Below are 287,640 nucleotides of genomic sequence, written 5' to 3' on the forward strand. Positions count from 1 at the left end.
TCTAACTCTATCTGTGAAAGCACGATTGAGGTTGGGGATGTAGCTCAGTTGGTAGAGTCTGGCATGCACAGAGCCCTGGGTAATGCACTCCGTAAACTAGACATGGCGGGGTGGGGGGGTGCACGCCTGTCACCCAGCACTCAGGAGGTAAAGAATGGAAGATTAGCAATGTAAAGTCCCGGCTGCATAAAAAGTTCAAGGCTATCCGTATAAGGTGCACAACTCTGCCTTTAAAAAAACTTTAGAAAGAAAAGAAAAGAGGCAGGTGGGGAGGTTAGCGCCCACATGCGTCCATTCCCAGCAGCTGGGGCTTGTACAGTAGGATAATTATTCTCATGCTCCTGTCCCCAGATGAGACTCATTTGCCCAACTGTAAAATGGGCATGCCACTGACCTTGGGATTTCGAACTTCATAGGATATAAACTCCATTCTCTATGCTGGTCGAGCTGTCAGAGTCTGCTCAGTGGGGCCCAGCTTACTGTTTGCCACACTCCCCAGTCACCTCTGCATCCTTCTACTGAAACCATTCTCCAACCTACAGGCGTGCACCACCGCCATCAAACCTTAGTCTTACCCCTGGTCCCCTCCCGGGTGTCACCAGCTCCTCTCCTTCCCCAGGACTCGCACAAGGCCACTTCCAGCCTGCCCTCTCAGCAGGACATCCTCCCTAAACCAACCTGGCCAGGGCTGCAGGTTGTAAAAGTAGCTAGGACTCTCCTGAGGGTCAGGAGCTCCAGTGGGTGCACAAGGGGAACACCACCGTCATCAGGCCCCACTTCAGGGAGGCAGCACTAGGTCCCAGCACCCTTCCGTTCCGGTGGGTTCCTGTTTTGTTTTTACAGAGCCGGGGTTGAACCTAGAGCCTAGTAAGTGTTCTCCTAAGAACACTTAACCCTGTTTTTAACTTTTTGTTTTGAAAGAAGGTCTCACTAAGTTTGCCCAGGCTATCCTTGAACTCACTTCAACCTTCCTAATGGTTGAGCTGCCAGGCCTTTGGTAACACACATTGGTCCTTCTTCAGCTATCCCTAAGTAACCCATTAGTGTTACAGGAGAGGGCCCAGGACTGTGTCCCCAGGGGCTGTAGATCTCAGGCTGGGACCCTGTTCCTGGAGGCTGAAATGGAGGACATTTAATGAGGTCAGAGCCACCAGACCCAAAGTGGTGAGTGTAGCTGAGATCAGAGAGAACAAGAGGCAGGTGGGGACCTGGTTGTCTTCACGCAGCCCAGAGGGACTCCAGTGGATTCCAGAGTTCATTGAGCCTAAACTGCAGGCTAACCCCCCCCCCCATGGGGACTATCTGGCTTGGCTTCTGCCACCTTTCCAGGCATGGGCTTGGGGGCGGAGCACAGGATCTTTTGATGGCTTGGGCAGTGGACTCCAAATATCTCTTCTATGATGTCGGAACTAGACAGTGTTCCCTCACTCCGTCGTCCTCCTAGTCCTTCCCAAGTCTCTTCTAGTCCAGCTCTGGGGCTTCCAGGTCGCACAGCGGCGGGACCCAGAGCCAGCTCGGCCAGCGCACAGCCCCGGGGGACGCTGCCGCCAGCGCGGAGCCGGCACAGCTGAGAGCCAGGCGGCGGCGGCAGACAGTGATAAGGCGGCTCCGGGGCCAGGCTCAGACATCCGGCCGCTCGGGGCCCCTGGCCACCCCAGTGTTCACTCTGACGCCTCCAGGGGCCCGCGGAAGTAACAGCGGTATAATCTACGTGGCCCAGGAGTATAGGACGGAGTCAAGGATCTTCCTGTCGCTGGAGAGCCACAATCCTGAGGAGGCAAGTCCTTAGAACACCAGGGACTGTCCTTAGGTTTGAGGATACAGGGTTACCAGCATCTACTGAACACACTGTGTGCCCAGAAGCGGCCCTCATTGTCATCCAGTTAGGAATTAGAAGACAGACAAGTCACCCTGGTTAAGTCGTCTGCCCCTCCAAGGGTCGCAGGCCTCCAAGTTTCCTCTCAGCATCCGCTGCACAATGGTCCTTACATACATTAGATTCCTCCAGACCTTCTCTCTGCTTACATTCCAAAATTCAGACTTTCTTAGTCCCTCTCAGTGCAGTGACCTCTGAGCTGGCCCGGCCATTGTGGAGGACACAGCAGGGCTGGTCCGTGTTGTACGAATGAGGACAGGTGAGGCAGAAGGAGATTTCCCATGGTGCTTGACTAAATGGAATCTGAAGTTACTGGGGCCTAGAAGGCATGTTCTAGAAGGTTCCTGTAAAAAGCATCTCTGAAGTGAGACCCCGGGGAAATCAGGGCATTTGAGGGTGTGGGTCTCTCCTATGGAGAGCTAAAGCCTGTGGAGAGCCTCTAAGTTAGGGAAACTGAGGCCCCCTGTGAAGAACAGGGGAAGCCTGAAAGGGGACGGAGTGATGAAGGTTCAGGTGAGGATGCTGATGATGGGTATTTAGAAGCCAGGAGTGCTGTGCTCTGCTTGGATTAGTAAAAGCTCTGTGGCCACTGCATGGTCAGTAGGAAAAAGAACTGGAAGCCAGAGAGGGGAGGTGCCCATGAAAGTGATGTGGGGCCTTGTCCTCAGCTTTTCCCGGTGCTTCCCAATAAGCAGTTAGCAGCTCTGACCTCCCTGGGGTCAAATCTACCTCTGGCTCCTCCCTTGTCTAGGGTGTCCTCCATCCTCAGACCCCCTCTTCCTCTGACCTAGTCCCTAAAGAGAGTCCCCCTAAAGGAATCCTAGCTTTAAACTTCCTCTTCCCACTCTCAAGACAGCCACCTCTCAGCTCACAAATATGGCTGCCACCTGGGCATAAGTGACCTCAGACACCCATTGCCTTGTGGGACTGCCTGGTGATAGCCTGTGATGGGTCGCCTAAGGAGATTGTGTAGAGACTGACTAGGGACATCAAGAACCTGGAACACCCCTCCAGGAACCTTATGCTGAGGGCAAAGAAAAGGCTAAAACCCTAGCACCAGCCGGAGGGACAGCTTGTCTCCTTGAGATTCTGAGTAGGTTTGACCTCATGTTAAACCATCTTGCAGGGCAGACTGGAGCTGAGACAAGCTGATGGGCGGGCCACCTAGGACCACAGCTGCTCAGGAATGCATATGCTGGCCCTCGTGTCAGCAGGACCCTGAAGATGGACTTGGGGTCAGTGGACGTCTTTGGTCCCCTGTCCATGCACTGCATGGAATAACTCCCCAGTCTGCTCTCACTGTTGTTTGTCTAATTGGTCATTAAAGATGAGTGACCCAGTCTAGGACTGCCAGGCACAGGCTCTGACATAATGCTGGTAACAGCCCTAGCTTTCTCTGGCTTCTGTGAAAGCAGCAGGTTTAAATGCCCTTCCCAGGCCTTCCTGTCCCTAGACCTGAGTAGCTGCCCTTGCCCGCAGCCACCATCCTCCAAAGACAGCTCAGCTGCCAGCTCCCCCTCCCCCGTCAGTTCTGTCCCCGCCATTCTCAGCCTGAGAACCAAGCCCTGACTTCTGCTTTCTACCTCCTGGCCATCCACAGACTACCCAAAGATCACCTCCTCCAGAAAGCCTCCCTGCACTTGATGTTGGGGGAAGGTTCGAGGCACAAACTCCTGTTTGGTTAGCATTCAGGACAACTTTGACCGAGCCTCTATCTTCTACACCCCCCCCCACTAAGCTTGGGGCTTATTTGAGTCAAGTATGTAGATCAGGCTGGCCTAGAACCAACTCATAGAGATCTGCTGACCTTTGCCTCCTAAGTGCTAGGATGAAAGGCATGTGCTACCACGGCTGGCAACCTTGGACTTCCGGTCCTCCCTCCTCTACCTTCTGTGTACTTAGGTAACAGGAGTTCATCAGCATAGATTTATGGCTCTGAGGATCAAACCTTGTGCATGCTAGCAACACTCTACCAACTGAGCTACACTCCTAGCCTTGTATGTGTGTGTGTATGTGTGTATGTGTATGTGTATGTGTGTGTGTGTGTGCATATGTGTGTGCTGTGAGAGGTGTCAAAGGTCAGTGTGGAGTATTTTCCTCTATCACACTTCACCTTATTCATTTATTTTTGAGACAGAGTCTCTCATTGAGATTGGAGTTTGCCACGAAGACTAGGCTGGTTGGCCAGCAAGTCCCAGGGTCCTCCTGTGGCCAGGCTTCAATGCTAGGATTGCAGGGGTGTGCCACCATGCCTGGGTTTTTACACGGGTTCTGGGAACTGAACTCAGGTCCTCATACTTACTCTGGAAGCACCTTGCCCACTAAGCCCCTCTCCATCCCCTTCACTAATAACTTCTGAAAGCGGCAGGTTGCTTAAAGGATGTTTGTGGGAATGTACATCTGTGTGTGCAGACCCTCTGCACTGCCCGGACATCTTGCCACCAGTTCAAAGTGAAGGAACTGGGCAGGGGAGATGGTTCACTGGGTAAGTGTAGTTGCCACACAAGCCTGAGGTCCCACTCTGGATCCCCAGAGTCTACACAAAAAGCTGGAGCAGTAGTGCAGGCGTGTTTAATCTCAGCACTCTGAGACACTGAGACTGTGGAACTGTTAGAAGCTTCGGCCTAGCTTGTGTACACAGCAGAAAGAAACCCGTCTCAGACAAGACGAAAAGGCATGCACCAACACCCAGGGTTTACCTGTGAGCTCTATGCACCTGCCCTGTCTTACATGCACCATCACACACACACACGCACACACACGCACACACACACACACATCACACGCACATCACTCACATACATATACATCACACATACATCACACACATACATTATATACACATATATGTCACATACATCACACAGACACATCACACACATATAACACACACATACACATATATACATCACACACATATATCACACACACATACACATGTATACACCACACACATACATACACATATATATCACACATACACACGAACATGTGCACACAGTCATATACTTTTTCACACAGAAAGAATGTAAATAAATAAGACAAAAGCATCCACACAGACACACAGACCTGCACAGAGCTGCCACTTCCATGAGCTACTTTTACAGTGATTTTATTTATGGGCTTTCCCCAGAGAGAGAGAGTGATTTTTATTTCTGAGAGAGAGAGAGAGAGAGAGAGAGAATACAGACATTTTTAAATAACAGAGTTTAGGACTGGAGGTGGTTCTGCAGTTAGATACACTCACTACTCTCACAGAGGTCCTGGATTTGGTTCCCCTCCAATTTCCCAAGCTACCTACAGAGGATGATCACTCAGACATGGTCCTAAGTAACCCTCCGCCCTGGCAGCATGCCACATGAGATCTGGGTCAAGGCCTTCTTCCCCGGAAGCCTCAGTTTCACCATCTGCATCTAGGCACCATGACAGTTAGAAGTAGTCTGTTGGATAGCCAGGCTGGCTAATAATGGTCCAGCACTGACTGGCCCATCCCTGTGCCCTGGCTTCTGACAAGTCAGAAGGCCTGGAAGTTGGCCCAGGCCGCTGCCGACCTCTAGAACCATTTCTCCTTGCCTTGTAAGAGCTTCCCAGACAGAGCCCTCTGTACACAGCAGAGGCCCAGCCAAGCTCAATAAGTAGCCCACACACTTCACCCGGCCATGCCCTGCTAGATACTGACACGGATACATCACCCCACACTCCAGACATTGGCAACAAGGGAAGCCAATCAGCCACTGACTTTTAGGGTCATTGGGTAATGCATTAGCTGCTCCTCCTCCTTTCATCCACCCATCCACCCATCCAGGACATTATACACCAGGAATTCATTGACACGCTGGGGATTTGAGGCTAAGCAGAGCCACTCATGTTCTTTGGTCACCCAGGTGCCAACTTGGTGCTGATCCCCAGGGTGCTGCCAGAGCCGAGCCCTGGGCACCTAAGCAAGAGTGGGCTTTCCAGATGGTTCCACAGAGGTGAGTCTTGGCATAGCTTGCACGAAGGCATGAACTACAGAGAAAAGCCACCTCACCCCAACACCACACACACACACACACACACACACACACACACACACACACACACACACAAGTCCAATATAAGCAAAGGCCCAGGGGTCTGAGGAGCATGGAGACTATTGAGGTCAAAGAATAAGCACAGAAAGGGGTTAAAGACACTGGCTTCGGGCTGGGGAGATGGCTCAGTGGTTAAGAGCACCGACTGCTCTTCCTAAGGACCTGAGTTCAATTCCCAGCAACCACATGGTGGCTCGCAACCATCTGTAATGGGATCCAATGCCCTCTTCTGGTCTGTCAAAAGACAGTGACAGTGTACTCATATACATGGAATAAATAAATAAATCTTTCTGGGTTGGGGATGTAGCTCAGTGGTGGCGCCCTATGGCAAAAAAAACAAAAAAAAAAAATAAAAAATAAATAAATAAATAAATAAATAAATCTTTAAAAAAAAAAAAAAAGACACTGGCTTCACCAGACATCTCATTATAGAAGAGGACACTGACACCAGGTAGAGCCCAGATCAATTTGGGGTTACTTATGCAAGAGAAAGGGACCTGACTCACCCTCATTTCTAAGCTCCTCTGTCCTACGCCTGTGCCTCCAAAATGTATCCGTGTCTCCCCTGAGAAGAACAATGCGTTGGAGAGTCTTCTGCTCAACTGGTTTCCTCTGTGTGGCACATACTCCTGCTCTATCTATAGGACTCATTCATGCATCAAAGCCCATCTCAGATGTTCCTTTTTCTCTACCAAGTCTGCCACCACCCATACCTGCCCGCAAGGCTGCTGCAGGTACGTCCTAGTTCCACGTCCTTCGTCCTGGCTGTGTGTCAGGTGCTGGGATAGAATTGCACCTACTTGTCAGGAAAACTTTGGGACCTTGGGTAAGTGTTGTGAATGAGTGAACAAGTGATTTACAAGGATAGGCATAACCTAGTCACAGATCAGCCCAGCCCCTGCCAGGCAGACCAATGTCAACACCCTGTCCCCTTCATTCCCTTCCTGCCCCAGCAACTGACAAAGTTCTCCCTAATTGTCCCCACTTCAGAATTGTAAGGTCCAAGATGTACCCTTTGTCTACTTAGATGCATGCATCTCCAAGATCTATCTCTCTCTCTCTCTCTCTCTCTCTCTCTCTCTCTCTCTCTCCCTCTTTCTCTCTCTCTCACACACACACACACACACACACACACACACGAGAGAGTGCATGTGGAGGTCAGAGGTCAACTTTGGGTGTCTTCCTCAATTTCTTTGCATCCTTGTTTTTTGTTTGTTTGCTTGCTTTGTTTTGTTTTTTTGACAGTCTCTCACTGAACCTGGAGCTCGCAGATTCTGCTAGACTGTCTGACCAGCAAGTTCCCCGTCTCTCCTACCCTGTGCTGGGCTTACAGGTGAATGTCATAAGCCCAGCCTGTTTGTGTGGATTCTGGAGAATCAAGGCAGGCACTTTACCATCAAAGCTATCTTTCCAGCCCCATAATTTAAGCCCCCCCCCATGTCCTCCCCATTAAATTTTGACAGCACATGCTGGCACCTGCCTTCTTCCCTGGCCTTCAGACCAGGAGTAGAGAGGACCCCATTTTTACTACTATTCAAACATGTAAACCTAGAGTACCATGGGCCTGGACATACAGCCACTTTTTCAAACCACAAGTCCCTTGCCTCACCCTTGATCTTCAAAAGCCTACATATGTGCTACTTGGAAGAAGCCCTGAGCTGGGGGCAGAGCTCTCCCAAGCACTTGTCTCCAGGGACCCCTATGACAGACAGGCTGTGAGGCCCCAGGACACGCCAGGGAGGGGTTGGCTTCCTGGGCCAGGCCGACAGGCTGGAGCTGCTGGGGTCAGGGGCAGGGAGGGGATGGCCCAGCCACCCGTCACCACTGGCTGGAGACTGAGCCTGAATGTCTGCTCCCTCCCGGCTGGCGGCCTCCCAGGGGCTCTGAGCTGGGAGCCTGGCTGGCCCCGGCTTTCCCCAGGGCCTGATAAAGCAGCAACAAGCGCTCTCTGTGAAGGGAAGGAAGCGCCGGCAGACAAAGAAGGGAAGAGCCCTGATTCCATCGGGCTCCGTGGGGCCTCAGCTGCCCTGGCAGCCCGGGCAGCCTGCGGAGCTGGCGGCAGGATGCTGGAGGCGCTGTGGGTCGCCAGTGGCCGTGCTTGTCCTGGTTCCCAAGCTAGCTGGCAGACCAGTGTCTCCTCACAACATGCCCTGGGTACAGTGGTCTTGGGGATTGTGGCTGGGGCCAGAGTTCCAAAGCCAGCTGGAAGCAAAGCCAGGGTAGGAACTGGCTCTCTTGGTTCCAAATTTCAGACCCCTCCCTCAGACTCCTCCCACCCTCTAGAAGAAGCCTGCTTTCCCATCCTGTGAGGTGCTTAGGATGAGGGGCTGAAGCCCCTCCTGGGCTTGGGAGCTTTTCCTGAGGGCTCAGAGAGCAGGTGGGGAGAGGGGACAAAAAAACTCTATTTCTTTCTAAAGTTAATCATAGGGAGGAACGTGGGCAATGGCTCAGTTGGTAAAAAGCTTGCCTTGTCACACCACAAAGACTTAGGTTCAGTCCCCAGAGTCCACATCCTACAAAAAGCTGGGCATGGTATAGTTCACACTTGTAATCCCAGTGACAGAGAGGAGGAGAAGGGTGGTCCCTGTCCGGAAAAACAAGGTGGAGAATTTAGAACAACTGAGGCCGACCTCCAGCCTCTACATGTGTCTCTCTCACACGTGCATGCACATACACACAAAGTTATTCTGGGGACCTTCTTGGGTGAATGGGGCCCCGGGAGGTCTGGTGATCTACAGGTGACACCTCCACATGGCTTCTGCCATCTATATAAGTTGTTTGGCCCTGCGGGTAGGGCATAAATCCCACCTCACTGGGCCCAAGAGCAGAGCCTCAGAGGCTCTGGGCATGGCTTCCTCCAGCCCAGGCTCCTGCCGGCCTGCCAGACCCAGTCTGAGGTTTTCAGGAATGCAGGCTGCTGCCCACACACTGACCAACATCCCCAGGGACCTGTCCCAAAGACTGCTCTTCCCAGATGCCCCCAGCCTCAGAAATGAGTGTAGGAGGAGGAACAAAAGCCCAGCTAAGGACCACAAGGAGCCAGTCTCGCTTAGGCCTGCCAGTTCCCACCAAAGAGCAGCAGGCTGTGCCCAAGGCACGGCAGAGTATTGGTTGTTCATGCCTCAGCTCTCTTGTCACCAGACTCAGAGGAGAAAGGTCATCCTGAGGGACTGGAGACTTCTTACTAATGCAGACTCTTCTCAGTCAATAGCCCCAGGCCAGCCCTGCAGGAGCTGACAGCCTCCCTCACATGCCTTTACCCTGGGGACAGGGACAGTGAACTGTGTGCATGCATGGGACAGCTTCTTGGTCCCTGGCCGATGCTACCTCAGTCCTCTCGAAACAGGCAGGCAGGTCAGGACCTCCCCAGAGTGGTACTCCAAGCTTAGGCCTTCCCTGTGTTTTGGGAAGTCTCGGGCCAGCGGCTCAGAGCACAGCATAGGTGCCCAGAGACGCACTTGGAGGAGTTGAGGCTTGGACTGGACTTTGGAATGTGATCATACCTTACCTCTCCTTATGTCTCACAAAGTTCCCCACCCAGGATCCCTAGGAATATCAAACGAGGACCTAGGTCATCAACCCAGAATGAGTTGGACAGCCAAGCAGACCTGGGCTCCTGGTATTTGCTCAACCAGGGCTCTGTTCCCAAGAGCAGCATGCCTCAGCCAAGTAGGGTTCCATTGGAGTCTTTCAGGTTTTTTTGTTTTTTGTTTTTTGGTTTTTTTTTCTTGCTGTGTAGAAAAGTCTCCTTCCTGGGGTGTCTGGCTCATAGTGCTATAGGGACTTGCAGCTTGGTAGAGCACAGGAGGAGTCACGCCCTGAGGGGTTGCTCTGGACAAGCTAGTGAACCCTGCATTTTCCAGCCAGCAACATGGTGCCACCCCGCTGGTCCTCATGCCAACTAGGGTCTCAGCAGAGAAGACCCTCCTGCTCCTTCAGGTGTGAACATCGAGTAGGTTCTGGGAATGGGACTGCTTCTGGGCCAGGGTGACCTCAGCTGCTGGAGAAAGGAACTGGGGGAGAACACAAAACACAAAACAAGCTTGCAACCGCCCCTGAAGGAAAAGTCTAGAGTCTAATTCTAAACAGGAAGAGCTAGGCGTCAGGCTCTGAGGAAGATAACAGGGCTCTGAGTAAAGAAACAACACAAAAAGAGGCCCAGAAGAGCTAGGGCAGGGCGATTCTGCCCTAAGAGGGCCCTTCCCAGCTTCCCCGTGCCCTAGAGTGCCGGTGTCAGAAAGCCTGGGCCCACCTAGACACCCTAAAGGCCTTGCCTCTGCAGAGGGGTACTGGGCAGGGCAACAAAGATCTGGACTCCAGAGCCTGGCAGCCTGAGGCTAGAATGTGGGTAGAGGACTGTTTCTGTTTCCACTTCAGAAACGTGGCTAAAAGGGCCAGCAAGAAGGCTCGTCGGTTAAAGGAGCTTGCTGTGCAAGCCTGGAGACTTGAGTTTGATTTCAGGAATGCATGTAAGAGTAAAGACAAGAACGGACTCCACCAAATTGCCATCCGACCTCTACATACATGCTAAGGCATACGTGTCCCAACACATACATCATATACATCATATACACACACATATAACAAAAACAATAATAATAAATTAGAAAGAGAAAGAAAAGTGGTTAAAATGGCACCCCTGAAGGTCAGGGCCGTGAAGCTAACAGATAGGATGGCTACTGGGACCCATCAGGTCCTGATCAACTTTGGTACTTGGGCCACAATCTCAGAACTCAACGCCCCTCTATCTCATTAAATGTTTTTTTTCCTTGAGTCCCATGCTGGACCTAAACTCCGTATGTAGGGGGCTGGAGAGATGGCTCAGCGGTTAAGAGCACTGACTGCTCTCCCAGAGGTCCTGAGTTCAATTCCTAGCAACCACATGGTGGCTCACAACCATCTGTAATGGGATCCGATGCCTTCTTCTGGTGTGTGTGAAGACAGCTACAGTGTGCTCACATACATTAACTAAATAAATCTTTAAAACTCCCTATTTAGGGAAGAATGGTCTTGAACTTCTGATTCTCCTACCTCCAGTTTTTAACTGGTGGGATTACAGGAGTAGCCCCTCAATGACCCAGGGCTTCATGCATGCTAGGCAAGCGCCGTGCCAATGGATCTACACCCTCAGCTCTTTATAATGGTTTTGGAGAAGGAGAAACTGAAGCAAAACAAGAGGTGAATGGCTTGCCATAGCAATATCCTAGACAGTGAGTGTCTGAGGAGGTACCCAGCTTCCCCCTTCTGGCTCCAGAGACTGCCCAACTTTTCACTTTCCTGAAAGGTGAAATGTCACAAGAGGACCGAGGTTGGTCCACCAGTCTGATACTGGGAACCTTGTGAAGAAGTTCTCGGGGCCTCAGTATTCCCACCAGTCATTTGACAGGTAAGACATGAGTCTTGACTCTGAGGCCAGTAATCTCCTTCCCCTTTCTTTTTCCTGATCCTTTCAAGGCCTTTCTTTATCCTCTCTGCTGAAAGTGTGGACTTCTAGGCCACACTGCCTCTGCTTGTCCACCTGGGCTGGCCCTGGGAAGGAGGGCAGCAGAGGAGGAAGCCATCCCCAGCCCAGCCAGAGCACAGAGCAGGCTAGGGAAGGTGCAGGGAGGAGCCGGAGCAGCTGTATCTGAGCTACGGAGCTACTCATGAGGATCAGGCTTTCTCATCAGCCCCATAGTCTCTCACTACGGGAAGTTGTCAAGGAGTGGGCCTCACGGCATGAATGCCTCTGAGCTCCTCCTCTACTTCCAGGCTTCTCTGGAGCTGGGGCTAGAGGCAGAGAACTCAGAGGGTACCCTCATCTGTATCTGTCAAACAGCAGGAGCTACAGTGAATGGCTCACAAAGACACAGTATCTCCATCATGGGATGTACTGCAGCCATGAGGAAGAATGTTGTGGGGTGCAGGAGAAGCTGGGGCGATGGCTCCGTGATTAAAAATATTCGTTGCTCTTGCAGAGGATCTGGGTTCAATTCCTAGCACCCGTATGGAGGCTCGCAACCATCTGCAACTCCAGGCCCAAGGGATCCCAAGGATGCCCTTCTGGCTTCCATGGGCACCAGGTACACACGTGGCCTCCATACAAGAAGGCAAAACACCTATGTTCAAAGAATAAAAATAAAGGGGCTGGAGAGATGGGTCAGCGGTTAAGAGCACTGACTGCTCTTCCAGAGGTCCTGAGTTCAATTCCCAGCAACCACATGGTGACTCACAACCATCTGTGATGGAATCTGATGCCCTCTTCTGGTGTGTCTGAAGACAGCTATAAATCTTTTAAATAAAAATAAATAAATGCTGGGTCTAAAAGCCCAGGTGGGATGCTATTTAAATATTAGAATGTGTAAAAAGAGAAAACTTCATCTAATATGTGGAATATTCAGTGCACAGAGACATGTAGATGGTTTGACATGCACACATAGAAAAGCTTGAAAGAAACGGCCCCCAAGTGTTCAGGCATCTTCCGTGGCAGCTGGTAAGGCCTGCCTGCATTCCGGAATGTCACCACTTGGTTTGCCTGGTGCTCACACTGCCCTGGGCCTGGGCTGTGAGATGGGAGACGGGAGGTCTGTCTAAAAAACCCGAGGAGTGCCAGGGGTGTCCGTAGGTTCTCCTGCTTGCTTCTGGTCGGGGACTGGATCGCAGAGGTAGCCAAGCATAGCAGGCTTACGTAGTCCAAAAGGGCTGCCCACTTTTTAACCCCATGTCTTCAAATAGCCCATGTGACTGCTGCTCCCCAAACCTGGCTAAGGGTAGGTCTGGCTGGCAAGCAAATTCCAAAGGGGGAGCATCTCAGGGGGGAGGCACATGGACGCTTCCTCAAGTGGAACAGGAGCTGTAGCCATGTAGTCACAGAGTATCAGGAGTCAAAACAAAGCAGCCATGCTTAGAACCACTCCCCCTGAACGCTGAGTGTTACTTTCCATGCTTAAAGGCTGGGAAAGTGACTCAGCAGAGAGCTTACCCAGCAGATGAAGCCTTGGGTTTAATCCCCAGTATCACATAAAAGACATGTTGTGCCGAGGCAGGAGGATCGGAAGTTCAAGTTCTCAGTTACAGATCAAGTGGGATACATGAGACCCTCTCTTCAGTAAGTTAAGGCTGGGGAGAGAGAATTCAGCTCAGTCACAAAGCACTTGTGCAAGCATGAAGACCTGAGTTTGGATCCCCAGAACGCACACAAAAGCTGGGGGTGTGACCATAGCACTCGTACTGGAGGGGAGAGGATGATGGGCGGGTCCTGGGAGTTTGCTGACCGGCAAGTTCAGTGACAGACCTTTATAATAAGGTACAGAGAGATAGAAGACACACTCTGACATTGTATTCCGCCCTGCCCCACACAGGATTGTTGTGAAGCATGCACACACACGCATGTGTGTGTTCAAACTTTAGGCAACCCTACCAGGGACACTGTTATTATCAATGACTAGCAAATGAGGAAACTGAGGCCCAGAAAGACAAAGAAACAGACTCCCTGGATAGCGGTTAGTAAGAGGTCGAGCTAGGACTTGGCCACAGACAAGCTGGAATCAGTATTGTGAAGAATGGTCCAGCGCCTCTGAGAGAGCCGTGTCCCTGTCTCCACAGCAAACCTTCACCCAACATACCAGATTAGACACGTCAGGTACAGGGACCCATAGTCAGCCTCATGACAGCTGTGTCCCCTCTCCAGTAGCCTCAAGAGGCTGAATTCAACAAGTGTCCAGACACCCAGAACCCATGCTGTCTGCACACAGGGCCAGGACTGAAGGATGCTTTTCAATGACTGGAGTGTGGTAACTCTGGGCCTTTGGGTTTGAAGTTTCCCATTTGCATTTCTATACACATTTTTAAATGTATTAAAAAATCATTTCTACTCATAGTGGATTCATTTTAGAAACCATTGGCAGGTCAAAGCCAGGCTAGAACGGATGGGGCTCATATCCTAGAGACTTAGTTCTCTCTGTTGTAGCTCAGTAAGCTAGCTACTGGGGCATGGCTAGACAGCCATTCCTCCAGACCAAGGATGGGGGGATGGGACCTGAGGGGCAGAGCCATCTTCTGATGTCACCTGGCCAATGTCCATACTACTTTCATTTGGAGAGGGAGCTGTTTGCAATCTGGTAAAGTGAGGCTCACCCTGAGCCCAGTAATCTGGGGCACCCTAAGAATGTTCAGATCAGACTCTTTTAAAGATTTATTTATTATATATAAGTACACTGTAGCCATTATCAGACACACCAGAAGAGGGCCTCAGATCCCATTACAGAGGGTTGTGAGCCACCATGTGGTTTGTGGGATTTGAACTCAGGACCTCTGGAAGAGCAGTCAGTGCTCTTAACCGCTGAGCCAACCCACAGACTCTTCTGCCTTAAACCCCACCACTGACTCGTTAACAAGCAGCAAAGGGACCATTAGTGGCTTTAAGAACTCTATGTCCTATGGATTGGTGATTGATTGTGTGGGAATGGGGTTGCTGGGAACTGAACTTGAGTATCATAAGTGCTAGGTAAACACACAGCTGCTCCACTCCAGCCTCTGTCCAACAGATTAAAAGGAGACTGAGATCATGAGTCACATATTGCTTTAAAGCACAATGTTCTTTTAGGTTTGTAGAGTTAACAGTAATGAGTACCTTGAAGTTTACCCCAGGAATGGCACTTGCTTTCTTTGAACACTGTACAAAGGCTCTAACCCAGAGGTTCACTACCTTCCTAATGTGCTATGACACCTTGATACATACAGTTCTTCATGCTATGGTGACACACCCCCCTCATTATAAAAATTATTTTCGGTGCTTCTTCATAACTGTAATTTTGCTACTATTATGAACCATAGTGTAAACATCTGTGCTTTCAGATGGTCTTAGGTGACCCCTGTGAAACAGTCATTCGACCCCCCACCCCCCGCCAAAGGGGTCATGACACACATTGAGAACCACTGCTCTATGCTAAGCATCCCTCACCTGTAGTTTTCATTATGTAAGAACACACACACACACACACACACACACACACACACACACACACACACACAAATGGCCACATGTAATCTCTACTGAGGATCAGGGAGGCTGAGCTGCTGGGACCTAGAAGTTAGTGGCTCACCCAAGGTCAGGAGCCAGAGTCGCCAACCTTTATTCTCCCTGGAGTCTGACTCATAGGCTGGGAAGTGTCTGGAGGCCCCTTCTCTCAGAGCCTGCACACATTGCGTCTGTACTTCAGTCCTCAGAAGAAGGCCTTGCCCATCTTTTCCTTCACGTCCCTCAGCATCTGGCCAGCGTCATCACCACCACTGTGGCCGGAACTGGTTTACATGCCCTCCACAGGGATCTAGCTGGTCATATCCACACTGTAATTAGAAACACATTTCCAGGGTGCTGCCATGCTGAGGGCTAGCACAGCAGGCTAGCATCAGGCTCCCAAGCAAGGCCTGCCAAGAATGCCTGTCATGTCGTTTCTGCCTACTGGCCGAAAATGTGCTTTGCCCTTCTCAAACCACACAAAGATTCCCTCTAAAGGGTAGAAGGGCTCGTGTCCCAGTTTAGGACCAGCCTACAAAATGCAAGTGGGGAATGGATGGGGCCATAGAAGAAAGACTGGGCCCAGAAGCATTGGGCTGGGTAAAGAATTGGCAATGCCTGGAAACCCAAGAGAAGGAAGCCATTTTTCTGCACCAAACTTGGTGGGGGATCAGCTCTCCTGTCTGTACCTCACAGGTTATGCGTCTTCCTAGGCTAGTCCTCAGATAGGGTCCTCTGCACACAGAACTGTCTACCTGCAGGGCATTCCACCTTTGTGCAAGACCGCCATTGTGCACTACTGGGATCTAGGGTGTCCCAGACTTGGGGATCCTCACTGGTTATCCAACAGACTTGTGGGATAGGTGTGGGGCACACAAGCTGAGTCCAGTTTGCAGAGGGGCAGGAGGAGGTAAGGTCCCTCAATATCACCAAGACTGGACAGCAGACACAGATGCAGAGTGGGAAGCCATGGAAACTCTCTAAGACTTCCTGGAAGGGGCTGGAGAGATGGCTCAGTGGTTAAGAGCACCCGACTGCTCTTCCTGAGTTCAATTCCCAGCAACCACATGGTGGCTCACAACCATCTGTAAAGAGATCCAATGCCCTCTTCTGGTATATCTGAAGACAGCTACAGTGTACTTATATATAATAAATGAATAAATCTTAAAAAAAAAAAAAAAGACTTCCTGGAAGGACCCGGGGTCCCTATTCAAGAAGAGAGAGGGAGCCCATAAGAAGTTAAGTGCAGAAAACTTTTTTTCAGGGTGTGATTATTTATTTGTTACTCTCGAATGCTTACTCTTTCCTGGATTCAGACTCGGAAGTAGACGCTCTCAGCGAGGACAGCCTGCATCTCTTGGCAAGCTGTCCCTGGTGTTTTTCTTTGGCTTCCTTCATTCTTTTGGCCAAAGGTTTAGCATGTTCTGCAGCCTCCTCCTTGTTTTCCTCAATGTGTTGTTTCTTCAGAGCATAACATTGGTTTTCGTGTTGCAGGACACAAGAAGCCGAATCCAGGTGCTTTGGTCCCGGGCTTCTCACCTTCTTTGTTTAAGGCTTTCTGACAGCATGTTGGTGGACATCATCTTCTTTCTCTAGTAAGACTACAAAGCTTTTGGGGGATGGGGGGTCGGGCTGGAGAGATGGCTCAGTGGTTAACAGCACTCAGTGCTCTTCCAGAGGTCCTGAGTTCAAATCCTGGCAACCACATGGTGGCTCACAACCGTCTGAAATGGGATCTGATGCCCTCTTCTGGTGTGTGTGAAGACAGTTAACAGCGTAGTTATATATAATAAATAAATAAATCTTTTAAAAAGAAAAGAAAAGCTTTCGGATTCTGCTGTCTCTTTTAAGTCCTAACTACTGAGGTGCAATAGTATCTGTCAGTCTGTGAACATCCTTTTTCCTCTACCCCTACTTTTTAAAAAACAATAACCAAGTTAAGAACACTTAGATTGGTATCCACAGGGCATGCACAGTGAATAGGTGAGCTTGGTCTCTAACAAGACCCTTACTAAACAGTAGATGCACTCTGCCATGGTCAAAGCACCTTGCTTTATGGGAAAACTTTTCTCATTGTTGCCATCACCAATTCAGACCACAAAACCTCCGATACTTCTGTGGCCATGCACCTCTCCAAGTACAAAGCCACATTTCCTTGTCCACCTCCGTGAGTTTCTGACAGCAGAGCCCAGGAAGGAGATCCTCAGCTTCGTCTTGACACAGCCGGCCTCGTGGAAGGCGCCACGAGGAAGAGCCAAAAGCAGGAAGTTTGAAGCAGGTGGCCTGGACTCTGAGTGTCACCACCAGTGTCGTTGGCTATTGCTTTTCTGTTTTAAAGACTCAGGTTCCAAATCTGTAAAAGGAGAGATAGGTTGTACTTAGCACCCAGCAAGCACTATTGGCTACTGTCATCTGTAAGCAGCACGGGGACAAGGCTTTGTGTCAGAAGTAAAAAGGCTCACCGGAGGAGGCAGGAGGCTTGACGGATGGCAAGAAACCAGACAGACAGGCAAGCAGAAACAGTTATAATTCATAGCTACAGGGGAGCATAAACAGGGAGACAGGAGTCCTAGCAGTGTTACTCTGCTGCTCTGACACTCTACACACATGTGTGCGTGCACACACACACATACATAGACATAAACACACATACATGTAAACTCACACACACATATACAGAAACACAAATACACACATATACTCATATATATATACATACACAAATGCATAGACACAAACACACACATACACATATGTAAATTCGCATGCACATACATAAATACACATAGACAGAAACACAATTATATACATGCACTCTTATACATACACAAATACATAGGCACACATAGACACAAACATATACATACACACATGTATATTCACATGCTAACATACATATACACAAACACACACAAACACTTGTACACACATTACAGAAACATACATACACACATACACAAATACACATACGTATACAGACACACATAAATACACACAGAGACGTACACAGACAGGCAGGCAGACAGACAGACAGACACACACACACACACACACACAAACCAATATGACATGTACACACTGAGCATCCTGGATCTTGTTTCCTGGGCCTAATTGAGCCTGGCAGTGCAGGGCAGGAGTGCTCTGTGGGAGCACTACTCCTCTGTTCCCCACCCCATTTCTGACTGAGTTGTTTGTGTCCAAGGCTTTTTTTAAAAAAAAAATGTATTTATTTCACGTATGTGAGCACACTGTCACTGTCTTCAGTCATGCCAGAAGGCATCAGATCTCATTACAGATGGTTGTGAGCCACCATGTGGTTTGTGGGATTTGAACTCAGGACCTCTGGAAGAGCAGTCAGTGCTCCCAACCACTGAGCCATCTCTCCAGCCCAGTGTCCAAGGCTCCTTAAACTCTGATCCTCCTTTCTCCACTCCCAAGTACTGAGATTACAGGCATCCGCCACCGTGCCTGGCTTCTGTGGTACTGAGATTCGTGCATGTTAGGTGAGCTCTCTACCCACTAGGCTACATCTCCAACCCCAAGTTTCTTTTCTTTTCATCTTTTTCACATGAGCAGCTTCCTTGCGGCAGGTTTTCTCTCAGGGAGGCCTTTTTCAATGACCAGGGACACGGAGGGGATAGGACAAGCAGAATCATCCTGTTTGTGGTGTGTGCTCACTCAGCAGAGTCCCTAAATCAAGTCCAGACCCAGGAAGGCTGCCACATGTCCTTTCAGTCCCACTTAGCCCTTCCTTCCTCTCTCAAGGACGGTACCGGGTGTTTGGCTCCTACTGCCCTAACCACCTGTTGTCTTAACCATCCTCTTCCCCAACGGCTTCCTCCACCAGCTTTCTGATGCCTTGAAGCCCGGTCTGGAATGTCCAGGCCACCCCTTACAATTGAAGGACCCAGGATGCAATTTCTTTCCTTTCTCCTGAGACAGGGTTTCTCTGTGTAGCCCTGGCTGTCCTGGACTCACTCTGTAGACCAGGCTGGGCTTCTACCCACAGAGATCTACCTGCCTCTGCCTCCTGAGTGCTGGGATTAAAGGCCTACCCCACCGCTGACTGGCTTAGGACCCACTTTCCATGTCTGAATACTTCAAAGTGCTAAGTCAAGCCAACCAAATGTCGTATCCTGGACACGTGTGGCAAGTGTCCCTTGAGAGTGATTAGGCCGTCCTGGTTCATATCTAGATTTCTGGAGCATCCCGCTCCTCATCAGGGAAGACTGTATGTAGAGAGTTTCGCCCGCCCATCCACAGCCTCCCCCACTCTCCCTATGCCACTTCCACCTCTCTGTCCAGCAGTACATAGCTCACATCCCCCTGGTGTCCCCCAGTGTGCCCTCGGGAGGATGGAACCTGGAAGGGGGCCATCTGAGTTAGGGTGCGACTGGTAGAAGAGAAAGGATCACACTGAGCTTGCTGCAGCCGCTCAGTCCGTGAGAAAGGCTTGTCTAGAGGCAGCCTCATTAGTGTCTAAGGTACCACTGTAGATAGATCTGACCATTACCTCCAGCTTACAGAAAGGGAAACTGAGGCCCAGGAAGACGCTCTGTCATTAAAGCTTCACAGGAGGACAAGGTAGAGTAGAGAAGTTGGAACTCGCCGGGCCCATACAGCTCTGTCTGAAAGAGGAGAGGCCAGGTCGCCGTGCAGGTTGCCAGGGTAGGTGGAGGTGGGCCAGGCCTACTGAAGACACTGAAGCCCAGGGAGGTCATATGATGCCCCATTGCAAAATTCCTCCTCTGACCTCAGGTTCCCAGGGAATAGGTGCCATGGGGATGGTGGGGATGGTGGGGACAGTGGGGATGGGTGGGAAGGTGTTACTGGGTCCCAGTTGCTCATCTGAAGAATGAGTGTGCAGGACAGTACACACGTCCACGGTGCCACAGGCCCCAATGGCACCTTCACATACATGGTACAGCCCAGTCCAACAGGTCTGGTTTGACTTGATTCAGTTTAATTTGATTTGTAGAAGGGCCTCATGTAACCCAGGCTAGCTTCAACTCACCGTGTGGCCAATACGACCTAAAACAACTCCTCCTCCTCCTCCTCCTCCTCCTCCTCCTCCTCCTCCTCCTCCTCCTCCTCCTCCTCCTCCTCCTCCTCCTCCTCCTCCTCCTCCTCCTCCTCCTCCTCCTCCTCCTCCTCCTCCTCCTCCTCCTCCTCCTCCTGCCTCTAAGTCCTGGAGCTACAGGCATGCACAACCACACCCAGGTTAAACTGTGCAGGGATGGAACCCAGGTCTTTGTGCATGACGGACAGTCAGTCATTGTACCAGCTGAGCCACGTACCCAGCCCCAACATGTCTGTTTTATAAGCAGAACGTTCTCTCGGCCTGCTTGCACCATCTTAAACTCCCAAGAACTCTCTAGAACCCTACGGAGAATCTGTGGCATTCTCTCCCTAGTCCCTTCCCCCAGGCCTGACCCCTGGGAAAGCAGCATCACCAGACCCCACCCTGGGCTGTGTTGTACCTGGCAAAGGGCAGGGGGCCACTTTCCCAGCAGCCAGAGCCCTGCTCAGCTGGGTGGGACACAGTGGCGACAGCTGATAAGCCAGGCTGTTTAGTTCTGTCTGCCGGGGGACTGGGGGAGGCCGGAGCTCAGCCCTGGCGGCAGACAGTGTGGCTGTGGCCTCTTCCCCTTCCTAGGCCAGCCTGGTGCCCCTGGGGCTGGAACAGTGCTTCAGCCCCTGTGTGAGGCCCACTGGAAGGAGCCGGCGTGGGGGAGGATGGCCTGCAAGACTGCGGCTTGAGGCTATCTTACCGTGTGCTGTGGGGATCGCATCCGCTCCCATTAAAACACTCTTCTGGTTGCTGTCCCAGCCCACTCCCAAGTACACCCCAGAGACAGGCTCTGCTGTAAGAGGCGGTGAGTGGACAAACAACCAAACTGTGTGTGTCCCTGCCACATCGGTCCCACGCAGTCTCCTCCGGGAACATGCGTGAGGCCATCCCCACACATGCCCAGTTCCCTTGTAATCTTTCTCATGGTCTCTGGCCCTCCCCCACTGCCACCCTTCTGACCAGCTCCTCTCCCTTGCTAGGCCCTTCAGCTCTGAATTCCGATGTCAGGGTTCAGTCTCCCCTGCCCACCGTCCTATACAACCCCGAACTTCTCTAGCAAGCCTTTCTGGGATGGCTTACTTAATTCTTGTGCGTCATGATGCAGTGGGGCCACAGACTCCTCTCAGCTTGCAGTAGCCATTACCAGTTTGGGAACAACACTAATTCCCAGGAAAGCCAACAGGGAAGCAAGGACAGTGGCCTCTACCACTGAGGCCCCAGAGAGTGGGGAGGGGTGTGTCTTATCCGTCCCAGTCCACACAGCACCTAAAGTGTGCCTCACACCTCCAGGCTCTATAGCGATGCTGACTCCCAAGAGTGTAACCCCCTTCTTTAGCCACCCAGTGTGGCTGGCCCTGTAACATCCTTCTACCTTTGCCTCTGAAGCAGAGAAACCCCAGGAGGTAAAGACACTTGGCTGAGGTCATACAGCTGTGTGGGTGTAACTGGCACCCTAAGTCTTACCCAAATACCCAGTGCAGGCTCCCCGTGAACAGCCTATGCCACCCTGCACTAGTTCCTGCCGAGGTGGTGGTGGGTAGGAAGGAGCCTTGAAGCTCTCACAGTCTGCAGGCTGTGAGGAGGCCCCGCCAGGCCCTGTGAGACACCCAACTACAACCCTCAGCACCAAAAGGACACAGGGCTCCCCAGAATAGCACCTTCACCCTGAGCCCGGGTTCTTTGAGGCTAAAAGATGTCCCTGTGATTGGCAAGGCAGGCAGAGCTGAGAGAAGATTAAGGGGGCCACAAAACACCCTGGGTTAAAAACAAAACAAAATGAACCCAACTGCTCGTATGGCCTCCTCCTCTTACAGTGCTAATGCCACAGCCCCTCCACATTCTGGCTGTGTGTCCTCTGAAAGGTTGTTTGACCTCTCTGTGCATCATTTTTATCCTCACTTATTACAGTAGGATTCCTAACAGCATCTACCTTATTGACCCCAGTGGGTGGTTCAGTGAGTTAATACATATTAAATGCTTAGGACAGGCCCATGGGGTGGCCACACCGTCTGCATATGCACACAGTGACCTATCGTGTGCAGTATGAGGAAAATGGCTTTAGACTCTTGACCCAAGATGATCTGCCCAAGTGGCCTCTGGGGAGAGGGGCCATGAGAGATAGGCAGAATGTCACCTCCATGGTTATGTTTCAACCTGACTCCTTAGGCTTCTGGAGAATGGGGGGCAAGCCCCCTCCTCATAGAGCAGTTGGGGACATTCGATAAATATCCCCCTGGAGCACTTCTTTTCGACCGAAGGCCCACCTGCACATCAGTTACGATTCAGCCCCGGAAAAGGAAAGCCCTGAAGCTTCTTCCAAATCTTGAACCTCGGGCAGGGCAGGGCGAGGAAGTGGGGCAGACAGCATCGGTCTCAGGGACTGGACTAGGGAGCAGGGAGATGGGGGAGACATGGCTTTCTGCATTCCTGTAGCTTTGGGTCAGTTTAGCTCAACTGCAAAGAAGGAAGAAGCAGGGAAGGGGAGCAGGGAGGAGGAAGGGGTGAGGGGAGTGGGGAAGAGGGGAGGGGTGAGGAGGGAAGAAATAGAAAAGGCTAAAGTGGGGAGGGAGGGGGAATGGGAGGAGGGAAAGAGATGGAAGGCGGCAGGAAGGAGAGGAGGGAAGGAAAGTAGAGAGGACAGAGAGCCACAGGGGGGGGGATAGCATGAGAGGGAAAAAAGGCAATGGGCAGGTCATCCAGTCAGACAGAGGTGAGCCAGCTGGTGGTGGGGGCGGAGGGTTCAGGGAACCCCACTCCCCCCTACCAGCCACATGGAGGGCAAGCACTCAGCCACACAGACTGGGGTGGGAGCCATCCACCCTCCAATGCCATCTTTGGGGCTGTGCCCAGTCCTTTCTGAAACCAGAGGACACAAACACCCGTGTCTCCCACAGGAGGAAGCGCCCCATAATCTTGTCATTTCAAAGTAAAAGGTGCAGGCCGCAGGTGTGTCCCCTTCAGAGCCCTCAGCACACCCAATCCTGGGCCAGCCTCAGCAGCCCTGGACCTCCTTCCACTGGGTCATAAACCTAGGCTGCCCTGTCTCAAAGACTGGCCCATCAGGGGCTCACCGGCATGCAGTTCCTTCTCCGTCTTTAGTTGTGTGAGAACAAATGTATTAAACCCACTTTACCCCAAAGTCCTACACTGCTGGACTGGCCGACTTCATAGAGGAATAGGGACTAAGATAGGACATTTTTCTGCTACCAATACATCAGACCAAGCCAGAACTAACCACAGGATTCTTCCTAAAGCAAGGAAGGGTTTTATAGCCCTGACCACTGAGTTCTTACCTGTGAACTTGAGGAAAACCGCAGACTTAACAACTCGGAAGGATCTCTAGCTGTTCCCTTCTTTCTACGTTTAGTATGTACACAGGCATTCTCGCAACAGGATGTGCCTACGTGGAGGTCAGAGAACAACCTTATATGTTGCTTCTTGCTTCCCACCCCGTTTGACAGTCTTTTCCTCACCTCTGCCTGTGCGAGGCTGTCTGACCCACTGGGTTTGGGAATTTTGTCTCTGCCCCTCCTACCCCTGTTTTGGGATTATGGATTTATGACACCAACATTATGGCCAGCATTTTGTGAGTTTGGGGAATTTGAATTCAGTACCCAGTAAGCCATCCATCTCTCTAGACCCTGTCTCTCGGTCTCCGTTTCTGTCTCTGTCTCCGCCTCCGTCCCTTCCCCCAGGCTCTCAGTGTGTAGACGCTCTGGCCAGAAACTCAGAGACCCGACCACCTCTTCCATCTCAGCACTGGGATCAAAGATGTGCGCCACCACACCCGGAGCCTGTCATCCTTTACGGAGAAGTATCCTATCGAGCTAGGAAATCAGTGGTAAAGCTAGGAAAAGTTTGTCTCAACCGGAACAAGAGAGACTCAACACTCGTAAACTCTTTCTTAGCTTTATTTCTTTCTAGGAGCCAATGAGATGACTTAGCCGATAAAGACACCAACTGCCAACCCTGAGGACCTGGGATTCAAACCTGGAATCCACATGGTAGGAGATCAACTCTCTGGAACTGTCCTCTGACCTCCACATGCGTTCCATGGTATACATGTGCTTTCCCGCACCTGTGCACGTGCATGTGTGTGTGTACATACGAATGTACACCCCCATACACACACACACTAAACAAACAAATAAACACAATTTAAAATTTATTTTTGGCTTTTTGTTTTGATTTCTTTCTTTCTTTTTAAAGATTTATTTATTTATGTATATGAGTACACTATATCCATCTTCAGACACACCAGAAGAGGCCATTGGATCCCATTACAGATGGTTGTGAGCCACCATGTGGTTGCTGGGAATTGAACTCAGGACCTCTGGAAGAGCAGTCAGTGCTTTTCACTGCTAAGCCATCTCTCTACCCCTTGCTTTGTTTCCTGAGCAGCATTTTTCTGTGTAGCCCTGGCTTTCCTAAATTCTAGATCAGGCTAGCCTCAAGCTGAGAGATCTGCTTGCCTCTGCCTCTTGAGTACTAAAATGAAAGGCAAGTGCCACAGGCCAGCATTACTCTTTATTTAGACAGGGCCTTTTATATACCTTTGCTATCCTGGGGCTTACTATGTTGACAAGCCTGACCTCAAGTTTATAAATATTTGCTTCTCTCAGCTTCCAGAGTGCTAGGATTAAAATCCTTAACTACCACTTAGCATAAACATAACTTCATTTTTTTAAAGATTGATTTGTATTAATATGTATGCATCTCTGTGTAAGAGTATATGTGGACCTGTGTGTGTGTGCAGGTGGGTACACCTGCATGTGAGAATATGTACACCTGTGTGTGTGGAGGTGAGTGCACCTGTGTCTATGCGCACCTGTGTATATACAGGTGGGTGCATCTATGCATGCAGAGGCTAGAAAGTGCTCTGACTATTCCTCTAAGTCTAAGTTTCCATGAAGACAGGGCTTCCTTTTCTGGGCTAGGCTGGGAGCCAGCAAGCCCCAGCAATCCTCTGGTCTCTGCCCACCTTAGAGCAAGGGTAACAATATCCACCTGGAATACCCAGTTTGTTCGCTTGTTATGTGGGGGCTGGGATCATGTTTACTCAGAAAGCACTCTTAACCATTGAACCATCTCTCCACACCCCAAAACGCTTAATGTATTTTTGATGTTATTTTTGTTGTTTTTAGTTATGCTTTTTTTTTTTTCTTTTTTCTTTTCTTTTTTTTTTTTCGGGGCTGGGGACCAAACCCAGGACCTTGCGCTTCCTAGGCAAGCGCTCTACCACTGAGTCAAATTCCCAACCCCATAGTTATGCTTCTTGAATGTGAGTTTGTGCACAAGTGCAGTGGCCAGGAAAGGTGCTGGGTTCCCTGGAACTAAGTTACAGAAGGTTGTGGGCCACCTGTGTATTCTGGGAACTGAACTGGGGTCCTATGTAAGAGAAAAAAAAATGCTCTTAACTGCTCAGTCATGTCTGCAGTCCCCTAAATTCCCAAACTCGTGATCAGCATGTACACTTTCTCTGGTCTTCCCTCAGAATGTTTGGGATTAAGTCCAGAACCTTACAAAATACAAGGAGCCTAAGCCTTGTCTACAAAATGCTCAGCGTTTGCATAACCTGTGCGCCTTCCTCCTTAGGGTTTTAATGACCTCTAGGCTGCTTGTAATGTGTAGCTCATTGTAAGCCTTGGGAAAACGGTGGATCTAGATCGATTAGGGAATGACAAGAGTTTGCTTGCACTGCGGAACAGATATTTTAGAAGTATTTTGGTCTGAGGTCAGTTGACTCCTTAGATGTGGGAGCCTGGATATGGAGAACTGACTGTTTACAAGTGTGGCTTGAACTATTCCATAGTCTCATTTCTGAAAAGACAAATACATGTGGCTTAACTTCTTTTGCCTGCCATTGGGCACTAGATGCTTCTGTGGTCTGTCTCCCACAGTTCTTACCAACACTGAGTGCAGAGCACTGTCCCCTTTAAGATAGGGAGCAGAGATGTTTGTAGGTGACTGGTGGGTTCAGATCCACTTCCCCACACTGAAGAAGTGTGGCTCACTGGCCCTTTGATGAACACATGGAAGGAGCCAGAGCTCGTGGGCTGCTGCCCGACTGTTTTCCTTGGGACACATTCCCAGAGCGGGGTCACTGAGCGCAGTGGATGACTACTTTTATGGTTTTCCATCCATATTGCCAATTCGTTATTACCAAGGGTGCTCTGAGATCCGGCCAACGCTGCACACTCAACTGTGGCTGCCAAACCATCCCGGCTTCTGCTGGGACCTGGCGAGCGGCTGGGACCCTGGTGGATGCAGAGTTTAGGGTGTTTTAGAGTTTCACTTTGTTTTGCGGAATTTTCCTGTCTTGTGAAATCATTTAAAATGTGACTAAATGAGTTAAACCGGAGTTAGGCTTGTATGTTTTGAAGAAGAGAGAAAACTGAAAAACAAAACCCTTTTATGATGCCCAGCCTCTTGTCCAGCCTGGCCTTGAAGGGGGCACCTGGGGAGGGGGCGTTTCAGGAGGGAAGCCCTAGGTGGAGGAGGGATAGCTTCGGGAAGGGGCCCCAGGGGAGGAGGGCGACTAGGGGGACGATCCACTGGGAGTCGCGAGTCCCGGGGGAGGTAGGCTCAGTCAGCCCTCGCCAGCACGGCGTCCGATAAGGCGGCGCGGCGGCCCGGGGAGGGAAGGGCCCGGCTCGGCCCGGAGCGCAGATAACGCCCGGCGCTCCGGCGCCCGAGACTGCGAGACGCCGGGGCCACAGGGGTGACGGCTGGGGGCACGGCAGGGCGGGGGCCGGGACCCAAAGTCTCCCAACGCCAGGTCCCTGAGTGCCAGGTCGCTCACCCTGGGAGTCCCAAGCCTGGCTCTGCATGGGATCTGGGGTGCTGAGGTGCTCCCATTTCCAAGGGCGGGTCCGAGACCCCGGGAGTTCTAGGGACTTGACCTGGTCCCTTGGCTGCAGAGCCCGCCAGGGCAGACCGATCCCTTTTCTCTCCCGCTGCCACACAAGGGGGCTTTTCCCCCCAGCCCGCAGCCGAGGCTCAGGGCAATCTCTCCGGGTGGGATTAGCATTCTGCCTGTTCGGATTCTTTAAATTCCACACAGAACATCCAGTCCGCTGCCAAACTGCCAGGGAGGCAGGAGGGTTGGGGAGAAGAGAGCTGAGAGAGGCCTCCCCTGGCAACCCGAAGCTCAGGCCGATTCAGAGAGCAAGGAGAACACATTCCCTCACTGAGACCCTCTCTTTCCTCACCCACTCACTGCAAAATCAAACATCTCTAACAGCCTAAAGAAAGCCAGGTCTCTCCATTGGTCTGACTCTGGGTACCTGCGGGATTTCCAGCGGCTCCCTTCACTCCCCACCCCTCACAGTTGGCCAGCCGCAGGCCACATTCTCCTGGCTTCATAACAAGTAAAAACTCTCTGCCATATACCCTTCCCTCCACCCCTCAATAGTAAAGGATCTAAAGGATTTTCCCTTACACACACACACCAGAAGAGGTCATCTGATCCCATTACAGATGGGTTGTGAGCCACTGTGTGATTACTGGGATTTGAACTCAGGACCTCAGGAAGAGCAGTCAGTGCTCTTAAAGCGTCCTCTGGAATAGCGCCCCAAGAAAGTTAGATTCCTTTGTAATGCAGCAACTGCTTCCTGTATGCCTACTGTGTGTGGCGCCTTTTATAAAGTCACAATCTGTAATCAGGAAGAAGCCTCAAGGACTTGTCACAATCACATAGTCGCTGTTCCCGACTCAGGCAGAATTAGAGTGAAAGGCATTCCACTGAAGGACATCGATCCCCCCAGGGGTTTGCCACAAACCCAGAGCAAGGGCTTGGGTGGGGCCTGCAAGGCTAGGCCTTCAGGCCAGCCCCACCCTGTGGAAGTCCTAGGGCCACAGGTACACCTTAGGTTATAGGCACTGACTATGGGGAAACTTAGCTACCTGTGCCCTTCCTCACCCAGGCCTCCAAACAACAGAAGCCTCTGTTCCTTTCCAGTGCAGGGGGAGAGCCTCAGTCCCCCTCTCTGCACACCCTCCCCCACTCCAACCTCATCCCTCACTGGCTCTGTGAAAACTTGAAGAGGAGTGCCCTCCCCACCCCCTGCCTACAGGCTCCCTGAGCCCTGTTCTCTTCCTGCCCCATGATCTAGAAAAACCCTCTGTAATACTGTAGAATGTAAACTGAATGTAAACTGCAGTGAGTCCAAGTTCCCAGCATGCTTTGTCCCTGTCTGCATGCTATAAACCTGGTGTTTGGGGCAAAGTCCTCTCTCCAGGGTAGAGGCAGTTCTTGTGCAGTCTGTCTGGAATTCCATATTCCTCTACTTTTACTGGTTCCCCCCTGCCCCACATCCTGACTCACGGAGGTTTTCAGAACGTAACTAATTAACAGGAACCGAAACCTTTTTCTTTCATGAATAAAAGCAGGTGTTCCATGTGAGTAAATCTGCAACTTCCCCTGTGGGATGCTAGACTCTGTTGGATTATCCATATTTTTTTTTGAGGGTTTGGGGTTTTTTTTGTTTTGTTTTGTTTTGTTTTCTTAGGTTGTGGTTTGGTGTGTTTTGTTTTGTTCTTGAGACTAGATTTTTCTGAGTAGCCCTGGCTGTCCTTGAACTCGATATGTAGACCAGGCTGGCCACGAATTCCTGATTGCTGGAATCAAAGGCATGTGCTACCATGTCCAAAGGTTGTGTGTGTTAAACCTTTAGAAACAGTGTGGCGGGCGGGACCTGGGCAGGTGAGCTCTGAGGGACTTTTCCTTGGGAGACCCTGGGAGTGACTGCCCGTGCGGCTCACTGTGCCCACTGCCCCAAAAACCGTCAATGCGCCTTTTCATAGCACAACAGTACAACCAGGGAGATCCATCTTCCCTAGTTCCTTAGCCCTGATGCAGGGGATTTTCTTTGTGGGGCCTCTGAGCAGAGGAGAGGGAGGAGCGTTTGACAGTTGTCCTCAGGACCAGTGTGAGTGGAAGAGTCAAGTAAATCCCTGGCTTTCTACGCCTCAAGGTTCTCCCACTGGAGACTGTTAGGATATTGGGGTCTCCTCTGCCTCAAGGACACTGCTGCTGCCCCCAAGTCAAGCAGGAAGCAAAGGACAGACCTACAGCTCACCAAGATTTGAAGTCTTACCTGGTACTAGGATGCAAACTAAACCCCACATCATGTGCTTCACAAACTAAGATGGGGGGGGGGGGGAGCGCCAGGGAGAAGGGACTCGGTATCCTACAAATGGAGAGGCAGGTCCCCCAGAACTGCAATTGTGTCACTGTCCCAAGCAGAGACCTTCTTCAAAGTACAGGCCTCCCATCTGGGCCTGTCCCTCCCACACTTAGTTTACCTAGAAGCCACACCAGGCTCAAAGGACAGCCAGTTCTCTCAGAGACTTGGGACACAGAACCACACAGCTTTCCAGAAAACACAGAGGATTGTGTGGCGCCACCTGGTGGCTATTTCCTGTCATTGCAGTTACATTTCCCAGTGCTTGCCCAACCAACCTGCAACAGAGTTTTGTGCTAGATCTTGGGCTGTCCAGAAACTTTTAAGGGCTCTAGCTGCTGAGGCAATTCCCACTCTGGGCACAGCAGAAAAGCGGATCTTTCCTATCAGTCTTTACACCTGTGTCCCACCCAAATAACCTCTGGCTTTGTTTTTCCACGGGGCTTCTTTGTGTTACAGCCCTGGCTGACCTGGGACTTGTACTGAAGACCAGGCTGGCCTGGAAGTCACAGAGATCTGCCTGCCTCTGACTTGCGAGTGCTGGAATTAAAGGCATGTGGCACCATGCCCAGCCCACCCAATAGGGACTCTGCGGCCTTGAGAAGTGGTCTAGTAAAAAAAGCACACAGCATGCTGGGAGGAAGGCAGCCCCAAGATGAATAATTTCAGAGCCCCAGCGTCTCAGTCTACCCGCTGTGTGACCTTGGGCCATAAGACACCTCTGAGTCTCAACTCCTTTGTTACAAAAGAGGGAACAGGAGTTTCGGAGGGAAGAGTGCGCATACCTTGCTCTGCCTGTATAAGAAGCGGTTTTGCAGTTTTTATTCCGGCAGACATGTCCTTAGCACCCACTCTTCATCCCCTCCAGGGTGAGGGACCCTTGACACAATCACACAGAGGATATGTGGGAGGGATTCAGAGGGCTGATACAGTTTAGCCCAGAGTCTAGGTGGCCACTCAAGAGCTGACATTAGCTGTTCCGGAAACTTCACACTGGGGCTGGAGATGTGTCTCATTGGCAGTGGGCTTGCCTCTTACATGAAAGGCCCTGGGTTCCATCCCTAGAACCACATACAATCAGGCATAGTAGTGCACACCTGAGCTAGAGACCTGGACAGAAAGACAGAAAGGATCAGAAGTGCAAGGCCATCCTAGACTACACAGAAAGTACTAAGCCAGCCTGGGCTATATAATGCTAACACATAGACACACACACACACACACACACACACACACACACACACACACTGAAAATAATAATGAAAGCAAGCAAAAAAGAAACATTTGAAAGCCCTGATGTTTCCAAGTTTCCTTCTGTGGACAGCATGAATGTGTAGGGCACTCAAGGCTGGTGGCCCAGCTCCCAGATCCTCTGGTGGGAACCATAAGTGTCAGCCATAGCTCCACCCTCCTGGAAAGTCAGAGACCCTGACCCTGCAGCCAGCATAGCCCAGGTCCCCGAGATGAGGTGTAGAGAGGTGGGGTTTATTTATAAGTTCCCACTGCTCATGAATCCTTGAAGGAAGGGCTCAGACTGGAGTCAAAAGTCTGAGGCCGCCTGGTTGAGAGGAAGCACTCTTTAGATTTCCACCTTCCCTTGGCACAGGCCTCCCTGTACCCGGCTGGGCCCTGCCAGCCCCTTCTGTTCTCAAAGGCCAGAGCGCATTTGCCGCCAAGTTCTGTCGGCCTGTCCGCCTTGCTGTGTAAACAGGACCCGGGGCTGGCGGCCTGGCCCCACACTGGAAATGAGCCTGCCTTCCGCAGCCTGGCCACTTCCTTTTCACATCCGGAGACTCCTCAGAGTTCGTATGAGGCCTAGGTGCACAGGAGGAGATGAGTCACTGGAGCCTTGGCCTACTGTGGTCTTCCTCAGCCTGGATGATCAGTGGACAAGTGGAAGGGACGGAGGACTCCTAAGGAGCCATCAAAGCCCAGTATAAATGGCCCCTCTTGTGGAAAACCATCTCACTATTCTGAGCTAAAATCAGCCTCTGTGTACCGAGCACTTTCTGCATATTAAGGTCTGTCTGAGGCACTTGTGAGTCAGGGCTCCAGAGAGAGATGCAAGGTCTCTGATTCTTTTCATTGCACTGCAAGTTTAAGGTATGATGAACACTTGATTTGTGGTCAGATCCTACAGTGGATCTAGCCTGGGGCCTGCATGTAGCAGAAGCTATGAAAGCGTTCACTGTACTGACCTTTGTTAAGTTGCTCCTACTTTCTGACCTCTACTCTGTGGCCTGGAATCTTGGGCCTTCTCTGAGTAACTTCTCCCTATGATGGTCTGACCCAGGGTTTCTGATGGTGGCGGTCACCATCAGTGTCTACTGCCAGTAGTAGAATCGCAGGCCTGCACCAAGCACCATGTTCCTATTTTACAGGTGAAAACGGACTCAAGGAAGAGAATCATTTGATTATGATACATAGCTGGCACAGAGGCAGTGGCCCACAGCTAGCCTCCCCCCCCTACACTCATAGCCAGTGGCCCATAGCCACCCCCCACAGCCAGTAGCCCATAGCTCCCCCCTCCCCACACACAGCCAGTGGCCCAACATGCCCCCCCAGCCAGTGGCCCACAGCCAGCCCTCCCCCCCAACACACACACAGTCAGTGGCTTGCAGCCTTCACACATAGCCAGTAGCCCATACCTCCTCGCCCCCCAGTGGCCCATAGCCAGCCCTCCCACCTCCCCCCACACACAGTGGCCAGCCAGCCGCCCCCCTCACAGCCAGTGGCCCATACCCCACCACACATAGCCAGCCCTCCCCACACACAGCCAGTGGCCTAAAATTTTCAAACACAGTCAAGCTACCTCCTCATTTGCTGGGATCCTAGGATGAAGAAATGGGGAGGGCTGTCTCCTGGAGAAGACTGGAAGCCAGGTCCACAGTCATTCACAGCAGAGGCTCTCTCTGTTCTAGTCTAGTCTTTCCACTCCTCTACCTATCCATTTCCTGTTGAACACAGGGCAAACTGAACCTGAAGAGGCTGTAACAGGCTCCAGGCTACCAACCTAGGCCCCTACTCTACCTGGAAAGTCCTGATTTGGTACAAGAATTCCATGGAAAAAAATCATCCTGAGTCTGGATGTGGTGGGCACAGCATTCATGAGGCTGAGGCAGGGGGATCAGATGTTGGAGGCCAGCCTGGCCTACAGAGCAAGATCCTGCCCCCAAAATAAAATAACTTGGAAGTAAATAAATAGAAATAAAATGAAAGATAAATACAATAAAAATAATTTTAACATGAGGGCCAGAGAGATGGTTCAACAAGAAAAGATACTTGCCACCAAGCTTGATAACCTGAGTCTAATGCCTGGAACCCACATGGTAGAAGGAGAGAACTGATTCCTGCAAGTTAGTAAAACCCAACAACCACAGAAGCCAAGGCAGGGCTCCAGTAGGGCAAGAGCCTAAAGCAAAAGCTGTGGAGAAATAGTGCTGACTGACTTGCTCTCAGGTTCAAGCCTAGGGGATAGTGCCGCCCACAGTGGCCTGACCCTCCCACATCAATTATTGATCAAAGACCATGCCCCGCTGACAGACGACGACCCATAGGACAACCTTATTATGGCAATTCCTCTTCCCAGGTGTGAAAATTGACAATCAGGATGAGCTATCACGCACTCCTGAACTCTCACATGTGCACATTCAAACACACTCCTGCATACATGTCCTCACACACTTTCACATACCAATTCCCACATTCCCTAAACAGACACTCAGACATGCTCACACCAACTCTCACACATACTAGAAATACTTTTAAGGTACAATGAACTTGGGAACACACTTAGACTTTTCTGTTTCTGTTTTGTTTTGAGACAGGGTCTCTCTAAGTCTCCCCGGCTGTCCTGGAACTCCCTTGAACCCAGAGATCTGCTGCCTCTGCCTTCCAAATGCTGGGATTAAAGGCACATGCCACCACCACCATCCTGCTCATGAAACACACTTACACATGCATACACAGTCACATGCACAGGAAAGGAAGTGCCCCAGAGCACATGCCTTGGTCTAATACAGGGTCATCAGAGAACTTAAAAAACTCCCTGTTTTGGGAGGAACCTCACTCAGAATCACGTCTCCTACAGAAATGACTCATGCAGGAATGAGCAGTGTCTACAGGGCAGGAAGGTCTTGCCTCCAGCCCTGGGGAACTATGTGACTGCCCTGGGTGGCTGTGGAGGGCTTGTGTCTATTCCTGTAGGCGCGTCTCTTGCCACCTACTGAGGCTGGGCAGGAGACCGGCATGAGGACAGCAGCTGGGAATATTTCTTCTCATGGGACAGACCTTTAATCCCAGCAGCCAGGAGGCAGAGGTAGGGGATCTCTGTGAGTTCCAGGCCAGCTTGGAGACTTTCAAACATGGATACTGTATTTATAGCTCCGCCCCTCCCTCTCTCTCCTCCAGCTCCTCTTATTGTTCCTGCCCATTGAGGGCATGACCTCTTCCTCATTATCTTGCAGGGGTCTCTCATGGTGGAGGGGGCAGGAGAAGGGAAAGATCTCCCAGTGGGTGATTCCAGAAGCTTCCGTTCCACCTTTGCAAAGCGAAACCTGTTGTTCTTTGCACCTCACAAGAGGCTCAGCTCACCACAGAGGCCCTGGTCTTCCTCCATGGAGCGCCTTGGGGCCTTCCCCAGACCTGTTGTCATCTGCACATCTGACAAGGAGAGATAGTAGTTTGTGATGCTGTTTGGGGCTGAGATGAATTCAGCAAGTGTCAGTGAAGGGCTGACTGTGACAGAGGCCCTGTACCCTAAGACTCTCAAGTCCCTGAGGGAGGAGAGGTACTGGTCTTATTCTCCAGATATTCTAACCCCTCTCAGTTTCCCCTCCTGACCTAGAAGAATGGTGCTATTGGTTCTACCTAGGGGCCCTAAAGTGATCAGGCTTGGAGTAGAACCCAGACTCAGAGACCCTTCCAGGCCCTGTCTGACTAGAGCATTCTGGAAGATAAAACCCCCGAGTGAGGCTCCATGCTTCAGCCAATAAGCAGAATCCGCATCTGCCATCCAGTCCCTGTAACCCTGCAGGACAGCACTTGGAGTTAGACACCGGGGGTCTTGTAGGCAACGACACTAACTGAATATAGGGAAACAATGAAGGCATGACGGCCTGGCAGTCAGCCTGCTTGATAGTGAGAAGGCACTGTCCATGTACTTGAGCTGTCTTTCCTCAGACGTCACTGTTCCCTGGGGAGACAATGGCTGTCCACTCCTCATAAGGCCCCAGTGCCAAACCAAATTAGGATTCTACCGACGTTCACACCCTGGGAGCCAGTGAGTTCACTGGGCTCACTTTTAGGGTGAGGGGCTGCTTACAGTTGACGCGAAGGCAGCTATACAGGCCTGTGGACACCTAGCACGGACAATGGCTTCCCATAAATGGAGCTCTCCCTAGCAAGCTTCTCCTGACCTTTACATTATAGGCTAATACAGGTAGGACACAGTTGTATGCGAATGGCTGGATGGAGCAGCTGGAACCCCAGGTAGATGTCCAATGACCCTCCCTCGGCCTCCTTCTCTGAGGTAAAAAAGATGTCAGCCTCCGAGTCTCACCCTGCTGGTCCCCTGCAAGCAGGGCATAGCCAAGTGTGAAGACTGTTGCTCAGGGAACCCTGGTCTTCAACAGCAAGACCCTCTTCAGATTATTCCTTCTATGTCGATCTCACTATCCCAACCAAAGAGCAGTTCCAGCTGCAGGGGTCTGGAGAGGCTGAAGCCTGTAGACCAGGACTAGCCAGGTCCAGAGCCCCCCTTCTGTGTCCCTGGGCCTGGCATGGTGCCCACATCAAGTGGGTGCTCTGTAAACATTGTTCAATGAATGGATGTTGTTTGCATGCTGAAAGGTCGGCAGTGCCGCCGCCGCCAGTCCCCGCTCCAGGGGACAATGGACCAGCCTATTTGGACTGGGGGGCTGTCCCCGAATGTCTGTGGGCTGAGGTCACCTCATGCACCACTGCAGGAAGCTCCCAGATCCCTAGCTGGAGAATGCCTGAAGCCAGCCAGCAGACATTTCCTGGCTGGCAATGGTACCCTGCTCCTCCTCTTCCTCCTCCGCCCCACTCGGGCCCCTAGCCTGGCACTGGGTTGGCATGTCTCAGGTCCCACCCTGGGATGCAATGCCTGTGGGTAGGCTCTGGAGGAAGGGATATCTCTCATGTGCCAGAGACCAGGCCTGCCTGGCCCACAGCAAGCAGACAGCCAAAGCTGCTGCCCTCTCCAAGGCCCATACCTCCCTCAGAGGCCCCTGCAGCCCCACAAGGACTTTCCCATTAGACTTCTCACTGGGCTGGCTGACCCTGGTTAAGCCTAGCCCAGGGCTAGACCCCCCCATCCCCCACCATCACACACATACACCAAAAGGAAGGTGGCCTCAGAGGGCCATACCACACCACCCTGCAAATATTGCCAGACAGACCACAGTTTAATGGGCCCAGGTCACCCTTGAGACATGGAGGCCATGCTGGGCAAGTGATATACACACTTGATTGGGGGTGGGGGCAGCAGAGGTGGGGGGTAGGGGGAGCTCTCCCTGAGGCCTCACGTGACTGATCCGGCTGACCAGAGAAGTTGAGTAATTTCCTAGAGTTGCACGGCTGGCTAGAGAGGGTTCCTGCAGAGCCTGAACTAGCTCCTACAGCTGCCACAGTCCTTGGACAAAACCCTCCTTTGGGCCTCTTAAGCTCTGGAAAACATGCAGAGGGTGGACTGGCTGCCCCTACTCCAGCCTCCTTCTGGGCCTTGCTTGTGTGACTCCTCAGAGCCTCTTCCCCTATACCCTTCGCACCTCCTCTGCAGAGGCCCTGGCTTGGGCCCTCCCACCTATAACCTATACAGTTGCAGTTCAGAACGTGGCTTCCGTGTACGATATGCTGTTAAATTTCCCAGGCCTCTGTTTCAGAGGCAAAGAAACCAAGACCAGGGTGCTCACGGGTTTCCCTGTAGCTGACCAGCTACAAAGCCAGGTCTTGAACCCATGCCCGTTCAGGGGTGGGCCTCATCTTGCCTACTTCCTCAGCATGGCCTCAAGATCAAGCACAGATGCCCAGGAAAACGTACATCAGACACACCCATTTCAATGCCTGTCTTGTGGAGACAAAGCCTTTCCTGGAATGTAGACTGGATCCTCAGACCCACAGCAGGACTAGATCAGAGGGCTCTGTCTCCTGTGTGCCTCAGTTTCCACACATATAAACTGGGAGTGGTACAGCTGTGTGGGCTGCCATGACAGTCTTTCATGGCCACACTGATCTCCATCTGTTGGTTCAGGTGTCAAGGCCCTGCAGGGCTCTGGAGTTGAGAGTAGGATCTGGCCCAGAGCCACTAAGACAGGCGGGAGCCACCTCCGGGACTCTCTTTACCTGAGAGCGATCGACTTTGCCCACAACCCACATCTAAGGTGACAGCCAAGGAAAGGCTGGGTCTGGGGTGTTTGCTTTCCAGTTTGTAGTGATTATGGGGTGATAACCACAGTGGCCCACACAGTCAAAGGGAACTCTGTTCCCCCAGACTAGGGGTCTCTGAGGACTACAGGCTACCCACAGCATGAACTCAGTGGGCATAGCCTGCGGCTCTGAGCCTCTCTCTGAACCTCCAGGCATTCTCATGACAATCTGCCAAGGTGGCTCAGCCATCAAATGGAGTCAGCAAGCAACGGGAGGTACAAGGGGATGAAGTGAGTCACCAAAGCTCCCACAGCCTGCTAATCGGCAGAGTCCCACAGGAGGCCTTAGCCTCAGATCTGGCTTCCGTCGTCTTCTCCCTGAGTCCCCAGGACCAGGATAGGGAATCTATTTGACGATTCCACAATCTACCTGATTGTAAACCGAATAACCCAAGAAAGAAAGAGGTATCCTGGACACCAGGGCCTCCCCACCCCTGGGAAAATCAAGTGACAAGGTTCCATGTGTTTTGATACCAGATGCTCTTGGTGTAGGTCAAGACTTTACCCTACTCCACTTCCTCCTCCCACAGCAGGGACAAGCCTAGGCATGGTGACAGAGTGTCTACGGTCAGACTGGGCACAAACAGACTTAACATGTGACCTTGGAGTTTATTCATTCGCTTCCACATCTTTGCATATGTGGTTTTGTTTTAGTTTGGTTTTGGTTTTTGAGACAGGGTCTTACAGTGCAGCCCTGGCTGTCCTGGGACGCAACGTGTAGACCAGGCTGGTCTTGAACTCACAGACATCTGCCTGCCTCTGCCTCCCGGGTGCTGGGATTAAAGATGTTTGCCACTATGCCTGTTCTTTGTGCACGTTAAAAAATGGGGAGGTCTGGGCAGCTGCTGGCAGAACGAGGTGTAGCTTATCTGCGCTGGCTGCATCTGGTATCCCTGCAGACCCTAGAGCAGCGGTTCTCAACCTTCCTAATGCTGACTCCCTTTAACACAGTTCCTCCTGTTGTGATGACCCCCCCAACCATAAAACTATTTTTTGCTGCTACTTCTTAACTGTAACTTTGCTCCTGTTAGGAGTCATAATGTAAAGACCTGTGTTTTCCAGTATTCTCAGGTGACTCCTCTGAAAGGGCTGGTTGGTTCCCAAAGGGGTCCCGACCCACAGGGTGAGAACCACTTGCCTAGCCTTACTGAAAATCAGGTCCTCTGTATTACCACTCAATGAACACATAAATGTACTAAATTTGAGTTTGCCAACTAGAAGATGCCTAAGAACATTTTAAATATGAGCATTATGTTTATTTCAATGCTGGAAAGAGAGTCTTATGTAGCCTAGGCTGGCCCAAAACTCAGTATGTAGCTGAGAATGACCTTAGACTCCTACAGCTGCCTCTACTTCCCAAGTGCTAGAATTATGTGCAGCTAAACATGTATGTTCTTTGACATGGCAACTACACTTCTAGAAAGTTGCCTTGCAAATAAATGCACCCTTATATCCGAAGATCAAGAGAAACCTGTCATGTGGACAACATCTGCAATAAGAAAAAAAAAAACAAAAAAACCAGAACCAGCCAGGCCTGGTGGCGCACACCTTTAGTCCCAGCACCTGGGAGGCAGAGGCAGGTGGCTCTCTGAGTTCCAGGCCAGCATAGTCTACAAATCGAGTTCTAGAACAGGCATGGTTACATAGAGAGACACTGGAAAACAACAACAACAAATCACACACACACACACACACACACACACACACACACACACACACACACACACAAAGAAAGAAAGAAAGATAAGGAAAGAAAGAAAAGGAAAGAAAGAACTGGATCTAACCCCTGTCGATTAACTATGGTCATTCTAAGTAGAGGACTTGTGATGCTGAGTCCAAAGTCCATATCAGAAGCAGAACAGTATGTAGACTGCCTTTATTTACATAAAAATTGTATATATACTGGTTGAATAGTTTATCCACAGAAATGTGTAAAGTGGTACATCAAATTATTTAGAGGCAACCAAGAGATTCTTTTTTAAAAAACCTTCATACAATGCTGTAATGTTCACAAAAGCACAATTTTTGTGAACCATGTTTTGTGAATCATTATTCTTTCCTTTTTTTTTTTTTTTAAAGATTTTATTTTATTGTATATGAGTACACTGTAGCTGTCTTTAGACACACCAGAAGAGGGCATCAGATCTCATTACAGATGGTTGTGAGCCACCATGTGGTTGCTGGGATTTGAACTCAGGCCCTCAGGAAGAGCAGTCGGTGTTTTTATCCACCGAGCCATCTCTCCAGCCCTTTTTTTTTTTTTTTTTTTTTTTTTTTTCGAGCTGGGGACCAACCCAGGGCCTTTGCGCTTGCTAGGCAAGTGCTCTACCACTGAGCTAAATCCTAACCCCATGAATCATTTATGCGTGCATGCAAGAGCATCTGAGAGCACACACACACACACACACACACACACACACACACACACACACACACTCATGGATGATGGATGTCCATGGAATCCAGAAAGGGCATTCAATTCCCTGGAGTTCTTTGGGTACTAAGAACTTAACTCCAGTTCTCTGAAGGAGCTACAAGTGCTTTTAAATGTTGAGGCGTCTCCCCAGCCCCTTGGTTTATGTAAGTATTCTTAGCTCCAGCGGGGTAGTTAGTGCTGTTTCAATGATTGATAAAGACAGTACCGGGTTTGGGGCCAGGAGGGGGAAACAATCGCTGGAACTTTCTCAGAGAAATCTTTTAAACAGTACAGCAAACATTGTTATAGTGCCCAGGAACTTCACTGCCGTAAGATCGGGCTTCTAACAGTCCCACATATGTCTCTATCAGACTAAGGGCAAGAAGATCCATCAACGGACTCAAGAACGACGCAGGGGAGAAGACAGACAGACACAAAGTGCTAATACGTTGATTTCATGGCTTACAAAATCAGAGCATGTAAAATCCCAGCATGTCGACCTCCTGTCTCCTAGGGCCCAAGGGCTTCCCAGAGTTTGAATCCAGGTCTTAAGTGTGGGCTGCAACTTCACTCACGCTGGAACCTCTGCTCCTGAACTTGAGGCTGTGTTCTGCTGGGACCTTGGTGTCCCGTGCTGGGTTTGTACACCGAGAGGAATGTGTGCCTGCAGCTCCGTCTGCTGACCAAACCACAGCTCTGCAGTCCAGGGTTCCTACCCAAGATGGGAGCTGTCCAAGTTGGGTTTTGTTGCTATGATTAAACACTGACCAAAACCAATTTAAGGGAGGAAAGACTTTATTTGGCTTATAGGTTACTATGCATCATCGAGGGAAGCCAAGGTAGGAATCTAGAAACAGGAACTAAAAACCAGACCAGGGAGAAACGTTGTTTACTGGCTGAAACTCCATGGCTTGCCCAGTCTGCTTCCTTATACGACCCAGGGACACATGAATACTAGTGGCTCAGCCCTCGTATTGGGCCCTCCCACACCAATCACCGATCAAGAAAATACCCCCAGAGACTTGACAGCAGCCAACCTGATAGATGTATTTTCTTTTCTTTCTTTCCCCAATCACCAAACAGTGTCTCGCTATGTAGCACTGGCTGTCCTTGAACTCACTATATTGACCAAGCCAGCCTGGAACTCAAAGATCTACCTGCTTCTCCCTCCCAAGTATTGGGATTAAAAGTGTGCACCACTATGCCCAGCTCAGAAAAATTTTCTTGATTGAGGTTCTCTCTTCCCAGGTGACTCTAGTTGTTTCAAGTTGACCAAAAAAAAAACAATCGAGCACAGCCTGTGCCGATGACACATCCGGAAAAGGCACCTGCAGCCAAGCCGGAAGACATGGGTTCAATTTCTGAGACCCATGGGTTGAAAGGTGAAAACTGAGTCCTACAAGTTGCCCTCTGACCTCTACATGTGCTCTGTGGCATGTATGCATGCACCCCTACACATTTATATACAATAATAACAGTTCACATCTATCTGTAACTCTAGTTCTGAGGGATCCAACACCTTTCTCCGGCCTCTTTGGGTACCAGGCACACATTGTGGTACACAAATATGCACATAGGCAAAACACGCATAGACAGAAAATAAATAAAACCTACAGAAAAAAATAAAGGGAAATGACAAAATCACTCCCCCGCCCCCACAGACTTGTTTGGAAAGATTTGTATATTTTTAAGATTTATTTTTTCATTTTATGTATACAGCATTCTACCTGTACGCATGCCTGCAGGCCAGAAGAGGGCATCAGATCCCATTACAGATGGTTGTGAGCCACCATGTGGTTGCTGGGAATTGAACTCAGGACCTCTGGAAGAGCAGCCAGTGCTCTTAACCACTGAGTCATCTCTCCAGACCCTCGTCCCCCCAATATTTTTAAGAGAAAGGTCTGTCCCTAGAGGTAGCAGGGGGACATTGCTGCAGCCTCAGCTCCTGTAGAATCAGTAGCCACTGGTGACACTGATTCCATCATAGTTCTAGTCCCTTATGGAACAGCTAAACTTGGAGCCCTTCCCCCCTCCCATGCCAAATACCTCTTTCAAGACAGGCGGACGTGCTTCCCAAGATGAGAAAGAATCAGAGCTTCCCAGAGCCTGTAGAGCTCAGGCCTTCATGTTTGCTGGGAAAACAGGCCCAGGGAGCAGAAAGGACTCAGCCAAGGTCATCCAGAAGGTTGACAGCAGAGTCAATACGAGACGCTGGAATGAAATGATGTCAGAGGCCTCTCTGTCTGTTTCTCGGGTTTTTCTGGATTCTTCTGCTGCCCCAACCCTATTGTCAGCTACACATATTTATTAAGTGCCTACCACATGTAGTGCTCCAGTCTGGGCTCTGAGGACTGCATCAAACAACATGGGTCCAGATCGTACCCTGCTGGAACTTACTTACATCAGAGTCAGGCTGCTGCCTACCATTTCGGTTTGGGGACAGAGGAGTGCATCAAAGAGGATGGCAGGGGTGGGTGCGGGTTGGGGGGATCTGTAGGGTTTAACAGGCTCTGCTCACAGAGTCATTGCTTAGGCTTCTCAGGACATCCTCCCTTTCTACAGACACCCCCCAAACCCCCAATTTGTCGGTGAGGAAAGGAGGGGGCCTAGAAAATGAAGATACCAGGCAAGCAGCACCGGCTTGCTCCCACCTGGGGCCGTGCAGTGTGGGTGGGTGCAGCAAGTGAGCTTTGTGTATTCTCTGTGAGGCTTCCCCCTTTTGGGAGAGGTGAGTGGAAGGCTCTGTCAGCTTTTTCTAGGGGTATTCATCCTGCCTGTGGGATGCCAGAGTGGCTAGCCAGTGGTGATTTGGGACTTACTACTCTTTTCTGGTTTTCTGGTCAGGTCCCTCACCCTAAGTGGACTCACCGTGAGGTTAGCAATGAGAATCATAGGTGTCTCCCAAACATGAGCTCTTTTATCTTCCTCAATTTTAATCAGAAATTACCTGACTCCCTTAGGCCACCTCGGGAAAGAATGGGTCTTCCAAGAACCCTCTCCCCAGGAGCAGGATTCCAAGCCTGGTGACAGAAGTTCACTGGGCCAAGGGAACACACTGGCCTTACTGGGAAGGCCTTACTGGGAACCCCTAACCTAGAAGCTTGCACTCCGCCAGGAGAGGAATTCTCTGGCCAGAAGTGCTGGGTGTGAGCGCCTCCTAGGGGCAGCTCAGCACAGTGTCTGGGGAAATGCACACCACTCCCTGCAGACAAAGTGGGACAGCAGTTTAACTTGTCCTCAGCATTTGCACAAAGAACGTTGTTATTTAAAACAACTGAAGCCTGATGTGGGGGTGCACACCTTTGATCCTAGCACTAGAGGCAGAGGCAGGTGGATCGCTGAGATTTCCGAAACAGCTGGGGCTACATAATTAGTTCCAAGCTAGGCAACTTATAAAGCAAGACCTTGTCTCAAACAAAGCAAAACAAACAAACATACACCACCCTCTAGGTGAGAACAGCACTGAGGGCTGGATCCAGCCTGCTCCAGGAGTCAGGTGCCCCCAAATCAAATTCCAAGTCTTGGTCCCTCCCATAGAATGAGGACTTAATCCTTTTCTTCCTCCCCAGGGCAGCCACGACAGGTCAGGGAGTGATAATAATAAGGGGACCAGCTCATCTCAGTATACCCAGGATGGCCCAGTTCTAGAACATGTTGGAAGCCCATTTTTCCAGATACTTCTCTGCTCTGGTTTGGGGCAAACCAGTACTGACATCCCACCCCCACCCCATCCCAGCTACCTCGAGTCCATCAGTGAACACAGAAGTTAAGGAAGCTTCCTTAGAAGTTGGAGGGCTGTTCCTGTGGTTGAGCATGTACTCCTCTTCCCAGCACCCACCTCTGGCAGCTCACAGCCACCTGTGGCTCCAGCACAAAGGATCTGTTGCCTCTGGGCTCTGGGGACATAGACACACGCACGGTATATACATGTATATGTGTATGTATACATATACGTGTGTGTATATACACACAGAGTAACGTTTTTTAAATATATAATTTCTTTTTAGTTTATGTTCATTGGTGTTTTGCCTGCATGTATTTCTGTGTGAGGGTGTCAGAAGCCTGGGAACTGGAGTTACAGACAGTTGTGAGCTGCATGTGGTCCCCTATGACTAATAATGTGCACAAGAAAGCACAGGATACTTTAGCCCTCAGGGTCTCTAAGAATACTGTCCTACCTCAAGGACGAGAATGGGCAGTCTCCCCACTAGGGAAAGAAAGAAAGGAAGAAAGGAGGGAAGGAAGGAAGGAAGGAAGGAAGGAAGGAAGAAAGAAAGAAAGGAAGATTGGTTCCCAGAGAGTTCTGAGAGTAGGAGGGCATGGTAGACAGGGCTAGACAGATGGGGCCATGAGTGTCTCACATGCTTCTAAGTTTTTGAGGCCCCAAAGCCATAGCTGATTCTGGGTCTGAAAGGGACATAAAAGTCAGGGAGCAAGCAGCTGAGTCCCTGGGCAACAGGGAAGGACTCAAACTGCCCCTCTGCTCCAAATAACAGAAAAGGCTGATTTCTCTCTCCCCTGAGCCACTGGCCTGACACTCACGCTGCCAGTGCTGGCTGCAACCTGTACCTCTGCCCATCCCGAGGAAAGGGGAGCAGCTGAGAAGAGACCCTGTCTGGGGGTTCTCAGGCACCACTGCCAATGTGGAATTCCAGCTCTGCCACACGGCCTCAGCCTCCACAAGTGCCCTATCCCCACTCCAGCCCCTGAGCCTTCATTTTCATCTATGACATGGTGACAAGCCCCACCTCGGGAAGAAGTGAAGAACCAGTTCAAACAGAACGTGCAAGGCCAGCAAGATAGCTTAGCAGGTAAAGACACTTGCCATCAAGCCTTGATGACTTGAGTTTGATTCCTTGGGACCCAAATGGTAAATGGAAAGAACTGACTCCCACAGACTGTACCCTGACCCTCACAAGATTGTGTATGAGCGCACTTGTGTGCACATGCATGTGCGCGCGCATACACACACACACACACACACACACACACATGTAATTTTAACATTTAAGAAAAGCATTCAGCTGGAGAGATGGCTCATCGGTTAAGGGCACTGACTGCTCTTCCAGAGGTCCTGAGTTCAATTCCCAGAAACCACATGGAGGCTCACAACCATCTGTAATGGGATCTGTTGCCCTCTTCTGGTGTGTCTGAAGACAGCTACACTGTACTCATATAAGTAAAAATAAATAGATTTAAAAAAAAAAAAAAGAAAGAAAAGAAAAGCATTCCACACGGAGCATCTCTTTTTTCCCAGAGGCCTTGATTTGCCCACCTGGACCACGAGAGCCCTTAAAGCCCAGATGTTTTTTCTGTTAGTCTCTTCCTCCCCTCCCCCTACTCCAAAATGAAGCTTAGACTCTTACCACGGACTTATCTCAGGCTCTGGAGAGAGAGGGCTGCTTGAACCCTGATTAAATCCTGCTGAAAGTGCTGACTGGCCTGCCAGACCCGGCCCTCACCACACACCTGTCCAGCATGAATGACTCTTTATAAAAGCTTGGCTGGAGGCACTGGCTACCAATCCTGCGCCCCAGACAGCCCGCCGTGCTACCCTCACTGAGTGAATAGTGAATCTCTATCACTTACCCATACACACCTCACAAGGGACCCTGAATGGAAGGGGCTGGTGTCTGAAGCCACAGGCAGGTGGCCAGAGCCACTCAGTCACAAAATGCAGACGGGGAAAGGGTCTCCACAGGTGTGGCTGGCCCTCAGGCGAACAGAGTGGATTCTGCAACCCCTTCTACCAGGCCCCACCCTTAAGAGCTATGCAGACCTAGGCGTCCCACAGACGTGCAGGCGAACTCTGGCCTTTCCACTCGGGCTCTCAGCTCAGTGGTCCTGGGACAAGCAGGGAAGATGTATGATAGAAAAAGAGGATAAAAGAAATGTTGACAGAAGAGGAGAAAGTATTCAGGTCAGGTGCTTTTTCTAGAACCTTCCAAAGCCAGGGTTCATCTGGTCAGGGCCAATCATCACTAGATCCCACTCCCCGATTCTCCTGGTAATGAGTGACCTGCTGCAAGCACATACTGTGGTGCCGACACAGGGTCTCATATAGCTGGGCTGGCCTCAAATTCACTATATAACCAAGGTTAACCTTGAACTTGCCTCTGCCTCTTGAGTTCCAGGATTACGGGCATGAACCACCAAGTCTTATGCAGTGCTAGGGATTGAACCCAGGGTTTCATTCATGCTAGGTGAGTGCTCTACTCACTGAGCTACAGCCCCAGCCCCAAACTTCTCCATTTTGAGCTTTTACACACAAAGGCTCACCCATTTCCTGTTTCTTGAAGTAGACATGATCGTCTCCCTTGTGACTCAGGATTCTGAGACAAACATGAAGCTTCTAGAACAGGTGGAATTACCACCCTCAAAGGCCCAGAGAAAGTGGAGAAAAGAAACAAAATCCCATATGTTTAATCACCAATAGGTGTCTGTGGCGCTCACCTGTAGTCATGCTATTGTTGGAACTAGCAAATTGAGGTTTATGGGTAGGTTGAACCTGGGCTGCCTAATAATGGGGGCCACTTGCCACATGTGACTGACCAGTGAAAAATTGAATTAGGCCATAGTGACCCAAAATGCTAGCATGAACCACACCTCAGCTTGCAAAACCTTGGTAGGAAAGATTATCTTATGTATGATGTGACGTGTGCTCCTTTGAAGGCTATCTCAGAACTTGGCTTTCCCAGGGTTCCATTTATCTTCTTCCCTATCCCATAGCCCACAGTGACATTGAGAAGGAAGGATCAGCATGGGGGGCGGGGTCGAGAATTCTATCTAGAATCATAGTTTGCATATGCCCGGCCCAGGGAGTGGCACTATTCGAAGGTGTGGCCTTGTTGGAGTAGGTGTGTCACTGTGGGTGTGAGCTTTAAGGCCCTCATCCTGGCTGTCTGGAAGCCAGTCTTCTGCTAGCGGCCTTCAGATGAAGATGTAGAACTCTCAGCTCTGCCTGCACCATGCCTGCCTGGATGCTGCCATGCTCCCACCTTGATGATAATGGACTGAACCTGTAAGCCAGCCCCAATCAAATGTTGTCCTTATAAGAGTTGCCTTTGTCATGGTGTCTGTTCACAGCAGGAAAACCCTAAGACAGCAGCTGAAGACCTCTGAGGACCTCAGGGCCAGTGTGTGTCTGCTAGCCATCAGATGATTCGGGGAGATGAGGGGACGCCACAGATGGTGGATTCAAAGTCCTAAGGCCTATTTCATGCAGCCTGTGAGTTCAGAGACATTTGACAGGGGACCTTCCCCGCCCATGCCATCTTGGCTGTTGCTGATATTTTCTTTCCAGTCTCCAGAACCGTACCTGGCATAGGGCTTGACAAAAGGATTTTGAATTTATGAGTTCAATGAATGTGATACTCACAAAATAACCTCATGGTTTGTGATTAGCCCCACTTTACAGAGGTGAAAACAGGTTGAAAGGCATTCGGGAGATGTAGAGCTGGAGTTCAGCTTGGTAGAGCACTTACCTAGCACACACAAGGCCCTGGGTTCGAGCCTCTGCATGGCACAAATGAGAGGGATGGCGCATAGTACAATTTCAGCACTTGGGAGATAGGAGAGGAAAGGTCAGATGTTCAAGGTCGGCCTTAGCTACCTGGTGAATTTGGGGCCAGCATTGGCTATAGGTGACCTTGGCTTAAAAAAACAAACAAGGCCAGTGAGACAGATCAACAGGTGAAGGAGCTTGCTGCCAGGATGCAAACTTGACAACCATCCCTTTAACTTGACTCGCCATTGTGGAGTCCAGGTATCAGTGGTTTTAAAGCTTTCTTGTGTTCCCAGCTGAGAGGCACCAGCCAAGGCCGGGGTACACAACTGGCAGGGAGCAGGGTCAGCTCTTTTTTTTTTTTTTAATATAAAGATTTATTTATTTATTTTCTGATATGAGTACACCGTAGCTGTCTTCAGACACACCAGAATAGATGGTTGTGAGCCACCATATGGTTGCTGGGAATTGAACTCAGGACTTCTGGAAGAGCAGTTAGTGCTCTTAACCACTGAGGGATCGCTCCAGCCCCAGGGTCAGCTCTTGAAGCCCATATCCAAAGGCAATGTTCTTCTCTAGTCCCAAGAACTTGAGTAAGGCTCCTGGGTCCCACAAGCTGACAGAGAGAGCCCAGCGAGAGGCTCACTCTGTGAAGCCAACCTCTTCCCTCCTTGTCCTTCCCTGACTCCAAAGAGGCAAAGCCCAGGAGGACAAGGGGTGACTCAGACACTTCCTGTTTTCTTGGCCACAGTAACAGTGAGATGGAAACAGCTTAGGCTGGGGTTCGTGGCCTAAGAGAGGGGGCCCGGAGAGAAGGCCAGAGTTACAGAGCCAGCCTGTCCTGGGACAAGGCTGGAGCCAGCTGGGTGAAGCGGCACAGTGTGGTTTCCTGGCCTCAGTGAGTGAAGACAGCGTGGTTTCTCGGGTGGCTGGGTCAGCAAAGGAGAGAGGGGCTGGGCCAGCTTTTCTTGAAGTGTAAGGGATTTTTTTTTTTTTTTTTTGAGTCTTTGGGGATTAAAGAGGGCCCAAGGTTCTGCCTTTATTCTTTAGTGCAGGCAAAGCAGACAAGCTGGGAGGCTACAGGGGAGGGGGTGTGAGTCCTGCAAGCCAAATACTGGGTGACCAAGAGCTGGGTTACATTGTAACTGCCCTTCCATGAGTCTCCATGTGACTTCAGTAAGCCCACGTCAGCTCTGTCATAGAATAAAACACCCAAAGAGAAAAGGTTTGCTTTGACTCATGGTTGTAGGGGTTTCTGTCCACAGTCAGCGGCTTCCCAGACGAGAGGCCGGCCATCTGCTCTTCTCTTTACCTAGGAAGCAAAAAAAGAAAAAGGAGGGGACTGGAGAGATGGCTTAGTGGTTAAGACCATTGACTGCTTTTGCTCTTTCCAGCACCCACATGTCAGCTCACAACTGTCTGTAACTCCAGTTCCAGCGGATATGACTAACACCCTCACACAACAAATGTGCAGACAAAACACTGATGCAAATAAAAAAATTATTAAAAAAAAGAAAGAAAAGACGGAAGGAAGGGGCTGGCAGTGAAGCTCAGTTAGTAGACCACTTGCCCATGCACAGTGCCTTGGCTCCAAGCCTGTGCATCCCATAAGCTAGGCATGGTTGTACAGACCAGGTATCACTTGGAAGGCAGAGGCAGGAGTATCAGAAGTTCAAAGCCATCCTCGCCTACATAGCAAGTTCAAGGCCAGCATGGACTACATGAGACCTAGGAGCCAGAGAGCACTTGGTGCTCTACCCTGAGGACTAGAGTTCAGATCTTAGCATCTTGTCTGCACACACACACACACACACACACACACACACACACACACACACACACACACACACAATGCATGGAGTAAATAAATCTAAAAAAAAAAAAAGAAAGACTAGATCTCTGATGAAGGAAAACTTGGCAGCGTCTGTGAAAACCACAGATTCCAAGGAGTTGGCTGGAGAGATGGCTCAGTCATTAAAAACACTTTCCCCTTCTAAAAGACTCGAGTTCAACACTCATATTGACATGCTATGCATAGCCTGTATTCCAACTCCAGGGGATCCAATGCCCTCTTCTGGTCTTCATGGTCACCCACATGTGCATATCATATGCACACACACAATTAAAAATAACTCTCATCTCTGTTGTTAGTCAGTGTGTACCCACAGGTGTGGAATTCCACGTGCAGAACTATTCACTATTTATTGCAGCCTTCTTTGTGACAGTTAAGCATTGTCAAAAAAAAGTCTCCACAGGGTCTGGTAAGTGCTTATGGGTCGCCATGCAGTAAAGGCAGGGAGCCATGGCGGAGGCAGCAGAGTGCGGATCCAGGAAGATCCTCAGCATAAAACATGGAAGTAACAAATCCTCCAACATCATCATGTTTATCTGCAGTAATGTAGACAATCAAGTGTATGACCAATGTGTCTATGTACCAACTCTACATGTAAACAACCAAACACATGACCAATGTGTCTATGTACCAACTTTACATGTAAACAATCAAACGTATGGCCGATGTGTCTATGTAGCAACTGTAGATGAAGAGGCCAAAGGAATGCAGGGAGGGACACAGATGGTCACCAGAAGAAAGGCAGGAGAAGGAACAGGAGAGGGGTGGGCCTTACCCTGTGTTCAAACTGTATTTCAGGAGTGGCTGTCCTTCCTTCCTTTCTTTCTTCCTTTCTTCCTTTCTTTCTTTCTTTCTTTCTTTCTTTCTTTCTTTTTTCTTTCTTTCTTTCTTTCTTCCTCACAGAAGAGGTCTATTATTGACAGAGTCACCTTTGAAGGGGGCAGTGAGGGAAAGAAATGAGAGAGAGAGAGAGAGAAGAAAATTTATTTATTTGTTTTTTTTTTTTTTTTCTTCCGGAGCTGAGGACCAAACCCAGGGCCTTGCTAAATCCCCTGAGCTAAATCCCTATCCCTTATTTATTTGTTTTATGTAAATACACTGTTACTTAAGACGCACCGGAAGAGGGCATCAGATTTCATTACAGATGGTTGTGAGCCACCACGTAGTTGCTGGGAATTGAATTCAGGACCTCTGGAAGAGCAGTCAATGCGAATTTTAAAACTCACTATTTTCGGGTTGGGGATTTAGCTCAGTGGTAGAGCGCTTGCCTAGCAAGCGCAAGGCCCTGGGTTCGGTCCCCAGCTCCGAAAAAAAGAAAAGAAAAAAAAAAAACTCACTATTTTCAATACAGCTTTGTTGTTGCTTTGTTTTGAGCTAGGGTCTTAAGCTCAGTCTATCCTCAAATTCAAGATGTTCTTGCCTTAGTTTACCAATTGCTGGGATTAAAGGTGTGCAAACCAGGCTGAGCTTCAAAAAGTTAAAAAAAAATTTTTTTTGAGACATGGTGTCTTCATGACTGTCATGGAACTCACTCTACAGACCAAGATGGCCTCAAACTCAGAGATCTGCCTGCCTTTGCTTCCTGAGTGCTGGGAGTAAAGGCACGAGCTACCACCTCTCGACTGGATTTTTTAATAAGATGTGTGTGTGTGTGTGTGTGTGTGTGTGTGTGTGTGTGTGTCTGTGTCTGTCTGTCTGTGTGTGTGTCTGTGTCTGTCTGTCTGTGTGTGTGTGTCTGTGTGTGTGTCTGTCTGTGTGTGTCTGTGTGTGTCTGTCTGTGTGTGTGTCTGTGTGTCTGTGTCTGTGTGTGTCTCTGTGTGTGTCTGTGTGTCTCTGTGTGTGTCTCTGTCTGTCTGTCTGTCTGTCTATGTCTGTGTGTAGATATACCTCTGCACACTCAGAGGATAGAAGAGGGCATCAGGTGGCCTCTTCATCACTTGCCACCTCTGTCTCTGAACCTCAGGGGTCTTCCTGTGTCTGCAACCCATGGTGTTGAGGTTTCAGGCATGTTCATGGACACCTGTTTGTCATGTGGGTGCTAAGAGCTGAACTCTGGACAGCCGAGCCATCTTTCCAGTACTCTGGGGTTTTTTTTTGTTTTGTTTGTTCTCTTGGTTTTTGTGGTTAAGAGTTGTTTGGGTTTTTTTGAGATTCATTTTTCTTTATTTTATGTGTATGAGTGTTTTCCCTGTAGGTGTGTCTGTAGAGGCTATAAGAGGGCATCAGATCTCCTGGAACTGGAGTAACTGAAGGTTGTGAGAGGCTGTGTGGGTGCCAGAATTGAACCCAGGTTTGTTTGTTTGTTTGTTTGTTTTTGCAAGAGCATCCTGTGGTCTTAACCATTGGCCATCTCTCCAGCCCATTTGTAGAGTTTGTAAGGGAGAATCTGACATCTGTCAGCCTGCAGCCTTCCCATCCTTGCCTCCCAAGTGCTGAGATTGCAGGTGTCGCTGCCGCACTCTGCTTCAGTATAGCTCTGATCCTGCTGTATCTTGAGGAATAAAGTCTAATCCTAACTGTCTGTGACCTTTGGCCTTTCTGGCCCTCCATTTCTCCTTTTGGCACAGGGTGGGACCAGCTTTCCCCTTCTGAGGTGAGCTCAGAATATGGAAGCCACCAAGATACAGACTGTTGCTGGGAGTGGCTCTGGTAGACTTCCTCAGACAACCAGAGGACCTGCCCTCTCCAGAGGCCACGCTGTCTCTCTAACTTTGAAGTGAGCTGTAGTCCCCTCCTGCCCTTGCCCCAAACATAAGCATCGAGGCTCAGGAGAACCAGTTCTGGAAACCAACATCACAGGGAGGGAAGCCGAAGCTTCCAAGTTTTGAATTCCTGGTTATTACTTCACGAAACTTTTGTCATCACCACAAGCGAACAGTGGCCAAAATGGTCCCATGAACGTTATCATCCTCTGTGGAGACCCACGTGCCTCTTCTCATAGGAGGTGGTCTGTGGGCGGCTCTGAGGCATGTTAGGCCAGAACCCAGCCCCCACCCCCAGGCCTGCTCCCTGCTCAGGGACCACCTTTCTCGTTTGTTCAAATACCTCGCTGCTGAAGCAAAGGCAGTAAACCCATTCATTCGTTCATTCATTCATTCTTCATTTCTTAAGTAGTATTGCCCTAAAACCTGCAAAAATCCAGTAATGAACAGAAACAGACGAGAGTGGATCGAGGAGACAAACTCCTACAGAACAGTTTCCTACAGCGAGGCTGGTCTCTAGTGGGTGTTTTGGAAGATGGACTCCAGAGACGAAAATGAGGAGAGCTGCGGGGCTTTCTCGACGTTTCCCTGGATCTTATCTCCTCTCTCCGTCCCACCCTTCACACACTGGAGCCTGAGACCTCAAGCAGTCTCTGGCAACAGACAGTTGAGGCTCCCCGTGAGGATTGGGGCAGGGGAGAAAATGCCAGAAGTCCTCAGGAGATGAGCTCAGCACAGGAAGCCCTGGCCTCTCCCAGACCCTTTCGTCATCAGACTCCTCATTGTGCGGCCAGGCCCCAGCCATGAAAGCCGTTTCTCAAACCTTCGGCTCCTCCCAAGCCTGGGCCTCACTTGAGGACTCCTGGGCAGCGTGGCTACTGAATGGGATCCTTTGGTCTGGAATTGATGGTTGCTCCGCCAATGTCACCGTCTAGACTGAGGCAGGTATGTAAGCAGGTATGTGGTGCGTGCGTGTGCGTGTGCGTGTGCGTGTGTGTGTCTGTGTGTGCGTGTGTGCATGTGTGTGCCCGCGCGCACTCTATAGACACAGATCAGCCCAGTGTGGGCAATGTCAATTCATTCCAGATTTATTGGAACAGCGTCAACTTCACATATTTGAACTAGAAACCCTTGAAATGTCCTGAGAATTCCAATCTGATTACTCCTCCACGAAGCATTCCTTCGGTCTTGTTCCAAGAGCAGGATCTGAGAACCAGAGAGTAAGCCGCACATATCCTTCAGGAGGATTTTTAAAGCAAACAAGGGGCTGGGACGATGGCTTAAGGATGGTGAAGAGGGCAAACTATTCTTCCAGAGGACCTGAGTTCAGGTCCCAGCACCAGCGTTGGGTGGCTTATAACCACCTGCAACTCCAGCTCCAGGGATCCAGTATCTTCTGGATGCCAAAGACACTTGCACTCACAGTATGTTACATATGCTCATAACACACACACACACACACACACACACACTATATATATATATATAAAACTTAGTATAGTACAGTGTAGATGCTAGTGTGGACTGTCTAACCCCAACTCTCCTGTGTGTTTGAGCTTTCTTCCGTGTGTATACGTATGGGTTGTATGTGTGTATGTGGATGTGCATGTGTGTGAGAGTGTGGATGTATATGCACATGGAGGCCACAGGTCAACCTCAGGTTATTGTTCCTCTGCAGCCACCCATCTCATTTTGCTTCCTTTGAGACAGGCCTCTCTCTGGAGCCTGGGCTTTCTTATTAGGCTAGACTGGCTGCCCAGCAAGCTCTTGGAGTCCTCCTGCCCCTGGCTCCCCAGTGCGGGCCGAGTTACAAGCGTGAAGCATCACACATGAGGTACGGGTCCTCATGTTGACCAAGCTCTACCTCAGCCTTCCCCTTTCTTTTCTGACAAGGTCTCACTCGTAGCCAAGGCTGACTTCAAACTTGTGACCTTTCGGCTTGCTTCAGCCTATGAATGCTGGGATTTCGGGCCTGAACTGTGCCTAGCGTAGATGTTTTCAGAACAAACCATCAAGGGTTCTGTGAGATGAAAAGCTCCCACAGATTTCCCACCCGCAACCAGAATATAAGAAGCCGGGCTGTGCATGGAGCCAGAACTAACAGCTGCTCTTCAAACTGGACAATGTAAAGCAGGAGCCTCTCTCAAGAATAAAGGTGGGAAAAAAAAAAAAAAAAAAAAAAAAAAGGCTGGCAAATGGCTCAGCAGTTTAGAGCCCTGGCTGCTCTTCCTGATCAATCCAGGTGCTGGCTTGATGCCCAGCACCCTCATGGCAGCTCACAAGTGTCTGTACTTTCCGTTCCAGGGGAGCTAACACCCTCTTCTGTCCTCATAGGGGCCAGGCACACATGTCATACATAGGCATATATGCAGGCAAAGCAACCATACTATTATAAAGATAATCAAAAACCATTTTTGAGCCGGGTGGTAGTGGTGTCTCATGTCTTTGATCCCAGCACTCGGAAGGCAGAGGTGGTGAATCTCTGAGTTTGAGGCCTGCCTGGTCTACAGAGGAAGTTCCAGGACAGCTTGAAGAAACCCTGTCTCTAAACAAACAAACAAATAAATAAAAGTTTTTGAGACAGGATATTCTCTGTGTAGTAGCCCTGGCTATCCTGGAATTCCCTCTGTAGACCAGGCTAGCCTCCATCTCACAGAGAGCTGCCTGCTTCTGCCTCCTGAGTACTGGGATTAAAAGTATACAGCACCGGGGTTGGGGATTTAGCTCAGCGGTAGAGCGCTTGCCTAGCAAATGCAAGGCCCTGGGTTCGGTCCCCAGCTCCAAAAAAAAGAAAAAAGAAAGAAAAAAAAGTATACAGCACCACTGTCTGGTTTAAGGCCTAATTTTAAATAAAGTTGTTCTGTTTGTTGTTTTGTTAATGGAAGGTAGGCTTGGGACCTCTGAGACCTCAGCCAGTGAGGTCTGACCTAGTCCATACCCCTCAGATAGAAAGGCATCGGTTGGTGCCCAGAGCGGCATTAATGATTCCTCCATGTGATCTGAGTCCTGATCATCACAGATGGGAACAGAGTCTCCTGTGCAGATCTCGGTGTGGCACAAGGAGAGTAGTGTCTCCCCCACCCCCTCGATGCTGAGGCCCATACACATTCCCACAGATGGGAGTCCAGGCTGCACGGAAGGTTGGCAGTCAGGGTGCTGCATGGGGCTCGCAGAATACTGAGGAGGACTCCATGAGCTGACCTCCTCGCCACGCCCTCCTCTCCTACACAGCCCAGCTCCCAGCACTGTCCCCTGGCCCTCCAAGCCAACTCTGTACACAGCTCTACACAGACCCTATCCCACACTGTCCCTGGAGTCACCCCATGCGCTGACCTGACAAGCTGAGCCAGCCTCTCTTGTCAAAGCCAAGCTCCCTTTGCCAACATCCAGGCTGTTCTACCACCTTCCTGTAACCACAAAATCTAAACCAACATACCTGAAAACACCTGTCACCTCTTTTATTATGCTACATCATGTGTATTTGTGTGTGTGCGTGTGTGTGTGTCCATCTGTCTGTCTGTCCCCTACACACACGCGCACACATAGACATACACTCCAGCTTGAATGTTGAGATCAGACAACTTTCCTCCTCCTGCAATGTGAGACTTAGTGATTGAACTCAAGCTTGCTGGCCAGGGTGTTTACCTGCCGAGTCATTTCAGGAGCCCCTGTCTGTGACCTGCTGATTTGGGGTGAATATCATTACTTTCCCATCTCCTCAGGAGTTAGGGAACAGGCTTTCACTGAACAAATCGATCCAGCGAGACCCTAAGTTCATTTTCAGAATCTGCCCCACATGAGGTTTAGATAGAAATAGAGGGGCCAAAGAGGCTGGAAAGCTGGATCAGCGGTGAAGACCACCTTCTCTCTCTCTCTTCTGGTGAACCCAAAGCAACTTCAGGTCCCAGTACCCACATTGGGAGGCTCACAACTGCCTACAACTCTAGCTTAGGGGATCCTACACCCTGTTCTGGCCTGTACAGATGCCCAAATACACAGGCACATGTGCACGAGTGTGTGTGCGCACACACACACACACACACACACACACACAAATATTTAAGTAGAAGGTCACAGTTATGTAGTTAAGGACAATCCTGGGCAAGAGGAAGTTCTTCCCACCAAGTGACCCATCACTGGCTCAGCTCCAGTCTCTCTTACAAAGTGTTCTTATCATTTCTCAGAACCACGTGACATCTCTTTCTGGGAGACAAACGTTCTCTGACTGTCACCAGGCTCCACTGGTCTGGGAGGGGCACGAGTGTCTCTCTCTTTAGAATAATTTCACTCCTGCTAGGACAGCATCAGTTCCCACAGGGTGTGTGCCTGGGGACCCATGCTGTCATCAGGATTGAGAACCAGAGCTTTCACTTTGATGAGGTCTACCACAGTCTCAAGAGTTCAGGCGGAGTCAGACCCTGACGGGGCTGTCAGCGATGGGTGCCAGCTTCACAATCCCTTGCTGGTGAGAAAGAGGAAGAAGCTGGGGTTGGCGGAGGAAGAGTGCCTCTCAGTCTTTTGACACACGTTGTTGTCAGCCCAGCGTGGACATCAGGAACTTTGACCACTACGTAGACCTCAGACAGTCACCAGAGTGTGTGTGTGTGTGTGTGTGTGTGTGTAGAGCAGGAAACAGTGAGGAGGGGCACCAGCTATCAGGCCCTCTCCCCTCCCAGCCAGAGCCAGGCCTGGAGTCAGTGGGATAAAAGCCAGGCCTCTCCTCAAACCCCAGGCAGCCCCACCATGCTGTGCTAACCAGCTTTTCCAACATAAACACGAGGCCCAGGCTCCTGGTTAGGGACATTTTTTAGAGATGACATCAGCTCTTAAAGTGACATGTTTCCTGCCACTGTCAGCCCAGAACACAGCATGCTTAGAGCCCACTGGTTGGAAAGGAGGTACCATAGAAATAGCCCATGTGGGCTGTGGTCACTAGGAGAGATGGCCAGCTGCCCTCTCAGTTGTGCTCATGACCTGGCCTGGCATTGCAGGAATGATACAAGGAGAGAGAAAAGGTCCTAACCCCCCAGGCCCCCAAACACACCAGGGATGAATGTTCCAGTTGTCCTCCCATCCGTGGCCACACCCTTCCTGCTTTGTGCCATTTGGCATGTGTTACCACATCCTTTAAGGACCATGTCCAACATCTCTCAAGTCTGTGGAGGCAGCCCTCATTCCCACTCATCATTGTACCCCTCTCCAGTCTTCTCAGTCCCCTCAGACTCCAGCTGCTGACAGGCTTGTGGAAGACAACACAGGAGACGACCCAAGGGTAGTAAGAATGGTGGGGGGGGGGCTGCAATGATTAATGTTAGTTGTCACTTTGGTATAATCTAGGATCACTTGAGGAAGAGTCTCTGAGGATGCCTGTGAGGGATTGTCTTAATTACATTAATTGATGTGGGAAGACCTGCCCACTGTGAGTGGCACCATTCCCTGGGCTTTGGGGTCCTGGACTTCATAAAAAGGAAGTGAGCTGAGCAGCAACATATATGCATCCATATGTTCTCTGCTTCTTGGCTATGGATGCTATAAAGTCAGCTGTCTTAAGCTCTTGCTGTTTTGATCTCCTGGCATTAGTAGACGATTGAAGTGGAAACTTCTAGTTCTTTGGAAAGTTAGTTATGCCAAATGATGTTTTGTGGGGCACACGGGTGAAAGGATGTTTTGCTAAAGCAAACACATGAAAGACTGTTCTTCTGAAGCAGACACAGGTGAAGGGATGTTTGGATACAGCGGACACGTGAAAGGCTGCTTGATAAAGGACTGTAAACATGACTCCACAGACAGTGGGAGAGGAGCACTGGGCATTGGTTTGCTTTGCTCTGCCTTGCTATTCTTCACTAAAGACAGACATGCATTGGTTCACCTTACATAGCCTTGTAACTCACCCAAGAACTGCTCCTGAGGCTCCTACAACAGCCTGCACTTCTGTGACCTTGCCTCAGGCTGGTTGGGGAGACTATCGGTTTCTGTAGGATTGAACTACAGCTGCCCAAGGACTGGACTGAAGCTGCTGGTTCCTGCCTGGTGTCTGCCTGCCTAGAGGACTGGTCTGCAGCTACAAAGTTGTATTTGGTGTTTGCTACGGGACTGAACTGCTGTCCAAGAAGATTGAACTCACCCCCAAAAAACTATTGCTGAACAGGCCCACTCCCCCCCCAACCCCCATCCTAATCACTTTTCTCTTCCACTACCTCTGCTGGGTGGTGGGCTAGAGGAGAGGTTGAAGCCTTACTAAAAGTAGGTTGCAAACAATTCATTCCTACAGACTATAATCTAGAAATGTGAGCTAAATAAACCCTTTCACCCCTGAGTTACTGTGTTGAGGTACCTTATCATATCAACAGAAACAAAACTAAGATAGGCACTCCTGTTGATCATTTTCCTGCTCGGTCAGTAAATTCTTGGTAAGGGGTCAACCCTAGTACCCACTCTGAGAAGCATCTATTACCCACGATATGCTGAATACCCTTGGAACTGGGAGGAGACACTGACCCCTGACTCCAAGTTTTGTAATGGAAGCCTGAGGATTCACTCTGAGCCCCCAACTGGACCCCTTAGTGTGTGGGTATCTACCTTGTTGTTGTCTCTGGACACCAACCAGACGGAGGGCCTGAAGGACTCTGGTAGTCAATGGAGTGGAGTGGACCTGAAGACTAGAGGTCATGTCTAGGAGGGACTGACTACCTCAAAACAGCCATTTGAGGCTGGAAGAATATCTCAGTGGTTAAGAGTGGCTGCTTTTCCATAGAACCCATGATCAATTCCTAGAACCCACATGGCAGCTCACAACTGTCTATAACTCAATTTCTAGGGTATCTGACATCATCACACAAATATACATACAGGCAAAACACCAATGCACATAAAAATAAACCATTAAAAGAGATTTAATAAAAACAGCTCTTGGGGTTGGGGATTTAGCTCAGTGGTAGAGCGCTTGCCTAGGAAGCACAAGGCCCTGGGTTCGGTCCCCAGCTCCGAAAAAAAAGAAAAGAAAACAAACAAACCAAAACAGCTCTTTCGATGCCCCTGACTCAGGTACTAGAACTAAATAAAGCCATCTGTGAAGGCTGTGGGGTGTCCACCCGTCACTGTCTCAGTTATGTGTTGCTGAGGCAGAATACCTGACGAAAGCCACTTAGGAAAGGGTGTACGGTTCCAGGGTACAGGGAGGAGGACGGGGCGGTAGGAAGTGGCTGGCCACAGGCATCTGCCTGTCAGGAAGCAGAGAGAGGTGGATAGATGCTGGTGCTCAGCTCCCTGCTTTTTATTCAGCCGAGACCTCAGCTCTGGGATGGTGTTGCCCACATTCAGTGTGGGTTTTCCTACACTGACCCTGTATAGGTAATTCCTAACAGACATAGCCAGAGATTTGTCTCCATGGTGACTCTTAAGTCCCATCGAGTTGACAAGATTAACCACACTGTTAGCCATTTTTATGGCAATTGTAAAATTCTGTTTTGCCCCACACTATTGAGTGCTCTCTGCTCTGGCTAGAGGGATCCTGGGTGGAGGGGCAGGCATACCTCTTACCCCAGGGGAGCGGGGCTCTCAGAGGAGGCAGGGGCAAGTTCACCAGTGACGTGGAATTTCAGGCTGGAGGGCTGGGGATAGGCAGCTGTAGAGCCTTCCTGAAAGTGGAGGAGCTAGCCTCGGGAATGCTTGGAAAATGGATAGAAAAACCCCAACCACAAAGGGGGAAGGTCTGAGGCTGAGAGAAACGCATACAGTGGAGGCAAGGGGTGCTTCAGGCTGAGTGGAGTGAGGGGATTATCAGAAGGGAGGCTTTTCTGAGGGAGGCTCATTGCTAGTAGAACTGCCTTGGGATGGAAGCGGGTGGTAGAAACCTTGACTCACACGGTTTCACAGACATCAATGGCTGAGGAAAAGATGAGTCTGAAGAGAGGAGGCTTATGTGGAATACCCAACACCACCTTCTTGAGAGAATTTCTGCGGCAGCAAGAAGGGTAAACTGAGACATTATCAACCCAAGTCCCAAGTGGTTCCCAAGTCCACACCCCCTCCTCAGGATGCCCGGGTCTGTGCTGAAGGTTGCATGTGAGGCCCAGAGGGAGCTGGGAGGACTGGGCCACCTCCTCCGATGCTGCCCTTCTTCCTTGGGAAGGAGCCAGCCGGATGCCCAGAATCCAGTGCTGAGGCTACTGCTGACTCAGTTGCTTTTAGTCAGCTCAGCATTCTGGCCTATGCCCGCCCCGTGGGATTAGAAACTCTTTGTTGGGGTCAGGCCACAGACCACACCCCTGACTAGAGGTTTCCACATCTGTAGTCTCTGCTTTGTGGGGAAGTGTAGGGCCCAGGAGCCATTCAGAGAGACCTGTAGCTGACAACAGTGGCCTTGGGTGTCCAGGGCTGAGGAGCATCTTGGGTAAGCTGGTGGGCTTAATCAGAAAGGGGTTCCCAGTGGAAGAGGTCAGAGGACCCTAGATAGGGAGATCATCCCATACAGGCTACACAGTAGGGTAGGACGGTAGGAGGCTGAGAGGTTTTGGGCTCCCCAAGCAGACCGGCACTTTCTGAGGCAGAGATAAGAGTCACTTGAGAGGTGTGGGCTGCATCATTCCAACGCACCACGGTCAGAAGAGGAACCGGTTTGAGGTTTGGCCCATTAGCTCAGCTTCTGCACATTGTTAAATGCAGGGTCCTACACACAGCTGGTGTGCACCCAGACAAGCTGCTCTGTGGCCCCTTTCTCTTCCCTCCTGGCCTGTGTCCCTCAGCTGACAGGGGCTCTTAGGCATGGAGGAGGGTGGGATGTCATGAAGCCAGTGTGGGTCGTCATCCTTGGGTGGATCCTGCTGGTGCCCAGGGTAGGGACTGCCCAGAGAGGACCCCCAGAAGAGGCATCCTTCTACTACGGAACCTTTCCACCAGGTATGTCCGCCCCTCCGCTATTCTGTCTGTCCATCCACCCGTCAGTCTCTATTTGTCTTCCTACCTCGGCTGACTTGCCAAAGAACTGGAATTGGGTGCTCTGGTAGGATGGGGAAAAAACATCCAGGTGAACGCTCTAAATTTCCTGGTAGAGAGGCAGAGGTCCAGGTGGGGGTGGGGTAGGATGTCCATCCGTGTGCTTGTGCCATGCTGGGAATCCAACGTAAAGCCTTGGTCATGCTAGGCAAGCACTTTGGCACTGAGCTATATCCCCAACCCAGAAATGTTTTGAAAGTTACTAGAGGGGCCGGAGAGATAGTGGTTAAGAGCACTGGCTGCTCTTCCAGAGGTCCTGAGTTCAATTCCCAGCAACCGCAAGGTGGCTCACAACCATCTGTAATGGGATCCAATGCTCTCTTCTGGTGTGTCTGAAGAGTGCAACAGAGTTCTCATATACATAAAATAAATCTTTAAAAAAGAAAAAAAGAAAGTTACTAGAATTAGAATTTATCAGTTAAGAGTGCTTAGTGCTCTTATAGAGGCGTGGGGTTCAGTTCCCAGCATCCGCATCCATCTGGTGACTCATAAGTGCCTGGATTTCCAACTCCAAAGGATCCAGGCCTTCTTCTGACCTCTTCAGACACCCGTATTCACCAGCCTTCCCACCCAATACCCCCCCAAACATCAGTACACAAATTGATAGAAAATAAAGATGTAAACCAAGTCACCAATATCTACAATGTGTGCTGTTATTGCACCCAAAAATGTTTTTAATTCTGTATCTTCCTTTTCCCTGTCCCCTAAATTCCTATTCCAGGGAGTTGGGGCAGGTCACAGGGTGCCCTGAGCCTGGGCAGCATAGTTAGAGCTCCCAAGGTAGGTGAGGTTGGAGCAGTCCGGGGTCTGCTGTGGGGTCTCTCTCTCTACAGGCTTCTCCTGGGGCGTGGGCAGTTCTGCCTACCAGACAGAAGATGCATGGGACCAGGATGGGAAAGGGCCCAGCATCTGGGACACCTTCACACATGGCAGAAAGGGACAGGTACTAGGGGGTGACACAGCAGACTCAGCCTGTGACAGCTACTATAAACTTCAGGTGAGTGAAGGAGGCTGTGTGCACCGTCCTGTCTGAGAGGTGGGGAGTGGGGTACAGGGGCATCTCACTGACAATATCAACCTGAAGTTCTGCTAAACCACCCTGTACCCAGGGCAGCCCAAGAAGGTGGGGCAGTGGTAGCTGAGGCTGGGAGTGCCAGAATGTAGGAAGAAGAAAGACAGGTGAAAAGGGCCTGCAATCAGGTGCCAAAAAGCCCAATGACTTGGTCCCAGAGCCTGCAGGAGGGCACGGGGCAGCTCAGATCCCCTGTTCTCCAAGTTTATTGACAACTTTGCATGGACTTCTGTCTGTGAGTACATTGCCAGTGTGGAGCAGGAACTCATAGTGTAGCCATTCTAGAGGACACCACTCCACTTGGAATTCCAGATATGGGTGATCCTTGAGGCCCCCAAGACTTGTCTCCCCTCCCTCATAGCCCAGGTGGCCTAGCCCTGCTCCCCACCCTGTCTACACAGGAGGACATTGCCCTGCTGAAGGAACTACAAGTCAGCCACTACCAATTTTCCCTGTCTTGGCCCAGGCTCCTGCCCACGGGGATCAGAGGTGAGTGACAACAGCCCCTCCCTAGGCTCTGTGGGGATCAGGGTCAGGTGAGGGTGACCAGCCCACAAGCATGGGCTCAGCAGGTAACTGAGCTCCGGGCATACCAATGACATTCTTCTCTGCTCAAGACACTGGGCTGCAGGTGCTTCAGCCTGCAGAAGGCCAGGAATGTTGTACCCCAGAAGAAAGGCCAAGTTCTGCTTCACTTACAGCTGAACAGGTGAACAAGAATGAAATCAAATTCTACAGCGACTTTATTGACGCCCTTCTGAGGAGCAACATCACCCCCATTGTGACCTTGTACCACCGGGAACTGCCACAGGTGAGGGGTTGGTTCAGTCTGATGTAAGGACCGACAGTGTTCAAAAAATCGGGCAGAGCCTGGAGTCCGACTCTGGACAGAAAGATGTGGTGAGTAATTGTCTTAGCTTATTTGTACTGCTCTGACAGAATGCCACAGCCCGGTGAAGTTAAAAGCATTATTAGCTTGTCTCAGTTCTGCAGTCCAAGGTCAGGGTGCCAAAAGTATCCATGAACTAGGGACTGACTGGCCGGTGCTTCCAAAATGGTGTCTTGAACACTGTGTCCTCTAGGCGGCGCTGTGTCCCCACAAGGCAGAGACGAAGGGGAGAAAGGAATGAATTAGCTATGTCATTTTACAGGATCCTATTCATGATGGGGCTGGAGAGACGGTTCATTGGACCGTCCTCAGCACCCACATAAAAAGACAGGCAGGGTAGATAGAATGGTCCGGTCACGGAATGATAAAAGATGAGGATTTCTGAGTGGGAGGGGCTTCCTGTGGGGCGTTACTGGAGACTGGAGGCGTGGCCTGAGACCACCGGCTGCAAGCAAAGGCAACTGGAAACTGGGTTGGGGAGCTAATAAAGGCTTATTAGCTGGGGCAGAGGACACAACAGGTTTGCAGTTTTTCACTATTGTCTTCTGCCATAGAGGTTTTATTGCCTCACACTAATAGCAGAGGCTCCAGGGAGTTCCCTGACTTCAGCAAGACGCTCCAACTCCTCCCCAGCGCTTTCCTACAAGCGCCAAGCCCCCGGCTGTCACAATGAGTAGTCTAGACGTTCCCCAGTATCACATTCATCCTGGACCCACCCACGCAGACCTCAAGCTTCTCAAGCTTGCTAAGTACTTGGAGATGACCTGAAAAAAAAATTTTTTTTTTTTTTTTGACACAGGGTTTCAAAAAATCCTGGCTGGAACTCACTTTGTGTACTAGGCTGGCCTCAAACTCAGAGATCTGCCTGCCTCTGCCTCTTGAATGCTAGATTAAAGGCGTGCACCACCACTGCCTGGCTACCCTGAGTTTCTGATCCTCCTACCCTCACCTCCTGAGCGCTAGGGTGGGAGGCATGTGCCTATGCCTGGTTTACATCTTTAGTATTCCGATCTGTCAGCTTCCTCCTAAGCAGGCTTTCCCAGCTTCCTCTGATCCCTCCAGTTAGGCATAAAGGACGCTCCCTGGCAGCAGACTGTGCCCACCTCCCCTACATCTCTGCTCCCATTCTTGTATTATAATCACCCACGCTTTACGCAGACACTTCACCAATCTACTCCATGGTCTCCCCAGGGTACCAGCTTCTCTCTCTGTTGACAGACGCTCCAGGTGACATATGGTGGGTGGCAGAATGTGAGTATGACCCGATACTTCAGGGACTATGCTGACCTGTGTTTTGAGGTCTTTGGGGACCGAGTGAAGCATTGGCTCACGTTCAGTGATCCTCGGGTAAGTAGGGCCTCTTCTTCAGATGGGGAGACAGGGATGTCCCCTGCATTCTCTTACGATCCTGGGGTCTCCATTTCTGTCTCCACAGACAATGGTGGAAAAGGTCTATGAGACTGGTCTCCACACTCCAGGCCTGAGGCTCCAGGGTACTGGCCTGTACATGGCCGCGCACCATATCATTAAGGTGAGCCAGATCCTTCTGGGGCGAAGGGTGGGCTCCAGGGTGGGAAGGAGGCGTTCAGAGAAGGTGCTTAGCTACGCTGAAGGCTGAGGGAGGGTAGAGACAGTGGGTTGCTTACAAGACACTGTAGGTTGGTGTCTATATGTAGATGAGGGCTGGCATAAATTAGGTCAAGGTCCATGATTGGGCGGTAAAAAGGAAGGCAGGGACAAAGCTTTTGTAAGGAGGGAGAGAAGGGGAACCAGAAGAAGAATCAAGGAGTTGGAGAAGAGTGACTTAGATCTGGGAGGTCTTAAATGGTCCTAGGTAGTTAGGTATATTTCTTAAGGGATGGCTTTCTATAGGTCAATTTATCGTTTTTTTTTAAAGATTTTATTTCTTTATTATATATAAGTACACTGTAGCTGTCTTCACACACACCAGAAGAGGGCATCGGATCTCATTACAGATGGTTGTGAGCCACCATGTGGTTGCTGGGAATTGAACTCAGGACCTCTGGAAGAGTAGTCGGGTGCTCTTAACCACTGAGTCATCTCTCCAGCCCATCAATTTATCTTATCTACATGGACAGGTTTTTTTTTTTTTTTTTTCTTTTTTCTTTTTTTTTTCTTTCGGGGCTGGGGACCCGAACCCAGGACCTTTTTGCGCCTTCCTAGGCAAGCTCTACCACTGAGCAAATCCCCAACCCACATGGACAGTTTTTTTTTTTTTTTGATTCTTTTTTTTGGAGCTGGGGACCGAACCCGTTCCCTTGCGCTTCCTAGGTAAGCGCTCTACCACTGAGCTAAATCCCCAGCCCCACATGGACAGTTTTTATCTTTATCATTTGGCTCTGAGTTTATGGTGTGGACATTCTGTGGGGTGTAAAATTTACTAAGTAAATCTGAGATAAAGCCATTGTTAAATTACAAGTTTCTGGAGTTTTGAATTTGTTGAGCTTGTTGGAATGTGGGCAGAGAGCCGCTGGGAGAGATTCTAACCAGAGATGAATTAAGGTTGGTTCCATATGGTTTTCCGGTGCCAGAACTAACTCTAGGGAGCAGCGCGGCAAAGTGCCTCGCTGGAACGGCTCAAGAACTGCCTGGGTCAGAGAGTACTTGGGGGCAGCACGGAGCTGCTGAGATAAATTACTGTTAGTTCTATGAGGCCCTACAGTGCTGGCATTAGAGTGGGATGAAAGGCACCAACTTTTTAATATTTACCACAACACACACGAGTGAAGATAAAGATACAGGAGTGATGTTGGGGATGCCAAGCCTGAAGGAACTTGTCCCAGTGGACACTTGGCTGGCACGATAACATCCTCTGGCAGGAAGGGCAGACTATGGTGACACAGTAACCTGCACTCATGCCTGGGAAAAGACTCGTGTAAAAGGACTTACTTTTTATAAAATTGACTGGAGATTGTTTTTAAAGGCTGATTTTTTAAGGAATTTTTTGAAATACTCATATTTACGTATATGGGTGTCCTGCCTGCATATATGTAAATGCACCACGTGCATGCAGTGCTCTCATAGGCCAAGAAGAGGGAGTTGGATCCCCTGGGATGAGTTATGAGCCACTATATGGGTGCTGGGAACTGAACCTGGGTCCTCTGTGAGAGTTGCCAGTGCTCTTAACTGCTGAGCCAGCCTCTGACTTAAGAGTTCTTTAAGTAGGGCTGGAGAGATGGGTCAGTGGTTAAGAGCACCCGACTACTCTTCCAGAGGTCCTGAGTTCAATTCCCAGCAACCACATGGTGGCTCACAACCATCTGTAATGAGATCCAATGTCCTCTTCTGGTGTATCTGAAGTACTATACTATATAAGTACAGTGTACTTATATAGAATAAATGAATAAATCTTAAAAAAAAAAGAGTTCTTTAAGTAAACAGTTAGAGGGCAGAGCAATCCGTGTAAGAGCGATATGAACAGTTAGGCTTTTGATACTGTTTCTGACAGGATTAGGGCCAGCTTGAGCCTGCAGAGCATGGCTCCGGCAGGCCTTGTCCTTCCCCCCTTCCCTCTGCCTTGCTACAAACCATTAGATTACATTCCTAAACCAGCTTCCAAGGTCTGTTCCCTTACACAGTCTTTCCTCCTCCTGAGGCTGACTACCAAGGCCCAGAGATCTAAGCATAAAGTCCAGCAATCAAAATCCCCCTTTGGCTCACCTAATTAATACGCCCAATTAAAATTAAGCACCTCGTCCTAACACGGGGTTTCCCATTTTACCTTTATAAACTGCCATTTTCCTGTGTGCCACACCTTTGACCTCTCTGTCCAGAGGCAGTCCTTTGTCCTGCCCCGCTTCCCTGGTTCTCTTCCCCTTCTCTCATCCCGTCTCTTGTACTTGTCTCTCTCTTTTTTTAAACGTTTATTTATTTATTATGTGTAAGTACACTGTAGCTGTCCTCAGATACACCAAAAGGGGGCATCAGATCCCATTACAGATGGTTGTGAGCCACCATGTGGTTGCTGGGATTTGAACTCAGGACCTCTAGAAGAACAGTCAGTGCTCTCAACCACTGAGCCATCTCACCAGCCCCTGTACTCGTCTCTTATTCCCTACCCTTTGCTCCTCTGGGGCAAATAAATGTCCTTTGTGCTGAGAACCTGGTCTTGGGGCTCCTGAGCATACTCTTACTAACAGTGTGTGCAATGTTCCATATCACTGGTCCTGTTTCTCTAGTCACTGACGAGCTAGTTAAATGATAAGTATAGGAACTGATGAAATAGCCCAGTCTGTAACAGGCTTGCTGTGTGAGCAAGAGGACCAGAGTTCAATCCCTGGAACCTAGGTAAAAAGCTGGGTGTCTTAGTTAGGGTTACTGTTTGTCTTAGTCACTGTCCTATTGCTGTGAAGAGACACCATGACCACAGGGACTCTTATAAAGGAAGAGCATTTAACTGAGGGTTTGCTTAAAGTTTTAGAGGTTTAATTTATCATGGCAGGGAGCATGGGAGCTGGCATGGATCTGGAGACGTAGTTGAGAGCTACATCCAGATCGAGAGAGAGAGAGAGAGAGAGAGAGAGAGAGAGAGAGAGAGAGAGAGAGAGAGAGAGAAAACAAAAGGAGAGAGAAAAAGGGAAAGGGAAGGGAGAAAAGGAAGGAGGGGGTAGAGGAAAAAGGAGAGAAGGGAGGAATGGGGAGAGGAAAGAGATACATGTACACTAGAGCCCACTGCTAGTGACACACTTCCTCCAACAAGGCTACTCCATTCTAACTGTAACAGAGTTCCACTCCCTGGTGACTAAACATTCAAATATGAGCCATGGGGAGGTGGGCATTCTTAGTCAAAGCACTACACTATTGCTGATCTAAAACACCAGGACCAAGAGCAACTTGAGGAGGAAAGGGTTTATTTCACTTACAGGTATATATGTATACACACATATATACATGTATGTATTCACACACACACACACACACACACACACACACACCACACAACAATTCCTCATCAAAAGTAGTGAAGTCAGGAACCTTGGAGGCAGGAGCTGATGCAGAGGCCACGGAGGAGTGCTATTTACTGGCTTGCTCCCCATGGCTTGTTCAGCCTGCTTTTTTTTTTTTTTTTTTTTTTTTTTTTAAGATTTATTTATTTTGTGTATGTGAGTACACTGTAGCCACACTGTAGCTGCCTTCAGACACCCTACAAGGGGGCATCGGATTCCATTACAGGTGGTTGTGAGCCATCCTATGGGTACTAGGAATTGAACTCAGGACCCCTGGAAGAGCAGTTAGTGCTCTTAAATGCTGAACCATCTCTCTAGCCCTTAGCCTGGTTTCTTACAGAACCTAGGATCACCACCCCAGGGGTGTGACCCCACTGGGCCTGCTCTCCTCTCTAGCCCTTAGCCTGGTTTCTTACAGAACCTAGGATCACCACCCCAGGGGTGTGACCCCACTGGGCCTGCTCTCCCTCATCAATCACTAATTAAGAAAATGCCTTACAGGCTTACCTAAACCAGCTCTTATGGAAATCTTTTCTCAATTGAGTTTCTTTCCTCTTTGGTGACACCAACTTGGGTCAAGTTGACAGAAAACTAGCCAGGACACTGGGTGTGGTGAAGTATACTTGTAACACTAGGGCTGTGGAGGCTGACACAAGGAGGATTCTTGGAGCTTGCCAGCTGGAATCCAGCCTACCGGGAGACCGAGGTGGATGGCTCATAAGGAGCAACACGCAAGACTAACCCCTGACATATACACGCATGTGCACCTGCATGTTTAAGTGTGCACTTACACACATGCTCAAAGCAGAAAGAGAAGGCTGAGAAATAAAGGCTTTCTGGGAGTGACAAGTAATCCTTGCAACCGTTGCAGCCTGAAATATTTCGGTTTTCACAAGAATGAGTCTCAAACTTCAGCAAATGTCAGACACAACAGTTTTTTGTTTGTTTGTTTGTTTTGGAGCTGGGGACCGAACCCAGGGCCTTGCGCTTGCTAGGCAAGCGCTCTACCACTGAGCTAAATCCCCAACCCCACAACACAGGTTTAAACACTGATTGCAGTTGGACTTGGGGGTAACACCCATGTGCTCCAACATTGAAGAAGGTGGAGCCGGGAGGATTAAGAGTTCAAATCCAGCTTTCAGTACATGGCAAGTGTGAGGACAGTCAAGGTTCCATGAGACCTTGCCTCGGAACAAACAATCCACACAGGTTGCTGGGCCCTGCTCAGAGCTTGCTTCGGCAGGTCCTCGGGAGGGGCCTCATGAGCTCAGACTTCCAAGTCCTCAGCGGCAGCACTGCTGCCTTTTCAGACCTACATGAACCCGTTAGAGACAGGAACCGATGGGCTAGGGGACAGCTCAGTGGGAAGAGCACTTATTTGGCACGGGCAAAACCCAGGCTTTAGTCCTGCGGTGGGGTGCGGTAGCAATAACACTAAGCACACAAAGTGACTTCTGCCACATTTAGAAGACGCTTCCTCAACAGTACAGGGGAAGCAGTGTCTCTGGAAGTCAGAGGGAGGGAGCCTATGGCCGTTGAGTCTGGATTCAAGAACATGGGAAGTTTGAAGTTGGAGTGCTAGAGTTTGGAAGGCAGAAAGGCCACTCCCTGGCGAGCAAGATGGCTCAGCAGATGGGGAGAGACTTGCTGCTAAGACTGACTTGAATTCAATTCCTGATATGATGGAAGGGGAGAATCTATTCCTGCAAGTTGTCCTCTGCCGCCACACATACACAGACAGACGGAAGGAAGAAGGAAACGAATGGAGGAGAGCAATGGAGGAGCTGGGTCCATTCATGGATTTCTTCTTTCAGGCACACGCCCAAGCCTGGCATTCTTATAACAACACATGGCGCAGTAAACAGCACGGTGAGTGGGGACCCTCGGGCTCAGACCAGTCCCAGAGGAGCCAGCCATGTCCTGCCTCTCCCTACCCTGACTTCCTTCCTTTAAGGCCTAGTGGGGATTTCACTGGACTGTGACTGGGGGGAACCCATGGACATCCACAACCCCGACGATCTCGAGGCTGCTGAGCGATACCTACAGTTCTGTCTTGGTTGGTTTGCCAACCCTATTTATGCTGGTGACTACCCCCAAGTCATGAAGGACCACATTGGTGAGCTGAGTCACGTTGTTTTTAAACTTCTTTTGGCATGTATGTTCATGTATGTGTGTTCAGGTGTGCATACACACATATGCATGTGGAAATCACAGGACAATCTCCTTAGTTGGTCTTCAGTCATCAACCACCTTGTTTTTTGAGACAGGGTCTCTCACTGGGGTGGAGCTTGTCCAGTAGGCAGAACTAACTGGCCAGTGAGCCATAGGAACCCACCTTTCCAGTGCTGAGTGTGTGTGTGTGTGTGTGTGTGTGTGTGTGTGTGTGTGTGTTCATGCCAAGGCGCAAGCATGGAAGTCCTAGAGTTGGGGTCCAGGGGATGACCTCAGGTTGACAGGTTTGCACATCAAACATCTTTATCTGCTGAGCCGTCCCAATAGCCCACACTCAGGTTTTTCCTTTTGTAAACAAGGGGCTGGGGAGTCAGGCAAGCTTTTACCAATAGAGCTATTTCCACAGCCCTGAACTTTTAAAAACTGTATGCATTCATTAGGCTGTGTGATGTTCTGGTACGTGTACACTGATGTCTACATCAGGTTAAACAGATGTTGTTCATCATTGCTTTATGAGGAACTCTTAAGCCCCCTTCTTATCTGCAGGCAAATGCATAGCCGGAGTCCCCTGCTCCTATTAACAGTGACCCCACAGTCCCTCATGGGCCTCTGGAGCAGCAACCGGAGGCCTAATTCTAGGTGCTCTTCTGCCCCCAAAATGAGAGCAAACAGGGGAGCGGGGGGAGCTGTTTTTCTGTGTCTGTCTTTCTTCAGCATCCTTAGTTACCAGAAAAATGCCAATTAAAACAGCTCTGAGAGTCCATCTCACTTAAAATCAAAATGGCTATCAAGAAATCAGAGATCAGCTAGGACTTGGGAGAGGAGAGCCTTCATTCACTGCTGACAGGAGTAAAAACTGGTACAGCCACTATAGAAATCAGTGTGCTTCCCTCAAAAACAAGACAAAATTTAAAAACAACTAAAAATAGAGCCAGAGAGATGGCTCAGTGAGTAAACGTACTTTCTACCCAAACTTGACCTAAAAATGAACTCAATTTCCCAGGACATACATGGCGGGAGGAGAGAACAGATTCCTTCCGGTTGTCTTCTGACTTACACACTGTTGCCATAGCACCCCCAAATGTAAATAAGGACCACTAGACGCTAGCCGTATATCATCTCTAGGCAACAGAGACACACTACAGACACACTTAGATACTCATGTTTATTACTGCTGTCTTCCCAATAGCCAGAAAATGGGACCAACCTAGATATCCATCAACAGATGAATAACAGAAGTGTGGTATATGTACACACTGGAATTTCATTTGGCCATTAAAAAGAGAAGTCATGACTCTTGTAGTTAATATAAGTCAGAATTAGAAAGACGAACAGGCATGTTCTCTCTCAAAGGAATAATTTAAGTGGTGCATGTGTGTGTGTGTGTGTGTGTGTGTGTGTGTGTGTGTGTGTGTTTACTGGGATACTTCAAGAACAGAGGAAGAGACTTCTTTTTTCTCTTTCTTTTGTTTTTTCAAAACAGGATTTCTCTGTGTAATAGCCCTGCCTGTCCTGGAACTCTCTTTGTAGACCAGGCTGGCCTCAATTCACAAAGATCCACCTGTCTCTGCCTTCCAAGTGCCTTCCAAGGCACCATCAGGCCCAGGAACAGAGGGAGAGCCCTTAAAGGAACAGGAAGTGAAAGTAAAAGAGAACACCGGGAAGGAAGAGGGGACTGACTGGGAAAGAGGACAATAAGGCCAAAGTACAACACACACACACACACACACACACACACACACACACACACACACGCACACGTTCACACGTACATAAAAGCCATCATGGAACCCATTACTTTGTATGCTAACTTAAAACAATTTCCAACCTTCAGCATGACTAGATTTAGCCATATTTAGTAAATGTTTTTAGTAAAAAAAAACAGTGCTCAGTGGTTTTTCTAGTTACTGAATTTGACTGACATCAATAATTTGCTGATGTTTTAAAATATTAATAGTGCAAACCTTTTATTTCTTTAATCACAGCCAACAATCTCCTTGCAAATGATTTTTTTAATTTTTTTAACTTATCTTATGTATACTATACACTATACACTGTCGCTATCCTCAGACACACCAGAAGAGGGCATCAGATGTCATTACAGATGGTTGTGAGCCACCATATGGTTGCTGGGAATTGAACTCAGGACCTCTGGAAGAGCTGTCAGTGCTCTTAACCACTGAGTCATCTCTCCAGCTCACCCCTCCCCCATGAATGATTTTGTTGTCCTATTAGATCAGTGCTTGTTTGCCAGTGTATGTAGTTAAAGCTATCATCAGTGGCCTGCATCTTTTATTCTGTAAACATACTTCTAGGTCCTCTTTCCATTCTGGCATAGAAAGTGCAGCCTCATTTGTAGTAATAGCTATACACCATGGTACTGATAGTCATTCAACTGTAATTATTACTTTAGGAGCCGTTACAGTGTTATATTCTGTGTGTGTGAATGTTTTGTTTGTATGTATCTTTGTGTACCATATGCATGCATAGCATCTCCGTAGACCAGAAATGGGTATTGGATCCTCTGGAACTGGAGTTACAGATGTATGTGAGCCACCATGTAGGTGCCAGGAACTGGCAATAAGTATTCTTAGCTACTGAGCCGTCCATCTCTCTAGCTTCTATTGTTAGTACTGTGGTGCTGGTGATCAGACACAGGGCCTTGTGCATGCTGTATCCTCAGTTTTCTGCCATTTCTTTAGCCACCCCCTTGGCAATAAAATCTGAGTTGTTTCCAACCTTTTGCCACTCAGCTTACAGTGACGACACCAAATGTAGATGCGGGCAAAGTACTAGGTAACGAGGTTTGGAGCTTGTGAGTTAAGAAGTGTACCTTTGCAGTCCTAGTGGAGGGCAAAATGGCCAGAGTAGAACTTGTCACAGGTTAGACTGTCAGCAATGTATGAACACGCCTGTGACTCTCCCTACCACCGATGGCCTTCCAGTTTCCTTCTAGAAGGAGCCACAGGCCAATTTTCCAATGTGAGGAACAAGATAACCCTGCTTTCCCTCAGGTAGCTAGGAGCTATCCATATACCACTCACTGAGCAATGAGCAAAAATATTTCATTCTTTGGCTGTTAGGGGTCAAATCCAGGGCCCTGTACACACTTGTCAAGTTCTCTACTACTAAGCTACACTCCTACCACAAACAGTAAGCAATCTAAATTTAGAAAAAATTTAATAGAGCCTGGAGAGGTGGTTCAACAGTTAAGAACACCTGATCGGGGTTGGGGATTTAGCTCAGTGGTAGAGCCCTTGCCTAGGAAGCACAAGGTCCTGGGTTTGGTCCCCAGCTCCGAAAAAAAAAGAAAAAAAAACAAAAACACCTGATCGTCTTCCAGAGGACCGGGTTCAGTTCCCAGCACTCACAGAGGCAGCACATAACCATCTGTTAATCCAGCTCCAGGGGATCCAACACCTGCTTCTGACCTCTGCAGGCACTGCACTCATGTAGATGCACGCACACGTGCGCACACACACACACACACACACACACACACACACACACCTGTGTAGCCCTGGAACTCAATTTCTCAATTTGTAGACCAGGCTGGCCTTGAACTTACAGGCATCCTGAGTGTTGGGATTCAAGGTATGTGCCACAATGCCTGGCTTTTAAAATAGATCTTTAAAAATTAAATTCTGAGCTGGAGAGATGGCTCAGTGGTTAAGAGCACTGACTGCTCTTCCAGAGGTCCTGAGTTCAATTCTCAGCAACCACATGGTGGCTCACAATCATCTGTAATGGGATCCGATGCCCTCTTCTTGTGTGTCTGAAGACAGTGACAGTGTACTCACATACACAAAATAAATAAATCTTTAAAAAAATTAAATTCGGGGGGGGGATTAAATTCTTTAGATAGTGTTGAAATATCACAATCCCGGTTTGAAAGGCTAAGGGTGTAATTTTTGTGTATCTGGATTCTTTAAAGCTCAGCCTTTTTGTTTTGTTTATGCTTTTTCAAGACAGGTTTTCTCTGTGTATCCCTGACTTTCCTGGAACTTACACTGTACACCGGGCTGACCTTGAATTCAGAGATCCACTTGCCTTTGGCTCCCAAGTGCTGGGGTTAAAGGTCTGCACCATCGCCTGGCTTAAAGCTCAGCTTAAAAAAAAAAAAAGATTTATTTTATGTGTTTGAGTATTTGCCCGCATGTATGTATGTGCACTGTGTGTGTTCCTCATGCCTCTGGATGCCAGAAGATGGTATTGAACCCCTAGAACTAGAGTTATGGCCGGTTGTGAGCTGCAACATGAGTGCTGAAAACTGAACCTGGGTCCCCTGCAAGAGCAGTCAGAGCTCTGGACCATTTAAGCTGGAGAGCTTAACCACCACTGGGAACGGCAAATGACTGTAAGAAATAAGACTTGCTTAAATCCTCACGTTCTCTCCTGTCAGGAACAAAGAGCGCCGAGCAAGGCCTGGAGATGTCGAGGTTGCCCACGTTCTCTCTGCAGGAGAAGAGCTACCTTAAAGGCACATCTGACTTCCTGGGACTGGGCCATTTTACCACTCGGTACATCACTCAAAGGAAATATCCCTCCCACCAGGGGCCCAGCTACCAGAATGACCGTGACTTAATAGAGCTTGTGGACCCCAACTGGCCAGAAATAGGATCTCCATGGCTCTATTCTGTGCCGTGGGGATTCAGGAGGCTTCTCAACTTTGCCCAGGTACTTATGGCATCGAGTCATGTAAGACCTTCAGACCTGAATTTAGTCTCTCCCAGACACTCAGGTGACTACATACAAAAACTGAGAAAACTCTAGGTAGAGAGACACAAGACTGCAAGCCCAGCCTTGGGACATGGGCTGCAGGAAGATCAGGAATTCAGTATTTACCTCTACATACTGCATACTGAGCTCAGGGCCAGACCGAACTGCAGGAAACTCTACCTCAAACAAAGAAACAAACAAAAACATCTGGCAACAACAGCATGAAAGTTAACGAGCCAAGAAAACTCAGTCTTGCACCTCACAGCAACTAAACGTAGGCCTTGCAGACTGCTGCTTACATAAACTACTTCCAACAACAGTTGTAAATCTGACACTTAATCTTTAAGTATGTATTTATTTTTACTTAGTGTATATGAGCATTTGCCTGAAAATATGTATGTGCAGCACAAAGGTGTCTGGTACCCATAGAGGTTAGAGGAGGGGATCCCCTGAAACTAGTTACAGATGGCTGTCAGCTGCCTGCCATGTTTGTGCTGGGAACTGGAAAGTAGCCATCTCCATAGCGCCTTGGTCTACATTTCTAAGTTGACTCTTGGACAGTTTTACACATGTATGTGATGCATTTTGATCATATCTACTTTCCATTATCTGTCCTTCCCTCCCCTCTTGCCGCTAACCCCCTTCTTCTAACAAATGTGCTTCCTACTTTCACGTCTTTGTGTGTGTGTATGTGGGCGTGCACGCACGGCCCACTGAGGTTAGCTGGGGTTGCTTACCAGCATATGGTGAGAGGTTATTTACAGAACAGCTAAGCACTGGGTATACCGGTGAGGAAAATAACTGCTCTTCTTTCAGGATATTTAGCTGTTTTAAGTCCCATCTAATTTGAAAGGGAATTTGTGGGAAAGAATAAGACGTGGAGGGCGTTTTCCCCAAACAAGGCCCCGTTATTGAGAACTAGTCTTTCATATCAGCTCACTAGTCTATATTCATCAATCAACATGTCGCCTGACACCTACTAAGAGCTAACATGCACTTCATTAGAATATGGCAGCCAAGTGATCCCGAAGAGCACCTGTAAGTCAGGGGCTTGGTGTTTATTCCCGTCTCACTTTCAGACTCAGTACGGTGACCCTCCTATATACGTGACAGAAAGTGGAGCACCCCAAAATTTACACTGCACTCAGTTCTGCGATGAGTGGAGAATTCAGTACCTTAAAGGATACATCAATGAAATGTTAAAAGGTGAGGTAAAACTAAGATTTGCTTCACACGTTTTTCTATTTAGACAAAATTCAGTCTATCATCTACCATATAAAACCTGCTTCTAAATCTCATAGAAACAACTTGATACTATTTATACTTCTAACAAATGAAAACATATTAAGAATGGAGTCATTTTTCTTCACAGCTATAAAAGATGGTGTGGATATAAAAGGGTATACTTCCCGGTCTCTGTTGGATAAGTTTGAATGGGAGAAAGGCTATGCAGATAAATATGGATTCTACTATGTTGAGTTCAATGTGAGAAACAAGCCGCGGTATCCCAAGGCTTCTGTTCAGTATTACAAGGAGATTATCACAGCCAACGGGTTTCCAAACCCACAAGAGGTAAGGTGGTACCCATGACACTTGTTCTGTTCTCGAACTAAAGATTAAGATGAACCATACGTCTCCTTTCTTTCAAGGAAGGGGTGGGGAACATGGCACCATACCCCCTACAACCTCTGCTTAGATGGAGTAAACATACCTCAAAACCCAGTCCCTTCCAGAGCAACAGGGTGACAAGGATCCTATCTGAGCTAGTTCTAGTGAACCAAACCAGTAACGATGTCAATGGCCTTCTGGGCTGTTGTAGCCAGGAATTGTCCAGTGCTTTACATATGACAGACAAGGCTTCCACCACTGAGCGCCAGCTCCAAATGTTGCCTTCCCCTACCCAACCCTTTGGGGTTTTACTCACATCTAGAATATATTCAAACAATAAGACTAGCAAAGATGAATTAGATGGCAATTCTGACGAATTAAAAATATTACCCTGGGGGTTGGGGATTTAGCTCAGTGGTAGAGCGCTTGCCTAGCAAGCGCAAGGCCCTGGGTTCAGTCCTCAGCTCCAGAAAAAAACAAAACAAACAAAACAAAAACAAAAATTTACAAACAAATCTGACTGGCTTGCTAGAATTGGTTCAGAGTGAGCCAAGTGGGTCTAGAAGTGAACAGTGACCACATCCCTGGTGTTCACTCTCAGTACTAGAAAGCAGTATATAGATCTTGGGGTGTAGCTCAGAGCCCACTTCAGCTACATAGCCAGTTTGTGGCCAGAGACAATGTGATAGTCTCAAAAAAAAAAAATAAATAAAATAAATAAATGTCCAAACTGTGGGTAAATGTAGGAATGTGTTTGTCTTGGTGGAACTGATGAGCTGGTCAACTTTTGGCTAAGCCTGGAACAAATCATGGAAATTTTGTAAAAAAAAAAGTGCCTCGTTTATTCTAAAGACAATTTTAAGCATAGGAAAATAGTAAGGCCAACTTACTTATCAAGTGGGTTTTTATTAGGTGGAAAGTTGGCATCTCAAAGCCTTGGAAACTTGCTCCATCAACAACCAGATGCTTGCCACAGGTGAGGATTCTTATCTTTGATAATGATGTAATATTACATATGATGGCATTACCAAAAGTCTCAAGATGATCTACCTAAAATCAATATTCCCAACCATTTATGATTAAAAATATCTTTTTCCTTAATGTTAATTTCTGTCTTATAAGAATTTTTAAAATTTTATTTTTGGGTAGTAGGGCTAATAAAAGCCAGGCTTTTGAATATACCAAGCAAGATAAACTTCCAGCCTATACAGCACTTTAAATTATCCATCCACCCACTCACCCATCCACTCATCCACCCATTCATTCATCCATCCATCCACCCACCCACCCACTCATCCACCCATCCATCCACTCCTCCACCCACTCACCTACCCACCCACTCACCCATCCATCCATCCCCCCAACCCAACTCACTCACCTACCCACCCACTCACCCACCCATCCATCCACCCACCTAAGCACCCACTCACCTACTTACCCACCCATCCATCCATCCACCCACCCACTCACCAACCCATCCATCCATCCATCCATCTACCCACCCACCATCATCCACCCACCCACCCACTCACCAACCCATCCATCCATCCATCCATACTGAGCCCAGACTAACATGGGCAAAAGACTGTACCTCAAAATTAGGTAAACAAAAGCATGCAAACACCCGGGAAATGAGGACAGCTATTGTGTGTGCTCATGCATAGGTCAGAGGACAAGCTAGCGTAATACTCAGGAACTTGAACCACCTCTGTAGAGAACAAGTCTCTCACTGGCCTGGAGCCTATCACTCAGTCTAGACTGGCTAGCCAGCAAGTTCTGGGCTCCTGTCTATTCCCCTAGCCCTGGGTTACAAGTACACTGCACCTCACCATTTTATCATCTTTATGTGGGTTCCAGAGGTCAAACAAGACAATGCTTTACTGACAGAGCTATGCCTCCCTTCCCAAGAATGAACTCTGTTTTTTGTCCTTTTGAATTATACTGTAAACTCATGTGCCTACCACCTTTGTTAAAATGGGCTTGTGGAAGAGTCACCCATTATCAACCAAAATAAAGAAAAGCAAAAGCAGGTCTTATACTAATTAAGCAAGTCATTTTCTGTGTGTGATATTGCTAGTGATTGAACCCAGAGCTTCAAAAACACTAAGTGCTCTACTACTGAGCTATATCCCTACTTTTTCAAAAAAATTTTAGTTTACTGCTAGAATATATATGCATGTATGTATATATGCATGTATGTATGTATATATGCATGTATGTATATATGCATGTATGTATGTATATATGCATGTATGTGAGGCATTCAGAGGACACCTCTGTGGTATTGGTTCTCTCCTTTCATCTTTACAAGGGTTCTAGGGATTGAACTCAGATCATCAGGATTGGGTGGCGTCTTTACCCACTAAGCCATCTTATCAGCCCTACTTAAATTTTTTTTCTTTTTATATGAATTGGTGTTTTGCCTGTATGTATGTCTGGGTATCATGTTCATGTTTGATACCCAAAGAAGACAGAAGATGGTGTCCAATTCCCTGGAATTTGAGTTACAGTGATGAGCTATCATGTGGTTGCTGGGAATCAAACATGGGTTCTCTGGGACAGTAGCCAGTGCTCTGGACCGCTGAGCCATCCCTTTTTGAGACAAGCTCTCATTAACTTGCCTGGGATGGCTTTAAGCTCAACAGCTCGCATAGGTCTTGAACTTGTGTTCCTCTCGATCCTGCCTCCCAAAGCTAGGATAGAGGTTTGTAAGAGATCCTCAATAAAGAACTACTCAGTACTCCCTAAAAATATTACAGTGTTACTTTACACCTTAGAGATGACAGCAGTAAACCAAGTACTGTTGTCCTCACCCTCTCAAAAAGTCTATTTGTCCTTGATTTATTTTTATGTGCACTCATGTTTTGGCTGCACGTGTGTCAGTGTGAGTGTGTCAGAACCCCTGGGACTATAGTTCCAGACAGTTGTGAGCTCCCATGTCAATGTTGGGGTTTGAACTGGGGTCTTCTAGAACAACAGCCAGTACTCCTAACCACTGAGCCATTTCTCCAGTCCCTTGTTTATTTTCCAGCCAGGGTTTCTCTATGTAGCCCTGGCTATCCTGGAACTCTGTAGAACAGGCTAGCCTCAAACTCAGAGATCTCCCAAGTGCTCCAAAGGCATACTTTCTTATGCAGTAGGTTCTACAAGGATCCAAAATACAGAATCCCACCAATGTTTCTGAAACCCATTTTTCTGCATAAGTGCAATCAAAGAAATATACTTCCTGTCTTGTTTTGTTTTTTAAAGATTTATTTCATGTATGTGAGTACACTGTCACTGTCTTTGGACAGAACAGAAGAGGGCATCAGATTCCATTAGAGAGATCATTATGGTTGTGAGCCACTATGTGGTTGCTGGGAACCGAACTCAGGTCCTTTGGAAGAGCGTCAGTGCTCTTAACCACTGAGCCATCTCTCCAGCCTTACTTCTTGTTTTAATATGGTTCTTTAATGTGGGGTCATGGTCAAAGCAGGTGGTGCAGAAACCCCCTCAACCTTGGTACAGCAGCATCCCCACACTCATAAATTATACCTAGGCCATAGTCTACAGATTATAAACCACACATAGTTCAAATCAAAGCAATGCAACAAGGCTGTAATGACTTGCTGACTAGCCTTGCTGGGCTGCCTGAGAACACACCCATGCCTGCTTACTTCAGTTACCAGGGTGCTCAGCAGACAAATCAAAGTCAGTCACATGAGGGTCTTACATTGCATTGGTGAATATAATAGGTAGCTCTTAAAGATTAAAACGCACAACAATTATCAAATAGTTAAACATTTTAGTGAACCATTGTGTTAACAAAGAAGTGTTAGAATTACCATTAGAAACATGAATATGTGAGATATAAGTATATAGAGAATAAAAAACTCAAAAAGCTACAAGTGTTTCCAAGAGATTTTTTCTTTCCTTTTTGAGACCGGGTTTCTCTGTGTAGCTGTGGCTTTTCTGGAACATGCTCTGTAGACCAGGTTGCCTCTGCCTCCTCAGCGCTGGGATTAAAGGTGTGCACTACCACGCCCAGTCCAACAGAGTATTATTTCCCCAGTAAAAACCTAGAGAACCCAGGTAATATGGGTGCTAATAGTTTGAAATTAATGCAATGCTAGCAAAAACATTAACCATACTCAAGTTTAAGAAAATACCAAAGTTAGGCCCCCCAGATTTTCTGTGACATTTTCAGCGCTCATGTAGGTTTAGTGTGATGGTAAGGATTCTCAAAAGCCGTGTGCATGCCAAGTGAACACGCTGTCTTTGTCCCATGGTCCCAAAACTCCATTTCGAAATAACGTTTGATTCACAGGTTCACTTTTACAACAAATGAGAAAAGTTAGAAACGCAGTGGCCCATCTCCTTTAGCTTTTGCTTCAAAACAAAGCTCACTTCCGGTGGGCTCTCTGTCCGTTCCAGAGCCCTTGCTTAGGCGCATGCACGTGGCTTCAGAGATTGTGGTCCCTACCGTCTTCGTCCTCTCCATCCTCATTGCTGCCCTGCTGCTGACACTTCTCCTCAGGAGCCACAGCTGAGACGTGATCTCATCCCCACCTCCATCTGTCAGAGCATCTTCAGGATGGCCCTTCTCTTCTGCTTCAGAGTTCATGTGATGGCTATTTCTTAGGCTCTGAAAATTAACTCACTCTTTCCCCACTTTGTGTTTTGTGCTGGGATTTAAGAATAAGAAAATAAAAATAAGCATAAATAAAATGAAAGTAACCTGCAGTCTCAACTCTCTTCAAGTCAGAGTTAATATTTTGCTACCTATCTCATTTTTCAAAATTAGGAACATAATGTACAGTTTTATAGCTTGACAACTTTTCACTTATGTGGATGTACAAATGGCTGTCACTGAGCACTGGCCCCTCTGATGGACATCACAATCTAAAATCCTTTCAGGCTGCAGACTATTAGCTAGGCAGGTGGGCAGCAAGTGGACAGGGTATGTGCCTCCTGAGGGAGAGCATGAGTGACAGCCACTGCACGGTGGCCAGCAAAGAGACTCTGCAACACCACACTATGTTTTTGTTTTAATTTAAAGTAAAGCCAGGTGCGGCCGTGCATGCCTTTGACACCAGCCCTCCAGAGACAGAGGGGTAGAGAGGCAGAGCTCTGTGAGCTCAGGGTTAGACTGATCTGTATAGTGAGCTCCAGGACTACACAGATCCTGTCAAAACAAAAATCCAAAACACTAAAGTTCATTTCATTTTATTTTTTTTTAAAGATTTATTTAATTCATATGAGTACACTGTCACTGTCTTCAGACACACACCAGAAGAGGGCACCAAGATCCCATTACAGATGGTTGTGAGCCACCATGTGGTTGCTGGGAATTGAACTCTCTGGAAGAGCAGTCAGTGCTCTTAACCACTGAGCCATCTCTTCAGTCCTCGTTTTATTTTTTACCTATGATAAAATTGACCTCCATTTATTAGAGGGCAAATGAAGCTTAAGGGCGAAATGAAAGATCAGGCATTTTACTAATTATTTAATTGTTTATTGTTGTTTATGAAACAAAACAAAAACCCAAAAACAACAACAAAAAGAGGCCTGATTGGCAGGGTAGTGCATACCTTTAATTCCAGGTGGATCTCTGTGAGTTCCAGGCCAGATAGGGCTACACAGTGAGACCTTGTCTCAGAAACAAATCAAAACAAAAAACCGAAAGATTTTCTATCAATCATTTGAGCTAATAACAACTCAAAGTAAGATGATTTTATTTTCTAGGTTTATAGAGACAGGATTTCTCTGTGTACCTCTGGCTGTCCTAGAACTCTCTCTGTAGACCAGGCTGGCCTGAAATTCAGAGATCCATCCACCTGTCTCTGCATCCTGAGTGTTGAGACTAACAGATGTACAACCACTGCTCAGCGGTGCTTGGTTTTGATTTTAAAAATCAAGTATTTTTTTTTTTAAAAGGTGTTTATATTTAGGGCTCAAAGAAATTTGGCTGAGGAAAACTTTATTAACAACACTTTGCTTTTCACATCAAGTTGAGGGTCTGTTTACAATTTTTTCTTTTAGAAATGATTTTGAAGTCAAACTCTACAGATTAAAAATTTCTTTGATTCTAGAGTTCAGTAGACCTATTAAGTGGCCAACAAAAGGTAAGAAGGCCTTGGAGACTTGCACAGTAAAGTAACAACCAGATAGGTCATGTGGGGATGACTGGTGAGCAGTTATTCCTGACAATGTAAAACATCCAAAACACAAGGTACTCAGCACAACATACCTGAGGAAGGATACGCACAGGACTCTCAGCGCCCCTTACTTGAAGTGCACCTGGCTGCAGGTAACCATGTTAATGAAGGCAGCCCTTTCTTCCAGACTACCATTCAGTGTCAACTCAGAAAACTCTGTTAAGAAGAAAGGCAATGAGGCCAGTCAGAACACTCCACTGACTTCACCACAATATATCAGTTGAGGAGTGTGGATGGCACCTGACTTCCCCTTGGAAAGAATCTGCTTGGCAAAACTCACCTGGGGCAATTATTTATACAACACACCCTCCTGAAGTTTTACGCTTTGATCAAACAACTTAACATTCGAAGCAAAGTAAAAACAAAACCAACCAACCAACCAACCAACCAACCAACCAACCAAGGGCTACCTTCTCTTGGGAACCAATTACATTAATTTTCGTGTTACCACTTAAGGCTCAACAAGTGTCTTTTCTTAATCATGTTATAACAATTTTAGAGAAGAAATTCTTAGGATTTACAGCCTCCCCGCCCCCTTTATGGTTTTTAAAGACAGGGTTTCTCTGTGTAGCCTTGACTGTCCTCAAACTCACAAGAGATCCACTTGTCTCTTCCTCCCAAGTACTGGAATGAAAAGTGTGTGCCACTATCACCAGGCATCACCCTACAGCTAAATGTAACCTCATTTTTCTACCTTCTCAAAGAACAACCACTGTGCTTCAAGGAAATAGGCCAGTCAGCATTTAGAGGGACTGTGTGTACTTCCTTAGTGATTTTTCATGTTTTTACCATCACTGCTGTCATTTGTGAAGCACCCACTCATTGGTGGATTGCCCTCTGGTGGACACTTGAGTTTTTACCCCATTACTTCCACATATTATTCTCCCTTATTCTCTGTTCCCATGGCAACTGAAAGTATGTTCCTTCTTTGTCTCCCTGTTTTTGATGTCAACTGTTTTACTTAGGGGCAGAAGAACCATTAGATATATTGAAAGTTAGGTTTGACTTAAGTCCAATGAAAACCATCTAAGCTCTATTTGTCTAATATTGGTGAGGATGAGACTGTCTCATGTAAGCTAGGCTGGCCTTAATTTAAACTCACTATGTAATCAAGGACGACCTGAACTTCTGAGATCTAGCTGTTAACTTTACTTAAAAAAGGAAGGAAGGAAGGAAGGAAGGAAGGAAGGAAGGAAGGAAGGAAGGAAGGAAAGAGAAAAAAGAAGGAAGGAAGGAGGAAGGAAGGAATCTCACTCCGTAGTTTAGGCTAACCTAGAGTCTTGAAACTCATATGTAACCCAGGTTTACACACCTGACTTCATTGCTACTGTTAGTGTCCCCAAGTCCCATCTCAGTGCTGGCAGAAGTCAAGGTGCATGTAGGCAAGTCCTCAACCACTGAGTTAAATCCCTAATCTCGGCTTTCCTTTTGAGCCAGTTTTCAGGCCTCAGGACTCTGAGCTCCTTGTTCTCCTGCTTCCACCTCAAACTCTGGGATTACAAGCATGGCCCAACACACCAGCTTCCAAGCACTTTTTATTTTTGAGATGATCTCTGAGTCTCCTTTTGGGTAAACTTCATAATTCTCCCACTGAGTTTTTTAAGTGTGTGTGTGCATGCACATGTATGCATGCTCTGGTTTTTGAGATGGGATCTCCATGTGTACCCCTGGCTGTTCTGGAACTTGTTTTGTAGTCAAGGCTGGCCTCAAACTTAGAGATCCATCTGCCTCAAGTAATCTCAAAGACTTTCTTATAGTATACTAGGACATTTTCCTCTTCTCAACACATGCTATAAATGTGATTTTCTAGTTTACTATGCCTGCTGCTTGGCCGTTGAACTTTTTTTTTTTTTTTGTTATACAGAAATGTTTCTTTTTTATATACCTGGAATCAAAAATTTTTTATTATGTTAAAAATTGTGTGTGCATGTTTAAGTACATCACTATATGAAGGTGCCCATAAAGACCAAAGAGGGCACTGAATCTTCTGCAACCAAAGTTATAGGTAGCTTTGAATTGCCTGATGTGGGTGATAGGAACTGAACCCAAGTATTCTGCAAGATCACCTCTGAACCATCTCTTTAACCCCTACAGAGCTGATTTTTAATCCCTTTTAGATTTTAAGTTTTATATCATACTTAAAATACATGGCATGGGGACTAGAGATGGCTCAGCGGACAAGAGCACTGGCTGCTTTTCTAGGGGTTCTGAGTTCAACTCTCAGCAATCACATGGTGGCTCACAACCATCTGTAATGGGACCCAATGCCCTTTGGTTATGTCTGAAGAGAGAGACAGTGTACTTATATACATAAACTAAATAAATACGTCTGAAAACCAAACCAAACAAACCACATATCATGATTTTAACTGATAGCTTCTAGAAAAATTCTTTCAGTTTAATGATTTCAGCATTTTTATCTATCTGTGACAGACAGAATCACCCAGGAAATAGGAGTGGGCGTGGGGGGGGCTATCGTCTTAATTGTGCTAACTGAAGTGTGAAGACTTGCCCGGTATGCACAGACCACCATCCCTGGGTCAGGCACTCTGGGCGGCTTTAGAGTGGGGAGATAGGCTGACACATGCACTGCCTTCTTCTGCTGACTCAGGAATTTCTACCAATCGCTACTCCAGCTCCTCCTGCTTTGACCTCCTTACCACGGTGGGCGGTGATCTGGGAGATGAAAAGAACCACTGACCCTTCAGTTGCTCTTGTCAGAGTATTTTATCACAGTAACAGGAAAAGAAACTAAGATACAAATTAGTACCAAAAGTAGTGGGAATGATATGGTGACAGGGCCAAGTAGTGGTAGAGATGTGTTGTTGGTGTTAATTTCAAACCATTAGAATCTAGAATCATCTGGGAGATGGGCATCTGAGCGTGACTTCGAAAGATTACCTTGTGTTAAGTGCTATGGGAGGAGCCATCCTAATTACGAAGAGGACCACTCCCTGCATGGTGTAAGTGAAGGACGGGGCCTCAGCGCCATGCGCTCATCTACTGCTCTCTGCTTCTTGAGTGTGAATACAGCACAACTGCCTCCTTGTCTTAACCTCCTGATGCCTTGACTTCCCTATGAGCCAATGTAAACCTTTTTTCCCTTAAGTTCCTTTCATTAGGGTATTTTATCAGAGCAAAATGAAAGAATTTTTTTTGATAATAAGACAGTATCAAATAGAATACAAAACTATTTATATTTCTATCAGTGGCTGATTAAGGAATATGAAATCTACTGTCACTAAAATCTTTGTAACGTTCAATGTGGTCACTTAAGGCCCATATGAATAAGATGACATCATAATCAGTACGCATGAAGATAAGGGTTTCCAAGGTGCACACTGAAGAAGCTAGAGAGCAAGCTAATTACATGAAGAACTAAGATACTAATATGGGCAATCTCTGACAGAAACCAGAACTGCCAACCCTTATTCCAGATGTGGAGAATGCATTAGGGAGGAAGTAGCCCCAGGATTACAGTATCAAGAGAGAGCTCCCGGGGGCTGGGGATTTAGCTCAGTGGTAGAGCGCTTACCTAGGAAGCACAAGGCCCTGGGTTCGGTCCCCAGCTCCGAAAAAAAGAACCAAAAAAAAAAAGAGAGAGCTCCCATTTCTACCTCAGCACTCATCTCTCCACTGTATCCCTACTTCTTTCCTTATTATGTGAGCACACTGTAGCTGTCTTCAGATGCACCAGAAGAGGGCATCGGATTTCATTACAGATGGCTGTGAGCCACCATGTGGTTGCTGGGAATTGAACTTGGAACCTCTGGAAGAGCAGTCAGTGCTTTTAACTACTGAGCTATCTCTCCAGCCCTGGCAAAGGTTCTTTTAGCCAGGATAATAAGAAAAAGCACTCACCAGTGATTATTATACTTTGAATTCTTCTAAAGCTCACAATGGCACAAAAGTCAGATATTCTTTTAGAGTCTGTTTTATATGTACAGTCCAGGAAAAGACCTGTCATGACTCCTCCTCCCATAAAGATCTAATTACTACAGACTGTCTTTACCAGGCTTGTGGAAACTGGAATGGTCTACAGGGCAGCATTCACTCAGCTGCCACACTGTTTGCACCTTCTTCTGACTACTGCCGATCTCTACTCTCCACCTCTGCGGCTTCTCACTGAAGAAAAAATACCAAAAGAAAGTTAAAATGAATAATAAACTACTTATAACTAAACAGCAGCTGCTTCCTTCCTCCCTCCCTCCCTCCTAGTCATTTAGTGAAATCCTTATGTGGCGAGCACTGACTAGAGATATAAATAGGTTACAATCCCTTAGCTGGGAGTAGTCAAGAAAGGGAGAGAGACAAAAACGTACACACATTTCAAAGAAAAACAAACGTTTTTTAAAAAGCAGTAATAGTCTAGGGCTGGAGAGATAGCTCAGCAGTTAAGAACACTGACTGCGCTTTCCAGAAGACCTGGGTTTAATCCCCAGGACCCACATTCAGCTCATATGTCTCTAATTCCAGTTACAGGGCTCTGACACCCTCACACAGACATACATGCAGGCAAAACACTAATGAACATAAAATAAAAATAAATCATAAGTAAGCAGCAACAGAGAAACAACTGTGCAAACCAAGTGTGGTGGTATACTCAGTAGTTCTAGCATATGAGAGGCTGAGGCAGGAGAATCACTACTAGTTCAAGACCACCAGCATGAGCTACATAGAGAGTTATAGGCAAGCTTAAACAATGAAACCCTGTTTCTATCCTTCTATTTTCCCTCAAAGAAAAAAAGAAAAAACAGTGCGGGCAGGGGTTGGGGGGCGGGAGGCACCAAGGTAGTCAAGACTAATAATTATTTAAAAGATAAAGTAAGGAACAAGAGTGAGGTTTGGGGGTTACATGATTAATGGTCATTTGAAAGATAAAACAAAAGAGGAGGGGCTGGAGAGATGGCTCAGTGGTTAAAGAGCATGGACTGCTCTTCCAGAGGTCCTGAATTCAACTCCCAGCAACCACATGGTGGCTCACAATCATCTGTAATGGGATTTGGCGCCCTCTTTGGTGTGTCTGGGAACAGCTACAGTGTACGCATACGTAAATAAAAAAAAAACACAAGAGGAGAAAACAGCATTATAAAAAGAGTAGCATTTTAAATTTTTTATTTAATTATATACCTAATTTAAAAAGATCATCATGGCAGGAGAGATGGTTCAGCACATAGAGGCCTGATAAATTGAGTTCTATGAGAACTGACTCTCGTGAGTTGTCTTCTGACCTCCACACATGCCATAGCATGTACTCGCCTGCATATATCATGCACACACATACACAATGAACATGTATTTTCTAAACATTTAAAGATTTAAGTATGAGTAGAGACAGGCATGTTCCACAGCTCATTTGCAGGTCAGAGGACAGCGTGTATCAGTTTTCTGTTTCTGTCTTGTTTTTTGAGGACGAACTGTGACCATTTCTGCTGTAATGAGTATTGGGGGTTTCAGTGGCTTTTCCTGTCTTGTCGCCCATTTGGCCACAGGTGGAATTACATATACAACAAGCCATTACACGAGTCCTGAAGATCTAAGAACTTGGGTCATCAAGAGTTGTGCAGTGAGTAATTTTCTTACCAGCTGAGCCATCTTCTAACCCACCCTTTTCTAAACATCCTCCACCTACCCGCCTTTCTATTTATTTAGTGTGTATGTGAGGATGTCCGTGTGTGGGGTGTGTGTATGCCATGGTGGGCATGCCGGAGTGTACATGTAGAGGTCAAAGGACATCTGTGGAGGTCAGTCAGTTCTCTTTTAACCATGTAAGTAAGTTCCAGGAGTTGAACTAGATCATAAGATCCAGAACTTTTACTATGTAGGACAGGCTAGCCTTGGAACTCATGAAGATACTCACCTAAGTCCTAGAAATATAGGCATGTGCCATCACACCCAGGCAAAAACAATTTATCTATAACATGTTCACTAAATTGGCAAATAAAAAGGCCATTAGTAGGTAGACTCAACAGTGCACTTACTTGGAAATAGAAACAGGACAACAAAATTTAAAGCCAGCCTGGGTGGCATAGTAAGACCCCACCTCAAAAGTCAACTGATCACTGGGTATGATGGTGCAAACTTTTAGTATGGTAGAAGCTTCGAGAGGCAGACGTGAGGAAAGAGACATCAGGGGGAGCAGCACTGGAATGTCAGGGTGAAGGACTACAATGAGTCTCACGTCCACAGCCACACCCTGGTCCTGCTGTGCCTATCTAGCCTCATCACTGTCTCTCAGTCCATTGTCATCAATGTCTGTCATTTCTTCCTATCACTTCTCCCATGATTTTGTGACAGAACTATAAATTGACAGAACAAAGACCAGAGAACAAAGAAAGTCTTAAGTGACACAAATTCTGGGAGAAGAAATATTAAAGGCCAGGAGTCAGAGAGTGGGACAAGGACTACCAGGCTAAGCCATAATGGGTCATGAAATACTATGGGAATGGGCCCCAAACTGCCTATAAGGTACAATGTAATTATTAAGGTGCTTACCTTTGATACAAATTCTTTAATGCAGGTGGTCTGACTGGCAACTGAAAAATGTGTTGCTCATCAAGAGGATTTTGTTTGTAATATTTTATGCAGGATCTAAAAAGATGAAACAATTTCTTTTGGGAATAAAAGCTGTCAGAAAAGATAACTGCTTCCTATTTTACCACTAACTAGGACATGGACAGAAGGAGTGGGCCATAACAGTAACAAACACAGCCTCCCCACCCCCACTTTCCATCCACTGCAAACAAAACTTAAAGACAATGTTTTCTTTCTGGCCAAGGAAATCTCATCCACTTCAAAGAATTTATACAGACTGCTTTCTTATATAAAATCATATGAGCTGAGAATGTAGCTAAGCAGTGGCTCACACCTCTAAGCCTGGGCTACAAATGAGACAACATCTCAAAAGAAAAGGAAAAAGTGCTTACTGTGTTAAAGAAAAGAGAAGCTCGTGCTGAGGTTTAATGAAAAGCATGCAGATGACTAATATTTCGAGAATGTGATGGAGTTTCCGAACACGGTGAACCTGTTCCTGTGTGGTTACCGACGGAGAAATGAAGTACTCCTGGAAGACAGAGATGGAAAGAGGGGATGGAAGCAAAGACTAAGCAGAGCCTCCACTCCTCCACATCTAAATCTGGATGTCTGATAACGGGAAAGGGAGGCGAGGGTGGCACAGAGCTCACCACCCTTCACCATTAGCCTTAAACCAAGGTCTTTGCTAAGGACGTTGGAAATGACACAGTTCCTATGAAAGCTGACCCCAGGCTGCTTCACTAAGGAGGACACGCGTGTAGCCAACACTACTCATTACTGAGGATGACTCGAAGGACTAATCTGAAAGACCAGTCTACATCTCTCCTTACCTGGTGACCTGAAGCCTGAGAAACTAACCAGGTGCCTGTCAGTTTCCCCTTGAACATATTACTGGTACATCGGCACAGCTTTTGGAGAAGAAATTTGGCAAGCTAAGCCAGTATCATAAACCACTGAACTTTCCAGTCCATTTCTGGGACCCAACCGAATAACCCAGTGGAAATGTTGACTTCGACAACAGCCAAGATTTTATCTAGCCTGCTGGAGTGTTACACTTTGTATAATTCTTTCCCCTTGAGTGAGCCTAGAACTTATAAACAAACATGATGTGGTTTTATTGCCATAACTAGGCCACTTATAGACTATTCATTAATCAATAATATATATTAATACATAATATAAAACATGTAAACATATGTTGTAATACATCATAATGTTATATGTATTATACTATATATAACATGTTTATATCTAACATACAAAATATATTATATATTAGCATACATAGTAATAGACTGTACTGTTTAATAATATATAAAATATATAACATGCATTATATAATATTAATGTTATATGTAGTATATAAATTACATTATAACTTGTTCATATATAATATATATAATAAGTAGTTATCATCTGTTCCTTATAAAATCCTGCCCAGAGTCAGGTGAATCTCTGAGTTTGAGACTGGCCAGGACAGCCAGGGCTATAGAGTGAGACCCTGTCTTATATGAGTACACTGTCACTGTCTTCAGACACACCAGAAGAGGGCATCAGATCCCATTACAGATGGTTGTGAGCCACCATGTGGTTGCTGGGAATTGGACTCAGGACCTCTGGAAGAGCAGTCAGTGCTCTTAACCACTGAGTCACCTCTCCAGCTCAAGACCCTGTCTTTAAAAACAAAACAAAAACCCTCCCAGGCTAGCCTTTAAGATGACCAAGAAGCAAAGGAGATGCTTTTCCACTCACTGTCACTCTGAAATAAACTGTCATGTGGTGGGAGGGTCCATGATAAATGCTGAGAGTATCCTACAGAACCGGAGATTGGTCCTGAGCCAATACATTAAAGAATATTGTAACTTCTTTAGCAAATAATCCTTCATATGAGTCAAGAGGATATAAAATAGATATGCCCTTATAGAGTCCCCGACAATCAAGGTAAGAGTTTTGGTAGAAGAGTAGCATCAACACAATAAAACTACACATCAGTTACATAAATACAAAGAGAAAAGGAATGGCAAACAAGCACCTTTCAGATTGCTACTGAAGAACAATAGTAACTGTCGTCAGTTGGCTCACTGTGTTTCCTAGGACCTAGAACAGAGGCTAGCACAGCAGATACTTAGCAACTGTGTGTTGTTATGACTATGTACGAGAAAGAAACTCACCAAATGATTCAAAGATGCAAGTTCCTGACCTATCAAGGAAAACATATGCAAATAAGCTTTAGGAAATTTCCAGTAAATTTTTAAAAATAAAAAGAATCAAAGAAAAATGTTTGTAGTTCATATATTAAATAGGTGGTCAAGGTAAATAGTTCATCAATTACATTATAAATTTCATACTAATACTTATTCTAAAACTGATCATAGCTTGCCCTAATAAACAAAGTATCAAGTGTTAAGTATTAGGAAAAATCTTTTAACTAGTGACAGCAGGTTCAGAAGGTAAAGGTGCCTGTGACAGCAAACCTGACACCTGAGCCCGAGCCTGGGGACCCGCATGGTAGAAGGAAGGACTGACTCTAGAAGGTGTTTCTACAGCCTCATGTACTCACGGGTGCCCCACCACACCACATTTTAAAACAAACAACAAATGAAACTTATATCTAAGAGCCCAAAAACTGAAAGGAAACACTACAGCTCTATTTACTCTACTGTATTTATCAAGTAGGAAATAGGCCCAGAAAAGGAAAATGCTTCTATCAGTCAACCAGAAGTAAAGCCAAACTGACAATGACTAGGAAGATAAAAAACTAAGAGTAGTTATGGATGGCAACTGACAAGTTTTTGAAAGCTTTAAGTTGGAAAAGTACTCACTGACGAAAAAGCTGATATAATCTTTCTTCAGTTTGTCCAAGCCAATTTCCAGAAGCATCTGAAGTGGAGTGGTTCCAGAGAGAGGGACACTGTCCATGGCTGAGTGGTAAGACTGATGAATGAGCTTACTCAGCAAACTGTTACTCCCACTGTGCAACTAGAAATAAAAAGTTACACACTCTTAAATTTAAGTATAAATAACTGTAATAGGCAAAATAAAATCATGAGTTCAAAATTAGCATCATACAACTTCATCCTCCTGACATTATGAATTCTTTCAATAAAAGCTCCCAAGTTAACCTGAGTCCCTAAGATGCCACTCCCGGCTAGAAATGTGCCTTTAGAGTGCTCGCCTAGTGTGCCCAGGGCTCTGGCTCCATCCTCAGCTCTGCATGAACAGCAAGTTGGCCGTACACGTGTCTCAGAAGTTTAAAGTCAGTCACCCTCAGCCATACAAGCAATTTGATACTGCATTTTTTAAAAAGCAAGACGAAAAAGAAAAGCTATTCCTACTCCACTTGTGTTTTGAAAATCTAAAGCAGCCAAGGAAGGCCTGAAGTGTTGAGCTTAATTTCACCAGAGAAAATCCGAGTTGGTCCTGTGAGGCCTTACAACAGACATCTCCTGGGTGACGGCAGCACCACTGAGTATCTTCAGGAAACTTCTGTCTTCACTCACAATGAAGTAGACTGAAGGAACATAGTCTGCTCCTCAGCTTAGTTTGAGTATATGACAGAGTCATTTTTAGTTGTGACAGCCCACATAACTTGGATTATTTGTAAAGTACAAAGGGCTATCAACTCACATCTAGCTTTGTAATCAATTATTAAACTGACTTTAAAATGGCACCTTGCTGCTGCTTTCTTCAGTCTTCAGCTCTCCTTGGTCTTCCTCATTTGCTGTTTTAAAACTGGATTCCCATGGTTTGCACTCACTGTACTCAGCAGCAGGCTCATTTAACAGCTAAGCGGAGACCACTCCCCACTGCTCCTGCCTGCGTAGTGAGCTCTTGTGCTTGTTCTCCATCTTCTTCACAACACTCATTACTGTTCCTGGTGCTAGGATCAAACTCAGGGTCTCACACAGCTACAAAAATTTTTTTATTATGAACTGGTGGCTAAGTTATTTAAAATGGTTCCTAATAAATCCTTTGTAAACTTTTTATTTTGCTTTTTGTTCAATGTAAAAGTAAGGTAACCACACTTTGGAAAATTCATACTGAGACAGAAATGTCATCCAGGGCAAAGAACAGTTATCTGTAAAGCTTCTCCCAGTGGTTGTCATTAAGAATTTAGCCCCAACTGGTCCCAAATGATTTGTTTTCAAATTTTACACTTTGTAAAGTTACATGTACTTTGCATCATTGGCCAACACTGTTTTAGCAGCTATTACACACAATGTTCTGTGGCTACACCACTGTTACCCAGACATCGTGTAGCAAGGAAAGCACACTTATCTATTTCTGGCTCCTATAAAGTAAATTACTAGGCTGGAGAGATGGTTCAGTGGTTACAAGCACAGACTGATCTTGCAGAGGACCTGGGTTCAATTCTCAGCACCCACATGGTAGCTCATTAGTGTCTGTAACTCCAAGATCTGACACCCTCACACAGAAATAATGCAAAGCACCAATGCACATAAAATAAAAATATTATTAAAAAAGAAAAGAAAACCGTACATATTGAGATTGACAATTGGGGTTTTGTTTGTGAGGCAGGGTCTCACGACACAGCCCAGGTTAACCTCCAACTTGTGAATGAACATTCTGCTTCTTAACAAAAACCAGGATTACGGGCATGTCTTAACATGCCTGGTCTTGATATATGCTTCTGTGCGTGAGTGCTAGGTAGATCCCAACACAAGCATTATTGGTTCAGAAGTCCTTTTACATTTTGGGAATCTCAGGTTATCATCCAAACTGCTCTGTAAAAGAGCACCGTAGTTTTCAGGTCTTCCCAGTGGCCTATGAAAACATTCACTTCCAGAGCAGGTTAAGAGTATCAACAGATTATATGTGCCAAGCCAGACACTAGGTACTGTGTATGCATTAGATCAATTCTCACCCCTATATAACAGTATGATTCAGGAAGAGTCCAGTCTTCACACTGTAGATGAGAGCAGTGAGGTAGGGAGAAGTAAAGGGCCCCCAGTTTACACAACTAGAAGGTAGCAGAGCTGGAGGTCAAAGCAGACTGTTGGATCCAGTGTTTTACCAAACGCTCTCTGTTTGTTTGGTTTGGTTTCTGTATGTCATTGAGAAAACAGTCTACTCACACCATTCAACCTACCCATGGCTGTATATCACCACGCTGCAGACTCTGCAGGATCAATGTGAAACACTTCACCAAGTCTTGATATGAAACCACACCTTAAAAACCAAGTCACACAGAAATCATTTCCACATCTCTACGGATTAAAGTGTCAATTTTAATGACACACACACACACACAAAAAAAACCCAAAAAACAAAAACCCTGTACTTTAGCAGTGAGAGGGAGGATTTTAACTGGGAGGGAAAAAAAGACAAAAAAGATATAGCTCAGATTGCCAAATAACATTTGGTAGATTGATCGATCGATTAATCTAAAATTGTTATATATGAGTTATATATTTATAAAATTGTTTTATATATATGTATGTTTTAATTCCTGTAAATATCTCAGGTAAACATAGCTGTTTTATATTTTAAAGACATGAAAGGGGCTGTAAAGTTGGGTCAGTAGTTAAGAGCACTGGTTACTCTTCTAGAGAACCAAGGTTCAATCCCCAGCACCCACATGCTGTTCCCAACCATCTATAACTCTAATTCCAGAGGATTGAAACTGCCTTCTGGCCTATGCAAGTAGGCTGACCTCATGTGATATAGAGACATACACAGGCAAAACACTGATACACATAATGTTAAAACAAACAAAACCTTAAATAAACAAAAGAAAGCCACTTTAACGATGATGGATACATACTGCTGCTCATTTTGCACCAAAGCTGTTCAGCAAAATCGAGATCCCCCCGAACTGTGACAAGCATAGACCTGACGACGGCAGCTGTGTCGTGGTTCACTGCCTGAAAAAGATGTAAGCTTCAGAGAACACGTGATTTATTTACTTTTAAGGTGAAGTAGCTTAAGCTTTAAACACTGAGAGCTATGAAGACATGAACATATACAAAGAATTATAGAAATGTTTTTTTCCTCAGAATCTTTACTAATAAGGAGACACACTTGAATAGAGTAGTTGAATAAAGAACTAGAGTTTTGAAGTTGTTTTAAATCTGTAATGACTAACCAGACATGGAGGCAGTTACCCATAAAGCCTAGCACTCAGGAGGCTGAGGCAAGAGTAAATTGCACTTGAAGCTACCCTGAGCACAACCCTGCCTCAAAGCAAAAACCAACCCCCAAACAATCCGAAAAACTATACTGCTTAAAAGTAGATCTCAATTTTCTTCCTACATGAGAATAATTATTAAGTGGCCTTTGACCCCGTTTCTTATTATCAGGTGGAAACTGTTAGTTTCACAATGGCACATTATGGCACGGTTACAGCATTTCACGTTGTTTTCTTATACTACGGCAATACTTCCTACAGTGTATTATTAACATAACCATGTCTACTTTCTGCAGCTGAACAACAAAACAAACACAGAATAGAAGGAGGGAAGGAGATCTGAGATGCTATGGCATGAAAGGGAGCAGCACATCAGAGTTCCAAAGCAGGGTAAGTTTCTAACTGATAGTAATTGTTTATCTCTCCCTCCCTCCTTCTCTTTTGGTTTTTCCAAACAGGGTTTTTTTTTTGTGTGTGTGTGTGTAGGTTTGGCTGCCCAAAAATTGGCTCTGTAGACCTAGCTGGCTGTGGACTCAGAGGTCCACCTGCCTCTGCCTCCCAGGTGCAGGGATTAAAAGCATTCGCTACTCGCCTGGCTTGCTTACCTCTTTTTGTGTGTCTTTCTTGGTAGAATCATCAAATTCATCCAGTTTATTTAAGTCTAAAAAGCAGGAAAGGCTTATTAAGTTATTTTAATTTTCTGCTTCCTGTATTATTTCCATCCTACTCCTGTTGTCAAGCAGCAAATGGGAAGAGTAGGAGAATACTGGAACTTTAGCAAACTACAACGATAGCTATCCTTCAAACAGGAGCTCCAAACAAGAGCCGTCCATATGTAGAAGACATTCAGATACTGTCTCATTGCTCTTCTACAATCCCAAGCACATTTATTTATTTGTGCTACATAAACTTCCATGTCAACATCTCTGTTTTACAGTCCTGAAGCCTGGGCAAGCCTAGGGATTTAAGTATAGTTGGCAAATGCTCGACCACTGAGCTACATCCCCAGCTTGGCTCTGTAGACCATGTTAGCCTCAAACTCAGATCCACCTGCCTCCAATTCCCAAGTGCTGGGGGATTAGGGTCGTGAGCCACCACACCCAGCACTTAGGTAATTTTTTGACTTTGTGACAAGGCTTCTCTAAGTTGCCAAGCTTGACTGACACTGAAAGCTCTCTACAGCTCAAGCTAACAGTTCTCCTGCCTTGGCCTTTTAAATAGCTTTACAAACAGATCACAGGTCTGTGCTGCCAGGCTTCACTCAAACTGTATCTTAGAATTTTTACAATAACATCTATCTTTGAACCAAAGCTGTTTCTCTAGCCATATCAGATCATAGTTTTAATGTATTCTAACTCAAAACTATATAAAGCCAAGAGACAACTGATATTTAAATGTAGAAAGAATATGTAATGAATTACATATTGTAATGAATTACAAGCAACAGACAAGAACAAATTATGAAAACAAACACCGTTTAGGAATTCCTGCACAGATTCTACAGCAGATTTTGTTTCCAGAGGTTCGAGCCATTCGGTTATACCAGTCCTGATGCCATCAGCCAAAACCTGTAAAACAATTTAACAATTAGAAAACATGTCAGCAGAAATCATAGCCTAATTAATAGGGATATATTTAATAGTATTATCAATTAAGGTAGCAGTTCTTTAGAACAATTTTTTAAAGGATTTATTTATTTTATTGCATATATTGAATGCTTGGTGCACCACATAGAGTGCCCAGTGCTTTCAGAACTCAAGAGGTCACTGGGTCTCCTGGTAATGCAGTTACAGATGGTTATTAGGTACCATGCGGGTACCAGGAATCAAACCCAGGTCCCCTGGAAGAGAAACAAGTGCTCTTAACCACTAAGCTCTCTTTCTAGCCCTATGGTAAGGGTTTTTGAATGTTGACTACTCACTAGGCATTGTCAAAGGATTTTGTATGTCGTGTGTTATTTAATCCAAACAAAACTCTCTAATCTCTAAGGCTGCTGTCTTCGTTTTACTAAGGCTAAGAAAGTGTCAGTAGTTAGTAACAAACAGCAGCAGGGTACATATCACCAGGCTGGTTCTAAGGATGGTATTTAACTATAATGCTATGCACACTGGACCAACATGCGATCTGGGGAGGATACAATAGAGGTGAAGTAACAGCGAAACCACAAATGTGAGAGTGAAAGCAAAAGCAAGTTTATCCAAACACAACATAATCACACACAGGCACAGACACAACTTAAGCACGTGAAGGAAAGGCAGTCAAGACACTGCACTAACTACAGGACTGATAGCAGGGCTCTGTCTGCTGCAACTTAGCAGGGACCAATGTCTCCAAGCAGGGAAGAAGAGGGGGAGGATTCTGAGGAATGCCTCCAACCAGCGTGAACAAACAGCAGAGAACAGAAGGAAAAGAGCGAAAGACTGAGAAACTTCACAAGTCTTTTTCCTTCCCATTAGGAATGATATCCACTAGTGCTGTTGTAATAACATGACAGGATCCAGTGGTTAGCAATTCCTTTATTCCCAGGGAAAAGAAAAATGTTTCTCAAAAGAAAAGAGGTCATTTCATATTTACAGAGGGGTTTATGAAAAAGGTGAAGATAATCTTTATGTCTCAGAATGACTGAGATAGGGGTTGGGGATTTGGCTCAGTGGTAGAGCGCTTGCCTAGCAACCGCAAGGCCCTGGGTTCGGTCCCCAGCTCCGAAAAAAACAAAAAAACAAAAAACAAAAAAAAACCAGAATGGGGTGGGGGATTTAGCTCAGTGGTAGAGCGCTTGCCTAGCAAGCGAAAGGCCCTGGGTTCGGTCCCCAACTCCGAAAAAAAGGAAAAAAAAAAAAAACAAAAACAGAATGACTGAGATATTTAACTTGGGGAGGTTTTTTTTTTTTTTTTTTTTTTTTTTCGAGCTGGGGACCGAACCCAGGGCCTTGCGCTTCCTAGGCAAGCGCCTACCACTGAGCTAAATCTAAATCCCCAACCCCGAGATCAGGGATGTTAAACATAATTACTATGTGTAGGATGGTCCAAATCACAAGGAATGGGGCAGTGTGGAATGCCCACAGCGCCTCTATTGGAAAACAATGCATGGTCTTGACAGTGTGTCAAACAAAGGTGAAAGGGTTCTAATTGGCTAGTATGATAAGGCCGGTGAAACGGCTCAGAGGATAAATGAGCTGCTGCCAAGCCTGATGACCTGAGTTCTATCTCCACAATCCATATAGGAGAAAACTGACTGTCACAAGCTGGCTTCTGACCTTCTGCACAAATACACTCTCTATATAAATAAATATAATTAAAATTAAATATATAAAATAAATAGTGTGTGTGTGTGTAGGAGAAAGTATGGTTTAAACATAGTTGCCATATGACCTAAAACAATTTCACCAGAGATGCAGAAAACATATGGTAACAGAAAAATTTGCATAAATGTTCACAGTAATATCATCCCTAATATCCAAAGAACAAAAAGATAAAAGGAACATCCATCAGCTGATGAAAAGATGAACAAATGCAGTATATTCATAAATCAGATGCTATCTGGCAATCACAAGCTGTGAGACGTATAAGCACACTAGTGGTTGCCAGAGACTGGCAAGGTTGTGAAGCGAGTGCTCAATAGCACTGTGGAAACAAGGTCGCACTTAGGAGTAATAAAAATGCTTTATAACTAATGTGGTGATGGTTTGTACAATTCAGCCAATGAAGTAGAAAGGTAAAGCATAGCTACTATCTAAGTGGCACTCCCTTTCGTTTTGAAGACAACTGCCACATAAACAACAGTGCAAATTATCAAGAGTATAGTGAAATGTAACGTTTGGAACAAATTTTGAAGAAAATCAAAGTTATATTGTCAAACAATTTTCATGACAATATGTAATTCAATGAAAGAAATTGTAGAAGGATACTCACAAGGAGAAATTTCAGTTCTCGGTGAAGATGATTCAAACAACCTCTGGGCTCTCCTGATTGTACTCTGATATTCTAAAAATTATCAAAGACCATCAGTTTTCATTGGCGACCCATGTTCTCTAAGAGTTACTGTGACTCACATTTCAATGGCATATTTTATAAAGCACCAGTAAATTAAGTCCATGCCACAGTCAGAACATCTTATCCCAAGATCTTACAGATCCAGTTATCCTGATACACAATCTGAATCAGTCCACTGCTCTCTTCCAGACCACAGAGACAGAGCAACTGCCTCCCTCACATGGTCACCTGCCTTTCCTCATGGAACTTCCAAGAGGATAGGTAGAAAAAATTTAAATAGGGGTTGGGGATTTAGCTCAGTGGTAGAGCGCTTGCCTAGGAAGCGCAAGGCCCTGGGTTCGGTCCCCAGCTCCGAAAAAAAAGAATTAAAAAAAAAAAAAATTTAAATAAACAGCTCAAAACTCAGTGATAGTCAGCATTCTGACACCTGAAAACGAAGTCTCATTAAGTCAGTGTGTTAGTCTACCAGAGTCTAACCAGAAGCTGTGGTGTTGTAACCTTAAGTCCTTAAAAACAAGTAAGTTATTCCTACTACCGGAGAAGAAAAACATAAGTATAAATACCCATAATCCTACCCTCCAGGAGAACCACTGTTAATATGAAGAAGGCTTCTGGGTATATATATTTTTTTTTTTTTTACAAAACATACTTGACATCCACAGTTGTACATATTATTCTGTGTGCTTCTCTTTCTAAGTTTTGCTTTAAAAGTTTTTCCTATTCTTTTAAAATATTCCTGGCAACTCCATGGTGGCTCGCAAACATCTCTAATAGGATCCAATGCTTTCCTCTGGTGTGTCTAAAGACAGCTAGTGTATTCACATAAAAATAAACAAATCTTTTAAAAAAAATCACCAAAATAAATCTTAAAAGAGGGTTAGCTGAGGACACAGGTCAGTGGGAGAATACTTGCCTATTATCTTATACACAATTTCCAATATCAAAAATAATCTTTTCTTTAAAATTTTATTTTTTTAAAATGTGCATTGGTGTTTTGCCTGCATCCATGTGTTTGTGGGTGTGGCAGACCTCCTTGAATTGGAGTTACAGACAGTTATGAACTGTCATGTGGTTGCTGGAAATTGAACCTAGGACCTCTGGAGGAACAGCCAGTGTTCTTAATGGCTGAGCCATCTCTCATGCCTCACCAAATATAATCCTAATTTTCTCATTTCTTTTTTTTTTTTTTTTTTTGATTTATGTTCAACAGGTTCTATTCTTAACATTTGAGAACTTAGCTTTTTGTTAGCAATTTAAATTTTTCTCCCCTTCCTCCTTTGTTTTTCTCCTTTTCTTTTGAGACAGAGTCTCAATATGTAGCTCAGGTTGTCTTGGAACTCACTATATAGATTAGGCTGGTCTCTCTCCTTGGCTCTGCCTCCTGAGTGATGGGATTAAAAGCGTGTGCCACTGTGCCTGGAACAGAACTGGACTTCTCTGGAGTCACCGCACAAAGACTGTAACCATCTCTTGAAAGTAAAATTCCATAGTGACAGGATTATAAGCAGCTGGCAGCTCAGCTTACTTGGCAAAACCTCTATTAGTTGTCTGATGAGACCCCGGGAGTCTTCTGAGTGGTACAGCCTAACATCCAGTAAGTGTCAAAGCTGGAAGTTTACAGCACTAGCAAGAAACAAACCGCCACTCAGAAGTGAGCAACCTAAAGAGAAGACACGGTCCATTCCTACCAGAGTTGCAGTTGAAGACAGGGGAGGGGTTTGAAGAATCTCATCCACAGGGCTCCAGGAAAGATCCAGAGTGACTGTAGTTTGTGATGGGGTAACAGTGTCATCCAAGTCAGTAGACTTAAAGAGCTCAAACTGGGCAAAGCCTCTGGCTGTTACCTGAAGACCAGGAGATCAACAGCATCAACTCCACATAACCAAACCATTATCAAAGTTTTTGATTTCTTTCTCAGAAGGAAAAAAGCCCCATACACTACACTGCCATCCAAATGAAAAAAGAAAAGACAATCCTTGTAAGCCACAAACATTAGGCAAATAGAGGGAGCACATATACAGTATGTGGGTCCCTTATCTGAGGACTTGAGCATGGTCTGAGAACCAACCTCACAGCCAGCCAGGGATAACTGTGCCCTGGCTGATATAAAACTAAAGAGAAATACTCTGATGCTACAGAGAAATATTTAGTCACAGTGAGAGAAAGGAGAGAGCTGTTAAGTGAGGACAGCAGACCAACTAAGCACCTGTAAGTAAGCTAATAAGACAAATACTCACAGCAGACAGGTGATGTCTTTTCTTGTGTAAATTTTTTAGATTTTCCAGATTTTCAGAGTAATTTTTATCAGCTACAGGACATGAGATGAAAAAAGGAGGAAAGAAAGAATTGATTTAATTCCAAACTATACTGTTAAAACTAGAAAGTAATACAGGTGGTGGTGGCACATGCCTTTAATCCTAGCACTCAAGAGACAGAGGGGGATAGATCTCTTTGAGTTCCAAATCACTCTGGGCTATGTACTGAGTTCGGGCCTACCTGGGCTACGGATAGTGAGACCTTGTTTCAAAAAGAATATAATTGGGTTTGGGGATTTAGCTCAGTGGTAGAGCACTTGCCTAGGAAGCGCAAGGCCCTGGGTTCAGTCCCCAGCTCTGAAAAAAAAGAACCAAAAAAAAAAAAAAAAAAAAAAAGAAGAAATAATTAAATCAAAGCAAAATCTACATCTAAAATCTAGAGAGACCAAGACAGAAGGATATTGAATTTGAGACAAGACTGGGCTATAAAGACACTCCATAATAAACAGACAAAACAAATGTACACACCCTCAAATATTTATGGGAAATTAAATAGTCAGGCACACTGGTATGGACTTGTAGTCTCAACTGCTTGAGCCCACATATTTAAGACTAGCATGAGCCACAAAGAACTAATATTAAAAAGAAGTCTGTGCAGTGGCACTCATGTATAACCATGAATAATTGGGCTTTACACCACAGCTGAAACAGAGAATAAGTTCAAGAGTTCAAGGACAACTTTCCTTACCAAAAGGTAATCTTTTAAATTAAAAAGTACAAACTAAATTAAACCCAAACACAGCAGGCACAAGTTTCTACAGTACCCCCTCTACTGTTGAGCACAAACTTGAGATTCAATGTTCCATATTTTACTCCCATTCTATATGGAAGTCCAGGAATACCACCAAACAACTAGGCAAATAAGTATACCAAGACTGAGCGCTCACCTTTACAAGTGACCACATATAAGACAACGTCTGTAACGGCACCATTTGCTGTGATAAGCTCAGCTCCAAGCCAACAGGTACTCTCAGGATCTGAACTGTCACATCTCACCCACAGAGGAGGAAGGGCGGTCACCGGCTGCTTAATCTTCAAATGGGTCATGTTAGGATTGTGAGCCATGGTATAGAGTCCAATTAGCTGCCTTGAAAACAAGGACCAGGGAAACCAGTTATAAAATGGTGATTACATATGACCTCTGAGGCTGAAGGTGTGCTTCCTTGGCAGAGCACATGCTTGGAATGTGGGAAACACTGACTTCAATCCCTAGTAACAGCCACCCTCTATTTTTTTCTTTTAATTTAAAAAAAGACAATGTGAAGGATCTCACAGAAACAACAATCTGGAAATGAAGAATGCATGAATTCATGTATGTTTACATATTTCGGCAAGAGAAGAACCGGGTATGCTATATACTCTAAAAGTTAAAAGTCTAGAAAGATAGTTTAGCAGTTAAGAATATGTATTGCTCTTGCAGAAGACCAGAGCTCAGTTCCCAGTGCCTACACTGGGTGGCTTAGAACTGCCCGTAACTCCAACACCAGGGGTATTCAATACTTCTGGCATCCACAGAGGCCTTACATGCACATACAACATTACTCACTCCTTTCTCTTTCTCTCTCTCACGCACACATATACACACACCTGCACAAATTAAATAAAAAAATTACAGTTACATTCATTGGGTATAAAAATGTATCATATATATATAATGACAATTTAGCAGCACATACTATATTGTATATACATGTAACATATATTGCTTTGCATATATAAATCTATAATTGTTGAAAGAGAAAATGGCAAGGTAGACATATCAAAATATAAACTTGTTTTTAAGGTATACAGAAGTTATCATTCAAAATTTAAAATATAGGGGCTGGAGAGATGGCTCTGCTATTAAGAGCACTGACTGCTCTCCCAGAGGTCTTGAGTTCAAATCCCAGCAACCACATGGTGGCTCACAACCATCTGTAATGCGATCCGATGCCTTCTTCTGGTGTCTGACAACAGCTACAGTGTACTTATATACACTAAATAAATAAATAAATCTTTTTTAAAAATTCAAAATACATATATATATCAAAGGTAAAGATCAACTAATACAATGCAGCCTAAACTATTTTTTTCAAGAGACAGAAACAATTTACTATCAGATACTCAAGAAAGGAATTTCTAAGACATTCAACTTCAAAAGTAAATAAAAAATCTTAAGATGGTATGAAAGGCATGAGAAAACCAGGGTTGGGGATTTAACTCAGTGGTAGAGCGCTTGCCTAGGAAGCGCAAGGCGCTGGGTTCAGTCCCCAGCTCCGGGGAAAAAAAAAAAAGAAAAAAAAAAGAAATAGAAAACCAAGAAATGCTAGGGGCTAGGAAGACAGCTCAGTAGATAAAGTGCTTGTCTTGTAAGCACAAGGACCTGAGTTCCATCTCCAGAACTCATGTGAGACATGCATGCTGGGGGAGAGGTGGCACACATCCTTGATTCCAGCACTCAGGCGGCAAAGACAGATCTCTGTGAGTTCGAGGCTAGCCTTATCTACAAAGTGAGTTCTAGGATAGCCAGGGGCACACAGAAAAACTTGGTTCAAAAAACAAACAAACAAACAAACAAACATCATACACACACCTAGCCCTCAGTCCCAACAATGTTTCAACTGAAATCCTATTCCTAACTCTACACTTAAAACAAAACAAACAAAACCAAGTTACCTCGCTCTTCCAACTGGTAAGGCCAGTGGCCTAATATTTTCACCAGTAGAAAGATCAGAAATAGCAGTTTCCTCAGACTGTGGTTCTTCAACATGACTTGTTTCTTCCTTCTCTAAAACCTTGAAAAAAATGGTTTAGATTATTTAATCAGATGTAAGAGTCAATTCTCTTTTGTGTGAGAAAATGACAGCAGTGTGGCTGGAGCGATGGCTCAGCATTGCGAGCACTGTACTAGAGCAACAGACAACAGTGAGCTGCCATGTGGGTACTGCAAACCAAACCGAGGCCTTTGCAAGAGAAGAGTGCTCCTAACCACTGAGCTGTCACCTTTCAGCCCTCAAAGATCCTGACTACAGTTGCTTCCTACATAAAGGGAGCGTCTGATGATGGAAGAAAAGAGCTCTGACAGGCACATACGATGGGCTAAAGGTAAATACCTCAGGAGACCCATGGGAGATACCCAGCCACAAGTATCTTTCATTTCCCAAATGGAACAACCAGTTTCTGGGAGATGAGCTTAGAGCGCACAGCCCCCAATTTTTGCCATTCATTCATTCATTCATTCATTCATTCATAAACAAGGCCCTTATGCAGGGATCACAGGTATGCAGCACCACACTCAGTCATAGTGCCCCTCAACCCCCACTTCCTTCCTTCCTTTGTCCTGGAACTCACTCTGTAGGCCCACCTCTGCCTCCTAAGTGCTGGGATTAAAGGTGCGTGCTGTACATCTGGTTTTGTCCTTTTTCTTAATGGAGCTATTATAAAAAACATAAACAAACAAACAAAAAGCACATGCAGCTACTAAGAATTAGCCACAAAAGCCAATACTTACCACTTTTTCCACAAGAAACACTAAGTCATTTTCATTTAGAAGAGTTTTCAGAAGATTTGGTTGGGCTTTTTTGCTGACCAACTGCACTTGTACATCAGCCTGTAAAAAAATAGATGCAGTGTTTCTCTATATAAGTTAACTACTAAGACCAGTCCCATGTAAATTACTAAAAAAAGGAATTTGAGCTATGCAAAATATTTAAAAAGGGTTCACTTACATGTCATTTCTCATGTTTAGAAAACTTGACTAAAGGGGCTGGAGAGTTGGCTCAGCATTAAGAGCACTCACTGACTGTTCTTCCAGAGGACTTGAGTTCAATTCCTAGCAACCACATGGTGACTTACAACCATTAGCAATGGGATCTGATGCCCTCTTCTGGTGTGTCTGAAGACAGTGACAGTGTACTTATAAACATAAAATAAATAAATCTTAAAAAAAAAAAAAAGCAAGCAAGAAAACCTGACGATAAAATGGACTGAGGAAATGATTCCATTGTAGTTTGTGTCTTACACACACCCATGTAAAGCTGAGCACAGCGCATGGATCTATAACCCCAATGCTGGGGAGGCAGAGACTGGAGATCTCTGGCCAAGTAAGGAGTTCTAGAGTGAATAGGAGACCTTGTACAATAACTAAAGTGGACAGCAACTGTGTTACTGACCTCTGGCCTCCACATGTATCCATGGGCACACACGTCAAAGTCTACCTGAAAATGGCTGCCTTGTAGAGCCCCCTTGCGTATGCCTTTGCTGACATCTTCCTCTAATTAGAGTATAATGTAGGACAGAAATAGCAACTTACTAGTATTATCCTTTCTTCTACTGGAGTATAAAACTGTTCAAATTTAGTTCATAAGTATCTTTTTGTTTCCAATGTACTATACATACACTGTACAAAAACATGAAAACAGCCTTTTACTTTTCTTCTTCAAACAAATGTATTCTGTATGTGTATGCCTGTGTGTGTGTTCCTGGGTGCACATGTGGAGGTCCAGGACAATGCTTGCCTTCCACCTTCATGTGGGTTCTGAAGAGTCAACTATTGTACTCATCTAATAGATATCCAGGTATGACTCACATATAAAGATGGGATGTTTTCGTGGTTTCATATCATGAACTGCTTTCCCTGTTATTAAGGATCTGGGGATACCTAAGACCACACCTGGTGTATATCGATTCTGTAAATGTTATTTTTTGGTAGTTTCCAGTTAAGTGTTGTAATAAAACAATAGACAGTTAGCATCCATGATTTTCTTAGAATATCTAAAATCATATTAATACAATCAAATTGCCTTTCAAATATGTCAGACAACCCAGTCAACACAATGAATATTTTCGTCATCAGTTATGAGAAGAAATTAGATATCCTGTTGAAGATCAAACCTGCCAAGGAACTCAACGCCCCTGACCATCAGCAAGTAGTCTATCAATAATGTCACCCCTTTTCCAACACAACTCTACTCAGGGATCTCTTTCCTTTCCTCTCTATCCTTTTCCCCCCTCCCTTATCTGGAATTAGGGGTTTGGAAGGGTGGAAGAAAGAACCCACAAAGTAGCCAAAGACACCTATGGACGCTCATTCAGAGAACCAAGGATATGGTTAATCTAGCCTTTAAGTTTCAGTTATTGTAGGCTGCACTGTGTCCCTTAAAGATACCTGGAAGCACTAACCTCAGTTTTTGTTTTTTTTTTAAAAGATTTATTCATTTATTATATATAAGTACACTGTAGCTGTCTTCAGACACACCAGAAGAGGGCATCGGATCTCATTACAGATGGTTGTGAGCCACCATGTGGTTGCTGGGAATTGAACTCGTGACCTCTGGAAGAGCAATCGGGTGCTCTTAACCACTGAGCCATCTTTCCAGCCCTCTAACCTCAGTTTTTGTGAATGTGACCTTATGTGCAAATGGAATCAAGTCAAGCTGACATTAAGTGAGTTGGGGAGTGGGGTCTAGACTCAATGACTGCTACTCTTACAGAAGAGATTCAGAGACAGCAGAGAAGGCCATGTGCCTAGGGAGGAAAGTGTTGGGGCAACACCAAGACTACTGGAAACCACAAGTTAGGAAGACTCCAGGAAGGGCTGTCTTCTGAAGCCTTCAGCGGGAACATAACCTGCCCACATACTGTCACCTCACTCCTCTAGACTCTCAAACTGAGAAGAACTTCAGCCTGAAGCTGCCTAACTGTAACCCTTCTCCTGCAGCGGCAGGGAATGAGTGTGGGTCCTGAGCAGGAAGGCCTCAGAGAGGGGCACACTCAGATGGGACTGTGCTGGATGTTGAGTTTGCTTAGTGGGAACTGACAGTGAAAGAGAACTGCACTCGTGGTTTTGACTCACGTCCTTTGTCTTTTCTATCACAATGTTTGCCCTTCCTGGTGTTATAAATAGTTTACCCATGCATCTATATAAATCTAGATATATACAGTTATTAATCTTCATTAATAATTATTTCTCCCTCCTTGGTTGTTTTTAAAAATATTTAAGATTATTTTTACTTTACCTGTTTTGCTTGCATGTATGTCTGCAACATGTGTGTACCTGGCGCTCTCGGGGGTCATAAGAGGACATCAGGTCCCCTGGGACTGTGACTAGGAGACAGCTGTGAGCTACAATGTGGGTGCTGCGACCTGAGCAACAACCAGCAAGAGAAACAAGTGCTCTTAACTACTAAGCCATCTCTCCAGCCTGGTTTTTAATAATTTATTGGTGCTATGTTTCACAGATACAGATTTTATACTCCCAACTATGAGGAATTTAAATATGGAACATCTAACACATAATAGATTCTTTTTTTTTTTTCCCAAGACAGATTTTCCTGGTGTAGTCCTGGCTGTCCTAAACCTAGTTCTGAAGAGGCTGACCTCAAACCCAAGAGGCTACCTGCCTCTGCCTTCCGAGTGCTGGGGTAAAGCTGGATGACACCACACCCAGCCAAGATTCTTAATAAATCTAGATATTATTTATAAAATCTGGAAACCACCAGTGTTTACTGAATAAGCAACAGGATGAATTTCAAATGCATATAATCATTTAAAAAGCAAATACACATGTCTTTAATTTCAGCACTCGTTTCCAAAGAAGGTAGATCTCTTAAATCAAGGCCAGCCTCATCTAAAAATCGAATTCCATGAAAGCTACACAGTGGGATCCTAAGTCAAACAAACTAAAAAGAAAGAAAGAAAAAGAAAACCAAAGCCAAAGAAACCTTATACTTTATTTACTGACATTCGGAAAGTGGCAAAACTATGGAGAGAGAAAACAAATTAACAGTTGCAAGTACTCGAGACATATGAAAATGCTTATTCAGGGACATGGGTACATTTTTAGACAGAAAATAGTCTACACTTTGATAACAGGTATGGCTGCACTATTAAAGGTATTTCTAAAAATTCATAGAACCATCTCCTAAAAGGGTAAAATTTATTGTATGTAAAGTAATTTCAAAAAAAATCTGATTAAAAATCCCCAAAATTTTAGGGTCATTGTGTTTAAAACCAAATAAATTGCTCATACCTCATAGATAAATGGGTCTTTTCTGACTCCTTTCTTTTCTTCATTAAATTCCCTGAAATGCAGAACCAAGTGTGAAAAACAGAGACGCAGAATCTCCGGGATTGGCTAGTTCTTTCATTTATGTATCAGTGGAGAAAGCTTAGTCTTTACAACAGCTCTAAGGATAGCCCCTGAAGGGAAACAATTAGGTAAGGAAAGATAAAGGAGGGGTGAGCATGGGGATGAGTTGGGGGAGGGGCAAGCCATGATCCCTGCAAAAGCAGGCAGCACCCACATGATGGCTCACAACCTTATCTCTAACTCCAGCTCCAGGGTATCTGACACCCTTTCCTGACCTCTGCAGGCACCAGGCATGAACCAGCCCACCCCACATGCATACACGAAGGCAAAATATACACATAAAATAAGTACGTATAAACAAATGCTTCTGGTTATGTGTGTATGTGTAAGGGGAGTGGGCAATGAGTGTGTAAGTGCAAGCACCCAAGAGGGCAGTGCTCTGGAGCCGGAGTTACAGGTGAGGCCTACTGTGGGCTCTGGCAACCAAACTCTGCTCACCTGAGCAAATACACTTCAGATTCACTGACTTAACAAACAAAACTAAAGATAGAAAAATCTGCTGGAGATGGAATACACCTGTATTCCAACATTTGCGATGCTGAATCAGGAATCTGACAAGTTCCAGGGCAACTTGGGCTGCACAATTGGGAGCCTGTTTAAAAAACAAAACTAAGAAAGAAAAAAGCCTCTAAAACAAATTATCATTTAAGAAAGTTTTGAGCTAGGTACTGGCGGTGCAAGCCTTTTTTCCAGCACATGGGAGGCAGAGAGATCTCTGAGTTTGGGACAGTCCTGATCTAGAGTTCCAGACAGTGAGGGCTTAAAAAGGGAAACCCTGTCTTGAAGAAAAATAAGTTCTGGACTTTAAAAAAATGAGTTTTGGGGCTGGAGAGATGGCTCAGCAGTTAAGAACACCCGACTACTTTCCCAGAGGTCCTGAGTTCAATTCCCAGCAACCACATGGTGGCTCACAACCATCTGTAAAGAGATCCAATGCCCTCTTCTGGTGTGTCTGAAGACAGCTACAGTGTACTTATATATAATAAATGAATAAATCTTTAAAAAAAAAATGAGTTTTGCTATTTTAATTAGGGGTTGGGGGAGAGCATGTAACTTCAGAGGCCGGAAGAGGACACTGGCCTTCTGCCACAGCTGGAGTTGGAGAGAGCTATGGATCATCAGAAATGATGCTCTTAACTGCTCAGCTGTTTCATAAGGTATTTAGTAGTGATCTCAAAGTACATCAATTACAAACCATCAGCAGACTCAATATCAAAATGTAGACCAGCTTGATGTACAGGGAAGAGCAGCTTCAGTTCGTGAAAGAACCCAACAGGTATCTCAGGATATAGGTATCTTTTGATCTAATACTTGGCCTAATTAATCTAGGAACCTAAAAGGCCTGATAGGTCAACTTCTGTTATACTGCACAAGGCTCTTTTTTATTTACTATATTTATTTTAAATCTGTATATGTGGGAGTGTGTGCTTGTCAAGGTCAGAGGACAATTTGTGAGATTATTTTCTCTTCCTAATTTGTGGGCCCCATGATATGAGGTTTTGTGGCTACTCAACTCTCTCTTGTCCAAGATTGTGCCTTTCTTTTAAAAAGATGGTTGTCGGGAAAGGAATAACACTCGAAATGTATATAAGAAATATTCAAGTTAATAAAAAAAAAAAAAAAAAAGATGGTTGTCTTTTACATATAATCCAAGGATATTGCTTGGTCATTCAGTAACCGTTTACCAATCATTTTTGTTAGTTACTGGGGATAGCAAACAAAACCAGTCTTGAATGAATCCAGAGTAAACTATCAGTTACAGGGTACTGAGAACTCTGGGAGGACAGTAACTGTGAATCACCGGTAACATTTCAGAGACATGATAATGGCCCAAAGCAGAACAGTGGAGTTGGGCAAGAACAAGGAGACTTGTCTAGTATTCACAAGACCTCCTTCTCAGCAAAGAATTAAAACAACAGAAGTGGCTGGGAGCCTGGGAAAGGTGAAAAGGAAGCTGGTCTCTTAGGTTTAGAACTCTTAACTCGAAGGACTTCTGGAGTTAAAATGCCATATTGGGAAGAATGGTACTTTCTTCTCAGGTTTGTGGCAATGCTTTTGAGATACCCAAGAAACGTTTTAGTAGGCACTGTGAGGTATACAAAAAGTGAAAACTTACGGAGTTTATACATGGAAAGACAAAAACAGCCAGGAAATAATTAGTAAGCATAAATGGTCTAAATAAATTTGTATCAATGGGGGTAATAAAACAGACATAAAACAACCATAGAGGGTGGGAACATAATGCGATTATAAGAGTGCTTGCCTAATATGTGTGAAGCTCTGGGTTCCATTCCCAGAACCTCAAAAACTGGGCATAATGGTACACTGGAGATGGGGCTAGGATGTTCACAAGTCCAAACTCAGAAACCTTGGGTTTAAAACAACTATAAAGTACTTAACATCATGGCAAAATACCACAGCAGTTAAAAACAATTGAAGTTCCGAGCTCAAAGATATTATTTGCTTCTTTAGAAACACTCGTTTTAATTGGGTGGTGGTGGTAAGGCACACCTTTAACCCCCAGCACTTTGGAGGGAGAGGCAGGTGAATCTCCGAGTTTAAGGCCAATCTACTCTACAGACCGAGTTCCAGGACAGGCAGGATTACACAGAGAAACTACCTTGAAAAACAAAACCAAAAACATACTAGTTCTTTTCCTACAGGATGTAGAAGTTGACAGAATCCTTTGTAGCAACATTTCACTCAGGGAACAAAGTGAATTCTGGCATGGCCTCCGCCTCTAATGTCAGCATCAGGAGCCTGGCAAGGAAGATCCATATGAATTCTGTACGTTTCTTAGGAGTCAGGCAATGCTTGAGGCAGGATGACATCTAGCTCTCCGTATCCCGGGAGCCTCTACTTAGAAGCATGTATTCAGCAATATGCATACACTGACTCGTCACCTTGCCACCCTGGGTAAGTGCTGATGTTTTCTCGGGAGCCTAGGCCTCCGCAAAGCACAACCCACTACAGCAGAGACCTGCCTTTCATATCCCAGATTCGGAGAGCAGGAAGGAGGCAAAAGTTTCAGCTGTGGCAAACCACATTCGGGCGCGAAAAAAAGGCCAGGAGGGACAAGTACTATCCCATTCCCCGACCACAACTCACTGTAGAAGACGAGCATAAAACTCCTCGGCCGCGAGATTCAAACGCGCCCACATCCCTCGGTCAGATCGGTCCATTGCAGTGCAGCTAAACTGAACTGCGCGCCCAGACGCTGACATCAGAGAGCATGACCCCGCCCAGCCGGAACTACTTCAGACATTAAGTTTTGTTTGTACTCAACGCTAACACGTTGTTTTAATTTAGTAGAGCGTCCCTTCAATCTACCATTCCAAAAGTATCCCATTTCTGTTAGTGGGGGGGAAAAATGGATTAAAAGAGATGGTGTGACGGGGGTGGGCGGGATGAAGGGAAAGAAAACTCTCGCGAGAGTTTTGACGAGTTACGAATTATTCCGCGAAAAGGAGTCCCTCTTTTCTAATCACTGTTTTTAACTTAAAAAATAAATAAATACATAATTTTAACACGCGTCACGTAATAATACACATTTAAATTTTTTAAGTGTAGCAGAAAGATAGCTTGTGTCTCTAAGTTGTTTTTCATTAGGGGCAGGATGCGGAAGATGAGTGGAAGGATATATAGAGTACAAGTGATAAGTTCTTCCTTTTCCTGTGGGAGCAGCCGGGTAGAGAGGAGCGTGGCCTTCTCCTCTCCCCGCCATGGTGAGTGGAGGTCCTCTTCCCCTGGCTTTCCCCTGATTTCTGGGGCCTGTGGAAGAGGGTGAAAATTCTGGACGTGGGATCTACAGAGAGGAGGCAGTGGGGAAGTGGACCTAGCACTTTTTTTGGCCGGAGCTGGGTTGTATGCGCTGCGGCAGCCATCTTAGAGGCAACGTGGGCAACAGCGCAGGGTGGATGACAGAGGAACCTTTGGGATCTTTGCTTCCCTTAGTTCTAAGAAAACGTGGCTTCTGGAAGCGGAGCTTTTTGATGTGGGAGACTTGTCGGGTTCAGGGTTGTCCAGTGACAACTCGGCGCAGGCCTTGGCGGGTCATGTGCCTTCAGTCCACTTAATTTGTGTATCCAACTTCAAAGAAAATATATGAGGAAATTCTGTATAAACGCCTTATAGGAAGATCGTCTCTACTTCTTTGAAATAGTTCTGGGTAGTCAGGTCTTTGTTACTTAATTAGACATAATCTAGACGTTTTTACCTTAAAACAGTTCGTAGACAGTAGTAGTTAGTAATTGTTTCTCGCCGTGTTTATATCTGCTTTATTTAGGTGGGTTAATGTTGGCCTGACCACGATAAATTAAAAGTTGGAGACAGGTCTGCAGTTCCATCATTAAATTGACTAGGTTGTCCTATTGTGCGACACCTTTAAGGGAGAAAAGGTAGATGGTCTGGTATCTGGAAGAACACATGGGAGATGGGGCAGAGATCAGTGCAAGTGGTAACCTCAGGTAGAAGTCTGTAGAGTTGAAGTATCAAAACTTCTGAGCTTGATAAGGGGTCTGGAGTGGACAAATGAGCACAATAGCTTTGCTGAAGTTGGTGAGGGTGGAGTTTACGTGGTCTTACATTAAACAGTATCTTCTGAACGTTTTCATTCTGCTTTAAGCTTGTTATTAAAATTGGCAGATTTTTTCAGGTTGTATGTTCTTTCACTGTAAAACTATTGACATGATAAATACCCACTGGGTTCTAAGCCAAACCGTTCTGACCTGAAACTGCTTCCACAGGTTGGTGTGTGTATAACCTCAGCCAGTGACTTAGTCTAGATTTTTTTATATGTGTTTTGCCTCCAAAAATCAAGCTCCTGACATTTAATGATGGGAAGTTTGCCTCCAATGTTGTCTCTATAAGTACTCTTAATTTTCTCAAGTGAATCCATTATTACAACGTGATAGGGTTCTATTGGCGTTTTCTGTATTTCATGTGCTGGTTCTTGACACTGTTACTTCCTGCCTCTGGTCCCCCATTATCCCCCAGGTAATCCTGTATCTCTTTGCAAGTATTAACAAGATGGGCTTTACAAATCTAGGTTCAAAGACAGGAGATGGTACTTTGGGTTTTAGTTACTTTTTTCTTTTCTTCCAAGGCTTGTGCCCGTCCCCTCATATCGGTGTACTCTGAAAAGGGGGAGTCATCTGGCAAGAATGTCACTTTGCCAGCTGTGTTCAAAGCTCCCATTCGACCGGATATTGTGAACTTTGTTCACACCAACTTGAGGAAGAACAATAGACAGCCCTATGCTGTCAGTGAATTAGCAGGTATGGATTTACATTCGTCGTGGGTATATACTTTAAAGGCTTCTTTGCAGTAAATGATGAGATTTCCATTGGTCCGTGTTTCTGAACTCCATGATTTTTGTGGCTATTCTGATACTGCTTTTACCATGCATAAATTTAAGTCATGGGTTTGTTATAAATTAGTACCTAAACCTGCTCTTACCAATTATAGGTCATCAGACCAGTGCTGAGTCTTGGGGTACTGGCAGAGCTGTGGCTCGAATTCCAAGAGTTCGAGGTGGTGGCACACACCGTTCTGGCCAGGGTGCCTTTGGAAACGTATCCTTTGTTGGTGTTCTTGGCAATTGATCAAGTGGACTTAAAGTTTGTATTAATAGTTATTAATAATTGAACCATGTTTAAAACTATTAGTATCTGTAAAGGATCTGAAGGTGTTGAGGGTGGACTTGCAGTGATGTCGTAATTTGCGTCTTACTCTGTTCACAGCGACAGTTGCCTGCTGTCAGTAAGCTGGTTCAGAAGGTTGACGAATGTTGTTGCTGAGCAAGTAATGACCTTGTTAATTTTCTAAGTTTGAAAAAAAAAATTCTTGACAAAAGAAATCAGATGTGTCGTGGAGGCCGCATGTTTGCACCAACCAAAACCTGGCGTCGTTGGCATCGCAGAGTGAACACAACTCAGAAGCGATATGCCATCTGTTCCGCCCTGGCTGCCTCGGCCTTACCAGCTTTGGTGATGTCTAAAGGTCTGATGCTTTGATGTGTGACGTTTAGTTTTAACTTGCACCTAAGTCAGTTTAGCTTCTGAGAATTCTATTTCTCTGCCTGCTAAAGTCACTTTTGCTTATATAAATATATAGTGAGCCTTTGATTGTAGCTCCTATCAAATTCTTACCATGTTATTAACTGTCAAAATGATGAAACTCCACTTAATGGTCCGTGTTTCTGAAACACATGATATTAGTGGAAATTCTGATTTGGCGGTTTGTATGGTGTTTTATTTTGAGGTGTCGTATAAATAGTTGAGGCTCCTGCCACTAGAGGCATAGACAAGAGGATCTCTTGAGTTCTGGGACAGTGTCTCTGGGGGAGAATTTGATACTTTGCTGTTAAATGTTATATTGGGTTTGTTAGGTCATCGTGTTGAGGAAGTTCCTGAACTGCCTTTGGTGGTTGAAGATAAAGTTGAAAGTTATAAGAAGACCAAGGAGGCTGTTCAGCTGCTTAAGAAACTTAAAGCTTGGAATGACATCAAAAAGGTAGGTTCAGCATACACACAGTCTGATCTTCCATACTGTCAGATTTGGATTCAAAGGATAAGGTGAGGTTTTATAGATGGGTGGTTGGTCTTCACTTTTTATTGGTTATTAATATAGAAACTTAGTTCTTTACAGGTAACCTAGGTAGTCTGCTGTGGGTATGATTTGTGGTAGATGTGTACGCGTACAGATTTGTGTGTGTGTGTAAAAAAGACAGCTTTGGGGATCTTATTTTTGCTGTCATCTTTTTTACAGGAAGGCCTTGATCTGCTTGCAGTGATGTTGTAATTTGTGTCTTACTCTGTTTTCAGTGACAGTTGCCTGCTGTCAGAAAGCTGAATCAGAAGGTTGACGAAAATTATTGCTGAGCAACTTAAAACTTTAGTTGGCTTGAGATCTGAGCCGTGAAATGTTACACAGTTGTGAATTTCAGGGATCAAACAGCATCAGACCTGACTGAATTTTTTGCTTGCTAAGATGGTTTCTTGTTTTGTTGAAATTGAAGATCTGGAAAGTTTATATCTTGATCAGAATAACAAAGCTCATCATCCTGTAGGTCTATGCCTCCCAGAGAATGAGAGCTGGCAAGGGCAAAATGAGAAACCGACGGCGGATCCAGCGCAGGGGACCCTGCATTATCTATAATGAAGATAATGGAATCATCAAGGCCTTCAGAAACATCCCTGGTAAATTCTTGTATTGTTTTAACTGCCTGTTCTGTGCAAGCTTGCTCAGCTGTGGTTATGATGAAATTCCACTTCATGGTCCGTGTTTCTGAAATAACATGATTTTGTGGAAGTTCTGATTCCTATGTGAGTGAGTTCCATCCACCATGATGACTAGAGCTTCTAAGTGATGTGCAGCTCAAAAAGCCATGGCTTCCTGATTCTTCTTTCCCCTTAAAGGTATTACTCTGCTTAATGTAAGCAAGCTGAACATTTTGAAACTTGCTCCTGGTGGGCATGTGGCGTTTCTGCATTTGGACTGAAAGTGCTTTCCGGAAGTTGGATGAGTTGTATGGCACTTGGCGTAAGGCTGCTTCCCTCAAGAGTAACTACAAGTGAGTTTCCCTATGTTTATTACAGATTAATGACTAAAATGTCTGATTATATTCTCCTTAAGTTCTGCATTCAAATTTTGTTTACACTTTGCATTGTTGGAGTAGTGTTTCTCTATGGTTATTAAGTGAAAATTTAAAGATAGGAAATTCTGTATCTGGAGAGTTGAAACATTTAAATTATAATTTTTTAATACTTTATGTTCAGTTTGGACTTGTGGGTTTTTTCTCCGCCAGCCTCCCCATGCACAAGATGATGAACACAGACCTTAGCAGAATCTTGAAAAGCCCAGAGATCCAAAGAGCTCTTCGAGCACCACGGTAAAGTTTTGAAACTTAAAGTATAACACTTGTTATAACCTCCTTTGACTTTTAAAGGGGATACGTGTTGACTATGCTACCTCTTAATCTTGATAGCAAGAAGATTCAGCGCAGAGTCTTGAAGAAGAATCCACTGAAGAATCTGAGGATCATGTTGAAGCTGAACCCTTACGCAAAGACTATGCGTAGGAACACCATTCTCCGCCAGGCTAGGAATGTAAGTCATAATTTGCCATGTCAGTTTTTTAATATTTGATTGCCTCCCCTCCCCTGAGACAGCAATTTATGAGGACCAGGCCACCCGCTAGCAGACAGATCCACCTGTTTCCCCCTCCCCACTCCCCCAAGCGCTGGAGTTTAAGGTGTGAGCTGCTGGACTCCCATTGAAGATAGGATTCTTATATCCTACATGTTTTTGTTGCAGCACAAACTTCGAGTGAAAAAGCTGGAAGCCGCAGCTGCTGCACTGGCAGCCAAATCCGAGAAGATTGTTCCAGAGAAGGGGGCTGGAGACAAAAAACCTGTAGTAGGCAAAAAAGGAAAGAAGCCTGTGGATGCCAAGAAGCTGAAGAAGCCTGCAGGGAAAAAGGTGATTACCAAGAAACCAGCAGAGAAGAAACCTACCACAGAAGAAAAAAAGTCTGCTGCATAAACTATTAAAATTTGTTAAATTCCAGAGAGCAAAAAGATACAGCCTATTTGAATAAATCAGAGATGCAGTGAGAAACGTTTGTGTGACTCTTGATTGTGGGATTTCATGGGCAAGCCTAGGTCATCAGCACTACAGAGCAAGAAAGAGCTTTATTTTTAATAAAATTTCATTCTCTAGACTGATTTGTTCCACATATTAGTCTACTGTAAGATAATTTTGGGATAGTTGACTAACTTGCAATGAAATCCAGTCTGTTAGTATTTGGTACAGATGTTTTAGGCTGAGAAGCAGGACTAAATGGGGAAAAGCTAGGGGCCAAAGACTATGAATGTTGTAATGATAGTAGCCACTAGAGGGCATCGTGGTAAAAGGAAATGATGTGTGCCACAATTATGGCTGTGTGCGTGGGGGGGTGTTCTCTAAGAAATGTCAATCAATCATCCTTGATTGGATAGCCTTCATTTCCTGTTACCTTTATGGTATTTGGTCAAAATTACTAACAGACAATATGAACTCGGCTAAAAACAACTCTTGTCCTAAAACATGGGGATTAATTAAGCTTAGTATACCTGTCCCTACTAAGCTTAAGTATTTGGTATTTTGGTTCCTACCTGCAAAACTAGCCTTTGCAGAGTATAAAGTCACTTGGAAAAGCACGTTAAAAGTGCTAAGATGGGGGTTGGGAATTTAGCTCAGTGGTAGAGCGCTTGCCTAGCAAGTGCAAGGCCCGAGGTTCGGTCCCGGGCTCCGAAAAAAAAGAAAAAAAAAAAAGTGCTGAGATGAGTGCTGTTTTCCTGAGTCTGAGAGACATTAGGGACTAAAGAGTCCACGCTCTTGGGGATTCCACTTTATTTTCTGATACCTTCAGCAAACAACTGCAAGAAAACTAGCGTCCCTCGCGGATTTCGGTGGTCGGAAGTGACGTCATCAGCGTGCGCCAAGTGAGAAGGCAGCGCTTTACGGGAGTGGAGGGGCATGTTGAGTCGGTTGCAGGAGCTCCGCAAGGAGGAAGAGACCCTGCTGCGTCTAAAGGCAGCCCTGCATGACCAACTGAACCGTCTCAAGGTGAGCGTGCAGCTCTAGCCCCTCGTGAGTGTCCGGCGAGCGCGGCAAGTAGAGCTCCGGTCCACTAGTAGACCTCCTCCAGTTTAGCAGGTTTACCTCTTGAGCCCACGTCCACCGGAACCGGGCCCTCCAGCTCACGCTTCAGCTGCTGGTTACTATTGTTTATATGCATTAGAATGGACTTTAATGTTGTCAAGCTAGTATTGAGTCTTAGATCCGCCTGCGGTGCGAATGAGATCTGGGAAAGAAACTTGTCCCCTAGAGTTCCCAGTAACCCTTCCGGGAACAGATAATGACTCGGGTGCAGCTTAGGTCCGCCTTGATTACGTCTTAGACTTAGGAGTAATTTGGCCCCTGCGAAATGATGGTAATCCCTGCTCAGCATTCATGGGCAAGATCTTTAAATGTAAGTGACATGGGGATTACACTTGTGGTATAGAAAATGACATTCAGCTTTTCTCAGGGCACTTATAAATGGCCCACCCTTAATTGCATCAGTACCTCTTACAAGCACCTAATGATTGTGTATTGAAGATGACCTCCCAAACACAGGTGCCCTGGTGCTCCAGGAAGCACGTGCATTTTTAGCCTCTGCCTTCACATTCTCATTCATGAGTAGACAAGCTCAAGCTTAGGACAACCATCTATGTCTGTGGACCCAGCTGTCTCCTGGGGTGAGGGTGAGGGATGGGGAGAAGTGGCCTCCCTGTGTAACCCAGGCATGCCTTGAACCTAGTGTATAGCTCAGGTTGACTTTAAACTTGCCTCCTACATTTTTAACCTCAGTGTACTGGCACATGCCTTTAATCTCAGCACTTCAGAGGCAGAGGCAGGTGGAGATCTGTAAATTCGGGGCCAACTTGGTTTACTTATGGAGTTGTAGGACAGCCAGCGTTACAAGGTAAGATTCTGTCTTAGGGAAAGAAAAAGGGGGAGAGGTAAAGCTCCCCCTGCCTTTCTAGAGCAGTTCAGGGATTATAAGCAGTTCTTTTCCATGAGGCCAACCTGTACAGTGTGTAGTAGAATTCACTTACTGTGGTAACCCAGCGGAATACTCAGTGAAATGTCTTTGGCTGTTCTTTCCTAGGTCGAAGAATTGGCCCTTCAATCAATGATAAATTCTCGAGGACGGACTGAGACACTGCCTTCTCAGTCTGCACCTGAACAGTTATGTGATGTAAGTTTAGTCAAGTACAGGCTTCCAAATAAGAGTATAGAGTCCCATTGTGCCCTTGCTCCCTGGCAGGCAAATACTGTATGGCACATTATTACCAAGTCCAGAGGACTCTGGAAAGTACCATTCAAATTTTTGGGGACATGGGTAAATTTACTGTGCATTGAACCTGTGACCTCATGCAAGGTAAGCAAGTACCCTACCAGTGAACTGCATCTCCAGCCCCTCATCATTTGTAGCTGGGCAATCAGTTACTCTACATTAATCATCCAGGCAATAGCTTGTCTTTTATACTTTGTCAACTTTAGGCAGCCTCTACTCTTCTAGTGTACACTGATATGCCCAGCCTGCCCAGATCTCACACTACTCCATCCTTTCCAGCTACTCAGCTGAGCCCTGAGAAACCAGCAGTGGCTGTTGTGGTAAAGGTGGGTTTGTTTTGAAGCACTGTCCTGTATCCAGGCTAGCGGCCTTCTGGTGTCCTTCCCTCAGTATGCTGTGTTTTGAGACTTCCTTATGAACTATGTAGTTGTCACTTTGTTGATGGAAGGTAGGTCAGTTGGCATTTCAGTAAACATGAAGCACTGACTCCTAATCCCTTTTCAGTAATGGAGAAACAAGAAACAGGAAGAGGACTTTCAGCCATGAAAATATGAACCTAAAATTGAAATTTTTTTTAATTTTGATTTTTATTTTGTCAAGACTTTTACTTTTTTTTCTTTAAGATTTTATTTTATTCATATGAGTACACTGTAGCTGTCTTCAGACACACCAGAAGAGGGCATCGGATCTCATTACAGATGGTTGTGAGCCACCATGTGGTTGCTGGGAATTGAACTCAGGACCTCTGGAAGAGCAGTCAGTGCTCTTAACCTCTGAGCCATCTCTCCAGCCCTGGACTTATTTTTATAGCTGTGTGAATGTATGCTAGTATCCATGGAAGTGTCACATACCCTAGAGAAGGGGCTTGTGAGCTCCAGCATGGATGTTAGGACTCAAACTTGGATCTTTTGGGGAAAGAAACAAGTACTCTTTTGTTTTTCTAAACAGGGCTTCTCTGTGTAGCCCTGGCTATCCTGAAACTCACTTTGTAGACCACGCTGGCTTGGAACTCAGAGATTCACCTGCGTCTGCCTCTTGAGTGCTAGGATTAGAGGTGTACACAACCAATACCTGGCATGCAACAAGTACTTTAACTGCTAATCATTCCTCCAACCCCATAAATGAGATTTGATTTGAAAGAATTTGCTGTTTTGAGACTCAGCTTCTTCACCACAATCCTAATGCTGTTTATTTTTCACAGATGTCGCTGCAGGTGGACAATGAAGCATCAATCAATCAAACTGCACTGAAGCTGAGCACAAGGAGCCCAATGGAGGAGGAAGAAGAAGAGGAGGAGGAGGAAGAAGAGGAGGAAGAGGAGGAAGAATCTGATTCGTGAAGGGGACGAGGGCTAGGGTTAGTTATACAAACTAAACTAAGTCTTCGGTACTTCATCTCTTCAGAGTCGTCTTGCAGGGCCTATGTGAAAGATATGAATGGAAGAGGCTCAGTCGATAAAGTATTTACATGCAAATACGGAGACCTGAGTTTGGAGCCCCAGAATCTGTGTGAAAACCTAGGCAGAGTGTCAAGGGCCTGTAACCCCAGCACTGGAGATAGGAAGACCAACAGATCTCTGAAGCACACTGGCCAGCCTCGTCTAGCCAAAACCAGTGAGTTCCGGTTTACTCAGAGACCCCCGTCTCGAGAGCAGTGGTGGTGCTCATAGAGGCACACGTCTCAAGGGTTAAATAACTGGCTGCAAAAAAATGGTTCTTTTCTACCAAGATCTATAAATCAGTTCAATCTCACTACTAGAGGAATGGGGAAAAGTAGATAACATCTGATCATTAGGTAGAAGATCATAGTAAGACACAGTGTGAGCTAACTTTGGCATTTACACACCTGTAATCCCAGGCTTTAGGATGCTCTAGCAAGAGTGACCACCATCCACTGTGAAGCCAACTTGGACTATAACCAAACCAAAACAGTGCCAGGTCTTACCAGGGGTCAGTCACTGGAGTACAGTGACTCAACTAGTCACTGTATTCCAGGTCTTACCAGGGGTCAGTCACAAGGGATGTGACAGGGGAGGCAAAGGTAGGATATCAGGTCAGTGTGAACAAAGCAAGTTCAACAGCCAAACTACGTACAGAAAACTGCCAGCAACCTCTGGCTATCAGCACGCCTCCTCAACACACACAGTACGTCATATACACCCCCATGCTGACAACTCCCTACACAATATCTACACTGGTTTTGTGTAAGATGTTCTTCCAAAGAAACCGAGGAATATCCATGAGTTGGCCTTTTTGTGTGTGCATGTATGTATGTGTTGACATGTGTACCACTGTGTGCATATGGAGGTCAGAGGACAACTTATGGACAACTCTTCCACCGTGTGAATTCCAAGAATTGTACTTAGGGTTATAAGGCTTGGCAACAAGCCCACCGAGCCAGGTCACCTGCACATGACTGCTGCTGGTGTTTTCAGGCTATATTTTGCTCGTGTATGGGCATGTGTAAGTACATGTGTATAGAAAGCTTAATCTCTCAAAGCTGGAATTACAAATGTTTCTGGGATACCCGGTTTCTAGTGTGCTGGTAGCCAGACTGTGTTCGCCACAGTAGCACAGCAGTCCTCTTAGGATTAAGAATATTCCTTGGCTCTGCATCTTGTTTTTCTGACTTTACAGCCACCTCAAAGCATGACAAAGCCATAACTCTAATACTGAAACCATTTCTCAGCACAGTACAGCAGACTGACCAGCAAGGACTTCTTGAGAGCATGGCCGATGAAACTGTAGGCAGGCTCTGCTACATGAAATAAGAAATGTTCTGTGAGAAATCACTTAGAGTTTCACTCAGGCAGGTTTCCAACCACTGTTAGCTAGGTTTGTCTCTCTTTGACAAAGCCACCTGATAGGAAGAATTCTCAACTGAGAAACTACCTCTGTAAGATTGGACTTTAGGCAAGCCTTTAGGGCGTTTCCTTGTTGAGGTGGGAGGGTGGACCTGGGTACTATTTTTTTTTCCTTTTTTTTTTTTGGAGCTGGGGACCGAACCCAGGGCCTTTCGCTTCCTAGGCAAGCGCTCAACCACTGAGCTAAATCCCCAACCCCCTGGGTACTATACTTAAACCAGTAAGCAGCATTCCTCTCTTGCTGTACTGACTGGTTGTGTCAACTTGATACAAGCTGGAATTATCACAGAAAAAGGAGCCTCAGTTGTGGAAATTCCTTCATGAGACCCAGCTGTAAGGGTCTCAATTAGTGATCAAGGTGGGAGGACCCAGCCCATTGTGGGTGGTGCCATCCCTGGGCTGGTAGTCTTGGCTTCTATAACAGCAAGCTGAGCAAGCCAGTAAGCAACATTCCCCCATGGCCTCTGCATCAGCTCTTGCTTCCTGACCTGCTTGCGTTCCAGTCCTGACTTCCTTGGTAATGAACAGCAACGTGGAAGTGTAAGCTGAATAAACCTTTTCCTCCCCAACTTGCTTCTTGGTCGTGATGTTTGTGCAGGAAAAAAAACCCTGACTAAGACAGTTGCCTTTTGCATCAGCTTCTGGGCGAGTTTGAATGCCTGCCTTGGTTTACTTCAGTAGACTTGATTGAGGATATATAAGCCAAGTAATCCCTTTCCTCTCAAAGTTGCTTTGGCCATGGTGTTTTGTCACAGCAATAGAAACCCTCATACACCCACCTACAGGTTTTCCCTTATAAAGAGACTACTCATTCACAGGTCCTAAGGTGGTAGGAAACACTGTTAAGTTCATACAAAGACTGACATTGCAGGAGACCCATTAGCCCACTGCACACATCTGGTCACTGTGTGTGCTTTGCCTAGTTTTCTTTTTTTCTTGTTTCTCTTGAGGCAAGATCTCTCTGCACACCCATTGCTGTCCTAGAATTCACTATATAGATCAGGCCAGCCCCAAACTCAGATCCACCCAATCCTGTCTCCCAAGTACTAGGATTAAAGTCGAGTACACTCTTGGCTCACGGCATTTTGGGCTAGTTTTTATGTCAACACAAGGTAGAGTGATTTCAGAAGAAAGAACCTCAATTGGGAAACTGCCCCCATCAGATTGGCCTGTGGGCAAGCTTGTTGTGCATTCTCTTAATGAAGATTGATGTGATTGAGGGGCAGTGTGGCCCTTGGGTGGTATAAGAGGTTCTGCAAGCATGCCAGGCAAGCCTGTAAGCTGGGTTCCTCCACGGCCTCCTGCTTCATTTCAGTTTCTGTCTCTAGGTTCCTGTTGTTCCCTGGATGGTGGGCTGACTACAAGCTATAAGGGAGTGTTCATACCAGCAACAAAAACCCTCATAGGCCAGTAGAGTGTTTGTCTTTCAGCTGTGTTCCTGTTTTTACTTTCCCCTACCTCAGTTTCTGGCTAAATCGTCTTAGGATTTCATTGCTGTGAAGAGACAGCATGACTGTGGCAACTCTTTTTATTATTTATTTATTCATTTATTATATATAACTACACTGTAGATGTCTTCAGACACACCAGGGCATCAGATCTCATTACAGATTTAGTTGTCAGGATTTGAACTCAGGACCTCTGGGAGAACAATCAGTGCTCTTAACCTCTGAGCTATCTCCCCAGCCAACTGTGGGAACTCTTAGAAAGCATTTAATTGGGGCTGGCTTACAGTTTTAGAGGTTTAGTCCATTATCATGGCTGGAAGCATGGCATTATGCAGGAAGACATGGTGCTAAAAGAGCAAGGGTTCTACATCTTGATCCAAAGGCTGTGTTCTACACTGGGCATAGCCTGGGCATCTAAGAAACTTCAAAGCTCACCCCCACAATGGCACACTTCCTCCAATAAGTGCCACTCCTAGGCCAAGCATTCAAACACATGAGTCTATGGGGGCCATACCCAGTTACACCACCACAATCATTTTATTTCCTGTAGTCTAGAGAAATTAAAAGGCATGCCACAAAAGCAAAAATCTCTTTTGTCCTTTTTACTTTAACTTGATAGTATTTTTATTAGAATAAGAGATTAGATTTGATAAACATCTTGAGTAAAGTGGTTAAAAGGGTTTTCATACAATTTGTAGGCACTATACACGTTTACAATAGCATTGGTACTTAGACTGGAAGAAAGATAGAACTCTTGATACGTTGATGCCTTAATCCATTTGTGACATTCAAAATAACTACCAATTTAGAAACACTAATCCAAACTCAGAGACATATACCACTAAGTATCCCACACAGTATATTTAAAAATAAATATAGAAATACAACCAGAAGTCTAAAAATAACCACAGTAGACAGACTGAAGCCCCAGCTATCATGGCAGTGATGGGCTCTGGTTAGATTTTTTTTTTTTAAATGGGAACTGCTGAGTTCTATACCAAAAGCAAAAATAAAATAACCATGATGTACACGTTCTGGTGCTCATTTCAGTAGCAGCAAAGCATGCTTTTCATGCATGCACTGCCTGTGAAGGGTCTCAGAAGGCCCCCTCTCCTCAGACTGAGAGGTCACCAGCAAGAGTGAAGTACCAAGGGTCCGAGAATCCTGACAATACAGGCAGCCAGCTAGTGAGTCACGATGAACAGCAGCGCAAACATCAGTAAGAAGACCACCCAGGTCACCAGGGTTTCACTGTAGTTCAGCCTGGCATGTATTTGATGAACAGACAAATAGCCCCAAGCACAAAGCCAATCCACTTAGGGGAGTAACCATAGCGATAAAGACAATATTAAAAATGACACAAGTACGATTTGGCACATGCTGTGTTCTTCATCCTTTGTCACAGATGAGATGCACATCTGAACATAGACAAGCATGGGAAAGGCCTGAAAGCAACATGGCATGCCACTGGGCAGAGGATTCCTCTCTGCTGCTTCCCAAAGGCTCAGATGCTGGCAGCGTGGGTTGGTGTGCTGGGCTGGTTAAGCCCAATGGTGGAGCAGAGCCAGCCTGCAAAGTCTACCTCCTCGGCATCAGATCTCTTGATGAAAGCATGTACCTGTGCAGGAAACAAGGAAAGGGAATGCTGATAAAAATGAAGGAAAAGCAGGGTGGCCTGGGCACCACTCAGAGGATGCCTTGAGTGCTCACCCTTGGGCAGCAAGTAGGCCAGCTGCAGCCAAAAGACCTAAACATAAATGGGCTGGCCTCTGTCCAGCCTACATACATAAACTTCCAGGCCCTGGGGAACGTGTTAGAATGTACACTACACTCAAGGTTACACAGGTCATGGCATTGTCTGGATCTTACAGTATCACAAGCCTCTGTCAGGGTCATCAAACTAGAACCAGTTGGAGAGGAACTCAGGATACTGGATATGTGAGGTGAACCAGTCAGAACTGGGGGTTGAGGGTAAGTCTGTCCTCAGGAAAGGTATGGGAAGGCCTCTCCCTGATTACATCCCAGGTACCCCTGTAACTCACAGGATGGCAGAGATTAATGCCTGGCACTGTGAAGCCCCAAACCTGACAAGTATAAGGGACGGGCAGGAAAACGGCTCAGATGAACAAACAGGTTCTATAAGACTCACCATGAGCTGCTTCAGATCTGCTCTCTCTGCAGGGTTCTTTATTAAGCTGAAAAGAAGATAGGTAATGTTAGGAGTGCTACTCTGAAGTCACACTGCCTCTGTTTGTATGGCGGCCCCTTACGAAGGCTGAGGACTAGAGCTTGAACCTTGCTCACCCTCCATTATAGGCACACCTTCATTGTGTCTAGCATGCAAGTCTTGCTGAGTTAAATCAAGGTCAGAAAGCAACAGGATGATCCCTCAAGTTCTAGCACCCAGGATCAGACAGTCATGAGGCCCAGCATCACAAGGGGTATGGTAGCAGCCAGGGTTAATTAGAGGGGATAGGGTAGGGCTTGGGGGGGGGGGGTCTTAGCACATGGCACAAACTTACCACTTATTCACAAAATCCTGAAATTCCAGACTGAATACTCCACTGGGCAGTTTTGGAGGAGGCTGCAAATATTTCAACATGTGAGACACTCTTGATTCCTGCTCCATTGCCTCCCCACCACACCATGCCTCTGGCCACTGCTGCCCTATCAGTTCCAGGAAAGTGGCCTTGGGAACTCTAGCTCCTCCTCACTCACCTTGTTGGGACCACTTCAAGTATTCTACCACTCTATGAGAGAACAAACCATGTTCCCCTCAGCCTGTTCAATCTCCTCTAGAGGAAGGTTGTGTTTTAGCTTTGGAACCCTCTGAGTGAAGATACGCAGATGTAGAAGAAGTGTATGTAAGAGTGCTGGCTGGCCTAGAAGTGCCTCTAGCAGTTACCAACAGCAGAAGCTCCAAGGACGCACAAACCAGGAGGCACCACTGAGGCCTGACAGTATTCCCAGATGCCATAAAATTCCCTTCCTTAACCCTGGAGAATCAGGTTAATAAAACATTAACTGACAGAGACCGAGTGTGGATGAACACTGCCCACATGCAGCACAAGGATCCTGAGAGTAGCTCTAGGAAATCTTAGTTAAGTGACCTGTGCGCCAGTAGCTTTCTTGGGAGGAGCAGTTCTTGAGATATACCTAAGATGTCACTGCTCTAACCAATAAATAGCAGCCCAAGCATTCCAGAGGCAGAGGTAGATGGGTCTCTGAGTTCTAGGTCAGCCTGGTGACCTAGTGAGTTCCAACCAGACCTTATAGCAAGACCCTGTCTCAAAAAGAAAACAGAAAAAGAAAGGTCAACTGGGTGGTGCCTGTTTATAGTCCCAGCACTTGGGGAAGCTGAGGCATTTGAGACTAATCCAGGCTATATAATGAGGCCCTATCTAAAACAAATGGAACAAGCACTGGTTCTGCAGGAATGGCTCGGTTCGGTGGTAGAGCTTCCAAAGCATGCATGAGGCATAGGTCTGATTTCCAGCACTGCAGAAACAACAAAATACAAGCCCCTTACTGAAAAGCCCAGCAAGCCCTCCCTCTCACCTTGAAGGCTTAGTTTGAGGTCAGCTGCAACCCAGATTGTAGAACAGTGGCCCAATCTTGCAGGACAAGCCCCACCCTGCAAACTGTCCCAGCTGTTGAGAAGGCTGTGTGAAATATTCAAGAGAAAACAGCTGGCTTCCAGAAGCCAGTGTCTGTTCCTTCTGAGCAGGAGGGGGCAGGCAAGAAAGGACTGGGTGCTAGCAAAGGCCTCAGGGAATGGAAGGAGGCAGGTGAAAGAAAGCACTGGGGAGAAGTTCGAGCTACTGCCCATCCTGGAGCCTCAGTTTTCTTACCTATGTAAAGAGGGCAAAGACAGTTTCGCCCTCCTCAGCTGGCTTTAAGGACAGAGTGAGAACAGATTGTGAGCACTTGTGGGCAAAGCAGTGCGCAGAGCTGCACAAGTGGTCCAGGCAGCTTCCCCACGGACCTCACCCAGAGCCATAGAGGTTTCAACAGGCAGAGGCCAGACGGCCTACCCTGCATTGATGAACCCCCTCAAGCCTGCACTGCTCTGCCTTGTCCCTTGCTGCTGCTTTGGACAGTGCTCTCTGCATAGGGTAGAGAAGTAAACAACTCCTTGATGGGCAGGAAAGCACTCACTGATTTATAACCTCTACAGTGACCAGGATATTATTCCCTGTTAAGTCTGTGACAAACAATAGGTCTACTTGTGCTTTTAAGGGTCTGTTTTCAGAGGAGGATACAAGAAGACTGCCTATAATTTTTTGAAGTCAAGGATGGGTGATGGCTTTATCTGAGCCCAATGTTGCCTCTAAAACATGTCAGCACTCACCCCTTCTTATCAACTGCCAAGGCTGCTCCTGCTGCCCGACAGAGTGCTGGCCCAGTGGGTTTCCTCTCACATCCCTGTACTGCCACAGCCTACACTTTAGCAAAGACTGGGGCAAGTCTCATCCTTCCTTAATATAAACCTACTTACACATAAATTTCACAAGTGGTATGGTTCTTCATATTAAAATCAGACAAGAATTTTAAATTTTTTAATCATCTACAATAGGCATCTACAATATACATTTAAAAAGACTTTTCTCAAATTCTCCTGCTACCCAAAAACACACACTCACTCTCTCTCTCTCTCTCTCCCACTTCCCGCCCCCTCCTTTCTCTCTTTCTCTCTGAAACTGTCTCACTCTACAGAGCAGGCTCGCCTAGAATTCATGGACTTCTTCCCTGGCCTCCAAGGCGCTGGGACCATAGGAAGCCATCCAGAGTACTTTGCTTCTTTCCCAGACCTGACAATGGACATCCTCATCTCTTCCTATAGTCACAGCTCTTTAACAGCACCTAATAGTCCAAGTCTGTGTGTTACAGCTCCCCACTCACTAGCCTGCCTCCCCACCCCCAGCCATCACGGAGACCGGGTCCTGCTCTTCCACCTGTGGTCCATCCCGCCTACTCCACCTCACACCTCCTGCACACAGACGTGTGTGTATGCACAGAACAGCTCAGTAAATGAAGACAGCAAACATCAGTGTGTGAATGGGAGGCTCCTGATCTTGGGAAAGGAAGAAGGGACTCTGATCTGACAATTCCAAGAGCAAAGCCCAGGCACCCTGAGGACCACACCATATAAACAGCTCACCCAGTTTTCCCTCCCACCTCCCCTTCTGAGACGGGGATCTCACTGTGTAGTTCAGGCCTGCCTGAGCTTGGAACTCTGCAGTCTCAACCTAAGTACTGGGATCACAGGTGTGCGCCAACACACTTATCTAACTAGCGTTTTTATTTTTTCCCCCTTGTCATTTTTCCTTTTCCTTGGTTTTCTTCCCCAATTTTATTTTGTGTATAGTTTTTTTGCCCAAATTTTTGTCTATGCACCATATGCATGCGGTGCTCACAGAGGAGGATACCAGATTCCTTGACCTGGAGTTTGAGATGGTTGTGAACTGTCATATGGGTGATGGGAATTGAACCCAGGTTCTCTGCAAGAGTAGCCACTATGCTTAACCACTAAGCCATCTCACCAGCCCAGAACTACTTACTTTTATTGTTTTTTTTCTAGACAAGATTGCGCCGCTATGTAGCATGACTGTCCTGGAACTCTGTAGACCAGGCTGGCCTTGAACTTAGAGACCCACCTGCCTCTGCCTCCCGAGTGCTGGGATTAAAAGTGTGTGCCACCACCACTCTATTTACTTTGTTCTCTTACTTTTTTTTTTAATTATTTATATGAGTGCACTGTCACTGTCTTCAGACACACCAGGAGAGGGCATCAGATCTCATTACAGATGGTTGTGAACCACCATGTGTTTGCTGGGAATTAATTCCAGGACCTCTGGAAGAGCAGTCAGTGCTCTTAACCACTGAGACATCTCTCCAGCCCTCTATTTAACTCCTTCCCCACCCCACCCCCCCACCCCCGAGCTGAGGACCGAACCCAGGGGCTTGCTCTACCACTGAGCTAAATCCCCAACCCCTTCTATTTAACTTCTTAAATAGAGTAAAGATACACCGAGGTCAAGGAAGCCTGGCAGCACATACCTCATTGACGATGTAATCCAACAACTCAAAAATTGCCATGGGAGGTCGGCTATCCATTCCATATGCTGCAGATTTACAAAGAAGAAGAAGAAGACACTTTACAGATACAGACAAGAGGCTACTTATCAGTATGAGTCAAGGGGTAGAGCATGGGTCATGGACCATAAAAATACACTTTGTACAAGGCCTAATATGGAAGCCTAAGCATGTCTATGAGTCTGGGCTCGGTATCACTCTAGATGTGTGACCTTGGACAAACTGACTGACCACTGAGTCAAGAGGCAGGGCTTTGGAAAGAATCAAATGACAATTCATCTTCCCACCCTTACATTTACAGAGCAGCGAATGACATAAGAACTAATTGTGTGCAGGGCTATATTTGGGCTTGGCCTTTATGCACTGTATAGCTAGAGCCCACAGCCTCCCAAGTGCCAGGCAAACTTTACCACTAAGCCACACTTAGTTGAACTTGTCTTTCATTCTCCCTGAGCATCCATTTCTCCCTTTCCTACCAAGCCCCCAAGCAAGTCCCTTCTCTGGTTGGTTATCAACACTGGTGCCTTTACCTCCCTGCACACATTCAGCCACTTCAGTGTCATCAGGATAAAGACCAGGTATCCATGGTCAGATAGGGACACCCAGCAGAAGTCACATAAAAATGAAAATGCTAAGCAGGGCTGGAGAGATGGCTCAGCAGTTCAGAACCCTGACTGTTCTTCCAGAGATCCTGAGTTCAATTCCCAGCAACCACATGGTGGCTCACAATCATCTGTAATGGAATCTGATGACCCTCAGAGAGTGACAGTGTCATAAATAAATAAATAAATAAATAAATAAATAAATAAATAAATAAATCTTTTTTAAAAAATGAGATGGCTAGCCAGGTGTGGTGGAACATATATTTAACTCCTGCACTCATGAGGCACAGGCAGGGAACAAGTTCTGGGAGTCCAAACAATCCTCCCCCAACAAAAACCCCAACAGAAAACACTGTGAAAAGACAGTCCCCAAGTACCAGGTATCAGTGTGCATCAATCAGAAGCATGTGCTGCTGCAAAGTTTCTGCTTAGCAGACTGGCCACGTCTTAGAAGTCTCTGTGGCATTGGCAAGGAAAGTATTCTGTGCCTCAGTTTCTTCTCTAAAGCATATTACAGCAGTGCTCATTAGCAAACTGCTTTCACAATTAGAATGTGCTAAGCAGATCCACGGAGACAGGAAGTGAATAGACCGGTGGTTGCCAGGGATGGGCTAGGGGGAAGGTGAGAGCAACTGCTAATGGAGAAAGATGTTCTGGGTGATGAAAATGTTCTAGAAAGAGACTGTGGTGGTGGCGGCTGTACAATGGAGAAGTATATACTACAAACCACTTAACTATAATGTATACTTAAACACAGATTTTATGTGAATCTCATAATTTAAAAAGAAATCTGCATTATTAAAAAGCAAACTAATATTTTTAAGTTCTAAGCGCAGTACCTGGATCACAGCCAAGTACTCAGCAAACAAACAGCAGGCGCTGTTGGAAAGAACAATAGTTTTCTACACCCACCCAAGTACCCTGCTGCTCCCACAGGACCCAGCCTGACACCCAAAGAGAAGCAGCTACCCACAATTCCCTAATAGTAAGGGGCCCCACCCCCACCTCCAGTCCTCACTGGGGATAGCAAGTCACTCACAGCTGAGGGGCCTCCCAGGAGTCCTTGGCCTGGGTGGCGTTTCGGCCGCGTCTCCTTCCACCTGGCATCCAAACAGCAGCTCCAGCTCCTTGGCATCAGGAGGAGGAATGGGGTATCTTCCAACTGCCATCTCCACCAGAGAGAGCCCCATGCTCCAGATGTCCGACTGCACAGAGTAGTGAGTCCCCTGGAGTCTCTCAGGCTATGGGGGAGACAGGTGATTATACTCCTTGGTCTAGGCAGACCCCCTAGGGTGGCTTCGGTGCTTTTATCTTCTGGTGTCCCTCACTCTGATACCTCACACAGTTAAGAGTTCCTCTGGCCTCTTGAATGTAGCCTCTATTTATGAGATCTCTGACCTCTCCTCACTGCTCCATTTGCCCTGGATCCTGCCTCAGCTGGCAGCACCCACGGTCAGGTCCTGGCAGCTTGTGGTTCCTGCTTTAACCAATATGGCCCCTGACCTTCATATGTAAGTAGCCTGTCTTAAGCACGCATGAGAGGCTTATCATCAGTTCCAACTCTGAACTGCACAGGATCATGCGCTGACAAAGGTGGGACACAGCAGGAAGGAAACAGCACAGTCCGTCTGCACACTGAGCACTAGTTTATCAGACATTTACTTCACAGACCCTTCAAAACCTTCCCTGTGATCACGCTGCGCTGATTTAGACACCGACTAGCTTCTCCCATGACATTTCCAATCCTGATAAGGACTACTCTAAAACTGACCATATAACCAACACAACCCCAGTCACTAAGTCATGGGTCAGTAAGTTCCAAGGCCTAATGAACGTGAGAGTTGGCAACTGAGTGGCCCCAAGTGCAAGCTGCTCAGCCTTCCTTCCCATACAGAAGAAATCAGGGAAGAGCAGAACTCCCCTGAAGTCAGTGGAGCTGCAGAGGGAAGGGGGGATGTGTTCAGTAGAACTTCCCTATAGATACTAAAGAGGGGCTGTGGGGTGGGGTAAGGGTACTGTAACACCGACAGTAACTAGAGTCACAGTGGAGGTGAAGACCAGCAACGAGCAATGGGGAGTTGGACATAATCCCTACATAAGGAGTCGGAGCTGCTGGCTTCCTAGCTCTAGTTAGGCTCACCCCCTACATAGGAACTGCAGAGATGGACTCAGACCCTTAAAGATGGGGCAGCTCTCTGACTGGGCATGAAACACTCTGGGCCTTAGGTCAGTCCTAACCATCTAGACCTGCACTTTTCCCTTGGTTGTGTAAAAACTACCCTTACTCTCATCCTCCTGTGCACTGCCCCTGAAGCACTCCCCACAGATTTCCATCTTTCCCTGCTACGCTTAGAAACAGACTATTCAAAGACCCTCTCCTTCAGTCAACCCCATACCACCCACTCACCAGCATTCCTAACACCCTTAATGTGCCAGACCCTAAGAAAGATACCTGGGCTGAAGCTTGTGATACAAGAAGGAGAAAGACTCCATGATGGCATGATCATGGCAATGGGACAGCTGCCTGCAGTAATCAGGTGACAGTGGGACTCAGGAAAGTTGGGTTCTGGAGAAAAGACTACCAAGACAGGATGCTCGCTGAGCTAGAGTAGACTCTAAGCAGGAGCTGGATGCCAGGCAGGGAAATGATCCAGACACATTCAGTAAAGAGGGTGGAGAGAGGCAGAATGGAGGAAAGGATTCAAACCTATTTTCTAAGTAGGTCCACTAGAGGATAAAAGAACTGGCAGTAGCCAGGTGGGGTGTGGTCATGTCCAAGTCTCTTGGGTTTAAGGGTCTGGTAATCAGATAAGATGTCAGGTGCATTCTCAAGTCTCTTTAGAATGGAAGCCAGACTCTGGAGCTAGATCTCTTGCAGTGCCTGAGACCCCAATTACATGTAAACGCTTGTGAAAGGAAGACACTTGCTCTTCCCCAGAGGCCCACTGTGACTCATTTCTCAATCCTTATCCATCACCACACAGTGAAAATGTATGGCTCCAGGTTCATAATATGCGGGTGCTAATAATGAAGCCTGCAGAAACACTGGAGAAAGGGAACTTCAGTTCATACCGACATGTAGGACCTTGTGCCCACGAAGGAGTTGGCCATGGAGTCAATTAGCTGCCCGCTGACCCCAAAATCGCAGAGTTTGATCTCCCCACGTGAGTTCACTAGAATGTTGGAAGGCTTGACATCTGTGAAGAAGAAAAAAACAAAAAATGACTTAGCGCAGAGTGGTTTGTGGAGGGGAAGGATCAGTGCTGTCTAGATCACACCACATGCTCCATCACAGGTGATCTGTGACCTGTAAACTCCAAAGGAAGTAGATAATGATGTCTACTCTCTTAGGACTCAGACCTGGCCATATGACTCATCAAAAGGAGTCAGCTATCATCACCAGTCAAAATGCCAAAGTCTGGAGCAGGGCACATTGGCTCTTGGGAGGCAAAGGCAGGTAGACCTTTGAGTTCAAGGCTAGCCTGGTCTACAGAGCTGGTTCCCAGGGATACACAGAAACCCAGTCTCTACACACAAAAAGAAGCAGAAAAAAGGGTAGGAGGAGGAGGAGGAGGAGGAGGGAGGAGGAGGAGGAGGAGGAGGAGGAGGAGGAGGAGGAGGGGAGGAGGAGGAGGAGGGGAGGAAGGGGAGGAGGAAGGAAGAAGAGGAGAAGAAGGAAGAAGAGGGGGGAGTGGGAGGGGAAGAGGGAGGAGGAGGAAGAAGAGGAGAGGGAGGAGGGGGAGGGGGAAGAAGAAGGGGGAGGAGGAGGAGGAGCAGGAGGAGGAGGAGGAGGAAGAGGAGGAGGAGGAGAATTCAAAGCTGTTACTTCAGGTACCCCTACTAGCAAGACACAGGGTAACTTCTGATAGGATTAAAAAGGAACGGAAGGTTGTAAGATCCTACTTCCTCAGCTTCCAGTACTAAGATCACAGGCGTCACCAAACCCAGCTAAAGTTATTTATTCTTTTTAAAAGTTTTTTGAGGGTTGGAGATTTAGCTCAGTGGTAGAGCGCTTGCCTAGCAAGCGCAAGGCCCTGGGTTCGATCCCCAGCTCCGAATAAAAGAAAAGAAAAGTTTTTTGAGACAGTTTTCAAAACTACTTTATAGTCCTGTCCGGAACTCACTCTGTAGACCAGGCTGGCCTCAAACTCAGAGATCCACCTGATTCTACCTACCAAGTGCTGGGATTAAGGGCGTGCATTAGCACTGCCTGGTTTAACTTGCTTATTCTTAAACAGATTCTAAAAATCTTCCCAAGGGTAAATTGGGGGTAGAGGGGCTGTGACAGCCCTACAATACTCCAGTTATCCCTTCCCTACCCATATCTTCCCCAGCCTCACTTCACACCAGCTCCAGCAAGGCAAGAAGAGCCCTCAGAGTCTGTCTTACCTTGGTGAACCCCGAGGAACACAAATCCCGACGATTGAACACATCTACACTCAGCACATAGTGTGACCATTCTGAAACCCAGCCTCACCATCACTCCCAAGCACTGGAGTTGGATCCAGGCGTAGCATTTCTATGGAGCTAGAAACCTCTCTACAACTCCACCTCCCACAGAGACCCTCCGAGATCATTCAGGCACTGGGAGAAATCTTAAATGTGTAAGATTCAAATCCACTTCCAAAACAGAGCTAAGTAAGGGTCCAGGGCTTATTCAAGGCCACAGGGCAAAAACTGCCCTCTATCTAGCATCTTACAAACACACTCCTCAGCAGTCTAAGCCTACTGGTTACCAAGCACCTGCCTCACACAGGTACCCTGCAATACCATGGAAAGGGCACGGGCATGCTGCCAAGTTCCCAGTAACATCCAGTGCACGTGATACTAACACCTACTGGTGTCAGGAGATAAATCAACCAATGAGTGAGTGTATAACACCAGGTAGTCTTTGGTACCCAGTCAGATAAGAGCAGGGTAAAAAAAAACACTATGCAGAAGTGTGAGGGCACACCTGCACGGTCCTCCATTGGAGAACGACTTTAACACTAGGTAGGTGGCGAGGGGCCAGCTACTCTTTCTCTAACAGCAGCTTACAAGAAAGAGGCCCTTGTCCTTGCCCTACAGTGTGCAGAACAGACCTTGGAGGTCACATGTTCAGGATATGGGAGCAACTTAGGAAGAGCCAAGGGTGTGATGTGCCTGTAGGGCTGGTACAGGCCCCCTAACATGAGCCTTCTCCCCATTGCCCCGTACCCATCCCAAATGTTTCCCATGGCCTTTCAGATATGACCTGAAGCAAGAGAGGAGCACTAGCTGGAGCCTACCACCTATGTTCTATGTACTTTTTAGCAAGTCCTGGCTTCTCTGACCAGGGCAGCTCACATCAGAGTGTAGCCCTCACCTACATATATACTACACACACACACACACACACCATCCCCAGAGGTAGTTGCTGTGACCTCAGCCCAGAGCATCCCCTCCATGATGGCTGCATTCTCTGGCACGGCTGCTTCTCTCCCTCCAGGCTGCAGCTGGTGCTCTCTGAGGCTGAGCTGCCTCTAGCTGCTTTGCATCTGATTTCTATTCACATGGCAAGCAGGCATCTGCACTCAAGCTTACATAACCCTGCTCTCTCTTATATGGATCTGAACTCCAGCTTCAGCCTCCTAGACCCACCCATTTGCAGAGATTCCTGGGGCTGCAGAGAAGGAGAAGCTTTACCCTTCAGGCCTTGAGAGCCAGACACTCTGCATGAAGCCCCTCCTAGTGACCAGAAGACCTAGCACAGTTCAGTATGCTGCCAGAGTACCAGCCAGAATATGCTCCTCACCCTACCCCTACCTAGTTAGCCCAGATAAATCTTTTCTGGCAGTAGAAAGTATGAGATGTCAAACAAGGCCAGAATGAATTAATTTCCTAGTCTCAAGGGCACTTTGGTATAGTTTCCCAAAGCTGCCAGCTTCTCCCCACACTCTTCCTCTCCCCAGACTGTCCCACTCTACCTTGTGCACATGACAGCTAAATCACCACCAGAATGGCTCCTATACAGACTGCTGGGGCTCTCATTTGCCGTGAAACACAGTCCGACAAAGCCCCCTTCCCGACTTTGCAAACTTTCCAGTGTTTCTTATCCCCCATCTTCCTCGCTCTAATCCAAGCTGGCTTGTCTCTAACTGCCCCAGTATGCTATTAAGTCCTGCTTTCTCACCTCTCTTTTGCTGTTCCCTTCATGGAAATGTCTTCCTTCCTACCCACCCTCTGGTGTCCACTTCTGGTGTCCAGTACCTCTGAGTTCCCTTCCTAACGTGGGAGATTTATCTGAGCTTCTTCCACACTGTCCCAGCAGAAGTCTCAAAGGTGAGTCACAGGGGAGGCCCAGTACTTTTCAACAGCTTATCTAAGCCTCTAGTTCTCTCCCAACCCTTCAGGGTCAGGTGCTGGTAAGCCAAGCATCGTTCTGTGTGAAGTAACCACTGGGCTCCCAAGTTGTTAGGAAGCCCATGGGGGTAGTCAATGGTACTTCCTCTCCTGCCCCATCCGGCCAATTCTCTTTAGCAATGGAGAATATCTTCTTCAAAAAAAAAAAAAAAAACAAAGCAAGGAGTAGGGCAGAGGGTTCAATTCAGTGAAAGAGTGCTTATCTAGCATCAAAAAGGAAAACAAAACAAACAACAAAAGAAGTTTTATGTAAAACTAACTGGATAAAAAATTCTTTTGTGACACCAAAATAACCACAGTGGAAAGTATATACTGGCAAGATTAACTTCTAAACAATTCCTACCTGCTAAAACAAGGGATCTACACAAAATGCTTCGGGGGCCATTTGTTTATGCTACATAGAATTCTTGCACTACCCAATGATCCAAAGGGCACAATCACTATCTACAAGGCTGTGATCCCCAGAGAGAGAGTGCACAGGTATGACCATGACAGCACAGACAGAGCTGGTGTCACCCACCCCACGGCAGCTGCTTAGCTGGCAAGGCTGGCAGGTGGTTGAAAGGTAGCGAAGCCCTCCAGGGGATTCAAGGGCTTTCACTTTATGGTTCCTTTATTTTTTTTCTCGGGGAGGGAGGGGTGCATTCAGCTGCACTCCCTAGGATGTAACTTAATGAGCAAGGCATGGAGGAAGAGAAGGGCAGGAGTCAGGTGTGGGGCTGGAAGCCCAAGAGAGTGGGAGGAGGAAATGGAAGGAAGAAGGAAGAGACCTGGAGAGGAGCAAGCAGAGGGACAGATGCCAGACAGGCTCATTTGTGACAAAGGCTGTATTCAAAAGTGACAGGATCTTAGAGAGTGAGAACTGAAATTTGTTTCGAAGGCAAATGAGCTATTGTGTTTGCTATTATTTACTTATTTTTAAGATACGGTCTCCTGAATCCAGGCTGGTTTCAAACATCCTATGTAGCTGAGGATGATCTTGAATTTCCTCCTGCATCCAAGATTAAGGACTGTGGGCCAGCACACACGATTTAAGTAGTGCTGATGATAGATCTAGGACTTCACACATGCTAGGCAAACATTATCAACTGAGCTACATTTCCAATCCCTAAGGAGATGTTTAAAAATAGCAACTTAGGGTTGGGGATTTAGCTCAGTGGTAAGCGCTTGCCTAGGAAGCGTAAACCCTGGGTTGGTCCCCAGCTCGAAAAAAAAAAAAAAAAATAGCAACTTAGGTTTCAAATGACCCAACTGCCTTCCCAGCATGCTTAGTAGAGCATAAGAACCCTCCCTAAGATGGAGAAATGAAAGGAGAAAGGAGCTGACTCAACTGAGTCTACTCACAGCCATCATGGAGCTACCTCTGGCTACCCAGGACCTCAGAGAACTGAACATCAGAGATTTAAAAGAAAAACCAAACAAAAGTCCAAGAACTCCAAAGCCTTCAACTAGCCATTACGTGTAAATGTAATTTTTGCCCGCCCTAAACTTTCCCTAGAGTGTTCATGAAAGGTTCTAGTCCACCCGACCCCCCAAGTTCCACTTACTGAGAAAGAATGGCTGTAGCTGGGGCAGCTGAGGGCAGCTGGAGCAGGTTAGGAGACTAGGCAAGCCAACGCTGAAGGCCTGCATCTGATGAACACTCACTCTCCCTTTGCCCCTCACAGCAGCAGTGTGAGGGTACTGGGAACTCTGAGCAGACGAAAACCACAGCTGTCATAACAGCAGGGCAACCTAAGAGTAAAGTTTGGGATTTGAATTCCAGACTCCTAATGGAGTGCTCTTGCCAAACTAGAGAGTCAGCAGGGCCTGGACTACATACAGAGCTCACACAAACCTCAGAGTCATGCCTTGAGGCTTGGCAAAGCCATTAGCAAGCCGTAGTTGGCTGTGGCCATGAGCCTTTCTGGGAACCAGTCTGCCTTGGGACAGGCTGAAATCCTGGAAACCCTACCCACTCTAGTGACCACATGCTGCTGCGGCCTCAGCTCCAGCCCACTGACCTCCCCCAGACCCTAACTGCAGGAGGCCTTCAAGGAGTCTTCCACATGGTCATGGCTAAGCTCAAGCAGCAGGCAGAGCCCCAGAGGAAAGCCCGTCAGTCCTACCCAGCAACTATTTTTATCCCTCCACTTTCAAGATTTCATGCCCAAGCCCAGCAAAAAAAAAAAATTAAAGGATTTTCTCTCTCCTATCCAAGTCACAATAGGTTTTGAAATGCTTTCAACTTCTACCCTCTTGTACTCTCTCAGCTCGACAGCAATGGGTACACAAACCTTGTCACTGACACATTACAGAGTCCAGGGTTCCTTTCTTACCATACACGCCATTCTGAGCAGTAGTACAGATTTTGGAAACAGAATATAAGAAAAGCCGAAGCAAGATGTATAGGGGTCACTTTCAATGAGCATAGTAAGTGGGGTCCAGGAAGGACAGAAAGAGGTCAGCAAGGGAAATCCTTCCAACCCTGAGTCCCTGTTTTCTCATTTCTATGACTTTATAGTGACATTTGGCAGAGCAGGCCCATTCCATTGACATGGAAACTGAGGATTCACAATGAAGTTCCTTGACAAAAATATAAAAGTAGCCTTCCCATCAAAGACACCTGTGGTGGGTTTAGGATGATGGCCCAGGGAGTGAAGTGCTTGCCAAGCATGAGGACCCGTGGATCACTATAGTACACACTTATAATCTCAGTGCTTTGGAGGCAGACAGTAGGATCCCTGCGGCTCACTAACGAGCCATGCTAGCTAAATAAGAGAACTCCAGGGTCCAGTAAGAGACCTGGCCTGAAAAAAATGAAGCAGAGACCAATTGAGGAAGACATATAATTGTCAACTCCTCTACACCTACAGGCAGAAACCCATATGCACACGCCTGTATGTATGTATGTATGTATGTATGTATGTATGTATGTATGTATGTATGTATACACAGGCATACACGCACACGAACCCTCCTTAGTTATATTTCTAGTGCTGTGATAAAACATTATGACCAAAATCAACTCTCAGGTCACACTCCCTCACTGAAGGAAGTCAGGAACTGAAGCAGAAGCCGTAGAGGACACCACTTACTGATCTGCTCCCTGTGGTTTGCTCAGCCCGCTTTCTTATACCACTCAGGATCACCAGTCCAGGGGTGGCACCGTCCACAGTAAGCTGGGGCCTCCTACTTCCATATCAAACCAGTTTCTTTGGGCATGAGATTCCTCGCTGAATGTTATCTCGAATAGACTGACAATCAGGGCCCCAGGATTGTTAATAGGACACTGCTCTCCATGATGAGCAGGTTCAATCATAGGCACCCCACCCCCACCCCACCTTACTGTGACATTGCTTCCAAAAGGACCAAGAGCCAAGTCCTCCACTCCTCCAGCTAGTAACTGCCCTCTGCTCTCTAGGGGCTGCTCAGAAAACCTATTATGTCTCTCTCATGTCTCCCCCTGCCCCTTCATGGTCCTCCCTCCCTCTCTCCCTCCCTTGTATTCTGTGTTACTGGGCACTCCACTGCTTCCTGGACACACAATAAACTCCAGTGCCAAGACAAGCAGTAAAGCCCCTTCCCAATACAGGAACCACTTCTTACTTCAGTTCCCGACCTGTACCTAGACCTGTTCTAGAAAACCTATTTTCTGTATGAAAGACTCAGTGTTTCCAGGCTCCATATGCCAGTCTTACTCTACCTAGAAAGTCTTTCCAGGCCACAACCACAAGTACAATTTTGATTTTTACGTCAAAGCTACCTCAAATACCTTCCCCTTAATGACTCTTCCCAAGGAGGAAAGCTCTCCCTCTTCCAGTATCTGGTCCTGTCTAGATATGCAGCCACAGCCATCCTTATGGGATTAGCCCACGGGATAGTTCCAGAGAGAATAAGACTCACATTTCTAACCAAGAAATCACACCACTGAATTTCAGCTAAAACCAGTCAGTCTCCCTCCATCTGCAAGGCAGAGCAGTCTAGAGAGAGGCAAGAGGAGGTCCCTCTCCCTGTACTCCAATGTCCCCTTGAAGCTCTTACCATAGAACTGAGACAAGGAGGAAGGGCAGCAAGGAGCAGAGACATGCCTCTGCACACAAAGGCAGAGGGTATTCTCAAACAGATGCCTGGAAGCATTCTTATGCCAGGTGGCTGGGGGAGGCAGAGGCCACATTGACTTTCTGTCAGAAAAACCCTGGTAGGCAGGACAGTGCCTGACAAGGGACAAAAGTTATCTAGAAATACATTATACAAGAGCTTTCTAAAAGCAGCTTATAAAATAAGACAAACCAGACCTGAGCCACTATAGATCCAGCTTATGGGTGGATGACAGTCTCAAGTGAAGAGTTTAGAGGCTGAAATCCTGGCTTTTGCTAACAACTTTCTTTTGGAAGCTCTTGCTGGCACCCCTGTGATGTTCTGGAGAGTCTTGGCACTCAGGGGACTAGGAACTGAAACGAAGGCTCTGAAAACCCCACTTCCACATACCGCTAGCCTAGACTTCGGGAGCTCTGCTAGAGTGCATGTCGATAGGACAGCAGTCAAAGGATGCACCAGCACTGCTTACACTTAGCTCTGTGTCCCCCTTAAAAACTTACGCTGGAGTGTGGCAGTGCATACCTTTAGTCTTGGCACTTGGTGGGCAGAGACAGGCAAATCTCTGTGAATTTTAAGTCAAAGATTTCCAGGCCAGTCAGAGCTACACAGTGAGATCCTGTCTCACAAAAACAAGAACAACAAAAAACCAACAAGTCAAAACCTCCTGCTTGCTTTCTTGGGCCAGACTGTAGATGTACAATACTGGGCACATAAAGACCAGACAAGTCACATGCTGTTCTACCTGGTAGATGGAGAAGAAAGCATTAAAGCATGGACTGAAATTCTTCAGGCCAGGGAGATGGCTCAGCAGGCAAAGGTGCTGTAAGTGTAACAAGCAGGGCTAACAATGTGAGTTCTTCTCCAGGAACCACATGGTAGAAGGAAAGGACTGGCCTGCAAGTTGTCCTCTGGCTTTCTGTGCATGCTGTGATACCATGGCATATGTATGAACACACACATAAACAATTTAAACTTTTAAAAAAGAAAGTAAAGCATCTGTTGTGTTTATTATACTTTATCAGCAAGCGGCGCCAAAGCAGAATTAAGTTACAATCTGAGAGGTGTGCACCCTGCACAGATCTAAGTCATGCAGTGCTTCCTCAAGGTCCTGATGAAACAAGGCCTTGCTAAGCAGTGATAGTGGGTTCAAAGATGGCTGGTAGTTAGTACAAGTCACTCTTTCACCTCCATCCTTGCAATTCCTATGAGCCATTCGCTCAGATTGGAAAAATGGGCCTGACACAAACAATGGAAAGACTACTTCAAAGTGTGATCAGATAGGAGTTCTTTCCAGAGCTCAAGGGTCAAGAAAAATATCTCCTCTCCCATCTATACCATCTATGCCACCTATTTAGAATGTAAAGCTGTCATACTTCAAGAACTCACAGAAACAAGCTGAAAGCCAATTTTTATGCTTACATTCTCCAAGGCAATTCTCCCTTCTTTTAACTTGGGTCAGGAAGCCCTCCCCCCATTAACTTATTATATTAACTTTACACTCAAATTGACTGCAGTTTCCCTTCCCTCTTTTCCTCCCAGGCCCACTTCGCTTTCCTCTCATACCATAACCCCCAATCTCCTTTTCTCTTCAGAGAAGGGGAGGTTGCCTATGGATATCAACCCACTTCAGTACCACAACAGGACACTCTTTTAGTAAAGACCCAGAGAGTAAATATTTCAGGATGAGTCGTCATTTCTTTCACAAGAGACTGTTTGAAAATACCAATGCAGCCATGAAGCAGTCACAGAGAACACTCAAGCAGGTGGGTGTGGCCGCGTTCTAACAGGACTTTACTTATAGACATTGAGCTTACTGTTTTTTGAGGCAGAGTCTCTCTAGTAGCCCTAGCTGTTCTGAACTTGCTATATAGACTAGGCTGGCCTTGAACTCATGGAGATCTACCTGCCCCTCCCAGGACTTGGATTAAAGGCATGTGCCACCATGCCTGGCCAGGGATGTTAAAATTTTAATTGCATGCCAACTGTCACACATGATCAAGTTTTGAAAATCATCCTTAGCTTTTAGACCTTACAAATCTAAAGAGAGCAGGCACAATGTGGCTTACAAGCTATCTGCTCACCTCTGTTAAAGGACCTCATTATTGTTTTAACCCTCTGTTAGGAATTGTTGGGGTTTTTTTTGCGTGATTGTTAGTATTTTTGACTCAAGGCTTAGTCATTTTGTCATGGAAAGCCTTTTACTTCCTTTTGTCCCAAACACTGGGAATTGAACAGCCTTACACATGCTAAGAACATGCTCTTGCACTGTGCCCCATCCTACATCTCATTTGCTTGCTTTCAACATCCATTTCTTTTCTTCAACACTTATTAACAAATTCCCTCATTACTACACTCTTCTCCTCCTGAAATACCAAATAGTTTTGCTTGGGTATCAATCTATGTGACCAATAGTGAGCATGCAATCTAGGGTGGCCAAGCACAGCACTTTAATGCCCTGGCACAAACACTGGTCCAGGTGAGAGCAGAAGCCTCAGCAGACCTAATTAAAAGCCCATCAAAGGGCCAAGCACTGGTGTGGACAGGGCAGAGTAGGTGAAGCTTTGCCTGGGACTGAATATATCCAGAACCTGCTGTGTAAGTGGTTGGTAAGGTCCAAACTGCCCTCACTAAAGAGACTCTGCCTGAAAAGAAAGCCTTACAAAAAGAGGAGTTTCAGGGCAGCCAGGGCTGCACAGAGAAACCCTGTCTCAAAAAACAAGGCTGGAGAGATGGCTCAGTGGTTAAGAGCACCGACTACTCTTCCAGAGGTCCTGAGTTCAATTCCCAGCAACCACAGGGTGGCTCACAATCATCTGTAATGCGTTCTGATGCTATCTTCTGGTGTGTCTGAAGACAGCTATGGTGGGTACCCATATACATAAAATTAAATAAATAAATAAATAACCCACTCTTTTAAAACAAATGAAAAAAAGAATCCATCAGTAAGTGTACATGATGTGCATGCCTTTAATCCCAGCATTTAGGAGGCAGATCTGAGTTCTCGGGTCAAGCTGGTCTACAGTTAGTTCCAGGTTAGCCAGGGTTACGTAATAAGACCCTTGTCTCACAAAAAAAGGATGAGTTAGTAATATAATGCTTTATACAGGATCATTCTATATAGCTCTGGCTGCCTCAAATACACAGAGATATACCTGCCCCACCTCCCAAGTGCTAGAACAAAGGCATGCACTCCTATGCCCAGTCTAATAAAGGGCTTTCATTCCAAAACAAAACTAAACACATTTTTAAAAGCATAAAAACCTTCAGATTTCAGCTGTATTCAGAATGAAACATCTGGCAATCCTTTCTCACCTCTGTGCATAATCTTGTGCTTCTCTCGTAGATATGTCAGGCCTTTTATCACCTGGAGGAGAGGAAGGTAAAAAGAAGGGAAACGGAAATGGAACTGGCTTAGAAAAACAACAGCTCTTCTTACACATTTCCACTGACAACAAACACATTTGCCCTATTAAGCATCCACATCACATGTTCTATAACATGTTCATTACTGTTAGCTAAGCTAAGGGTGGCCAATGTAAGTTTTCAAAACACCCTATGAAAGACTCTTTTCTAAGCCACCAATTTTAAAGACCTGTTTTGCTACTAACAGAGATAGATACCTTGCCCTGTTTTCTAGACACAGGTTTTAACATGAAGTCCTGGCTAGGGATTTAGCCCAGTGGGTAAAGTGCTTGCCTTGCACGAATGAGTGAGACCTGTATCGATCCCCAGCAGAGCACAGAACTGGGTGTGGAGGTGCATGTCTGTCATCTCAGCACTAGGGGAGCAGCGGGGCCGAAAGATAAGCTCAGGGGCATCCACCATGGGAAATTTCCTAGTAAGAAAACACTATTTTTGAAATAAACTTCTTCATTGACTTACCTTCCTCTCGTACCTATTTTCTCTCAATTCATCACTCTGGAAGGAAAACTACTGCATACTCACAGCGATGCTGACTTTTCCTAAAACTTGTTACTCTAGAAAAGAGACTCTACTGCATACTCACAGCGATGCTGACTTTTCCTAAAATTTGCTCAGGAATTCTTCCAGCTTTCTTCAGCACTTGATCCAAGGACCCACCATCCTAAGAACAAGAACATCAGACCAGAGAGTGACGATTCTATCATCTCAACTATTAAAATCCAAAAGAAAGTAAGTCTGCATGCAACACATCTGCTTAACAAACTATTATCCTTCAGTTTCATCCATGTAGGCTTTAAACAATCAAACAAAATCCTGTGAGCTTCTTTAAACAAATGACTTCTCTAGAGTGGTCGTGAAAAGAGCCTTGCTTTACTGACAGCATAAGATAGTGTCCGCTGTGCAGGCTCTATAGTCAACCTGCCGAAAGCTTAAATATTAGTTCTGCCCCTTACTATCTAGCGGACTCTAAACAGGTTCAGCAACTTGCAAAATGCTGTGAATAATTAATTATAAGGGTACTACTACAATCATGGGCTGTTATAAGGATTAAACAAACTAATATACATGAAGCACTCAGGACATTTAAAATATAGTAAAAACTTGATACATTAGTTAGCTATTTGGGGCCAGCACCATGGCCCAGTGGGTAAAAGTGCTGGTCACACAAACCTGACAACCTGAGTTCAGTGTCCAGAATTCACAAAAGTTGCCATTTGTCCTCCACGCGTACACACACACACACACACACACACACACACACACACACACACACACACATTTACAATTTAAATGGGGTCATGGGAGAGATGGCTCAACATTTCAAAGCTCTTGTTCCCACATGGCAGCTCACAGTCATCTGAATCCAATGTCATCTTCTTCTGGCCTCTGAGGGCACCAGGTGCGGCTGTGATGCACACATTTGCATCCAGGTAAAGAGAAAATGCTTAAGTGTCCTCCAAGCCCAAAAGAGAGCACTTGGTCTCTTGAAAATGGAGATAGCAATGGCCTAAGCCACCATTTGAGTACTAGGAACCAAACCTGGGTCCTCTGCAAGAGCAGCAAATGCTCTAAATGGTTGAACCACACACATCTCCAGCCACCACTGTTGGTTGCTTTAGCACTATCATTTCAGTTGACTGACATCTGGTATTCCCCCAACAAATCAATCAACAAAAATCAATAGAAAAATGTCACAGGAGGCAATCATTCATTCTACAAATCCTACAAAATGTCATAGTCTATGGTAAATAAAAAGGGGTAAAGATATAAAAAGAACTAGCTTCTATCTTAAAATTTTTAACTAATAAATCCAGAACTGTGTAAGACAAAAACTAGACACACTGAAAAAGGGAGAAGTCAATTCTTACTCAGAAGACAATGTTTTCACTGAAATCATACTCAAGAGTCGGGTTTCTATACCAAGCAAAGGAAGGAGCAAGGAAAGAAATGCACAGAGTATTTCAGCAAAGACACTAAACAGCTTCACACTACTGTGTGAACCACAGGGACATACGTGGCTAGAAATGGCCAGTTGTGGTCAAGGCCAGACTTCTCAGTGAGTAAGAGTGTGGGGTATGCAAATATGAGGACCAGAGTTCAAATCCCCAGTGTGCATATAAAAAGCCAGGCATGGCCATGTGCACATTGTAACCCCACACTGTTCAGAGCAGAGACAGGAGGACCAGTGGGGCTTGCTGGCTACCAGCCTAGCTCCTGATTCACAGCGCGCACACACTCACACACACACACACACTCAACAGAACTTCACTATGGCAGAGGCTCCAGCCAGTGGAAGCACCGAGTTAGAGGGAGAATACCCTTTACATATACACTTACTTTCCAAGAACCTTCAGGCTGTGACCATGCTGAGCTCATGCCACCAAACTGGTCCTGTGATTTGGCTACCTTCAGTGCCACAGGCTCCTTTGGGCTAAATCAGGACAATACCTTACCCCAGGAACCCAACACCAAGTCAGCAGGCTCCTACAAAAGCCATGCACCTCTCAATTTCCTTCACCAACCAGAAAAACACAGAAAACTGACAAGCTACTTCTAATTTACCTCTAACTGATTATGGCTTCAGCTCCTTAGTTTTGAATGGCTTCACCTAGTTAAAAAGGGACCATACAAAACAAGGTAACAAAGCTGCTCTGTGAAACTTGGTTCAAATAGGGTAGAAAGCTAACCAGGTGGTTCTCATGTTTCTTCCTCCATTTAGGCAATAAATAGAACTACCTTTCAAATGACATTAACAGAGAGCAACCCAGCTAACAACACATATGACCTTCCCACAGGGTTGGTACGGAAAGTATTTCTATTTTACCCTGGCTTCATGAAGACATGCAGGGCTAATCAGACTCGTTTAGAAATGGCCAGCAGTGGCCAAGTTCCTATCTAGAAAACTGACACTTGATACAGGCAGAAGTGAAGCAATCTGCTCCTGGTGTTATAAGATGAGAACATCAGCTGAGAGAGAGGAAGGGAAGGAGGGGAGAAGAGACAGAGAAGAGACAGAGATGGAGAGCACGAGCACTCTGAGTGTACAGTGCATACTCCCCTAGTTAAAAAATAAAGAAAGAAAAGCTATTAAAAAGAAGTCACAATGATCCCTTCCCTTTCCCCTCCAGTGACAAGCCTAGAGGGAGAACAATGAGCTCACAGGATACCAGGAGCACCAGCTAATCAGGATACCCAGCCCCCTGCAACCAGCCCTGCAGCACTCTAACTCTGCCTCACTGTTGCCAAGAACTTGCGATCACTGACTACCACTGCTGACAGGCTGCTTATTTTAGAAGCCAATTATTAACTAAGTCAATGGCACTTTGTGACGGTTTTCTATAGAGGAGACAAATGCTTTATGAAAATAATAGCTCAAAGCTTTTACTCCTGCCTCAAAACCACCACCCAACTCCCTTCCTTCTCCCAGGTTGCTCAGATACCAACTGAACAGAACCCTCCCCTCTGCAGACAAAAGCATTCTGTTCTGGTGAGGGAGCAACCTTTTTCCTTGGCTCTCAAAATTCAGACTTATTTCTAGGGGAGTAGAATCCCTGAGTGCTTCACAAAATGGGCAGTGCATGCTAATAATACAAGCTAACTTTAAAATGTATCTCAAATACAGAGCAGCAGAGAGATGGACAGTAGTTGATGAAGCAAACATGGTAAGATACTAGCTGCAGAGCTGAGGTAATGGTTACTGTACAGTGTAAAATTCCTTCAAGCTTTCTATATACTTGGAATCTAATCACCTGCTGGAATTGCATGTTAATGACATAGAATGTCAAACAGATTGTGGCAGTGGGGACAAATCAAACCCTTTAGAAGTTGGGATGTAACCACAGAGCAGAGTTCTTCACATGATTACACACAGGTGTCAAGTGGCAGGCAGTTTTTGCAGGAAGGGGCTCTGATATAGGAGGGCCTGTCAGAGACCAAGGAAGGATTCCTGAGGGTCCAGGGCTGGGAAAGAAGACCTCTTGTGTATCTTATGGCTGCATGGACTTCCAGCAACAGCTACTTGCTACAGAGTCCTGTCTAGCCCCTCCGGACACTCTGAGTTCTTCTCTAGTATAAAAACACTGGTCCAGCGCTGGGGGTACCCAGCTCAGTGGTACTCAGTATAGGTAAAATACTAAGTTACAAAGAGAAAAAAACTAAGAAAATAAAATGAAAAAAGGAAAAGATACTGTTCTTTATTAGAGCAACTGAAGTGAAGGCCTTGTTGCTGCTTCCAAGGCTTAGCTCGCTCCCTCCAAACCCCAGTACTGACCAAGGCCCTTTAGGCCCATTATCAATGTCTGAGGCCCAACCTTAGCCCCTGAGGCAAGTCTCCAGGAGTGCAGCCCCACAGACCCACACACAGCCTCTTGGCTCCCATATTATGGGTAGACATTTGGGTACATGGAACTAGCAGGTACCTAGGAACAGAACTTGTGATGCTTTAGCAGAGTGGGCTTGAGATGGCATACATGGTGCTCAGCAGCTCTGACAGCTAAACTGATCATGTAGAGCACAGCATCAGCCTGGGCAGAGCTCCATCATCCCAGTTCTCAGGGCAATTCATGTGACACCTTGCACATAATAAGCACTAAAAGGGGGTTGGGGATTTAGCTCAGTGGTAGAGCGCTTGCCTACCAAGTGCAAGGCCCTGGGTTCGGTCCCCAGCTCCAAAAAAGAGAAAAAGAAGGAAAAAAAAAAAAAGGAAGCACTAAGTGTTTATGAAGCTGGACCCATGTTGATTAACTAATATAAATCGTGAGTGGCTACAAGTGCCCCAAACCATGGAAACGATGTAAGCTCAGAGAAGGGCCCTAGAGAACTCATGCAGTCATTTCTCTGTTGAGTAGCAGAATTCCACAAGTATAGCACCTGCACAAAGAGGGGAGAGTATGAAACCAAAGGAAGCAGACCTGTTTAGATTATGGCAACCATTGGCTATATGATTTATGCCAATTATGAAATCTCCCAGGACTTAATTATCTCAACCTGACAGCTGAGAGGCTGACAATCCATCTCATGAGATGAGGTGACATGATTAGTAGCTTACATAATGTGAAAAGGACTTGGCAAATGGTAATAAGAGTTGAAAATTAGTTGTTATCATAACTGGTTATGCTGCCACCTTCTATTACTTTAGCAAGACCTAAGTGGACAGAAGGCTAGTCTGGCCTTCCTGTTTCTGGCTTATCAGCACTGACTCAACTTCTCTTCTTCCCTTTCTAGTTGCATCAAAACTCTTTTTGAACTAGAACTAAGAAGGGGAGAAAAACACCAACAAAGAGTACAAGAAACCCAAAGGCCCAAAGGTGTCAGGCACAGTGGCACACATCCCAGTAAGCAATAGGCAGAGGCAGGAAAAACATAAGTTCAAAGCCAGCCTGGTTTACATGGTAAGTTACAAGCCACCCAAGGCTACACAGAGACCTGGGCAGGAGAGGGGTGGAAAAGTAGGATAATAGTCCTGCCAGGCTTGGGGCATGGCCTTTAATCCCAGCAATTAGAAGGCAGAGTCAGGTAGATCTCTGAATTAAAGGCCAGTCTCGTTTACATAACTTCCAAGCCAGTGAGGACTGTGTAATGAGACCCTATCTAAAAAGTCCTAAGGGGCAGGAGCTAAGACTAAAATAGGAATTTGCACCTCAGGTCAGGGGCTGCAGCCAGCCCAGAAGATTTCCCGAGCTTCCCAGAGGCATGGCTGCACTTTTGTTGGAGTAAAAAGGAACAAGAGCCTTCTTATAACCTTTAGAGATGCAGAAATTGGTTCCAGGAACCAAGCTCTAAATGGTACCAGGACTGATGACTGTAACAGTACATATGGCCCTTTCTGATCATAAAAAAATAAATATTCAAAAGGATGGTGTGTGTGTTAGGGTGAGGGGCAGGGATGACCAGCATAGACTCCTTAGGTGGAGGAGGGGGTACCCATTCAGACCCGGCACCATTCATAAAGTCAGTCTAGGTCTAGAGGTCAAAGGAAATGGGAACAGGAGACACAGCCATTGTGGCAGGCTGAAAGCACAAGAGCCATCAAGTTTGTTGACTCCCCTGACTCTGAACTGCCAGCCTCATGGGAATAAGGCAGAAACTATCATTTGCAGAACTCATACTCTGAATTGAAGGGCACACTGGCAGACATTCTAACCTGCACAACAACAGAACAGATAGAATCATGGCCACCTACAAATGAGGAAACTGAGAATCAAAGAGATCAGGAAGTCTACTCAAGGTCACAATAAAATAGTGCAATGACTAGTTTTATGTCAGGTTGACACAAGCTAGAGTCATTTTCGAAGAGGGAACCTTAATTAGAAAATACCTCCATCAGATTGGCCTGTGGGCAAACTTGTAGTGCATTTTCTTGAATGATGAATGTGGGAGGGGCCAGGTTATTGTGGTAGTGCACCTCTTGGCTGGTAGTCCTAGATACTATAAGAAAGCAGGCTGAAGAAGCCACAAGGAGTGAACCGGTAAGCAGCATTCATCCATGGACTCTCATCAGCTCCTCCCCTGACTTCTCTCAAGGAGTATGACCTGGGAGTTAAAGGTTGAAATATACTCTTTTCTCATATATTTCATTTATAAATGAAATATATTTATCATAGCAAAATAGAACTCTAACTAAGACAAATGGTTTTAAGTAAACGCACACTTACTGAGTACCTGCTCTGTACCAGGGTATCAGGAATATTCTGAACTTTCAAGACAGTGGTGGAACTGGGAGATAGCTCAGGAGTAAAGCATTTACCTACTATACACAAGGTCCTGGATTCAATCCCCAGCACAGTAAAGAGGCAGATGGGGGTGAGGAGGACTTACAGGGACACAACATAGTTGCACACATAACAATATCTTCACTTATATTTATATAAGGAAAAAGATCTAAATAAACAACTGATTCCCAAAGCTCCTTTGTAGCTCCTTTCTACCAGCTACAAAGCTAGCAATCCTAAGCTTAAAGGATAGAAAGGCCCAGCCCCTCATCTCTATGCAGTGGATTCAATCAAACACAGGCACTGGACTAAACAGGACTTTGCATACTAAGTGCAAAGTAAGAGATCAAGTTCCTTTGTGCATTAATTTCCTAACTATGTAAGATGACAATTGGGTTGTGGGGCTAGTGAGATGGCTTAGTGAGTAAAGGTGCTTGCCTTAAAACTTCACAACCAGGTTGGGGATTTAGCTCAGCGGTAGAGCGCTTGCCTAGCAAGCGCAAGGCCCTGGGTTCGGTCCCCAGCTCCGAAAAAAAAGAAAAAAACAAAACAAAACTTCACAACCTGAGTTTGATTCCTAGGACCAAATGGTAGAGGAAAAAACCAACTCCCACAAGTAAACCTCCATATGCATATGCATTCCAAGTGTGCATGCACACATGTACACACTAAATAAATGTAATGTCTTGTTAAAGAAAACTATGAGAATGTAATAAAATATTAATTTGTTTAGCATGATACTTGATATACTATATGCCCAATGCGTATGAATATTTTTATGTTGTTGTTATGATCACCACAGCTGGGAAGAAAAGGAAGGGCCTGCAGAAGACTAGCTCCCACACACACACACGTGTGTGTGTGTGTGTGTGTGTGTGTGTGTGTGTGTGTGTGTGTGTGTGTGTGTGAGAAGTGGGGTGGGGATGGGGGTGTGTGGAAGGGGGGGTACTCTTTTCCGCCCCCAAAAAAACCCTAAGGCTACCCTTAAAGTATATTATAAACCTTCTGAAGGCAGAGACACAGAGTGGATTTAAACAGTATTAATCAGATTTGAACCCCATCAAAATCTTATGGCCATCAAAATAGGAGAAAACTAGGAAATATACTCGAGAAAAGCCCACGGAGAATCCCTGGTATCTAGCACCTCTCTCTGAAGAGAAGCAGGAACCTAGAAAGCAGGGTTGTCATCCTGTGACTATACCAGACTCCACAGTCAGACCCCTGGGTCTCCCAGGCTTCTGGGGTGTGGAATGGGAAGGCAGGGAGGAACTGGTCACCACCCAAACCAACAGTGAGGCCAGGGCCAGCCTGTTCACAGCCAGTGCCACCATGCTGACAGATGGCTGCTTACCATGTGCTCCATGCAGATGCTGATCTCGCCGTCACTGTAGAAGGCCCCGTAGAAGCCCACTATGTACGGGGAGTTGCACTCATGCAGCACCTGCAGCTCCCGGATGATCTGGTTCCGGATTGCGGGTTTGATCTCCAGGTGAATTAACTGCAGGAGAGACGTGAGGGGAAAGCTTTTAAGAAGTGGAGTAAAGAAGAAAGTCTTTCTTCAATGATTTAAGTTCCTAAAGCTAAGAAGAGAAACCGCTTTTTGGCTTTGCTTTTAAGGTACTGATGATCAAACACAGAACCTTGCACATGCTATACCAGTACTCTACCACTAAGCTACATTCCAGCTCTCTTTATTATTCTGAAAAAGGAACTCACCATATTGCCCAGGTTAGCTCACTCTGTAGCTGAAAAAGGGAATTCACAATCTTATTGTATCGCTCTTTCAAACACTTACTATAGCCATGAACCACTATACTTGGAAAAATAAGACATTTTAAAAGTTATTATTATTAATTTACCCTTGTGTGGGTGTGTAAAGTATATGTATGTATATGTAAGCATGTGTGTGGATATAGGTACTCTCATGTAATGGTACACATGTGGAGGTCAGATGACAACCTCAGGTGTTTGTCCTCACCTTCTACCTGTTAGACTGGGTCTCTGCTTTGATTTTATTTGTGTTTTCATGTTTGTGTGTGTGTGTGTGTGTGTGTGTGTGTGTGTGTGTGTGTGTGTGTGTGTATCCCTGCGTATATGTATGTGCAACATATGTGTGCAGGGTCCCCTAGAACTGGAGTTACAGATGGTTTTAAGCAGTCATGTAGGTGCTAGAACCAACCCAGATCCTCAGCAAGAGCAGTAACTGCTTTTAACCATTGATCCATCTCTCCAGCCCCAGGACTCTGGTTTCCTGTGGCATATGCCAGGCAGGTTGGGCCACAGGTTCCAATCACACTATGGAAATTCTGGGATCCCAGATACTCATACTACAAAACAAGCTATTATGTAGGATCTGGTGATTTGAACTCGAGTACTCATACTAGTACAGCATATTTATAGACTTTTACCCACTAAAGCCATCTTCCCTGCCCCAAACAGATCATTTTTAAAGCCAAGTTTCTAGAAATGAGGGAAATGCAGCCTTCCAGACACGGTTCGTTAGGCTGTGTTGTACAAAGGCATGCAGAACTGAGGTAGGGTAACTCTAATCACCCCATGGGTTCCTCCTTGACTTTGGGAACCTGATAGGATTGATTTAGCCAAAATGCCAGCTGTTGCCTAATGTGTTTCAATACTGCCCCTTGTTCTAGCCAGGAGACAAGTGACAGACACATTTAATGTTATTTAATTAAGGTCAAGACATAGACAGTAAGTATGGCATATGGCAACTGATGACTTGGAACAGCTGACAGGAAATAAGGAGTCCCCAAAATGGATGCTATTGGGAAAGCTAGAAGGAATAGCACAATACAAACATGGGGAGAAGAAAGAACCTGAGGAGCTGAAAAGCATGAAGAACGTAGCCTCTCTACACAGGGCAGCTGCGTTATAAGAGACAATCAATGGTGAACAGGAAAGGGATTGGGTCAAGACTGAAGCCATGAGACTCAGCTTTGGCCTGAGCATCAATCACTAGAACTGGGTGTGCTTGACAAACGTACATATGTAGTGTCCTTCCTATAGCAGGGCAAGCTGAAGAAGGGTCACCATTGTTATTCCCCAGACTAAGGATGCTGATTACCACACTAACAGACCTTAATATTTATTTCCTACAGTCTGACAGACAGCAAGTTTACGATGTAACTGCACAAAAAAGTACTAAGTAAAAGCCCCCTTTCTTTCACCCATTCAGACTCCCAGTTGAAAATTAGCTGTTTGCCCAGGTAAACTCACCTTCCTAGCCATAACCAGGCCAGATGGCTTGTGGGAGACCTTGAACACCACTCCACCGTTGCCAGCCCCCAGTTCACTGATCTTCTCAAAGTCATCATCCTTCAATTCTCCCACCTTCTGCTTCTGCGTCAGAAAGGCCTCAAGGCGCTTCCGCTGCTGCTCGTCCAGCTCCAGCTCCTCCAGCTTCTTCTGCAAGGCCTCCAGGTTGGTCCTGCCCAGAGGACTGAAGTGAGCACAGACCAGGGAACACAGAGAGACACGCTGCCTGCAGCCTTCCCCTCTGGGGCCAAGCCCACAAGGGACCCGAGAAAGGTATTAATGGGAAGAGTTCTCAGCAGGGCTCTGCCCATTTCAGCCATCCCTAGGGCTTCACTATCAACCTGCTTTATTTCTCACAATGAGGCTTTCTCATTTGAAAAATGAGGGCTCTGGATTCCTTTCAATATATTAAAGGTCTACAAGAGGAACCAAGGAATCTAGTAAACGCAAAAACAAGCCACCTAAACTAGTTCTGATGTTAAGAGCACTTGCTGCTCTTCTAGAGAACGTGGGTGCTCCCAGTACCCATGTCAGGCTGCTTACAACCACCTGTAACTGCAGCTCCAAAGCATCCGATGCCTTAGGCCTCATGCACACACACTCATGCACACACACTCATGCACACACACTCAAACACAGACACAGAAACACAGGTAATGTTTGAAAGCCTCACTAGAGACAGGTGTGGTGACCACCTATCTTCTAGGCACTCAGGAAGCCAAAGCAGGATGACTGTGAGCTTTAGGCTAGCTTAGGCTACATAACAAGACCCACCTCAAAAACAAAACAAGTTTTAATTAAATTTACACAATACACAAAATAAGGTTCACTAAACCCTCTCACTGTAACCACACCCACTTTTAATTGAAGCACAGCAGTAGAAACCTTCTGTTCTAGGATAGGGTCTAGGAAGCAGTACAATCAAAAAGTTAGACCACAATCCATAAAATATACACCTAAATTTTTACTTTTGCACAGTACACAGGTCTGCATTCTTTCACTCATTTTTCATGTGTGTATGTGTGTATGAGTCAATGACCTCTGTGGAGGAGGTCAGAAGACAACCTCGGGTGTTGGCTCTCACCTTCTAGCTGCACAGGGCAGACTAGCTGGTCCACACACTTCCAGAGCTCCTCCTGCTTCCCCTCCTGACTGCACTGCAGAAGCCCTGGGACCACAGACATGTGCTAATGAATTCAGTTTTATGTGTTTCTTGGGGACCCAAGCTCAGTCCTCAGGTTTATGTGGTAAATACTGTTCCCAACTGAGCCATTTACTCTGCCCCAACTCATTCTTTAATGCAAAAGAAGGGTCTCTGAGTAAGGATCCATTTCAGGATCTTTAAAACAAACAAACAAACAAACAAAAAACCAAACAGGGTCTCTATTGTCTCAGTTATGCTAGAAATTGCTATGTAGACCAGGCTAGCCATGAACTCAGAGATCTACCTGCTTCTGCCTCCAGAGAGCTAAGATTAAAAAAGTTCTTATATGGGGTTGGAGATTTAGCTCAGTGGTAGAGCGCTTGCCTAGGGAAGCACAAGGCCCTGGGTTCGGTCCCCAGCTCGAAAAAAAAAAAAAAAAAAAAAAAAAAGAAGTTCTTATATGAACTAGAATACCAAATATCATCTATGATTTCCAAGTCCTAATTCCATGAGATAAAATGAAAATGCAGACACATGTCCAGTCTACAAATTCAAAACTTCCTCATTCCCTCAGTCTTACTGCTCCGATCATGTGACAGCAACTTGGCCTTACTAAGTATTTCATCAGCTTTTACCTAGTCTTTAAAGAAAGACAAACAGAAAAGCACTTCACTTACAGCTACATTTCATCAGTCTATCTGATGTAAACAACTGAGCTACCATACTAAAAACTGCAAAAACCGAGCTTGGGCACCAGCTACCCCAAAGAAATCCAGTGAGCATGGCAGGAAGCAGTCACCAGCAGGGCATATGGCATGCCACAGATATCACAGTGTTTCACACAGAGCACTGAAGAAGGCTCAGTGAAGCCTGCTGGTTAACCTTGTGACTTGGTAAAAAGAACACCCACTGTGTTTCATACGACTCTCTCTCCAGACTAAACAAGTGACAAAACAGGACTTATTATACATCAGAGTGCTGGTGTCCCCAGATATGCCAGTCAAGGTAGAAACACAATCCTCTATTCTTCTTTGGCATCCTCTCCAAAGGCCAAGAAGAAAGAGACAGCGACCTCATGGCTTCGGCATACAGACTGGTCCAACACAGGACAGGAGAAGCCACAAGATGATGTCACTGGCACGTCTCACTGAGTAATTCTGGGGAAAGGATGGTACCATGTCTAAACTGCGCACACCCTTCCATATTCACACATGGATTTGTATGGAACAGGGAATTAAGACTAAAGGGTTGGATACTATTCAAATAGGCTTAGTGGCCCTCTTGTACCTGGTACACACAGTGAAAGACCACACAAGCATACAAAGAGAAGGCAGCCGTTGTCAAACCAGGAAGGGCCTTCCCCAGAACTGTACTATGTTGTCACCCTAATCTTGAACATCCAGCTCAACAAGTATAATAAAATACATTTCCACTTAAGCCACCCAACAGTCTTTTGTTAAGGTAGATGAGGAGAGGTCAATATTCTTATTCTGCTAAAATATTTTGTTAAGTTTCACAGTGTTCTAGTTCCTTGGTTATGAGACCCTGACATGTAAGACTGTGTAGCAGGTTAGGGATGCACATGTCCTCTGGTTTCCTCCTTCTCAAGTCTCTTCACCAAAAGATTCATAAACACATGACAAATGCCGACAGACAGAAACCTTCCCCCAAACTTCAGTGACATTACAGTTGCTGGGAAGCCTTAGGGAGACATGTAAATTCAGAATCCAAAAACTGCTGTCAAAAATACACTAGGAATAAGGATGTAGCTCAGCTAGTAGTGATGTCCTAACACACACAAGGCCATGAGTTTGATCACCACATAAATTTGGCAGGATAAAAGATACTTACTATATCTCAGTATGAGACAGGAGGATCCTGAGATCCAGGTCAGACGGGACTACATTTAAGACCTTATCTCATAGAACAGAAATCCCCAACACACAGACACACACAGACACACACACCTGCATGAGGACAGCTGGGAGGAGAATGGCTAGGAGAAAACACACTCTTTTCCTAGCACTGTGCTATGTACTTTACATCTATGGAGTCATCTGCCAACAACACCTACCACTGGAACTGACCCAACAGACCACTAGGGCAAAGAATGGACAGGTGGAGTAAATGGGCTAAGGCCACACAGCTGTAAGTGAGCAGCAAAGTCAAGACTGAAACCTTAACATAATGTATTCTCCAAAGTTCCCTATTTCAAAGGAGGCAACTGTGTCTCAGACACAAGGCATCAGCCTGGCATGTGCAACAACCTATCTATCACAGAGGATGAGCAGCTCTGCTAGTGCATGCCAGTAAAAACTTGCTCCCCAAGGTGAGAAAGAGGATGCTGACTCAGTACTTGCCTAGCTCTATAGAAACAAACAACAACTGTGATGGCAGATGCCTATAATCCTAGCACTCAGGAGACAAGAGACAAGTCTCAGGTCAGCCTGGGCTACACCGTGACACTCTATCAGAAAAAGAAGAGGGCCAGAGAGATGGCTCAGTGAGTAAAAGCACTTGGCACACAAGATGGAGACCAGAGTTCTACTCCCAGAATGGATTTAAAAGGGAGGAGGAGATAGTACTTGAGGTGGTACACACTTTTAATCCCAGCACTCGGGAAGCAGAAGCAGGTGGCTCTCTGAGTTCAAGGCCAGCCTGGTCTACAGAGTGATTTCCACTGGGGAAAGAAAAGATGGAAGGGGAGTAGAGTAGGTACAAGTTAACTTAGCATTTTCCAGAAGAAACCAGGTCCATGGGTTCCTTCCTTCTCTCCTTTCTTATTTCCATGCCCAGGGTCTAATCCCATCCTCACCAGCTAAGGAAATGACTGCTGATCTGTGCTTTCCAAAGTCCTAGACCCGCACTAGACCTCCCAAGATGGGCTGTGTGCTTTGATGGTCAGGCACACTGGAGGTCCCTGGAGGTGGGTAAGTAAGTGTTGTTAACTTAATGACCCACTAGCACTTGATTAACAAGTGGGACTCTGGAGAAACCACCAATCCTTGTCAGGTCTCAGATTTCTCTTTTTTTTTTTTTCCAGAGCTGGGGACCGAACCCAGGGCCTTGTGCTTGCTAGGCAAGCGCTCTACCACTGAGCTAAATCCCCAACCCCCAGATTTCTCTTCTATACATTGTAATAGTTCATGTTAACGTCACCAAGGCAGGGTCAAACAGCAAGCCCATGAGAAGTCCTGAAATTCTAACCCACTTCTAAATAATGGTAAGGCAGTCAATGCAGGAGCGTGGGAGCAGGAGGAGACGCCAAGGCAGCCAACAGCAAGGCCTGTGTCCTGCCTTCACTTCAAGAATTCTTAAAGCACTTTCAACACTGTTAAGTCTTTCCCAAGAATGAAAGGCAGTAGACCTGAGGTGAAGAACCTGGCAGTTCAGCTTCTACTGCTCACTGGAAAGAAACCAATCAATAAGATGTAGTTAGGTGTTCAGGGTCACTTTGTCTTGCACAGGGAAACCAGCCACAAGCCTTCTTCTTCCTTCTCAAGATGATATGCTTCAAGCAAAGGAAATGAGAAGAGAGGTCCTCACTGCTGACCCATACCACAAATCCACAAAGCTCAGAGAAAAAGAACCTGCCTCCTTTGGAACCATTATTATCTAAAATCAGCAAAAATGACAATGGAAATTAAAAAACAAAACTAGAGTCCAACAGTCTGTCTCAGTTTCTTTCCTCTTGCGTCTCTCTCTCTCTCTCTCTCTCTCACACACACACACACACACACACACACACAGCCCTCTTTCTCTCCAGAGACCAGCTGTGATCCACTCAAACTCCCTCAAGAGCAAAAGCAGCACAGTGAAATGTGAATTCTGCACCATGGCTGTCTAACAGTAAACACAAGTTCGTGGAGATTCAGAAGATTATGGGCTTGAAATGGCAATGCACAGAAAAACAAGGTTTGTCACTGGGAGTCTGGAAACATCAGAAATGAATGAATGAATGATCCTCTGGGTAAGACCAGCTGGCTCTTCCCTCTCCCTCCATACCTGCTAAGCCTAAAGATAATTACATTGTCACATTGGGATCTTTCGATTGTCGTTTAACAGTTTAAACTAACCAGTAAAAGAAAGACCTTAAAGCATCAAATGGATTCAATCCTCATTTTACAGAACAGGAAACTGAGGCTTAGAGAGGACAAGGTGGTAGGTCTCCCAGGTCCCAAAACTCTTTTCTTCTTTTTAAAGCCCCCACCCACCCAAGACAGGGTCTCACTTGTAGCCCTAGCTGTCCGATAACTCCTGGACTCATTAGACCAGGCTGTGCTGAAACTCATTCCACTGCTGGAGTCAAAGGCAGGTGCCACTACAGCCAGGTTATTTTGAGTATTCTTTTTTTTCAGACAGAATCTCAGGTAGCTCAGGTTGGCCCTGAACTCATTATGTGGTGGCCAAGGCTGGCCTTGAATTCCTAATCTTCCAACCTACACCTCCCTAATTCTGGAATTACAGACAAGCATGACTATGTCATACACACAACTTTCAAGACCTCTCAAACTTACCTCTGATAGCTACTGAACTTAGAATCTGGTCAACGGATTATAGGATGTGGAGTTAGACATTCCCTAGACAAAATAACTGTGTGTGGTCCTCAAGCCTCCAGACACAAACCATAGGTACATGCCAGCACAGCCAGATTTATAGGTGGCAGGCTCTGTGTTTGCTAAGAGAGTACACTAAAGAGTGGGCAGAAGGAAACGACCAACCACTGTGCTGGAAAGGAGATAAGAAGTTCCACACTGGGGACATCTCTCTAGAGAACCCAGGGAGCTGTTAAGTTCCCCCAGCTCATGGTATTTGGCAAGTAGAAATGCTATTGCTGCAGGAAGCAGGGAAGGAGAAGAAAGGGAGAGGGACCGCTTCTACAACCTCCACTACTATCTTAAGATCATGGGCAAGTTACCTCTCTGGTTCTCAGTCTCCATACCCATATGGAGAGCAAGAAAATAGGGAAGGGAACACTATTTGCCTATTTCTGAGTTCCAAGTGTGTCAATGACAGCAAGCAAAGAATGTTCGAATAAGGCCAAGGGTCTTAAGGGGGAGGGGCTGAAGACCTCCAGTGGGAATAAGGAAGAAAAAAACAAAGAAAATGAACAGTCATAGTGGAAAAGGCATCCCACTGATGCCTGGGGACTGCAAGTCAGTAGGACAAAGAATGGTTAAGGCAGAAAAGGAGCTGGGAGTGATGGTCTGAGGGAGATGAACACATCTGAGTAAGTACTAGGAGGAAAGAGGATTAATGAAACCAGTTTGGCGGGGGGCATAAAATTAAAATTCCTCTAGGTTTATACAACACATAATTACCTAAGAGAAATGTGTAACTGATTTAGATAATATACCTTTTTACTCATGCATTGAAAGCTTTTTCAAGAATACTGGAGAGGTAGCTCACCAGTTATAAGCCCTCTCTGTTCTTACAGAGAGGCCTGGAGTTAATCTCACAGCCATGTAAGTCTTTTTTTTGACTTTTCATGCCTGCCCCAAAGGGTTTTTTTTTTTTTTTTAAAGATTTATTTATTATATGTAAGTACACTGTCACTGTCTTCAGACACACCAGAAGAGGGCATCAGATCTCATTACAGATGGTTGTGAGCCACCATGTGGTTGCTGGGAATTGAACTCAGGACCTCTGGAAGAGGAGTTAGTGCTCTTAACCACTGAGCCATCTCTCCAGCCCCCAAAGGGTTTTTTAAATTTAAGTATTTTGTTTTGTAATGTATGAATGTTTTGCCTGGATGTCTGCATGTGCACTATATGCACGCCTAGGTTTCCCCTAATGCTCACAGGAGGCCTAGGTCAGAGACTGTTTTTTTAAATAATCAAGATCTACTAGTTTTGTAGAGATCAGAGATTTGAGTTGAACTAAGGAATTGGACTAAGAAGATAAATAAATAACAAAAGGAATAGGAACCCAGGTTCCTTATACTATAATCCTATAAAGCAAAGGTCAAGAACTGTCAAGAATAACAGGCTAGCCTAGGCTACAGAGTACAAGTCTGGGAGGGGGATCGAAAGGAGTCACTACATAAGTTATTCTGCAGACAATGATGACAAATAGATTAAGATAATCAATGGGCAAGGTGGCATGTGCCTTTATCCTAGCACTTAGCAAGCAGAAGCTCTGTGAATTTAAGGTCAGCTAGTCTACAAAGCAGGCCAACCAGGGCTACAAAGTGAGACCTTGTTTATAAAAGGAAAAAATGTGAAATACACACACACACACACACACACACACACACACACACACACACACACACATATATACATATATCTGTATATATGTATTTCCCCCCACAGTACTTGGCAGGCAGAGGCAGGTGAATCTCTGCAAGTTCAACATCAGCCTGGACTACAAAGCAATTCAAGGATAGCCAGGGCTATACAAAGAAACCTTTCTTGAAAAACTTAAAGAAAAAATATCAGAGTTAGAACAAATGTTTATTTTCCTTGTCAATCAGGTAACTTCCAAACCAATAAACAAATCTTTACAAAAGCCAAGGAAACAGATTTAATTAAAAAGAAGTAACAAAGAGTCATATTCCTATTTTCCTAAATAAGAATGACAAAAACTTCCCCTGGGAATCCAACAGGATTCTACAATCATACAAATTACCTTCCCACAATGTTCTTTCAGACAGTCATAATAACACACACACACACACACACACACACACACACACACACACACACACACACACCCTGGAGTGATGGAACCACCTACTGCATACACAGCTGATACCACACACACACACACACACACACACACACACACACACACACACACACACACACACACACACACCCTGGAGTGATGGAACCACCTACTGCATACACAAGCTGATACCACCACTCCTGGCCCACACAGCTGTTGGATGATGGAGAAGGTAAAAATACAATGTGACCACAATCCTAGACTGCATAATACAATAGCAGGCAGTCAAGTTACAAAGGAGAAAGGTCGAATACACCAGAGCTCAGAAATTGACTGAAGAGACAAGAAGCACAACAGGTACAATGTATCTCTAGGGATGGAATGTGGCTGAGTTGGTAAAGTGCTTGCTTAGCATGCATGAAGTCCTAGGTTTTACCCATATAAAATAAAATGGGTCAAGTACTTTAGACAGGAGGACCAAGTGTTAAAGGTTGTCCTTGGCTTCACAGACAGTTCAAGACCAGCCTGAGCTAAAAAAAAAAAAAAAAAAATCAAACCAACAAAAAACAGAACTGAACTAAAGGCTCGGCATTTAAGAGCACCTGCTGCTCTGCTGGTGGACCTGAGTTCAGTTCCCAGACGCCCTCTTCTAGCCTTTATGGATACCTGTGCCTCCCTGCATACCCTCACAAAGAAAGACAGATGGACAGACACACAGACAGACAGACAGACAGACGACAGACAGACACACACACAGACACACACACACACACACACACACACACACACACACAAAGCCAAAACTAAATAAAATTAAAATGTATATCCAACTACGGTCCACTTTGAGAAGTTTCCAATTCTCTACCTGTATTCTCCCTTACACATGTTTGTCACTAAGGGACCCTTCTGTTAGCCTAACGAACACACAGAAAGAGTCACAAGTCTCACTCCTAAGGACAAATCACCTCTGACAAACAGTTTCAACCAGCTCACACACTATCAGGACCAGTAGTCCAAATGTGATTGCTTAGATACTGGATTTCTTCAACTATGGGTAAAAAACTATGTCAGGCCCCCAAGTTAACAGCAGCTAGGCTAGCAGAGTAAAGTCGACCTGGAAGAAGTAACACTTGGGACCCAGAAAAACTTAGTTATTAAAAGCAAACTGGCAAACTGGATATGGTGGCACATGCCTTAAAAACCCCAGCACCTGGGAGGCAGAAGCAGACAATCTCTGAATTTGAGGTCAATCTGGTCTAAACAGTGACTTCTGGGATAGCCAGAGCTATATAGAGAGACCCTGTCTCAACTCCTCACTCCCTGCAAAAAGAAAAAAAAATCAAACTGGCAAAGAAAACCAAAAACAAGCCTCAATTTAGCTGAGCTCCAGTATAGCTCAGAGGTGAAATGGGTACTCAAGACATATAAGAACTTTTTTTTTTCTTTTTTCTTTTTTTCGGAGCTGGGGACCGAACCCAGGGCCTAGCAAGCGCTCTACCACTGAGCTAAATCTCCAACCCCAGAACTTTTAACACACTTAAAACAACTAGCAGTGATCACTTTTGTCATCTGAAAGCACAGGGAAAGTAGGAAAAGTGGCCTCTATGCTAACACTCCCACTAATAACATAGCCTGCCTATCAGAGGAGAAAACAGAAGTAAGCAGTTCCAAGCTCCTGGACCTTGCAATAGGCAGTCAGTCTAGCAGCACATAGAGGTAAAGCTAGAGAAGACAACTATTTCACAAAATGAAATGGAAGTCTTTTCTGGGGAGAAGCTGAGAAGCAGCCAGAGAGGAAGAAAAGGATTGACCACAGCAGAAAGCGAAAGCCATTGAAGCCCAAAGACTCCTAGATTGTAATGTGTCTCTATTGCTGCAGCAGAGAACATCCTCCCACCCTGGACCTTTAGCACACAAGCAGCTTTGTGCGTATGTTGGTCTCACTCTGGTTTGGGAGGGAAACCAAACATGGAGATTAAATTCCATACTGCTTCAAGGTATAGCAAAAGCAAACAGAAAAATCATATAAAAGAGAAAGAGAGTCCCATAGCAGAAGTAAACTTCTGTGAGAATGGAAACTTCTAGACTGCTCTAATGCAGAGGAAGATATGGGCAGGAAGCGTAAATGGACCTCTAGTGACATCCAGCTACACCCACAGCCATGCAAGGTCCATACACATTTCTTGACAGAGCATCCATGACAGGACCTATATTGTAAAAGCTAGGACAAGGGTCAGGGGAAGACCATGTGGTATCTGGTCCTCTCAAGACAATCATTTGTGTGTAATGGGATGTGTAAGAGACAGGACAGGCAAAGAGATAAACAACAGGTAAAAGGCAGGTAGTAAGCAAGCAGGTAGGGGAAAGCATTTTGGTGTCAGCCAGACATGGGAAAAGATACCAACAAGCCCAGCAACAACTCTATCTCATAAGGTGACTTAAAATGCATTAGGTGAGCGTAGAGGCCTATGGGGGCATAGAGACAAAACCCCAAACTTCACCTAAGATGAAGGAAAGTGAAGGTCAGAAACGGTCATTCCTAAGTTAGTCTTGAGGGACATAAAAGTAAAAAGAGGTTCAGACTTGGGCATCTGCATGCACACGAGGCCAAAAAACTGCATACAGAGTCAAGAGTGAGGGTGAGTTATACCATGAAGGACACGAATAACCACAGTAAGGAAAGGGGGCAGGTAAGACTGTATGCTTCTAGACTTTTACTAAGTATATAAATAATGGATGCTCATGATGAAAACTTCCAACCAGTTCAGAATAAAGTAATGTGTTACCTTTCCTCAGAGAACGAGGTAAGTGCTGAGTATATGTTCTCCCAGACTCCTTGTGCTGGCTAGTTTTTTGTCATTTGACACAAGCTAGAGTCATCTGAGAAGAGGTAACCTCAACTGAGAAAATGTCTTCATAAGATCTGGCTGTAGGTGGGTGGTGGTGGTGCATGCCTACAGTCTCAGCACTTAGGAGGCAGATGTAGAGTTCAAGGACAGCCTGGTCTACAGAGCTTCCAGGGCAGCCAAAGTTACACAGAGGAATCTTGTCTCAAAAAACAAAACAAATCTGGCTTCATATAAGCCTTTAGGGTAGCAGTTCTCAACCTGTGAATGGAGATCCCTTTAGGGTCAAACAACCTTTTCACAGAGGTCCCCTAAGACCATGAGAAAACACAGATATTTACGACTCACAACAGTAGAAAAAAATATTACTTCAATGTTAATGAAGTAACAATGAAAATAATTTTATGGTTGCAGGGCCAACACAAGGAACTGTATTAAAAAGTCACAGCATTAAGAAGTTTGAGAATCAGGGTTGGGGATTTAGCTCAGTGGTAGAGTGCTTGCCTAGCAAGCACAAGGCCCTGGGTTCGGTCCTCAGCTCTTAAAAAAAAGAAGAAGAAGTTTGAGAATCACTGCTATAGGACATTTTCTTAATTAGTGATCAATGTGGGGAGGGCCTAGTCCACTGTGGATGGGTGATGTAAGAAAGTAGGGCAATGGGCAGCCCAATTGAGTTGGCCCTGGTGGCTGGGGCATAGGTGAGTTGGCCCAAGGACAGGAGCAAAAGAGTACTGCTCTGCCCCTTCACCTGGAGAGTCTGGGAGAGCTGGCCCAAGGGCATAAGAGCAGGTATGCAGGTCCTGCCTCTTGAAAGCTGCAGCACTCAGAAGAGCTGGCCCTACTCCTCACCTGGGCAGTGCTGGAGAGCAGGTACAGAGGGCATGAGCATGGGAGAGATGCCAGGCTGACCAACTCAGCTACCACCAAAGCCCAGATCTAGGACTTTGAATTGGACTACTCCAGCATCTACCCCATCTATGAACTGCTGGAGCACATGAAGGAGCTGGTCCTCCAGAACAAAAGCTTCAACATCTCCATGACACAGGGCAACAACAGGATATTTGAGAGGAATCCCAGTGAGGATCCAGTATTGATAATGTGGTAGAAGCCAGAGGTCTCAAACCAGACATTGCAATGATACTGCAAAAAAAAGCTGTCTGGGGGCTGGAGAGATAGCTCAGCGGTTAAGAGCACTGACTGCTCTTCCAGAGGTCCTGAGTTCAAATCCAGCAACCACATGGTAGCTCACAACCATCTGTAATGGGATCTGATGCCCTCTTCTGTTGTGTCTGAAGACAGCTACAGTGTACTCATATAAATAAAATTTACAGAGAAAAGAAAAAAGAAAAAAAGCTGTTTGGACAAAAGGGTATGCTATGTGCCCCACTGTCACATACCAAAGCTTGAGATATTTTTTTTTGGGGGGGGGGTGGCTTGTTTTTTTGTTTGCTTTCTTTTTGGGGACGGTTACAAGGAAGGCAGGCAGATACAGAGGGATAAGGAGATATGTGAGATTGGGGTACATGATGTGAAATTCACAAAGAATCAATAAATAGTTAAATAAAAGAGGAGAGGAGGAGGAAGAGGGAAGGGGGAGACAGGAGAGCGGACAACAGCTTACTGAAGTGAGTCTTCTGGATAACCCTGAACTCTGTGTGGCCCTTGTCTTTGGCTAGAACTGCTGTACGTGGGAGGCGGTAAGTACCTGCACCGGGTAGTCAGCACTTTCAGCAACATGAACATCATCTTGGCTGGGAGCAGGAGAACAACGTGTCTTCACTGACTTGTGAGAAGAGAAGAACCCTCTGGGTATTGACACCAAAGGTGTGGTTGGACTGTCATTTAGTAGGCACCGAATTCACAGTGCCACAGTTCTCCTCAATGAGGGTGTAAACGATGCCAAGACTGCTGAGGCTGCCTTAAAGCAGCCAACATCCCTAACAGAACATCATTGGCTTCGGTACTACAGAGCCAAGGGGAATGTTGAGGTCGATGCATTTAGAATGTTTTTTCCCAACGTCCCCTTATTTGGCTTCTTTGGAAATGGGGAGATTGGCTGCGACCAGATAGTCACTGGGAACTTTATACTGAGGAGGTGTAATGAGGTGAAGGAGGAGGATCTGTTCCATAGCTACACAACCATCATGGCTCTCGTTCACCTGGGGGCCTCCAAGTGAGCCGCCTTGTTGAGAGTGGCTTTCACACTATGTAACTTTGGGGCTTTCTCTTTTTTAGAAAAATGGAAACTCAGGATACAAATATCTTAAACAAAACTAGCTATTGTGTGTTTTTTAGCTTTGAGTAATGCTCTGAGGTCACTTTGGGATGATTTTTTTAATATGCAGATGAAGGACACCGTTAACATTGTGAACACACAAGTCAAGAAATGAGGCTGTTGTTAGTGCAAGAAAAGCTGCGGTGACTGAACTGCACAGATTCTGCGGCCACTGCGTAAGTGCCCTGGGAGGTTGAGAGGCCACCAGGAAGGTGGAGGTTTAAGTAGTGGTTGGTGACTTTTAGCAGAATCATGAGAAAATTAAAGAAATGTTTTGAGAAAGCTTTCTCTGCTTTTCAGTTTTTTGCAGAAAATATTGTAACAAATATTTGATTGTTTACTTTTTTGAGAGTCAGTGTTTTCCTCTTCCTAGTAAAGACACTGTAAGGGAACGGTCTTTATCACATAATTCTGAAAATCATATCACCATATTTTGGTTTTACACCAATAAAATATACTTGAAACCCCCCCCCAACAAAAATTATTTGCTAACAACACACATGTATTGGTCCGCCTTACACTGCATTTGTTGGGACTTCATAGAGAGAAACTGCACCAAAAAACCTCTGGTGGTGAGCCATGGCTTTTTTGCAGCTTCTGAGGACTTGGGCTGACATCTTGCTGAGGCAGACATGTGATATGTTTAGAGAGTATAAAAAGGAATCAAGAGACAGTAACGGAGGCTGAGCCAGACTTGCTTATGGAGTTAGCTGTGCAATGCTTGTGGATCTTGAGTCTTCGGTGAACTTCAGTTTGCTGAGAGAAGCACAGCAGAGAACTTTCCCTGGAGTCCCTTCCTGGTCCCTCCTGCTGACTCGAGCCGAGGCAGTGCCGACCACTGCTGCTGATTCGTGTTTGCTATCCTGACTACCAAACTGGACTGCTGTGTGTCCATGAAGTGTCTGCGAGTGGATGGAGCTGCCACTGCCTGCTGACCTGTGAACTGAACCTCTGATTTCCAGATGAGAGTGGCTCCAAAGAACCTTTCTAAACCGGTCCACTTCCTCCATATCCTTTCTTTCCCACTACCTCTGGGAAATATGTTACACCAAAATGTGGATGCCTCATTCCTTCTTAGAAGGGAAAATAAAATACTCACAGGAGGAAATACAGAGATAAAAGAGTGGAGCAGGTACTGAAGAAAAGGTCATCCAGAGACTGCCCCACCTGGGGATCCATCCCATATGCAGCCACCAAACCCAGTCACTATTGCTGAAGCCAAGAAGTGCTTGCTGACAGGAGCCAGTTATGGATGTCTCCTGAGAGACTCTGCCAGAACCCTACTGATACAGATGAGGATGGTTGCAGCTAACCATTGGACTGAACAAGGGGACTCCAATGGAGGAGTTAGAGAAAAGACTGAAGGAGCTGAAGGGGTTTGCAACACCACAGAAAGAACAAAAATATCAACTAACCAGACCCCACCAGAGCTCCCAGGAACTAAACCATCAACCAATGAGTACACAAGGAGGGAACCATGACACCAGCCACATACGTAGCTGAGGATGGCATTGTCCAGCATCAATAGGAGGAAAAGCCCTTGGTCCTGTGAAGGCTTGTTTCCCCAGTGTAGGGTAATGCCAGGGTGTTGAGATTGGAGTGGGTGGGTGGGAGTGGGCGCATCCTCATAGAAGCATGGGGAGAGGGGAAGGGTATAGGAGGGGGGGAGGGGATAACATTTGAAATGTAAATACATAAAATATCCAAGAAAAATAAAATTAAAAAAAATTTAAAAAGTATTTAAGAACTATCATTAAAAATTGGCATTTGAAAAAATTAAAGTTACAGGATCCTATCAACACCGAATGGACCTTGAGTTCTTTGATCATCTGGCATTCACCTACCAAGTATTAGAATTAGAGATGTGCAACACATCTGGCTATAGTGTGTTTTATTTTATTTTTTTTAAAGATTTATTGATTGATTTTATGTATATAAGTACACTGTCAACCTCTTCAGACACACCAGAAGAAGGAACCAGATCCTTATAGATGGTTGTGAGTCACCATGTGATTGCTGGGACTTGAACTCAGGACCTCTGGGAGAGCAGTCAGTGCTCTTAACCTCTGAGCCATCTCTCCAGCCCCTATAGTGTAATATATATATATACACACACACACATACATATTTATGCTTATTCTTCAATAACAAACTTTTTGTTTGGGTTTGGGGTTTTTTTGTTTTATTTTGGGTTTTTTTTTTTTTTTTTCTTGTTTTTGTTTGAGAAACAATCTAAAGCTTTATAAAAGTAGGCTGACTTGAATTTACTATGCAGTCCATGCTACCCTCAAACTCGTGGCAATCCTTCTGTCTCAGCCTCCAGAGTGCTAAACAAAGCAAAATCTGAAGTAAGAAAGTAAAGTGAGTTTTGTATTGAGGTCTAGGGGTCCAGTAGAAAGCAGCATGGAGTTTACAGAACAGTGAACTTAGAGACAAGGGGAAAGCAACAAGCACAGTACCCAGTGAACAATGACAATGATATGGGGCAGACTGAAGTCAGCTGGCACAACTATGTGACCATCTGGCCAGGAAAGAGAGAGAGAGAGAACGAGTGACACTAGTGACACTAGCTTTCTGCAAATGAGGAGATAAGTTTGTGGTAGGGGATGGTTGTATAATAAACAACTTGGCTGGACTTTGTCCTCTGTGGGAGGCAGTCTATAAATCCATGCTATTCCCAAGTAACAGTGTGTCTACTCTTCAGAGTATGGCCTAATGATTTATGCTGAGGTGACTCATAGTGGGTCCCTAGACAGTCTACTGAAAAGATAACAAGGGGGGTTGGGGATTTAGCTCAGTGGTAGAGCACTTGCCTAGGAAGCGCAAGGCCCTGGGTTCGGGTCCCCAGCTCCGAAAAAAAGAACCAAAAAAAAAAAAAAAAAAAAAAAAAAGAAAAGATAACAAGGAGAAGGGTCAGCCATGCAGAAAGGCCAAACATGCAACTAGTAAACTGGGCTTTTAAACAAGTGCTATCATCAAAACTTGCAGAGAATGTAGAAGGATGGACACTGAATCTGATCACAGGACCAGTGATTAAGCTAACCTGACAAGAACTCCAGACACTGAGACTCAGGTGAACTTGCCTGGTAAACTATTGTACATCAGTGGGCCAAAGGGTGATGTGCCCTGTGGACATAAGCAGAGGACACTAGCAGTTGGACATTTTGCAGCTCTCCCAGGCCTGACTTTGTGTCTCTTCTTTTGGTTGATCTTGATTATTATAATTTTGATGTAATAAAATGATAATTAGAACAGCAATCAGTTCTTTCCGGCATTCTATAATTACTCTAGCAAATTCTAGAACCTGAGAAGGTAAAGAGAACCCTGAATTTGTAGTCACTTCATCAGAAGTACAAGTAGCCTGGGAAATCCCAAGCTTCCAGACGGTGTCTAAAATAAGATCAGTCTTGAAAAAGACTGTGCCCTTAACCAGTCAAGAGCAGCCTAAATCCGTATAGTTAGTCTCCAAAGTTACCATAGGGACAAGAGAACGCTGAATCTACTATTGGAACCAGCAGAGATCTGTAAGATTACAAGTAGAGTGGCACGCTATGGGTCTAACAAGGTAGGCCAGAAATTTATAACAAAGGCCTTAAAGAAAAGATAAAAGAGAAAGACAAAGAAGGTAAAGACTGACTCTGCTGGCAGCTAGGCATCTGGTCAGGAACAAGAGCTCTCAGACAGTAAACAGAAGAACAATCTTGCCCTGTGGTATGGGGACTGCTATGAGCATTGGAAATGAGTAGGAATGTATTCTGAATGAACACACAGGCATTGGAGAGGTGATATCCCAGAAGCTGTACACCTGTCTAACTTCTTAGATTCTAAATTACAACCAATGTAGATTCTCAGAGGCAATTAAAAGACAGACCTAGCTAGGCATGGTAGCCCAGGCCTTATAGTCCCAGACTTGAGAGGCAGAGGCAGGAGGATCTATATGAGTTCAAGGTCAGCCTGATCTACAGAATTTATTCCAGGACAGCCAGAGCTACACACAGAAACCTTCTCGAAAAACAAAAACAATAAACAAACAAAAAAGACCAATAGGGATGTAAGAATGCACCAGTGATTGAAGTTACAAAGCAAAAGACAATAGTCCACTGCACATTAAACTTGAGATTAGCGGAGGGAAAAATGGGTAACTCCAAATTCAGCACAACTTGCATTCTTAGGACCTTGGCCATTTTAGGTCTGCCTAGCTTTAGAAGAACATTCTAGAGCAGAGGTGAAAAGACCTGTCCTCTGCAATCTTCCTCTTCACCTCTCCCACTTCCTTTTCTTCCAAGGAGCAGGGCTCTCATTCACCCACTGCTTTGCCACATCCTGCCTCTCTGCTACTTCCTGGGAGATGCCTGGCTATTCTAAGAGAAGCATTAACTCTTTCAGGCCTTATAAATTTTGAACTGCCACATGAGAAAAATGGTGAATAGGAAAGAAAACCAGTTCAAGCAACACAATTATTTAGGATAGTGTTGTTTTGTTTTTGAGAAAGGGCTTGCTATGTAGACCAGGCTAGCCTAGAACTCTCAACCCACCTGCCTCAATTTCTTGACTGCTGGAATAACAAGAGTGTGTGTCCCACCAAGTCCAGTAGAAAAAAAAAAGTTTTTGTTGTTTTTGCTTTGGTTGGGGTTTTTTTCTTGGGGGGGGGGTGCTGGGGGGAGTTATGGGGAGGTGTTCTTTTTTTTTTTTTTTTTTTAAGACAGAGTTTCTCTGTGCAACCCTGGCTGTCCTAGAACTGGCTCTGTAGACCAGGCTAGCCTCAAACTCAGAGATCTGCCTGCCTCTGCTTCCTGAGTGCTAGAATTAAAGGCTTGAGCCACCACCACCTGGTTTAAGAGGAAGTTTCTTAAATCAAGAAATGTAGATCTGGGAATGGTGGCTCACATCTGTATTTCAAACATTCAGGGAGCTGAGGTAGGAGAACTGGCATAAGCTATGTAGCCTGAACTACATAGCTGAATTGCAGACCAACCAGAAATACAGTAAGATCCTGTCATTGTTATCCCTGCAGTCAAGAAATTGAGGCAGGTGGGTTGAGAGTTCTAGGCTAGCCTGGTCTACATAGCAAGCCCTGTCTCAAAAACAAAACAACACTATCCTAAATAACAATAACAATAGTAATTAAAAATTTATAAACAACAACAGCTGGGCACTGGTGGTGCACACTTTTAATCCCAGCACCCTGGAGGCAGAGGCAAGTAAACTCCTGAGTTTGATGTCAGCCTGGTCTACAGAGTGAGTTCCAAGACAGCCAGAGCTACACAGAGAATCTTGTCTTAAAATAAAAATAAAAAAAAAGACAATACAATTCACTCAGGGCTGGGGCCTCTAGTAATGAACAAATATCTACCTTTATTTGATTTTTTAATTAAATAGATCATAGAGCTTTCTCTTTCTTGAAACAGACGTGAAGGGCAGGCAGTGGGCCCCAACAAAAACCAGGAGCCCTGGGTCTCATGCAGATCTTCACTAAGTCCCACCTTGGCCTCAATCTCTTCAAGCCTATACACAGGAAGGAAGCTAAACCATCATGAGTGTTTCACCCTACCATTTTAAAAGCAGATGTCGATATTCAGTGGAGAAGGAAATTAAAGGTGTTAATGAGAAAAAGATGATTAATTTAATTCTGGACCCAGAAACTGCCTGGCTCAGGAGTTAACCTTATCAGTCTCAGTTTATTAAGGAATAGGAGGCTTGATGGGTGGAAACCACAGACACCTTCATGACACTAAGGTGTTACCAAACGAATGCTGCTGAGGTGTGATCTATCCAAGTGTTAAGCAACTTACTAGCAGTATGAAATCACATTACCAAAACTGTGTTGTTGCAAAACTTAACTTTCCCTCAACTGTGATTTGAAGAGAGGGTGCAGAGCTGAGAATACTGTGTCTGTGGCCATCTGTCCTATCCTAGTCTCCAGAGAGGCATGAGGGGGAGTGTGAAAAGCCACCAGGTGCCATGTAAATTCAGCCACCAATGTCACATGTCCATCGTGAGCCCAGCATTTGCAGGTTGCTAGGGATAAGCAGAAAGCCTGGCATTATAAAAAGGCTTGCCCATCCACGAAAGCCTTGCAAGATTTCCCTGAGCCTCCCGCCATGCCAGGCACACAGCTGAGGACATGGCATAAATAGTGCAGATGTCAACACCGGTATATGCTTGTTAAATGTTTCCCCCTCTGGGCTGGGAAGAGCTGCCTGCTGCAGAGCAGGAAAGAGAACTACAGGCCCTCTCAATATCCTCTATGACACGGGCAAATCCTTCCTCTAACAAAAACTGCTTCCCCGTTCCATACCATAGAATTCCTAAAGGGACTAAACAGACATGAAAACAAGAGCAAGCCATTGAGCCTGACAGCACAAATGCTATATAAGCCAAAAATAACCAACTGCTAAAGTCAGAGTTGAACATTACAGAGGCTAGCAGAGCTGTTCCCTGTGGCTACCAGTCTACAGCATGATCTTTAGTCCACCTCAAGTCTTGTTTAGTCATCAGCACAACTTCCAAATCAAATCCCAGGTACTTCAGTTGGCTCTGAAAGTCCCCAAAGGCCTAAATGTGAAAGGTGTAGCCTCATCCTGTGATACTACTGGGAGGAGATGGAGGTGGGCAGGGAGGACAGCTAGGTAAAAGCAAGCCCATGTCATGGGAGCCTACAAGGGGGCCTGTCTGTCACACCACATTCTCTACCTTCTCTCTTTTGTATTTTTGGTAACGAAGGGAACAGTTTTACTGTGACATGTGCTGCCATCTCCATGTACTGCCTCACCAAGGCCCAAAATAACAGCAGCAATCAATGGATTGGAACCTCACTCTTTTCCCTTTCTTTTGTTGTGGAAGGAGGAGTCAACCCAATCTGACCTCAACCTCTCAGTTCTTCTGATTCCACCTTCTGAATACCCACTCTCCTTTTTTCTTTATGAGCTGATTTCCTCAGAATTTTGTTACAGTGAAGAAAACTGACACAAACAATAGGGAATGTGTTATGCACTGAAGGCAAAGAAGACAGGCCTGCCCTGGCCTAGCACATGCTTGCTGCGCACCCTAACCATCTGAGTTCCATATGGTAGAGGGAAAGAACAAACTGTCCTCTGACACACACACACACACACACACACACACACACACAGTGGGCTCTATCCAACTGTACATATGTACATACACAAACACATACGCAAATAAATAAATAAATGTAATTTGTTTTTTTTTTTAAGATGATCTAGAGCCATTAAGATGGCTCACTGGGTAAAAGCACTTATCATGCAAGTTAATGACCTGAGTTCAATCCTCAGAACCCACAAAAAGTTGTATGCAATAGTTTGTATCTGTAATCTCAGCTCTCCTACTGTGAGATGGGAGGCAGAGACAAAAAAAAGTCTCCCAGAAATTCACTGGCCAGCTAGCCTGCAGTACACAGCATAGAGTCCCAAAGCTGTCCTCTGACCACCAACTCAGACTGTAATATGGAAGCCTACATTCACACACATCATACACACAATTTTTTTAAGTAAAAAAAAGAGAGAGAGAGAATCATCCAGCCCAGACTTCCCCACGGCAGAGCCAACAGTGTGGTCTGAACTGTGATGGGTATGCACAGAGTAGATGATCACTGCCTAGGCAGGAGTAAAAGAAAGGTCTATGATGGATTTACTGAAGAGATGGCCTATAGTTTATTATGACATACATTTGGGTTTCTATTACTGATGATATCAAAGGGGCTCCCCAGAAAAGACAGTATGAGTAGGGGCCAGGGTTTTGCATATAGATGCACTTTATGCTGATCCCCAACATCTGTATTCTGTCACTAGGATATCATCTTCCAGTTCACAAAGGCCGGTGACTGTCCTTCCTCACTATGCCTCCCCACCAGGGCACACACATACATGCAAAGCCCAGGAAATCCTCCTTAAACTGTGGAGAAAAAAGCTGAGCTTCCTGGTGGTGCTGGACAGGCAGATGGCCAGCTAGCAAGGCCGGGAAGAGTCTATATTAGGATGCACTAGGCAGTTGTTTCCTAGGCACCTTTTGCAGACTCCTGTTTCACTGAAAATAATTCTTTTGCTTCCTGCACATCACAAAAAATTCCAAGTATGTCCGGTGTTGTCTCTATACTGAGTCTATGTGGATAAAGAAGAGCTGAAGAGTTCCAGCACTGGAGGATTTCTGGAAGAGAGAATAAAGTCCTGACCTAAGGTCTAGTCCTGCCCATGACCATTAGTCCTGTTAATCACAGAACAGCTATTTACATCACAGAGCCTAGCCATCCTTTCTGCTGGAAAAACATTTTAACATTCATCTTACAAATGCGGAATCAGACCAAGGATGTGAAGCACATGCATAAGACCACATGGACAGTAAGAAGCAGAATCACAATTCAGACTTAAGTTGGCAGGAGCTAAGCCTTTCTGTTGTACAGTACCAGCAAAGGCTTAGCCGCTCAGAACACAGATTCAAAAAAGAACTGCTGTGTGCATGCCAACTTCTTCTACCCTTCTTTCTAGACCCAGATTCCTCCTCTGCCAAACAACAGGACCACAAAAGGACATCTCTAAGGTTCCTTCCAAGAATAAAATTAAATCTATCTGCTTGGAACTTTAAAGTATGCTGAATGGTATCTCATCTGATCTACACCCCAAGAGACAGCGCCATTACCATCACCACCACTCCACAGAGAAGCAGCCTGGGCAAAAAGGATGGTCAAGTGTCAAGCTGACAAGCTATACTAAAGAAGGAGCTCAAAGTACATGCTTCACACATAGCACCTCCATTCTAAAGCCCTAAGGCCTAAGCTAAAGACTTTTAGACCTCTCTGAAAAAATGCTCAGTCTCTAGATTCAGATGAACCACAGAAGAACAATTTGTTCCTTTTTCTTTTAGGATGCTAGACTTTGCACTGAACAGCCTGCACCCACAGGAGCATCACCGAGTAAAGTATGGCACTCTCCTGAGGCCATCTTGTAGTTTTGTAATTGAACCTGCTGATGAAAATCCTCAGCCCACCTCAACTTTCTAGAAATTAGACCAAACTACTTCCCAAAACAATGGTCCTCTGGATACTCTGCTCCCTAACCACATCATCAGATGTCAAAGCTCATAGAGGTCCCTTCCGGCTGTTCCCATCGTCACTAAATCCCTTTCTCTTCCTGTCTTTACACTCCGGGAAGATACTTTACTGGATGCTTTCTTTCCACTACTCCAATGCCTCCACTTTAATGGCTCTGAACATATTCAGGCATAGGGCTTTAACATTTAAGAAGAAACTTAAAACTTTAATTTTTCAGCTTCTAAAGAGCAGTTTTCTAAACCCTGAGTCTGCTAATTACACTGGCGTCCTAAAAATATTATCTCAGTACAATGCCTCCTTTCTACTCCCACATGCCCATCCCCCAAATGCACACACATATACTTCAGACTGCCATTTAGACACTGGAGAGTATAATTTAAATGTCTTTAATAGCTTGACTCAAGGGACATTTGTACATGATTCTTCAATTTACTTCAGAGCTATGATCCAAAAGAAACCTTTAGTGAATTCAAACACTAAATAGGCAGATGCACAAATAGAAAATACTAGTAACATAATTCAGATAAGAATTTAAATGCAATTTTCAGATTTTTGGGGGGGGGAGGTAAGTGAGACAGTGTCTCATGATGTAGCCTTGCTGGTCTATAGCATGATATTTAGACTAGTCTGGCCTTGAAATTACAGAGATCCACCTGTCTCTGCCTCCCGAGTGCTGAAATTAAAAGCATGCACCAACACATCTAGCCCAGTTTTTCAGGTTTCATCTGAAGTCCTTTTAGGATCAGACATGTTGACACATACCATTAGTCCCAGCACACAAGAAGAAGAGACAAGCCAATCAAAGCTTCAGGGTGAGTCCCTGCCTCAATAAAGAAAAGAGAAAGTGGGGTTGGGGATTTAGCTCAGTGGTAGAGCGCTTGCCTAGCAAGTGCAAGGCCCTGGGTTCGGTCCCCAGCTCCGAAAAAAAGAAAAAAAGAAAAGAAAAGAAAAGAAAAGAAAAGAGAAAGTCTTTTTAGTCTATCTTGCAAACCAGTATCTGGTATACAAGATATGTACCTCATATCAGTTCAATGAACATTAAGTACCTTAATCTTTAACAAACAAGTTAGAAGCCCACTGTAATTCTGGAGCTAGGTGTGATGATACGTGCCTATAATCAATCCCAGCACTATGTAGGCTGAGGCCAGAGGATTAAAATAAAAAAAAAAAAAATCCATTGTCATTTTGGTCATAATTTAAATCTATCTGACCTACATAAATGCCATATATGTCAACAGCAAATAACAGGCAGCTGCTAGCATTAGAGGCACACAAACCTTTGTCATTTGAACTGTTGGAAGTTGGTCATGTTTGGAAGACAGATGGTTAGCAGCTGCAAGTTCAATTACAAAGTGCCTGGAAGGAAGGCAAAGAAGGAAGCAAAAGGATCCAAGTGCCACTTCATATATTAAGCGTGGAATTCCTTTCCAACAAACATCTTTCATTTCCTTGGGGGAAGCCAACTCGGATATGCCCTTTGAACTTGAGAGAAAAGCTTCAGAAGAAAGAATCTAGCAACACACAGACTGAGTGAAGTTGACACAGAAAAGTCACTCCTTCTAAACATCTCCATTCCATGACTTGTGTTCTAAGGGAAGATAGAAGGCAAGGGAGACTCCACTGTGTAGCCAGGCTGATGGTCTGGATTAACTGTGTTCATAGTTGAATGAGTTGCCTCCTTTTTCACCCCTCATTTTGTCCTTTGCAAAGCAAAAGGGCAAGAATTAACTAAAGCACAAGATGACAGACTTCTAGACCAGTACTCAGATATTATTTGATGACAGAGATAGTCTAAGTGTATGCTACCCAATATAGTCGCCAGAGTGGCCGATAAGGCTTTTAAAGGTGACTAGTGTAGCTGAGAAACTGGTTATTTAAACTGTACTGAATTTTAGTTAATTTAGATATAAATATCTTTATGTGGGTAATGTCTAGTTTTGAAAAGTACAGCACTACAAAATCCTACTGCATTTTATACAGTGGGGTGGGGAATGATGTTAGACTAAGGCTGACCTAAGCTTTAAACCTAGATCCACAATTTACCAGTTATACAATCTTATGAAATTGCTCAGCTTCCCTGAGCTTCACATCCCCTGTTGGTGCAACAGACTCTGGTCACTGTTCTTGTAGAATATCTGTGACTACAGAGACCAGAAGGCCCTCAGTAAATGTCAGCTGTTTCTCTAGTTCCTCTTTAGTCTTCAGAGTCCATCCTACTAGTCTTCCTGCACACATCCATTCTTCTTACCCTGTAGACTGCAAGCTTTAGTCCCCACAGGCAGCCCTGTCTATCAGGAAAGCAACTTGCCCAGGAGTTGTCCCAGGTCCCCAACTGTGGGCAAGCCTCTGGTGATGCAAGGCTCGGTGCCTCCGGAACCACTGATTTCCGCTCACCCTCTATCCCCTCTGTCTCACATGATCAGTAGCAATTTACACTACTCCTGTGACTGGATATCAAGCTGAAACATAACTCACCAAAACACCTGTCACTTGTTTCTGGTACTTTCCTAACTCCCCTTTTCTTCCCCTGCTAAGGATGGAATGGCTTTTTTTATATGAAAATGGCTTAGGATTTTTTTTTAATTACCTCACTCAGAGATAGGAATGCAACAAATTCCGTTTATGGTTAATCCAGGAGTTATTTAGTTACCAAAACTAAACAAGGCAAAAGAGACTGTTGTAGAAGGAATATTCTAGAATAAGAATAGCCTGGCAGTAGTGGTGCACACACCTTTAGTCCCAGTACTCAAGAGGCAGAGGCAAGTGGATCTCCAAGTTCTAGGCTGGCCTGGTCTACAGAGTAAGTTCCAGGACAGCCAGGGCTACACAGAGAAACCCTGTCACAAAAAACAAAAAATAAAAAACATCACCAATAAACAACAACGAGGGGTGCTGGAGAGATGACTCAGCAGTTAAGAGCACTGACAGCTCTTCCAGAGGTCCTGAGTTCAATTCCCAGCAACCACATGGTGGCTCACAACCATCTGTAATGAGATCTGATGCCCTCTTCTGGTGTGTCTGAAGACAGCTACAATATATATATACACACACACACACACACACACACACACACATATTCTGTGTGTGTAATAAAAAATAAATTAAAAAAATAAACAACAATGACAAAAAAATCAACCAAACAAAAAAGAATAATAAGCCGCCAACACCTCTGCATTGAGATAATGTGGTGAGAAGGCCAGCCCGGAGAGTCTCTGAAACAGCACTAGCCATCCTTGAGGAAGGAAGCTCTCCTTGGCTTCAATAACGACGTTCTTAGTTTTATTTTTGTTACATTTATGTGTCTGTGGGTACACATGTGCCACTGAGCAAGAGTCACTTCTCACCTCCCACCATGTGGATCCCAGGGACATCAAGTCAGGCAGGTGGCCTGAATGCTAAAGCATTTGTCAGCCCTCCGTGACCAGGGTTTATTCATAGACACAAATGAGTGACATAAGCACACATTTTTGCAATACTAGTAATTACCAGGATGTTAGGTAGCTCTTCTCTTCCTGTCTCCCCACCACACCACAAAGCCCAAAGGGAAAGCAGGGATGAAAGGTAGGTTGGCACTATAGTAGGACTTCGGTGTGAACATTCAGTTAGCTTGGAATTCCTGTTAACTTTCTGAAGTCTCATCTGACAAGGGCACTCTCTGGGGGACTGTTTACCAGTAGGAAGTACAAAGGCAAATAATTTAAAAGCTGGACCCACTGCAGTAGATGTGTTTCATTTCATTTTGTTTTGTTTCTTATTTTTATGGTCCTGGTATCAAACCCAGCATCTCATATGATCTAATTTTTAAGTGAACTTGGATATGCCAACTGTAACTCAGTAAAGAAGGAAACATAACCACCCTGGACCCACACAAAAGTATGAGGACAGTAGATGAAGGCTAACTAGCCAGGCTTGTCCCTTCAACTCCCCTAGTCTGGAGCCCAGGCCAATTATACACTCTGTTATATTCTTCTGAAAAAGGAATGCATTTAAGTGTAGCTTAAGGTACTGACAGGTCAGTTCCAGGACGGTGTCCACGTCAAGGAGACCACACCTCCATTCCTACAACTGATCTCTCAGGCTCTTCCTCTTTTTTTTAAATTTAAATACAGGGTTCCACAATTCCAGACTCCTCTAGAACTTGTTAGGGAGACAAGGCTGACTTTGAATTTAAAAAGAACTGAGTATAGAAAATGAAGACATGCACTACCATGGCTGGCTCTCTTATTTTCTTTTCTTATTTTTATATCCTTCAGCCACCTAAAAGAATATAGAAGAGGCGCCTTTGTCGTCTTTGAAAGATTCAGACTTTAAAACACTTTTTAATACACCCACAAGATAGGATAAAAGTCCAACTATTTCCTGCTCCAGTAGTGTGAGTGTACCAAGTTCCTCCTTTCCTTGGTGAAAGTACCAGGCCACAGTCTGAGGAGCTGCAAGACCCCATCTACTTCTGACAGTCTCTTTTACAAAGCTAGAGAGCTGAAAAAATGAGTGTCTTTTCAGGAGATCCTCTGGAAGCCTCTTTCATGACACTCAAGCGTTCCCAAGACACAAGAACCACCTGTGAGAGTAACCAAGATTTCTGAAGGGAAAGCTGTGTCTTTCAGGTGATACCAATAAATTCAGAAATGCATATACAGACAATCAAAGATAATATACACTTAACAAAGCATAGACTATGAACACTTCATTCAACTCAAACTATAACTGATTTAAAAAAAACTCACAATTTTTAAAGTGCTCAATTATAATAGCATCAAATACTAATTCAGAACATGAGAATATTACCTAAAAGAAATTAACCAGATCAGAGAGAGAGAGCCAGAACACAAAAGCACCTGGTAAGATACCCTGGGAAAATGTCAATGTTTCTTTAACCTATCAATTAAAAAAAAAGACTATCTAAATTACTTAAGAGTTGATTTTTTAAAAAGAAATAAGAAATAAATCAAAATGGTATCAAAACCAAGTAAAAGTCAGCCTGAAAATAAACATGTGGATAAATAATATTTAATAAAGTCCAGTAAATCCTAGAATTAATGGTAGAGAAAAATTAGCTTCAGCTGATACCTCTCTCCAATAAACTAGTTAATCACACACGGGACAAAGGGAGAACAAAAAGGAAGCCACATACTCCGGCTAGCTGGAGAGGCAGCAAACTTCATGTTAATGACGAGTAGACTCTCCTGTACACATGGCACACTTGTGAAGGTTAAAAGTGAAAATATTCCTTAATACACAATAAACACACTGGAGACTGTGATAATCACATAATTTGTAAACTTTTAAAATCAAAGCACAAGCTAGGCATTGTGTGGCACATGCCTGGCATCCAAGCACTTGCTAGGCTAGGTAAAGGGATCTACCCTGGGTGGCCAGTCTGGGCTGCAAAGCAAGATCTCTATCTCAGAAAAACAAAGAAGAAAAAAAAATCAAGCACATTTTAGAAAAAAATAAGGGGTTGGGGGACTTTCGCATGTCACTTGTCCAACAGTTTAGCTAGTAAACAGCACAAGACAAACCTACCTCTCCAGCTTCATCTCCTGTGACCTGCTGGGATGACTGCTTCAGAGCTGACCGCCTATTCCCTCCAAATACATCTCAAGCTTCCCTCTGGTGTGAACCGCTCACCCAGTGCTTCCTGTCATGCCCCTCCCCCATTCCCATGGAAATACTAGCTATCCTTCAAGACCCAGTTCAAATGTCATCACCTCTGGGACAGCAGCTCCCTGCCCGGATGGATGTTCAGTCTCCCTCCCCGGGAGGAATGCTACAGGACTTTCTTTGTACCTCTTCTTTGGAGATATTTTAATTCCTCTGCAGCCATTTCCCCCCACTACAATCACCTCCTCCCTTTCCATATCATATCTGAAGACCCTAAGAGGCAGAAACTCCCTTACCCATCTGAATCACCTAGTAAACTAACATGAAAAGCAGAAAATAATTCCATTCCAAGAGTATGGTGAATAACTAAAGGAAAGCAACTGGCTATTTAAAGGAGCCCTTATACTGCCTCCGAATGACTGAGAAACTAGGAAACTATTAAAAAGGTGTGGGGGGGGGGACCTACCTAAAAAAAAGTTCCCAAGTCTCAAGGAAACAGTTGAAATAGAAATTATAAATTTGTTCAACCTATTTTTATAGCAGGTTTATTACCTGTGACCTGGAAACTTATAAAAAGAAAAATAAAATATATTAGTTTGAAAACATTTATGGAAGTATCATTAAATAATAAAACTCTGGAAATCATGGCTGTGCTGCATAGTTTTATGTCAACTTGACACAAACTAAAGTCATCTGAGAGACCAGAACTTTAAGAAAATGCCTCCTTGGTCAATTTCTTTTGTGTGTATATGTTTCTGTTTGTCTGTCTGTCTGTCTGTCTTTCATTTGTTTGTTTGTTTGTTTGTTTGAGGGAGGGTTTTTCTGTTTAGCCCTGGCTGTCCTGGAACTACTTTGTAGACTAATCTGGCCTCGAAATCCACCCACCTCTGCCTCTCTGTCTGTCTATCTCTGTCTGTCTGTATGTCTGTCTCTCCCTCCCTCCCTCCCTCCCTCTATCCCTTCCTCCCCCCACCTCTCCCTTTTACTCTCCCTCTGTCTCCAGAGTGCTAGGATTAAAGCCATGCACCTGGCAGTTGGCATTTTCTTAATTAATGAGGGAGGACCCAACCCATAGTGTGTGGGGCCACCCCTGGGCTGGGAGTCTTGGGGTCTATAAGAAAGGAGGCTGAACAAGCCACGGAGAGCAACCAGTAAGCAGCACTCTTCCATGGCCTCTGCATCAGTGCTTGCCTCTAGGCTCCTGCTCTGTTTGAGTTCCAGTCCTGGTCTCCTTCAGGGATTGCACTAAGGAAGTGGATGCTAAATTAACCCCTTTCCTCTTCAAGTTGCTTCTGGTCATGGTGTCTCACCACAGCAACAGTAACCTAACTAAGGCAATGGCATACATTTTTTGATCACAGCACTAGGGAGGCAGATGTAGGTGGACCTCTGTGCATCAGAGGTCAGTGTGGTCTACAGAATGAGTTCCAGGCCACTACATATTGAGACCCTTTCTCAAAAAACAACCACAAAAAAAAACCAATCTGGAAATCACCTAAATGAACAAAGAAGTCACATTTGCATAGAAAGTCAAACTTTATCACATCTACTCTTCAGCCAATTAAAGTGGCAAGTGTAATGAGTGTGTTCATGTGTAAAAGTTGGAGCAATCATCAACTGATCTCAGCTAGCTAAACCAGGCATGGGTGCACATCTACAATCCCAGCTCTTAGGAGTCAGAGACAAAGGATCCCAAGTTTGAGGTCAGCCTTACCTACATGGTTCAACCCTGCCTCAAAGCAAAAGATCTAAAAAAAAATGCTGGCTTAGACCAGCAAGATGTCTCATCAGGTAACTTGATGCCAAGCCTGATGACCAGAGTTCAACCCTCAGGACCCACCTGGTAGAAAAAGAAAACCCACTCTGGCAAGTTGTCCCCAGCCCCTCTGTCTCTCTGTCTCTCTCTGTCTCTGTCTCTCTGTCTGTCTCTCTGTCTCTCTCTCTCTCTCACACACACACACACACTCACACAAGAAATAGTTAAAATAAAAATGCATACAATATGTACAACTGAGGAATTTAATGAGTGCAGGTTCTTTAAAGTGTTTATACATCAAGACTGTCCTGAAAAGTTAACTACTCAGAGAGAAAAGGTCACAACCCTTGTCCACTCTTTGTTCCGCTCCCCACACCCTACTTAATCCGACTCCTCTCTGACATCAAAGCAGAATGCCCCAGACAAAGACAGGGAGAAATGTGAGGCAGAATCAGCATTTTCAGATTTGGCCCTTTATCAGGTCTCAGAACACCTGCTCTTTTAAAACAGAACTCCATTCATGCAGGCATGAGTTAACTCAGCAAATAGGTATAATCAACTTCCAAACAGCTCTCCTGGAATCTGGGACAACAAAACCAGGGAATAGAACAAGAGGTATCAATCAATCAATCAATCAATCAATCAATCAGTCAAACAGCTCAACAGAGGAACACCATGCCTAGTATTAAAAATCTAGCAAACTACCTGGTGAAGTCATGGATCTTAAAAGACCCACAATCACTTTACTAAACCAGCATAGTCCCTAACAATAACCTAAATTTGTCTTTATGAACACTCAATCCTCAGCAAGGAAGCATCTCTTTTTAATAATGAACATTACAGAAACCCAGAACCAATCAAAATGCAGTTATGAAGCCCATTCCCAATGGATACATCTACAAAGCACTCCCACACCTAAGGTTCAAGGAACACTGTGGAAGAGGGAGCAGAAACATATGCTGAAATTGGTACCAGGAAAGCCCAGGAGGCCTCTGCCCTACACAACTATAGGTAGTTTTCTCCAAGGAAGAGCTCACCAATTAGTTATCCAACACCGACCGATCAGGCCTGAAAACGTACACTGAGTAACACTGCACAAACTGACTGGGTTATATTTAGGAATATACATGTCTACACACATACAGATATGTAACAATCAATGAAAAAGGAGGCCATGGATTTGAAATAGAGCACAGAAGGGTATAGGGAAGGGTTTGGAGGGAGAAAAGGGATGAAAGAAATGATGTAGTTGTATTAATTGCAAAAGGAAAGAAAAAAAGTTAAAAACAGATGCTGGTGGAAAATATTAGTATTAGGTGGCAACAAGAAACCTGCATGGTTTTTCAAAATTGACACTTCTGAGAAGATCAACATAAACAAAATTTCTTCTCAGGCCCCACTTCATTGTCTTCCCATCTATGTGTTTTCTGGGTTCAATTTCTCAAATGTCTATCATCCATCATTATTTCACCCACACTTCTTGGCGCTGGTGGAATCAACCACTCATATGGGGAAGTGTCAAGGAATCTGAAGAGCCCTAGTAGGCTGGACTATGGCAAACAGGGCTCGGGCAGGCCTTGCCCCTCCCCCACTCTCTCCGTCTTGCTAAACTGTTAGGCTGCATTCCTAAAGGCCTCCTCCTTCTCCTCAGGCTGACTACCAAGATCCAGCTATCCAAGTATTGAAGTCCAGCAATCAAGAGTCCCCTTCTGGCTACCCTAATTAACATGCTCAACTAAAATTAACTAAACACCTCTTCCTAACACGGTTTCCCTCTTTATTTGACCACATGTATCTCTCTATCCAGTGGCAGGGAGTCCTTTGTCCCTCCCAGGCAAATATCCCTTCCCCCTCTACCTTGTTCCTTTTCCCTTTCCCCTAGTCCTCTGTCTCCTGTCTTTGTCTCTTATCCCTGCCCTTTGTCCCTCTGGAGCAAATAAATCTCCTTTGTGAGAGATTTGTTCTTGGTGTGTCCTGTGCTGATTCCAGTCCATACTTGTGGACGTGACTCTTCTTTTTCCTTTGGTAGGATGTCACGAAATAACCAGAATAGTCTTCAACTTCTCAGCTCAAAGCTCCTACCTCACACTCCTGAGTAGCTGAGAATCAAGCATGCAGCACCAAGTCAGGCTTGGTCTTCTTAACTGTACTGACAACACACTACCCCATCAGTATTGTCAGCTCAGAAGCCTGCACAGGGTTTCCCTACTAGGTGAACGAGAAAAGGATGTAAATAAAAAATTGTATGATGTTGGTAATATGTATAAAAGTGTACAATTCATTAAAAACAATTGACATTGCAATTAAGCCTGGTATCCCCAGTTATTCAGGAGGCTGAGGAAGGAGACTCATGAACTTAAGGGCTTCCAGTCCTAGAGTGAATTCAAGGTAAGTCTGAGTCACTTAGTGAGACCCTGTCTCAAAATACAAACATTAAAAAAAGAGCAGGAGAGGAGTTCTGTAGCTAATAATACTGTCTGTTCTTCCAAAAGAATAGAGGTTCGATTCCCAGCACCCACACAGTGGCTCATAACTATTTGGAACTCCAGTCATAGGAGTTCTTCTGGCCTCAGAGGACACCAGGCATACTTGTAGTTCATAGACATATATGCAGACAAAACACCTATACACATAAAATGTCTAAGTAAGCTGAGCATGGTGATAATGCCTTTAATTCCAGCAGTTGAGAGGCAGAGGCCAGGGGATCTCTGAGTCTGAAGCCAGTCTCATCTACAGAGTGAGTTCCAGAACAGCCAGGGATACACAGAAAAACCCTGCCTCAAACAAAAACAAATAAATTAAATAGAATATATTAATAAATAAAAAAATTAAAAGTAAAAAATAAAAATAAAGACAGGGAATATAGCTCATAGATGGAATGCTTGCCTAACATGAGAACCCCTGGGTCTGACCCACAAAAAGACTGCACATAATGTGACATTTATTATACAATGCAGACCAAAAGCACAAAGGGAGTTAAAAATAAGAAAAGTCAAACAATTAAAACTGGCATAAGCCTCAGAATAAATTTCATTCTCTGAGTATTGTAATCTTATTGGGAATTTTTGCAAGCAAAAAAAGTGAAAGGAATAGAGGCAGATAGTACAGACTATACCTGTGAACTTGGATGCTTCCCTTGAATCCTTTGGGAGGTTAAGGCAAGTAAGCACTGAAGTTAGAAGATAGCAAAACTTTGTTGAGATAGAGAGAAACTACAGTCAAGATGAACCTTAAAGATAGGTAGCATTCATTTATTTATGCTAGGGAAACATCAATAGTCTGTCTAGCCCTTACAGCAGGTAAATATGGTAACAATTTTAAAACAAAATAAAATCATGTAGGTAGACTAGCGATATAGGCTGACGGTACAGCAGATATATAGCATGTGTAAGGCTCTAGACTTGATCTCTAGAACTGGAGAAAAAAATTAAGTATGCATTTGTGTGTCATTGGGCTGGAGGTACAGCTCAGAGGTAGAGCTGAGTAAGACCCTAGGTTTAAACCTCAGCTCCACAAACTAAGAAAAGACTACCAATCAACCTTGCAGAAAAGTGACAAAAGGGATATGTGAGTCTGACCAGACAAGTTAAAGAGCAGTGTGCTAAAGGCAAATTGAAGACGGTGAAGGTACAACTCCAGTTAGCACAGACAGGTAAACTTGGGAAACAGGAAGATCAGACAGAATATATAGTAAGCAAGGGCTATTGGCCATTCTATGTTAGTATTCTCTCGCTTTCATTTAAAGGTGTATCAACACATAGTGTAAATGTTGTGTCCCATGACAAGGGTCTCATGTAGCCCAGGCTGACCTCAAAGTACACAGCTACAGATGACCTGTAGCTCCTAATTCTCTTAGGCCTTACTTACAAGTACTCTGTCCAGGGGTTGGGGATTTAGCTCAGCGGTAGAGCACTTGCCTAGCAAGCGCAAGGCCCTGGGTTCGGTCCCCAGCTCCGAAAAAACAAAAACAAAAAAAAAAACAAAAACAAGTACTCTGTCCAGTCTATTCAGTGCTTGGGTTTGCCCAAGGGATCCTGAACGCTAGGCAAGCTTTCTACCAAGTGAACCACATCCCCATCCCGGGCTGTAATTTAAGAGTCTCTTTACCACTTCTGTGTCTGCTAAAACAGCAGAGACATTCTTTTCGAGGACACTACCTCAGAAGACCTTACTTTTTCACCTGAGCAGTTCTAAAGGACAGCAACAGTATTAGCTATTGCTTTGATGAACCAAGGGAAGCATCCAAGTTCAAAATTCAATGTAAAACCAATTCAAAACCTCCAAGTAATCATGGTACAAGCACATAAAGTAGACATGGTAGTAACTTATCTATAACCACAAGACTCAGAAGGCAGAGACAGACGAGTTCCAGACCAGCCTACTACCCAGCAAGAATATTCCTCAAGGGGGTTGGGGATTTAGCTCAGTGGTAGAGCACTTGCCTAGCAAGCGCAAGGCCCTGGGTTCGGTCCCCAGCTCCGAGAAAAAAAAAAAAAAAGAATATTCCTCAAAGGCTGAGAATACAGTTCAGTGGTAGAGCTCTTGCTTAGTATGGTCAAGGACCTGGAATCAATGTCTAACATTGCAAAATAAGGGCATAACCTGTCTTTCCTTTCATATCCGCTTCTTCTTCTTTTTTTTCTTTTCTTTTTTTCGGAGCTGGGGACTGAACCCAGGGCCTTGTGCTTGCTAGGCAAGCGCTCTACCACTGAGCTAAATCCCCAACTCTCATATCCGCTTCTTGAAGGGCCTTCACACTAACAGATGTATATATGTTCCTTACACATCTTCCAGGACTGCTAAGACCATAGAAAACAACCCTAATGAAATTATTAAGTTCTTTTTGTTGTTTTGTCTTTAATATTTTTGAACATTTATTATTTGTATGTGCATGGTATTTTGCCTGAATGTATGTCTGTGCATCAAATACATGCAGTGTAGACAGTTGTGAGCCACAATGTGAGTCCTCTGGAAAGGGAGTCAGTCATATGCTCGCAACTATTTTGATGCAGGGTCTCATGACACATCCAAAGCAGGCCTGGAGCTTGCTATTCAGACTGAGCTGGCCTCAAATTCATAGTGATCTTCCTGATCTGCCTCCAAAGCACTGGGATTAAAAGCACAGGCCACGGGGTTGGGGATTTAGCTCAGCAGTAGAGCACTTGCCTAGCAAGCGCAAGGCCCTGGGTTGGGTCCCCAGCTCTGAAAAAAAAAAAAAAAAAAAAAAAAAAAAAAAGCACAGGCCACCATGCCTAGCTTAATAGTTAAGGTAGAAGCTGTCCAACCACCTAACCAGCAGATGATTTATTTTTACTTTTAAATTTTTAATTAATATATTCTATTTAAATTGTTTGCTTTTGTTTGAGGCAGGGTTTTTCTGTGTATCCTTTACTGTTCTGGAACTCACTCTGTAGACCAGGCTGGCTTCAGACTCGAGATCCCCTGGCCTCTGCCTCTCAACTGCTGGAATTAAAGGCATTATCAGCATGCCCAGTTTACTTACACATTTTGATGCTGTTCTTCAAATCACATAAGGACAAAGCATAGGCCCAACCCTGATAAATTCTGTATTTTAGTGAGGGCAGAGGACAGACAGACATGTGCTATGTAATATTACTGGCCAGCAATACAAACAACAACGAAAAAAGGCAAAGTAAAGGGTTAGAGAATGAAGAGGAAAGTTCAAGTAGCAGGCATTCTAAGAGGAAGATGTGCCTAACCTATAGCACGGTGACAATGAAAAAATAAATAAATAAATAAACTGAAGACCTGACCAGGTCAGGCCAGGGTGGTCAGAATAAACCATTAACATCTCACTTTACAGATAAAGAAGGTAACTATATTTATTTTAAAAAAATAATAAATAAATTAAAGTGAGAAGCAGACAGATCTCTTTGAGTTCAGGGCTAGCCTGATATATATTGTTAGTTCCAGAACAGCCAAGTCTACATTGAGACCTTGTCTAAAAAAGGCTTATTAAAATTATTAAACACATTGTATATTAGAAATATTTTGTTCTTTATTTTATTTTGGATTTTTGAGATAGGGTTACTCTGTGTAATAGCCCTGGCTGTCCTAGAACTCATTCTGTAGACTAGACTTGCCTCTAATCACAGAAATTCACCTGCCTCTGCCTACCGAGTGCTGGGATTAAAGATGCAACAACACCTACTTATATTAGATATCTTATTGACTCTGGTTCATTCAACAACTGTGTACCTATGATGTCCCAAGTACTATTCTAGTTTCTGTTCACAGAGTGTTGGGTCAAGAAAAGAAGCCCAGGGGTTGGGGATTTAGCTCAGTGGTAGAGCGCTTGCCTAGGAAGCGCAAGGCCCTGGGTTCGGTCCCCAGCTCTGAAAAAAAAAACCAAAAAAAAAAAAGAAAAAAAAAAAGAAAAGAAGCCCAGTGCTTAACGTTTATGGTATTGTGGTAGTTTGAATATGCTTGGCCCATAGAAAGTACTACTGTTAGGAGGTGTGGCCTTATTGAAGGAAGTGTGTCACTGTGGAGGTGGGCTTTAGAGGTCTCCTCCTATGCTCAGGCTCCACCTATTGTGGAAGAGAGCTTCCTCCTAGCTGCCTGAAGATGCCAGTCTTTCCTGGTTGCCTTTGAATCAAGATGCAGAACTCCTTCTCCAGCACCATGTCTGCCTGCATGCTGCCATGCTTCCTGCTATGATGACAATGGATTAAACCTCTAAACTGTAAGTCAGCCCCAATTAAATGTCTGCCTTTATAAGAGTCACCTTGGTCATGGTGTCTCTTCATAGCAATAGTAACTGTAACTAAGGCAGGTATAAAGGACTTTTCAATTCCGAGGTTAAAAAAATTTTATAAAATTGGAACTGGATCTAAATGTATATGCAGGGCCCTTAGTTCAATTCCAGACTAAAACAAAACAAAACAAAAAACAAAAATCACAATGGTAAGTGCATCTTAAAATATGAAGAGACATGAGGAAGGGACATTCTTCTGGTGGTCTATGAGGACAAAGGTGATAACTGCTTCTTCTCTATTGAGGAAATGAAAAAGGAGAGAGAATAACTACAAAGGGAACAGTATGTGCAAAGGGCAGGGAGGAGTACAGTCCATCTCTGGAGGAAGCGAAAGAGGGCAGGAGAAAGAAGCTGCAGGAAATGTGGTTAGAGAAGGGAGGGGTGGGGGCACAGGCAGGGATAGGAGCATAGGCAGGCTTACTCAAGAGTTCCTCACCCAGCATAATGAGTTGGGACTTTATTCTAACTGCAATGGAACCAGGAAAAACAAAAAAACAATAATGATGCAACCTTCTTTTTAATTTATTTCATTATAATACTTAGGACTCTAGCAATATGCTCCATATTTTAAGTAAGAAACGTCTACATTTTCCCCCAGGGACCCCCTAAAACTTACATAAACTGCAAGGCCCATATTACTAGCTTCTTCCTTGAATGAGTAAGTGCTATGTTAAGAGTAAGCACTCAAAGTATCAGGAGAAAAGCAACCTTGACAGTTTTACACCAAAAATTCTTCACTGGGTATTTTCTTCTTTCTCTTCCTTACCTCACATTGTCTCCTGTTTGAAATCAGCCATGGTGTAAGCACAAAGATCAGAAGCACAAGGGATCTTTCTGCTGACAGCCCAAGATAGGAGAGGCTTTGCTTGAGAAACATGCCCCAGGGTGAGATGTGAAGAGGTGTACGGTACACTGTCCCCCCTCGCCCCATTAGTGCTAGGAAACAAGGAACAGTCGTTTGTCTCCAGCAGCCCACACAGAAATGTCTCCTATTGTCACCCAGCAATGAGTCATGGAGGTAGATGCAGATTGCACAGAAAACTAAGCTAAAGGTTGTTTGTCCAGAGGCATCTTAACACACCCATGACCCATCAACCGACATGACCTGCCAAGGTCTACCAGCCTTCTCAACAACCAACACAAAGCTCCAGACGTGGACTGTTCCGGAAGATTCATTTAATCACAACTACTATAAGTTAGTCCTATTATTAGGACTACTTGTTCTGATAAAAATAAACAAATAAGCCTACGCCCAGAGAACATAAGACACTTGTCCAGGCTCACCAAACTGCAAGTAACAGAGCCCAGGCTTCAAATCCTGTATGATCCAGCACACAATCTCTGTTTGAACTACTGTTAAGAACCTCACAATCCCATCCAACTCAGAGGTAGTTTTCGCTTATATTCCTGAGTCTGTTTCTTTTTTACAAAAAAACTTAAAAGTATGGTAGCATTTGCCTTTAATCCTAGCATTTGGGAGACAGAGGCAGTTAGACCTCTGCAAGTTAGAGGCTAGCCTGGTCTATGACCAGAACAGTCATGAGTTCCAGGACAGCCATGGCTACTTAGTGAGACCCTACCTCAAACAAACAAACAAAAATATTAAAAATTTACTGTCTTTTTATGTATGAATGTGGCATGCACACTACACAGTATTTGTGTGGTGGTCAGAGGATAAGTTTCAGGAGTTGATCCTCTACATCCATTACAGGGTTTGGGGATTGAACTCAGGTCATCAGGTTTGCACAGCAAACACTTTACAGAGCTATTCCTCTGAATCCTATTTAGTTCTTCTCATGAAACCTACCTTCCCTTTTCAAGAGTACAGCTAGAATGTCAAAATTAACAAGAGAATGACAACAGGTATTTCCACTTTCAAAACCAAAGATTTGAAGATAGATAGGGCCCTAACCTTTGACAGGAATCTATAGTGAACAAAGCATATCCTAAGGGCTGGAAAGATGGCTCAGCAGTTTGAAAAGTTAAGAGCCCTCACTGCTCTGGCAGGGGCAGGGGACTCGAGTTCAGTTTCCAGCACCCACAACTGCCTGACTAATCCAGGGAATCTGATAGCTCTGGCCTCCAAGAGCACCCACACTCATGTGCACATACCCACGCAGACACACACAGACACACACACACACACACATACACACACACACACACACACACACACACACACGCATCATTAAAAATAATATAATTTACATCCAACCATTGGACTAAAGTTGGGGACCCTATGGTTGAATTAGAGGAAGGATTGAAGAAGCTAAAGGGGAGAATAATCCCATAGGAAGACCAGCAGTCTCAAGTAACTCAGAACCCAGGGAGCTCCCAGAGACCAACCAGGAGCATACACTGGTCTGTTCCAGGCATATATATAGCAGAGGTCTGTCTGGTCTGGTCTCAGTAGTAGAGGATGAGTTTGGTCCCTTAAGAGAGACCTGAGGCTCCAGAGAAAGGGGAGGTCTGGTGGTGGTGGGGGGTGGGGAAGTAAGGTCTCAGAGGCAAGGGGGAAGAGGAATGGGATGAGGTACTGGGGGGGGTTGAAGGGAGGGGCAACGACTGAAATGTAAATAAATAAAATAATAATAAAAATTAATGATTTAAAAAAAAAAAAAGCTTGTGCTAATTCTATGCCAGCCTGGGTTACACATATAGACCCTGCCTGTCCCATTCCACCCTCTCACAAAAACATCCATCTTGAAAAGAGTTGCCTTGAAAGAGGGGAGGGGGGCTTGCTGTCTGTTTTACAAGGGGTGAAATGCTGTACATACAAACTGAACAAATGCTAGTAATGCTGCTCAAAGACATATGTTACAAATCCAACGTCAAGGGCAAACATCAAGGACCTAAAGAAGAGATGTGTTTGAAGTAAGTCTTAATCTGGCTAAGCCCACACAAGTCCACCACTACCAGCCCTGCGTCACTACAGGTATCAGTGAAAGTCACCATACCAACAGGTCCTGAGTTATTAAAATCTAGGGAAAGGGGGGAGTTACAATAATTTCCAAAGGGCAGAATACCTGACCCTACTTTCATTTTATCAGATACCTCTCAAGTCTCCTGACGTCAGATAAAAGATGAAGAAGGAACCCAACAGGTGGGCCTAGAAAACCCACCTTATGAAATAGACCATTGTCTGACTGTAAGCAATACTGGCTGCTTGCAGATATCGAGCAACCCTTGGTTTTGTTTCCCTGGTCATCGTTCTTATGCCTCAAGTCAATTTCCGGCTCGCAGTAAACTAAGCAAAGCCAGGAGAATAACTGGTGTGGGGTTGAACTGTTGCATGAATGGTCAGATGAGGAGAGACTCGTCCCTCGAGCAAGGTACTTCTCAAGAAAAAGGCCACGGATAGGGAGTCCCCAAAGTGAGCCGGGGGAAAAGCCATGGGGAAATCTGTGAACACACGCCCCCGCTGGCCAGGCGATCAACCGGCCACAAGGCCCCACAGGTGTCAGGCACCAAAAGTAAATGGGGCTCACCCTTCCCAAGTCCACACTCAGACCCCGAGGACGCCTCCAAGACTAATAAGAAGCGAACTGAATTTGCTCTGCGTCCTGTTACAGGCCAGAATCCCAGAGTATGCCCTTTAGGTAATAGCTGGGGGGGACGCATTAGGTTTCGTTTTCTTGGGCGAAGATTAATGTTGGTGGCCAGGGGCGACAGACACAGTTGGGAAAGTGGGGGATCGGGACTCGCAGGGTGCACGGTCGGTGAGTCAGGCACACAATCAGTGCTTAGTCACTGATAGCCTGGCGGTCGGAGTTCCTCGCCCCCCGCCAGCCGGGCCGTACGTGACGGAGCCTAGCCTGGCGGTGGCGGCCTCCCGGCCACTCCCGGTACTCACTCGGCCGAGCTGGTCCCGTTAACCGCCGAGCCATCGGGGGCTGGGTTCAGCTGGATGGGCGTCGGCTTCTTCTTGGGCATCTTGCAGCCGGGAAACAGCCTGCAACTCAGCAGGGAGCGCGCGGCCGCTTCTCGCTTCCTCCCTCGGCTCTGCCCAGAGTCGGGGCCGCTCTCTCTCTCTCTCTCTCTCTCTCTCAGCGCTGCGCTCCTGGGACCCTCCGCCCAACCCACGCGGAGAACTAGCTGCGCGCGCTCGCCGGCCCGGGACTCTCGCCTCAGCACACGCTTTCCTTGGGCTCGGGCGGCCCTTCTGCGCACTCCCCACAGCTCGGCTACAGCCCCAACCCGGAGAAAGTGCGGCCACCGCTGCCACCGCACAGAGACTCCGCGTACAGACGTCCCAGTGAGGGACTGGAGGGCGAGGGAGGGGCGGGGAAATGGGTAAGCCCCGCCCCCACGGGGAGCTGCAGAGCTTCCCTCACGCCCGCCTGACTCCGCCCTGTAGCTTTGCCGACAGCCAATGGGGACTAGCCTCAGCGGCAGATGACGCGGAAATACGTCACGGGAGGCGCGGCGCGCTGGCCTGGGGCGGGGTTAAAAGGAGGCTTTCCAGGCGCCCTCTGCTGACTAGCGGTGTCCAGGTGAATGCTGTAGGGAGTTCTTGCACGCAGGTCATCGTGCCTTTGCGTAGGGCTGCTTGGCCTATTTATCTCAACTCTTCTCCCTTGGGCTGGATCATTTTGACCCAGAAAAAAGTACAAAATAAAGAAGAAAAGGGCCCCTTTTCGTGTCCTAAGGCCAGGCGGAATAGAGTAACCGAAAACTAAATCGATCAAAAGCCAGGTGTACACACTTTTAATTCCAATACAAGAGGCAGAGACAGACTGATACGTACGCATTCGAAGCTAGCTTGGTCTACAGCCAGGGAAACGTTGTGAGACACAGTCTCAAAAGAAAACTTGTCAAGAGACTACTTAAACCAAACTGGCATGATTTTTCAATTTTAATTCTACTAAAATGGAGATAAACAGCTGAGTACTCCGTGCTGAAGAGGTGGTAAATTGGTGAAACCTATTTTGAGAGCAGATTAAAGTCTAATTAATGGGTCAGCCAACCTAAATGTAACCAATCTCATATCCTCTTTTTCGTTTTCTAAGCCTTTTGGCAAATACAAGTTTCAAGTAGCCTGGGCAGCTAAGGCAGAGATTCAGATTGCTTTGCCAGGACCCGAGTTGGGTTCCCTGCTTTCATGTTTGGACATCTCATAACCATGTATAAGTTCCAGCTGCAGTGGATACAATGCCTCTGGCTTCTGAGGGTACTTGAACTCCTGTGCATACACACACACACACACACACACACACACACACACACACACACACACACACATCTTTAAAACTAAAATCAGGGGCTGGAGAGATGGTTCAGCAGTTAAGAACACTGCTCTGCCACAGGTCCTGAGTTCAATTCCCAGCAACCAAATGGTGGCTCACAACCATCTATAATGGGCACCTGAGGGGTTGGGGATTTAGCTCAGTGGTAGAGCGCTTGCCTAGCAAGCGCAAGGCCCTGGGTTCGGTCCCCATCTCCGAGAGGAAAAAAAAAAAAATGGGCACCTGATACCCTCTTCTGGTGTGTCTGAAGACAGTGACAGTGTACCCACATACATGAAATAAATAAATAAGTCTTTAAAAAATAAAAATAAAATAAAAAATAAAATCAGACCAAATGTGGTGGCCACACCTTTAATCCCAGCTCTCGGGAGGCAGAAGCAAGCGAATCCCTGAGTTATAGACCAGCCTGGTCTACAGAATAAGTTCCGAGATAGCCAAAGCTACACAGAGAAACTCCATCTTCAAAAACTAAAATGATGATAATAATATATAAGATAAATCTTTTTTAAAAAATAAATTCATCACCACATAAATAGGTATAGTGGGGTACGCACAGACCAAACGGAGACAGGAAGATCAGAAGCCATCCTCAGCTACTTAACCTGGGCCACATGAGACACTGTCTACCTTGCCCCCCCAAAAAGACTCTAGGTTTAGTCTCCCAACCTCCCATTTAATCTAACAGCATCAAAATAAACAAATATTGTTCTATCCTATCATTCTGTAAGGGTGGTTGGAGCATAAGATGTGAATTGATCAAATAGTTCAATTGTTCATATCGAACAATTCACAACAAATCTTCACAACAAATCTGGGCAGAATGGACCTCGTGTTTATAGCCTCAGCATATAGGCCTTTTAGAAACACAAACATAGATAGACTCTTTGGAAAGAATGCAGTTTCAGGGTCTAGAGACACGGCTCAGTGGTTAAGAGGACATGTTGCCAAGGTTGAGCGCCCAGGTTCCTTTCTAGCACAGTGGTTCACAGCCATCTACCACACCAGTTTCGGGAGAGCCCACATTCTCTGCTGACCTCCAAGGGCACCAGGCACACACACAGTGCACATACGTACATGCAGGCAAAACACGAATACATATAAAACAAAAATAAATAAATCTCTGAAAAGGCACGTTCAAGCTTCCTCTTTTTAAACCACTCGGACTTGAAGATCAGAGGTTTAAGGGACAGACAAGCATCTGCAGCTGCTGTTCCAGAGCCAGGTGTTAGGAACCTCAGGTAAGGAGTTTGCTGAAAGCTGAGGCCAGAGACTTAATCAACTTCCAGGCAGGGAGGAAGCCCGAAGGGGGACTTTTTTTTTTTTTCTTTTTTCTTTTTTTTGTAGGTGGGGACCGAACCCAGGACCTTTTGCTTGCTAGGACCACTGAGCCAAATACCCAACTAACTAACTGCCAAATAGCTCCAACTCCAGACAGCAAGACATCCCGGTGGGGGAGGCCTAGCATTTTAGATGAAAGGTTGTTTATCTACAACATGGCTGATGGCCTAACTAGAATGTTAAATCTAACGCCGTTAGTTACTCTACTCTTCGCTGTAACAAAATCCCAACAAGAACCACTTAAAGAAGGAAGGGTTATTATGTCGGCTCATACCCATTGTGGTAGGGAAGCGTTTTGTGTTAGCCGTCTACGTCTGGGCATGAGACCTTCCCCTTAGGTGTGATTTGTACGTCCAGTGAGACTCCATTGGAGGAATTAATTTTTCCTTTGCAAGCAGATGTCAGTTGGAGAGAGCTCCTTGGTTAGAGATAGAGCTCACATCTACCTCTTCTTCCTCTCAGCCTGGGAGCCCAGCCGGCTTGAACCTGTGAGGCCCTGTCATGCTGCCTCTGAGCTTGTGTGTGTCAGTCCCGTTGTGTTCAGAAGACACTGCTTCCTTGGTGTCCTCCGTCCCCGCTAGCTCTTACACTCTTTCTGTCTCCTAAAGTTCTGTGAGCCTTGAGAGGAGGGATGTGATGGAGACATCCCATTTAGGGCTGAATGTTCCGAGGTCTCTCACTCTCTGCACTCTCCCATTGTAGGTCTCTGTATTAGTTTCCCTCTACTGCAGGAGGACGCTTCTCTGGTGAAGGCTGAGTGGGACACTTACCTATGAGTATAGCTGGATGTTGTTAGGATTCATTAATTGCTAAGTTCCTTTAGCAAGTCAATAGTATTTGGTTTTCCTCTAGGTCCATGGCCTATCTACTCTCAAGTGCTTGGCCACCAAGCAGAGTCATGTCTGGCATTATTTCCCCTTCACTGAGCTTCACCTGCCTCTGCCTCTGGAGTGCTGGGATAAAAGGCATGTGCCACCACTGCCAGACATGCCTGGCATTTTAAAAAAAAAAAAAAAAAAGATCTTATTTATTACGTATAACTATCTTCAGACACACCAGAGGAGGGCATCAGATCTCATTACAGATGGTCGTGAGTCACCATGTGGTTGCTGGGACTTGAACTCGGGACTTCTGGAAGAGCAGACAGTGCTCTTAACTGCTGAACCATCTCTCCAGCCCCTATTTTTATTTTTATGTATGAGTATTTTTGTCTTCATGTATGTCTAGCAGACAAAGGTTCTCTGGAAGGGCAGACTTCTTTTTTTTTTTTTCTTTTCTTTTCTTTTTTTAGGAGCTGGGGACCGAACCCAGGGCCTTGCGCTTGCTAGGTAAGCGCTCTACCACTGAGCTAAATCCCCAACCCCTAAGGGCAGACTTCTTAACCACTGAGTCATCTCTCCAGCCCCCCATGTCTGCCTTTCAACAGCATTTAACATCGCTGGACCTCAGGGAGTTCACCCATAACGTAAGCAGTTTGCTACTACAGCAGATCCAGTGTCCTAAATGAAACCATGAAGGAACAGTGTCTAATGCACAGGAGCTACATAAATAGTGGTGTGGGTGGGGTTTCTTCATGTAAACATAATCTGCTGGGAGAAGAATAATTTTTAGAGACTCTCTGGGAAACAATTTGGTTCAAAAAAATATTTGCCCAACTTGATGAAGTAATCCCTTTGCCGGGGGGGGGGGTGTTATGAAACTGTGTAAAAGAATGATCCACAAACAAACAGCTTCAATTGCTAAAACCTAGATATAAGCAGGAGAGAAACGATTGTATCGTCTCTAGCATAGCCATATGACGAAATATGGGGCAAGAATGCTTCTTTGCCTAGGAATTTCCACCAGTAAAAATTAATAAATTTTAGATCGTAAGTCTGTAGCTGTCTTCAGATACACCAGAAGAGGGCATTGGATCTCTTTACAGATGGTTGTGAGCCACCATGTAGTTGCTGGGAATTGAACTCAGGACCTCTGGAAGAGTAGTCGGGTGCTCTTAACGGCTGAGCCATCTCTCCAGCCCTCCCCCTTTCATTATTTATAATTCCCCCACAAAAGATTCATCTACCCAAGTTAATCTCTGGGCTGAGCATGTGGCTCAGGGGTACTGAGCTTGTATAGGCACTTGTAAAGCCCTGGTTTGAGTCCCAGCATCATAGAAAAACAAAACAACATACAACGACACCAGACTATTGATCATGATGGGAAACACTGTCGTTGCTGGTTCTTATGTTAACTTGACATGGGCTAGAATTATTTTGAAAGCAACTTCAATTGAGAAAATGCCACTACCAGGTTGGTCTTTGACAAGCTATGTGCATTTTCTGGATTGGTGTGAGTGGTGCCAGCCCTGGATGAGTGGTCCTGGATGGTGTAAGAAACAGGGTGAGCAAGTCATAGGGAGCAAGCAAGCAAGCATGCAAGCATGCCTCCATGGCCTTTGCTTCAGGTTCTACCTCCAGATCTAGCCTTGACTTCCCAGAATGATGAACATCACATCAATAGAAGCACTAATAAGACAAACCCCTAGGGCTCCACCAAGGCTAGGTAAATAAGTTTGTACAGCTCATTTGGCAGGTCTGCCTGACAGTATTTGGTAAGACTAAAATTGCACGTCTCCCCTGTCACACAGCTAATCAGTTTGATGCATTGTATACCTATAGAAACTGATGTTTATGTTCAGGCAAACATGTCCAAGCATGCTCGTAACAACACCATTTGTAATAGTTTCAGAGAAACAGTCCAAGTGTCCACCAATGGTAAGTAGGTAAATAGCGTATTCATTCACAGTCATCCATGCTGTAGGACATTGTGAAAATTGATCAGAACTCCTACCAAAAATATAAAGTAGGGCTGGAGAGATGGCTCAGAGGTTAAGAGCACCCGACTGCTCTTCCAGAGGTCATGAGTTCAATTCCCAGCAACCACATGGTGGCTCACAACCATCTGTAAAGAGTTCTGGGGTTGGGGATTTAGCCCTCTTCTGGTGTATCTGAAGACAGCTAGGTGTACTTATATATAATAAATAAATAAATCTTTAAAAAAAAAAAATAAAGTAATCACAAACCTCCCACTGTGGAGAAAAACAGTTAACAGTGGAAAGATGATTCACTATGTGCTGCTCGAGCACATGGGATTCCCAGAACCTTCATAGAAACCAAGTGTGGCCCCAGTGCTATTTGGGGAGAAGAGACAGGAAGACCACAGAACGTTGGGAGCTATCAGCCTAGCTCCAGACTCAGTGACGGACTGGCTCAGGGGGTAAAGTGGTAGGTGATAGAACAGAGTACTCAGAGTCTTCCTCTGCTGTCCTTGTACATGCACAGGGTTGCACACCTGCACACACACATGTATTCCTACATCACATACACATATACACTAACCTAATTAAGCACTTTTACTTTTGTGTGCGTGCATGCCTGTGTGTGTGTGTGTGTGTGTGTGTGTGTGTGTGTGTGTGTGTGTGTGCGTGTGCGTGTGTACACGCAGGGCTGTGTATATATGCTTGGGTGTGCATGTGTCATGGAATACTCATGAAGGTCAATGGACAACTTTCAGGAATCAGTTCTTTCCTTCCACCATATAGTTTCTAGGGACTGAACTCAAGTTATCAGCCTGGTGCCAAACACATTTACCTGCTGAATCAACTCATCAGCCCTCTAAATTTTTTAACATATAATTTTTTATTGAATCTTTGGGACTTTCAGTTCATGAACCTCAATCCCACTTATCTCTGAGTCCTTCTACATCCCCCCTTCTCCTCCTCTCTTGCAACTTCTACCCCAAAATAAAATAATAAAAAAAATAAAAATAAAAGCAAAAATAAAAAAAAATCAGGGGTTGGGGATTTAGCTCAGTGGTAGAGCACTTGCCTACCAAGCGCAAGGCCCTGGGTTCGGTCCCCAGCTCCGAAAAAAAAAAATCAGAAACAAACAAACACACATAAACCTTCTCTCTGACTCCTCTGGGCACCAATCTGCTTCTCTATGAACTGCAGCCTTCTCTACAGGTACCATTCAGCTCAGCTTGTTCCCTCGTTCCTCCAGCTTTCCCACCTCTCCATCACATACTAGGTTATCACAGTGACAGTGGAAGTTGCAGTGTGTCACACAGTATGCCCTTTTGCCTAAACAGCTTTACTTGCAAATGTTCACTGCAATGAGTCACTGGTCTGGTTCGAGGCCTCCGGCTTCTGCTACATCACCATACTCGACTCTACCTGAAACTCTCAGACATCCCACTGTGGCCCCGAGTCATGGCGATCTTCCTGTTGTGGATCCACCGGCCCCTTCACAGACTCCAGCAGCTCATGGATGGGGAAGATTTCAGGGGTGGGACAATTCAAAGCCCTGGATCTGGGCCCCGGGAGGCAACTGAGTTGATCAGTCTTCCTGCTCTCCCATGCCTGCATCGTCTGGGCCAGTTCTCCCACACCCACGCCTCCACGGCCCACTACATTTAAAAAGTATATATTTATTTTCACTACTCTTTAAATTATGTTTATGTGTTGTTGTCATCTACATGTTGAGTACATGTACGTGAGTACTGTGCCCACAGAGGCCAGAGGTGTCAGGGACCTCTGGAGCTGGAGTTACAAGTGCCTTGTGAGCTACCTGGTGTGGGTGACAGGAAACAAACACAAGCCTTCTAGAAGAGCAGAACTTTTTGCCCCAAACTTAAAAAAAAGAAAAAGAAAGAAAAAAGAAAAGAAAAATATAGACATAAATAGACATAATACTGACTATATATATGCACACACATATAATTTATATACATATATAGTAACACACACATACATACATATATATGTGTATATATATGTTAATTTTACAGGTTCTTTTTTTTTTTTTTTTTTTCTATTTTTTTGAGCTGGGGACCAACCCAGGGCCTTGCGCTTGCTAGGGCAAGCGCCTACCACTGAGCTAAATCCCAGCCCATATATGTTAATTTTAATTCTCTGGCCTTGAACTTAAGAGCTTCATCTGCCTCTGCCTCCCTAGTGCTGGGATTAAAGGCGTGAGCCACCACTGCCCATTAGTTTTTATTTATATAAAGTTTGAAAACTGGCAAACCCCATCTAAAGTGACAGAAGTTGGAACAGTAGCTTTCCTGAAGAGCAACAGGAAGGGAAGCTGACAGGGTTTTTAGGGTGCTGTAGACCAGGCTGGCTTTGAACTTGCTATGTAGGCCTCAGCTTCAAAGAGATCTGACTGTCCTTGCCTTCCAAGAGCTGCAATTAAAGGCATTTGCCACCACTTCTGGCAATACAAATGTCTTAGTGGGAGAAACACCTCCCATGTGACAAACAAAACAAAAAAGCTGGGCACAGTGACACATGCCTTTAACCCCAGCACTCTAAAGACAAAGAGGTCTCCTGTGCAATCAGGGGCAGCCTGCTCTACATAGAGAGTTCCAGGCCAGGGTTGGGGATTTGGCTCAGCAATATATTCCAGGCCAGCCAGCAATATATGGCAAGGCCCTGTGTTTTGTTCTTTAAAGTAAAACAAAACATTATTTCCTCTGAGCATTTTGTGCTTTTTATTTTTTTATTTATTTATTTATTTTTTTTCCGGAGCTGGGGACCGAACCCAGGGCCTTGCGCTTGCTAGGCAAGCGCTCTACCACTGAGCTAAATCCCCAACCCCCATTTTGTGCTTTTTAAATTACATAACTATCATAACTGATTAGGTTTCAAGGTCACGATTGGCTTATAGTGTGTTTAATAGACCCTGTCTCAAAACAACCAATCCCCCATCAAAACTAACAACTAAACAAAACTCCCCAAAGACAGGAAACTTTGATATAATTAGCATAATTATATAAGCATAAAGTATAGAAAAGAAGCATGGTATATCCTTGGTATACTGCTCAAGGGAGATCCTGTTCACAGGTTGAGGTCCTGAGTTTGCCCTTAGCCATGTCCCCACAGTTACTATCAATTGGATAGCATAGCATGGTTGGGTTTTCAGGACACTGCCAATTTACAAGTCTGCATTCTATCTATGTATCTATGTATCTATGTATCTATGTATCTATCTATGTATCTATGTATGAATGTATCTATCTATCTATCTATCTATCTATCTATCCATCTATCCATCTATGTATGTTTTCCAAGACAGGGTTATTTTTTTGTATAGCCCTGGCTGTGCTGAAACTTGCTTTGTCAACAAGGATGGTCTTGAACTTACAGAGCTCTGCCTGCCTCTGCCTCCCTTGGGCTGGGATCAAAAGTGTGAGCCATTGTTGCCTTCTAGTCAAGCCACCACCATCTAGCCATGCTCATTTTATTTTATGAATATTTATTCTAGGCACATGTATGCCTGTGTACCATTTGTATACCTGGTGCCTATGGAAACCAAAAAGTGTGTCAGGTCCCCTGGAGTTAACAGATGGCTGCAAGCCACCACATGATGCTGGGAACCAAATCTGGGTCCTCTGCACGTGCAGTCAGTGCTCTCAGCAGCTAAACCATTTCTCCAGCCCACCACAAGTTTTCTTTTAGGGGCCAACTCAGATATGTTCCCTTAAAAATTATAATCTTTCATTTTCTTCTTAGAGAAAACACATTTGGGAAATTCAAAAGAAGAAATTTCTGACTGGGACCTGGAGAGATGGTGCAACAGTGAGGAGCACGTTCTGTTCTTGAAAAATATTTTTTTAACTTTTTATTATTTTTAATTGTGTAGGTTTGTGCATGTGCATGTGCACATGAATGAAGGTGTTCTTGGAAGCCACAGGTTTCAGAGCTCCTGGAACTGGAGTTATAGACAGGTTATATAGGCAAAGCAAGTTCCAGGATAGCCAGAGCTATACAGAGAAGCCCTGTCTTGGAAAATCTAGATAGATAGATAGATAGATAGATAGATAGATAGATAGATAGATAGATAGGCAGGCAGGCAGACAGACAGACAAGATGCAGACATGGGTTCTAGGAACCAAACTCATACTCTCTGGAAGAGTAGCAAGTGTTCTTCACTGCTAAGCCTATTTCCAGTCCCACTGGCTACTCTTGCAGAGGACCCAGGTTCGATTCTCAGCACCTACAGCATGTCATCTTACAAAGGTCTGTAACTCTAGTTCCAGGTGATCCAGTAGCCTCTTTTGGCCTTCACAAGCACCAGGCATGCAAATGGTGTGCACTGGTATGCATGCATACATACATACATACATATAGGCAAAACACTTATACATAATAATAAACAAATAAATAAAGAATTAATCTTAAAAAACTTCTGATAAAAGAGAAGTTATTGATTACAGCAAGCATAAGTTATTTAATATGAGGAAACGCCACCTTTGGTTTTGTCGGCACCATATTACATATCCTATGCCACAGTCATGATAAGAGTTCTGACTCTACCACATGCTTTTACCATTTATATTATTTGGCACAGGCACTCATGTTTTATAGGCTGTCCTCGAACTTCTGTAACCAAGGATGAGTTCGATCTCTCTTCCTCCTGCCTCTGCCTCCAGAGGGCTGAGATGACAGAGGAGATGGCCCTTGCCATCCCACAGTAAGGGGGATGCCTGACTTGAGGCTTCTGCTTCTTGATGGCTAAGCAAGTGCTGTACCAACCCAGCCCCAGTGCTGCCATTTCCATTAGTTCTCTCGTCCTGTGGTTCTCTCTGCTCAGAAGCTTATTTTTATTTTTTAACATATATATTTGTGTGTCTATGTTTGTATGCAAGTGCTCTTAACTGAGCCATCTCTCCAGCCCCAAGTCTCCCACTCTTTCTTTAAATGTAAGTCCAGTATCAAATGATGGTGTGGGCTTCAACTCCAAAGGTCTCTGATTCAAAGAAAGTCTAGAAAAGAGCTGCGATGGTTTGTATATGCTCAGCCCAGGGAGTGGCACTATTAGAGGGTGTGGCCCTGTTGGAGTAGGTGTGGCCTTGTGGAGTGGGTGTGGCCTTGTGGAGTAGGCGTATCACTATGGGTGTGGACTTAGCTCCTCCTGCACCATGCCTGCCTGGATGCTGCCATGTTCCCACCTATCATGATGATAATAGACCGAGCCTCTGAACCTGTAAACCAGCCCCAATTAAATGTTGTCCTTATAAGAGTTGCCTTGGTCACGGTGTCTGTTCACAGCAGTAAAACCCTAACTAAGACAAGAGCAAAGATAAACGGTATGGAGGCAGAAACCTAGTGACAGGATGTTATCACTGTTGTAAAATAAACAATACCTCATATTTTATAGGGCTGTTCCAGGATCATAATCTGGCACATTGTAGAGAAGAGATTTCCTGCTCCTAGAGCACATAAAACCATAAAGCACATCCGGGTACCAATAATTACAGTTTCCAATGTCTTAAAATATGAACAAGACCTGGGTTATGTGTCATGCCGTTCATTACTGGAAATGAAAATCTGCTCAGACAAATTCTCAGTGTTCTATAAAACTAACCTGGCTCTGAGGAAGACTGAGAGATCTGTTCACACTGTCCAGCGGTTCTTGATGGGTTATTTCTCTGCCAATGGCGAAATGAGCTAATTTAAACCAGAGTAGATTATATTGAAGTCGGGTTTATTGGGAAGCTGCTCTTGGGTCAGAGAGTTCACTGGAAAGGGAGGGATTAGGGGCTGGAAAGTTCAGAGTTGGGGGCAGGGTACACCAGGTGGGTAGGACTAAGGGATGCTGGGAGAACCTAAAAGCCAGGTCTGCTTTGGTATGTAAAACATGCACCTCAGCCCCTTGTTCGGAGGAAACCAAACAGTTCTACCTAAGCTGCTCTTCTCCTCGCCTCCAGACTGCTGCAGCTCAAATGGTCACTGCCCCCACTTACGTTTCCTGTCTGCAGTCTTTGCAAAGCGCTTGGCAGGAAGAGGATGCTGAAGGAATTTCCCACAGAGTAGTAAAAGGCCTGATAAAGGAGAAGGGCGGGGCAGCCATGACAAGCATTTGGGTGAATGTTCTGCCAGAGAGTTTTGAGATCTGTTTGATCTCTGACCAGATTTGAAACTGAGGAGATCAGGAATCTGGATTTGAATTGCAAAGGAAGTAAGATTGTCCTCAAAGATGCTGGGATGCCCTGAGTATTTTCTTTCACTGTGCTGCACAAGAGTAAAAACAAAAATAAACAAGCAAAAAACAAAACAAAACCAAAACAAACAAACAAAAACAATGCTAAGTACCACAGCAGCACATCTGCCTTCCAGGGCAAGTTTCCTGCTGCGGGCTCCTCCAAAGACACTACAGAACCTGGCATCCTGCCTGATTTAGGTCACATCCTCAGACAGTGGCTAAGCTCACATCTGCTGAAGCATCTCCCTTGAAACTAAGAATAATTGACCATTAAAAAATAGTTATCGGGGTTGGGGATTTAGCTCAGTGGTAGAGCGCTTGCCTAGCAAGCGCAAGGCCCTGGGTTCAGTTCCCAGCTCCAAAAAAAAAGAAAAAAAAAAAATAGTTATCAAGGGCTGGAGAGATGGCTCAGCGGTTAAGAGGTCCTGAGTTCAATTTCCAGCAACCAGATGGTGGCTCACAGCCATCTGTAATGGGATCTGGCACGAAGGTGTACACACATATAGAGCACTCATATACATAAAATAAATAATTTTAAACCATGGTTATCAAAGGCTGGAAGAGATGGCTCAGAGGTTAGGACACTGGTTCAGTTTCAGCACCCTCATGGCAGTTTACACCTGTTTGTAACTCCAGTTCCGGGAGAGCTGGCACCTGCACATGGGCATAAATACAGGCAAAACACCAATGCGCATTAAAAGGGAATAAATCTTTTAAAAGATTTAAAAACAACAAAATAGGAGCTGGAGAGATGGCTCAGCGGTTAAGAGCACTGACTGCTCTTCCAGAGGTCCTGAGTTCAAATCCCAGCAACCACATGGTGGCTCACAACCATCTGTAATGGGATCTGGTGCCCTCTTCTGGTGCATCTCAAAACAGCTACACTCTACTTATATAAGTAAAAATTAATAAAAAAAAAAAATTTAAAAACAACAAAATAAATGGTTAACAAAATAGCACCAGGGGTTTCATCGCAGTTGCAACTGCTGACCTGAGGAACTGAGGAAGCAGTTGTCTCTCCTAGAAGGCAGGGGCCATCTGTCGCTGGCTTCACACTTGTCTTACTCAGCAGGAGCAGCTGAAAGATTGACAGGACCATAAACATCCGGATAACAGATTACACTTCTGAAAGTTTTAAAATTTAGCTCCTGCCTAGCAAGTTTGTACAGCCTCTAATCTCAGGTAGAGCCAATTCAAGGTCAACTTGGTCTATACCGTGTTTTCCAGACCAGCACAGGGTGCACATATATACACATGCAATCAAAACACTCATGCAAATAAAAATAAAATAAATATTAAAAACAAACATTAATTAAAAGTTTAAGTAATCTCCTATTATATCCATGATGCTAATAACTCAAATTTAGAAATTAACTTTGGAGAAATACTCTTGAGATGTGAGTTAGAGGACAGGTGATTCCGCTGGCCTGCCCTGAGGGACCTAGCAATTGCTTATGTCATGGCCTGTGGCCTCCAGGTGGGATAGGTGTGTGAAGCCTGATAAAGATTCCCAACCACCCCAGGCCTCTTAGCACTCTGCTCTCTCTCTCTCTCTCTCTCTCTCTCTCTCTCTCTCTCTCTCTCCTCTCCTCTGTGTACATGTGTGTGCCTCTCTCTCTCTCTCTCTCTCTCTCTCTCTCTCTCTGTGTGTGTGTGTGTGTGTGTGTGTGTGTGTGTGTGTGTGTGTAAATAGTGTGCTCTTGCTGAGAGAAGATGCTCCCCCCATCTATCTCCTGTCTACATTGCCACTCATCTGCCTCCACTCCTTTCACAACAGGCCTGTCACATGACGTCATTACTCAGTGGCACACCTTGGCACAGGCACAGCATTATAGTTCACAACAATGTGCTAATATGCTACATCCTGCAGTGCTCGGTCCTGGAAACCTGACTGAGTCAATGCAGAAGTGAAGAAATCTCAGACAAGGATGAAACAACAGACAGGCAGGCGGAAAAGCTGGAGTCGCAGGGCTCTGCTTGCTCTGACGGAGGGCGCCTACCTCAGAACTTGCAAAATTTGCACACTTTCTCTATCCAATACAAAGAGAAGGGTTAGCTGGTTTCCACGGGATGTCTCCTTAGTGCAGCCTCAGGCTATAGATCTCAGTGAAGAGGAACCTATGACAAGACTTTCTGTACACTGGCTTTAGCAAACAGAAGGTCAGTTCTTACTCAATACTTACCAGAAAAGGCTTTGGTCTTTCCAGGAGCTGAAGCTTTGTGCCCTTGTCAATGACACACATTCTCTCAGGACCTGATCTCTGCTCCCCACACAGATTTGTGTACATCAGATATTGTTTCAGCATTACTTATCACACACACACACACACACACACACACACACACACACACACACACACACACACGATTATTCCTCACTTGAGAGAAACTGTAAGAATTTGCTGACAGGCTGGACTATGGTCGTGCATGTTTTCAATCCCAGCATTTAGGAGGCAGAGGCAGGCAGATCTCTGTGAGTTCTACGATAATTTCTGATTGTTCTGTTAAGCTATATATACTGCTTTATTTTGTTTTCTTCCAAAACATTGACAGAGTTGGGAGGTAGATCAGTCAGTAAAGTACTTGCTGCACAAGAATGAGGACCCAGGACTGGAGAGATGGCTCATCGATTAAGAGCACTGACTGCTCTTCTAGAGGTCCTGAGTTCAATTCCCAGCAACCACATGGTGGCTCACAGCCATCTGTAATGAGATCTGATGCCCTGAAGACAGCTACATTGTATTTAAAAAGAAGGAGGAGGAGGAGGAAGAAGAGGAGGAAGAGGAAGAGGAGGAGGAGGAAGAAGAGGAGGAGGAGGAAGAGGAAGAGGAGGGCCTGGCTGGGTGGTGCTGGTGGTGGCTGCTGGGCTGTGGTGGTTGCTGTAGTGGCAGCACATACCTTTAATCCCAGCACTTGAACAGAGGCAGAGGCAGGTGGATCTCCAAGTTCAAGGCCAGCCTGATCTCCAGACTGAGTTCCTGAAACAACAACAACAACAGAAACAACAATTTAGGACCTGAGTTTGGACTTCCAGCTCCCATGGAATAAATAGATTGGTAAATAGGTAGGTTTTGGACCCTAGGACTAAGGGACTGAGGTTTATTTTACTTATCAGAGCAAACCTGGTCTCCAGGTTCTCCTAGCAACCCTCAGTCCCGCCCCCAACTTACCAAACCAGGGACTAGGCTGCCCTTCCCCCTGAGACTCTTCCCTATACAATCCAGATATTTTGCGCTCTCTCTCTCTCCCTCTCCCTCTCCCTCCCTTCCCTCTCATCGAGCATGCACTTTATCGCTTTCTTTTCCAACTCCGAATCCTCAGGTGACTTCCCTGGCCTCGGTCCCGGGTAGTGAACTCACCTGAGAGCTGTTTCTCAATAAACCTGCCTTTAATATATTCTAATCTGGCTTGAATTGGTTTATTTCACTGTCAGAGGAGAAATAACTTATCAGTTAGGTAGGTAGGTAGGTAGGTAGGTAGGTAGGTAGGTAGGTAGGTAGGTAGGTAGGTAGGCAGGCAGGCAGACAGAATGCTGCACTAGGGTGCCGGAGATTGCTGGATTGGCCCACCAGTCTAGCTGAACTCAAGGGTATCCAATGCCCTCTTCTGGCCTCCACTGGCACTGCATCCATGTTCACCAATTCCTCTCTCTTACAAACACACACAAATAATTAAAAATAAAATTTAAACTTGTGTTTTCAAGACAGTTTCTCCGTATATCTCTGGCTGTCCTGGAGCTCACTCTGTAGACCAGGCTGGCCTCGAACTCAGAAAGTCGTCTGCCTCTGCCTCCTAAGTGTTGGAATAAAAGGTGTATGTCACCAATACCAACTAAAAATCTTTTAAACACAAAAGAGTGAGCCAACGGTTGACAAGGTGACTCCATAGTGGAGCATTTGCCTTGCAATAATGAGGACAGAATTGTGGTCTATCTGTAAAACAATATCCTATTCAGCAACCAATAACTATTAACGTGTACGACGTGGGCGACTCTTTCTGGGCAGGGTGACACGTGCCTTTAATCCCAGCATTTGGGAAGCAGAGGCAGGTGGATCTCTGCGAGGTGGAGGCCAGCCTGGTCTACAACACAAGCCTCAGGATTTATTACTGAAACTGGAAGAAGAGTCCAAGTTCAAGTTCTGAGGCCAAGATGACTAGGAGAACCTCTCCTCTCGCTGAATTTGTTGGGACCCCCAGGAGGACCCCCAGTTTTCACAAGGGGTAGCAGTGATGGGGATTGGGGTCAATTGCATCTGACCAATGAGGAGAAGGAAATTCCTTTCCATACACTCGGCCTCTGTACCCTCCAGTGGGTACAGTTTCCAACTGCAGGATCTGTAATTCTCCACTTGTTGCCAGCAACAATGCCAGAAAGAAACTCCTAGGCTCCACTGAGACGTCAAACTCACTTAAACTTCTCCCCCTCATTCTCAGCCTTCTCTAGTTCTGAGCTTCAGTGCAGACCCAAGGACTAGCAATCACTTTTGGCCAATATCTCATTCCTTTACGTTTTTTCTATCCTCTGCAATTACTCGACAGAGCCTCAACCCTGGTGTGACTTGGTCCTCTTCTCAGACCTTGGCTTTCTCTCACAAACCTAATAGGCCTCCACACAAACCCCTACGGGAGTGAACTGGCCTACTTTCCCACCAGAAGCCACCTCCTCCATCTGTGACCTAGATCCCATTCCCTCTTGTCTTTTCAGGTCTTTGCTCCTTAAATCAACAATATATTGCATACATACACATGTTTTTAGGCAGTGCTACACACAGTTGCACAACCGCAAACGCCCTAGAAATCCTCCAGATAGCCACCAATAAAAGGCATGTTAAATGAATTGTGGTATAGTGTTCAACTATGAAATTTTTCTGAAGGATAACTAAATGAAGCAACATGGAGGCTTCACAGGACGAAATATGGAAGAGAAAAAGTAAGCCCAAAGAAGAATGATCCACTCTGGTGCCATTTATGAAGGTCGGAGGCAAGCGCTATGAGCTGTGTGAGTTGTGGTGGTGCCTGTCTTCGCCTATAGATGGAGGGCAGGGAGAGGTCAGGCTCTGTGAGTTCTAGGCAAGCCTGGGTTACATAGTAACTTCCAGGGCAGCCAGGGTTATATAGTAAGACCCAGATAAAAGACATGAAACAAACGAACAAAAGAAACAAAAAATAAAGACCCCCTCCCCTAAATAAAACAACACAAAGTAACAACAGCAAAACACAAAGGATATTGAGTTCGAGAGTAGCTAGTCGGTAAAAACACTGTTGGGCTGGAGAGATGGCTCAGAGATTAAGAGCACTGAATGCTCTTCCGGAGGTCCTGAGTTCGGATCCCTGCAACCACATGGTGACTCACAACCATCTGTAATGAGACTTGATGCCCTCTCCTGGTGTGTCTGAGGACAGCTACAGTGGATAAATAAATCTTTAAAAAAAAAACCAAACAAAAAAACCAAAACAAAGAAAACCACTCACTGCTTTTGACGACTAGGGTTCACTTCGCAGCACCTATATGGTAGCACTGGCTAAAGGGAAATTCCAGGCCTTCTTGGGCATGTGTATGTATATGGCACATGTAAAGGCAAACACACAGAAATGAACAAAGAGAGGCTTGAGAGATTGCTGGGGGTTATAGAGTATGTTTTCCTCTTCCAGAGGATCCTTCGTTCAGGTCCTAGCATCTACATGGTGGTCACAACTGCTTGTAGCCCTAGTTCTGGGAGATACGATGCCCTCTTCTGGCCTCTTTGGCTAAACATTATTCACATATACACACATGCAAAACCCTCATACACATAAAAAAAATCTTTAAAAATAATATAAAATTTTGAAGAAAGCAAGTAATAATGAATAAAATATAATTTGTATTTACATTTGAAATTATACATATATCCCTATTTTCAGAAGGAATGATAAATGGGGGCTGGAGAGACAGCTCATTCATTACTAACATGCACTGTCCTGTGGAGTTCCATTCTGTTCCCAGAACCCACGAAAGGCAGCTTACAAATACCTGCAAGTACAGCTAGGGGAATCCCACACTGCTGGCCTCCATGGGCTCCTAAATTCATGTGTACATGCCCATACACAGACACACACATTTAATATTAAAAATAAAAAATAAGGGCTGGAGAGATGGCTCAGTGGTTAAGAGCACTGACTCTTCTTCCAGAGGTCCTGAGTTCAATTCCCAGCAACCACATGGTGGCTCACAACCATCTGTAACGAGATCTGATGCCCTCTTCTGGTGTGCATGAAGACAGTGACTGTACTCACATAAAATAAATAAAAATTTAAAAAAAAAAAAAATAAAAAATAAGAATAATTAATCTGGGGGCTGGAGAGATGGCTCAGCGGTTAAGAGCACTGACTGTTCTACCAGAGGTTCTGAGTTCAATTCCCAGCAACCACACGGTGGCTCACAACCATCTGTAATGAGATCTGATGCCCTCTTCTGGTGTGTCTGAAGACAGCTACAGTATACTTATATATAATAAATAAATCTTTAAAAAAAAGAATAATCAATCTGGGTGTAGTGATGAGTACCTTTAATTTCAGCAGGCTAGCCCGGGGTTTATAGTAATATTTTGTTGAAAGAAAGAAAGAAAAGGGGCTGGAGAGATGGCTCAGTGGTTAAGAGCACTGTCTGTTCTTCCCGAGGTCCTGAGTTCAATTCCCAACAACTGCATAGTGGCTCACGGCCATCTGTAATGGAATCTGATGCCCCCTTCTGGTGTGTGTAAAGACAGTGACCATGTACTCACATACATAAAATAAATAAACAAATAAATGAATAAATACATAAATAAATAAAAAGAAAGAGAGGAAGAAAGGAAAGAAAATAGAGAGCATTTGTAGGATGAGGTACTGGGGAATGGGAAAGATTCAGATATAGTCAGATGAAAGTGTTAACTAGGTCTCAGGCTGAATGATATGTCACAATGCTTTCTTCTTGTTTTGATTTTTTTTTCTTTTTTTTTTTCTTTTTTTCAGAGCTGGGGACCGAACCCAGGGCCTTGTGCTTGCTAGGCAAGCGCTCTACCACTGAGCTAAATCCCCAACCCCTCTTCTTGTTTTGAAAAATAACATTTATTATTTTAATTTTAAAATAAAAAATTATTTGCAACATTCTGTTCTGTTTTTATTTTCTTGAGACAGGGTTTCTCTGTGCAGCCCTGACTGTCCTGGAATTCACTTTGTAGATCAGGCTCACCTTGAACTCACACAGATCCACCTGCTTCTGCCTCCCAAGTGCAGAGAGTAAAGCCTCGCGCTGCTACCACACAGCTATAAAATTATTTTTATAACAATAAAGTTACATTTTACTTATTTACATTTATTTATTTAAGTGTGATTGATGTATTTATGACATTTATATGGTACATTGTAGCTGTTTTCAGACACACCAGAAGAGGGCATCAGATCCTACTACAGATGGTCGTGAGCTGGAGAGATGGCTCAGTGGTTAAGAGCACTGATTGTTCTTTTGGAGGTCCTGAGTTCAGTTCTCAGCAACCACATGGTGGCTCACAACCCTATGTCATGAGAGTTGGTTCTCTCTTCTGGCCTGCAGGTATGCATGCAGGCAGAACACTGTGGACATGATAGATAAATAAATCAAAAATATTTTTAAGGTTCTGAAATGTATTTATCTTATGTGTATGAATTTTTCTCTGCATGAATGTCTGTGTACCTCACATGTGTCTCTGGTGCCTGAGTAGATCAGAAGAGGGCAGAAGATCTCCTGAAACAAATTACAGATAATTATATATCATGATGTAGGTTCTGGAAACCCAACTCCAGTTCTCTGGAGAGCAGTAAGTCTCTTAACTGTGGAGACACCTTTTTGGCCATGTTTTTAAAGTTTTAAAAGTTGTATTATCCCTGGGTGGTGGTGGTGGTGGTGGTGGTGGTGGTGGTGGTGGTGGTGGTGGTGCATGTCTTTAATCTCAGCACCCGGGAAGCAGGCGGAAGCTGATCTGAGTTTGTCATCAGCCTGGTCTACAGACTGAGTTCCAGGACAGCTAGGGGTACGTAGAGAAACTCTGTCTTGAAAAAAAATATATCATCAATCAATCAATCAATCAATCAATCGTGTGTTTGTGTTTGTTCCTGTGTGTTCCTGTGTGTGTGTGTATTGTTGTCCACATGTAGAGGTCAAAGAACAACTTTAAGGAGTGTGCTCTCTCCTTTCACTTAGTGGGTTCTCAGGATTGAGCTTAGTCAGGCTTGGTGACAACTTCCTTTATCTGCTAAAGGATTGCTCCTGTCCTAATTATGTTTTTTTTAAAGATTTATTTATTTTTTATTTTTTTATTTTTTTTTGTATAAATTTATTTATTATATATACTATAGCTGTCTTCAGATACACCAGAAGAGGGCATCAGATCTCCTTACAGATGGTTGTGAGCCACCATGTGGTTGCTGGGAATTGAACTCATGACCTCTGGAAGAGCAGTCAGGTGCTCTTAACCACTGAGCCATCTCTCCAGCCCCTAGATTTATTTATTTATTTATTTATTTATTTATTTATTTATTATAAGTACACTGTAGCTGTCTTCAGACACACCAGAAGAGGGCATCAGATCCCATTACAGATGGTTGTGAGCCACCATGTAGTTACTGGGAATTGAACTCAGGACCTCTGGAAGAGCAGTCAGTGCTCTTAACCGCTGAGCCATCTCTCCAGCTCCTAATTACAGTTTTTTTTTTTTTTTTAATAAAAAAAATTGTATTTACTTAGAAGCATTCAGAATGTCAACAAAACAGCCGCCATTTTTTTTTGCAATTACAGAGTGGTATTCAGTTAACAGAACAACAATTACCTTCGTATAAGCTGCATCAGAGACAACTGAAGATGGAAAAAAAAAGAAAACCAAAAGAAAAAAAAAACAAAAAAACAAAAAAAAGAAAGAAACCAAAAACCAAACTACTGTCCCCATATATAACTAATTTGTGCTGTGCACCAACAAGAACCTGCTTTAATTTCCATGCCAATTTACAACCCCCAGACTGTACCAGGCAAGGTTAGTGGCTATTGAAAATACCACCAGGACAGGGCTAGCTAAAGACACATTCGGTAGTGTGTTAACTATACAAAAAAAGACACTGTACAGTTTTTTTTGTTTTTTTGTTTTTTTTTTCGGAGCTGGGGATCGAACCCAGGGCCTTGCGCTTCCTAGGCAAGCGCTCTACCACTGAGCTAAATCCCCAACCCCACTGTACAGTTTAAAAACAAATCTTACACAGCCTTACATTTCAATTTTTTTCTTTAAAAGGAGTGAGTTGTGTACAGGGGGGTTAAATGCTTTATAGACAAGAAAAAAAACTGCGCTAGAACCAACTTATTCATCATCATCATCTTCTTCTTCATCTTCGTCTTCCTCTTCTTCCTCCTCTTCCTCATCCTCTTCATCCTCCTCATCATCTTCCTCTTCCTTCTTTTTCTTGCTCTTCTCAGCCTTGACCACCCCCTTTTTCGCTGCATCAGGTTTTCCTTTAGCTCTGTAGGCAGCAATATCCTTCTCATACTTCTCCTTCAGCTTGGCGGCCTTCTTTTCATAGGGCTGCTTGTCATCCGCAGCAGTGTTGTTCCACATCTCTCCTAGTTTCTTCGCAACATCACCAATGGATAAGCCAGGATGCTCACCTTTGATTTTTGGGCGGTACTCAGAACAGAACAAGAAGAAGGCCGAAGGAGGCCTCTTGGGGGCATTGGGGTCCTTGAACTTCTTTTTGGTCTCCCCTTTGGGGGGGATGTAGGTTTTCATTTCTCTTTCATAACGAGCCTTGTCAGCCTTTGCCATATCTTCAAATTTCCCCTTTTCTTTAGCAGACATAGTCTTCCACCTCTCTGAGCACTTCTTGGAGAACTCTGAGAAGTTGACAGAAGCATCCGGGTGCTTCTTCTTGTGCTCCTCCCGGCAGGTTTGCACAAAGAATGCATATGAGGACATTTTGCCTCTCGGCTTCTTAGGATCTCCTTTGCCCATGTTTAGTTGATTTTCCTCCGCGAGGCACAGAGTCGCCCAGTGCCCGTCCGGCTCTCGCTTGCCCCGGCGCTGTCTCTATGGAGCTCAATGTACTGCAATGGCTGTCCTAATTACAGTTTTAAGGTGTACTTTTTTTATTTTCTCTGACTATTTTATCTGCATGTAAGTGCCCTGGTGTACGCAATGTCCCCAGAGGTCAGAAGAGAGCACTAGATCTCGTCGAACTGGAGTACAGCTGGTTGTGAGTAGCCATGTGGACTCTGGGAACAGAACCTGGGTTCTCTGCAAGTCATGAACCAGCCTGCCCCCATCTGAGTCTTAAAAGCCGTCTTATACTAACGACAAACCAGGCCCACTATTGTTTACAATTACACGTCTGTTTTTCAAGAATTGACTATGTTCTACCTGTAACCTTAACTACAAATGGTTCTGTACTGCCTGTTCCAGGAAATGGCAACCATGCTTTTTCTTCAAAAAGTTGTAAAAACCATCTTGCAATCTTTCCTTTGGTCCAAAACGTTGTGACACCTACCTTGAATGACCACCTTGCAATTGTGCCTTTGTTTCAGAAGGGCAATGTGACTAATGTGTCATGTTCATGTTCTGCTCCTGTATCCCTGCCTATTTTTCCCACCAAATCCCCCATTTGGAAACACCCACCCCAGAGCTTTAAAAACCTTATCCTACTCACATCCAAGGCTGGGTTCTTGAACCCCACTTTAAGGTGTGCAGGAATGAAAAAAAATATTTTTGCTTTAATTAATTTGACCATGCTGGTTTGGGTTGGTGGTCTTTCTCCTGCAATCCTTGGGATTAACACAGGGGCAGCAGATACTTTTTTTTTTTTTTTTTTTTTGGTTTTTTTTTTTTTGAGCTGGGGACAGAACCCAGGGCCTTGCGCTTCCTAGGCAAGCGCTCTACCACTGAGCTAAATCCCCAACCCCAAATACTCTTAACTGTTTAGCAATCTTTCCAGCCCTATCTAGCTCTACTCTTATCTTATTTTGTTTGTGGATGTGGGGAACAGAATCAAGAAATGAGCATTGGTTGTTTTCCTCACAATCTCATAAAAAAAAAAAAAGACTTCTTTTTATATATATGACTTTGTATGTAATACATATATACATACCCATACATAAATAAACCATACATTAGTACATACATATCCACACACATATAAGCATACATAAATACATAAACCATAATGTACATACATAAAAATACAGAGTGTGTGGTGCTCTGGAGATCAGAAGAGGATCTCAGATACCCTGGAAGTATACATAGCTATGTGTTACTATGTAAGTGCTGTAAACCAAACAGTGTGCATTTGGACACCAAATATACTGTATGAGCAATGTGTGCTCTTAATGGTTACCTCTTAATGGTATCTCTCCTGCATCTTTGTTTTGTTTTGTTTTGCCTTCCCAGAACTGGGATTATGGGCAACAGTAAGCTGTTTTTTAGCCTGGGTAATGGAGATCTGAACTCTGGTCATCATGTGTGTGGGGAAGTCCTTAACACTCTGAGGGATCTCCCCAGCCCTGAACTCCCTTTTTGTTGTTTGTTTTGAAACAATGTCTCACCGTGTAGCACTGGATGGCTTAGAACTTGCCTTGTAGACCTGGACTTGAACTTCCAGAGATCTGCCTGAGGTTAAAGGTATGCACTGGATTCAATACTTTTAAAGAAAACAGGGAACATTTTTTAAAAAAAATATTATTTATGGGGTTGGGATTTAGCTCAGCGGTAGAGCGCTTGCCTAGCGAGCGCAAGGCCCTGGGTTCGGTCCCCAGCTCCGAAAAAAAGAAAAAAGAAAAAAAGAAGAAAAAGAAGAAGAAAGAAGAAAAAAAAAGAAAAAAATATTATTTATTTAATGTATTTGAGCACACTATAAGCTGTCTTCAGACACACCAGAAGAGGGCATCGGATCCCATCATGTGGTTGCTGGGAACTGAACTCAGGACCTCTGGAAGAGCAGTCCACGCTCCCAACCACTGAGCCACCTCTCCAACCTGGGAACTTTTTTTTTTTTTTGGGGTGTATTTCTTTGGGTCTACACATCTAATCCTAACTACAATCTTTTCCTCATAGCTTTATTTGATTAACAAAATTCACAGTCATGGCATTTTGCTCTTCTCAAGAAGCAGTAATTTCCCAGCCAATGTTGCCTGACACTCTGTTTTACTCTATTTACATCAGTTTTTTTTCTTTTTTTTTTTTTTTTTTTTTTTTGGTGAGACTGTAGACGCTGGACTGGAACCTGTGGCGATCCTCCTACCTCAAGGCTGGAATTCCAGGCGTGCACTGTCACGCTTGGCTTCCATTGTTCGGCTTCTAAATCCGGGAACCTGTTCCTGAAGCTAATAAAGATCCTAGAGAGTGAGAACTCTGAACTTCCTGCTGTTTAAGCCGCTCCAGGTGGGAAGGCGGGCTTCCGAGAACGGTGGGCGGGGCTCAGAGCCTTAGGCCCCTCCCACACCTTGCGTACCCTTGGCGCCAAACTTCCCAGCTTTTCTCGCGGAGCGAAGTCCCGAGCCTCGCGAGAAGTGCTGTTGGCGCGCTTGGCGGCGGCCGCCGTTTGGGTGAGGTGAGACTGCTTTTTTGGAGGGCAGTTTTGGAAGCAGAGGCCGCGCTGCAAGCCTGGCGCGGGGCGCGGGGCGCGGAAAGTGGGGACGCACACAGGAGCCGGGCGGAAGCGGGGCTGAGGAGGAGCGGGTGGGAGGCGCCCGAGGGACCGGAGGATGGCGGGCCTGCACCTGAGGCGGCGCCTTCACGGCGCGCACTGACCTGCGCCAAGCTTCGGAACTGAGAATATGGAATGAGTTTGACCAGATGAGAGGAAGGATGAGCAGCAGGCTGGAGAGCAAGGAAGGGAGATGTGAGATTTTTAGGGATGGTACCCTAAGGCAGAGCATGAGTTAGGATGGTAGGACTTCCTTTAGGGCGAGGAGCATTTGACAACTAGGAAAAAGTTGTACCTTGGAAAAAAAAAAAGAAAAAAAATTTAAAAGTTTTGGGGGTGTATTAGACATGTTCTGAGTATAATATCTTTAGTTGTTTTTGTTTTTCTTTTTTAAGATTTTTTTTCTTTTTTCTTTCTTTTTTTTTTTTTTTTTTTTTTTTGGAGCTGGGGATCGAACCCAGGGCCTTGTGCTTTCTAGGCAAGCGCTCTACCACTGAGCTAAATCCCCAACCCCAAGATTTTTTTTAATATGAATACACTGTCATTGTCCTCAGACACACTAGAAGAGGGCATCAGATCCCATTACAGATGGTTGTGAACCACCATGTGGTTGCTGGGAACTGAACTCAGGACCTCTGGAAGAGAAGTCAATGCTCTTAACTGCAGAGTCAACCCCCCACCCCCCTAGTCCCACAGTTTGTGTTCTTAACAACTCCCAGCCATCTTTTCAGCCCAAGAGTTTAATTTCTAATTAAAGATAGGTTCTCAAGATAGGTAGCCCAAGCTGGTCTGGGGTTGGCCCAGCCACATCGCTGAAGATAACAAATTTCTAATCCTCTTGTCTATTCCTGAGGGCTGAGATTATAAATCCATGCACTCCCCAAGGTAGTTTATGGGGTTCTTGGAATTGAACTCAGTGCTTTGTGGATTCTAGCTAAGCCCTCCACCAAGTAAGCCTACATTCGTAGTGTATGTTCCTTGTGTGTATAGACAAGGATTCTGTTTCCCCAACTGGTCTCATGGTTCCTACTTTAGACTCTTGAGTGTTAGTTAGGACTACAGTGCGTATCACTGTTCCTAGCTTGGAATTCTTTTTAAATTCCTTTCCTCAGCAAATGTATATGGAACAATTGTGTATCAGGTTTTGGGACATAGTGGTGAAACAACAAAGAGACTTGCCTGATTTTTGTCCTAAGAGAGCCACAATCAATATAGGAGACTAACATTAAATAAATAAAGCCTAACTGAGAAATGATGATTTCTATAAAACTTCTCCATAGTGCTGCTTATTCTTATAAGAAAATTCTGGGCCATCAAGATGGCTTGTCAGGGGAAAATGCTTGCAGTACAATCTAATGATTTGAATTTAATTCCAAGATGGTGAGAAGAAAGCTGTTCTTAGGTGTGTCCACATGTACTCACACTCACAGTGTTATTACTCGATTTAGGGACATTTGAATGGTCTCTTCTCTAAGGTAAGGGTCTTGGGTGTAACTAGGATGAATTCTGTCCCTCCTGCTTCTACCTTTGTGTTAGGACTGCAGACTGCATAATCTCTTGGTTTGAGATAGGTTTTTTTTTTTTTTTTTTTTTTTCCGGAGCTGGGGACCAACCCAGGGCCTTGCGCTTGCTAGGCAAGCGCTCTACCACTGAGCTAAATCCCAACCCTTAGATAGGTTTTCCTGAGGAGGTAATGGTTAAAATTTGAGAAGAATCAGGGGTCAGGGAAGAGCTTTCAAAATGCATGTAATGTTAGTACTTGGGAAGTAGAAGCAGGAGGATCGGGAGTTGGAAAGACCCTCTTTCAAAATGCAAGAGTAGGGCTTGGTTGGTGTAAGGGATTTACTGCTCTCGACAAGGACCTGGGTTCTGTTCTCACAAGCTACACCACCACTCAAAACTGCTTGTAACTCTACTTTCCAGGGAACACATCGCCCTTTTGCTCTTTGAACATATACACATGTGTACTGCACATAGACACAGACAAATACACAGGTAAAAATTTATCTTTGCCAGGTGGTGGTGGTGGTGGTGCAAGGCTTTAATCCTGGAACTAGGGAGACAAAGATAGGCAGATTTCTGAGTTTGAGGCCAACCTGGAGTACAGAGGGTTCTAGGTCATCCAGGAAGACACAGAGAAACCCTGTTTGGGGTGGGGAAAGGAGGGGGGGACAACAAAAAACCCAAACAAATAAATAACTTTGTATGGAACAAACATCCAGGTTCTTGACAGTAGAAATGGCTCTTTCAAGGAGTTTAAAAAGAGAGTGAGAGAGTATGAAGTGAAGTTGGCAATTTATAAAAAAATTTTTTTTAAAGAGTCTTGTGATCCAGACCAGCTTTGAACTGCTATATAGCCAAGACTGACCTTGAGCTCCTGATTTTCTTTCTTTTAAGTGCTGGGATCTATGTATTTTAAAGCCTATTTCTCCCCTACTGAATTTTTTTTCTCCTTTTGAGACCGTGTCTTCTAGCTGTCCTGGAACTTGCTATATAGACTATCCTGCCTCAACTCAGAGATCTGTCTGCCTCTGCCTTTTGAGTGCTAGGATTAACATGTTCACCATCACATCCAGCTACATTAGATGTCTTTAACTGAATTTTAGCATGATGTCAGCTTTACATTTCCAAAAGCTCAGTCCAGCTGAAGTGAGAATTTATTGAAAGAGGCAGTAGTGAGTGGAACATGGTGTGCTTGAAACAAGCAAGAAGTGTTCTGAAGTGGTTATAGAGATAAGGACAAATATTGAAGGAATATTTAGGAAATTAAGTGGATATGTTATATTGAATACAGGTAGGAAGTGTCAAAGACGACTTGTCTTTAATTTGAACATTGTGATGGGTGTTACCGAATTGAGGGCATTTACAAATTCAGTTTTGTAGCCAGGTGGTTGTTGTGGTGGCCGTGGTGGCCTTGGTGGCCTTGGTGGCAATAGCGCACACCTTTGGTCCCAGTACTCAAGAGGCAGAGGCAGACTAATCTCTGCATTTGAGGCCAACCCGGTCTACAGATCAAGTTCTAGGACAGACAGACAGTCAGACAGGGCTATACCGAGAAACCTTGTCTCTAACCGCTTCCCAGTCCACCAGAAAAGAATCCAGTTTTGTGTAGGAGTTAATGAATGCCATTGAGACAGTTGAAAGCTGCAAAATGGACAATAGGGATCTGCAGACCCAAAATATGGTCTAGGTTGGAAGAATCAAAAGTTAATAAATCTGGGGGCTAGAGAGATGGCTCAATGGTTAAGAGCACTGGCTTAACCTCTTAACAGAGGAGCTTGGTTTGATTCCTACCTATAACTGTAGGAACTATAAACTTGAATTCCAGTGGTATAGTGTCTTCTGATCTTCAGAGGCGTGTGGTACACAGACATACATGTAGGCAAAGTACCCACGTACACAAACTTTAAGAAATATGTCGTTAGGGGTTGGGGATTTAGCTCAGTGGCTAGGCAAGCACAAGGCCCTGGGTTCGGTCCCCAGCTCCAAAAAAAAGAACCAAAAAAAAAAAAAAAAAGAAATATGTTGTTATTTAGTTGTAGGGTCTACATTACATCTCAGTTCAGAGTCATTTTCCTTCATACTACTATCTTTGCTACTCTTTAAAAACCATGTATAAATTTGAAATGTGGTTTAAGTGATTTTTTTAAAGATTTATTTATTTATTATATATGAGTACATTGTAGCTGTCCTCAGACACACCAGAAGAGGGCATCAGATCTCATTACAGATGGTTGTGAGCCACCATGTGGTTGCTGGGGATTGAACTCAGGACCTCTGGAAGAGCAGTCAATGCTCTTAACCGCTGAGCCACCTCTCCAGCCCGGTTTAAGTGATTTTTAGCATGGTTTTCACTTTCCATGAACTAGATTGTGTAATAAACTGTTTTGGTTGAATAAAATAACTTTATTTTTTCTTTTGGAGGAAAAAATGTTGGAGCAAGAAGAACATGGCTTGTTTGAAATACCAGATTATGAACATGTAGAGGATGAAACTTTTCCTCCCTTCCCACCTCCGGGCTCTCCAGAGAGAGATCCTGCAGAAGCTGAACCTGATGAAGGTCTGTATCAAGAATTTCACAAAAGTCCCCTTTAATTTGTTTGTTGGTTTTGTTGTTTGTTTGAGCAGGATTTCTCCATATAGCTCATCTGTCCTGTAGACTCTGGTAGCCTCAAACTCAGAGATCCAACTGCCTCTGCCTCCCAAGTGTTAGGATTAAAGGTGTGCACCATCAAGCTTGGTTGTTCGTTGGTTTTTAAGACAAGGACTCAGAGTGTATCCCAGGCTAGCCTTGCTCTTGCAATCCTACTGTAGACTGCTGAAATGTGCCACATAGTCATGTGTCAGATTAGCTTAGAAATGATACATTTTGCAAATGAGACTCGAATTTAAAAAAATATTTACTGGCTGGGTGGCGGTGGCACATTCCTTTCTTCAATCCCAGCACTTGTGAGGCAGTGGCAGGAGGATCTCAGTGAGCTTGAGGCTAGCCTGGTCTGCAGAGTAAGTTGTAGGATAGCTAAAACTACACAAAGAAACCCTTAAAAAAAAAAAAACAAAACCAAAAATAACTTTCTTTGTGTGTATCTGAATGTACGTGGGCACACAGGTGCTACTATGTGTGCATAGGGAGATCAGAGGACAGTTTTTAATACTAAATTTTGGTCTGTTTACTTGGATCAGGGAGTGGATCACCTGTTCCTGTTCCGCCAAAGAGAATAGTTAAAAGGAATATACCCAAGCTAGATGCTACGAGGTATGCACATTTACTTTGATATATATGTTTACAGATTTCTACACAGGTAGTGTTTTTCTTTTATTATCACAAGCTTTGGTGGGTGATTTGGAGATCAGATAGAGTTCTATAAAGATTTTTTCTCCTTTAAACATTTTCTTTTCTCCAATTTAGGAAGAAATTTTTTTTTCTTTCCTCAACAGTCTTGGTTTTCACAGGGCTAGAAATTCAAAATATATTTCTCTTCACAGATTGACTTCAGAGAGAGGGCTTCCAGCCTTAAGGCATGTATTTGATAAGACAAAATTCAAGGGGAAAGGTCATGAGGTAAGAAATGTTTGATTTCTATTCCTTAGCAATGGGCATTGAATCCAGGGCAAGTGCTAGAACATGTGCTAAACAATACTACTGGAGTACATCCCAGTCCAGGTTTATTTTAGACAATTATTTATTCAAAAAATTTGAGACAAAGTAGCACTATGTAACAGTGGTTAGCTGTTGATCTTTTTTTTTTTTTTTTTTTTTTTTTTTTTTAAAGTTTTATTTTTTTTATATCAGTACACTCACTGTCTTCAGACACACCAAAAGAGGGCATTGGATCCCATTACAGATAGTTGTGAGCCACCATGTGGTTGCAGGGATTTGAACTCAGGATCTCTCTGGAAGGGCAGTCAGTGCTCTTAACTGCTGAGCCATCTCTCCAATCCATGTATTGGTCTTAATAAGAATGCCATATATTTAAATGGTTAGTCCTAAGGGAGTAGCAATATTAGAAAGATTTAGAAGGGTTGTGGAGGTGTGGCCTTGTTGGGAGAAGTGTGTCACTGGGGTGGGGCTTTGAGGTTTCAAAAGCCCATGCCAGGCCCAGTCTTGTTCTCTCTTTCTACTTATGGTTCAGAACGTAGCCCTCAGCTGTTGTTCTAATGTATACCTCTGTGCTCCCCACCATGATGATAATGCACTATAAGCCTTTGAAACTGTTACTGAGACACACCCTCATCCCCACCCCACACACTCTTGCATGCTTTCTTTTGTAAGAGTTACCTTTACCTTGGTCATGGTGTCTTGTCACAGCAATAGAACAGTGACCAATACTCTAACCCTGAACTCACACAGATCTGCCTTTGTTTGCTTCCCAAGTGGTGGGATTAAAGCCTTGTATCATCATACCTGTCTTGTTTTAGAGGTTTTCTTTTTTTTCTTTTCTTTTTAATAACAGTGTCCACATATAGGTAACAGATGTGCAGCTTGTGAATCACAAAAAATGGAGCAGGGGGTATCCCAAAGCTATTGCCTGCACATGGGATATGTTGTTATATCTGAGCTGCCTTGTCTGGCCACAGTGGGAGAGGGAGCACCTAGACTTGCAGAGACTTGAAGTGCTAGGTTGGGGGGATATCTATGGGGGCCCCCACTTGCTCAGAGGAAGAGAGGAGGGATGGAAGGATTGTGGAAGGGGGTAAATAGGAGGGGGGCAGTGAGTGGGATGTAAAGTGAATAAGTGAAAAATTAAAATTAAAAGCAGAAAGTGAGGTAAAAAATATTCTGAATATATACTGTTGTTAACCATCACCTCTAGAGAAGTAGCTTCAGTGAAATAGAAAGGGTATTGGAAGAATTAAGAGAACATAGTTTCATGTTTTTGCCACCATGTTTAACATGGCTTTAGGAAAATTAGGTCTGAGTCTCTCAGCCCAAATTTGTACCTTCAAAGTTTATAGCAATAAAATTTACTATGCTTTTTCTCACAGGGTCTTTTTTTTAAAAAAAAAAAAAAAGTTTCTTGAGACAGGGCTTTTCTGTGCAGTTCTGGCTATCCTAGAACTCACTTTGTAGATAGTCTGGGCTCAAACTCAGATTGACCGCCTCTGCCTCCCTTTTCTTTTTCTTTTTTTCTTTTTTTCGGAGCTGGGGACCGAACCCAGGGCCTTGCTAAATCCCCAACCCCAGTGTTTAATTTCTTGGAGTTAGAATTAGAAGCATTTTTGAGATGTCTGATGTGGGTGCTAGAAACTGAATTCAGTCCTCTGAAGAAGGAAGAGCAGTATGTGGGGTTTTTTGGTTTTTTTTTTTTTTGGTAGACCAGGTTGACCTTGAACTCCCAGAAATCTGTTTGCCTCTGCCTCCTGAGTATTGGGATTAAAGGTATGCACCACTGTGCCTTCTAGTCAAGGTTAAATTACAGTACCAGCTAACATGTGTTGACTTTGTCAGGTGCTTCTTTTTTTTTTTTTTTAAAAAGATTTCTTTTTCATGTATGTGAGCACACTAGTGCTGTCTTCAGACACACCAGAAGAGGGCATCGGATCCCATTATAGATGGTTGTGAGCCACCATGTGCTTGTTGGAATTGAATTCAGGATTCTGGAAGAGCAGTCAGTGCTCTTGACCACTGAGCCATCTCTCCAGCCCGTTTCTCTTATTTTAACCCTCACAATGGTCCTATGAGTGTATATTGCTTTATACTTGAAGAAATAGTCACAGGAAGTTAAGCAATTTGTATTTAAATCTATGTTTTCTGTTCTAGTTTATAGTATTGTTAAGTGAAAAATGAGTTATTTTACAGTAAAGGCAGATGTTTAGCACTTGTTAGTTAAGCTTATTGAACTTGATTTATTTATTTTAGTAATCTTAATTCGGGTTTTAAATGTAGAGGGATGTTATGGTTTGAGAGTGTTAACTGTTAGCACCACTATCTTTTTTTTTCTTGGGGTTTTGGAATATATTTCTGAATTCTCAAAGCTTGTATTTAGGAAACTGTCAAAGAGTATTCAGTGATTCCTGAGAGATACTTTGACATCTTTTATTAAAGCTTATTTTGGGTTTTTATGAATACTTCTGAAAAGATATACATAGGATTCTTTTAAACCTTTATTTTTGTACTGCTATTTTCCCTCCCCTTTTGTGTGTGTGTGTGTGTGTGTGTGTGCATGTGCATGTGCATGTGCATGTGTATGTGCTTGCCAGAGGTCAACCTCAGGTGTGCTTCCTCAAGCTCTCTCAGTGAGCCTCAGGATCAACCTTTTTTTGTTTTATTTTAAGTACTAATATTACAAGGCCTACCACTGACTTAGGGTTTCTATTGTTGTAATGAAGCACCATGACCAAAATTGAGTTGAGGCAGAAAGCATTTATTTCATTTATCACTGAAGGAAGTCAGGATAGGAACTCTATACAGAGCAGGAACCTGGAGGCAGGAGCTGATGCAAGAGGCCATGGAGGGGTGCTGCTTGCTGGTTTGCTCTCCATGGCTAACTCAGCTTGCTTTTTTACAGAACTTAGGACCACCTGCCTAGAAATGGCTCTCGCTATTATGCCTGTTTGTTTGTTTTGTTTTTAATGTAGGACTAGGGATTGTACTCTGGTTCTCAGGGTTATTCCCCAGCCAGTTAACCAACAGAGCGGTCTTCCCAGCATTGTAGTGTTGTTTTCCTGTCTAGTTTCTAAAAATCTGTGTCTAAATCAAAATCTGTATTCACTCTTTTTCCCAATGTTTTCTGAGATTATGATCGTCCAAACCTTTTTCTGTTTCTTGCTAAAAGTTTCTTAACCTTATAAATAGGACAGCAGTGACTTTGGCATTGCCTTTAAATGCTAAAATCTGCTGACATGGTCAGCTATGAGATTGAGTCTTCTGTTCAGCATTTTTATTTTTATGTGTTAGGCTGAAGACTTGAAAACGCTAATCAGACACATGGAGCACTGGGCGCATAGGCTATTCCCCAAACTGCAATTTGAAGATTTTATTGACAGAGTTGAAAACCTAGGAAATAAAAAGGAGGTTCAGGTAAGTGTGATTATCATGAATGTCATTCACAACGCTAAGTAGTACAGGATGGGCTTACTTGAGGCTGAATTGCTGGTTATGAGTCTTCATTTTGAAATATGTTTCATTAAGACGGGAAAATTAGTAGTCATTATTTGAAGTACAGCTCTTTCAGGTATGAATAAATGATTGTTCCCTTCCTAACTTATTGATAAAGATGGGGAAAAAGTGTCTTTTTTTTTTCAGACCTGTTTAAAACGAATTCGACTTGATCTGCCTATTGTACATGAAGATTTTGTTAACAATAACGGTAATTACAAGTTTATTCACTTTATTACAACGTAGCTTTTAGAAATAGGTCTAGCTGGTGTAGGCAATAACTGAGGTCTTAACCCAATATTTATATAACTATAGAGTAGTTAATAGTTGAATCTAGAATTTAGTAAATCTAGAATGTAATTGTGTGCATGAATGTTTGTGTGTGTGCGCGTGTGTGTGTGTGTGTGTGTGTGTGTGTGTTTGTGTGTGTGTTTGTGTGTAGGTGTAGTGAGCTTCTATTTGTTAGTGTGAGTATAGACTGCAGTGGACAACCTTCCATAACCTTTCACCTTGTCAACCTCAGGGATCACTCTTATGTCATCAATCAGGCTTGGCAGCAAGTGCCTTTATTTACTGAGACATCTCAGCCCAGTAATATTTATATTTGATACTTGTTTCTATTTAGTATTGTAGTTAGCATATAAAAGAATGAATTTCAGCCAGGTATAATGGCACATGCCTTTAATCTCAGCACTTAAGAGGGAGAAGTAGATGAATCTTTATGAGTTGAAGGCCCGTCTGGTACATACTGAGTTCCAGGGCAGCCAAGGCTACTTAGAGAGACCCTGTCTCACTCCCTCCTTCTAAAAGAATGTGCTTTACTGTGAGATTTTCATGTGTGTATTATTGTACTTGGCTCAAGTCCATGTTACTTTCCTTGACTCCTTCCCTCTTAAAATTTATTTCCTAAAAATATGATGGTAGCTGGCATGGTGGTACACATACCTTTAATTCCATTGCTCAGGAAGCAGAGGCAGGCAGAACATTCTGAGTTTGAGGCCAACTTGGTCTCTATACAGAGCTTCAAGGACAGCCAGGACTACATACTGAGACCCTGTCTCATGCATACAATAAAAAAAAAAAAAAAGATAGGATTACAATATCATTAGACACGTTATAGAAAGTATCAGTAAGGGCTGGAGAGATGGCTCAGAGGTTAAGAGCACTGACTGCTCTCCAAGTGGTCCTGAGTTTAATTCCCAGCAACCACATGGTGGCTCACAACCATCTGTAATGGGATCTTATGCCCTCTTCTGGTGTGTCTGAAGACAACTACAGTGTACTCACATCAATAAAATAAATAAGTCCTTTTAAAAAAAAAAAAAGAAGGCTGAGGACTACCACCACTGGCCTTTAAAAAAAAAAAAAGGAAGAAAGAAAGAAAGTATCAATAAAAGGGGGAAATTTTATCGTTTATATTGTTTGTGTGCTTGTGTGCCATGGCATGTGTGTGGAAATCAGGACAACTGGAGTAAGTTTTTCCATCATGTAGGTTCCAGGGTTGAACAAAGGTTGTGAAGCATGTTTGGGAACTTACTGACTTCATTGATGTTTTACATTCTTGTCAGTACTAATACATATTAAACTAGAGTGTTCATATGTTTAGAAACCATTAGAAAAACTGGCTCTGGGAAATTAGGTTGAATAGTTCGTAGATGAACATTTCCATTTCATCATTTGAATGTGTAGACTTGAGTTATATGTGCTAGATAACATGTGTCAGTTTTCTCACCACTTGAGAGGTGGGAGTAGGAGTCTCAGAAGTTGAAGGCCATCCTACATAGTGAATTTGAGGCTAAATTGGATTATACAAGATCCTGTTGAAAAGAAAATCCAAAAAACTAGATCCATGGCTATTGGCCTTTAGGAAGAACTGCGTGACTGTACCTGGTATTGATTGCATTGTTAGTTGTACAGTGCAACCGTAGACAGTCACATACATCAAAACAAATGGTTCCTGCCGACAGGGTCTGTATAGTTGTCAGATTTTCTGTGCGATGGCTCCATACATAAAGCTTTTTAAAAAAATTTTTAACATGTATGTTTGTGTGTGTGTGTGTGTGTGAATCTGTATGTGGCTATGTGCACGTGTGAGGCAGTTACCCACACACTGGAGCTGGGTTTATAGGAAGTTGTGAGCTGCCTAACATGGATGCTGGGTACTAAATTGTGGTCCTCTGCAAGAGCAACAAGTGCTCTTATCCACTGAGCTGTCTCTCCAGTCCCTCAGACTTAGTTTTTCACTAGTAATGTATATGGTGAATCATAAATAATGCCACACAGTTTTCTTATTGTTTAAATCAGTAGTTCTCAATCTTTCCAATGTTTCAGTTCTTTACCACAGTTCCTCATGGTGATGTTATAGTGACTCCCAACCATAGTTATTTTTGTTACTAGTTCATAACTGTATCTGTTGTAAATATAATGTAAATATCTATATTTTCTGATATTGTTAGGCAACAACCCCTGTGAAAGGGTTGTTGAACACTCCCCTCTGATCCATAGGTTGAAAACCATTGGTTTAAATAGTCTGGAACTTTAAATTCTTTTAAAAGGTGGTATTTATTAATGGTGTACAATTTGGCACATGTCAAAATAATTACTATGGTATTAAATACCAGGCATTTCTGGGTTAGTTTATTTTTTTAGCACTTTTTTGAATTGTCTACTATTGTGCTGAAGGCTTGAGGATAAAAGATGAGTAAAATTAAGCCTCTAAGTTTATAGTGTACAGATTGAGTTAGACAAATAACATTATCAGTAGTTTGACAAGTGTTAGGATTAGCCATGTGAGTGAGGTGCAGTGGACAAAAGTTACATTAACTGGGAAGAAGCTTATAGAGAAGGTATCACAAGTGTTTTTATTAAGCAGTAGAGGTCAGCCAAAGGTGGTTTGGGATGTATGCCTTGTACACAGGCATACATGTTTGAGTATTTAATTAATTTTATTAATATGTGTATTTTTATCTTAAAAAAAGCTTATTTTTTTAAATCAAAAATATATTACTATACAACTCTAAAGCAAGCACAGTGTGATTGAGTAATTCTTCCAAAAGTCTGGTGTTGGGGCTGGGACTGGGGCTGGTGAGATGGTTCAGCAGGTAAAGGTGCTTGTCACCAGTCCTGACAACCAGTGTTTGGTCCCTGGGGTCCACTGGTGGAAGGAGAGAACCAACTCCTGTGAATTGTTCTCTAACCTCCATAGGTGTACCATGGAATGCACATGCACATGCATAAACACCCATTTACACATGATAAATAAATGTAACTTAGAAAGTTTTGGGCTAATACTCAATACAATGATTTGAAAATAGGACTAGGGGTGGGGATTTAGCTCAGTGGTAGAGCGCTTGCCTAGTAAGCTCAAGGCCCTGGGTTCGGTCCCCAGCTCCAAAAAAAAAAAAAAAAAATAGGACTAGATGAACTTTTTACGTTTTGGTTTTATACATAAGGATGCACACATCCAAATAGGAATTGGAATCCCATGAACTGTGCTTAGTGAGTCTTTCATTCCTCCTTTCCTTCCTTAGGATTAAGTATTGGACTAGCACCTTGCATATGGCAAGCACTACTATTGAGTTATTTTCTCCCAGCCCTTCATTTCTTTTTCTTGAGATAGTCTTTTGTTCTGTAGCCTGGGCTGGCCTGGAACTTATGTAGCTTAGACTGGCCTTGCATTTGTGGTAATTCTTCTTCCTCAGCCTCCCAAGTGCTATAATATTGGTGTGAGCTACCTCACCAAACTTTTAGCCCTTCCTTAAAAAACAGGTCAGGGAGTAGGGGTAGGGCCCTGGAGAGATTGCCTCACTGGCTATTCGTCCAGAGGACACGGGTTTGATATCCAGTACCCATGTGGCAGCTCACCTGTAACTCTAGTTTCACTGTCCCTCATTTTTTAAAGCTCATTCTTTTTTTTTTTTTTTTTTTTTTTCGGAGCTGGGACCGAACCTAGGGCCTTGTGCTTGCTAGGCAAGCGCTCTACCACTAAGCTAAATCCCCAACCCCTTAAAGCTCATTCTTAAATGCTGGGAATCTTGTTAATGTTTACTGGTTAAGTATCCCTTATTTTTCTACAGTTATACTTTTAAAATGTATCTACTTTTTATGTGTGGTAATGAATGCACCTTCATTTGCTAAACTACCTCAATGGGCTTTTCTCTATCCTTTCTTGGTTGATTTTTCTCCAAATGAATCGGGCATTAGATTAAATACTCTGCCCCACTCCCCCAAAACCACAACTATAGTTTCTTTGTGTAGTATTGGCTGTCCTTGAACTCACTCTATAGACCAGTCTTGGCCCTTGAACTCATCTGCCTCTCCAGTACTGGGTGGGTAGCACAACTATCACTTCACTAAGATTTTCAGTTATTTATTTATTTATGATTTATTTATATGTCTCTCCAGCCTGATTTTCATATTTCTAGTAGATCTATTGTCAGTTACGTTTCTGCCTTAATGTTGCAGTTCTTATTTCATTAAGAGTAAAACCTGGCCTGGGTTCTGTCCCCAGCTCCGGGGGGGGGAAAAAAAAAAAAAGAGTAAAACCTGGGGCTGGAGTGATGGCTTAGCACTAACTGCTCTTCAGAGGTCCTGAGTTCAATTCCCAGTAACCACTTGGTGGCTCACAACCATCTGTAATGGGATCTGATGCCCTCTTCTGGTGAGTCTGAAGACAGCGACAGTGTACTTACATACATGAAATAAATCTTTAAAAGAAACAAAACAACAAAAAAGAGTAAGACCAAGACTTTCCCCTGGATCAAAGTAACTAATTTACTTTTCCTCTTCAAACTATGCTTAGATAGGAACTCATTTAAGTTTTCCTGACTACTCTGTTAAAATTATATCTCTCTCATTCATTTCTCATCATCCTCCTGCTGTTTCCTCTTTCTTTCTTTCTTTCTTTCTTTCTTTCTTTCTTTCTCTCTCTCTTTCTTTCTTTCTTTCTTTGGGGGGGGCGCTATTCAAGATGGGTTTCTCTCTGTATTCCTGGCTGTCCTGTAGACCTCCCAGGTGCTGGGATTAAAGGCTCGTGCCACTATGCCTGACCCTTTTATTTAAAAAATAATTAAATAAATAAATAAAGACAGCATCTCACCAGGTGGGGTTGGTGGTGGCCAGCATTCTGGAGGCAGATGCATGCAGATCTCTGAGTTCAAGGCCAGCCTGATTTACAGATCAAATTCCAGGATAGCCAGGGCTACATAGAGAAACCCTGTCATGAAAAACAAAACAAAACAATCAGGGTCTCAAGTAACCTAGGGTAGCTTTAAACTTGCCAGGTAGTAGAACCTTGAACTTGTCATCCTCCTGCCTCCACCTGTCTGGTGTACTGGAATTATAGGTTTGTATTACCAAATTTGACTTTCTTACATATTTTGGTTTACAGGAGTTTTTCACCACACCCAGTTTATGCAGTACTGAAGATCAAACCCAGGCTTTTGTGCTTGTTATATTAACCCAGCTATCTTCCCAGACCCCCTTTTACGTGTCCATGTGATGTAACATGCAGCTTACTATAAGAGTAATTTGTAAATATTTCTTTTACCGGAGTCAGCCAGTACAGGCCACATTTTTCTACCCTACAAATGCTTTTTTTAGGTCAGGCCACTTGCCACTTTAAAACTTCTTCAGTTGAATGTTGTATGAATTCTTTCTCTAACTCATCTAATAAATACTAAAGTTATATTAACTTTATTCTCTCCCACAGATGAAGTTGAGGAAACTAACAGCCTTGATGCAGCTGCCACTGGATTTGATGCCTTTGTGACAAGTTCATCTGACAGCAAGAGGTTTGCTTCTGAAGCGAGTAGAAACCTAACAGAAGAGCAGCAGCAGAGAATTGAGAGAAATAAACAACTGGCCTTGGAAAGAAGGCAGGCAAAGCTATTGAGTAATAGCCAGTCCCTAGAAAATGGTAAATTTTATGCTGGTTTTTATGAGCTACCATATAATATCAAGGGCATGTTAGAAATTTTAACTTCTTTACTATCTCTTGAAATAATACCTCTAGGAATAGAAAAGTGATGTTAGTTTATGTATGTATGTATTTTAGAGAGTGTCAGTATATGTATGCTTGTTGTTTGGAATCCTAAAAGAATGTTTAGGATGGTTTTCTGGATAATTTTCTCATAGTGCCAATATATTAACAATGTATTCTTCTTTGACTTCTTATTTTAAAGTACTTACATTTTTAGGATCATACTTAGGAAAATTATTATTGAGGAATCAGTACATTTTAGTTCTGGGGATTGAACCCAGCACTTTGCACATACTAGGTAGGCACTATATCATTGAGCTACACAGGGTCTCAATAGGTTGCCCAGGCTAGCCTTAAACTAACCTATAACCTAGATAGGCCTTGAACTTGCCTTTATCTCTCCTCAGCCTCCTGAGAGCTCAGATTATAGGCTTGCACTACTGCACCAGCTTGTGATAATAGTAAATGTAATATCTCCATACTCACTGAGGATTAGCAGTCAGTTTCTGTGATGTAAATGGGTACTAAAATGCTTTTTTAGGGGTGGCAGTCATTGGAGATGGAAATAGGGCCTTGGAGGGGCTGAGTAAGCATTCTTTCATGAACTGTATTCTCAACCCTTCCTTAAACTTTTATTTTGAGTTTAGGTCTTTCTAAGTTACCTAGTTGACTTTCCATTTACCCACTTAATGATCTTCTGTCTCAGCCTCCTAAGGTGAGGGGGTTACAGATATGCTGTGCAGTGGGCTACTAAAATGCTTTCTATCACATTGTGCCATTTTTGTGAGTTTTTTTTTTTTTTTTTTTTCTTTTTTTCAGAGCTGGGGATGGAACCCAGGGCAATCCCCAACCCCTTTTGTGAGTTCTTATAGTTTACTTATCTGTAGCATCTCTTTCCCACTTTAAAAATTGCCTTAAACTTCTGTCTTTATTTCATTGTATTTGGTATCTAGAGTTGGATCCAAGTCCTTATGCATATTAATGGCTTTGTACCCCAGCACAGGTTTTTTTTTTTTGCTTGCTTGCTTTGTTTTGTTTTTTTGTGTGTGTGTGGTTTTTTTTTTTAAAACAAACTGGTTCAGAACAGAGATACTATGTTTTTCTGTTTTTAATTATGTGTCTAATATATATATGATTGTATGTATGTGAGTTTAGATGCCTGGTGTGGGTGCTGGGAACTGAACTCAGGTCTCTGCAAAAGCAGAACATCTTATTAACACCTGAGCCACTTGCTGGACCTGGGTTTTCTTCTTTGTACCTACATTGTGTGGTTCACTTTAAAAGACCCAATGCCCTTTTCTGGCCTCCTTGGGCACCTGCACATGTGTGCATACAGATAAATAAAAATAAAAACCTAAAAAAAGAACTATAGTATATAAATACTATGTTGTAAAATGTCTCATCTAGCTGGGCAGTGGTGGCATAAGCCTTTAATCCCAGCACTCGGGAGGCAGAGGCAGGTGAAGCTCTTGTGAGTTTGAGGTCAACCTGGTCTACAAAACAAGTTCTAGGACAGACAAGGCTATTACACAGAGAAACCCTGTCTCGAAAAAAAAACAGAAAAGTAAATACCTAAAAAAAAAAAAAAGAACTATAGTAAGTAAATACCATGTTTTGTCTAATCCAGCCGGGCAGTGGTGGTGCACGCCTTTACTTCCAATGCCTAGGACGTAGAGGCAGGTCCATCTCTGAGTCCAAGGCCAGTCTGGTCTATAGAGCAAGTTTTGACCTTCTCAACGTTTACCTAACAATAGGGATTTAAGACTCATTTTCTGTTTATAAATTTTCCTAAATACAAATAAATATTTTAAGGTTTTCTTTTTCTCCAGACAGGTCCCCCCCACCCCCAACCCCATCCAGACAGGGTTTTAAGTGCTGGGATTAACAGGCATATGTCATGATCCCTGGTTTAAATTTTCTTTACTATTAATCACTTTGATGTAAAATTTAACTCTATTTGTCTTGACATTTTAAATGTGTGTGTGCTTGTGTCTATGCCTGTGTGCAATGTGGGTGTGGATGTGTGTACCTGCACATACAAGTCAGGGGATAATTTAGAAGTCTTCTCTTCCTTCCACCATTGGGTCAATCAGGCTTGACCTTTCCCCTTGAGTTGTCTTGCCTGGCCTGTGTCTGATGTTTTTCTTTTAAATCTCTAGTTTTATTTTGAAAGAGAAGTTACATTTGAATAAGAATGAAGAGTTTGAATATAATATCATTTTAGGACACTTAGCTTTTGTATGTGAGAGTACCAAGATTGAATCCAGGACCTCATGCTTGCTGATCTGAATTGATTCTATGACTGAGTTACACTTACCCAGGATCTTGGCACTCTAAGTGTTCTTTTATGCATTTGTGAAAAACTGGTTTATATTTAGACTTAGTTATAATTAGGTGATTATAGGCTTGATTTCTATCAAGTAAGCACTTGAAGATATTTGCATTTATCAAGATTGGATCAGTTGCTTATACTGAGTAATAATGTTGATGTTTCTCTCAGATGTGACAGTTGAAGAGAGCAGTACTGGTGAGAATCAAGAAGAGTCAAATGGATTGATCACTGCTGATGGTCTACATGACGTTCCTTCTGCCAGTACACAGGAAGAAGGACAATTGGAAGCAGAGGAAACACAGCTGGACCATCCTAACTTAGACTAATCCAGAAATGTTCTAAGTAGCAACCCTCTACAACAGAATCCTACAGGCTTGGAGTTATTTGTAGTTTTTTCTACTTTGTATAAATCCTTAAGTCTTAAGGCTTCTGTGGATTCCTGTTTAAAATACAATGACTATTTAAATTGTTTCCTACTATTTTAGTAAGTCTATTTATTATTTTCGGTGTTCTGTATAAGTCTGACTTTATAAGCTGTTTTGTAGTTTGCATTGAATTGTTTCTTACTAAATTGGGTAATGATTAAAATGTAAATATGCACTGACTGTTAGGTCAGTTTTTATAAAGAAATAAATTATTTTGTAAGCAACTCTCAGGATTTGAGTTTCTCACCATGATTTAGTTACACAAAATCATGTTTTGCTGACGTGGTTAAGGATTTTGACTATTTTGTGAACTCACTCATTGCATTGTCCTGGCTGGTCTGAAATTAGAGGTCAACGTCCTTTTTTTGCCTTCGAGGACTAGGATGACAGCTGTGTACATCATCTGGTCTTTTTTTTTTCTTTTAAACATTTATTATGTATAAGTACATTGTAGCTGTCTTCAGACACACCAGAAGAGGGCATCAGATCTCATTACAGATGGTTGTGAGCCACCATGTGGTTGCTGGGATTTGAACTCAGGACCTTTGGAAGAGCAGTCAGTGCTCTTAACCACTGAGCCATCTCTCCAGCCCCAGGTCTTTTCTTATATATGATTATTTTCATATGATTATTGAAACAGTCTTACTGCAACCTCAGCTAGTTTGAAGACTACCTTGTGTTGGGATCAAAAGATTGCTACAATACCCATCTTGCCTGCAAGAGTCACTTTTATATTTAAAAGATCACATAAAAGGTTGATACTGCCTCCTCCCCATTAATGATGATAGGCAAGTTCAGAGACAGTAGGTTGAGAGTGTGCTAGAGAGCTTTCATAGGGTATATAAGACCATGGGTATGAAACTCCAGCACTTCTAGAAAACAGGATGCCCCTCCACGTTAGTGACTTGTTGGTAAGAAACTTGGAAAGTATTGTGAGGGGCAGTTTACAAGGGTCATATGAAACTGTTGTCAATTGGTAGAAGGGATTCTGAGTTTGGGAAGCATGTATATGCCAGAAATATTTCAGAAATAAAGATTTGGGAACGATGACTAGGAGGCTAGAAGTGATGGGGCCAGATGAAGAGAGAACTTGACTGGAGTTTTTTGCCTGCTTTATGAGCTTGGAGGTGCTAACTAGAGCTGAGGAAGCACCATATTGAGACATGTTATGGTCTTTTTTTTTTTTCCGGAGCTGGGGACCGAACCCAGGGCCTTGCGCTTGCTAGGCAAGCGCTCTACCACTGAGCTAAATCCCCAACCCATTTATGGTCTTTTTCATGGCAGCATATTCCCATGAGTTGGGGAAAAAGACTGAATACAAGGACTTACAGAAGGTCTCTTGTCTCTTAGGAAAAGGGTGATGATGGTGCTATGGTGACTTATTCCTAAGCCAGACAAGGTGACATCTTGGACTGAATGGGAAATGGAGAGTAACAAAGATGGTATAAAAATCCAGACAAGATGGCTGACATTGCTTTCCAGGAGTTCAATTCCCAGAACCACATGGTGGCTCAAATCTGTAGGAGAGTGCCCTCTTCTGGTGTATCTGAAGACAAACATGGTATTAAAAATCCAGGAAGTTGGGCACAGACTATGGATTGGAGGGGGTTTACAGGAACTATCTCAGTGATGAACCAGGGAAGAATGAATGAAAAAGACAGGCCTGTTGTTTCAACATTGAACAGCTAGAAGATTACCAGGAAGGTCTGATCAGGGTTCCAGACACATTCACTGACTGGATGACAGAAGGGCAGGTGGAAAAAGTTATTTTTCCAGTAGTTGAGTTTGGGAACACTTCCTTTGGGAAGGGCCAGGTACCTGGCCTTTGAAGGTGCACACAGTAGAATTCAAGGGTGGGAAGGGAGTTTGAGGCAAGAGTGGTTGTAGCCCACTACTCTTCTGCCCTACCTCCAGCTGGTGCCAGGGCAACAGGGAAAGCATAAATCAACATGAAATAAGTTTTGGAGAAGGTAGACAGGACTGTCTTACCTAAAATGGCTAAAAATTGACCTAATGTCAGACGGACCTATGACTCAAATGTGTCTATAAAAATTACAAAAGTAAACTTCATTCAATCTAGGCAGTGGCAGCACAAGATTGTAATCCCAGCACCCAAGTGCAGAGGCAGGCAGATCTCGAGTTTGAGGCCAGCCTTGATATATTGAGTAAGTTGCAGGACAGCCAGGAATACCTAGTGAAAGTCTGTCTTGAAACACCAAAAATTAAAAAAAAGGACCCCAAACCAACCAAATTTCATTTGAAAGAATTAGTTTGAGCCAAGGGTGGTGGCACATACCTTTAATACCAGCAGTCCAGAGGCAGAGGCAAGAGGAGCTCAATGAACAGCTTGCTCTATCTACAGTGTGTTCTAGGCTAGCTAAGGCTACATAGTAAGACCCTCTTTTAAAAAAAACTAAGGATTGAGGCAAGAAAATTTTGGATTTACTAGAAAGAGACTAACAATCTGCCTTTTACAGCTCTATCGCAGCTTACTGCTGAAAGCCAGCTTTTAGTAGCTAGGCGTAGTGATGCGTGCCTTTAATCCCAGCATTGGGAGGCAGATGGATCTCTGAGTTTAAGACCAGCTTTGAGTTCCAGGATAGCCAGTTACATAGTGAGACCCTATCTTGAAAAGCTCATTTGTGTAGGGAGCTAGTTCTACGTCAGTGAGATATGAGAACATTGCCTGCCCGTGTGAAGTGCCCACTTACTTTCCTGCAGCTAGAGCATCAACTGACACACAGTTTAAGATTGAAAAGCAAGTACACCACTTAAGACAAAGCTCTTTAATGGCACCAAAGTATCTCACATTGCATAACTGTCGGAAACATCCAGAAGAGCTAGGTCCCTTATCTCCTCCAGAAGCGTGTACAGACTTCTTCCCTTTGTCTGGCGGTATTCTTGATGCTCTTCCTCAATCACCTTGCCTTTGACTTCCTGTGCAAGCTGCGCTTCCTCCACAGATCGGGTTACTTCCTTCACCAGCTCACTCTTCAGCAGGAGGGAGCTCTGATGACAGAGTTCTGTGTTTGGCATCATGTATGGTTTGTTGCTTACTATTTCAAGCCTGATCATATCAGAGTGGCAACGCGAGGCCTGGACAGAAATCCTTACCTGGCACAGAGAAATACAAGTTACTACATCATGTCCTTTTTTTCCTTCACTGAAAGCAACATTGAACGTACACAGAGACTTACCGTCACATGGTCAAACAGATGAAATGTAACCGACTGCCCTCCAGCTGTGGTAGAGATGATCTTGTTTTGAGATCTTTGTAGGGATCCTGGCTTCCATTCAGAACTGCCCTCTGGGCCACAGGAGATCACTAAGCCATCTTTATTCTTCAGATAAGCAGCACCTTTAATCCCAAACCTCATGACAGGGTGAAAACAGATAATGTAGTCTGAGTTTGCAGACCTTACTATACTTAGCCACTTTTCCTGTGGTTTACCCCAGAACATTTTTTACAAAAACAGGTAAGAAACACTACTTTGCTAGCTAAGGAAAGTCCCAAGGCTGACAGGGATGGGCACCTATATGTATGCACTCCCAATGCTCCCTTTATTTCCTGACTGCATATCATACTATGTACATACAGTCATTTTATGAAGTATATATGTAGTAGCATTGTAGCTGTGAGTATATAGAGCTTATTTGAGAAGGTCTCACTGCGTAGCCCTGGCTGGCCTCAAACTCAAGAGATCTGGTTGTGTTTGCCTCTTGAGTGCTAGAATTAGAGGTGTGTGCCACCATGACAAGCTGAGAGCCTCCTTTTGAGACAATGTCTCATTCAGCACAGTCTGGCATCAGAGTCATTACAGCTAAGGATGACCTTGAACTTCCGAGCATCTTGGTTTCTAGGCAAGTGTCATCACACCTGGTCTTATGGGATGATGGGGATCAAATCCAGCACTCCAGATGTGTTAGCGCAAGCAATCCATCCACCATTAAGCTATCCACCCCAGTCTAAATAAATACTTTAGTGAGTTATATATAATGAACATTTGTGTTCAACACTGGTATTGTTTAACTATGGTTTCTTAACCACTGCATGAGAAGTAACATACCTCGGTATAAATACAAGTACACCATTTGTTCTAATGGAATAAATAATTCCATCCGCTACGCAGCGCTCCTCAGTCTCCGGGTCTCTGTCTTTAAAGTACATGCACTGGAAGAGCTCGGTGGACTGCTTCTGAGAACGCTGTGCCGCCTGTAAGAGTGCAACCGAAAGCACGACAACTCATTCCACAGAAACAGCTTTTAAAGAGGCAGGACTCAAGTGTGTGGTGGTGGTGCCTGCATGTAATCCCAGTACTTGGGAAGCTGAGATAGGAGGATCAACATTAGTTTACAGCTACCCAGGGGAAGCCGTTGTCGTCTCCTCCTCCTCCTCCCCCTCCTCTTCTTCCTCCTCTTCTTCTTCTATTTTTTTTTTTAAGAATTATTGATTCATTTTATGTATGTGAGTACACTAGCTGTCTTCAGACACACCAGAAGAGGACATCAGATCTCATTACCGATGGTTGTGAGCCACCATGTGGTTGCTGGGATTTGAACTCAGGACCCGTGGAAGAGCAGTTAGTGCTCTTAACCACTGAGCCATCTCTCCAGCCCCAATCTCTTGGATCACCTAAATGAAAGAAGACACAGAGCAACTGGCCTCAAAACCAAACAAACAAAAGAGTAGCAAATGAGACGAGAAGGAAGGCTCAGTGGCAAAGCACACTCCATGCGAACCTTATCACCTGAGTTAACTCCCAGACTCTAAGGAAAGGCTGGACATGGGGGTACACATCTGTAATCCCAGTGCTCCCAGCATAAGGTGGGAGGTAAAGACAGGAGAATTGGCCAGAAGCTCACAGCTGTAGTGGCCAGCTGTCCTGGAGTGCACAGTGCAGCAGCAGAAACAAGACCAGCTCTAAAACTAAAACAAGGTGGAAGGCAAGAGCCAACTCTTGAAAGTTATTCTGATAGCCACATGTGCCATTACACTGCTCTGTCTCTGTCTCTGTCTCTGTCTCTGTCTCTCTCTCTCTCTCTCTCTCTCTCTCTCTCTCTCACACACACACACACACACACACACACACACACACACACACACACACACACAGAGTGGTTAAGGGCATTTATTGCCAAACCTGACAGCCTGAGTTCCATACTGGGATGAAGATGGTTGAAGATTACCAACTCCCACAAATATCCTTTGACTTTCCCTTGAGTACATATAATCAACATACACATGTATATGCAATTTAAGAATTTTTAAAGATATGAAAATTACTATTATTGAATACTCACTATTAAATATGAGGCAATGCTAACTTTTTGTTGTTGTTTTTCTTGAGACAGGGTGTCACTATTATATAGCCCTGGCTGTCCTGGAACTCACTATGTAAATCATGCTGGCCTCAAACTCGCAGAGATCTGCCTGTTTCTGCCCACCAAGTACTGGGATTAAAGGCATCTGCCACCATGCCTGGCATCCATCCATCCATCCATCCATCCATCCATCCATCCATCCATCCATCCATCCATCTATCTATCTATCTATCTATCTATCTATCTATCTATCTATCTATCTATCTTCTTGCTAATATAGACCAGGCTAGTCTCACTTTAAACTTGTGTGTCTCAGCCTTCTAAACGTTGGGGTTACACCATATCCAGCTGCTTGAACCTCTCTCTACCTTTTAGGAAAGATCTCTAATTCATTGTCAAGCTTCTAATGCTAAGCCTGGATTAGTGCACAGAGAGGCTACTTGGAGGTTCGCTTGAGTTTTCTTAGTGGAAAATATGGTGAAATCTCCTCTAAAAACACAAAGCTGCCAGGATGGTGGTTAAGAAAGGACACCTTTAATCCCAGTACTTGGGAGGCAGAGGCTGGTGGATTTGGGAGACAGAGGCAAGCAGATCTTTGAGGCAGAGGCCAGACTGGACTACGTACGTAATGAGACCCTGTCTCAAAAACAAATGCCAACAACAAAAAAATTCCCCAAATTCATGTTACCTCTGAGCACTGGTTATAGTAATTATGGAGTTTGCAAAAATAAATGGTACTCCATTCTTTGGTGCAGTGAAGCTGATAACTCTTATGGGATGATGGGTAAGAGTCTAAAATTCCTTCTTACCCGGTTTCTGTTGTTGATGTGTCTGCATAATTCCTCAAGATTTTTGTTGCTGAACAAATTTTCTTTAATTTCTACTTTCTTGTCTTTTGAAATGGCTGCCATTAATAATCGATGTACTACAATATCTGAATATCTTCTTATTGGAGAAGTAAAGTGGGTATATTTATCCAATGCAAGACCTTCAAAAGGAAAGCAAAACATCAGTATAGAGAACAAATAGCGCTTTGGAAAAGAATGCTCAAGGTCGAGCCCCACGTAGGCCGATGCCGTCAGTCACCGTAATGATGGAACTCCTCCTCTGCACAGGATCCCGTAGAGAAGTAGAGTGCGTTTGACATGGCCTGGGTGGCCATGGAGCGCAGCAGCTTGTTTACCAGGGGGTCACTGGGGTCATTTGCACTATCCAGAGAGTCAGCCAGGGTTTTATTGGACCTAACAAGAAACAGAGAAGCCTCAGTGAGTCCCCAGAGGTCATTTATAAGAGACACTTTCCACTCCTGGGGCTTAAATATCCTCAAATGCCATCAGTTAAAAGTTATTTATTTTCAGTGTGTGTGTGTGTGTGTGTGTGTGTGTGTGTGTGTGTGTGTGTGTGTGTGTGTGTTTGTGTGTGTGTGTGTATGTATGTCTTTGTAGGTCCTGGGAATCAAGCCTGGGTCTCCTGCAAAAGCAGTAAAGTCATTTTTGAGCCATTTATCCAGCCCCTGGAATTCACATTTCTTACGTAGTATAGAATAATGTTCCATTAATACATGGCTAAGTCAATGCTTGATTGACTGAAATAGCTGGTCAGGCTTTTGTGGACTTATTCTTTTTTTGTTGTTTGGTTTTGGATTCAGTGTTTCTCAGTGTAGCCCTGGCTGTCTCGGAACTCTGTAAACCAGGTTGGCCTTGAACTCAGATCAGCCTGCCTCTGCCTCCCAAGTGCTAGAATCAAAGGTATGTGCTACCTGCCTGGCCAGTTTCATTCTTAATACACTCAACTGTAAGCATCATATACAGCCCAAAGAATGGGTTTTTTGTTTTTTATTTATCAAGAATCATTTAGCCAGAGTGAGTTTTAAAAAATAAAGCAATGGGTATGGTGGCCATTCCTATTCTCCATGAACTCCAGAGGCTAAGCCAGGAAACATGGTGGAACCCAATCTCAGAGAACAAACAAAACAATAACAAAAAGCAGACCTAAATTTGACATGCACAGGTAAACCTAAGTTCTCCCCCCTTTTAAGTGTAGCCCTGGCTGTCCTGGAACTCACTCTGTAGACCAGTCTGGCCTCGAACTCAGAGATCTGTCTGCCTCCTGAGTGCTACCTCTGTCCAGCTTTACTTTTGCTTGTTAAAGAGCAAGAGAGGGTCGGTCCCAGCTCCAAAAAAGAACCAAAAAAAAAAAAAAAAAAAAAAAAAAAAAAAAAGAGCAAGAGAGGGGTTGGGGCTTTAGCTCAGTGGTAGAGTGCTTGCCTAGGAAGCGCAAGGCCCTGGGTTGGTCCCCAGCTCCAAAAAAAAAAAAAAAAAAAAAAAAAAAAAAAAAAAAGAGCAAGAGAGATTTATTTACTTTGAAAATAAAATTTAAACCTTTAGGAACATATTGGCATATTAAAAACAAAACTAGGAACATAATAGCAGCTGGCTGTGAAAGAAGGGAGAAGACAGGGTAAGGTCAATGGTGGACACACAGGCAGCCTGGGAAATGACCACAGAGAGGAGGTTCTAGACATAATGGCCTTGGCTGGAAATCCTGACCTTGCCTGGCCAACGGGTAACTTATGAGCAAGCTACTTAACCCTGTTAGACTAAAGTTCCCAACAGTAAACTGAACGCTCAGGACTCTATCTCAGCATTCTGAGGAGTAACCAGGAGGACGTCTGAAAGTCCTTGGTCAATGTGACCAGCATGCAGTCAACTCAACCAATCATTGCAGACTCTGTTGCTTGAAGACAGACGCTAAAAAAAAAAAAAAAAAAAAAAACCATTGCTAACCTGACCAAAGGTATTTGAATTAGGACCTTGTGCTTGGCAACATCATAGTTTTTAAATCCTCCAAGCAGCCCAGCCTCAGCCTGGTGATCCAGCTGCGTCAGGCTCTGATGCACCAATGTGCCTGGCTACAGGTCACATTTTAGGAACAACCATAAGATAAATAAACACACGGCACTCTCTGCCATGCCTCTGCCCTCTCAGAGGCGATTACCGTGTGTCTATGAAGAAGCCTTTTGCTTTTGCACATTCCCGGAGCTCTGAGAAAAACTCCTGGTGTGGAGGAGGGTGTTGGCGCAGCAGCGCCTGGTGGGGGAAGCTCTCCCAGATCTTCTTGGCCACCCAGTGGTTGGCCAGGATCATGCATTCAGCCACCGTCTCATGAACCTCCAGGGGCTGCTTGGGGATGAGGTCATGAATGTTCTTCTTGTCATCCAGCTGGACTCGAACCTCCACACCTTCCAGCTCCAAGGCGCCGCAGCGGTCTCGCTTTGCTCGGATGTGGCGAGCTATGTCGGTCAACTTCCCAATTGCCCATACTAACTCCTCCAGTTTGGCCTGTCGGTTCTGCTCCTCCAAGGTTTTGAATTCTGGAATATCATCAACAATGCTGAAGTTTCCATCCAGAAGTTCCTGGGCCGCCTCATAGAACAGTTTGTAAGCTGATCGGATAATGGTTCTGCCGTACCACACCTTCTTAATTTCATAAGAGGTTTTATCTAATTCCCACATGACTGACACAGCATACCTATAAAACGAGGGGCATCAACAGAATGATTAGTCCATTCTTCACAAAGTTATAATTTATTTACTTTGTGTACATTTACATGTATGTTGCACATGTGAGTATCGTGACAAATGTGGAGGTCAGGGGCCATTTTGGGAGAGCCAGTTCTCTCCTTCCACCATGTCAGTCCTGAAGATCAAACTCAGACATAGCACAGGTGTCTTTTCCCACTAAGCCATCTTCATTATTAATCTTTATTTAATATACATAGGTATTTTGCCTGTGTGTATGTCTGAATACCAGGTGTGTGTCTGCTGCTCAAGGAGGCCAGAAGAGGGTGTCAGATCCCCTGGAACTGGAATTACAGGCAGCTGTGAGGTACTGTGCAGACGCTGGGAATCAGCCTGAGTTGTTGGAGTTCCCTGGAAGAGTGGCCAATGCTCCTAACTGTTGAGCCATGTCTCCAGTCTATTTCCATTCTATTTTAGAAGCAAGCAGAACTTGATTTTGAATTAAATTTGAAAGAAATGACCTTGCTACAGACTTTTGGTGCAATTTTTTTAATCATTCCATTACACACACAACCTATCCGCCTGTCTGTCTTGTTTGTCTTGCCCATCTGTCTGTCTGTATCCACACATTCACACAAATATTTTAATGTTAAAAAAAAGTCAGGCTGGGTGTGGTGGCACACACCTTAACTCCAGCATTTGGGAGGTGAAGACAGGCTGACATTTGTGATGCCGAGGCCAGTCTGGTCCGTTTAGGGAGTTCCAGGCCAGCCAGGGCTACATAGCATTCACTATGTAACCTGTGTCAACAACAAAGTCAAAATGGGTTCTGTTAAACCCAGAACAACTCTGCAGTGAGTTCCCACACAACATGAAAAACCTTACGGCTCTCTATTTTAATTAGGAAAACTTAGCACTGACTGAGTCAAATCTGTTTAGTGCCAGGAATGGAAGAAAGCCTTTAAATCCTGCAAGATGACAGGCAGCTCAGTATCAATCTTGGTGATAGGTTAATTAACAAAAAGCTCATTTAGCAAAGAGCCACTCTGCCACCGAGACATTTTATTAAAGAAAAAAACCCTATATATTTATAACATACATTTTAGAGGGGCTGATTTTCCTAGTATAAAAAGAGTTTTTACAATCAGCAGTGACTCACAAACACAAATGAGAACAATAAGGACTGTGAGGCGGCTCACAGGAGAGGACACAGGACACCCTTTAACCATAGCGCTCAGCTGTGCAGAGCAGAAAAGCAGAAGTTTAAATCAAGACACTACGTGTCTAAGCTGATGTACATGAGAGGACAGCATAGTGCACCGGCAGGCTGTGGGAACGAACTCTTCACTCACTGCTGTAGGGACAGATTGCTGCAACCTCTGTGAGTGCAATCTAACTGTGTGGATCTAAACACAGAGACAGAGAGACAGAGACAGAGACAGAGAGAAAGACAGAGAGACAGAGAGAGAGAGAGGGAAAGAAAGACAGAGACAGAGAGAGAGGGAAAGAAAGAGAGGGAAAGAAAGACAGAGACAGAGAGAGGGAAAGAAAGAGAGGGAAAGAAAGACAGACAGAGAGAGAGGGAAAGAAAGAGAGGGAAAGAAAGACAGAGACAGAGACAGAGAGAGAGAGAGAGAGAGAGAGAGAGAGAACCAGTGCTGGTGAGTCTCCTGTCTCAGTGATAAGCATACTGACTGCTCTTCCAGAGGACCTGGGTTCAGTTCCCAGAACCCACATGGTGGCTCACAACTGTCTGAAAGTTCAGTTCCAAGGGATCTGATACTCTCTCTGGCCTCTGCAGGCACTAGATACACTTCTATGGTACTTATGCAGGCAAAACACTCAAGGCACATAACACAAAATAAATCTTTTTAAAAAGGAACAGAGGGGTTGTGGCTAGAGCTCAGTTGCTAAAATGCTTTACTTAGCTCGCACTGAGCCCTGGACTGGTCCCGGCACCATATAAAGCAGGCACATTGGTGCGCAGGCAGAGGCAGGAGGATCTGAAGTTAAGGTAATCCTTGGCTTCCAGTTGTTAGAGAACAGGATACCTGACACCATGTCTAAAAAAAAAAATCTAAGTGCTGAATAACATAGATATTTTGGGTTAGAAACAGAAGCAGTTTGCTCAGGAAGGCCAGCACCCCTACAATGGGAGTCTCCCATTTATATCAACTGTATGCTAGTATTTTTATAAAAAAAATAAAAATTGCATACATCCATATTTGTGTGTATTAGAAATAGAAAAAAAATATTCAGTACCCAGGAAAAAATAGGAAGGTGGCTTTGATCTCTTGGAGCTTCCTAGTGTTGGAGTGGTTGACTTACGTGCTCACTAATAAACAGAAACTCCCTACGCCCAGGGGCCTTCTGAAGAGCAGTATCCACTGGAGAGCTTACTACGTTCTCCTCAGCCTGTGGATGGCTTCAGAAAGCTAACATCAGAGCAGAGAGAAAGGAGGAGGCTGGAAATAAAGCTCCCTGAAAGCATATCTGGGAGGGAAGAAGTCAGAGGGGAGGGCGCTCCCAAGGCAGTGGGAGGGGTGTGGCGTGGAGGGGAGAGCACACTGAAGGCAGACAGCTCTGAAGGTGAAATCAGACTCACCGGTCAACGCCTCCCAGGAGGGAGCAGAGGTCTGCGCTGAGGATGGAAGGCAGCATGTCGTAGCGGCGGTCCGCTAGGTAGTAAGTGGTGGCCCTGGAATGACACATGACGTAACTGACCTTCAGCAGCCAGAGGAACTGCTGACAGCGTGGGCTGTAGGAGGTAAACAGCCGAGAGCACAGTTGGATTCCCCTGGGGCTACTGCTCTTCATAAAGCGGAGCCTCTGCGTAATGAAATGGCTCCCGTGTGCCCACTTGACCAAGTCACACTGCTTTGGCTGAATATTCCTCCACTGATGTAGAAAGTAAAAGTGACATGAATCTTGGCTGTACGAGAAAAAAGGTAGCATAATGATCTAGATCTATACAAAATACTGTATTACATGTGAAAATTTACTCATTTTAACTTTGGAGGAAACAAACGATGGGTAAAAGGTTAAGAAAGGACGCAAACTAATCAAGGTACTATTTTCCTGAAGGTGGGGACTTCAGGAAAGCCCAGAAGAGATTTTCAGAGCTGCACAAATGAGAGATCGGGAGCATCTGAAACTAACACAGATACAAACTCTCAGCGCCAATAATGCCTTCCAATAGGGTTACCTCGTTCTAGCTTCAACATCAATGTAAGAGTTGGGGGCCACAAAGTGGGTGACATCAGCTATGTGGACCCCGAGCTCCAGGTTGCCGTTATTCAAGGTTCTGACTGAGAGCGCGTCATCCACATCCTCACAACCTTTAGGGTCGATGCTGAACACGAGGTGGGTGCTCCTCAGGTCCCTCCGCTCCTGCTCTTCTTTGGGACTCACTCTCCAAGGGTTTTCTGCTGTGTTCACTGGCATCTCACACATCTGCATCACAGACAAATATTCAGAAACACACAAGGTTCTGTAAAAACCCATTCTCTTCAGAGGGGCTGGAGAGATGGCTCAGTGGTTAAGAGCAATGACTACTCTTCCAGAGGACCCAGGTTCAATTTTCAACAGCCACATGGTGGCCCAAAACTGTGTGTAACCCTAGTCCCTGGGGTTCCTATATCTTCTTCTGGCCTCTTCAGACAGCAGGCATTCATGAAGACACCATCTATCTTGTTTCTTAAGACAGAGTCGTACACTAGCCTGGAATGCTCCAGTGATGCCAGACTGGATGGCCATCAAACCCTTAGTTTCTCTTTCTGTCTCCTTTCCCAGATAGGACTATTACGAGTGTGTGTCACTGTTCCCAGATCTGTAAGTGGGTTCTGGTTGGAACTCAGATCCTCATGATTGCATTAGTAGGTGTTCATTAGGTGCCCTTACCAGGCACTCTTCCCAGCCTCAGCATTGCTAGGAAATGTCCTTGATTCTGTAGCCCGTCAGCTGGGGCCTCGAAGGTGCAGGCACTGGGCTGTTTCCTGTGGGAAGAACAGGAGTCAGCAGTCCTGTTTCCATGTGAGGAAACAGGTCCTGTGCACTTCCTGTTTCCATGTGAGCCAGGGGGCCAACACAAGAAGGAATCCTGTTTCCATGTAAAACAGATAACACTGATGCATCCTGTTTCCATGTGAGCCGAGAGTCGAGCTTTTAACTCAAGTCAAGCCCTGGGGAGAAAAAAAATCTACACAATCCCCCCAAATAAACGTTATTTCTTAAAGATAATTTAAACAAGACTAATCTGGGACATTTTCCCTCTATGATTGCCTATTTAAACTATCAATCTGAAGCTAAGTAGGCTACAGGGGAGAGAACTGTAGGCCTGGGAAGTCTAGTTCCTACCTCATTTTAGTCTAACATTTTCACTAAGACGTGCTAAGCAAGCCAACAAATAATTTTCAGAAACTAATGTTAAACATAAAAATTTAATTATGTAAAATATTCTAAATTTAATAATGTAAAATAGTTTACAATCTTTTCTTATTGTGACTCCTGTTCTGTCAGAAGCTATAATGAAAATAGGAACACCCAAGCGCTCTTGATGGTAATTCACATTGGGCAGCATATTTCTGGAAAACTATCTGCCAATACAGAACAAACCTATTTAAATTTTTTATGCCCTTTGGCTTAGTAATTTAACTTTAAGGGTGACATTCCAAGTGGATGATCAAAAAGAATAAAAAAAGCAACATTGATTTAAAAAAATGTTTCAAGTAACATTTTTTTTCTTAATACTGAAAAATTAAACACTACTAATGTCCAAAAATTGAGAAATGTTTAAGCAAACTAGGGTGGATTAATTTCAGTAATTTGTCTTAACTACTAAATCTAAGTAGGCTATGTCAATACATAGAAGCCATTTTAAATGGAAAGGGCGGATGGGACACGACCGCTACGACCCCGAGAGAGCAATAAAGGAGATTTACGGGGCTGAGAACGACCTCCGTGATGGAGTCACTGGTGTTTTATGTTCACTGAACTGTGTTCTCTGTAAAGGTTCAGAGACCATCTCATGATGAGCCTGACTTTTTGACCCATCCACCTCTAGTTGGGGCAGAGCTTGGCTGGGTCTGTAGAGAAGACATGCAGGATGGGTGTGATGGTGCACGCCTTTGATCCCGCAGAGGCAAGCGGATCTCTGTGACTTCCAGACCAGCCAGGGCTACATAACAATATAAAACACTGAGGAAGGAGAAGGGGGAGGAGGAGGCGGCAGAGGAGGAGGAGGTGGAGTAGGAGGGGGAGGAGGAAGAGGAGGAAGGTGAAGAGGAAGAGGGGAGGAGGGGAAGAGGAAGAGGGGAGGAGGGGGAGGAGGGGGAGGAGGAGGAGGAAGAGGAGGAGGAGAAGGAGGAGGGGGAGGAAGAGGAGGAGGAGAGGGAGGAGGAGGAGAGGGAGGAGGAGGGGGGAGGAGGAGGAGGAAGATGAGGGGAAGAGGGGGGAGAGGAAGAGGGAAGGGCTGATAATGGATGCCTAGGGCTAGGGGTGGGAACTGACTTCAAGTCCATGACATGTCATTTTAAGCACAACTGGAAAATAAAAATATAAAAATTTGGGAGCTGTGAGGCTGTAAGAAGCTCAAGTCTATACTTGGAATTGATTTTTTTTTTTCCGGAGCTGGGGACCGAACCCAGGGCCTTGCGCTTGCTAGGCAAGCGCTCTACCACTGAGCTAAATCCCCAACCCTTGGAATTGATTTTAATTTAGTCGGTGTGTTGGTGCACAGTATGGCATCTTTTCAGGGATGGGGAGAAACCTCAGTGAGTACAGGTTCCCCACACAAACACAAGGACCCCAGTTTGCTCCCACATGAAAAGCTGGGAGCATGGGACACCTGTAATCCCGGGGCTGAGGAGTGAATCTGGAGGATCTGTGACGTTGCCCCCAGCCTTACTGATTTAGTGAGTTGTACATTCAATGAGAGATTCTGTCTCAAAACATGAGGTGGAGCGGCTGGAGAGATAGCTCAGTAGTTAAGGGCATTCGATTTCCTGAGGACACAAGTTTGATTTCCAGCACCCATGTGAGCTTACAATGGCCAGATCCAGGGGATCCAACATCCTGTTCTGTCTACCCATGTGGATATGCACACTAGACATATACATACATACAAAAATAAAAATAAAGTAAGGTAGAAAGTGATTAAAGATGATGTAGCTATTGACCTCTGGCCTCCATATTGCATGCACAATTACACATTCTCTCTTCTCTCTCTCTCTCTCTCTCTCTCTCTCTCTCTCTCTCTCTCTCACACACACACACACACACACACACACACACGATTTTTCTTTCTTCAAGATGAAACAGCAACAGAAGCAGGAAGAAATACATGTCTATGTCTCTGGACCAAAGATGTCAGGGAAATCTGACCTGGGCTTCCGAGAAGGGGACGACATTAATACTGTTCTCTACCAGGATGGTCGCAATCTCCCCTTCCAGATCACCGATTCTGCCTAAGACGCGCACAAAGTGTCCATTTGGATACACCGATGTTGTCTCCCAGGAATCAATGCGCACAACCACCCTGAAATCCTGTACAGAGGGGAAAAATACAATGTGAACCAAAGCTGGAGTTAAGCGGCCCAATCTGAAGTATCAAACTAACCAGATGCGCAGTGCAGAGCACGCATGGGCCGACATGGCTTATTTTGCTCTCTGGCTGTCGTCCTTGCCACTTTGGATGGCCTGCTGGTATGCACACCATTGGCTGATGTTTGAAAGGAGGCATTACCTCTCTCCTTCAAACAGCTGACTGGGACAGAGTTTAGTCTGCTAAAGAAAATCAACTGTAACACATTTTTGTTAACACTTGAAACGCAAAAGGTACAACCAAATAATGTAGGATCCTAATTAACTTTTAAAACAAGTCTTGAGAGCTGGATCTCTGTGCTTATAAGCATCTCTCCCAGAGGACCCGCACCGGACAGCTCATGATCTCCCAGAACTGCAGTGCCAGGAGACCTGACACCCACTGCTGACTTGTGCACATTCCCACACACATTTACAATTAAAAATAACATAAATCTCAATAAATAAATAAAATGACAGTCTCAATTTCTAGTGTGGGAATTACTTTCTAATCCCTTTTTAGTCTTAGGCTGTTCGTTGGCAGGAAAGACAATATCAGTGCAAAGTGGACCTCTCCACTGTCCAGCAACCCAGACGTCCTGGAAATGCAAAGTGCATTTAGGGTCCTAAATGGCCTCTGAGAGTCCACAGGGTAAGGGTTGGGGACATTCTACTCTAGTGTCTCATTTACAAACTGCAAAGCGGTCGGCAAATTAAGTCAGCATTGCCTCTATCCTCTGCCCCAAGGAAAAGTTAATTTCTGTCTTTCTTGTTTATGACTTCTCTCTGGCGCTCCAGTCCTATACAGATAATCGATCTGTGAAGTTACAGTATATCATCCCCGCAGGACGCTCGGGTCATATTTCTGTATCTTTCCCTGGAAGGAAGCTTGTTAGTGTTGGCAAACTGTGTGCATTCAAAGTTTCTGAGTTGGACAGCTGGATAATGTATGTCCTACACAGCTCTTTCTAGGACAATTTCTCCATGGCCTTCATTTATTAACCATGGACTACTTAATAGATGGTTCTTATATATTTAGAATGTTTAAAAACAGTATCTCAGAGTGCCAGATACCATCAATAATTTATTTCCTCTTATGCAAAGGAAATAAAAATGTTTCCCATTGCTGCTCCAAAGCCAGCAGAGGCAGAGGCAGAGGCAGAACAGAAGTGTGGGGGCACCTACCTGGAGGGCCTCTGCTTGCTGGGTGCTGATGCGGATTTTGGGGATTCTGTAATCCCACGGCGTAACTAGGATCTTCTGAGCATTTTTGCCCTGAGACTGGACCTCTTCTTTGGATGGAAATGTCACCACATAATCTCGCCAGTTCTTTTGAAGGATGCCTACCACTCGACCTTGAGGGAGACAAAACATGCCAAGGCACTAATGGTTAGTCGTCTCCTCTCTTGGCTGTGAGAGTGGAGGGCAAGGAAGTGAACGAGAAACGTGCAGCTCCTGCTCTCGAGCACACGGCTCGAGGTGTTTGAGGACCTGCTTTCTTAGCGCTTTAAATCTATTTTTTTAAAGGTGAATAATTAAAAAAAACATTGTCAGCAGGGTGTAGTAGTTTATACCTCTAATTACAGCACTAGGGAGGCAGAGGCAGGAGAATCTCTGTGAGTTCAAGGCTAGCCTGGTCTACCAAGAGAGTTCCAGGACAGCCTGGGCTACATAGAGAGACCCTGTCTCAAACAAAACAATAACAGAACACTATCAGCATTGCTTTTTTTCTGCATCCCAACATGATATTTAGAACGCTCCCATCGGCCCTTCTGACATCACGTCCTCGAACTCAGGCCTTGGCATGCTGGGAAAAGTCAATGGTTTCCATCCTGACTTGGTTATTTCCTGTTTGTCTTGTTTTGAGTGTGGGTCTCACCATGTAAATGTGGCTGTCTTGGAACCCATTATGTACACCTGACTGGCCTCAAACTTCACAGAGATCTGCCCCCTCTGCTTCTCAAATGCTAGAATTAAAGGCACATGCCGCCACACCCAACTCTGTTCAATGGCATATGCCGCCACACCCAGCTCTGTTCAATGGTTTTTTGAGACAAGGTTAGCCTCTGTCTCCTTAGTTCTGAGATAGAAGCACAGTCACAAGGCCTAGCCTTTCACTTGCCTGTCCTTTGTTTCTCTGTGTCGCCCTGGCTGTCCTGGAACTCACTCAGTAGATAATAAGGTGGGACTGAGACTCAGATCTGCCTGCCTCTACCTCCCAGCCCTGGGATTAAAGGTGTGCATATCCATGTCTGGCTTTTGACTTGTCTTTAACCCTACTCTAGCCCCAGTGAGCACCAGACATGCCCAGACACTCACACCCACAGGCAAAACACACCTATACATAAAAGATTATTTTTTAAAAACACAGTGTGAGGGGCTGGAGAGATGACTGCTTTTCCAGAGGTCCTGAGTTCAATTCCCAGCAACCACATGGTGGCTCACAACCATCTGTAATGGGATCTGATGCCCTCTTCTGGTGTGTCTGAAGACAGCTACAGTGTACTTACATATAATAAATAAATAATAAATCTTTAAAAAAAAGAATACATAATGATTGACTCAAGAATACATAATGAGGGACTGGAGAGATGGCTCAGCGGTTAAGAGCACTGACTGCTCTTCCAGAGGTCCTGAGTTCGAATCCCAGCAACCACATGGTGGCTCACAACCATCTGTAATGAGATCTGATGCCCCCTTCTGGTGTCTGAAGACAGCGATAGGATGCTCATATACATTAAATAAATAAATCTAAAAAAAAAACCAGTGTGAGAAAATACTGGATTTAGCCGTTCAACAATGTATACCTATATCAGAACATCACATTATACACGATGAATATACACAATTTTCATTAAACCAACACAAAACCAGGGCAGAGTTGTACTTGGGTTGGGCTCACCTGTGGGCATGGGCTCGCTCGGGGACTCCCCCGAGGCCTTGTCTTCACTGTCATTCTCACACAGGGCAGCAGTTCTTCCTTTCCACTCGCTTTTGGGGAGCAGCTCCACCACCACCACATCTCCGTGGATGGAGCGGTTCCGAGCCTTTGAGCCATGGATAAGGATGTCGCTGACCAAGCCTGTGTGTAGCACAGAGAAGCTGGGAGTCAATGGCTGCCTCAGCAGGAGCAGCCTCACCAGGAGGCATTTCAAATGGACCCCGTGTCAAGTCTGATCATTCTTCTGAGGCTTCCTTCTTCCAGGGGCTGGAAGAGGTGCAGTGGGCAAAGTGTCTGCCATACAAGGAACAGGAATGAGTTTGGATCCTAGAAGCCAGGGCGGATGCCGGGTGCATGTCTGCAACTCATGCACTTGGTAGACTGGAGAGAGGGGATCTTGGGAGCTCACGGGCCAGTCAGTCCAGCCAAAGGAGCAAGCCTCACATTCTGTGAGAGACTGTCCCAAAAATAAGGTGGAAAGAGGTTGGGAAGATGGCTCAGCATGCCTTGTAAGCATGATAAATGAGTCCTGAACTCCAGCATCCACATAAAAGCCAGGGACATATAAACATGCAATACACTGCAACACATGCGCGCGCACACACACACACACATACACACACACCCACCCACCCACACACACACACACATAAATGGTGAGTGTACCTGTATACCCTGCATACACCCCCCCGTCTCTCTCTCTCTCTCTCTCTCTCTCTCTCTCTCTCTCTCTCTCTCTCTCTCTCTCTCTCTGTGTCTCTCTCGTGTAATCTTGGTTGTGAATGTGACTGCTTTTGAAATCATTTATACATAAGCAGTGAGATGCTCCTATAAGGGATTTCCTTGATCAGATTATTAGATTATGTGAAGCAGAAAGACCCTCCCCAAATATGGGTGGCACCTTCTGGTGGGAGTCAGATAAAACGATGAGGACTTGTTTCTGCCTGCGGCCTTCACCCTCAATTGGAAGTCCAACTGCCCTGTTGCTGCAGCACCCTTCCCTGATATTAGAGCTAACTTCTCCAGGCCTCCAGTGTAGACTGAAGACCAGCAGCTCTCCAGGAATCCTCCAGGCTTCAGAACCGGGTCAGGACTGCTGAGACAGCCAGCTCATGGATGGAGCAGCTACGGTTCTCAGGTTCTCCATTGAGAGTCAGCTGCTGTTGGACTACCATGTGCGTAAGCCAACCTAGTAAGTCTCTGTTTAATATGTATGTGCATTCTATTAGTTCTGTTCCTTTAGAACACACACACACACACACACACACACACACACACACACACACACACACACACACTCTTTTCTCTCCTGCCCAAAACAAACTTCCCTCTAAAAGGGAAGTCAAACAGCTTCTTTCTTCTTTGCTTACTTTCTGTGTAGACTACAATGGCCTCAGAGCTGTGATCCTACTGCCCCAGTTTACTGAGCCCTGGGGTTATAGGTGCCACCGTGCTTGGCTTAAATTTCTTGTGTTCTGCCAGGTTGGGAGTGAACTGAGACTGCTCCCATGCCATAGGACTGGATAATGTGCTTATACCAGGCACCGTTCCCTTGTTTTTAAGTGACTACATTTGTGGACAGTCTCAGGTGAGCATATCACATTTAGTGACCACTCTTCACTTCTGTTATCTTGCTTTGACTCCTTCCCGGTTCCATTGTTTCCTGCGTGTACCTGAGCCTACACTGGAATTTGCTCAACCCTTTCAGGGCCCTGCATAGCCAAAGGAGTGGTCAGCATATGGATGAACTACACACACAGGATTTGAACCGGCGGAGGGGCGGACGAACAGTTGCCATGGGAGCCATTACGACTTGGTCTCCTCCAACCCATTTTCACCATCAAGGTTTCCTCTCCCTTTTACATTTCATTTTAGTTCCCTCGTTCTGTCTGAGACGTGTTTGCAGTTGAGCACACAGAGGCAGTCTAGGAATGCTTATATCACAGCCTGGGCTGCAAACTCAACTACAACAGTTAGCAGTGGGGCCTTAGACAACATGCTTCCTCTCCTTGTACAGTACACTCCAACAAACCCAAAATTAGGACTGCAGCTGCCTGAGGGACTAGTTTAAAATCCACAGCACAGTAAGAGTAAAACTATGGAGGATGACAACCTCGTGAGAACACAAGAGAGGATCTGGGACAAGGGCTGTGAGGACCACCTCTGTCTGCGGATGCACACTGTCATACATGCACTGTATGACATGCACACTGTATGACATGCTCACTGTATGACATGCACACTGTATGACATGCACACTGTACTGTATGACATGCACACTGTATGACATGCACACTGTATGACATGCTCACTGTATGACATGCACACTGTATGACATGCACACTGTATGACATGCACACTGTATGACATGCACACTGACATGCACACTGTATGACATGCACACTGTATGACATGCACACTGTATGACATGCACACTGTATGACATGCTCACACTGCACATGACATGCTCACTGTATGACATGCACACTGTATGACATGCACACTGTATGACATGCACACTGTATGACATGCACACTGTATGACATGCACACTGTATGACATGCACACTGTATGACATGCACACTGTATGACATGACATGCTCACTGTATGACATGCACACTGTATGACATGCTCACTGTATGACATGCACACTGTATGACATGCACACTGTATGACATGCTCACTGTATGACATGCACACTGTATGACATGCATGCACTGTATGACATGCTCACTGTATGACATGCTCACTGTATGACATGCACACTGTAATACATGCTCACTGTATGACATGCACACTGTATGACATGCTCACTGTACGACATGCACACTGTAATACATGCTCACTGTATGACATGCACACTGTAATACATGCTCACTGTATGACATGCACACTGTATGACATGCTCACTGTATGACATGCTCACTGTATGACATGCACACTGTATGACATGCTGCACACACTGTATGACATGCTCACTGTACGACATGCACACTGTAATACATGCTCACTGTATGACATGCACACTGTAATACATGCTCACTGTATGACATGCACACTGTATGACATGCTCACTGTATGACATGCTCACTGACATGCACATGACATGCTCACTGTATGACATGCACACTGTATGACATGCACACTGTATGTACATGCACACTGTATGACATGCACACTGTATGACATGCACACTGTATGACATGCACACTGTATGACATGCTCACTGTACGACATGCACACTGTATGACATGCACACTGTAATACATGCTCACTGTATGACATGCACACTGTAATACATGCTCATGCTCACTGTATGACATGCACACTGTATGACATGCACACTGTAGTACATGTACACTGTATGACATGCACACTGTATGATATGCACACTGTGTGAACTGTACTACTCACACTGTAATACATGCACACTGTAATACATGCTCACTGTATGACATGCACACTGTAATACATGCTCACTGTATGACATGCACACTTTATGACATGCTCACTGTATGACATGCTCACTGTATGACATGCACACTGTAATACATGCTCACTGTATGACATGCACACTGTATGACATGCTCACTGTATGACATGCTCACTGTAAGACATGCTCACTGTATGACATGCTCACTGTAAGACATGCTCACTGTATGACATGCTCACTGTATGCTCACACTGTATTACATGCACACTCTATGACATGCACACTGTATGACATGCTCACTGTATGACATGCACACTGTATGACATGCACACTGTGCACACTGTATGACATGCACACTGTATGACATGCTGCACTGTACGACATGCACACTGTAATACATGCTCACTGTATGACATGCACACTGTAATACATGCTCACTTAGTGATCTGAATCTTCTTATTTACTTGAGACAGAGTCTCTCTGTAGCCTTAGCTGTCCTGGAACTCTCTTTGTAGACCAGACTTATCGTAAATTCACTGAGATCCTGCCTCTGCCTACCAAAGCTGGGATTAAAGGTGTGTGCCACTATTCCCAGCTTAATTTTAGAGAATTAAAAAATAAAGTCAGAAACGGTAGACAAATAACGTAAGCAAAGCCTGGGGTTCAATTCCTAGTACTGATGCCCAGTCCCAAATAAACATAGGGGGAACCCTGAGCCCCAGTGTACACAGGGCTGCGTGACAATCCGTGCTTTCTTCACCGTTTACTGTCAGGACTAAAAAGTCAGAACAGAAATATGTGGCTGGTACCGAACCTGAGTCCTTGCTGCTGGCTCCTTGTAGGCGGACAAAAGCCTCTATTTGAGCTCTGTGCTTGTTGACATTCAGAATTCCCTAAAAGCATAAGCAGAAACCAATGTAAACAGAGTTCCTCCTTGACACAGTTTTTAAAAAGTTATGAGATGATCATATGCGTAGCAGACTGACTCCCATCTTAGCCACTGTGGTTCCTTTTCTTGAGAATACACTGCTGGCCTCTCTGCAACTACATCAGCAGGGCCGAGCATGCTTGCTACTGAGCCTTGGACTTCACTCAGCACGGTGCACTCAAGCTTTGGCCACCATGACAGACTCCTGAGTTGCCTATTAGAAATGTGAAATCCTCAGCAGAGTAGCTCTGAACCTTGATTGTGGTGGATACACAATACCACACATAGTCACACAAGTATATAGGAAATGAATGTGGGTAAAACTGTCAAGGCTGAGGAGTTACTGTATCAGAGTCCTTCCCTCAACCCCAGTAGCCCCTAGGTTCTCTGTCCTGGGGAATCACAAAGAGGGGCAGGGAAGTGGCAAAGGAATAAAGTTAGATTCACAAATATGATGATGTTGCTTTCGCCTCCACACCCTCACGCAAAAGCCTGTCTTTCCCAGTGGCGGGAGGCTACCGGTTTATTTGTGTGACACTTGGGCAGCTTAGAACCAGACTGTTAAGGATTGTAGAGACATGGCTACCAAACAGCCTTAAGCTGGGCAGCTCTGCTTCCTCAAGCCTGTCCTGTGGCCAGGCATTGGACTTACAGCCCTGGGGTGGAAGGCAAGCTGAGAAGAGAAAAGATAAGCTGCTTGTTACCGATGCCCGCCCTTCACTGCCACCGTTACCTGGATGTAGCGTCCAGATTTGATGCCGGCTTCCAGCACTTCCAGGGGAAGGTGCTCCGGGTACTCTTTCCCATGGGTTTCCTGACTCTCGCTCTCCCTTTCCCGGCGAGACTGAATGATGGAATCACACAGCTCATGGGCAGCCTTTAAATCTGGCCAGAAGTTGTCCAGGTAATTCTGTGTTTAGTAATGGAGAGAGACACCATCAGATGCTGACTCTTCATCCCAGCACTATTTCAAAACCAAGAGGGTAAGAACACTGGCATGAAGACCTGAGTTCAAACCCCAGCACCAACATAAAAAGTGCGGCTTGGTCTGTGCTGAGCAGTGAGGACTTAGAGACAGGAGAATTGCTGGGGTTTGTTGGCCAATAGCCTAGCTTCAGGGTAAGTAAATTATGTCAAGGGAATAAATAAGGAATAGATAAAGCAAGGCATCCAGTGTTCTCCTCTGGTCTCTGTGTATGCACCTGTACATACAGATGAACACACACACACACACACACACACACACACCAGGGCAATCTGTTTTTCCACGTATCTCACTACTGAATGTGATGTCTAAAAGGGCATACAGGAAAATCTCCTATTCTGCATTTTTACCTTCTTACATGTAATTTCAACTCAATTCAAGGCTAAGATACATCCTCTCTTCTCAAAGTATGAAGGAGAGAACACATCCTTCTGTGGAGGCCAGCATTTCTCCTGTTAATGGCGCATCCTCCTAAAGGTTCTGTGCACACTACCGTGAGCATGGCGACTCTGCTCCTGTCACTTAGCACCACATTTTTGTTAGGAAACAACCTCTTCATGAAGAATTTATCATCTTGGTTCTTTGTATCTAATTTCAAGTCCCCAAAGGAAACTCTGTGTCCCTGCTCATCTGTGCTTGCCAGTGTCTTTCTCTTCCTGCTGTCATTCACCTCTGTGGGGCCCTGGGTCACACAGCTTGCTCAAGAACTGCTCTACAAAATAAAACTGTCCTATACTACTGGACTACAAAGAAAAGTAATTCTCGAAAAAGTAGAAAAATGTAATTTTAGTCAACTGTCCTCTGTGGGAACAAGACATGATATATTGCAACAGAAAAACCAAGTGACACTGTCATTAATATCTGGCGCCCCTGGAATTCTCTGGCACTCCAGAACACATTTTTATAGCACAGTCAAGAAAATTCTATTGGCAAGCCTTTAGCAATTCATGCACACGGGAACCCTTATGGAATCTACAATTCAAAATCAAGCTGGATGTTCATAAACTGACAGGCATAATGGAGGCTGTGTCTTGGTTTTTGCATTAGAAAATGCAATCAGCCAGTAGATTTGATTGGCCAACTGGACAGACAGGCGAGACTGGCCATCTGCAGAGAGATTGACAGGCAGCCTGATCTCTTGAAAGGTTCTTAAGACATAGGAAGAAGGTATTGCTGTGATAGCCTGAAGCAACTGCCACTGATAAAATGATGTGCTGTGACCCGATAGCCTTCATATAAAAGATGCCACATCTTAATTCCTTCCAGTGCTCATGCACTATCCCAGTGTGGAAGAGCAAGGGAAGCTGACCTCAAGACTGGGTTGAGAGGCTAGGGAAGTGGCTCAGTTGGTAGGATTCCTGTCTGCAATGTGTGACGCCACGGGAAGAGCAGAAGTCCAGGTTCATCCTTACCAACACAGGGAGGTCTGCCTGGTAAACGCTGCCTTGGCGGAAAAGCAGATTTTATGTATATGTATGTGTATGTGTATGTGTATGTATATACGTATATGTATGTGTATGTGTATGTGTATATGTATACGTATATGTACAAGCAGGGAGGGAAAGAAAGAGAGACGGAGGGAGATTAGATTTAAAACACTTGGCCTTTGTGTGTGCTGGATTAGCAGTTATATATCTCTAGCAGACAGAAATCTGAGAGGCAGTTCGACAAGTGGCTAAAAGCTTCAGAGCCTGATTCTAGACCCCAATTTCAGCTGTGCCATTTAGCAGTGGATGCCTGTGGGAAGGTGACTTAGTTTCTCTGTGTTTCATTGATCTTACTAGTAATGGAATACTGACTTGCCTTGATGAGTTGTTCCAAGAATTGAAGGAAATAACACACTTATTTATATTACTATTAAGTAACATATTTACCCTTGCCATGGAAACATGTTGGGTATTGTTAATGGAGAAGAAACAAATAAAATTAGCATTTTGTAGGTATAAACATGAAACCATGGGCAACTTTAATGTTAGCCCGCCATCACTATACCAGCATCACCTGTGGAAACCACACACATGACTTAGGGGCTGCAATATAGGTCAGTGGTGGTACATGCTTAGCATGGTGAGGGCCTAGGTTCAACCCTGATACTAACGCACATGCGCGCGCACGCACACACACACACACACACACACACACAAACACACACACACACAAACACACACACACACACAGGCACGCACAACCATGCCAACACACATAACACACAATATAAACACATGCACACACAGCAGTTTACTGGTAGAGAGGCTGGGCTGCCCTTGAGCTGTGTTTCCCCAGAGTTTCAGGAGTCAGCCTGACTTTGCTAGCATCAGGTCACCAATAACACTATAGACCATCGGCTTTTTTTGATTAATTTATTTATGTGTATGAGTGTTTGCGTGTCTGTATGTGCATCACAAGCATGCCTGGCGCTTGAGGAAGTCAGAGAGTCCATGTGGGTGCTGGGAACTGAATTTAGGTTCTTTGTGAGAGCAACAAGTGCAAGTGCTCCAAACCACTGAGCCATCTCCCCAGCTCCCAGTGTGGACCACTTTGGAGTCCTCCTTCTGTTGTCACTCCCAACCCCTGCCACCATCCCCAGCTCCCAGTGTGGACCATCTTAAAGTCTTCCCTTCCGTTGAGTCCCCCTCCCATTTTTTATTTGCTTGTTTCCAGACAAGGTTTCCCTGTGTAGTCCTGGTTGTCCTGGAACTCACTTTGGTAGGACAGGCTGGCCCTGAACTCACAGAGACCCACCTGCCTCTGCCTCCTGAGTGTTGGGATTAAAGGTGTGTGCCGTCACACCCAGCTCCTCTTTCTTCTTTTATGAGACAAATTCTCACTCTGTAGCTCAGGCTGGCCTCAAACCTTCAGTAAGTCTCCTGCCTCAGCACCTCTAGTATTGGGATTACAGGTGTGAAGTCTACTTTCTCTTTTCTGTGTTGCCAAAGGATCTAGACTAAAGGTGTGTGTGTGTGTGTGTGTGTGTGTGTGTGTGTGTGTGTGTGTGTGTGCATGTGTGCGTGCGTGTGCGTGTGCGTGTGTGTGTGTGTATGAGTCTGTCCACATGAGCCTGTGTGTGTGAGCGTTCACGTGCGACACTGGAAATACCTTGAAAGAGATTACAAATACGCCTTCTGTTTCGCTTCCATACTGCTGAATGGCCTCTTCGTCTTCTGTCACCATAACGATGGGCATCCTGTCCTCGCAGTGGTGGTAGTACCACACAGCTGAGTTGTATATGCTCCTGGGACAGCAAAGGGTGGTAAGCATCCCAGGCACGACACAGAATGTCACACTTGGTGACATTGCATCCTGTGTCCATATGTAGCTAATCATTCTTTCTTCCTTTTGTCCTTTCTTTACACAACAAATACTTCCTGGGTATCTACTCTAGATAACCAGGGGCTGGACCCCTGTGGGACAAGAAGTAACCAGAAAGCACCTCCCATCTCTTCCTAAAAGTTCAGTCCCCAGAACAATGTTTTCAGTTTCCCCATTCTGTCACTTTGTAACACTTTCTAACTGGAGGCCGAGCTACAGGGCACAGGGGAATGACAGCAACAGTAAGGAAGAGGAGGAACAAGTATCCAGCTGAGAGAAAACCCAGCTTCACCTGGCAATCCAAGAAGACCTGACAGGAAACCACGTGATAAGCCTGGGATATCCCCCAAAAGCTTTAGTCTGGGTCTGGAGAACTGGTTCGGGACTGTACTGCATTCTCAGGGAAACACACAGATTCAAAGGTCCATTCTGCAGTCTCTGTCCCTTTCTATAGGCCTGTGGCGCTCACACTCCAAAGACCCTTGGAATCAACACCTAGGGGCACTTAGCTAAGAGCCTGGGATCTTACGTTGGGCCACCTTGTGAGGTGTTCTACAGGGCTTCCCCAAGGCCCCGGCAGGCGTGGCTGAGCCTCCTTGCCCACCTAAGCTTCACATCCTCCACTGCACCCCCATCTTACTGCCATCACTTCTGCTCCTGCTCTGGGGAACCACTCTCTGCAAGTATTCCACACCCAAGCGCTTGCTTCATATACTTCTGGGCAGACCTGAACTAAGCCACTGCATTTTCTAGAACAGTTCCATTTAGTGAGACTGGCTGAGGACATTAAACTGAGCAAGTCATCGAAAGGCTTCAAAGGTAAGCCTTCTACACCACCAGTAGGACCTACCAGTTCTTGCTCTGGTCTAGGAGTCTCAGGCTGGGGCCCTTCATCTCCACAATCCCAAATTTAACAATTATGTATTCAGATGCCACTCCTAAAACACTGTGTTTACCACAGTCTGGAATAGCTGTGCTGTACTTTGTACACAGCAATTCCAAAAAGCCATAGATGAGGAAACTCAAGAGGACCCTATGAAGAGTAAGGTAAGTGGGGGCGCACCTGGTCTGCCACTTCTCCATGGCTTCCCCCTTTTCCCGGGGGAGGTAACAGTGCTGCTGGAACTCGTTAGCAAAGAGAACGCAGTCATGGCGAGCATCCTTCAGGAGGTTTCGCAGTTTGTTATACTGTCTGCAACACAGGGGACAGAATAAATCTAACTCAGCAGGTACTCATCTCCTGACAACTCCTGCCAAGGATCAAAACAGATGAGGCTTCTCAGAGTGAGAGATAGATTGCTTAAAACCCAAGAAATGTCCTGGCACTGGGGAGACTGAGGCGGAAGGACCATGAGGCTGAGGGTGGTTTGGGAGACATAGTGAAAGTCTGTCTCAAATAAGGGCTGGGAAGATGGCTGAGCAGGCAAAGTGCTTGCCGCACAAGCATGAGGACCTCCATTCAACCTTCCCAGAACCTGAGTAAAGCCAGGTGAGATCATTTGATGTCCTGGTGCTCATACTGGGAGGTTGGGGGCTGGAAATGGGGAAAGCTCCAGAAGCTGGCCTGGCCGTGCAGCGGTGAACAAGAAATGCTGTCTGAAACAGAGTGGAAGGCAAAGAACAGGAGCCAGGGCTGTCCTCTGACCTCCACGCACACTATGACATGACATGCATGGGTGCTCTAGTACACGCACGCACGCGCACACACACACACACACACACACACACACACACACACACACACACACCTGGAGGAAAGCATTGATACTTACTGGCTTTGGTGTGCTTGCTGTTAGTGGTTCTCAGTTTTGCCTGTTAGTTGCCAGCACTCTGGGAAGGCTCATTAATTAGTTTGCAGAGGAATTAGACTCCTTCTCCTGCTTTCCCTCAGAGATGCCTGGCCATTTTACCACACAGCTACATTACCTCCCCTACTACAGCTATATCACAGAGGCAGGTAGAGCTTGGCACCTTTGTTTTGATCCCCACTTTGTTGGCAAATGAATTAGTGCATTTCCCTTTAGCTGGCAGGCCTAGCAAAGGTCATGTAGAGTAAATACGTTTAAGGGTTTATCTGTGAATTATATTTATGCAGTCTCCATGATTTAATAAAGTAGAGATAGACCCATCTGTCAGACAGTTAACAGAAAGTATAAGTTTTCCCAGTCAAGAGCCTTCTAGCAGGGCTGGAGAGGTGGCTCAGTGGTTAAGAGCACTGACTGCTCTCCCAGAGGTCCTGAGTTCAAATCCCAGCAACCACATGGTGGCTCACAACCATCTGTAATGGGATCTGATGCCCTCTTCTGGTGTGCCTGGAGACAGCTACAGTGTACTTATATAGAATAAATAAATCTTAAAAGAGCCTTCTAGCAATGTAATGTGAGGTGGAACCAAGCCCAAACAGCAAGTCTGCCACGTGTCAGCTTCTAAGAAAGAGCTTTCCTAGGACCTGTAACCAGGAGATTACAGAACACGTTCAGGCACACTCAGGCAGTTAGGTTAAAGGGAGTGGGTTGGGTTGTTGGTTTTGCAGTGCCTGGTACTCACTCTGGTTATTTGTGGACAAATGATCACTCTAACATCCTTCCTTCTGCAAGTGTGTGACCCCCTCCTAGGCAGGGTGGAGAGGGTGAACTCTGCTGCCCCTGCTGCACTGAATGTCCTAGGAGACACCATCTAGACAGCCAGGGCCGCACCCGCAGCGGCCTGACTACAGCAAGCAAAGCAGCTCTTCTGACCAGATGAAAATCAGAGCTGCCACATGACTCAGCAAGCTCTAAAAGAGAGCACCAGGGACTGTGACACAGCTCAGGGTGGAACACTTGCCAAGCATGCAGGGGCCCTGGAGTGAACCCCGAACCCTGCTGAATAAATAAGCACACAAATGGATAAAACCCAACAAACAAAAAGGGGGTTCAGATGGATATCTGGGCACCTGTGCTCACAGTGGCACCGTTTACAGCAGCTAAAAGGGGGATACAACTGAATGACAAGGAATACATATCCAACGTCAATGTTGCTTGGCCTGAGAAATGGGGATTCTGACACATGCTGTCCCATAGGCGAATTAGAACATAGGGTAAGTGGTATCCAGTCACAAAAGGACAAACATTGTGGATCCAGCTATGTAAGACATGGAGAGTAGATACACAGAGGCAGAAAGCAGGCTTGTTACTAGTGGTCGGGGTCAAGGACAGAGATGTGGCATTTAAGTAGTACAAACTTTCAGTGGGGAGATGAATTCTGAGCTTAAGGGTGGTGGACAGCACACAATGGTGCCAACAGACACACTGCCACCAAACTATACACTTAAGAGAATTAAGGAAATATCAATTTTTATTTTCTTTAAGGCAAGTTCTCACCCAGGCATGGCTGCACATGACTTTAATCCCAGCACTCAGGAGGCAAAGGCAGGCAGATCTCTGATTGTGAATCAGAGGCCGACCTGGTCTATACAGTGAGCTCCAGGACAGCCAGGGCTCTGTGAGAGACTCTGCCTCAAGCAAACCAACCAACCAAACAAACTAACAAAAAACCCCACAGTACTCTGGAGTCAGGCAGGCAGATCACTGTGAGTTTAAGGCTAGCCTGGTCTACAAAGTGAGTTCCAGGACAACCAGGTTATAAAGAAAAACTGTGTTGTGAAAAAACAAAAACCAAACCAATCAACCAAGCAAACAAACGACAGTCGCTCAGGATCATGCCAACCACTATGCAGTGATCTTCCTGCCTCCCCCTACCTGGTTTACGTGGCGCTGAGGACCAAATCCAAGGCTTCGTGTATGCTTAATAAACACTGCACAATTGGGTTAAATCCCTACCCTCCAAAAGGCTGCCTTTTACATGTATATATGTATATGTGTGTGTGTGTGTGTGTGTGTGTGTGTCTCATGACAATTTTAGAAAGAGCTATGTTACTTAGCAACCAAGCAGACAGACAGGCACCCCAGACTCCCTCACTTCAGGGAATAAATTTGTGAGAGGCAGGGAGGGCTGGGGTGGCTTTCTGGGGCAGGCCTGAGACCTGAGGCACAAATGGAAGGAAGGCAGAGAAGCAGCCCGAATGTGATGAGTGGGGACAGAGCATTTGAGGCAGCGACACACTGCTCCACTCTGTCCTCAGCACCCAACCCATAGCAGGGCCATGAGGAGTGCAGGGTCAGCACCTGTGTCAGCATTGATGCAGGCCAGGATTTGGGGCCTGAATGAACCGCCACCTTCAGAGTCCTGTTACCTCTGCCAGCCATACACACATCACCTTCACTTTATTTATTTATTAATTTTTGAGACAGGCTCTCCCTATGTAAACCAGGTTGGCCTTGAACTCACAGAGCTGAATCTGCCTCTGCCTTCCAAGTGCTGGGATTAAAGGCTATGCCAGCATATCTGGCCTTTCCTTCATTTTAAATTGCATTTGATATTGTGTGTGTATGATGAGCGTGGGGATGTGTGCATGCCACAAAGCACATGTGGAGGGCAGAGGACAGCCCGTGGAGCTGGCTCTCTCCGTCCACTTTCTGAGGGTCTGTGTGCTTCCTTTGGTCAGCCGGATAAAGGAAATGGACAACGGCAGGAGCGTACCGATGGGGAGGACAGGGACTCAGCAGTGAATCACTCTGAGTGTAACAGTCAGGGCTTCTTGGAGATGTGTGGCTTGTGGTTGTAATTTAGTAGTGCACACATACAATACAGTCATAACTTCTGCAGTCAGGAATCAGGCAGACAGCAGCCTGTGTGAAGCCAGCACAGAGACGCCTCAAAGCACCTTGGACAAAGCAGTGGCAGTCAAGATCTTCAATCTTAAGCATGCCGGTCTTAGGCCAGAGCCCGTGGGGCACGGTTTTGATCATGAGAGGTAGGAAGACTAGACTTCCCAGCTCATCTTTGTCTACAAGGAGTTTGAGCCAGACTGGGCTACATAAGATTCTCTTAAAACAAGTTTCAGTCAGACAGGCTTAGATTTTTTCTAAACTTGTCAACTAAATGTTTCAAACCATTTCCTGAATATGGTTAAACTAACTTCTTTAGACTGAATTTTGGGGATGGGGACGGGAAGGGAGAGGTACATCATCTTGCTATGTTGCCCAGGCTAGCTGTGAACTCCTGGGTTCAAGTAAGCCTTCCATCTCAGCCTCCAAGTGCTGGGCCTGCAAGGTCGTGGCACCGTGCCAGGCTTGATGGCTTTTTATTATTTTTATTTGATGGGGCTTTGCCTACAGATGCAGCACCTGCCTCTGCTGGTGACACCCTTGGAGGGCCAGCAAAGAGAACTGGGGAAGTGAGCTCAGCACTGCCTGCCTTCACTGGGCTTGGCAAGGCCACACACGGGTCTCCTGGATCTACTTTCAGGTGCAACAATTGCACATTTATGTCTCTAGTCCTGTTAGCCAATACTTTCATGGAATTTATGGATTACATTTTGGAGTATTTCAACAATCGTTGTGCTACAATTGGAACCATAAAAATTATATTCATTTACTTTGTGCTCAGGTGCACGCTCATACATGGAAGTCGGAGGACAACTTACTGGAGTTAGTGTTCTTCTTGTATCATCTGTGTCCCAGAGACTGACCTCAGGCTGTGAGTATTGTAGAATTGTAAATGTATTCCCATAGTCCCTTGGTTTATTAAGGAATTGGCTCTGGGACCCTAAGACTACCACAGTCTGCAACTGTTCAGGTTACAGATATAACATGGCCACGGGAGAGCTGGAGAGATGGTCCAGCGGTTGTGGGACAGTAAAGGCACCCTGGTTCCGGGTTGAGGAGGCTTGAACCCCAGAGACCTTGAAAGGGACAGTAGGCGTTTTACCTCACCCCAAGGGAACTAGGCCCATCACTAGCCCAAAGCCCTCCATAGATTTGTGATCATCAGTCACGTAAGGGCAATGCCCCAAGCCCCTTCACAGTTAGAGGATGTGACTACAGGTCATGTAGGCTCAAGACAGATCTCCATTATAATGAGGTACCTAAAGGCCTAGAAGCTTAGCCACTGAATTTCCCTTCTAGACACTCTTCCCTAAGGTATTTAATCTCAGGCCTACTCTGAGAAGTGGGGTACAGTTTTACTCATCCACTTTCTGCCATGACAATAAATGTCATAAAACCATGGGCTGTCTCTTTTCATCGGGATCCGCCATGGGGAGCCACAGAGAAGGCCTTCGCCTCAGAGCCTCCGTCTAATTTCCTGAAGAAAGCCTCCCTGCACCACTCCCAGTGGTGGCAGCCACAAGCTCAAGCCACCACCAAGCCAAGACTCTTGTGTCCAGCTTCCAAAAGCGTCTGAGGCCTGTGGTGGAGCAGATCAGGAGGTCATTGTGTGTGTGTGTGTGTGTGTGTGTGTGTGTGTGTGTGTGTGTGTGTGTGTGTGTGGTGTGTGTGTGTGTATGTGTGTGTGTATGTGTGTGTGTGTGTGTGTGTGTGTGTGTATGTGTGTGTGTATGTGTGTGTGTGTGTGTGTGTGTGTGTATGTGTGTGTGTGTGTGTGTGTGTGTGTGTGTGTGTGTGTGTGTGTGTGTGTGTGTGGTGCAGGGGCAGACATCAAACCTAAAGCGGTTAAGACAATCTGTTGCTCTTGCATAGGACCTGGGTCTGATCCACTCAACCACAGGGTGGTTCCTAACCATCTAGATCATAGACTGGAACCTTTCTTCTTTGTGAGTTAGTGACCTCAGGTAAATTTATCACAGTAACAGAAAACTGGCTAATACGGCAGTCTGTCTGCAATGCTGACTAAAATCAGTGCTGCTCTTTTAGAGGCCACAGACACCCCAGGATTTGTGTAGAGTCCTCTGTCTTCTCCTTAAGTGTCCTGTTTCTGACTGGTTACCTGAGACGAAACCTTAGTGCTAGCCTTGGCACCGCCTCCTCTCCATCACACATCTAAAATCATTACTAAGTCCTATAAATCATAATTAAGAAAAGCCAGGCATGGTGGCACACACCTTTAATACTAGCACTTGGGCGGCAGAAGGATCTCTCTGAGCTTTAGGCTAGTCTGGTCTACATAGTGAGTTCCAGGCCAGCCAGAGCTATAGAGAGGCCCTGTCTCAATAGGCAGATAAAGAAACCTGAGTCTATCAAACAGTCAGTTCTCATCCCCATTGCCCCCAGCCTCTGACAACCACTAATCAATTACACACACACACACACACACACACACACACACACACACACACACATATTTAAGTTTTATTTGCCTTATGTGAGTACACTGTCACTCTCTTCACACACACAAGAAGAAGGGGTCAGATCCCATTATAAATGGTAGTGAGCCACCATGTGGTTACTGGGATTTGAACTCTGGAAGAGCAGTCAGCGCTCTTAACCTCTGAGCCACCTCTCCCTCTATCTCTATTTTTGTCTATTCAGGACATCTTATATAAATAAAAGTATATGATTAAATTTTTTAAGCTAGTTGATTTAATTAATTTGTGTGTGTGTGTCTGTGTGTGAGCCCGTGTGTGTGGCACAGAACAAACGTTGGAGATCTGAAGAAATCTTGTAGGAATTAGTTCTCTCCTTCTATTATGTGGTTCAGAATTAAAACCAGGTTGTCAGGCTTGGTGGCATCTTGCTGGCTCCAACATATACATCTTTTATGTATATATGTATATAGGTGGCTTCTTTCAGTTAGCATAATGATTTCAAGGTTGATGCAAGTGGTAAAATGTTCAGTCCTTTTTATAGCTGAATAGTACTCTATTTTATGGATCTACTCTGTTATCCTAAATATTACCAGGTGAAGGCCACTTGGGTTGTTGTTACACAAATTAAGGTGTTGGACCAGTGAGAGAGTTCAGTAGATAGAATGTCCTACTGTGCAGACCTGATAACCTGAATGTTGTCACTCACACATTGCACATACATCACACACACAAACACTGGAGTACACACACACACACACACACACACGCACCATTTAAAATTAAAAGAACCCACTAGAAATATCTGTAGTGTTTTCAGTTTCAACATGGATGTACTTCCAGTTGCCATGGTTACAGAGATACTTTCTCCAGTTCCCATGGTTACATTCTTAGGAAACATTATTGATTCCTACCTACTGAACAAGTCTTGGGAACACCTATTTCCATCCATAGCTAAGCTGCCAGTATCCTCACTATAGTTTAGAGATGGTTTGAATGTGTTCTCTATTGCAGTGAAATTTCATCCCTTTTGTGAGATATTCAGTGTGGAAAGTCAATCAAATTCCTGTGCATAAAAGCAGTGATTCTGGGGAGCGGTTTGGTTAGAATTCAAACGTCATCAAGTAGATGAATGTTGGTGGCTTTACAACCAAGGAGAAAAGTAACCTTCCTCAAGTGTCTGTTACAGCGATTAATACAAAAGAGGCTAATGCAACACCCCATCTGCAACACAGTGACAGCCTCCAGCCTTCCTTCCTCCAGGATTCTTTTCAACCGAATCCAGTAATCTTTTAAAACAAGAATCTGTTATCATTCTACCCTGCACAAAATCCTTCCTTGACCTCCAAAGCCCGTGAGGCCTTCCATCTGACCAAGTGTCCCTTCAGTTCTTAGAGTGTACCACATGTCCTCCTCATGGATGCTTGGCCAGCAGTCTCCTTTCCTAGAAAGCCTTTTCCCGTCCTGGGGTCCTCACCAGCATCCGTAAGTGCTCAGTACAGGCAGCTCACTCAGCAAAGCCCTCCCTTGTCCACTGGTTGGCTGGGACTCTGCTACAGCCATGTCCTGTACTTGGGAACGTCTGCTACAGGTGTGGCTCTATGTCTGTTGGAGAGAGGACCTGCCCTTGTCTGTCCTCTCTCAGGACTGCATCTCCCTTTGCTTACTGCTGTGTTCTCAGTCCTAGCACTCTCTGAACAAACATCTGAATGAGCATATATGCATCTGAATGCATGAGAGTGTGGAGAACCTCATAGAATTATCGAGTGTCCTTCCATTGAATAAGTACCTGAGGACGGCTGGGTGACAGGTATGACAGGTATTCTCAACAACCAAAGCTTGACATTATTCAGTTGTTCTCTACAGTTTATTTATGAGAACAGGTGTTCTCTGCATTGGTAATCCTGAGATCAACGTAGAAAGCCACACAACACGATTACAGGTTACATCTCTCTGTTGTAAATGCAACTCTGATCACTTCGTTTCATTAAAATAACACCATCTATCACATTGCCTGGGAGCCAATCCCCTGTGCACTCATGTTCCATACCTCAGGGCACTTCATTTAAATGGAAACCATCTAGAAATAACAGATCTGACTATACAAAGAATGAATGCTTTTGCCTGTCTTTGTTTCTCACACAATGCAATATAACAATAGTTTACAGAGCACTTGGACTGGTTTAGGTGTTTTAGTAACCTAGAGATGATTTAGAGCCTACAGGACAGTGAGTGAAGATTATTTGCAAACACCATGCTATTTAAAACATAAAGTATAACTTTTATTGGAGGAGGATGGGTACAGGTGGAGGTCAGAGGACAGTTTGAGGGGTTGGCTCTCGCCTTCCACCACGTGGACACTGAGGTTTGAACTTAGGCTTGGTGGCAAGCTCCTTTACACATTGAACCACCTTGTTAGTCTAATACAGTTTTATTTAAAAGTTTAGACTTATTGATTTTATATCTATTTTGCTGAACATATGCATGTATAGCATGAAAATGGTTGGTACAGCTGTCAGAAGAGGGAGGGCATTGGATCCCCTGGAACTGGAGTTTTAGATGGTTGTGAACCACCTTGTTGTTGAGGGGATCAGACCTGGGTCCTCTGCAAGAGCGACAAATGGTCTGAACTGTGGGACCACCTCTCCAGCTCTCCCATGGCCATTTTATGTCTGTAACCTGAACAGTTGCAGACGGTGGTAGTCTTAGGGTCCCAGAACCAATTCCTTTAATAAACCAAGGGACTATGGTAATACATTTACAATTTTACAATACTGTGCTGTTTATTAAATTTAGGGGTTTAATTTGCTTTTAAAGCTTATTAAGTACTTAAAAAGACTATAAATAGATTTATAGCTAAACACCAATACAATTATGCGTGTTTGTTTGTGCAGACAGAGTCTCATTTAGTCTGTACTGGCTTTAAGCTTTCCGAACAACAGAGACTAACATAGAACTGAACCTTCTACTTAACAATGTTGGGATTACAGGTATCTGACACCATGCCTGGCTCTTGGGTATAAGGAGAGCCGTTTTCTGCTAGAAAAAGGGCTGGTACTGTTGCCATTTGAGTAAGCCTATATCCTGGCACTTGGTTTACCTTAAAGCCACTGACAGTGCAAGCTGACCAAGTGCTCCTTTTAATGAAATATCAGGAGGGTGGGGCCTATTTGCCGGTTTTCCACCCTTTGCTTTCTCCTATAGAATCCTAAGACACAGGGTAAAGCAAAACAAAACCCAATGCTGGGAGCTCTTCATCAACTTAACTACTAAAACATTCAGGAGAAAGGACATTTAAATTCCAACTCTTTGCTTTCGGTTGTCCCAGGAATTGGTTTTCAAAACAATCCTAATATTAAAAACGTTTTAGAAAACAGAGGTTGAAGCGGATTGCGGTGCATGAGTGAGCCGAACGGTAACAACAAATTGATTTTAGCAAAAGAAATTGAAATATGACACCTGCAGCAGTGTTTAAACCTGGCTGTGTGTAAACATCTATATGTCTGTGTCTAAATAAAACCAACTTCAAGCTTATTTTAAAATATTCAATTTGAAAAAAAACCCCACGTACATTCTAGCTAATGTATATTTTTTTCTGAACTGAGCATAAGGACAATTTATCATTTTCATACACAAATAAAGAAAACTTTTATCTTTTACTACCAAAGTCTGAAGAAACCAAAACATCTTAAAAAACAGAATAAATACAGTTTCTGCTTGTTAAATAACTTGGGGTGTTGAGGGTTTGGGAATATAATTCTAACGTGCTATTCTCAGAGTCGGATCATAAAAGTTCAGATCGTAAAAGTTTCCAAATATTAAATGAAGCCAAACTGTATTTTAGGGCATTTGCACAAAAAGGGGTAATACCTCTTTCACTTAGGTACAAGGCAAGTATTTTAAACTGGTCCAATTAGAAATGTTTTGTTCCGCAAATACAATTACTGTGGCTGATAGTTACAGGACTAATCTAAAAATCAGAATGAGCTATTTTTTAATTTCGTTGAATAAATCACTGGAAGTACAGTTTGCATCTACAATAGAGGAAGATAAGACTTAAATGTATTCTTTTCCAAAGAAAGGAATGCTCCTGAAACAATCTACCTATGAATAAGATTAAATAATATACATCATTGGCAAAATTAAAAAGAAGACATGATTGTGCCACCCGTAAAAATGTAAACCAGAAGCCAATTCACCATAGAATCCTAACTATGTCCATCCTGGGGATACTGCAGTTTATTGATCTACAGCCAGATCTTTTGGCCAGGTGTTGAAGCACACATATAAAATGTTACTGCATTCCTCACCAGCAAAGAGAATACCAAATTAGTTTCAAAAATCCTTTCTGACAAAATAATGAATTCCTCCTCTTTCCCTCTAACAAAGACCTTTTCTAAAGGGGGCTGGGGAACCTGTACTATAAATAAATAAATAATGCAAAACAGATACCTCCGGCCTCTCTGATGCTGCACAGCTTGACAAGCCGTTTGCATGAAAATAATTCCCTTCAACTCGGGGAACTCCAGGACCTCAAGGTAATCCTGGACAACTTTCCAGTCTGGGATCACATAATGAGTCACTTCAGCAGACAAGAGCTTCCCATCTGAAACATAATTCAGAGTGGAAGCGATTAGGTAACATTTTCAAACCTGGTTTATGACTATTTCAATGTCGCAGTGCTCCCGGTGTGCAAAATAACTTCTCATCTTAATTTCACCTTGAAGTTTTTAAAAGACAAGACAAATCTAGTTTGGTAGAGGCTCAAAGTTCAGATTCATTGCTTCCCCCTCCCCTCAGCTGTGATTAAGTACAAGCCCAACATGGTTTATGCTGTTGCCAGTACTTCTTTGAGAGGATGACTGATATTTTAAAAACAAGTACATCCTTGGAAGAAGCTAAATTTCTACTAAGCCATCACAATAGAGTGCACATGTGTGTGTGTGTTAATCACTTGTATGTACCTAAAAATTCCAAGGCTGTTCTGTCTGAAGCTTCTGAACATGGCTACACTGTTCTAGGATTGAAGAGAAACATACTAGAAAGGATGTGCTATACAATCCATGGGCAGCGGCAGGGTTTCCACTCAACTGACACCTGCTTGGTCAAGCTGCGACCTCGATTATGTATTCTGAAAAGACCTCCTCATGTTCATCTCCGGGGGGTAACAAACAACAACAGGCTGCCTGAAAATCGGGCAAAGTCTAGCTCCCAGCATTCCCCAGCCTAAGTCCCTAGTCCTAAGATAAAGAGGCTGTCATGCTGGAGAGACTGCGTACTGGTAGGAGCAGAGCAGGCAATGCCAAAGGTCCAGCAGTGAGCTCAGGAGCAATGCCAGTAGCTACTTTCGGGAGAAAGGAGGTGCCTACGCCCTCAGGTCCCCCAGGAAAAACCGAAGCATCCGGTGCCTGCAGGCTCTCGGGCCTCCCATTTGACCCGGCCATTACAGTGGGCTGGTCCAGAGAGGAGCGCCCCTGAAGCTGCAGGCCGGTGCTGCCTGCTTCCGATCACTAGGAGGGACGACCGGACGCACTGTGGACGCTCTAGGGCGTCTCCTGGGCTGCCCAGACTGCTTTGCTCGCTTCGGTTGCCTACGGTCCGCGAGGGTCTGGCTCCGCCCTTGACGCCAACCCAAAGCCGCCCTTGCTCCACAAGCTGCGGCTCTCCGGTCTCGTTGGGTCCGGCTTCCTTCACTAGGGCCCGGCCACCCTCGCTCCTCAGGCCTCAGCTCCCTTTACTCGCGCCTAGCCGCCCTCACTACGTCAGGCCCCAGCCTTCCTTGTTCCTTCGGTCCCGGCTTCCCTCGCTCTTCGAGCCCCAGCTTCCCTCTCCGGTCCCAGCCTCCCTCCCTCGCTCCTCTGGCGCCGGCCTCCCTCTCGGATCCGGGCCTCCCTCTCTCCTCCGACCCCGGCCTCCCTTGCTCTTCCCGCCCCGGCCTTCCCGGTCCATCCCGGCCCTGACCGTTGCGGCAGGTGGCAGGTTGCGGGCACAGGGGGCTGTTGCAAGGTACGCTGGGCCGCAGATAGTGTTCGCGCACGATCCGCAGCGTCCGGCCCTGGAAGGTCCTCAGCAGCAGCACCTTCTCCCGCTTCTGCAGCATGCTGGCGGCGTCGCCCGGCACAGTGGCCGGGAAGCGGCGGGCGGCAGGCGGAGGCGAGGCCGAGGCCTGGGGCCCGCCCCTCCGGCCTGGCCCGGCAGGCGGCGGCTTTTGGGTTCCCGCTACCGGGAACGACCTAGCCTAGACTGAGGAAACGCCTGGCCCAGCCCTGCCTGCACCTTTGACTCCTCTCTTTGCCTTAGTTGCCCCGGGGCGGGAAAAGTGTAGTTAAACTGTTTACCCAAAGAATCAGCGGGTAAGACGGTAGTCTGTGGCAGCTAGTCTAAAATTCCCTTGTGAAAAGATTATTTTTACTTTCTTTCTACCCACAGGCCGGTGTGGGAAGGGCTTGCCATATTAACAGAGGTAATAACTATTGAGTTTTTTCATCCTTATTTTTGCAATATCTGAAAGAATTGAAAGGCTCAGCAAAAAAATACTGGTAACCCTGCTAGCCAAACCTGGTTTTCCCCTTCAAAATATGCTTATTTTAAATTTTAATGCATGTAAACATTCAAACACTACAGATAAAATGAAAACCAGTCCTTCTGGGGTAAACACTGTATAACTTTTATAGCGCTGGCAGCCTCTGGCAAAGGAATTCTTAAAACTGCTATTGATATGATCACTAAGTACTGTGCTTGTAGTGTTTGACAAAAAGGACAGTATCTTGGGAGACCACACAGCCTCGATTCTCCAAGCACTGGGCCCACTGGAGCTACGTTAGCAACTTCATACAGGAGAGTCTCATTTAGCTTCCTTAAATCAAAGGAGTGGGCGTGTATTTTTATCCTCATTTCACAGTCTGTGAGGCTGCATTAAGGGAGCTTAAGTGTCCAAGGATACCTAGTTATTAAATTTCAGAACCAATGTTCGAGCTAGAAACTGCTTAACTTCAAAGCGGGTTAAGCATCATCTCTTCGCTGGTGAGTAAAACACAGGGCCTGCACCTAAGGAATTTACTGCTTGGCAATCTTTGGTTAATGTGGCTGACCCAGTTGACTGGAAACACCTGGCTCTTCCAGTACAGCTGAAATAAACCAGGACCAGCCTTTCATTTCACCCTCAGGGAATGCATAGAGTTATGGTCCCCTCCTCCTTGTACCTCTGTGTCAAATCACTCGGTGAAACTCAAGGTAAACTTGTACAAATGGGAAAATAATGTAGAACTGGCGCACAGGCCACAGTGCAAGGAGGGTTCCTAACGCTCTCCACAAAGAAAGAGGCCCTTCCTGTCTAACACAGGTGTCAGTTCCAGAGAGACCAGACGACACTGAGTAGCCAAAATTGTTCTCTACATTAAAAAATGCTTTAGATAACTGTCCACCAGTCCCTCCCCAGTTCCCTTGCTATCTTTTTAAAGCCACTGGTGCTATGGGGTTGGAGGAATGACTTCAATTAGGTACTAATCTGCCCTTAATATCTCTCTTCAGCACTTTGTAGCTCGAAATGAACCACCCTTTAAGGAACAGCATACCTAGGGTTTTATGCAGAGTTGATTTTTATCAGTGTTTAAAACAAGGCTGGAGCTTAGTTGGCAGAGGGCTTGCCTAGCAAGCACGAGGTTCTTTGCTGAGCACCGCCCTACCCCCAGGAGGCCTATAATCCCATCACTTGGGGATGTAGGAACAAGATGATCAGAAGTTCGAGGCTGTTCTTGGCTATACAGTAAATTGGAGACTAGCCTGGATGCATGAGATGCTATCTCAGAGAATAATTACAGTAGTCCAATGTCCATCGCACATCTCCTTGGTTTGTGTTGGGGCAATAACATACAAATTAATTGCTTTTTCCCCCCACCCACTCCCTCAAATTAATTACTTGAGATGGTGTCAGCTACCCAGGTTGGGTTCAATTTTGCCATGTAGTTAAACTTTTGATCCTTCTGCCTGTAGCTAAGTCTTGGGATTACAGGTACCTGGGGATGGAACTCAGGGCTTTGTGCATTCCAGGGTAAGTACTGAGCCATATCCTTAGCCATATCCACATCTCTCTTCCTTACACCCTCTCTTTTCTCTCTCAAGTCTTTTGGAGACAGGGTCATGATACGTAGCCAATAGCCTTGATCTCTTTCCTTACTCCTCCTCCCTCCGTCTCTCAACTGCTGGGATTCCATGTGCCCAGGCCTGGCTTTATACATTATGTTGAGAAACATGATTCCTTAGTTCTTAGAAATGATGTGTAATGGACCAGAGCCTTTTGCTTGGTTGTTTTGGTGATTTGTCTCGTTGGCCATCTGAGACCTCTGGACCAGAAGAGCGCCTATCAGGCAGAATAAACTAATTTATGTTACAGAAATATGAGACTTAAATATGAGTTTTGGGCAGGTGGTGATGGCGTATGCCTTTAATCCCAGTACTTGGGAGGCTGAGTTAGGCAGATCTTGAGTTCAAGGTTAGCTTGGTTTAGAGAGTGAGTTCCAGAACAGCCAGGACTACGCAGTGGAACTGTTTTGAAAAACAAAAAACAAAGAACAATCAGTTTCTTCACTAGTGAGTTATCTCAGCAGGTAAGGGTAACTGCTGTACAACACATATATTTTACACAAAATGTAATAATTACCTGGGTGGTGGTGACACACCTGTAATCCCAGCATTCAGGAAGCAGAGGGAAGAGGATCTCTGAGTTCGAGGCCCAGCCTGGTCTAAAGAATGGGTTCCAGTTCCAGGACAACCAAAGCTGCAGGGAGAAACCCCATCTTCAACCCCAACTCCCTAAAAAAAAAAAAAAATCAATAAATTAATTTAAAAAATTCTCAGTGTCTTAGGACAAGATCCTGCATGGGTACCGAACATCACTTGTCTTTCTGTAGGATCCAGGCTAGTGGAGGGGAATCTCTCTGGAACATTGTTGCTCAAAGGAAAAGGGGGAGAGAGCCCTCTAGAAAGCTTCACACCAACCAATAATTCCGCCTGGAAGAAATGCTGTCGATTTGCCATTGGCCAGAGCTAATCACATGGCCACACAGCCAGAGGAGGTGTGTTCTTCAAGCTCTGAAGGCGGACAGGGGAACCTTTTGAATATAAAAACAAATTACCATAATGCTCTGGCCAAACCCCTCAGCCCTGAATGAGTCAATCCACTCCACCACCAGCTTCACCCTCATTATTCGGGACAACTTTAGCCCAGCTCACTGTCTATCCTTCTTTGATGTTCTACCTCTTTTGGAAGAAGCCCTTCCAGAAGTTAGCAAACCAAGCTTGAATCTCTACACATCTGCATCCTTACTTCTCTTGCTTCCGTATGTGATCCCTTATGGTAGATAGGGTGAACTCTCTTTGCCAAATTTATGTCCATATTTTCTCCAGGCACTCAGATGACCCGTGCTGTCCTGCCTCCCTTACAGATAGATGGGTGGTGGCCACGTGTCTGGGTTCCATTCGGCAGAATGTCAGAGTATAATGGCACTGTTTCTTGGAATGGCTCACAATACTCCCCAACCCAACTCCCCACCAACATGCTTTCTCTTAGTGTTGCACCAGCTGGGTGCCAAAGCCCAGGGCACTGGCAGCCCAACATTAAAGATGGCAGAGCTCTGTCTACTTTGGTTCTTGAAAGTCTGTAGAAGCAGAGCTTGGCCTTTCCTTAACCAGAGGACTCTTGTACAGGAAAAATAAACCCGGGGTTGGGGATTTAGCTCAGTGGTAGAGTGCTTGCCTAGCAAGCGCAAGGCCCTGAGTTCGGTCCCCAGCTCCAGAAAAAAAAAAAGAAAAAGAAAAAAAGAAAAAAACAAAAACAAAAAAAACCCTTTAAGGGTCTGAGTAGGTGAGAATCCTAACATTTGTCAGGCAGGGAAGGAGAAGCAAACGAAAGCGTTCGAGGTCAGCTGTCATTCATTACCAATGGATATTTCTGGTAAAGAGACCGAGGAGGCTGGAGGTGTGGCTTAGTTGGTAGAGAATATTAAGATACTTGTCTCACAGTTGCAAGGCTGTGTTTAAAACAGACAAATAAAGCAAGATACTGTACACACAATCAGGCAGTTTGATGATTTCTACAGTTATACTAAACTATGCAGTCCTCCAGTTGGTGGGGACCAGTGCGATCTGCCCTGTTCTGGCTTCATAGGGGCAACAGCACCACCCTGGGCAGGGGATCTGATGGCTTGCTTCTCTCTTTGGCTGATTCTTTTCTCTGATAACCTAAGTGTAGATGGACAGCATGCTGCCCAGATAGCAATACACTGTGGCCGCTTCCGGCATTCTGTGGCCAATGGAAATCTCTTGCCAGAGCACCATTTCCCTGGTGTATGGCTTCCATCTTTCTCTGAGCACCAACAAGCCTTCTTAGAAGCTTTGGGAACGCAGAACTCAGTGTCTACTGGATCATAACCTAAGCCTCATTAAAGGTTAGCCTGGGGAGGGAGGGGGCAACTCTACTGAGGGCTGAGAGGCCCAGGATGGTAAATGTACAAAGGAAATTCCCGAGGATGAGATGTAAAGACCAGAGTGCATTGCAGAAGCAAGCGCTGCAGTTTCTGTGTCTGTTTACTTCTTATTGACTTATTTATTTTGACTTTAGTACAACATGCCTACCAGAACACAGCCAAACAATGCAGCAGGAGGCCAAGTAAGAATGCAGAAGTTCTGTTCTCATCGGCCGTCTTCTGTCAAGCACACACTACTGTTGATCGCTTCTCAGCCATTCGGCTTAAATCAAGTGAGCACTGTTGATAGGTTGTATGATCCCAGGGGTCAAAGATAATCCAGAGTTTGCAACTCTCTGGCAATCCCAGCGGAGGCTTCTTGGCTTGTAACTGGAGGCTTAAGGACCTTTTCCTTCCCCCCTGTTTCTCCCCGCCCCTTCCTGTCCTCTTCCTTCCCTTTCTGTTGCTGTGATAAAATACCCCAAAGAGGATGCTGAGGAGGCTTAGTGGTGAGGGAACCTGCTGCCAAGCCTGAGGACCCAAGTTTGATCCCCAGGACCCACAAGCAGAGAGCAGACTCCTGTTGTCCTCTGCTGTCACATATGCGCTGCGGCATGCACACTGTGGCGTGTGGATGCATATGAAAGAAATAAAATGTAATAAAATACCTAACGGAAGCATCTTAATGGAGAAAGGGATTTCTTGGCCCACAATGCCACAAAGCGATCCATCATGGTAGGGAAGGCAGGGAGGCAGGAGAGTGAGGCCGCTGGTCACCTGTGTCCACAGTCAGGACTCGGAGAGGGATGGTTGCTGCACTCTAGTCACATTCTCCTTTCTATGCAACCCACGATCCCTCCCAGGTAATGGTGCTGCTCGGTGAGTGAGTGATTTTACCTCAGTCGGTCTAATCAAAATAATCCCTCACAGACAGTCCCACAGGCCCACTTCCCCATGTGATTCTAGAGCTCACCAAGTTGGCAGCTGAGATTAACCGACGTATTTCCCCTTCATGTCTTTTCCTTTTCTTTCGTTTTGAGAGGCCAAACCTACTCCATCTTGGGACCGGCCTCCATCTTAAAGAAGAGAGAAAAAGCCTGAGAACTTGACCTGCAGCAGAACTCAAGCTGCATCCATATACCAGGAAGGACCTCACAGCTTGTCCTCGGCCAGAGTTACTCCCTAGCTACTTCCTAGCAACAGTTAACCAAAGATTAGACTGACTGTTTTAGATGTACTTTCAGACCGTTTGTGATCAAATACGGGCTTGCTTCAGAGCACCCACCTGTTGGCTTATAGTCATTCTATGAGATGCTTGCCAGACTGGACACCCCTCCCTCACCCCCCTCACTTGCTCCTATTTTCCTATAAGAGTTCAGGGTTGCTCTGCCTTCCCTTCCTGTCCTGCTGTTCAGGGTTGGGTTGGGGGAGAGCCCAAGCCCGAGCCTATAATAAGGAGACCCTAATGCTATTACATTGGAGATAGCTCCTTGGTGGTCTTTTGGGGTTCATGAACGTTTCCTGGCACAACAGTTTGGGTGTGGAGTGGAGAAAGGCTCTTTATGCAGCCCAGGGGTCACCACACTTCAATCCCCCTGCTTCAGCTTCATGCACCTCATGTGTGCACCCTCATGCCCAGTTTGTACTTGCTGTATTCTCACATTTAGTTCTAAAAGCACCGCCTTGACTGCTGTTCAAAAATACGTTTTCCAGGAAAAGAAATGATGTGGGAAGGACTGAATCAACCACCCAGGCCACACACTAAGCCAGTGGCAATGTCGACTTTGAACCTAAGTGGACAGGCTGCAGAATTCTTATAGCGATGACCCAGCTGTACACCCTCTCCTTAGTAAACATGGAGACTTGTAGCATTATGGGTGCATTCTGTATGGCTGCCCACAGGAGCCCAATGGGCTACAGAACAGGAAACCATGACACTCAGTTATTTTCCTTACCATTTACCTAACTTCTGGGGCTTTGGCAATCTCAACTGTATATGGCCACCTGCACAGATGGTTCTGGGTCCTGATGCTAATGAATCAATGGCTCTAAAGGTTATGTATGTGTCTGCAATTACCCCATTACCTAGAGTCACTAATACCCTCACTGCCCTCACTTATACCCCATGGCAGTGGGTTGCAATGGTTGTTGCTAAGATCACTTTGCTACTGGTATTAGTGAAGATTTCATTTCCTAAATGTTGAAGGTTAATATTAACCTTTGATTTGGCATTCAGAACATTCAAGGGACCCCAATAACACACTTTTCAATGATTATTCTGAGATGTTCTGGTAACTTGTTTTAATTTAAGAGAAAATGATTTTACACTTACAAGGGTCTCAACCAGATTTTCACTGTACCTACCGGTAACTCTAGTGTTCTACCACTAGGAGGTGCTGTTTCATCGATTTTTTTTTTCTTTTTTTTTTTTTTTTCTTTTTCTTTTTCTAACTAAGTGCCTCACTTGGTCCCTTCGATGGGAATATCTGATAGTGAAAACCTTGGCCTTTCACATACCATTCTTAAAATGTATCCAATTACTGGAGACAAAAAAGAAGCAAGCAAACAGGTTAGTGTTTTAACAAAACCTTTATTCAAGGAGCTCAAAGGTCTGGGTACTTCAACATTAATTAGAAGCTAAGCTTCATTGATTAACACAAAAAAGAAAAGAAAATCCCGAGTCTTCAGGCAGAGTGGAAGAAAATTCAGTCACCTGGCTTGCCAATTACAATTCAAAAATAGAAACATTGCTCTTGTGGTTTAATTTTTTTGATTGATTTTCTTTGATGAGATTAAGTTTTTGTCTATCTTGTAGAAATGTCTCAGCAGGTCTCGATAAATATTTATTTCTCTGGGTAAATTCATCACACAGAGCTTTCCTATTTACTCTGCTTTGTTACTGCGTATATCTGAGTTGGGGTGGGCAAATCCCATTTTACATCTGTGTCAGTAGACTAAGAGTTCTGAAATCAATATAAATACAACAAAGTTTTTGGAGAAATGGAAAAGAAAACAAGGCATACTTGACCAGGTTCCTGAACTTCTAGGTTTAGGATAAATTAAATAAATAAATCTACTTATTTTCACTGCTTAGTAAGTAAAGCAAAAGGGATATTAAAGGGTACTTTTATATCTGGTTAAAAAGCAAGAGAATGCGGACTGAAACTGAAAGTGCCAGTTATTTTAACTGTTTGTTTCTGGGACAAAGTCTCTCTACATATTCTGGGGTGGCTGTGACCTCTGCAATCCATGCACCTCAGCCTCCTGAACACTGAGATTACAGGCACATACCATCACACACATGGGATCTAAATTTTGTTTAAAAGGCCCTTCACACCATCACCAAGATTCTCACTGAACAAGTAACTCGGATAAAGTGTGTCTGCACCAAAGGGCCAGGAATCTTGGATTGTCTTAGATTTCTGTCTACGAATGTTTTTGTTTGTTTCTTTGTGTTTGTTGAGACAGGGTTTCTCTGTGGGACAGGCCTGGCTGTCCTGGAACTCAGAGATCCACCTGCCTCTGCCTCCCCAGGGCTAGGATTAAAGGCCTGCACCACTGCCCAACTACAAAGATGATTAAAAAAAAAAAAAAAAAAAAAAGAGTCTTGGACTAGCAAAATGGCTCAGTGAACAAAGGTTGCATGGCTTCAGGGCTGAGTCATCCTGGGTCAAACTTGATGGTGGAGCCTTGCACAGAGCTTCCCTCCTCCCGCAACTGGGGGACAGTAGCAAGGCCACACTTCATTGTTCTCCCCAACAGCTTCTCACAAAGAGGTGAGCTGTGTCCTCCAGATTAGGATCCATCCTTAGAATCCCTGTGACAGTCCCTGAGAGGACTCCTGGCATCTCTTGAGGATTTAAGATGTCAGGCTTCTCTGAGCCCCCCTTCATCTGGTGGCTGCGGTGAGCAAGCCTAACTCAGTGGGCATCTGGGCCCTGTGCAGAGCCTTTCATGCAGAGCTTTGATGGGCAGACTTGAAGAGCTCATCTCTGTGGTGTTTGGGTGGGAGGAAGCAAGGGGTTTCTCCCCTTTCCCATCCTGTACACACACACACACACACACACACACACACACACACACACACACACACACACACACACACTTCAAGAAATACCATTAAAAACATATTCTTTTGCCCATGAGAGAACTGGCTTAGATCTTAGAAACTGTAAGAATCTTATCCTCTTTATCATTTAGCTTTCAAGGCCTTATCTTTTGTGACTGGAAGGCATTTTGGTGCCCTTCCAGTTCTACACACACTGTTCTTTAATTAGCTTGAGGCAGTACAGTGATCACATAACACTTCCCCTTCTCTGAAGCTCCCAGCACCTGCCAATCCCTGATCCAGCAGCCAGAGGGAAGGGGTAGTCCTTGAGGCCTCAAATGCTGTTATTCCAGTGTATATAAAAGTGTAGACAGTAACCTGAAGCCAGCCTCGTCATTGGTGGAGGCAGATTTAACAGCAACATGCATACCCTACTTATTGGCTAATGCTGGCATGAGATTTATGATCCTGGTGACTTGGAGTTTTTTGTCCATGGCCTGTTACATTCATCATCTGGTTAAAGTTGAAAAAGGAAAAAAAACCAACTAAATAGGATATACCTGACCAACACCAAACAGGCCGTGATAAACTCACAATACTTAAACTTCCTTTCCATAGTTACTCAATTTGTTAGCAGCTTTATGAACCACATAGTGCTGCCTTCAGAGGTACAGTTCGGGGCTGGGGGTGTAGCTCAGCGGTAGAGCACTTGTTTAGCATGTGCTAGGCCCTGGATTTAGTCCCCAGCACCAAAATGAAATGAAATAAAAATACATATAATTATAAATATGTTCATCTAAATATAAATACAAATAACAAATAACTACATTCATTTATTATAATTATATACCTTTTACATTACCTATACAGTTATAAACATACTCACAGTTATATATATATATATATATATATATATATATATGTGTGTGTGTGTGTGTGTGTGTGTGTGTGTGTGTGTGAGATGGGTTATTGTATGAACGGATATGCTCAATTCTTCATAAATATGTTTAACGGCAAGTATAACACATTTTGGTCATCTAAAGAGTAAATCCCATTCTTTCAAAAATTTATTTTTATTTATGCGTGCATGTATGTCCCTACTTATCTGTATGTCTACCACATACGTGCAGTGCTTGTGGATGTCAGGCCCCCTGTTGGCTTGTCATGAGAGGCCCAGTGTGGGTGCTGGCAGCTGAACCTGGGTCCTCTGGTAAAGCAGCAAGTGCTTGCTATCACCCCTCCCCCTTTCACCCAAGCACCCATAATTTTACTTTGTGTATTTATAACTGGCATATTGTGGATGTATATGCTTCTGTGGGACAGTCCTCTCTTCAGTTAGTGAGGACTTCCCTTTTATTCTGCACTGGCTGTGGAACCCATAGGCTTGTGCAGTCTAGGCAGACACTCTGCCCCTGAGCCACACACCCAGCTCCTAGCGTAATGTTTTTAAGGTCTACCCATGTCATAGCATATGGCATCAATTTTGTTTTTAACAGCTGTTGAGTAGCATTTCATTTTGCTGATAAACCATGCTTTATTCATTCACCACTGATGGATGTTTGGAAAAATCTACATTTCCACTATTATGTGTAATCCTAATATAAGCATTTTTGTGATTATTTGGAGGTGGACATATTTTGAATTCTATTTGATTTTAGAATATTTTGCTTTTGAGAGATCTGTTCATTTATCATCCTGGCTGGACTAGAACCTGCTATATAGCCCAAGCTTGCCTAGAATGGTAATCTTCCTGCCCCTGACTCCAGAGTACTGAGTTTATAGGGGTTCACCACCATGCTGTTTTCTATTGGAATTATATGTATAAGTGGAATTGCTTTGGAAAATAGTATTTTATCTTATTTTAAAAGGGCTGGAGAGATGGCTCAGGGGTTAAGTGCATTGCTGCTCTTGGCCAAGGACCTGGGTTCAGGTCCCAGCATGCTCACAACCATCTGTAACTCCAGCACCCAAGAATCTATCACCCTCTTCTGGTCTCCACAGGCAGTGCCTACATATGATGGCCAAAACACTCATGCATATAAAATAAATACATTAAAAAAACGAGCAGGAACACGTACATGTGAGATATGTTTCATATATAGAATCCACGGTGGTTGTCTGAGATGTGCTACAGAAACAAAACTCCCTCGGATTTTTGTGGATTCAGCACTGTGGGAACATTCCTCAATCAAACCGTGCGTCTCCCTGGTCCATCTGTCATCCTCACCAGGAGAGTTGGCAGATGGAACTCCGACTGTATTTCAGGGGGAAATGAACGAAGCAGGTGGGACACTCCTTCTTGCAGTTCTAAAGGACACCACTGACCTCTGTCCATCCATCACTAGTCAAAGCACTCACTCAGTCACATTCAGTTCTGAGGGCAGAAAGTGGAAAGCCGGACATGGTGGAGAAGCAGCAACCTTAAATGTATCTGTATGTGCATGCCCATACATACATATGTCTACCCACACATACACAATGACTTCAGTTGTAGCAAAGGGAAGGGGCCAGCTCCAGCGTTCCATTATAATATTGTTTCCCCAATAGATTTAAAACCCATGACACCAACGACAGATCACACTCAAAACACGCTGGATCAGTGAGAAGGAAAAGGCAAATCTTGTTTAGATGTGTCCTTGAGACATAGTTAACTCAAAGGAGAACACGTTGGGCCTGAGGAGATGCCTCAGAGGTTGGGAGCACATACTGCTCGTCCAGAGGATTGGGCAAAGAGAAACTTCCCGGAACTCCAGATCCAGGAGTTCTAAAACCTTCTGTCCCCTTTGGACATCTATACTGGTGGCAAAAACATAAACACAAAACTACTTTTAAAGAATTAAAAAGGAGCCAGGCACTGGGGGGAAAGATTAGTCTGTGATAGTGATTTGTTCGCATGCCTGTGAGGGACTTTGTAGATCAGATTCCCCAGGGTGACACAACCCCTACCTTACATCTGGGGGCTGGGGGCCTGGGCTGGATAAAAAGAGAGTGAGCTGAGTACTGTCATTCACCTCTCTCTGTCCCTCACTGCTGCCACCTATGACCAGCCACCTCATACTCTGACACCACGGCTTCCCTGTCAGGAAGGACAACACCTTTGATCTGGGAGCGCAAGCAAACCCTTTCTCCCTTAGGTCGTTTTTTTTAAGCGTATTTGATCACAACAACAGACCCCAATTGGCCCCCTCTTGCCATGGTGTACTGCTTCACCTCAGACTAAAGACAGAGACTCAGCCAATCATGAACTGAAACCACGAGCCCACATCACTTTTTGCTCTCTGAGTTGTTTCTCTCCCTAGAAACAGTGATGAAAAGCTGACTGTCCCAAATGTTTGTGTGTTGTTTGGATTTGCTTCCCAGGACTGCTGTGTCAAACTACAACAAACTTGGGAAAACAGATTTATTCTGCCATGGTTCTGGAGGCCAGAAACCCAAAGTCCGGCAGGACTCTCTCCAGAGGCTGCATCCGTTGGGCAGCTTGTCTGTCATCCAGGGCCAGTGGGGATGGGAGGGGGAAGTGACAGGAGAGGCTGTGAGGAGGAGTGGAGGGGATTGCCCAAGTACTTCTCCCAGCACAGGAAGAA

The 287,640-nt window shown here is 45.1% G+C and overlaps 8 protein-coding genes and 6 non-coding genes across 16 annotated transcripts; 10 read left to right on the forward strand and 4 right to left on the reverse strand.

Moving 5' to 3' along the window:
* Positions 1-59,908: 59,908 nt before the first annotated feature.
* Positions 59,909-80,252, forward strand: Lctl (lactase like). The gene is made up of 13 exons (XM_032910446.1): positions 59,909-60,023; positions 60,953-61,116; positions 61,593-61,680; positions 61,893-62,002; positions 63,299-63,427; positions 63,516-63,611; positions 68,862-68,916; positions 69,002-69,163; positions 73,622-73,896; positions 75,018-75,144; positions 75,311-75,510; positions 76,459-76,522; positions 79,960-80,252. Exons 1-13 carry the CDS (start codon positions 59,909-59,911, stop codon positions 80,073-80,075), a joined length of 1,701 nt encoding a protein of 566 aa, XP_032766337.1. The 3' UTR covers positions 80,076-80,252.
* A 1,529-nt stretch (positions 80,253-81,781) lies between these two features.
* Positions 81,782-111,251, reverse strand: Zwilch (zwilch kinetochore protein). The gene is made up of 18 exons (XM_032910447.1): positions 110,971-111,251; positions 107,743-107,794; positions 104,224-104,322; positions 103,389-103,507; positions 101,621-101,820; positions 100,656-100,726; positions 100,107-100,262; positions 98,338-98,409; positions 95,900-95,993; positions 95,031-95,086; positions 94,063-94,162; positions 93,388-93,467; positions 91,100-91,256; positions 90,449-90,477; positions 88,670-88,806; positions 88,239-88,334; positions 85,756-85,868; positions 81,782-81,899 (listed from the first exon to the last, which is right to left on the reverse strand). Exons 1-18 carry the CDS (start codon positions 111,084-111,086, stop codon positions 81,811-81,813), a joined length of 1,836 nt encoding a protein of 611 aa, XP_032766338.1. The 5' UTR covers positions 111,087-111,251; the 3' UTR covers positions 81,782-81,810.
* A 264-nt stretch (positions 111,252-111,515) lies between these two features.
* Positions 111,516-116,480, forward strand: Rpl4 (ribosomal protein L4). The gene is given in 11 exon segments (XM_032909612.1): positions 111,516-111,587; positions 112,967-113,138; positions 113,329-113,435; positions 113,724-113,862; positions 114,251-114,375; positions 114,932-115,061; positions 115,281-115,341; positions 115,343-115,435; positions 115,670-115,753; positions 115,850-115,970; positions 116,178-116,480. Coding segments are annotated over 11 exon segments (1,263 nt in total). The 5' UTR covers positions 111,516-111,584; the 3' UTR covers positions 116,406-116,480.
* Positions 113,187-113,254, forward strand: LOC116908349. Its single transcript, XR_004388900.1, has one exon. It is a non-coding gene; the product is annotated as a small nucleolar RNA SNORD18 (small nucleolar RNA).
* LOC116908350 lies at positions 113,565-113,663 on the forward strand. Its single transcript, XR_004388901.1, has one exon. It is a non-coding gene; the product is annotated as a small nucleolar RNA SNORD16 (small nucleolar RNA).
* LOC116908347 lies at positions 114,026-114,096 on the forward strand. Its single transcript, XR_004388898.1, has one exon. It is a non-coding gene; the product is annotated as a small nucleolar RNA SNORD18 (small nucleolar RNA).
* LOC116908351 lies at positions 114,648-114,746 on the forward strand. Its single transcript, XR_004388902.1, has one exon. It is a non-coding gene; the product is annotated as a small nucleolar RNA SNORD16 (small nucleolar RNA).
* On the forward strand, positions 115,114-115,184 carry LOC116908348. The gene has a single exon (XR_004388899.1). It is a non-coding gene; the product is annotated as a small nucleolar RNA SNORD18 (small nucleolar RNA).
* An 851-nt stretch (positions 116,481-117,331) lies between the features above and the next one.
* Positions 117,332-120,224, forward strand: Snapc5 (small nuclear RNA activating complex polypeptide 5). Its single transcript, XM_032910768.1, has 3 exons — positions 117,332-117,470; positions 118,558-118,647; positions 119,948-120,224. Exons 1-3 carry the CDS (start codon positions 117,381-117,383, stop codon positions 120,083-120,085), a joined length of 318 nt encoding a protein of 105 aa, XP_032766659.1. The 5' UTR covers positions 117,332-117,380; the 3' UTR covers positions 120,086-120,224.
* Positions 120,225-123,653: 3,429 nt separating this feature from the next.
* Positions 123,654-194,020, reverse strand: Map2k1 (mitogen-activated protein kinase kinase 1). Of its 2 annotated transcripts, XM_032909280.1 has the most exons (11): positions 193,615-194,020; positions 153,584-153,794; positions 151,701-151,847; positions 144,223-144,300; positions 143,529-143,580; positions 132,828-132,952; positions 130,795-130,996; positions 129,118-129,182; positions 125,580-125,641; positions 125,207-125,252; positions 123,657-124,675 (listed from the first exon to the last, which is right to left on the reverse strand). In XM_032909280.1, exons 1-11 carry the CDS (start codon positions 193,692-193,694, stop codon positions 124,562-124,564), a joined length of 1,182 nt encoding a protein of 393 aa, XP_032765171.1. In that variant the 5' UTR covers positions 193,695-194,020; the 3' UTR covers positions 123,657-124,561. The 2 variants fall into 2 exon arrangements, with proteins under 2 accessions (XP_032765173.1, XP_032765171.1); XM_032909282.1 differs by lacking the exons at positions 144,223-144,300; positions 151,701-151,847; positions 153,584-153,794; positions 193,615-194,020 and adding an exon at positions 144,162-144,178 and having other exon boundaries at positions 123,654-124,675.
* Positions 194,021-214,598: 20,578 nt separating this feature from the next.
* Positions 214,599-215,463, reverse strand: LOC116907799 (high mobility group protein B1). Its single transcript, XM_032910944.1, has one exon. It carries the CDS (start codon positions 215,361-215,363, stop codon positions 214,716-214,718), a length of 648 nt encoding a protein of 215 aa, XP_032766835.1. The 5' UTR covers positions 215,364-215,463; the 3' UTR covers positions 214,599-214,715.
* Positions 215,464-217,844: 2,381 nt separating this feature from the next.
* Tipin (TIMELESS interacting protein) lies at positions 217,845-235,606 on the forward strand. Its single transcript, XM_032910259.1, has 8 exons — positions 217,845-217,950; positions 221,971-222,106; positions 222,730-222,802; positions 223,033-223,108; positions 226,445-226,567; positions 226,793-226,856; positions 232,356-232,562; positions 235,126-235,606. Exons 2-8 carry the CDS (start codon positions 221,977-221,979, stop codon positions 235,281-235,283), a joined length of 831 nt encoding a protein of 276 aa, XP_032766150.1. The 5' UTR covers positions 217,845-217,950; positions 221,971-221,976; the 3' UTR covers positions 235,284-235,606.
* LOC116908426 lies at positions 228,523-228,657 on the forward strand. The gene has a single exon (XR_004388958.1).
* A 2,547-nt stretch (positions 235,607-238,153) lies between the features above and the next one.
* On the reverse strand, positions 238,154-275,767 carry Dis3l (DIS3 like exosome 3'-5' exoribonuclease). Of its 2 annotated transcripts, XM_032909933.1 has the most exons (17): positions 275,507-275,767; positions 273,998-274,151; positions 263,465-263,593; positions 262,189-262,324; positions 258,841-259,017; positions 257,994-258,072; positions 253,707-253,886; positions 251,990-252,159; positions 250,607-250,768; positions 247,431-247,678; positions 246,831-246,923; positions 243,702-244,235; positions 241,791-241,945; positions 241,514-241,692; positions 239,450-239,595; positions 238,580-238,754; positions 238,154-238,496 (listed from the first exon to the last, which is right to left on the reverse strand). In XM_032909933.1, exons 1-17 carry the CDS (start codon positions 275,643-275,645, stop codon positions 238,188-238,190), a joined length of 3,165 nt encoding a protein of 1,054 aa, XP_032765824.1. In that variant the 5' UTR covers positions 275,646-275,767; the 3' UTR covers positions 238,154-238,187. The 2 variants fall into 2 exon arrangements, with proteins under 2 accessions (XP_032765824.1, XP_032765825.1); XM_032909934.1 differs by lacking the exons at positions 251,990-252,159; positions 257,994-258,072; positions 258,841-259,017; ... (2 more) ...; positions 273,998-274,151; positions 275,507-275,767 and having other exon boundaries at positions 253,707-253,760.
* Positions 275,768-287,640: the final 11,873 nt, after the last annotated feature.

Source organism: Rattus rattus, chromosome 8 (genome assembly GCF_011064425.1).
Source record: "Rattus rattus isolate New Zealand chromosome 8, Rrattus_CSIRO_v1, whole genome shotgun sequence".
NCBI lineage: Eukaryota > Metazoa > Chordata > Mammalia > Rodentia > Muridae > Rattus > Rattus rattus.

Excerpts from the sequence above, each read along its gene's own strand:
- Snapc5 (XM_032910768.1), top strand. The coding sequence starts at position 117,381 with ATGTTGAGTCGGTTGCAGGAGCTCCGCAAGGAGGAAGAGACCCTGCTG. Across the intron at positions 117,471-118,557 it reads ACCAACTGAACCGTCTCAAG|GTCGAAGAATTGGCCCTTCA; the intron begins GTGAGCGTGCAG and ends GTTCTTTCCTAG. Across the intron at positions 118,648-119,947 it reads CACCTGAACAGTTATGTGAT|ATGTCGCTGCAGGTGGACAA; the intron begins GTAAGTTTAGTC and ends TATTTTTCACAG.
- LOC116907799 (XM_032910944.1), bottom strand. The coding sequence starts at position 215,363 with ATGGGCAAAGGAGATCCTAAGAAGCCGAGAGGCAAAATGTCCTCATAT.
- Zwilch (XM_032910447.1), bottom strand. The coding sequence starts at position 111,086 with ATGTCAGCGTCTGGGCGCGCAGTTCAGTTTAGCTGCACTGCAATGGAC. Across the intron at positions 91,257-93,387 it reads GTGGTGATATACAGCCATGG|TTGCACAGTGGGAGTAACAG; the intron begins GTAGGTTGAATG and ends TTTTATTTCTAG. Across the intron at positions 85,869-88,238 it reads TTAAAGAATTTGTATCAAAG|TGAGAAGCCGCAGAGGTGGA; the intron begins GTAAGCACCTTA and ends TTTTTTCTTCAG.
- Map2k1 (XM_032909280.1), bottom strand. The coding sequence starts at position 193,694 with ATGCCCAAGAAGAAGCCGACGCCCATCCAGCTGAACCCAGCCCCCGAT. Across the intron at positions 129,183-130,794 it reads TCCTGGGAGGCCCCTCAGCT|CATATGGAATGGATAGCCGA; the intron begins GTGAGTGACTTG and ends GTAAATCTGCAG. Across the intron at positions 124,676-125,206 it reads CAGATCTGAAGCAGCTCATG|GTACATGCTTTCATCAAGAG; the intron begins GTGAGTCTTATA and ends TTTCCTGCACAG.
- Lctl (XM_032910446.1), top strand. The coding sequence starts at position 59,909 with ATGAAGCCAGTGTGGGTCGTCATCCTTGGGTGGATCCTGCTGGTGCCC. Across the intron at positions 69,164-73,621 it reads AGTCATGAAGGACCACATTG|GAACAAAGAGCGCCGAGCAA; the intron begins GTGAGCTGAGTC and ends CTCTCCTGTCAG. Across the intron at positions 75,511-76,458 it reads GGTTTCCAAACCCACAAGAG|GTGGAAAGTTGGCATCTCAA; the intron begins GTAAGGTGGTAC and ends GGTTTTTATTAG.
- Tipin (XM_032910259.1), top strand. The coding sequence starts at position 221,977 with ATGTTGGAGCAAGAAGAACATGGCTTGTTTGAAATACCAGATTATGAA. Across the intron at positions 226,568-226,792 it reads GAAATAAAAAGGAGGTTCAG|ACCTGTTTAAAACGAATTCG; the intron begins GTAAGTGTGATT and ends TTTTTTTTTCAG. Across the intron at positions 226,857-232,355 it reads AGATTTTGTTAACAATAACG|ATGAAGTTGAGGAAACTAAC; the intron begins GTAATTACAAGT and ends TCTCTCCCACAG.
- Dis3l (XM_032909933.1), bottom strand. The coding sequence starts at position 275,645 with ATGCTGCAGAAGCGGGAGAAGGTGCTGCTGCTGAGGACCTTCCAGGGC. Across the intron at positions 263,594-273,997 it reads CAGCATCAGAGAGGCCGGAG|ACAGTATAACAAACTGCGAA; the intron begins GTATCTGTTTTG and ends CCTGTGTTGCAG. Across the intron at positions 238,497-238,579 it reads ATCTGTTTGACCATGTGACG|GTAAGGATTTCTGTCCAGGC; the intron begins GTAAGTCTCTGT and ends TCTCTGTGCCAG.